Source organism: Ranitomeya variabilis, chromosome 3, assembly GCF_051348905.1.
Source record: "Ranitomeya variabilis isolate aRanVar5 chromosome 3, aRanVar5.hap1, whole genome shotgun sequence".
Lineage (NCBI taxonomy): Eukaryota > Metazoa > Chordata > Amphibia > Anura > Dendrobatidae > Ranitomeya > Ranitomeya variabilis.
Genome location: NC_135234.1, coordinates 69,758,735 through 70,047,092, shown reverse-complemented (window position 1 = coordinate 70,047,092; position 288,358 = coordinate 69,758,735). Strand labels below are relative to the sequence as shown.

The 288,358-nt window shown below is 45.1% G+C and overlaps 3 protein-coding genes across 6 annotated transcripts in view; 2 read left to right on the top strand and 1 right to left on the bottom strand.

Annotated features, from left to right (window-relative positions):
• The window catches only part of LOC143815170 (NACHT, LRR and PYD domains-containing protein 12-like), a 125,745-nt gene extending 37,741 nt beyond the window's left edge, over positions 1-88,004 (bottom strand). For 2 of the 4 annotated variants that reach the window (XM_077294116.1, XM_077294119.1), the window contains exons 1-6: positions 72,814-73,088; positions 59,582-59,643; positions 52,123-52,286; positions 50,342-50,513; positions 38,337-38,402; positions 1-1,013 (exon numbers count right to left, since the gene is read on the bottom strand). The exon at positions 1-1,013 is cut by the window's left edge and continues 698 nt beyond it. In XM_077294116.1, the coding sequence (XP_077150231.1) occupies positions 1-1,013; positions 38,337-38,402; positions 50,342-50,513; positions 52,123-52,286; positions 59,582-59,606 (1,440 nt within the window). In that variant the 5' untranslated portion in view covers positions 59,607-59,643; positions 72,814-73,088. Of the gene's footprint in view, positions 1,014-38,336; positions 38,403-50,341; positions 50,514-52,122; positions 52,287-59,581; positions 59,644-72,813; positions 73,089-77,328; positions 77,350-87,940 lie in introns of those variants that run through there. The other 2 variants (XM_077294117.1, XM_077294118.1) reach the window with 2 other exon arrangements.
• A 17,910-nt stretch (positions 88,005-105,914) lies between these two features.
• CPOX (coproporphyrinogen oxidase) lies at positions 105,915-118,227 on the top strand. The gene is made up of 7 exons (XM_077294115.1): positions 105,915-106,373; positions 107,731-107,874; positions 109,536-109,646; positions 110,075-110,216; positions 110,963-111,181; positions 113,713-113,817; positions 117,278-118,227. The coding sequence occupies exons 1-7, from the start codon at positions 105,962-105,964 to the stop codon at positions 117,363-117,365; spliced, it is 1,221 nt and encodes a 406-aa protein (XP_077150230.1). The 5' UTR covers positions 105,915-105,961; the 3' UTR covers positions 117,366-118,227.
• A 20,274-nt stretch (positions 118,228-138,501) lies between these two features.
• On the top strand, positions 138,502-268,019 carry GABRR3 (gamma-aminobutyric acid type A receptor subunit rho3). Its single transcript, XM_077294114.1, has 9 exons — positions 138,502-139,224; positions 194,199-194,299; positions 195,493-195,560; positions 205,227-205,450; positions 236,277-236,359; positions 251,824-251,964; positions 265,224-265,376; positions 266,322-266,518; positions 267,542-268,019. Exons 1-9 carry the CDS (start codon positions 139,058-139,060, stop codon positions 267,833-267,835), a joined length of 1,428 nt encoding a protein of 475 aa, XP_077150229.1. The 5' UTR covers positions 138,502-139,057; the 3' UTR covers positions 267,836-268,019.
• The last annotated feature ends 20,339 nt before the right edge of the window (positions 268,020-288,358 follow it).

The following is a 288,358-nucleotide window of genomic DNA, read 5'->3' as shown; positions in this document are numbered from 1 at the left end:
TTGGTACAAGCTGTGATTGGACAGAATGTTGGCGACAAATATCGCAAAGAGCTGTGTCACAGTTTTGGGTAATAATGACACCCGCTGAGCGCTACTTGTTGGTTGGAAGCTCTTGGATAACACTGTACAGATGATCCAGCAGTAAGATGGGAGGTAGCAGAACGTGTACAATGTGTCATTCTGCCTCACATAATTAAAAGCTTTTTCTGCCAGTTCCTTGGTGTTATTGAAGAAATTTTCAAAGTACATCTGCCGTTCTTCTGGAAAAAATCCAATGATTTCTACCATTCGCTGAAATACATTACAACAATCAATCAATGCCAGTCTGGTTGGGCGACTGGTCATCAGAACAGAACAACCATTAAGAAGAGACTTTCTCACCAAACTAACAATAATCTGACCACAAAGTTCAGCCTGCTTATAATTAGAGCACAAGCGACTTGATCTAAAATCCATGTCATCATGACTGCTTTCATCTAAACCATCGAATATAAAGAGAAGTTTCTCTGGATCTTGAAGGATGTTCCCAAGCTGCCCCTCCAGATATGGGTATTGATTAAGGATCATTGTCTCCAGTGTAACCTTATCCTCCAGTCTGTTGAGTTCCCGGAATTTGAAGAAAAAAACAAAAGAGAATCTTTGGTAGAGTTTTCCTGTCACCCAATCATACACAAACTTCTGCATGAGTGTGGTCTTCCCTACACCTGGCACTCCGCTCACCATTACCATATGTGGCACATGTCTAGATTGGTGACCGCAACGAAACATCTTGTTTGGGGTAATGCGTTGTAATTCATTTTGTGTTTTCCTTGTGTACTCCTCATGTTTTACCCCAGTTTCTATGAGTTCATTCTCAGAGCGTTCCCTAAACTGTTTAGTGGAGACAATTATGAGATTCACATAACGGGTACAGAATGAAAAACTTTCCTCTTCCTGGTTACATCCTGGAAGTTTGTTCTCTATAAGAGTCTTTGTTTTTTCATGTAAATGATTCTTGTGACATTCCTGGACAGCTAAAAAACAATATCGAAAGTTAAGTTTAAGATAAGAAATTGGAACAAAATTGGGTTTCTTATAAGATCACTAATACATTTTTTTTCCTTTTTTGGAATCAGAAATCAAATATTTTATATTAATCAGTGGAAGATAATTATGAAACACTGGAGTAGATTCATCAATAGGGCATATCTTTCTCCAACTATATTCCTTCAACTCTTTAAATGGCAGTACATTTCCCCCCATTTACTTGAGTTTGTACTTTCCTTACTTGGTTTCCTAGACTTTAAAATTAAACTTCATTGATCCCCCCATGCACACTTGACCAAAACACTTTCCCATTCAAAAGCACTTCCATCTTTGATATTCTCCAACTGTTGTAATCTGACATTAAGGAAGACATCATGCTTAAGAAACATACATTTAAAACAGAGAAAAGAGGCAATCAAAAATTGTGAGTCTATAAATGGCAGAATAATTAAAAGAAAGATTAAGGAGTTGCTTGAATCGAATTAAAATAGAAAAAAGAATCAATAGAGTAAAGCTCAGATATCAGGCACAGTAGATACTAAAGAACCAATAGTTCCTGATAATAATAATAATAATTTTTATTTATATAGCGCCAACATATTCCGCAGCACTTTACAATTAAGCGGGGACATGTACAGACAAATTCAATACAAGTTAAGACAATTTAAACAGTGACATTAGGGGTGAGGTCCCTGCTTGCAAGCTTACAATCTACAAGGAAATGGGGGGACACAATAGGTGAAAAGTGCTCGTTATTTCAGGTCTGGCAATTATAATAAATAGGGATTTTCATATAAAACTGCATGATCCGGTCATCAGCCCATGTGTTTGAGTGCAATAGTCAAGTATCAAGTGCAGTTATCATGTGCAGTTATCATGTGCATGGAGGGTGTGGAGACAGATGAGTAGTAGGGTGCAGATTTAGAATAATATTTGGAAGGAGGGAACAGGGCAAAGTTAGTTTACTGAGTAGTTGATGTGGTAGGCTTGTTTGAAGAGATGGGTTTTTAAAGCGCGCTTGAATAGGTCGGGGCTAGGTATCAGCCTGATCGTCTGGGGAAGTGCATTCCAGAGAGGTGGTGCAGCACGAGAGAAGTCTTGGAGACGGAGGTGCGAGGTTCGGATTACGGGGGATGTTAGCCTTCGGTCATTTGTAGAACGGAGAGCACGTGTAGGGCGATAGACAGAGATGAGAGAGGAGATATAAGGCGGTGCAGAACTGTGGAGGGCTTTGTGGGTGAGAGAGATGAGTTTATACTGGACCCTGTAGTGAATGGGTAGCCAGTGTAATGACTGGCACAAGATGGAGGCATCGGTGAAGCGGTTGGACAGAAATATGACCCTGGCTGCCGCATTCAAGATGGATTGGAGAGGAGAAAGTTTGCTAAGAGGGAGACCGATCAGAAGAGAGTTGCAGTAGTCCAGACGAGAATGAATAAGAGTGACAGTAAGAGTCTTAGCAGTTTCAAAGGTGAGAAAAGGTCGGATTCTGGAGATGTTTTTAAGATGCAGGTGACAAGAGCGAGTGAGTGATCGGATATAGGGAGTAAAGGAAAGATCAGTGTTGAATATGACCCCAAGACAGCGGGCATGCTGCTTGGGGAGTTATGGTTGAACCCTCCAGGGTAATTTAGATGTTGGGAAGAGTGAGGTTAGTAGAAGGGAGAAACACAAGAAGTTCCGTTTTGGAGAGATTTAGTTTCAGATAGAGGGAGAACATGATGTTAGAGACAGCAGACAGACAATCCTTGGTATTTTGAATTAGGGTAGGGGTGATGACAGGGGAAGAAGTGTATAACTGGGTGTCATCAGCATAGAGATGATACTGGAACCCAAATCTGCTGATTGTTTGTCCAATAGGGGCCGTGTATAGAGAGAAGAGGAGGGGGCCTAGGACTGAGCCCTGCAGAACCCCGATAGTAAGGGGACGAGGAGAGGAAGAGGAGCCGGCAAAGGATACAGTGAAGGAGCGGTCAGAGAGGTAGGAGGAGAACCAGGAGAGGGCTGTGTCCTTGAGGCCTATGGAGCGGAGCATAGTGAGAAGGAGCTGGTGATCCACAGTGTCAAATGCGGCAGAGAGATCCAGGAGAATCAGCAGAGAGCAATGACCTTTGGATTTTGCTGTTATTAGATCATTAGAGACTTTATTGAGGGCAGTTTCAGTGGAGTGTAAATGCAGCGCCCCAGAGTCCTGGTCGTTGCAGTAATGTCGCTCTGCCACTAAGGGGAGTGATGTTACGTCTGACTGCATTAAAGGAGTTCGCCTGACCAGGTAACACATACACTACACTTCACACTCCGGCCACCAGGAGGTGTGGTTCTATCTACTAGGCCACTCCTCACACTCTGGTAAAACTGGGGGTTGGACAGGAAGACAGGGAGAAGTAACTGGGAAGAGCTAGAGAGAGGACCTGTCAGGGATGGGGTCCTGGCAGACTCCTAAGGATAGCACAAACCAGTGAGCAACGGGGATACAGCAAAGAGGCAATAGTACCAGAAGGAGTCGTGCTGTAAGACCGAGGCAACATCCTTCTGAGGAGCAAACAGTCGGTGGCCGGAACGCTGAGCAAGTAAGGGACTACAAGCATTACTTCAAACCACGGCAGGACAGCCAATTATAGGTTGGCTGTCTCACTAAAACACCTAAGCAGACAACGGAGGCAGCTGTGGGAGAGGGGCGACTCTAGGGTCCCGGAAGAACTCCAGGCCTACCCCGTCATATGGGTGCGTCCTAGCCATATGATCTGGGGGGACGGAGAGAACGAATATCAGAGACAGACACAGCAGTTGTGAGGACTATCCCGGGGTGCTCAGCAGGGAAGGACTACAACACACAAGCGCAAGAAGGTAGATACTGATCCCCACCTGGAAAGGGAACTCCTAATGTGCCTTTGGACCGGCCGGTCTCAGACAGCCCTGGTTAGCCGTATTCCGGATTGAGTTCCTTGAAGCCTTCAGTAAAGAGGTAAAGAGACTGCAACCTGGTGTCCTCATTATTTACTGCGACCCGCACAGCACCACAACCTCACCACCATCTCCACCTTTCACTGGGCGCCCCTCAGCAGGGTCACGGACTGGGTCTAGCCACCGTGACAACCCCAGAGCAGAGACTCAGAGACCCGGCACTGGGTACCCCTCGGCCCTGCGGCAGTGGGGGCGCTACATAAAGAGCGGAAACCAGATTGTAAGGGGTCGAGCAGAGAGTTATCCGAGAGATATCGGATTAGACGGGAGTGGACCAAGTGTTCCAGGAGTTTAGAGATGAAGGAAAGGTTAGAGACAGCTCTGTAGTTAGCAGTGCAGTTCTGGTCCAGAGATGGCTTTTTAAGTAAAGGGGTTATGATGGCATGTTTAAATGAGGAGGGAAAGATACCTGAAGAAAGAGAGAGGTTAAATATTTTAGTCAGGTGAGTGGTGACCACTGGTGAGAGAGACTGCAGGAGAGGTGAAGGAATAGGGTCACTGTTGCAGGTTGTAGGCCGAGCAGAAGCGAGGAGCTTGGAAACTTCTTCTTCTGAGACAGGCACAAAGATGTCTAGTGAGCTTGAGGTGCAGCAGGGAAGGGGATCCAGGCACTGAGGAGATTGAGCTGAGATATCCTGATGGATGTGGTTGATTTTTTCTAGGAAGTAAGTGGCCAGATCCTCCCCACTGAGATTGGTGATGGGGGCCTGTATTTTAGGTTTCAGGAGGGAGTTTAAGGTTTCAAAAAGTTGTTTTGGGTTGCTGGATAGTGAGGTGATGATGGTGGTGAAGTAGGATTGTTTGGCCAGATAAAGGGCAGAGTTATAGGTTTTGAGCATGAACTTATAGTGGATGAAGTCTTCTGCTAAGAGAGATTTTCTCCACTGCCGCTCTGCACACCTTGAGCAATGCTGAAGAAAGCGTGTTTGCATAGTGTGCCAGGGCTGCCGTTGTCTGTCGGGTCTTTCTGCGTGTAGAAGGTGCTGCTTCATCTAGGGCATTCTTCAGTGTATTATTGAAGTGTGACAATGCTAAGTCTGGAAAGGAGAGGTAGGAGATGGGGGCTAAAGATGTGTGGAGATTGTCCATAAGCTGCTGGGTATTAATGGAACGTGTATTCCGATAAGTGTGGTAAGTAGGGGTGTCCTGGGTGAGGAGACAATTCTTGACAGAGAAGGAAAGAAGGTTGTGGTCTGAAAGCGGGAGAGGGGAGTTAGTAAAGTCGTGCAGCGATCCGGGACGGGAGAAAACCAGGTCCAGAGTATTCCCATGCGTAGGATAATTAGTAAACTGTGAGAGGCCGAATGAAGAAGTTAGAGAAAGAAGATGAGAGGCAGATTGGGAGAGGGGATCATTGATGGGCATGTTAAAGTCTCCCATGATGAGGGTGGGGATGTTACAGGATAGAAAGTGAGTAAGCCAGGTGGCAAAGTGGTCTATAAACAGGCGGGAGGAGCCTGGAGGGCGATAAACAACCGCCACCGGCAAGGAGAAGGGCTTAAAGAGTCTGATGGCGTGGACTTCAAAGGAAGGAAATGTGTTATGACCCCAATGGCGAGGGTCTCAGAGATATCAGCAAGTCTGCGAAGTACAAAAATCCAGCTCATAGGGCAGTGGTAACTGGGTTGACCATATATCTACTCCTAACGCCAACACTAGAAGTAGCCGGGGAACATGCCTACGTTGGTCGCTAGATGTCTCGCGCCAGCCGGAGGACTAACTACCCCTAGAAGAGGAAAACAAAGACCTCTCTTGCCTCCAGAGAATAGACCCCAAAAGTAGGATACAAGCCCCCCACAAATAATAACGGTGAGGTAAGAGGAAATGACAAACACAGAGATGAACTAGGTTTAGCAAAGAGAGGCCCGCTTACTAATAGCAGAATGTAGTAAGATAACTTATATGGTCAACAAAAACCCTAACAAAATTCCACACTGGAGATTCAAGAACCCCCGAACCGTCTAACGGCCCGGGGGGAGAACTCCAGCCTCCCTAGAGCTTCCAGCAAGGAAAGGATACAGATAATGAACAAGCTGGACAAAAATGCAAACAAAAACAAATAGCAAAAAGCAAGAAAGCGGACTTAGCTTACTCACGCAGGAACCAGGATCAGTAGACAAGAGCACTACAGATTAGCTCTGATATCAACGTTGCCAGGCATTGAACTGAAGGTCCAGGGAGCTTATATAGCAACACCCCTGACCTAACGACCCAGGTGAGCATACAAGGGATGATAGACATACCCAGAGTAAAATCACTAGTAGCCACTAGAGGGAGCCAAAAGGTAAATTCACAACAGTACCCCCCCCTTAGTGAGGGGTCACCGAACCCTCACCAAGACCACCAGGGCGATCAGGATGAGCGGCGTGAAAGGCACGAACTAAATCGGCCGCATGCACATCAGAGGCGACCACCCAGGAATTATCCTCCTGACCATAGCCCTTCCACTTGACCAGGTACTGAAGCCTCCGCCTGGAGAGACGAGAATCTAAGATCTTCTCCACCATGTACTCCAACTCGCCCTCAACCAACACCGGAGCAGGAGGCTCAGCAGAAGGAACCACAGGCACAACGTACCGCCGCAACAAGGACCTATGAAATACGTTGTGAATGGCAAACGACACCGGAAGATCCAGGCGAAAGGACACAGGATTAAGGATCTCCAATATCCTGTAAGGACCAATGAATCGAGGCTTAAATTTGGGAGAGGAGACCTTCATAGGAACAAATCGAGAAGACAGCCATACCAAATCCCCAACACGAAGTCGGGGACCCACACCGCGGTGGCGGTTGGCAAAACGCTGAGCCTTCTCCTGTGACAACTTCAAGTTGTCCACCACATGATTCCAGATCCGCTGCAACCTATCCACCACAGAATCCACTCCAGGACAGTCAGAAGGCTCCACATGTCCCGAGGAAAAACGAGGATGGAAACCGGAGTTGCAGAAAAATGGCGAAACCAAGGTGGCAGAACTAGCCCGATTATTAAGGGCAAATTCAGCCAACGGCAAGAAGGTCACCCAATCATCCTGATCAGAAGAGACAAAACACCTCAAATACGCCTCCAGAGTCTGATTAGTTCGTTCCGTTTGTCCGTTAGTCTGTGGATGAAAAGCGGAGGAAAACGACAAATAAATGCCCATCCTACCACAAAAGGATCGCCAGAACCTGGAAACAAACTGGGATCCTCTGTCCGACACAATATTCTCAGGAATGCCGTGCAAACGAACTACGTTCTGGAAGAACACAGGAACCAGATCAGAAGAGGAAGGCAGCTTAGGCAAAGGAACCAGATGGACCATCTTGGAGAAACGATCACATATCACCCAGATGACAGACATGCCCTTAGACACCGGAAGATCCGAAATGAAATCCATAGAGATGTGTGTCCAAGGTCTCTTCGGGACAGGCAAGGGCAAGAGCAACCCGCTGGCATGAGAACAGCAAGGCTTAGCTCGAGCACAAGTACCACAGGACTGAACAAATGACCGCACATCCCTTGACAAGGAAGGCCACCAAAAGGACCTGGCCACCAGATCTCTGGTGCCAAAAATTCCCGGGTGCCCTGCCAACACTGAGGAATGAACCTCGGAAATGACTCTGCTGTTCCATTTAGCAGGCACAAACAATCTGTCAGGTGGACAAGAGTCAGGCCTACCAGCCTGAAATCTCTGCAACACACGTCGCAGATCTGGAGAAATAGCTGACAAGATAACTCCTTCCTTAAGAATACCCTCAGGTTCAGCGACTCCAGGAGCATCAGGCACAAAGCTCCTAGACAGAGCATCGGCCTTCACATTCTTAGAACCTGGTAAATACGAGACCACAAAGTCAAAACGGGAGAAAAACAATGACCAGCGGGCCTGTCTAGGATTCAGGCGTTTAGCAGACTCGAGATACATCAAATTTTTGTGATCAGTCAAGACAACCACACGATGCTTAGCACCCTCGAGCCAATGACGCCACTCCTCAAATGCCCACTTCATGGCCAACAACTCCCGATTGCCCACATCATAATTTCGCTCTGCCGGCGAAAATTTCCTAGAGAAAAAGGCACAAGGTCTCATAGTAGAGCAACCAGGGCCTCTCTGCGACAAAACGGCCCCTGCCCCAATCTCCGAAGCATCCACCTCAACCTGAAAGGGAAGTGAGACGTCAGGCTGGCACAAAACAGGCGCCGAAGTAAACCGGCGTTTCAACTCCTGGAAAGCCTCCACGGCAGCAGGAGCCCAGTTAGCTACATCAGAGCCTTTCTTGGTCATATCCGTCAGCGGTTTAACAACGCTAGAGAAATTTGCGATAAAACGACGGTAGAAGTTAGCAAAACCCAAGAACTTCTGAAGACTCTTAACTGACGAGGGTTGAGTCCAATCATGAATAGCTCGGACCTTGACTGGATCCATCTCCACTGCAGAAGGGGAAAAAATGAACCCCAAAAAGGGAACCTTCTGTACACCAAAGAGACACTTTGAGCCTTTTACAAACAAAGAATTTTCACGCAGAATCTCAAAAACCATCCTGACCTGCTCCACATGCGAGTCCCAATCATCAGAAAAAAACAGAATATCATCCAGACAAACAATCAAAAATTTATCCAGATACTTCCGGAAAATGTCATGCATGAAGGACTGAAAAACTGAAGGTGCATTAGAGAGCCCAAATGGCATCACCAAGTACTCAAAATGACCTTCGGGCGTATTGAATGCGGTCTTCCATTCATCGCCCTGCCTAATGCGCACAAGGTTGTACGCACCACGAAGGTCTATCTTGGTGAACCACTTGGCACCTTTAATCCGGGCAAACAAATCTGACAACAGCGGCAAAGGATACTGAAATTTGACAGTGATCTTATTTAAAAGCCGATAGTCAATACAAGGCCTCAAAGATCCGTCCTTTTTGGCCACAAAAAAGAATCCCGCACCAAGAGGGGAAGAAGAAGGACGGATATGCCCCTTCTCAAGAGACTCCTTGATATTTGAACGCATCGCGGTATGTTCAGGTACCGACAGATTAAACAGTCTCCCCTTAGGAAACTTACTGCCAGGTAATCAAATCTATTGCACAGTCACATTCCCTATGAGGAGGCAGTGCACTGGACTTAGACTCGCTGAAGACATCCTGATAATCAGACAATTACGCCGGAACTTCCGAAGGCGTAGAAGATGCAATAGACAAGGGCAGGGAATCTCCATGAATTCCATGGCAGCCCCAGCTTGACACTGACATAGCCTTCCAGTCCAAGACTGGATTATGGGTCTGTAACCATGGCAAACCCAAAACAACCAAATCATGCATTTTATGTAGAACAAGAAAACGTATTACCTCCCGATGTTCGGGAGTCATGCACATGGTAACCTGTGTCCAAAACTGCGGTTTATTTTTTGCCAATGGCGTAGAGTCAATGCCCCTAAGAGGGATAGGATTTTCCAATGGCTCAAGCACAAATCCGCAGCGCTTGGCAAATGACAGATCCATAAGGCTCAGGGCAGCACCTGAGTCCACAAACGCCATGACAGGATACGATGACAGTGAGCAAATCAAAGTTACAGATAGAATAAATTTAGGTTGCAAATTACCAATGGCGACCGGACTAACAACCTTAGTAAGACGTTTAGAGCATGCTGAGATAACATGTGTAGAATCACCACAGTAGTAACACAAGCCATTCTGGCGTCTATGAATTTTCCGCTCATTTCTAGTCAGGATGCTATCACATTGCATTAAATCAGGTGCCTGTTCAGACAACACCATGAGAGGATTTGCGGTTTTGCGCTCCCGCAACCGCCGGTCGATTTGAATAGCCAGGGCCATAGAATCATTCAGACCTGTGGGAATGGGAAAACCCACCATCACATTCTTAATGGCTTCAGAAAGGCCATTTCTAAAATTTGCAGCCAATGCACACTCGTTCCACTGGGTCAGCACGGACCATTTCCGAAATTTTTGGCAATACACTTCGGCCTCGTCCTGGCCCTGAGACATCGCCAGCAAGGCTTTTTCTGCCTGAATCTCAAGATTGGGTTCCTCATAAAGCAAACCGAGCGCCAGAAAAAATGCATCAATGTCAGCCAATGCCGGATCTCCTGGCGCCAGCGAGAAGGCCCAATCCTGAGGGTCGCCCCGTAAAAAAGAAATAACAATTTTTACTTGCTGAGCGGAGTCTCCAGATGAACAGGGTCTCAGGGACAAAAACAATTTACAATTATTCCTGAAATTTCTAAATTTAAATCGGTCTCCGGAAAATGGTTCAGGAATCGGTATCTTAGGTTCTGACATAGGATTTCTGATAACATAATCTTGTATGCCCTGCACACGAGCAGCAAGCTGGTCCACACTTGTAATCAAGGTCTGGACATTCATGTCTGCAGCAAAGACAAGCCACTCAGAGTTAAAGGGGAAAAGAAAAAAAAATGAGAAAGAGAAAAAAAAACTCAGAACTTTCTTTCTTATAATCCCGCTTCTGCAATGCATTTAACATTTAATACGGGCCTGGCAAACTGTTATGACCCCAATGGCGAGGGTCTCAGAGATATCAGCAAGTCTGCGAAGTACAAAAATCCAGCTCATAGGGCAGTGGTAACTGGGTTGACCATATATCTACTCCTAACGCCAACACTAGAAGTAGCCGGGGAACATGCCTACGTTGGTCGCTAGATGTCTCGCGCCAGCCGGAGGACTAACTACCCCTAGAAGAGGAAAACAAAGACCTCTCTTGCCTCCAGAGAATAGACCCCAAAAGTAGGATACAAGCCCCCCACAAATAATAACGGTGAGGTAAGAGGAAATGACAAACACAGAGATGAACTAGGTTTAGCAAAGAGAGGCCCGCTTACTAATAGCAGAATGTAGTAAGATAACTTATATGGTCAACAAAAACCCTAACAAAATTCCACACTGGAGATTCAAGAACCCCCGAACCGTCTAACGGCCCGGGGGGAGAACTCCAGCCTCCCTAGAGCTTCCAGCAAGGAAAGGATACAGATAATGAACAAGCTGGACAAAAATGCAAACAAAAACAAATAGCAAAAAGCAAGAAAGCGGACTTAGCTTAATCACGCAGGAACCAGGATCAGTAGACAAGAGCACTACAGATTAGCTCTGATATCAACGTTGCCAGGCATTGAACTGAAGGTCCAGGGAGCTTATATAGCAACACCCCTGACCTAACGACCCAGGTGAGCATACAAGGGATGATAGACATACCCAGAGTAAAATCACTAGTAGCCACTAGAGGGAGCCAAAAGGTAAATTCACAACAGAAATGTAAGTGAGGGAACCGGGGGGATGACCTGGAAAGCACATTGTGATGAAAGGAGCAAACCAACACCGCCACCCTGTCTGTTTTCAGGTCTGGTGGTATGTGAAAATTTCAGGCCACCAAACGAGAGAGCGGCAGCGGCGGTGGTGTCTGAATGCTGGATCCAGGTTTCTGTAATAGCCAGAAGGTTAAGGGGATTAGAGAGGAAAAGATCGTGAATGTAAGTTAGTTTGTTACACACAGACCGAGCATTCCAGAGTGCACATTGGAAAGCGATAGGAGAAGGCATGCACTGAATGTTAATAAGATTAGCAGGGTTTCTATATGCAGCTGGATGAGAGTAATGTATGCTGGAGGAGGGTGGCCCAGGGTTTGGGGAGATGTCACCTGCAACTAGTAAACAATGCAGCAATTTGGAATACACAATAATAAAGACCACTATTTAGACTGTCACCAATGTATCACCTAGGAACACTTTTTTATATAAAAACGTGATTATGGGCCTAATAGACATAATAATTATTCAATGCAAACCTATGGTGTATATTATCAAACTAGCTAGTATTCATGAACTTCTCAAAAGCAAATCTAAAGGGGAATGCACCGCACAAAATGGAGTGGGGGATAAAAAGTAGGATAATTGGGTAAATGATGGTAATCATAGAACCCAGATGGAAACACAATTGCTTTTCCCATTTAATGCAAGAAAGAGGAGAAATTTTTTTTTTCAGGTGGAAAAACAAAGAGATAGACACAGAGTGTGAACATAATATATGGAATAAAAAAAACACAATCTGGAGCTAGAGGGTAAAGGGTAAAGAAGGGGCTAGAAAAAGAACAAAAATATTATCTACCTGTAATTTTTAACAGGGCATTTTTTTCAATTTATTATTATTATTATTATTATTATTATTTATTTATATAGCACCATTAATTCCATGGTGAGGTTATAACTTTGGAACGCTTCAACATAGCCCAGTGATTCAGGGACTGTATTTCTGTGACATTGTGACACTGTGTCACTACTCATGGATAAGTCAGGAGGTCGGAGATCAGATACCAGGAGGGCTCAAAGTTCAGAGGGGTAAGACAAAGGCATGGTCAGGAAATAGTCCAGGGTCAAATGCTAGGAGCGTACCTTAACACAAGGGAGTAAAACAAAATGGATAGTCAGAGGCTAAGTGTAGGGTCAAGTACCTGAAGTCAGACATCATCAAGAGCAGAAGGGATAATCCACAAGAATAGTCACAATATATCCTTGGTCCAACTGTCACTCATAAAATTGACAGTCCAGCACACTCCAGATCACATAGGGCGACTGAGTTGTCACTCTCAGCATCCTTTGGCCACAGTTAATGATTAGACTGTGACACTACCCCCTCTTCAAGGGTTGACACTGGACCTGTAGGCTTCTCAGGAAAGGCCCTGACCAGTTGATCCTCACGGATCATTATGTTCAGTGATGAGGCAAACTTTTTTGGGTGGTCCATTTATATGGATACACCTAAATAACATGGGAATGGTGACAGTTTTATTGCGTATGGTGTCTTGCATTGAAATCTGCTGCAATGACCCAGGTACTGTGTTCACCAGACATCAACACAATTTCTATCTGCTCCTCACATGTTAACCTCTGAGACATGTCAATGGCTGAAAACAAAGAGAAACTTGTAAATAACTCATGAAAGAATAAAATTATGCTAAAACCAAGCACTCCATTTTTTTCTTGTGAAATTCTCAATAAGTTTGATGTGTCTCATGACCCTCTTCCCATTGGAAAAAAATTAAGTTGGATCCAAAATGGCTGACTTCAAAATGGCCGCCATGGTCACCACCCATCTTGAAAAGTTTTCCCCCTCCCATATACTAATGTGCCACAAACAGGAAGTTGATATCACCAACTGGAGCGCCCCCACTACCGCAGGGCCGAGGGGTACCGGGCCTCTGAGTCTCTGTTCCAGGGTTGTCACGGTGGCTAGACCCGGTCCGTGACCCTGCTGAGGGGCGTCCAGTGAAAGTCTGTTGTATAGTGAGGATGTAGTTGTGAAGTGCCGGTCGCAGTAAATAACGAGGACACCAGGTTGTAGCCTCTTTACCTCTTTACTGAAGGCTTTAGGTCCTCAGTCCGGTACACGCTGTCAACAGGGCTGCTGAGACCGGCCGGTCCGAAGGCACATCAGGAGTTCCCTTAACAGGTGGGAATCAGTGTCTACCTTCTAGCGCCTGTGTGTTGTAGTCCTTCCCTGCTGAGCTCCCGGGATAGTCCTCACACCTGATTCTGTCTGTCTCTGATATTCGTTCTCTCCGTCCCCCAGACGGTATGGTAGGACGCACCCTTATGACGGGGTAGGCCTGGAGTTCTTCCGGGACCCTAGAGTCGCCCCTCTCCCACAGCTGCCTCCGTTGTCTGCTTAGGTGATTTGTGTGAGACAGCCACCCTATAACTGGCTGTCCGGCCGTGGTTTGCAGTATAGCTTAGAGTCTCTTACTTGCTCGGCGTTCCGGCCACCGACTGTTTGCGCCTCAGAAGGATGTTGCCTCGATCTAACAGCACGACTCCTTCTGGTCCTAATGCCTCTCAACTGTATTCCCGTTGCTCACTGGTTTGTTCTGCTCTCAGGAGTCTGCCAGGATCCCATTCCCTGACAGGTCCTCTCTCCAGCTCTCCCCAGTTACTTCTCGCTATCTTCCTGCCCAACCCCCAGTTTTACCAGAGTGTGAGGAGTGGCCTACTAGATAGAACCACCCCCCCCTGGTGGCCGGAGTGTGAAGTGTAGTGTGTGTTACCTGATCAGGTGAACTCCTTTAGTGCAATCGGACGTAACATCATTCCCCTTAGTGGGAGAGCGACGTTACTGCAACGACCAGGACTCTGGGGCGCTGCACAACCATTCCCATTTTATTTAGGTGTATCCATATACATGGCCCACCCTGTAGATTGAGAATGCCATGTAATATTTGAAGAGTCCCTGACATGCCAAAATAGCAGAAACCCCATTTTGGAAACTACACCTCTTGAAAACTTTATCTAGGAGGGGTAGTGAGAATTTTTAGCCCTCCCTCATGTGAGGATACTATAGAAAAAACGGAAAGTGGACCCACTGCAATCGGACGTAACATCATTCCCCTTAGTGGCAGAGCGACGTTACTGCAACGACCCGGACTCTGGGGCGCTAAACTCCCCCCCCGGTTAAATCCAGTACTCCCGGACTGGGAAAAAACAAGAACAATAACACATGTTAACAGAAAACACACCACATTTTGAAATATTATAAACAATCAAACATAACAGTGCTTCCCTTTATGGGAGGTGAGGACTCTTGAACGTTGCAAAAGTTAGGTCATGCACAGTTTATGACTCTCAGTTCCGTGATTGAAACAGCGGGGACCCCGGGTAAACAAAGGGGTCCCCCTTTTGAAAGTTTTTGAGCAATTTACCGTCCATTACTCTATTGTCCATTTTAAAACCTGTAACAAAAGATATGCACACAAACATTTTTAACTAAATAGCAGCCCTTATTAATACCTCCAAGTTTTGTAGCGGAGGGGAGTTTGATTCTGAGTGCTGCGTGTGGACCTTCGCAGCGCAGGGGTTGCTATTGGCCTAACAGGGCCCGCTATGCTTGCAACCGCTGGTGTAGTGCACTGTCTTCTAGCTACACTTCTAGTGAGTCTGGGTAGCACTGGCAGGCTGGAGCTCTCAGGACTGCTGCTATCAACAGTGGGTACAGCAGATTCACCGATAGCAGAGGGAGGATTTGCCGGTTCAACGGTTGGCATGGCATCTTCAGGTAGGGCTTGTTGAGGTTGTGGGGCCGGATGATCTGGTACCACCATTGTTTCTGGTGGGTCCAGCTGTTGAAACATTAGAACAGGTACCACGATGGCCTGATTTATCTGAGTCCAGGACTGGGGAAAGTGTTATGACCCCAATGGCAGAGGTCTCAGGAATAATGCTAAGTCAGTAAATACAGAAAACCAGCTCATAGGACAGTGGTAACTGGGCTGACCATATAACTAATCCTAGCACCACAAATACCAGCAGCCGGGGAACGTTCCTACGTTGATCCTAGACGTCTCGCGCCAGCCGGAGAGCTAACTACCCCTAGAAGGGAAAAGAAAGACCTTTCTTGCCTCCAGAGGAAATACCCCAAAAAGTTGGATATAAGCCCCCCACAAATAATAACGGTGAGGTAAGAGGAAAAGACAAACATAAGAATGAGCTAGGAATTTAGCAAAGAGAGGCCCACTAGCTAATAGCAGAATATAGAAAGAAAACTTATATGGTCAGCAAAAAATCCTATCAAAAATATCCACACTGGAAATTCAAGAACCCCCGAACCGTCTAACGGCCCGGGGGGGGGGGGGGAACACCAGCCCCCTAGAGCTTCCAGCAAGGTCAGGAATCAAATTTAGTACAAGCTGGACAAAAATGATAGCAAACAAATAACCCAAAAAACAAAGAAGCAAGACTTAGCTTAATTTAACACGAACCAGGACCAGCAAACAGGAGCAAACAGAATGTGTCTGATAACACCGATGCCAGGCACTGGACTAAGGTTCCAGGAGGTTTATATAGCAACACCCCTGAAGTAACGACCCAGCTGGGTGCAGACAGAGGGAAGGAAATCCCAGAGTCATATCACTAGTAACCACTAGAGGGAGCCAAAAAAGTCTAATTCACAACAGTACCCCCCCTTAAGGAGGGGTCACCGAACCCTCACCAAGACCACCAGGGCGATCAGGATGAGCAGCGTGAAAGGCACGAACCAAATCGGCCGCATGCACATCAGAGGCAACCACCCAGGAATTATCCTCCTGACCATAACCCTTCCACTTGACCAAATACTGAAGCCTCCGCCTGGAGAGACGAGAATCCAAGATCTTCTCCACCACGTACTCCAACTCGCCCTCAACCAACACCGGAGCAGGAGGCTCAGCAGAAGGAACCACAGGCACAATGTAGCGTCGTAACAAAGACCTATGGAACACGTTGTGAATGGCAAACGAAACCGGAAGATCCAAGCGAAAGGACACAGGATTAAGGATTTCCAATATCTTGTAAGGACCGATGAAGCGAGGCTTAAATTTAGGAGAGGAGACCTTCATAGGAACAAATCGAGAAGACAGCCACACCAAATCCCCAACACGAAGTCGGGGACCCACACCGCGGCGGCGGTTGGCAAAACGCTGAGCCTTCTCCTGTGACAACTTCAAGTTGTCCACCACATGATTCCAGATCTGCTGCAACCTATCCACCACAGAATCTACTCCAGGACAGTCAGAAGGCTCCACATGTCCCGAGGAAAAACGAGGATGGAAACCAGAGTTGCAGAAAAATGGCGAAACCAAAGTAGCGGAACTAGCCCGATTATTTAGGGCAAACTCAGCCAACGGCAAGAAGGTCACCCAATCATCCTGATCTGCCGAAACAAAACACCTCAAGTAAGCTTCCAGAGTCTGATTAGTTCGCTCAGTTTGTCCATTAGTCTGAGGATGAAAGGCAGACGAGAACGATAAATCAATGCCCATCCTAGAACAAAAGGATCACCAGAACCTGGAAACAAACTGAGATCCTCTGTCAGACACAATATTCTCAGGAATGCCGTGTAAACGAACCACATTCTGAAGGAACACAGGAACCAGATCGGAAGAGGAAGGCAGCTTAGGCAAAGGCACCAAATGGACCATTTTTGAAAAGCGATCACATACCACCCAGATGACAGACATACCCCGAGACACCGGGAGATCAGAAATGAAATCCATGGAAATATGTGTCCAAGGCCTCTTCGGGACAGGCAAGGGCAAGAGCAACCCGCTGGCACGGGAACAGCAAGGCTTAGCTCGAGCACAAGTCCCACAGGACTGCACAAATGACCGTACATCCCGTGACAAGGAAGGCCACCAAAATGACCTAGCCACCAGATCTCTGGTGCCAAAAATTCCCGGATGACCTGCCAACACCGAGGAATGAACCTCGGAAATGACTCTGCTGGTCCACTTATCAGGAACAAACAGTCTGTCAGGTGGACAAGAGTCAGGTCTACCAGCTTGAAATCTCTGCAACACACGTCGCAAATCAGGAGAAATGGCTGACAAAATAACTCCCTCTTTAAGAATACCAACAGGTTCTGTGACTCCAGGAGAGTCAGGCACAAAGCTCCTTGAAAGAGCATCAGCTTTCACATTCTTTGAACCTGGTAAATACGAGACCACAAAGTCAAAACGGGAGAAAAACAATGACCAGCGGGCCTGTCTAGGATTCAAGCGTTTAGCAGACTCGAGATACATCAAATTTTTGTGATCAGTCAAGACCACCACACGATGCTTAGCACCCTCGAGCCAATGACGCCACTCCTCAAATGCCCACTTCATGGCCAATAATTCCCGATTGCCCACATCATAATTCCGCTCAGCAGGCGAAAACTTCCTAGAGAAGAAAGCACATGGTCTCATTACCGAGCAACCAGGGCCTCTTTGTGACAAAACGGCCCCTGCCCCAATCTCAGAAGCATCCACCTCGACCTGAAAGGGAAGTGAGACATCAGGCTGGCACAAAACAGGCGCCGAAGTAAACCGGCGCTTCAACTCCTGGAACGCCTCCACGGCTGCAGGAGCCCAGTTAGCAACATCAGAACCTTTCTTGGTCATATCCGTCAAAGGTTTAACAACGCTAGAAAAATTAGCGATAAAACGACGGTAGAAGTTAGCAAAACCCAAGAACTTCTGAAGACTCTTAACTGACGTGGGTTGAGTCCACTCATGAATAGCTCGGACCTTGACTGGGTCCATCTCCACAGCAGAAGGGGAAAAATAAACCCCAAAAAGGGAAGTTTCTGTACTCCAAAGAGACACTTTGAGCCTTTAACAAACAAGGCATTCTCACGCAAAACCTGAAACACCATCCTGACCTGCTCCACATGTGAGTCCCAATCTTCAGAGAAAACCAGAATATCGTCCAGATAAACAATCATAAATTTATCCAGATACTTCCGGAAAATATCATGCATAAAGGACTGAAATACTGAGGGAGCATTAGAAAGCCCAAAAGGCATCACCAAGTACTCAAAATGACCTTCGGGCGTATTAAATGCAGTCTTCCATTCATCACCTTGCTTAATGCGCACAAGGTTGTATGCACCACGAAGATCTATCTTGGTGAACCACTTGGCACCCTTAATCCGGGCAAACAAGTCCGACAAGAGAGGCAAAGGATACTGAAATTTTACAGTGATTTTATTCAGTAGCCGATAGTCAATACAAGGTCTCAAAGATCCGTCCTTCTTAGCCACAAAAAAGAATCCCGCACCAAGAGGGGAAGAGGATGGACGGATATGCCCCTTCTCCAGAGACTCCTTGATATATGAACGCATTGCGGCATGCTCAGGTACTGACAGATTAAATAATCTTCCCTTAGGAAATTTACTACCTGGAATCAAATCTATGGCGCAGTCACAGTCCCTATGAGGAGGCAGAGCACTGGATCTGGACTCACTGAATACATCCTGATAATCAGACAAATACTCAGGAACTTCTGAAGGAGTAGAGGAAGCAATAGACACCGGCGGGGAATCAGCATGAATTCCCTGACAGCCCCAACTTGACACAGACATTGCCTTCCAATCCAGGACTGGATTGTGGGTCTGTAACCATGGCAGACCCAAAACGACCAAATCATGCATTTTATGCAGAACAAGAAAACGAATCACCTCCCGATGTTCAGGAGTCATGCACATGGTCACCTGCGTCCAAAACTGCGGTTTATTTTCCGCCAATGGCGTAGCATCAATACCTCTAAGAGGAATAGGATTTACTAACGGTTCAAGAACAAAACCACAGCGCTTGGCAAATGACAGATCCATAAGACTCAGGGCGGCACCTGAATCCACAAACGCCATAACAGGGTAAGAAGACAAAGAGCAAATTAAAGTCACAGACAAAATAAATTTAGGTTGCAAATTACCAATGGCGACAGGACTAACAACCCTTGTTAGGCGTTTAGAGCATGCTGATATAACATGTGTAGAATCACCACAGTAAAAACACAACCCATTCTGACGTCTATGATTTTTCCGTTCATTTCTAGTCTGAATTCTATCACATTGCATTAAATCAGGTGTTTGTTCAGACAACACCACCAGAGGATTAGCGGTTTTGCGCTCCCGCAAACGCCGGTCAATTTGAATAGCAAGCGCCATAGAATCATTCAGACTTGTAGGAATGGGGAAACCCACCATCACATTCTTAATGGCTTCAGAAAGGCCATTTCTGAAATTTGCGGCCAGAGCACACTCATTCCACTGAGTAAGCACGGACCATTTCCGAAATTTTTGGCAATACACTTCAGCTTCTGTCATGATCTCTGCAGGCAGAGATCATAGCAAGCCTATAGAGGGACAAGCTCTCGGAAGATGGAACTATACTGACCATGAACTAAGCCTGCCGCGCAACTAGAAATAGCCAGGTAGCATTTCCTATTTATCGCTAGATGCCCAGCTCTGGCCTAAGACCTAAATAGCTAGCAGAGGGAAATATAAGACCTGGCTCACCTCTAGAGAAATATTCCAAAGAAGACAGTAGCCCCCCACATATAATGACGGTGAGTTCAGATGAAACTACAAACGCAGCAGGAAAATAGTCTTAGCAAATTTGAGGTCCGCTTACTAGATAGCAGAAGACAGATAGTATACTTTCATGGTCAGCAGAAAAACACTAACAAAACACCATCCAGAGATTACCTTAAACTCTGGCATTAACTCATAACGCCAGAGTAGCAATCCCTGATCAACGAGAGCTTTCCAGACACAGTAACAAAACTTCAGCTGTGAACTGGAACAAATAGGCAAAACAAAACATGGACAAAAGTCCAACTTATCTAGTAGTTGTCTAGAAGCAGGAACAAGCACTGAGAGGCATCAGATAACATTGTTGACCGGCAAGAAACCACCAGAGAAATGAGCTTAAATAGCGACACCCACTACTGATGGAACCAGGTGAAACAGGAAAGAGGATGACAAGTCCAATTCCACAAGCGGCCACCGGGGGAGCCCAGAATCCAAACTCACAACAGTACCCCCCCCTCAAGGAGGGGGCACCGAACCCTCACCAGATCCACCAGGGCGACCAGGATGAGCCCTATGGAAGGCACGAACAAGATCAGAAGCATGAACATCAGATGCATTGACCCAAGAATTATCCTCCTGGCCGTAACCCTTCCAGTTGACCAGATACTGGAGTTTCCGTCTGGAAACACGAGAGTCCAAAATTTTCTCCACAACGTACTCCAACTCACCCTCAACCAACACCGGAGCAGGAGGCTCAACTGAAGGTACAACAGGTACCTCATACCTGCGCAATAACGACCGATGAAAAACGTTATGAATGGAAAAGGACGCAGGGAGGTCCAAACGGAAAGAAACAGGATTAAGAATCTCCAATATTCTATAAGGGCCGATGAACCGAGGTTTAAACTTAGGAGAAGAGACCCTCATAGGGACAAAACGAGAAGACAACCACACTAAATCTCCAACACAAAGCCGAGAACCAACACGACGATGACGGTTGGCAAAACGCTGAGTCTTCTCCTGGGACAACTTCAAATTGTCCATAACCTGCCCCCAGATGTGATGCAATCTCTCCACCACCGCATCCACTCCAGGACAATCCGAGGATTCCACCTGACCGGAGGAAAATCGAGGGTGAAACCCCGAATTACAGAAAAACGGGGACACCAAGGTGGAAGAACTGGCCCGATTATTGAGGGCGAACTCTGCCAATGGCAAAAAAGCAACCCAATCATCCTGGTCAGCAGAGACAAAACACCTCAGATATGTCTCAAGGGTCTGATTAGTCCGCTCGGTCTGGCCATTAGTCTGAGGGTGAAAAGCAGATGAAAAAGACAAATCTATGCCCATCCTAGCACAGAATGCCCGCCAAAATCTAGACACAAATTGGGTACCTCTGTCAGAAACAATATTCTCAGGAATACCGTGCAATCGGACAACATTCTGAAAAAACAGAGGAACCAACTCAGAAGAAGAAGGCAACTTGGGCAGAGGAACCAAATGGACCATTTTAGAGAAACGGTCACAGACCACCCAGATGACAGACATCTTCTGGGAAACAGGCAGATCTGAAATAAAATCCATCGAGATGTGTGTCCAAGGCCTCTTAGGAATAGGCAAGGGCAACAGCAGTCCGCTAGCCCGAGAACTACAAGACTTGGCCCGAGCACAAACGTCACATGACTGCACAAAGACTCGCACATCTCGTGACAGGGAAGGCCACCAGAAGGATCTTGCCACCAAATCCCTGGTACCAAAAATTCCGGGATGACCTGCCAATGCAGAAGAATGTACCTCAGAGATGACTCTGCTGGTCCAATCATCCGGAACAAACAGTCTATCAGGCGGACAACGATCCGGTCTATCCGCCTGAAACTCTTGCAAGGACCGCCGCAGATCAGGAGAAACGGCCGACAAAATTACTCCCTCCCTAAGGATACCTGTGGGTTCAGAATTACCAGGAGAGTCCGGGTCAAAACTCCTAGAAAGGGCATCTGCCTTAACATTCTTAGAACCCGGTAGGTATGACACCACAAAATTAAAGCGAGAAAAAAATAAAGACCAGCGCGCCTGTCTAGGATTCAGGCGTCTGGCAGTCTCAAGAAAAATCAAATTTTTGTGGTCAGTCAATACCACCACCTGATGCCTAGCCCCCTCGAGCCAATGGCGCCACTCCTCAAACGCCCACTTCATGGCCAAAAGCTCCCGATTCCCAACATCATAATTCCGCTCTGCGGGCGAAAATTTGCGAGAAAAGAAGGCACAAGGCCTAATGACGGAGCAGTCGGAACCTTTCTGCGACAACACTGCCCCAGCTCCGATCTCCGAAGCGTCAACCTCAACCTGAAAAGGCAGATTCACATCAGGCTGACGCAACACAGGGGCAGAGGCAAAACGGCGCTTAAGCTCCTGAAAGGCCTCTACAGCATGAGGGGACCAATTAGCAACATCAGCGCCTTGTCTGGTCAAATCAGTCAGTGGTTTAACGACATCCGAAAAACCAGCAATAAATCGGCGGTAAAAGTTGGCAAAGCCCAAAAATCTCTGAAGACCCTTAAGAGAGGAGGGCTGAGTCCAGTCACAAATAGCTTGCACCTTGACGGGATCCATCTCAATGGAAGAGGGAGAAAAAATATACCCCAAAAAGGAAATTTTCTGGACCCCAAAAACGCACTTAGACCCCTTCACACATAAAGAATTAGACCGCAGAACCTGAAAAACTCTCCTGACCTGCTGGACATGAGAGTCCCAGTCATCAGAAAAAATCAGAATATCATCCAGATATATTATCATAAATTTATCCAGAAAATCGCGGAAAATATCATGCATAAAAGACTGGAAAACTGAAGGGGCATTAGAAAGACCAAAAGGCATGACCAAATACTCAAAGTGGCCCTCGGGCGTATTAAATGCGGTCTTCCACTCATCCCCCTGCCTGATCCGCACCAAATTATACGCCCCACGAAGATCAATTTTAGAGAACCACTTAGCACCCTCTATACGAGCAAACAAATCAGTAAGCAATGGCAATGGGTATTGATACTTAACAGTGATCTTATTCAGAAGCCGATAATCAATACATGGTCTCAAAGAGCCGTCTTTTTTTGAGACAAAGAAAAACCCAGCTCCCAAGGGAGAAGAAGATGGACGAATATGTCCCTTTTCCAAAGACTCCTTTATATATTCCCGCATAGCAGCATGTTCCGGCACAGACAAATTAAACAAACGACCCTTTGGATATTTACAACCCGGTATCAAATCTATGGCACAATCGCACTCACGGTGCGGAGGTAACGACCCAAGCTTGGGTTCGTCAAAGACGTCTTGATAATCAGAGAGGAACTCAGGGACTTCAGAGGGAATGGACGACGAAATAGAAACCAAAGGTACGTCCCCATGAATACCCTTACATCCCCAGCTCAACACAGACATTGCTCTCCAGTCCAAGACTGGGTTGTGAGACTGCAACCATGGCAATCCCAGTACCAAATCGTCATGTAAATTATACAGCACCAGGAAACGAATAATCTCCTGGTGATCCGGATTGATACGCATGGTTACTTGTGTCCAGTATTGTGGTTTATTATTAGCCAATGGGGTGGAGTCAATCCCCTTCAGAGGAATAAGAGTCTCCAAAGGCTCTAAATTAAAACCACAACGATTGGCAAAGGACCAATCCATAAGACTCAGAGCGGCGCCAGAGTCAACATAGGCGTCCGTGGCAATGGATGACAAAGAGCAAATCAGGGTTACAGACAAAATAAACTTAGACTGAATGGTGCCAATGGAAACAGACTTATCAAGCTTCTTTGTACGCCTAGAGCATGCTGATATAACATGAGTAGAATCCCCACAATAGAAACACAATCCATTCTTCCGTCTAAAATTCTGTCGCTCGCTCCTGGACAGAATTCTATCACACTGCATACTCTCTGGCGTCTTTTCCATAGACACCGCCAGATGGTGCACCGGTTTGCGCTCCCGCAGACGCCTATCAATCTGAATAGCCATTGTCATGGACTCATTCAGACCTGCAGGCAAAGGGAACCCCACCATAACATCCTTAACGGCATCAGAGAGACCTTCTCTGAAAGTTGCCGCCAAAGCGCACTCATTCCACTGAGTAAGCACAGACCATTTACGGAATTTTTGGCAGAAAACTTCAGCTTCGTCTTGCCCCTGAGATAGTGCCATCAAAGTTTTTTCTGCCTGAAGTTCCAAATGAGGTTCCTCATAAAGCAAGCCCAAGGCCAGAAAAAACGCATCCACATCGCGTAACGCAGGATCCCCTGCTGGCAATGAGAAGGCCCAATCTTGAGGGTCACCCCTGAGCAAGGAAATCACAATCCTAACCTGCTGAGCAGGGTCTCCAGCTGAACGAGACTTCAGGGACAAATAAAGCTTACAATTATTTCGGAAATTCTGGAAGCTAGCTCTATTCCCTGTGAAGAACTCCGGCAAAGGAATTCTCGGCTCAGATACCGGAGCATGTACCACAAAATCTTGTAAATTTTGTACTTTCGTGATGAGATTATTCAAACCCGCAGTTACACTCTGGAGATCCATTATTGTCAGGTGCACACAGAGCATACAGAGATTAGGAGGAGAGAGAGAAAAAAGACTGCAGCAAGGCAGACTGGAGGAAAAAAAAAAAATATTCCAGCAGACTTCTTATAACTCTCCTTTCTCAACCTGGGTCTTTAACACTTTATTGGCCGGTCAAACTGTCATGATCTCTGCAGGCAGAGATCATAGCAAGCCTATAGAGGGACAAGCTCTCGGAAGATGGAACTATACTGACCATGAACTAAGCCTGCCGCGCAACTAGAAATAGCCAGGTAGCATTTCCTATTTATCGCTAGATGCCCAGCTCTGGCCTAAGACCTAAATAGCTAGCAGAGGGAAATATAAGACCTGGCTCACCTCTAGAGAAATATTCCAAAGAAGACAGTAGCCCCCCACATATAATGACGGTGAGTTCAGATGAAACTACAAACGCAGCAGGAAAATAGTCTTAGCAAATTTGAGGTCCGCTTACTAGATAGCAGAAGACAGATAGTATACTTTCATGGTCAGCAGAAAAACACTAACAAAACACCATCCAGAGATTACCTTAAACTCTGGCATTAACTCATAACGCCAGAGTAGCAATCCCTGATCAACGAGAGCTTTCCAGACACAGTAACAAAACTTCAGCTGTGAACTGGAACAAATAGGCAAAACAAAACATGGACAAAAGTCCAACTTATCTAGTAGTTGTCTAGAAGCAGGAACAAGCACTGAGAGGCATCAGATAACATTGTTGACCGGCAAGAAACCACCAGAGAAATGAGCTTAAATAGCGACACCCACTACTGATGGAACCAGGTGAAACAGGAAAGAGGATGACAAGTCCAATTCCACAAGCGGCCACCGGGGGAGCCCAGAATCCAAACTCACAACAAGCTTCATCCTGACCCTGAGAAATAGCCAGCAAGGCTTTTTCTGCCTGAATTTCAAGATTGGGTTCCTCGTAAAGCAATCCGAGCGCCAGAAAAAACGCATCAATATTCGCCAATGCCGGATCTCCTGGCGCTAGCGAGAAAGCCCAATCCTGAGGGTCGCCCCGTAAAAAAGAAATAACAATTTTAACTTGCTGAGCAGAATCTCCAGATGAACGGGGTCTCAGAGAAAGAAACAATTTACAATTATTCTTGAAATTCCTAAACCTAAATCAATCTCCAGAAAACAATTCCGGAATAGGTATTTTAGGTTCAGACATAGGACTACTGGTAACAAAATCTTGTATACCCTGCACACGAGCTGCCAGCTGGTCAACACTTGTAATCAAGGTCTGCACATTCATGTCTGCAGCAAGCACACGCCACTCAAAGGTAAAGGGGAGGAAGAGAAGGAAGGAAAAAAAAACCTCAGAATTTCCTTTCTTATTATCCCACTTCTGCAATGCTTTAAACATTCAATATTGGCCTGCCATACTGTTATGACCCCAATGGCAGAGGTCTCAGGAATAATGCTAAGTCAGTAAATACAGAAAACCAGCTCATAGGACAGTGGTAACTGGGCTGACCATATAACTAATCCTAGCACCACAAATACCAGCAGCCGGGGAACGTTCCTACGTTGATCCTAGACGTCTCGCGCCAGCCGGAGAGCTAACTACCCCTAGAAGGGAAAAGAAAGACCTTTCTTGCCTCCAGAGGAAATACCCCAAAAAGTTGGATATAAGCCCCCCACAAATAATAACGGTGAGGTAAGAGGAAAAGACAAACATAAGAATGAGCTAGGAATTTAGCAAAGAGAGGCCCACTAGCTAATAGCAGAATATAGAAAGAAAACTTATATGGTCAGCAAAAAATCCTATCAAAAATATCCACACTGGAAATTCAAGAACCCCCGAACCGTCTAACGGCCCGGGGGGAGAACACCAGCCCCCTAGAGCTTCCAGCAAGGTCAGGAATCAAATTTAGTACAAGCTGGACAAAAATGATAGCAAACAAATAACCCAAAAAACAAAGAAGCAAGACTTAGCTTAATTTAACACGAACCAGGACCAGCAAACAGGAGCAAACAGAATGTGTCTGATAACACCGATGCCAGGCACTGGACTAAGGTTCCAGGAGGTTTATATAGCAACACCCCTGAAGTAACGACCCAGCTGGGTGCAGACAGAGGGAAGGAAATCCCAGAGTCATATCACTAGTAACCACTAGAGGGAGCCAAAAAAGTCTAATTCACAACAGGAAAGTCACCAAGGACGGTATGGATCATCTTCTCCTTTTCCACCGGCGGGGAGATTCCTGGGGACATGTCCCTCTCTCTCAACTTATCGGGGCAGACCTTAAGGTGATCCCTGGATACCGCTGTCGAGGTCTCCCCTCTGTCCTTGCTGATGAGACAGACCTTCGTGTTGTCGAAATCGGATGGCAGGATGGTATACGGTTCCGCTTCCCATTGGTCATCGAGCTTGTGTAGTCTCCTCTTTCGTTTAAGTACTTGCTCACCAGGTGACAGGGGAATCGCAGGAGCGTGCTGGTTGTAGTCCCTTTCTTGTTTTTGCCTAGCCTGGGCGAGACTTCTTTCCACGCACTCCTGTACTTTGCGGTACCTTCACTGCCTTTCTGCATCCCAATCTGCATCCGGCGAGGTATCTTCGGGGACTAGGACCCCCATGTCCAGATCAACGGGTAACTGGCTAGGCCTTCCCCTCATTAGGTATGCTGGAGTACAGTTGGTGGAATTTACTGGGATGTGATTGTAGATATCCACCAAGTCAGGCAACTTTGTCGGCCACAGGTTCCGTTCCTCTACGGGCAAGGTCTTCAATAAGTCGATCACCACCTGGTTCATCTTTTCGCACATCCCATTGGTTTGAGGATGGTACGGCATGGTTCGGATCTTCTTACACCCGTACAGTTGGCAGAACTCTTGGAACACTTCTGCTTCGAATGCTGGTCCCTGATCGGTCAGTACCTTCTCTGGGTAGCCATGGGGCCTACAAAAGTACTGCTGGAAGGCCTTGGCGGCAGTCCTGGCCGTTAGATCCTTGACAGGTACAACCACCAAAAATCTGGAGTAGTGATCTACGATGGCAAGAGCGTAGATATAGCCTGACCGGCTAGGTGTCAACTTCACATGATCCAGCGCACCAGTTCGAGCGGCCGTTTGGTGATTATAGGCTGCAGGGGAGCCCGTTGGCTGCCACGGTCCTTCCTGCGTAGGCTACATGGACCGCACTCCCGACACCACTTCTCAATGGCTCTCTTCATGCCAATCCAATAGAACCTCCCTCGGAGTAGCCTCTCTAGCTTCCTCCATCCGAAGTGTCCGGCTCCATCGTGGTAGGCTCCCAGAACCATGGGCGCATCTCGCCTTGGCACCACTATCTGCCACACCAATTCATGAGTACGTGGGTCGATGCTCCTCCTGCACAGCTTGCCATCATGGATAAACAGTTTGCTTCTCCCCTTCCACAGCTGTTGGGTTTCCTGTGGATCATCTGGGCCGGGATGCAACCCTGCCTGCGTCAAGAGCTCTTTCACCCGACAGACCGCGGGGTCACCATCCTGAGTTTCCGCCCACCCGTGATGGGGCAGGGGATTCAGCGTGGCATCCGGTTGGTTCCTGTGCCTGTTCTTCACATGATGAGAGTTCTGAGTGGCTTTGGGGCGATGGAATGCAGGCAGCTCCACCTCTTCAAGTGCCTCCGGGTCTTCTCCCGTTTCTGGCAAATTGGGCATTCGGGACAAGGCATCGGCATTGGCATTCTTGTGTCCTGCCCGGTACTTGATGGTGAAATCGTAGTTGGACAGCTGGGCCATCCACCGCTGTTCCAAGGCCCCGAGTTTGGCAGTATCCAGATGCGTTAGCGGATTGTTATCCGTGAAGACGGTGAATTTCGCGGAGGCCAGGTAGTGTTTGAACCTCTCTGTCACTGCCCAGACGATGGCAAGGAATTCCAGCTTAAAGGAACTGTAGTTGTCAGGGTTTCTTTCCGTGGGACGGAGTTTCCTGCTGGCGTAAGCGATCACCCTTTCTTTGCCTTTCTGGACCTGGGACAGCACGGCTCCTAATCCCACATTGCTGGCATCTGTGTACAGCACAAACGGTTGGTCGTATTCGGGGTAAGCCAGTACCTCTTCTCCCGTCAGTGCCGACTTCAAACAAGTGAAGGATCCCTCCAGCTCCTCGTTCCAATCAAAGGGGGTGTTCCTCCCCTTGGTCTTCTTTGGTTGGCCCACCAACAGGTTTTGCAAGGGTGCGGCCTTCTTGGTAAAGTCCTTAATGAACCTTCGGTAATAACCTACCAGGCCAAGGAACTGCCGGACTTCGTGGAGGTTACTGGGCTTTGGCCAGTCCTTGATCACCGTGACCTTGTCGGGGTCTGGGGCCACTCCTTCAGCCCTCACCACATGGCCCAGGTACTGCACTTTAGGTTTCAGCAGATGACACTTGGACGGTTACACCTTTAAGCCAAAGTTGGACAGGGCTTCAAACACCTCGGCCAGGTGCTTCAGATGGTCTTCGTAGGTCTTAGAGAAGACAATGACATCATCCAAATACAGCAGCACGGTTTTGAAGTTCATGTGTCCCAGGCAGCACTCCATCATCCTCTGGAAAGTCCCGGGAGCATTGCACAATCCGAAGGGCATGTAATTGAATTCGCATAGACCCATTGGTGTCGTGAAGGCCGTCTTCTCTTTGTCCGCCTCCGCTACAGGAACCTGCCAGTACCCACTGGTGAGATCTAAGGTAGAGAAGTAGTTAGCAGATTTTAAGGCAGCCAGAGACTCCTCTATCCTGGGCAGTGGGTATGCGTCCTTATGTGTAATGCGATTCAACTGCCTGTAATAAACACACATTCTCATTGTACCATCTTTTTAACAAGGACTAACGGAGCTGCCCAGGGGCTACAGCTGTCTCTCACCACCCCAGCCTCCTTCATTTCCCGCAACATGTCCTTGGCACACTGGTAATGAGCTGGGGGTACAGGGCGATATCTCTCTTTTATGGGTCGGTGATCTCCCGTGGGGATTTGGTGTTGGATCCCTTTCACCTGCCCAAAATCTAAGGGGTGTTTGCTGAATACCTGCTCGTACTCGTGTACCACCCTGTAGGCCCCCTGTTTTTGATGGGATGGGGTAGAGTCAGTGCCCACATGCAATTCCCGACACCAATCTTTCGAGTGCTCTGCAGAACCGTTGTCCTCCGCCACGTTTGACGGGACCAAGGGTTCAGGTGTCTGTATCACACTATTATTAACAGTGAACAATTTGGCGAGCGTGGCATACTTGGTGAGGTGAACCTCTTCCTCCCCACAATTAAGGACACGTACGGGCTGTCAGAATAGTAGGCCTATTGTCCGAATAGACGGGTTCTACCAAGGCCTGGTAGTCCTTTCCCCTGAGGCCTATGGCTGCCCGACACCATATTAACATTTCACTCCTGGGGGGTATCGCGATGGGGTTTGAATCACTCACAGTGACATGACCAATCTCACCACCAGTCAGCTCTACCTGCTGTTTCTGCATCAGAGCTCTGATTTCCTTCTGCAGGGCACGTTGCTCACTGTGGCCAGCGGTTTCTGCCACCTGTTGCAACAAAACAATAACTTCTGCAAGACAATTTTCTATAACATTAGTACCAAGAGTCATCATGGGATTACATTCTCGACGATCAATATCAATAATCACAATCCCTTAGGCTTTCAATTCCACCCGCCCCACCTTAATGGTGACCTCCTTATACCCCACTTGTGGCAACGGCTGACCATTACTGGCTATTATGGTGAAATCATCGTCAGGGCCACGAGTAATATCGGTGTCCTCCCAATACCGTTTATAAAGCACGTAAGGTATAGTCGTCACCTGAGAACCGGTGTCCAGCAAAGCGTTCAAGGGGATTCCATCAACCACTACAGGGAGAACTGGTCGTCCTCCAATGTACTTGGTTCTCCAATGCTGCGGGCCTGACCGTCCTACTCCTGAGGGTTGGCCCTTTGCCCCAGGGGTTGCTCGTTTAAAGGACAGTACCTTGCAAGGTGGCCCACCTGGTGACAGCGGCGGCAGATGGGTCGTCCGTCCTGGTGGAAGCGATCGTCGTTCCGGCCTCTGGTCGGCGGAGTCCTCCTCTGTCGCATCCAAGGGAGATCTTCTGGTTTGGAGGCCAGTTGAATCTTTTCCTTAGGGGCCTCCTGTAGGGATTGCACCGTCCGGGCTAGGGTAGCAACGCTCTTGGTCAGCTCCTGCATCTGGAGGCGGAGTCCTGCAGGGGAGTCGTCCTCTAGGCTCTGGGCGTCGGCCTCGGCGGCGACTGGGGCATCCGACGCCACCTCCTGGTGGTATGTGAGAGCGGGACGCCTGGGTGGTATTATGCGGCTGGGTTGTCGCTCCTGCAGCGCCTGGATAGCTTTATCTTTGAATTGCGCAAAAGTCAAATCTGGATTCTGCATGGCGAGGAAGTATAATTGGCCCCTTTGGTAACTGCACAGGAGCCCCTCAATGAACCGCTCTTTCAGGAGTTTATCCTCATCTTGCATGCTGCCGGGGTCACTCTGCTTAATGGCCCGCATCGCCTCCTGGAGATTAAGGGCATAGTCCCGTAAGCTATCCTGCGGTCTCTGTTTGCATCCATAGAAAGTCAATTTAATTTCTGTAGCAGTGCGGGTGTCGAAGGTGGCTTTAAGCTTCGCAAAAATCTGCTGTGCCGTTCCCTTATCCGCGGCGGGCCAGGACTTCACTTCTCTCAGAGCCGCCCCAAAGAGTTGGCCGGTTATCATATGAACCTTCTGAGGCTCTGTCAGGGGATAGAATTCGAGCAGGCTGCAGAGCCCTTCTTTAAAGTCAGTGAATGTATGCGACTCCTCAGAGTATTGTGGGAGCCAGGCTGCTCCGGGCAGGTACGGCATAGAGAAGGGCATTATGGCTTTTGTGGTAGCGGCCGTGTCCGACTGGCTGATGGGGGCAGCGGGTTCTGCGGCAATCGGTGGTAGTATTAGGGCCGCGGCTTCGCCCGCCGCGGGGACCAGGGGTGCCCCTGCGTCCACGGCTGCAACCGCCACCTCCTCTCCTCCCGACTCGGACATGGCTGTCCCTTCCTCCCACTAACCTGCTGGAGGTCGGAGTTCCTCTTCCGGGATTGGCGCTTTACCGCGTTTTCTCGTTCCGCGCCTCTTTTGGCCGGGTCCGCCCACGAAACTAAGGCTCCTCCCTCCGCGCACGGCAATGGCGCGTTATGGTGGGAACTCTTGAAGGCAATTGGCAACACGCAGTCTTTGTAATAAAGCACAGTCCAAGCACAGCAAATCACAGTTCCAAGGCACACATGACCTGATTCTTCAGGCTTAAGTAGATCCTGTTCGTGATGCCAAAATGGAGCGCCCCCACTACCGCAGGGCCGAGGGGTACCCGGTACCGGGCCTCTGAGTCTCTGTTCCAGGGTTGTCACGGTGGCTAGACCCGGTCCGTGACCCTGCTGAGGGGCGTCCAGTGAAAGTCTGTTGTATAGTGAGGATGTAGTTGTGAAGTGCCGGTCGCAGTAAATAACGAGGACACCAGGTTGTAGTCTCTTTACCTCTTTACTGAAGGCTTTAGGTCCTCAGTCCGGAATACGCTGTCAACAGGGCTGCTGAGACTGGCCGGTCCGAAGGCACATCAGGAGTTCCCTTAACAGGTGGGAATCAGTGTCTACCTTCTAGAGCCTGTGTGTTGTAGTCCTTCCCTGCTGAGCTCCCGGGATAGTCCTCACAACTGATTCTGTCTGTCTCTGATATTCGTTCTCTCCGTCCCCCAGACGGTATGGTAGGACGCACCCGTATGACGGGGTAGGCCTGGAGTTCTTCTGGGACCCTAGAGTCGCCCCTCTCCCACAGCTGCCTCCGTTGTCTGCTTAGGTGATTTGTGTGAGACAGCCACCCTATAACTGGCTGTCCGGCCGTGGTTTGCAGTATAGCTTAGAGTCTCTTACTTGCTCGGCGTTCCGGCCACCGACTGTTTGCGCCTCAGAAGGATGTTGCCTCGATCTAACAGCACGACTCCTTCTGGTCCTAATGCCTCTCAACTGTATTCCCGTTGCTCACTGGTTTGTTCTGCTCTCAGGAGTCTGCCAGGATCCCATCCCCTGACAGGTCCTCTCTCCAGCTCTCCCCAGTTACTTCTCGCTGTCTTCCTGTCCAACCCCCAGTTTTACCAGAGTGTGAGGAGTGGCCTACTAGATAGAACCACCCCCCCTGGTGGCCGGAGTGTGAAGTATAGTGTGTGTTACCTGATCAGGTGAACTCCTTTAGTGCAATCGGACGTAACATCATTCCCCTTAGTGGCAGAGCGACGTTACTGCAACGACCAGGACTCTGGGGCGCTGCACAACCATTCCCATTTTATTTAGGTGTATCCATATACATGGCCCACCCTGTAGATTGGGAATGCCATGTAATATTTGAAGAGTCCCTGACATGCCAAAATAGCAGAAACCCCATTTTGGAAACGACACCTCTTGAAAACTTTATCTAGGAGGGGTAGTGAGAATTTTTAGCCCTCCCTCATGTGAGGATACTATAGAAAAAATGGAAAGTGGACCCACTGGACCGTGACGACGACCCACCCACGGACGAGCTGACCAGATAGACCGCCCCCTATACAGGGAGAGTTAGGGGCAGGCCCGTGGGGGACTATCGCCACAACAGCTGGGAGACCAAGATGGACAAGAAAGTAATCCACGGAGACACCGGACTAGCTGGAGTGCAAGAGACACTGGACGGGTGGAAAAGGAGGCAGGAACACAGAACTAGCGAGAGCGGAGGGGACACGGGACTGGTAGGTATGCAGAGACACAGGACTGGATCTAAGGAGAGCAAGGAAAACAACAAGGTGAACGTGCGGCCAAGAACTCTTGAAATCACAAATGATCATCAGGCACAGGGGAGAGGAAGGAGGTGATTAATAAAGCAGTGCTGTGCGGTACTTCCGGGTGAGAGTCCTCCAAGGTGATAGAGAGGACAGGAAGATAGTGCCAGAATATTAGAAATGCGCGTGCGCAGTACTGAACCTGGCATGCGCGCGCACCTGATGAGCAGCAGAAGCCGGGAGCGAGCGCTGTGAAGAGGACGCTGCAGCTGAGAAGACGCGCCGGGACGCCGAGCACGCGTGAGTATGACAGGGTGCGGGGAGCGGCATGCAACCTCAGGTGATTCACAGAACTGTATAACATTGGGCTGAGTCAATTGCAATTTATCATTTTTTTCCAATAAAATGTTGCTTTGGCCCCAAGTTTTTAATTTTCAAAAAGATAATGGGAGAAATTGGATGACGCCATTTGTTATGCAATATCTCAAGAGTACGCTAATACCCCATATGTTGTCAAAAACTACGTTTTAAGGCACAGTCCGAAGCTCAGAAGGGAAGGCGTTTCATATTGGAGTTCAGATTTTGCAGGAATGGTCATGTCACCTTGGTGCCAAAACAGGAGAAGCCCTCCATAAGAGACCTCATTTCACAAACATCACCTCTCAATGAATTCATCTCCAGTTGTAGTAAGCATATTGACATGACATGTGCCTCACAGAATTTTATTCCATTGGGCAGGGAAGAAAGAAAAATTACCCTCAGGTGCCAAAACACATAAATCCGCATATGTGACCCCATTTGACAAACTACATCTCTCAATGAATTAACCAAAATTTGTGACACAATTTCTGGTGGACTTGGCAAAACCCCATATGTGGCTGTACAATACTGCTTAGCAACATAGCGAGATTCGTAAGTGAAGGAGAGCTATTTGACTCTTAGAGAACAAATTACCATAGAACAGTCTCCATATAAAAAGCCCCTAAGTGCCAGAATTCTGCTTCAAGTGACCCCATTTTGGAAATTTCGCCCCTCTGGGAACTTATGTACAGGTGTTGTGACAAGTTTTACTCCAAGGGTGTTTTCCACAAACTAGCGGCAGTGGATGTTGTGCAAAAATTGTAAATCTGCCATTGCAGTGCCCGTACAGTGTAGTGCCCATAGAATGTACACAACTCATTCTTCTCTACACCTGTACATAAATTCATACATAAATGTACATAAAGGGGTGTATTTTCCAAAATAGGGTCCATTGAGGGGGAATTCTGCTCCTCTTGCACTTTGGGGCTGTGTATATGGAGTCTGCAAACTATTCTTTGATAATTTGTTCTCCTAGAGTCAAATAGCTCTCCTTCTGTTCCGAGTGTTGCCATGTGGCTAAGCAGTACTGTACAACCACATATGGGGAAATGTTCTGCAGATACTGACTTCAAGGAGAAAGAAGACTGAGGAAAGAGTCCAGAGTCTGAAAGAGAACAGGAGAAAAGTATTGCCACGTTCAGCAGAAATTGTGTGACAAATTTTGGTGTCATTTTTATCGGTTTCCATGTTTGAAAATTATTTTCTCCTATTAGACCCTTTGAAAATTGAAAACTTGAGGCCAAAGCAATATTTTTGTGGAAAAAAATTATAATTTTGCATTAACTCAGCGGTGCCCAATGTTATACAATTCTGTAAAGGTTATCACACCCCTATATAAATTCCTCAAGAGGTGTAGCTTCCAAAATGGGGTCACTTGTGGGGTTTGTGCTGTATTGGCATGTCATGGACTCTTCAAATGTTACATGATATCTGCAATCTTTTCTAGCCAAAATTTAGCTCCAGAATTCAATCGGCACTCCTTCCCTTCTGAGTTCTGCTCTTTGGCTATACAGTAGTTTTCCATCACTTATGGGGTATCAGTGTACTCAAGACAGATTTCACAACAAATTGTATGGTAAATTTTCACCTGTTACCATTGTGAAAATTTAAAATTTGGGGCTAAAGCAACATCTTTGTGGGAAAAATTATTTCATAATTTTCACGGCTCAATGTTAAAAAATTCTGTAAAGCACCTGTGGGTTCAACATGCTCACCCCACCTCCTAGAAAAATTCCTTGAGGGGTGTAGTTTCCAAAATGCAGTCACTTGTGGAGGGTTTCTACAGCTTAGGCACATCAGGGGCTCTGCAAATGCGACATGGTGTCCGCTATCTATTCCAGCCAATGTTGCGCTCCAAAAGTCAAATAGGCGCTCCTTCCCCTCTGAGCCCTGCTGTGCACCAAAACAGTAGTTTTCAGCCACATATGGAGAAATTGCACAATAAATTGTAAGGTTAATTTTCTCCTTTTATCCTTGTAAAAATGAAAAATTTAGGGCTAAATTAACATTCTTGTGGAAAAAATTAAAATGTTCATTTTTTTCCTTCCACATTGCTTTAATTCATGTGAAGCACCTAAAGGGTTGATAAACTTCTTGAATGTCATGTTGAGCAATTTGAGGGGTGCAGTTCTTAAAATGTTGTCACTTTTGCGTATTTTCTGTCACATAGGCTCCTGAAAGTCACTTCAAATGTGATGTGGTCCCTAAAAAATGGATTTGTAAATTTAGTTGGAAAAATGTGATAATTGCTGAAAACTTTTAACCCTTGTAACTTCGTGACCAAAAAAAAAAGAAGTTTAAAAAATGATGAAGATGTAAAGTAGGTATGTGGTAAATGTTATTTCTTATCAACTATTTTGTGTAATATAAATATCTGGTTTAAGGGCATAAAACTTAAAATTTTGAAAATTGCTACATTTTTAAAATTTTAGCCAAAATAACGATATTTTCACAAATAAATGCAAAAAATATTCTCCTAAATTTAGCACTAACATGAAGAACCGTATGTCATGAAAAAATATTCTCAGAATCACTGGGATCTGTTGAAGAGTTCCAGAAAATTGCCCTGGTCAAGAAGGTGAAGTGGTTAATTTCCCTATTCCAGGATGTGAAAAATGTTCCATCAATTAAAGATTTTACAAAAATCCCTTAAATAGGCTGATAAGAAATGATCCATACGATGTTTATACTGAGTAGCTAAAAAATAAACACAAATGTTAAGAGTGGCAAAGTATGACAAAGGAGGAAAGTAAAAAATCCACATCTTTATTTTTTCCCTCTCTAGACCAATTCATTGAGGACGGAATTAAGGGATTTAAAAACTTTATTGTCAAGCCAATTTGGAGAGTTCTTGAAAATCTTGGAAATAAATAATTTTTAAACAAACATTTCCTACTTGCTGTCAGGTGCTTAACTCAATTCGGCCCCTCCACATCCTGATCTACTTTTGACATGATATGAGTAACGCTTTAAAGTTGATTTCTAAATATTATTTGGCTTTCTCTTTGATCACTGCTCCCAAATAATGAATGAATCCCCAGGTTTATTTATGTTTTTATTTCGAGCACATCTTCTTCTAACACAGTGGAGGACAGAGACAGAAGTATAGACTTACAGTATCCCTGTTTAATACTAGGCGTGGGAATACTCCAAAAGTTGCCAATATACAGTTGCGCTCAAAAGTTTACATACCCCGGCAGAATTTTTGCTTTCTTGGCCTTTTTTCAGAGAATATGAATCTTTTTCTCCACTCATGGTTAGTGTTTGGGTGAAGCCATTTACTGTCAAACTACTGTGTTTTCTCTTTTTAAATCATAATGACAACCCAAAACATCCAAATGACCCTGATCAAAAGTTCACATACCTTGGTGATTTTGGTGATTTTTTCAAAAGCCGCATGAGAAAAAAAATCGCAGATCTGCAGTGCTCATAGTATAACATTGAGCTGAGTGTTATCCGATAAAACATCGGATAGCACTCAGCCGTATTATATGCTCGTGTGAGCGAGCCATAAGGTGTAATAAGGTCAGACGTAGCCTAGTTAGTAAATATCACAGGAGGTAGTTTCTATAAAGAAGCACAAAGGAGCTCAGTTATCAGGGTAGTCAATCTAGAAGATCGATCATGTAGGTTAGCTTGCACCGATTTCAGAAGGTTTCACTTGTACTAAATTTATTCATGAATGCTACTAGATAACTTTCCTAAGGAAATCTTCTCCAATATGTTTACTATTGAAAAGGGCAGACTGCATTCTGAGATGAAAATTGAAATAGGACCCCTCACTGCAGTGCAATATAAACCTGCAATTTTTTGGGGGGTTTATTTGCATTATTTTTCTCATCAGTAACATCACAGCCATTCCAAACCTGTAGAATGTTTTTTTAAATTTTAGTTGCGAAAAACTGTTCAGAAGTTTTTATAAAATAATCTGTTTTGCGATACCATTTTCTGAGACCTATAGCATTTTCATTTTGCTGTTTATTGGGCTGTACGAAGGCTTGTTTTTATGTGTGGTAAATTGATTTTTTATATTGAAACTAATTTAGGGTGCATATAACCTTTTGATTGCTTTTTCAGCATTTTTTAAAGATAGGTGAAGTTACAAATTTTTTTTTCAACACTGCTTTCTCTTTACGGCATTTACTGTGCGGGTTAAAAAAAATAATATTTTGATAATTTTGATAGACCAAACTTTTATGGATGTGGTGATGTCGAACTTTTGGTTTTTTTTTCAATTTCTTTATTTTCTAATAGGGGAAAAGGAAGTTGATTCAAACTTTTAGTTTTTTTTAATCTTTTTACTTTATTTTTTAGTCCCTTTAGGAGAAAAAGATAAGACATATATTTAAACTTTTTTTATACCAAACTAAACACTTCTTAAAAGTATTACAACGCAGATGAACTGCTGGATTTGTTTTTACTAGACTAGTATATAAACTCCCTAATTTGCGATAAAGCCAAAAACAACTTCTGGAATTTCCCATCACCCAACAAGAATTAGAGCAGGCCTCTGCCACTGGGAAATTAACTGGTCCTGATGGTATTTTATTTAGGGTTTATGCGAAATTCCAAGCCATTTTGTTGCCCATCTCCTGGCAGGCTTTGGTTTCAGTCATCGAGAGTAGAACTCTTCCTTTCACTATATCTCTATGTCCAATACAGTTATTACTTTACTTAGAAAGTGCAAAAATGCACAGCAGATTTGATAAATTTTGACGTGTAACTACTGGCAGAACCACTGGCCATTGGGTTTTTGGTTGTATTGATTTAGCTTAATGGAAAATAAAGGAGTTTTTACTGTAATAAATTTATATAATGTTCACTCACTTTTCAGTTCTGGGGGTAGTTGGTGCCCGTATTCATCCAGCACTATCTTCTCCACCAGGGTGTCACCTAGTGAGAAGTGACAATTTTAAATCAGTTCTAGATATGCAATTATAATAAAAATACAAAATATATAATGAGCAAGACGCTGCTTAGAGGTCCTAAAAAGGGGCAGGCATTCTGCCTGTGCCCTCTGTGTCCATGTGATTCATAGTCTGCAGACATGGAAAAGAGAAAAAAAAGATGGGCCGGCATAGGGAACTTTGAATCCCTAATGTAATGTACTGCTGGGAGCCAACGCATACACCCCCCCTAAAGAACCAGAGATGTTAAGGTACCGTCACATTAAGCGACGCTGCAGCGATACAGACAACGATGCCGATCGCTGCAGCGTCGCTGTTTGGTCGCTGGAGAGCTGTCACACAGACAGCTCTCCAGCGACCAACGATGCCGAGGTCCCCGGGTAACCAGGGTAAACATCGGGTTGCTAAGCGCAGGGCCGCGCTTAGTAACCCGATGTTTACCCTGGTTACCAGTGTAAAATGTAAAAAAAACAAACAGTACATACTTACCTTCACGTCCCCCGGCGTCCGCTTCCTGCACTGACTGAGCGCCGGCCCTAACAGCAGAGTGGTGACGTCACCGCTGTGCTTTCACTTTCACTTTCCGGCCGGCGCTCAGTCAGTGCAGGAAGCGAACGCCGGGGGACGTGAAGGTGAGTATGTACTGTTTGTTTTTTTTACATTTTACACTGGTAACCAGGGTAAACATCGGGTTACTAAGCGCGGCCCTGCGCTTAGCAACCCGATGTTTACCCTGGTTACCAGTGTAAAATATCGCTGGTATCGTTGCTTTTGGTGTCAAACACGACGATACACGCCGGTCTGACGACCAAATAAAGTTCTGAACTTTCTTCAACGACCAGCGATATTGTCAGGTACCAAGAAGGAAGGAGTGGACCCACTAGACCGTGACGACGATCCCCTCACGGGCGAGCTGGCCAGATGGACCTCCCCCTATACAGGGAGAGTTAGGGGCAGGACCGCGAGGGACTATCGCCACGGAAGCCGGAGGGACCAAGGAGGGGAAAAGGAAGAAGGGACGGAGAAAACCTGAAACAAGGGTAGACGGGAACGGACGAGACAAAGGACTGACGGAGTATATAGGGAAACAGGTCTGGAGACACGGGGACAGCAGGGGGACAGGGACTTCCGGAGCTGAGGGGAGACACAGGTGCCACTGGGTGGCTTGGAGCAAGAGGAGGACAGGGACTGAAGTGGCTAAGATTACGGAAACACAGTAACAGGAAAGTGACGGAAGAAACTGGGAGACCTGGTACTGCGGAGAGACAGGAACTGCGGGAAACACAGGAAGTACCAGGGCTATAGATTCCGAAAGGTTCTGCGGAGAAAAAAGCAGGAAATACAATCAGCAAGAAGATGCACGGACATGCGGCCTGGAGCACAAGGGAAATACAAGTGAACAACAGGCACAGGAGAGAGAGACCGGGAGGAAGAAATAGTTATGCAGCGCCTTACTTCCGGGTCAGGGGAAACCTCCAGGACGATAGAGAGGAGCAGGCAGAAGGAGCCGGCAGGTTACAGGTGTGCGCGCATAGAAGAGAATCTATCGTGTGCGCGCGTGTGACGGCCAGCAGAGGCCGGTAGTGAGCGCCGGAGGGAGGAAGCTGCAGGAGAGTCGCGCCGAGACGCCGGGAACAGGTAAGTATGAGCGGTTGCAGGAGGCGGCGGCGTGACAGTACCCCCGTCTTTACCTCCCCTCTTCCTAAGGCTAGAGAGAAATCTGGACAAAATCCGAGGAGCCTGAATATTCTCTAGGGGCTCCCAGGACCTCTCTTCAGGACCAAAACCCTTCCAGTCCACCAAAAACAAAGTTTTTCCCCTGCGTTTTTTCATGGCAAGAATGTCCCTGACCTCAAAGATATCATCAGCAGAAACAGGCGAAGGAGAAGAAAGAGAAGTAGCATGAAACTGATTAAACACTGCAGGTTTGAGGAGAGAGACATGAAAAGAATTAGAAATACGAAGAGAGGCAGGTAATTTAAGCTTATAAGAAACATCATTAATGCGAGTCAAAACTTGGAAAGGACCGATGTAACGGGGACCCAGTTTATGAGAAGGGATTTTAAGGCGAATGAATTTGGACGAGACCCAGACCTTATCCCCAGGATGAAATATGGGAGAATCAAGACGCCTTTTATCAGCATGTTTTTTCATCCGAGATTGAGCTAATTCAAGAGCAGACTTAGTCTCCTGCCAGACCCTGGAGAACTCTCTAGACAGAAGATCTGCCGCTGGTACAGTAGAGACGGGAGGGACCGGTAGAGGAAGACCAGGATGTTGACCAAAAACGACAAAAAATGGAGACTTGCTAGAAGATTCGCTGGGATGGTTATTGTAGGAGAATTCGGCCCACGGGAGTAAGTCCGACCAGTCATTCTGATGGGCATTAGTGAAATGACGAAGATAGGTCATCAATGTCTGATTTGTACGTTCCACTTGGCCATTGGATTGTGGATGATAGGCCGAGGAAAAGTCAAGCGAGATATTCAGAGACTTACAGAGGGATCTCCAGAATCGGGCGACGAATTGAACTCCACGATCTGAGACAATATGTTGAGGAAGACCATGAAGACGAAAAACATGATGAACAAAAATTTTTGCCAATTCTGGAGCTGAAGGTAAACCTGAGAGAGCGATAAAATGAGCCATTTTGGAAAAGCGATCCATGACCACAAAGATGACGGAGCAACCTGAGGAACTAGGCAAGTCCGTAATGAAATCCATAGACAGATGTTGCCACGGAGAAGAAGGCACCGGCAGAGGGTGGAGAAGACCGGAAGGCAATTGTCTAGGACTCTTATTCTTGGCACAGGAAGGGCAAGACACGACGAAACTCCGAATGTCTTTAGACAGGGTAGGCCACCAATAGTAACGAGAAATCAAATGTAAGGTCTTCTTAAAACCAACATGTCCAGCTAGTTTGGAAGCATGACCCCAAAGTAAGACGCGTCTCCTGTTCTCCTCGGTGACGAAGGTTTTACCCGGAGGCAAAGATGAGAAAGAGACCGGAGCGACTGGGATGATTCTGGCAGGATCGATGATGTGCGCAGGCCTCTCCTCAACATCCTCTGAAAGAAATGACCTGGAGAGAGCGTCGGCTTTGGAATTTTTATTGCCAGGCAGAAAACGAAGTTCAAAATCGAACCGAAGGAAGAACAAGGCCCACCTGGCCTGTCGTGGATTTAGTCTTTGCGCTGAATGAATGTAAGCCAGGTTCTTGTGGTCCGTGTATATCACAAAACGATGTAAAGCTCCCTCTAAGAGATATCGCCACTCCTCCAGTGCCAATTTAATGGCCAATAGCTCCTTATCTCCGATGGAATAATTCCTTTCAGGAGAGGAAAAAATCTTGGAAAAGAAACCACATGGTACAAGGTGACCAGAAGAAGATTTTTGAGACAGCACAGCTCCGGCTCCGATGGCTGAAGCATCAACCTCAAGGACGAAGGGTTTACTGGCAACTGGACGATGAAGAATTGGCGCAGAGGCAAAGGCTTGCTTGAGGGATTGGAAAGCCTCTTCGGCCTCAGAGGACCAAAGGTGAGGGTTGGCACCTTTACGAGTCATGGCGGAGATGGGAGCCGATAAGGAGGAGAAGTGAGGGATAAACTGTCGATAATAGTTAGCAAATCCGAGAAAGCGCTGGATAGCCTTAACTCCATGAGGACGAGACCAATTGAGCACAGCGGAAACCTTTTCAGGATCCATACGCAGACCGGCATCGGAAATTAGGAAACCCAGGAACGGTAGAGATGATTGCTCGAAGATGCACTTCTCAAGTTTGGCATAAAGCCGATTCTCTCTCAAGCGCAGAAGTACTTGCCGAACATCCCTCCTGTGGGTGGACAAATCTGGAGAAAACACGAGAATATCGTCCAGGTACACTACTACACAAGTGTAAAGGAGGTCCCGAAAGACGTCATTCACGAACTCTTGGAAGACTGCAGGAGCGTTGCATAAGCCGAAGGGCATAACCAAATACTCGTAATGACCATCCCTGGTATTGAACGCAGTCTTCCACTCGTCTCCAGAGCGAATGCGGACCAAATTATAGGCCCCTCGAAGGTCTAGTTTAGTAAAAATTCGCGCCCCCCGCAAACGGTCAAAAAGCTCTGGAATTAGTGGGAGAGGGTACTTGTTCTTGATAGTGATGGAATTGAGACCCCGGTAGTCAATGCATGGACGAAGGGATCCATCCTTCTTTTTAACAAAAAAAAACCCAGCTCCAGCTGGAGAGGAAGACTTTCGAATAAAGCCTCTGGCCAGATTCTCCTGGATGTACTCAGTCATGGCTAAAGTTTCAGTTGGCGACAGTGGATAAATGCGACCTCTAGGGGGAGAAGAACCAGGAACCAAATCAATCGGGCAGTCGTAAGGACGATGTGGTGGTAGGATCTCTGCCTCCTTCTTATTGAACACATCTGAAAAGGAGCGATAAGCTGAAGGAAGGTCCACAGATTCCGGAATGGAACGGAAGACTCTAGTAGGCTTGATGGTGAGCAGGCATCTATTCTGACAGGACTGTCCCCAACGTAAAATGTCGCCTGTTCGCCAGTCCAGGGTGGGTTCGTGATTTCTTAGCCAAGGAAGACCTAGAAGAAAGGAATGAGACAACGAGGGCAAGACAAAAAAAACCAATTTCTCACGGTGTAGAGCTCCAATCTGAAGTTCAACCTCCTCCGTAACCAAGTTGACGGTCTCCCGCAAAAGCTGACCATCGACAGAAGCTATATGTCTAGGAGTCTCCAAAGGTCTAACAGGTATCCCAAGTCTGTTCACTACTTCAAGTTGAACAAAGTTTCCGGCTGCTCCAGAATCAACATAAGCATCAAGAGAAAAACGACTAGAACCCAAATGCAAAATAACGGACAGAATCAGAGGAGGAGAGGATTCATCATTACCTAGGAAGACCTCTCTTACCTGTCCTAGGCGGAGGCGTTTCCCGGCTTCAGAGGACAGGAACGTAGAAGGTGGGAAGCACTACCACAATAAAAACACAGACCCTGTGCAAGTCTTTCTTTGCGGCGTTGCTCGGCAGACTTGAGGCGATCAACCTGCATGGGTTCAGGCGAAGATGTGGAAGTAGCCGGAGAGGCAGAGGGAAAAGCAGACCCACGAGTTGGAGTAGACAGGCGAGGAAGTCTCCTCTCTTTGACGACCTCGCGGGAGCGCTCCTGAAAACGCAAATCAATGCGTATAGCCAGAGAGATTAGATCGTCCAGAGAGGTGGGGGTATCTCGACCTGCCAACTCATCCTTGATCCGAGAGGACAACCCACGCCAGAAAGCACCGACCAGAGCCTCATTGTTCCAGCCCAAATCTGAGGACAGCGTCCTAAAACGAATGGCATACTGGGCTACGGAAAGAGTACCCTGGTGAAGGTTAAAGAGGGACTCTGTGGTTGAAACCAGACGGCCAGGTTCGTCAAATACTTTGCGAAAGGTCTCCAAAAAAGGAGCGAGTTGAGTGACCAGCGGATCGTCTCGTTCCCAGAGGGGATTAACCCACGCCAGAGCCTCGCCCTCCAGATGGGAAACAACGAAAGCTACCTTAGCTCGGTCGGTGGGATAGAGAAGCGGAGACAATTCAAAATGCAGTTGACATTGATTGAGAAATCCGCGGCATAATTTTGGATCCCCTGCGTACCGAGGAGGCCTAGCCAAACGGGGCGAAGGTTGGGGAGTAGGGGCCTGAACTGGAACGGCGGCAGCATTTTGGAGAGAAAGAAGCCGATTATCTACTGAGGCCATAAAATTCAAAATATGAGACTGAGTGTCTCGTTGTTGGCCTAGCTCCTGCTGAAGCGCTACCAGCTGTGAAGCATTACCGGGATCAGAGGACTGTAGAGCCGCAAGACGAGATTCCATGTTCTTAAGGAAGGACAAAATCCTGGTCTGGTTTTCGCGTAAGAAGAGTAGTTCCTTCTGAGTTGCGACGACACCGGCGGGGTCCATGGCCTGTTGTTACTGTCAGGTACCAAGAAGGAAGGAGTGGACCCACTAGACCGTGACGACGATCCCCTCACGGGCGAGCTGGCCAGATGGACCTCCCCCTATACAGGGAGAGTTAGGGGCAGGACCGCGAGGGACTATCGCCACGGAAGCCGGAGGGACCAAGGAGGGGAAAAGGAAGAAGGGACGGAGAAAACCTGAAACAAGGGTAGACGGGAACGGACGAGACAAAGGACTGACGGAGTATATAGGGAAACAGGTCTGGAGACACGGGGACAGCAGGGGGACAGGGACTTCCGGAGCTGAGGGGAGACACAGGTGCCACTGGGTGGCTTGGAGCAAGAGGAGGACAGGGACTGAAGTGGCTAAGATTACGGAAACACAGTAACAGGAAAGTGACGGAAGAAACTGGGAGACCTGGTACTGCGGAGAGACAGGAACTGCGGGAAACACAGGAAGTACCAGGGCTATAGATTCCGAAAGGTTCTGCGGAGAAAAAAGCAGGAAATACAATCAGCAAGAAGATGCACGGACATGCGGCCTGGAGCACAAGGGAAATACAAGTGAACAACAGGCACAGGAGAGAGAGACCGGGAGGAAGAAATAGTTATGCAGCGCCTTACTTCCGGGTCAGGGGAAACCTCCAGGACGATAGAGAGGAGCAGGCAGAAGGAGCCGGCAGGTTACAGGTGTGCGCGCATAGAAGAGAATCTATCGTGTGCGCGCGTGTGACGGCCAGCAGAGGCCGGTAGTGAGCGCCGGAGGGAGGAAGCTGCAGGAGAGTCGCGCCGAGACGCCGGGAACAGGTAAGTATGAGCGGTTGCAGGAGGCGGCGGCGTGACAGATATCACATCAGGATCCTGATCGCTGCTGCCTGTCAATCTAAACGATATCGCTAGCCAGGACGCTGCAACGTCACGGATCGCTAGCGATATCGTCTAGTGTGAAGGTACCTTTAGAATTAGGTTATATTCACACAGCATGATTTTGGTCAATGTTTTACATCAGTATTTGTAAGCCAAAACCAGGAGTGGGTGAAAAATGCAGAAGTGGTGACGGGTTTCTATTATACTTTTCCTCTGATTGTTCCTCTGCTGATTGTTGCTTCGAAATACTGATGTAAAACACTGATCAAATATTTCCTTTTCTTTTTCTTTTTCAAAAGAAAATATAGTGCATAGAAAGGAAAAATTTACTTGATCGACATGACATTGAAGAGTTTCGACTGCACTAAGCAGTTTTACTCATGAGTAAGCCGGATTCCCGTTTTTTCTATTTTCCTTGATGTGAGGCAAGGGCGAGGCCGGTGTCTGAGCCCCAGGTGGATGAGCATAGAGCTACTAGGTGAGCTGGAATCAAGTTTTTATAACAGTTTTCCTTGTTCTTATTAGAATGCAAACATTGTAGATTTCGACTGAAGGTAGAAAAACCAGGAAGGAACACATATCAAAACAAGATGTAAAGAAACGTGTGTGAAACAAAACAAAATATGTGTTAAACCTTAGATAACTCAAAGTATTCCTATTTTACTCTGATGGCTCCTTAATACCCCCTTGGCATTTTTTGGCTTTCAACAAGGAGATCCCAGAAGTGCTGAGCACTTGTTGCCTGCTTTGTCTTTACTCTGCGATCCAAATTAACGCAAATCCTCTCAATTGGGTTGAGGTTTGGTGATTGTGGAGACCATGCCATCTTATGCAGCACTATATCCTCCCTATTGGTCATGTAACCCTTACATAGTCTGAAGTTGTGTCTTTAGACATTGCAACGCTAATTATGGACGCACTAAAAGCAAATCAGATGGGATGGCATGTCAGTGCAGAATACTATGGCAGCCATGCTGGGTAAGTGTGCCTTGAATTTGGATCTAATCCCAACAGTGTCAGCAACAAAGCACCCCTACACCATCACAATTCACCCTCCATGTTTCAAGTTGGCTACAACACATTGAAACTGCCAGTTCACCTTTTCTGCATGTCACAAACATATAGCAGTTAGTTGCAAAAATCTCTGAAATTTTGACTCATCATTCCATAGTATAAATAGCCATTTATCTACAGGTCATTGTGTTCCTTGGCCCAAACAAGTCATTTCTTGACTGCAATTCGGAAGGTGCCTTTGCAGCAATTCAACTATAAAGGCCTGCTTCTCAACTTCTCATCTAAACAGATAATGTTAAGATGTGTTTGCTGCTGGATGTCTGTGCATCATTTTTCATGGCCGTTATCTGAGGTGCTATCAATTGGTGCTTTCTCAGGATAGTAACTTTGATGAACTTATCCTCTGCAGCAGAGGAAATTGTTTCCTATAATTGGACGGTCCGAATGAGAGCCAGTTTCATCATAATAATTGATGGTTTTCATGACTGGACTGTCATTTCTCTTTACTTACTTGAGTACTACTTGTCATACTCTGGCTTAGAACAGTTGTTGAATAGGGCTCAGCACTGAACACTTTATGAAGGTGGTTCTACAAATTAAATCTTAATAAGGTATACCTGTTCATTGGAAGCCATTCCAGGTAATGATCTTATGAAGCTACTTGAGAAAATTCCAAGGGTGTATAAAGTTGTCATCAGAGTAAACAGGGGATAATTTGAGGAATATAAGGTTGAACACATATTCTAGTTTGCTTCACATGTGTTCCTTTATTCCTTGTTTCCATATGTGCTACTTCATGGTTTTGATGCCTTCAGTCTGAATCTACAACTTTCACATTTCAATAAGAACAAGGAAAACTACTGCATGAACAGGTGCATCCAAACTGTTGACTGGTACGGTATAAAAACTACCAAACTGGGTTAAAAACCCAAATAATTAAAGTTCATGCTTGATGGAGACAATGGAAGACACAGATAAAAATACCCTGGTTGTTCAGTCATAATTCAATTTATTACTAATCAGAGATGAAAGCAATACAAATTCTCAATGTGGAATATTGATCCAGTTGCAAGATGAAAAAAGCATGGTAACTATGTTTGTAGTGCTGTGTGGTGTGGGGAATTTCAGGGCAGTAATTGGAACCCCTGAGGACGCTGCGAAATACGCATTGTAGTGCGGTGTGGAGGAACAGGCTATTATCATCATATTACTGGTTAATTAATTCAATAAAGAAGAATTTAGTAAAATCATTTTGTGATTTTCTTAAACAAAGGAATGAAGAGCAGAGCTTACTCATATCTGTGGTACTGTGTATGGGAGACATCATATGAGCTAGCCTCTTGCCACTAGCTCAGAATCAATTGCAAATTAAGGGAAAGGAGGGAAAAATGGTACAAAAATGCAGAATACAAGACAAATAATAACCAGAAGTGTAATTCCTCATGTGCACGACAGCTATCCTAAAAAGTTACTTGAAATCTCATAACTTTCACTGCCCTAGACAAGGAATAATAATGTTATCATTAACCCCTTTACTATATAGGGCACCAATGATATTAGAATGAATCCCTTCAATAACCTACATCTCAGATCCTAGTGAATAGGTATTTTCACATTGAAATATATCATTTTTAATACATGCTGTATCTGCCTAAAACATAACTAATAGGAACTAGAAATCTGGGCTCCTGGTTTTCTAACTTATTCATTACACTTCAATATCAAAATCATTACTGATGCTATAATGTATAATTTTGCAGGCACCTCTTTTGATTTTAGTGGGAACCTGTTACCTGTTTTTTTCCTTATAAAATAGGACCAGCACCTGTATGCCTTCATATACAACATTCTAGAATATTGTATTTATATGTCCCCAATGCGCTCTGCAAAACACAAAAAAGAGCTTTTATTATACTCACCTACGGAGCAGTGCGGTCTAATGGGTTTCTCTAGACTTGATCCAGCACCTCCTCTCTTCTTACAATCGCCGTCCTCCTTCTTGTTTCATGTGGATGATGCATCCTACGTCATCCACATAGTGTCCTTCACCGTTCTCCAAAGACCAAAGAGCTCTGACGTATGACCACTACAGTACTTTGCTCTGCCAAAAAGTACACCTCTGCCGGAGCGCTACATAGGACACTGTGTGTATAACATAGCATGCGTCATCCACAGGAAGCAAGGAGGATGGAGATCACAAAAAGAAAGGATGTGCCGGATCAAGACCAGAGATGCCCAACGAACTGGACAGCACAATGCTGCAAAATGAATTGGGGACTTATATACAGAAATTTAGACTACTGTATATGGGGGTGTACAAATGTTGGCCCTACTTTATATGTGAAAAACCTGGAGACAAGTTCCTTTTAATTTACTTCAATTGTGACCCAAATTTATATTTTGTTTATATTCTACCTTTTCCCACAATTAAATTATTTTAAAAAAATGTTCTTTTTATTTTACCCTTTTGCATGCTTTATACAGGGTGGGCCATTTATATGGATCCACTTAAATAAAATGGGAATGGTTGGTGATATCAACTTCCTGTTTGCGGCACATTAGTATATGGGAGGGGGAAGACTTTCCAAGATGGGTGGTGACCATGGCTGTCATTTTGAACTCGGCCATTTTGGATCCAACTTTATTCTTTCTGCTGCCCATTGTGTTGGATTCTCAATGCAACCCTCTTCTCCCACTCTTGACACACTGATAGCAACACCGCAGAAGAAATGCCAGCACAGACGTCCAGTATCCATTGTTTAAGATGCTGCACATCTCATATCTCCACAGCATAGACAATTGCCTTCACAGAGTAATGTGTGGGCTTGTATTTTTGCGGCATAAGATGTAGTTCCTATTGAAATTTCATTTGTGTATTAATAGCTTTTTGAATACTATTCCATTTACTGGGGATGAGAAGGTGACCATAAAACTGAAAATTGGCTTTTTTGTTATTATTTGTTTTATTTTTATAGGTTGGGTCATTAGGAAAATGGCAATACCAAATAAATTTATTTTTCACTAGGATTTTTCTAATTTTTCTTAAACTTTGCTTTTTTTATTACTGTTAAGTACCACTTGGGACTTAAACATCTAATAATCAGATAATAATTCCTGAGCTTCATATTATTGCAGTTCATTATGACTGTCATTGTAAACATATGTAGCTTATCTAAATTATTCCAGATCCAAATGTCAATCAAGAGATTAATATGTCTTTTAGCATAGCGACTCAAAAATAGTATAAAAAAAAGAGAAACAAGAGTCTGTAACTTTTATTGAAGATTACATTAAAAAAAAATACAAATTAAATAATTTAGTGAATAAACCCAGTGCAATTGCTATGGAGATGCTCCAAACTAAATGTAAGATATGGTTTCATATGTATAAGAGAAAACCAGTGACCAAACATTTATATGTGTCACATTTTCTATAAGCAGGTATCGGATAGTTACATATGATAGTTACATAGATGTCTATAATGAAACCATATTAGAATGTAGAAAGGATAAATACCCAATGTATTGTGTTACAGCATGTTTCATGTGCATGGCTTCCTCAGGGGATGCACACATTTTTTATATATAGCTATACAGACTCTCGAGTCTCCTTTTCGGATGATATGTAGCTTATTAGTCTCTGCATTTCGAATAGCCTAATAGGCTTCTAAAGATGACAAACCAGGAGGCTATTGATAATGCTGCCACTTTGCTGCCAAAGAAACATCAGCATCTCAGGATCATGTTATGGGGAGAAAATGGGTTGAGAAGGAGCTCCCTCTCTCTGTGAACCACCTAGATGATATCCTCTGTTACCCACTGACTGTGGAGTCATTGTGTGGCAACCTGCAGGTTAAACTATGGAGTTGGTGCCAGCATCAAACCCAGCCATTATAGCAGGGTGTCTAGAGCTGATTGACTGCCAATAGAAGCTGGTGCATGGGTCACAAAGTATATCCGGTTAGTTAGGTTTTTTCTATGCAGCATATCAATTATCTAATAACCTCTGGTGTGAAGATCGTAATCCATTGTTCCAGTCCCAGCAGAAAGTCCCTTTGTATATACACAGATGACTTATCAGGCAGACAATATTACCTGTCTGACACAGTTCATCCAGCACAGCGTCCAGGGAAGGGAGATCATGACTGCTCCGTAAGACAAAAAGGCTAACCCACAATCCTATCACGGCTTCTCTTCCTTTCAGAAAAATATCCTGTAGTAAAGTCTTGGCCAGTGTTTTTATATCATTTTCGAGACTCTTGTATTTCTAGAACAAAGGAAAAATCACACATAAGGATCATTATAGAGCGATAAATTGCCAAATTTACAAGTAACAATCAGAATAATTCCCAAGATCTAGTGACCCTAATTCATGTTCTGCAAGGGTTACATACTTATACTGGATTATACATTTTCAGAGAATACTGCACTAAATGGAGCCTGTCAGCTGATTCATGCTGGCTAGTGTTGAGCATTCCGATACCGCAAGTATCGGGTATCGGCCGATATTCGCGGTATCGGAATTCCGATACTGAGTTCCGATACCGGAATCGGAAGTTCATTCAAAGAGCCAGAATTCAGCCAATGAGGAATCATTAGAAGTGTGGGCACATCCTGTTCTGCATGGTGGGCATGTAACTACTGGCATGGCTGTGATTGGCTGCTGAAATGATGTCATGATGCAGTATAAAAGTCGCCGCCGCCATTTTGGGTTCACTCTGCTGTGAATTCAGTTAGGGACAGGACGCTGTGTTCTGACTGAGGGCCAGTTTAGAGATAGCGATTTGCTTCATTGTGCTTTACCTAGGCTAATTTAGCAACCGCTATGTGAGAACCTTGTTTTTGCCTTGCAGCGCCGTTTACGGCTGTCTGCAAGGTCTCTGTGTGTGTGAGTGCAGCTCACTCTGTAGTCAGCCACAGCCGGTTGTAGTCAACTCAGGGTGCGTCACTGCCTCATACCATTCCATTGTCCTTTTTTCAATTAGTGCAGCCTGCTGCACATTTTTTCAAATTTATCCTATTAGTGGCTTTCCATCCGTATCCTGCTAGATTGTGGAAAAACACTATATACGATTACATAGAGGAGCTTTTTTTGGCCTTGCAGCGCCGTTCACGGCTGTCTGCACAGTCTCTGTGTCTCTGAATGCCTTTATTGTTTCCTCTACCTCCCCCAATACATCCTACATTATTCTTAGTTGTTTTCCTTCATGTAGAATTAACCTACAAGGAAAGAAAGGGTTTATTTTCATTCCGATATTTTTGTCCCATTGACTTGCATTGGTATCGGGTATCAGTATCGGCGATATATCCAATATTTTTTCAATATCGGTCGATTCAATCCGATACCGATACTTCTGGATATCGGAAGGTATCGCTCAACACTAATGCTGGCATGATTGCAACCGGAAAAGCACTGCTGCATTTCAGAGAAAATATATTTTAATAATACTGCTGGGGACCATAGCGGGAGACTAGACTGGCCAAGCTCTTCCCAGTTCTGCTGCAGGTCTCTCTATATACACACTGTGGGAGAGACCTGTCAATCAGGGCTTGGAAAAGCCGGCTGGGGATGAACCAGACTAGTCTCGTCTCCAGTTATGGTTTCTGGCCAGATCTACCTATTAGGTATCATGCAGCCAGGTTCTGACTGATGTTGCCCACAAATTGGGCAGCATGTATCATCTGGCGGGTTCCATTTATATATAAACTACTGTCTTCTATTAAACTGGAAATAGTTCCACTTTTTACTTTGTGACATGAAGCAAAATTAGAATTCAGCCACATGGAGACAGCAGGATGATTGAATGGACTAAATAAACTGTGTGTGTAACACATGGGGCACTTGTATACAATACTGGCATTTCACATCCTCTTACCTCCACATCAGGGATATTTTGGGAATGCAGCTCAGCTAGAAGTAATTTAGTATTCAGGTTCTCCACAATGGAAAGCAGATCATCCTGGAAATATTCATATATCATCCTCAGTGCATGATCTTCATACTCACAAAGCTTCTGGTAAAACTGCTGTTTCTCATCAACTAGGAAATAGCAAAAACACAATAATAAAGTTGTCTGGAACAGGCGGAAGAATGACACTTGATGACACACAATACATATTTTATACATTATTAAATAGGTCTGCGATAAGGCAGGTATACTTACTCTGAAAATCCATGTCAGAAGGGCTATATAATGCATTTCGAAACTTTAAACTCAGTGTCTACTCATCTTGCCTGATTGGAAGTTCCTCAGTGTCCTTCCTCCCTGCTGAGATCTCACACTGCTCAGTAAAAACTGCAGCTGTCAGTTAGGGTGGGAGAATACCATGTACACATGGACTTGTGAGCTCTCTCACTCAACAGCTGAACTAATAAAATGCTTATATTAATTCCAGCCATTCTAACATGGAATAGCAATGTAAGTACACTCTGAAAGATCTAGTTAATAATGTATTTAGGAACAGAATCTGTATAGCCTGTGATAAAGAAGGTAAAGGGGATCATGATCAAAACTTTTAAAAGGAAACCTGTCAGGTCTCCTGATTGTCCTAAACCACTAATATAATTGTATGAATTGGAATTTCTGTATTCTGACACTGTAGTATTTTAAGAGTGAAGTTTAATCCTGCAACATCACATAAACTAATAAATCTAGATGAGTTCTATGTTGATGTATCTTGGACCATTATGCATGCTGTCAATCAGGCCCTGGTTGGCAGATCCAAGGCAGGACTATTCAACAGGAAGTAGCACCCCGCTGGACTAGTTCTGACTTATTTACATATGCCGTGTTGCAGGATTAAACTTAATTCTTCAAAAACTGCAGCATTAGTTATCATATAAGACACGTTATCAGAATATAGAAATAGCAATGCCTCCTGCGATATCAGTAACTTGGGACTGTCCCTTTAAATAGAGTTAAAGTTTAAAATTAAGTAAAGAAGGAAAACAAACACAAGAATAAAGAGGCACATCTGGAAATGAGTTTAAGAGGGAATTGAAGCAATATCAGAAAATCTTATTTTACTAAAAGAATAGTAGCTGCTTGGAACCTATTTCTATCAAAAGTAGCTGTAAAATCCAGAGTAACGGAATGTAAAACTACATAAGGATAAACATGTATCCATAATTAGGTAACAGTAGAAAGAAAATAATACAAGAGCAGACCAAATAGATCACGTGATCGTTTTTCCTCCGGTCAATTTTGTATGCTGTTTTTGGAGAATTTATTTTGCAGAGTCAGTTCACAGGACTAAACACATTGGCTCTGATTCATCAAGTGGGGGCGTGATGGAGTCAGAGGCTCCTGGTTCATAAGAGATGCATGCCTCTTAATACATCTAGAGTGTCGGACCAGTGGCGTGTGCTTCCGTGTGCACTTGTCCAGAAGTCTTACTCCAGTCACCATTCTCTGAGGCATCTAACCATTACAATTGCAGAGCTATGCTTTGTTTTTTCTCTGTATTATGGCAATCCATCTTATGAAGGTCTGAATTTTCAACACCTGGCGTGAAGAATTCCCTTTCATTGCATTGGATTTATGGAGTGCTATCCTATCCTAGGATCAGAAGTGTCGGATAAGTGGCGTGTGCATCTGATTGCACTTGATCATAAGTCTTACTCTGGTCTCCACACCCTTAACCTCCCCTAGCCCCGCTCACTTTGTCAGAGCGGGGCTAAAATGGTGTGAGACCACCAAAAGTCTCTAAATTTTAGCACAGCCTTGACTTGCTCCCACTTTTTTTACTTTTCAAAGCTTTTTAGGCTCGAATACTGACAAAAAAGCTTTGATGAATTGGGTCCATTGTATTTTCCCGACAGTCAGGAGTAGGGTTGAGCGACCTTTATTTTTTTAGGGTCGAGTCGGGTTTTGCGAAACCCGACTGTCTTAAAAGTCGAGTCGAGTGAAATCGGCCGACCACCGTGAAAAGTCGGGGATCAGCCGAAACACGAAAACCAATGAAGAAATCTCTCTCTCTCTCTCTCTCTCCTTCCTTCCTTCCTTCCCCCGGCGACTTATGAAAATGACCGATCCGTTTCGCTCAACCCTAGTCAGGAGTAGGGTTGAGCGAAACGGATCGGTCATTTTCATAAGTCGCCGACTTTTGGCAAAGTCGGCGTCTCATGAAACCCGACCCGATCCCTGTGCGTGGTCGGCCACGCGGCACGCGAACTTGGCGCCAAAGACTGCTTTTACACATTGCAAATCGCTGCAACATGCAAGCGAAAAAATGGCGATAGTTGTGCACGCCCCCTAACGCCTATCTCATCACTCTGCCGCTCCTTCATTGGCTGCAATAATGGCGCTAGAAGCGTCATTCGAAACGCGACTTTGGCGCCAAGTTCGCGTGCCGCGTGGCCGACCCCGCACAGGGATCGGGTCGGGTTTCATGAGACGCCGACTTTGCCAAAAGTCGGCGACTTATCAAAATGACCGATCCGTTTCGCCCAACCCTACTCCTGACTAGGGTTGAGCGAAACGGATCGGTCATTTTCATAAGTCGCCGGGGGAAGGAAGGAAGGAAGGAAGGAGAGAGAGAGAGAGATATTCAATTTCTTCATTGGGTTTCGTGTTTCGGCCGATCCCCGACTTTTCACGGTGGTCGGCCGATTTTACTCGACTCGACTTTTAAGACAGTCGGGTTTTGCAAAACCCGACTCGACCCTAAAATAATAAAGGTCGCTCAACCCTAGTCAGGAGACTTAAAGGAAGTCTGTTGGAAGGTTTTTGCTATATAATCTGAAGCAAGCATGCTGTAGGGGTTAAAAAACAGATTTCAGCTATGCCTCCCTTATCAAGCTCCATGCTCTTGTTTACTTGTTATGATTGTTTTAGCACCATGAGCTTGTCATTGCTGGCCTTGTACAGCGGGTGTCTGGTAGTCCGACATGCCCCCTTCTGTGATAAGCACCTCACTGTTTATAGACATTGTATATAGAGAGCCTGGTGTGGGTGTGGCTAGCTGTGGTGTGGGTGGGATTAGATGTGATGTGGGCGGGGGCCAGGGTCGGACTGGGACTAAAATTCAGCCCTGGCATTTGAAGTTACACAGGCCCACTTGTCACATGGTGACTTTATAATATCTTTGTACACTTGTAGGCAGGGCCGGTTTTAGGCAAAGTGGGGCCCTACGCGTAGGCAAAGTTTAAAATGGGGCCCAAAATGCTAACATATTGCACATCACACAAAAGCATTTCGGTTGTATTTACAAGCGCTGAGTTCAGGCCGCTAAATGAGTATGATCGACAATACTGAAGTTGTTCAACACTTGTTTCCCGGCCTCTTTCCACCGTCTGAGAAAGAATGATGGGACAGAACGATCACTAACAGATCACCATACATTATCATGTTATCAGCAGCACATCTACAGTTTACGCTGGCGATGTGCTGCTGAGAACAATGATTTTTGTTCCGGCAAAAACAATCTGAATATGCAGCATTTTACTTGTTTAGTAAAATACACCCCATAGTCCTCCATATATTATAATGTGCTCCACAGTCCTCCATATAGTATAATACACTCCCTATAGTCCTCCATATATTAAAATACACTGCTCAGTCCTCCACATAGTATAATACACTCCTCATAGTCCTCCATATAGCATAATACAATCCTCATAGTGCTCCATATAGTATAATGCACCGCCATAGTCATCCATGTAGTACAATTCACTTCCCATAGTATAATGCACCCCATAGTTCTTCATATAGTATAACGTATTCCCCATGGTCCTCGATACAGTATAATGCAGCCCACATATAGTATAATGTAGCCACCACCCTACAGAATATAATGCGGCAACCACAGAGTATAATGCAGCCACCCCACAGTATAATGCAGCCACCCCACAGAGTATAATGCAGCCACCCCACAGAGTATAATGTAACCCCATAGAATATAATACAGCCCACCTCCCCATAATATATAATGTAGCCCCCCATAGAATATAATGCAGCCCCCATAGTATATAACACAACCTCCCCCATAGTATATAACCCAACCTCCCCCATAGAATATAATATACCCCCACAATAGTATATACCACAGCCACATAGTACATAACATGGCCTCCCCACAGAAGATAATATACTCCCCATAGTATATAGCAAAGCCCGCATAGTATATAGCACAGCCTGCATTGTAGATAACACAGCCCACACAGCAGTATACAGCACAGCCCACACAGTGGTATATCCAGCACAGCCCGCACAGTGGTATATACAGCACAGCCCGCACAGTGGTATATACAGCACAGCCCGCACAGTGGTATATACAGCACAGCCCGCACAGTGGTATGTCCAGCACAGCCCACACAGTGGTATATCCAGCACAGCCCGCACAGTGGTATATCCAGCACAGCCCGCACAGTGGTATATACAGCACAGCCCACACAGTGCCAGAAGTGCCCGATGGCCAGTCCGGCCCTGGCGGGGGCAGATTTCTCAGTTCTCCTGTATTGCTAAATGTAAAAATTCTGTCAGAATGGTTGCATTCAGTAAAGTAAGTGATACATCGTTCAATACAGGGTATTTGTCAACATCAGGCTGCTCTCAGGTGAGGTAGCAAAAACCTGCTGACAGATTCTCTTTAACTTTTTCATGACCTGTGACGTATAGGTCATGTGCAGACCAGACAGGTAAGTCGCACCTGCAGTTCCAGGAAGTAGTGATTAAGGCCCTAGTGTTTGGTAGGCAGGAAGGAGTGGCCCAAAGTACTTCTGGAACTGAAGGTGTTTGTATCGTACCAGGACAACATTTCCCTGGTGAGGTCTCTCAAACGCCAAAGAAAGACAATATTTGGCAATGCGACATCTGCCCTGACAAACCTGTCCTGTATACAAAAGAATGCTTCAAACTGTATCACACATCCATGAACTAGAAAATTAATTTCTGACTTACACAACTCACATATGTCAACCTGTCGTACACTACACAACTCACGCATGCCAACCTTACGTACACTACACAACTCATGTATGCAAACCTGCTGCATTTTTTACAACTCATGTATGCCAACCTGATGCACTCTAAACTACTCAGTTATGCCAACCTGATGCACTTTTACTCAATTTATGTATGACACCACATTATAAGATTCACATACCAGGAAAACACTAGATCAATTCCAAAATAGGGTAATTTGTGGGAGTTTCTATTGTTTAGGGACTTTCCAAACGCGACATGACGCCTGCAGACCATTCCATCAAACTCTGCCTTCCAAACAATCCCTCAGGGTAGTACTGGCCCACCGGGAAACCTTCTGGCCTGCACCACAACTCCTGCCTCCTTCACTTGCCTGCTCTGCCCTATATTCTGATCGGGTGCACCAAGCGGTGAGTGCGTTTTTCTATCCTGGTGCACTGCTCAGCAGCAAGTGATGTGAGGTGAATGCTTTCTCATCATCTGCTGCTGCTGGCTTCTATTGATCTCATTGCGCTCACCGCTCTCTCAGCTGCAGAGTGCTTGATGAGATCAATACAAACCGCAACAAGTGATGAGAAAGCACTCACTTCACATCACTTGTTGCTGAGCAGTGCAGGTTATGGAATAACGCACTTACAGCAAAGCCGGCACAATCACACACTGTGAGACTGCACACACAGCACGGGAGCATCTAGAACAGAGTTGATTTTTGGAGGCAATGATGTCACCGGAAGGGGCGGGGCCTCCTTCAGTACAGTTAAGACCAGATAGCAGGAAGCGGCAATGAGCTGAGGCTGCTGGAAAGGAGGGAAATGAGAGGCTGCACCAGAAATGAGAGCCGTGTGATGAGAGGACTAAGAGGCTGCACAATGGACCCTTGTACAGATGGGAATGAGAACCCACAACTCAGTGTGAGGGCTCTGACGATGTATTTTGGAAAGGGTTAATGTAACTTGAGTGAGGCTCCAAAGAGAAGATGATGATGAGGAACTGTGTGGAGAAGGGGGATGATGAGCGGCTGTGTGGAGAAGGGGGATTATGAGGGGCTGTGTGGAGAAGGGGGATGATGAGTAGAGATAGGCAGACATCTGGATGTTCGGGTCTGGCGGGTTCTGGCAAACAGTTACAAGAAGCTCAGGTTCGGGTACTTGCACAGTACCTGAACCCAAACCCCATTCACTTGAATGGGGCGGCCTGAATATCCAGTGTTTGCTGTGCTGTGATGTGCATGACAGCAAGGCAAACACCGCTTCTGATCGGCGGTAAGGTCATCCCCGCCGGTTAGAGAGCCACGGTTCCCATGCTGTCAGACGACAGCGTGAGCGCTCAGCTGTGATTGGAGGTATAAAGTTTACCTCCAGTCACTGGTGTCAGCGGATGGTACAACTGCTCCTATCATCCGAAACCTGCTACCACTAATAATAGCGAGAGCGGATGGGAGGATTCATCTGCTGCTCCTGCTCTGTAAATAAATAATTTAAACAAAAACGCCGTGGATTCCCCTGTATTTTTGTTAACCAGTCAGACAAAACTCACAGCTGTGGGTTGCAACCCTCAGCTATCAGCTTCAGCAAGGCTAGTTATCAAGAATAGAGGGGTCCTCACACCGTATTTTTTAATTATTTAAATAAATAATGCCCAGAAAAGGTACATGGAACAATTTTTGGGGGCCCATTTTCTCCTGTTACCCTTATGAAAATAAAAAGTGGGGTCTAAAGTTAAATTTTGGTGAAAAAAAGTTAAATGTTGATTTTTTTCCACATTGCTTCTGTTCCTGTAAATCACCTGAAGGGTTAATAAACTTCTTATATGTGATTTTGAGCACCTTGAGGGGTGCAGTTTTTAGAAAGCTGTCACTTTTGGACATTTTCTGCCATATAGACATCTCTAAGTCCCTTCAAATGTGATGTGATCACTGAAAAAAATGGTTTTGTAGTGTCATATCGAATAGTGATGAGCGAATATACTTGTTACTCGAGATTTTCCAAGCACGCTCGGGGGTCCTCCGAGTATTTTTTAGTGCTCTGAGATTTAGTTTTCATCACCTCAGCTGAATGATTTACAGCTATTAGCCAGGCTAAGTACATGTGGGGGTTGCCTGGTTGCTAGGGAATCCCCACATGTAATCAAGCTGGCTAACAGATGTGAATCATTCAGCTGAGGCGATGAAAACTAAATCTCCGAGAACTAAAAATACTCGGAGGACACCCGAGCGTGCTTGGGAAATCTCGAGTAACGAGTATATTCGCTCATCACAAATATCGAACAAATTTTACCATTATCATGGAGTGCAGTATGTCACAATCAGCTGGATCCATTGAAGTGTTCCAGAGCTATTATTTGGACTGGTCATGAAGGTGAAAACAGGTTCGGGGGTTAAGAAGAAAGGAAGAAAAAGATGAATCTTTACCATTACTGCGAGGTGTAATCCCCATTTTTGAGCCTGGGAAGATAATTGCAAAGTGAAATCACCTGCAAAATGAAAAGAAAAACATTATTTACATGTATCACATAGACACTTTCCTATCGACTGCCATCCATGTTTTTCACAGATAACACAGATTCTTGAATCAAAGCTTCTCGCACAAGTCTATGGGTCCGTGAAAATCATGGACAACACACGGATCACAGCAGTGTACAGTCTGTGCGCTGTACGTGATTAACATTCTAATGGATAAGGCGAAGCTATGTAAACGAGAAAATCATCCATGAAACACTGATGGTAAAAACTGACAACTGACCAAACACTGATTAAACTCTGATCCAAAACACTGATTAACAACAGTCTGTGGTTTTACGCACCTGAAAAATCACAGATGTTTGTATAAGGCCTTGCTCATTTTGAAGATTTGTACTGACCGGGTGTAGATGTGAAAAGTCACCAAACGTCTCCAAGTTAAACGTGTTTCCAATCCGCAATATGTCAATAGTGGGTACGCTAAGTTCTGTGTGCAGATTTTTCCTTTAGACTTTAACTAGATGTGAAAAATCCACAGGTAAAAAGTGAACATGCATTTTTAGTGTGTTTCCGTGGTGAAAATCCATCAAAATCGCATGTAACAAAGAGCACTAAACACACAATGAAAAAACACCAGTGGCCTAATTTATCTGATAGGTGCAGAAATGCTGCAGAAAATCTGTAACATCAAAAACTCACCAAAAGCTCATCGTGGGAATGTAGCCTATGGCAAAGCACATCTGTTGAGTATTTGGTGAAATTTTTACCTCAGTATTTGTAAGACAAAAACAGGAGTGAAATAATCAGAGGAAAAGTATAATAGAAACACGTCACCACTTCTGTATTTATCTCCCACTCCTGGTTTTGGCTTACAAATACTGAGGTAAAATACTGACCAAATACTCAACGTCTGCACGTGGCCTAAGTCGTTATAACGTGTGCACGTGACCTTATACATCTTAAACTCTGGTCACTGCTGTAAATTATAATTCCTGGACACTCTGTCCAAAAGCACAAATGAATTGTCCACACTCAGGACATGAACTTGATCCTTGTTATTGCTAATTGCACCTCTAATATGCAGCTCCATGTATTGCTGTGCGGCTGCACGCTCCGCTCCGGAGTGCCGGCGCCAGAGCTGGGTTTTCCACTGTGACTCGGCCGTATCTCGCGTATGTGTGATCCCGGCCTAATGCAGATACTTCTGTAAGGCCAGGGTCACACTTGCGAGTGCAATGCGAGAAACTCGCCTCAATACCCAGCACTGCCCATGACAACGGGTATCCGTGACTCCTGTGAGCTTCTAGTATAAAAAACCTTTTGCCTTACCTCATATTACCCCTGAAATAAACAGCCACCGCCCCCTTTGTCTATAAAAAAGAAACAGGAATAACACCATTAACAACACAGACAATTAGGTTGGATTAATTGGCCACAGCAGCCGTTTATTAACATTTAAACATACAAAATCATGAAACAATAAAACCCGGAAGTGGGTGACCCTCGAAGCCCGAAACATATGTCCAAAATTTTTCCGCCAAACGTCCCGCCTATTTTGGCCTTCTATCCGCCTTACCCCCAGCCGCTATGCACCAGCTCGGAGGCAAATTCCATCCGCCAGGCCAAACCCGTACACCTGCTTAGGTTCCCCTACTAATCCCTTCCTGGGATTATTTGTGCCCCTTTGACGAATTTAAAAACACCCCGGGGAGTCCAGGACCTATTGAGATCCCCCCCCCCATCCGCCATTTTCCACTTGCACCAACTTCGAGGATCACCACCCCATGCCATGCTGCCGCGACAGATCATTTACCATACTTAATCATAATTATTATCTTCATCAACTAAAACTTATTCTTAACCCTAAAAGTACTACCACCTGAATCAATAACCTTAAACTAATGACAATAAACAAAACGGGAGGGTGGGTGGGAGCTTTCGTCAGTGGCCGGTGAGTACCCCAAAATGGTTGCCCCACTCACGTGGCCGCCCCTTTTATAAGGTGTCCCCCCCCCCCTCTGCCCATAACCCCTCCTTCACTTTCAAATTCAAAAAACTCTTCCCTTCCTCTCAGCTCCTTTAACCCTTAAACTCCCAGCAGTCCTAGTAAGCTCACTTGCGTCGCACTTTACCCTGTCATGGCGGCCTCCCCTAATTGCCAGGGGCCCAGTACGGCCTTTCTTGACAACGGGTATCCGTGACTCCTGTGAGCTTCTAGTATAAAAAACCTTTTGCCTTACCTCATATTACCCCTGAAATAAACAGCCACCGCCCCCTTTGTCTATAAAAAAGAAACAGGAATAACACCATTAACAACACAGACAATTAGGTTGGATTAATTGGCCACAGCAGCCGTTTATTAACATTTAAACATACAAAATCATGAAACAATAAAACCCGGAAGTGGGTGACCCTCGAAGCCCGAAACATATGTCCAAAATTTTTCCGCCAAACGTCCCGCCTATTTTGGCCTTCTATCCGCCTTACCCCCAGCCGCTATGCACCAGCTCGGAGGCAAATTCCATCCGCCAGGCCAAACCCGTACACCTGCTTAGGTTCCCCTACTAATCCCTTCCTGGGATTATTTGTGCCCCTTTGACGAATTTAAAAACACCCCGGGGAGTCCAGGACCTATTGAGATCCCCCCCCCCATCCGCCATTTTCCACTTGCACCAACTTCGAGGATCACCACCCCATGCCACAAACATAAATGCCCTAAAACCTTAGACATTTATGTCCCGCCAAACCTTCAAAGCTGTTTCGATGCCCTCCTGGATCGCCAAACACCACATATCGGTACCAACAGCGTTCAGATGCACCCCATCCAATCTCCAATAACCTCCCGTACCGGACTCCAAGTTGACGTGCCGCACTACCACCGCTCCGCTCCTTGCCATAAATCGCGAAACAGCTTTGTTCACCTTAATTCGTGCTTTGTTTAACCCCTCCAGTGACCTAGCGCCCCGCCAAACCTTCCGCGGGACGATGTCCGACCACACCACCAAAACCTTAGGAAACATCGCCCACAACCTTAACATATCGAACTTAATGTCTTTTATAAGTTCTCTACATGGCCTTTTACCCAAGTCATTACCTCCCAGATGAATAACCAAAATTTGCGGGAACTGATCCCAGCGCACAAAACGGTGAAACTCAGGTAAAAATTGGCTCCACGTCATTCCCCGTTTCCCGATCCATCGTAAGGTTGCTACGTCACGTGAAAAACCCAACTGCCGACCATCAGGACGAACTGCTGCCCTCTCTGCCGCCCAGAACACGAATGAATGTCCCATAATCCAAACTAGCCTTGAGCCGTGTTCTGTAAGAGAATAAAGGAGAACATCCATCAAACTCAATACTAGAAAACCCCGAACATGAAAAACATGCGGTTATATCAAACCCGGGCGAACATAAGACCGGAATCTTTCCGATTCCCACCGCCCGATTCGTTTAACCACCTCATCCTCCAAACCTCTCCTGGCCGCTTCCGTCGCAGCCCCAATACGAAATGAATGCCCGCTGTATTTCACCGGTGAAATACCCCCCATCTCCAAACATTTCCGAAATATCGAAACAAACTGAAAACGAGATAGAAAGGAACCATCCGCATGAACCAACAATGGGTCAGATAAAACCCCCTCTCTTCTCAGTAGGTTACTTACGCAGATCACCGGGCACAACGGACAACCCGGAACTTCAAATAAGACTACTTTACAACCTTTACCGGTAACGTCCGTTTTTGATGACCGAAGAAACACAACCACCCTATCGGACGTAACATCCAAATCTTCTCTCCTCAAACCCCCTCCCTTATATTTGGACGGGCTAACCAGCTCCCCCAAACGAAATGCTCCGAAAAAGGCTAATGAAAAAGCCGCATGAAACAACGTTACTTCCCATTCTGAGAAACAAACAGAACTCAGGTGCCTACCAATTATTAACAACACTTCGAAGGAAACAGGTCGTCTGTCGTCAAACGACTTCTGCCCTTTTTTCCAGCCTTTTACTAACTGCGCAACCAAAAAGGATTTCGTCTCATCCCGTAAACCTCTGGCCTTAAAGCCAAATGCTAGACCAGCTAAGAACTTACTCATCTTTGACACCGACCAACCCAACTCCCATACATGCCCTACCAACAACAACAGCTTATGCTCATCGTCCATATCAGCCCCATATGACCTCTTCCAATTCTCCCATGTGCTCCAGGCTTGATTGTACTGCAACCAAGACCTATCCGAAAGTGATCTAGCAAACAGCTCCCCTACCGCCCGAAGGGCAGGTTCCATAGTTCCGCTGGACAATCCTGGCCCGCCGAATCCAAGGAGGGTCTCAGTCCTTGAGACTGATGCCACTGTGGATGGAAAAAGACATTCTCAGCGTTAGTAGGCGTAGTTGCCTTGCCATCTGCAACTATCCACAAATTAAACTTGAGGCCCAGGAAAACCAGATGCTGCAGTACCCTGATCACTTCCGTAGATGCTGCAGACAGCGTATTGATGGCGTCCACAACGCCCACATGCTCACAAGAAAAACAGATTTTTTTGTTCATCACCATACCACCCCAAACTGACAATGCTACTACTCGAGGAAACAATTGTAGCAAAACCGGATTTTGCAACAAGCCTTGCTCACGCCACCAAGGTGGCCACTCCGCCACTATGCTCTGACCGCAATATTGCACATTGAAACCGCACATGTCGCTCACGTTAATGCAAAAACCTAAATCCACCGCATTCTCAACTGTCTGAATCCAGATGGATCTGCCGTTATAGTCCTCCAAGAAAAGGGCCCATATCTTCAAGTCCTGCTTCACATCCTTTGTCAATCTGATGTAATGCAGCGGAGATTTCACTCCAATCGTAGCCAAAGACAAACGCCGACAGAATGGGCGGCCCATCGGCATAATCCTGCAAGCGAAGTTCAGCTTGCCCAGCAAGGATTGTAAATCATGCAGCGTTATCTTACGCCGTGTACACGCTTTCTGAACCTCCTCCCGAAAAGCAACAACCTTGTCCACAGGCAATCTGCATTCCATCGCTATGGTGTCGATTTCTATGCCTAGAAAACTCAGCGTGGTCATAGGCCCGACAGTCTTGTCGGCCGCCAAAGGAACTCCGAATTCCCGAGCTACCCTTTCCATCGTATGTAGCAAAATCGAGCAAATTGCAGACTGTGGTGGGCCTACGAACATGAAATCATCGAGGTAATGCAAGCAATAACTCAGACCAGATACATCCTTAACGACCCATTCTAAGAATGTACTAAACGCCTCAAAGTAAGCGCATGATAGCGAACAGCCCATGGGAAGACACCGATCAATGAAGAAACCTCCGTCCCAAAAACACCCCAACAAATGCATACTCTCCGGGTGTACTGGTAACAAGCGGAAAGCCGCCTCAATATCAGTCTTCGCCATCAGAGCCCCCTTACCACATAGCCGTACCAACTTCATTGCTGCATCGAATGACATGTAGGAAACCGTACAAAGTTGAGGGTCAATCCCATCATTCACTGACAGACCTTTCGGGAATGACAAGTGATGAATAAGCCTGAATTTGTTAGGTTCCTTTTTTGGAACCACCCCAAGCGGTGACACTCTCAGATTACTGATCGGAGCTACTGCAAAAGGTCCTGCCATCCGTCCTAAAACAACCTCTTTTTTCAACTTCTCAGAAACTACCTCGGGAAACTGCAATGCCGACTTTAAATTCTTTTTTGACAAACAAACATCTTGCTCAATAAACGGAATTCTGAAGCCGTAACCAAAACCCTCCCTCAAAAGTGACGCTGCTGCTCTATCAGGGTATCTATTTAGATACACCTCCATCGCGCCCAGACGCACCGGCGTCTCCCCTTTTTTCAGCAACCTCCCCGCCTCTTGCTTTTCCCCCTCTGAAACATCTGGTTGCCCCATGTGTTCCCCCACAAGTTGAACATTCGTGCTTGAACTTACACTTGCTCCCAAACCTACAGGTCCCCTCGTTAAAGGAAAAACACAGTCCCTTCTGCATTGCGACCGAGTGTCCCGACTGCCCTGAACTCCCGGCCCCATGAAATGGCTGAATTCCTTGGTTCGCTCTAGCCGGTGCCATAACCCTCATCCATAACGCAATGTCCTTATGGTCCCAACGTATGCTCGAGCGGACTGCTTTACGCTGCCTAAATTGCTCGTCATATCGCAGCCAGCCTTGCCCTCCATACACCCTGTAAGCCTCACCAATTGCATCCATATAGCAAAAAAGACCGGAACAATTTTCCGGTGCCTTTTCCCCTATGATGCTCGCCAGTATGGCAAAAGCCTGCAACCAATTTGAAAAAGAACGAGGGATCAGTCGATACCTCTTCTTTTCCTCGTCCTCTTTTTTCGAATCATCTCTCCGTAACCTATCGAGATTAAATCTCTCTAACGGTAGCAATGAAAAAATATCCACGTAGTCCCCTTTCCAAATCCTTTCTTTCACCTCCCCCTTTAAATGTGACCCCAGCGGCCCCTCAAAGCACACGTATACCTCGCTCCGTGCTGAATCGTCCAAACGCACTGCATCCTCATTTTCCTTTTCTTTACTAGACCCAGCACTCAGGGCCCCGCTTCCCAAATCGGCTGACCCAGACCCCCTTTCTACTTCATTGCTGCCTCCCCCTGACGCAGCTGCGCCTGACGTACCCCGACCTCCACTCAGCGAAAGTACTTCAGTGTCTGATGGCATACCTATACTCGTCACCCTCTCTGCGCCCCCTAGCCAAGCCGCTGTAGGTGACCCTACCCCAAGAGGACCCCCGTACCATATTCTAGCCAAATCTCTAAGGCCGTGTAATATTAAACTCATCCCCCCATTAGCCCCCCCCATAACTGCCTCCCGGTCCCTAACCTCATTAGGAGCTAAGCAGGGGTTAAATATAGAAAATTGCTGGCTCTCACCTGGCTGCCTGGGTGCTGTGAGCCCAGCAGCCGCAGATCCTGGATCCTGCTGGACGAGTGCTGATTCCATGCTGGGTCTGGACACTGTTGGCTCCGCAGCTCCCGGGTCAACCTGCCTCACCAGCTGCCCACCGCCAGAAGCAGGCAAACCAGCGATAGTGGCAGGGCCCCTCGGAGCTGCCGCCGCTGTCCACAGGGCGCCGCCATCTTGGGGAGGTCCCAGGTCCTGAATGATAGAGGCAGAACTCCAGGCGCCATCTTGGTGAAGATCTTGATCATGTGACGCTGAGCTCCCTGCTGCGGCGCCATCTTGCCTGAGACTCCGGCCGTGCAATGATGCTGCAGCGCTGCTGACAGAGGCAGCCGGCTGCTGCCCGCCTCTCACCGGAGCCGCTCCCGCTGCATCCCGTCCCTGCTGCCCGTCCTGCGCCACTCTCCTCTGCGCACTTGCCGACAGGCCGGCCGACCGCCGGCCGCTGGATCTCCTCCGCATGGCAGCCCGTCCCCTGGCTCCACGTGCTCCTCCGCGCCGAGCAGGGCCAGCTGGGCTGCTCGCACCTGCCGCTCCCGGTCCTGAATCCTGACGCCTCTGTGCCGCGGGGGGGGAGGAACCCGGCCCCTGTTGTAGGTCCCGCCTGGTGGAAGGATTCCTCCCAGCCTGTGGGCGCGGGGCAGGGGGAGTGCGCCCGACAGTCCTGGCTGGAGGGTCCCTGGAGGGGCTCCTAATGCGGCGCCGGACCCGGGGGGTAGCCTCAGGGCTTAAGCGCGCCGGAGGACGGGACCTCCGCGGCCGGCGTCCTGTTGGAGGAGCGATGGAGGCTCCAGCTACCGTCCCCTGGAGCAGGCTGGACACCGAAGCCTGCAACCAACCTGCACCCTGAGTGCCCGCTGCGTCCCTCAACTGCTGCAGTAAGGCCTCCACATCCATCGTGGTGAGTACTCAGGAGCTTTCGTCAGTGGCCGGTGAGTACCCCAAAATGGTTGCCCCACTCACGTGGCCGCCCCTTTTATAAGGTGTCCCCCCCCCCCTCTGCCCATAACCCCTCCTTCACTTTCAAATTCAAAAAACTCTTCCCTTCCTCTCAGCTCCTTTAACCCTTAAACTCCCAGCAGTCCTAGTAAGCTCACTTGCGTCGCACTTTACCCTGTCATGGCGGCCTCCCCTAATTGCCAGGGGCCCAGTACGGCCTTTCTGGACCGGAGTGTGCGGATGCATGCATTCCTATGCAGTTAAATGCCTAAGGCCGGAGTCACACTACCATATAACATAGCCGAGTGCTATGCCATAAAACATCACATAGCACTTGACTCAGTGTTATACTATGGGGCAGTTCAGGTCTATGATTATTTTTTCATGTCAAATCGACATGAGAGAAAAATGGCAGCATGCTGCGATTGTCAGCGAGACTCTGCTCACTTCGCACCCATACAAGTGCGAGCGAAACATCGGACCCCAGTGCAGTCCGATATACACTGAGACAGGTAATAGAGGAGATGGAGAAATTACTTTCTACATCTTCTTTTCCCCCAGGCGGCGATCCTCTCATGAGAGAGGATCAGAGCACAGTAGCATGACACTCGAATCACGCTCGCAGCAGAGCTGGAGCTGTGGGTCATTAGCATCTCGCATTGGATGTCATACGCTGGTGTGATTACAGCCTACATCTGTGAAGAACAAGATTTCTATCTGGGTATTCTAGATGGAAAATCTCCTGTTTATTACAAGAGCTGCATTGTGGATGATCTCCTCAGCACACAGTGGAGGATGCTCACAATGGCTATTCTCATGTGTTGCAGACTTGAGATCCTCAGTACGTCCACTAAAACCATGGATTTTATTACAAAGTTCACCTTTTTCACTGCATAAATTACATAGTATATGTACAGGGTAAAATTTTCAACGTGACTTCAAATCAGCTACAGAAATATCTCTTACTTGTGAAACCCTCATTCACATAGCTTGCTGTTGATTTTTTTTGCACACCTAAATGGGTCATTAGAGGCTGTTCATCTTAGGTCAGTCTCACACGTCCAGATAATTCCGGTACTGGAAAAATCGGTACCGGAGTTATCCGTGTCTGTGTGCTCACATGGCACATCAGTGTGGCACAGGTACGGCAGCCGTGTGCCGCCCGTGTGCGGACTGGGTACCACACGGACCGTGCAGGAGACAGCGCTACAGTAAGCGCTGTCCCCTGCTTTGGGTGCTGAAGCCGCCATTCATTTCTTCTCTCCAGCATCGTTCGCTGGAGAGAAGGAATGAAAAATCATTGGGTTTTTTTGTTGTTTTTTTTGCGGTTGAAATAAAGTTCCCGGTAACCAAACGCCTCCCACCCCCTCCCACCCCCTGTGCGCCCGCCCGCTGGAAATAAAATACTCACCCAGCTCCCTCGATGCTTCCTCTCAGCGTCGCAGCTTGTCCTGTATGAGCGGCCACGTGGTGCCGTTCATTACAGTGATGAATATGCGGCTCCACCTCCCATAGGGGACTTTATTAGGGGACCGGGAACTTTATTTCAACCGCAAAAAAAAAAAAAAAAAAACCCAATGATTTTTCATTTCTTCTCTCCAGCGAACGCTGCTGGAGAGAAGAAATGAATAGCGGCTTCAGCACCACAAGCTGGGGGGACAGCGCTTACTGTAGCGCTGTCTCTTGCAAGGCACACGGACAGCATCCGTGTGCGGTACGTGTTTTACACGGACCCATTGACTTTAATGGGTCCGTGTGATCCGTGCGCTCCCACGAACACTGACATGTCTCCGTATTTTTCAAATGGACACACGGTCTGTGAAAACACGCTGACGTGCAGAGACACATTCATTTGAATGTGTCTACGTGAGTCAGTGTCACCGGTACGTGAGAAGACTGTCACCACACGTACCGTAGCCACTGACGTGTGAAACCGGCCTTAGGGGACTTTTTTTATGTAAATGCTTGTATTAGGGGCTCAGCTGCAGCCCTCGCTTCCTCTTCATGTCGAGTCCATACGAAAGCAGATAAAAAGGAAAAAGATGTGCACTCTGGAAATTATGGAATTGGTGCTGGTTGAACCTGGAGAAGTCCAGACCATTCAGAAATAGAAGAAAACAACCGCACTCAAATTATAGATTTGCGTCATAAATGTGAGGAATTTTAATAGGAACACCACAGTGGTATAATCAATTGTTGAGGTAACGTTTCGACTCTTTCCTGGGCCTTTATCAAACCTCACTGTAAAAATGCAGAGGAAAATAATATTAGAAATCATATGTAAAATACCGCAAATTTATACATATACAGCTTCAATGTACAAAACAAGAGAATGTGGACAAGGTGCCAAAAAATAGACAGCATACAAAAATAGCGGGGGAACCCATGTAGAAAATACTATATACAATATCACAATATTTACATAATATTTTCAAAAAAATATTTTTTACAAAAATGCCTTGAGAAATATATTCAAAAATAAGGATGGACTGCTACAGAGCAAGGAGGCGAGGGCGGAGGAAGTGGACAATGGTGCCTTACTGATATCTCAAACATGACCAATATGGTACGGTTAATACATGAAAAAATATGGTACGGTTAATACATGAAAAAATATGACCAATACGAAAGCAGAGACAGTGAGGTCAACGCTGACTGCGTGCTGGGCACCACGTGTCACAACACCACAAGAGAGCTCCAGGACAGCTGGAACATGCGCCAACATGGGAGGTGAATATACTTTTTTATTTTATCAGGGCCAAACATTTACGGTAGTTCAACAGGGGGTTGTCCTAGTAGAGGACAACCCCTTTAATGTCACAAATAATCTGTACAAATCCATTGAGAAACAAACTTAAATCATTTTCGGGGAGAATATGAATAGCAAAAATAAAATAACATGGTCGCAGAAGTGTAAACCCCCTCTTATAATTGGGAATGTGGTTGTGTTCACAATTAGCCAATAACGTGTTAAATAGTAGACAGTACACAGCTGCCATTATCTACAGTGATTATGAATAACTCCATGTAGCTGTTCCAGTAGACTTTTCCTGACATTTTCTTAGTCCCATTTTACAGCAAACGCCATGGTCCATAAATAGCTTACAACACAGCAAAGGGATCTCGATGAAAGTTGTCAGGAGAAAAGTACAAAAAAAAATGTCCAAGGCATTAGATATACCATGTAACACTGTGAAGACAATTATCAAGAAGTGCTATAAATTTGGCGCAACAGTGACATTACCTAGAATTTTATATCAAATTCTGTACAAAGCGTCTCTTAAATATTTTCCTAATGTTCAAAAGCCATTTTGCTATTCATATTTCATGTATTTCATATTAGACATGCTTTGGCACGATAGAGTGCAACCTTTTTTGTATATTTATGTATGGAGGTAGCTGCTCCTGGTATGCACCTATTCACACTAGTTTGGATGTGCGAGTCTTTTTTCTGTCATTACCTAGAACTGGACCTCCCTAAGATAATGATGAAAAGACAAGAATATAATTGGCCTGGGAGGCTGCAAAGAGACCTATAAAAGGAGCTGTAGGAATTAATGGCAAGCAGAGGTGTAACTACAACAGGTGCAGGGGTTGCAATCGCATCGGGGCCCTGGAGCCTAAGGGGCCCTAATAGTCCCTTTGGCCTATAGAAAAAGACTATTGCTATTAAGGATTTAAAATATTTGGGGGCCCTATTGGAACTTTCGCATCGGGGCCCATGAGTTTCAAGTTATGTCACTGATGGCAAGTACTGGTTGTGTATTGCATGTGACAACAATATCCCATGTTCTTCATATGCCTGTAATATGAGATAGGTTGGCAAGACGGAAGCCTTTTCATCCAAAGAAAAACATCCAAACACGGCAATATTTTGCCAATGCCGACATCAGGTCTTGCAAAAGTATGTGGGAAATTGCGGTATGGTCTGATAAAACCAAGGATGAACTTTTTGGTTATAATTCCAAAAGGTTTGTTTGATGCCAAGTCAACACTATGAAACACCAAAAGTGAGGCATGGTGGAAGCAACATTATGTTTTGGGGCTGTTTTTCAGCAGCTGGAACTCAGGCTTAAAGGTGGAAGCAATTATGAATGTTTCCAAATATCTGCCAACCATCAGGCATCTGACAAAAAGATGAAGTTAAAGAGGAATTTTACAGTCTGCAGAGGGAGGGAGAGATGGTCAGCAATTGGGAAAACAGGTTCCACATGGGCTGCAATATAGGAATACCCACAGGGAACTATAGTATGATCCTTGTGAGGAGGGAGTATGGAAACTGCTGCTGCTTGTGGGGAAGGCAAAAGGCTAGTTTTTGGGGTTTAGTTTTTACTGTCAATGGGGAATGAGAAAGGGGCAATGTTGCTCTATTGGGGAAGGGACGGAAACAAAACTGCTACCAATGACGAGAAGTGGAAAGGAGGAAGTGATGTTACTAGTGGACAATCATACAACAATGTCACCAGTAGGGAGCGTATGAGATGGAGGGCAATAATATTGCAATTGGATGAACATGAGAAGCAGTGTGATAATTCTACCAATGAGTAAAAGGCTAGGAAGGAGGGCAGAAATTTGCATAACCACAACGGTTCATAAGACCCTTCATTGCACCAAACACATGCAAAGCTTTGGATCATGATGATTGGTTGATGTGTTTCATGCACTAAAGTAACATTTTGCTTATTAACCATAAGGAGTGCTGCGGTTATGTGAATCTTTAACTTACTGATGGGTTTATAGGCTGAAACCCAGTAAGATTTATGGTGTAAGGAATACCCCAGCTTGTCATGAGTTAGATGAGCTGTGCCCGCATCACGGCCCAGCTCCGTCTATTTTGGTGTAGCTGGGGAAAACCGGCATGAAAACGCTAAAAGTTGCAAAATTTTTGCTCTACTTCGAGTTGTGCAAACATTTTGCAACTTTTCCAAGCAATTGAGCCCAGAATTCTGGTGAAATTGCTTTGCTGAATCGGGGCCATACTCTTTCTTAGATGTGCTGTAAAAACTACATATACATTCACACCAGCTTAAAAGGTAAAAGATCACTATGGCAGACAGACAGATGCATCCAAGATACTGTTGGAAGGGCATACACTAAGATTGCATATGAGAAAGCAGGAAGAGAAGGGAGCAGTTAGCTCGTCAAAGGAAAGTGAGTGATTCTTCATTACAGACTGCGGAGAGCCTCACACTGGGGAGGACAGAGACACAGAGGGAGCCCTGACAGACAAGTAGATCACCGTGAGTGAATAGATGATCCTGGAGCAGCTCAGCCATATGAGATGTTGAGGCCTACCTCAGGCAAGGATCCTGGCTTCCACACCTCTCGCTCTCATATATTTGAAGCTGGATCCTGGTGTGACACTAGATTTGCTGTAGCAAGAAGTGAATATCAACTCCTGGGACTTGTTGTTCTTGTGTTAATGAGTTAATGATAGAATTGTTACAGAGAGTATTTTTGATTGTAGTATTTGAGTGCGCAAACAGCTCCTGTAAGTCTGCTTGTCCCCAATGCTCATCTGTGTTCATGGTATTTGCAGAGTTATTAAAAGCTGTGTGTTCTCTGCTGTTAGTGAGATGTGCGACAGCGGTTACTTGCAGGAAGTGTCACCATCATCAATCGTGAACCACAAGTTTATGTGATTGGGCAAAGAGCTATTGCACAATCCCTTGTTTAGTCAGACTCAGCTCACTGCACCAGGGGGATTGCTGCATGTTATCACCCCAGCCAAGCCTGGCGTACAGCACACCCCTTACTACTTGGGGTGCAGTTTATGCCAACTGTATTTGTATTGCATTTCGTGATTTTTTGCCTTTTGTTCACTTCCTGCTTTCCTTTAATTCAGTATATAACCCCTTAAAATAAACCTGTTGAGTTGTTTTAATGTCATCTCTTGGGTGAGTTAAACTAAATGACCCCTTACACTAGAAATGCAGTAGAGGAGGACTCTCCTGCATTCGAACACAGCACCCAAAGGATTCAGGTGGGATGAGAAATACAGGACACAATTGTGGGATGAGAAATACAGGACATCCTGCTTACCGAGCCCAGTTGATAAGGGTGGTACAAATAAATTGATAAATGCTTTAAATTACTTTTTTATGCTCTTTTTCATTTTGCGCTGAGTCACTGAGTCTACGTCTGGAGGAAAGAAGGTTTAAGCATAATAACAGACGCGGATTCTTTACTGTAAGAGCAGTGAGACTATGGAACTCTCTGCCGTACGATGTTGTAATGAGTGATTCATTACTTAAATGTAATAGGGGACTGGATAAATTCTGGAAAAGTATAATGTTACAGGGTATATACACTAGATTCCTTGATAAGGCGTTGATCCACGGAACTAGTCTGATTGCTGTATGTGGAGTCGGGAAGGATTTTTTTTTTCCCAATGTGGAGCTTACTCTTTGCCACATGGGTTTTTTTTGCCTTCCTCTGGATCAACATGTTAGGGCATGTTAGGTTAAGCTATGGGTTGAACTAGATGGACTTAAAGTCTTTCCTCAACCTTAATAACTATGTAACTATGTATGTAACTGTATTGTAGAGATATTCACTTTTGTTATTTTTGGAGCACAGTATGTGCAATCTTTTCTTGCAGACCAACTGAGAGATTCTTGAATCTTCTCTGGGGGCATGCGCTATTACTCTTCACTATAAAACGCTGCCAATCAGAGGTACTAGGAATATAACAATATCAGATGCTTCCATGCTATGATTAGTAGCATCTAAAAGAGAGGGGTGAAAATGCATGCCCCCAAAGAAGGTTCTGAAGAAACGCCTAGTTGGACTACAAGCAGAGATTTGACATACTACACTCGAATAACAACAAATGTGAATGTGAATATCTCTGCAATGGAGCGACGCAGCACAAAACGGGAAACGCCCTGATATGACTAGGTTGCCAAACAATTAAAAAATATATGCCTCCTGGAACACGACAATAGAAAATTGAAAAGAAATGGTTTAGCATTAAGGCCAAACTGGCTGTGACACCAAGGGGTTGATAATTGTAATTGACCCTTTAAAAAACACAGATGCTAATCAGAAGGTGTCCTTATGATATTCATTCTATTATTATTATTATTATTTATTATTTTCGCGCCATTTATTCCATGGCGCTTTACATGTGAGGAGGGGTATACATAATAAAAACAGGTACAATAATCTTGAACAATACAAGTCACAACTGGTACGTTGTCTATGTTTAAATGGGCCTTGTGCAATCTGATAAAAATCTGATTGCACTCTGACAAATGTTATTGAATGATTGTGTTCATCTGCAATTTTTTTTCTCAGCTCAGATCAGACCGAGGAAAGGAATTGCAGCATGCTGTGAGTGACAGTGTATATCGAACGAGACTCGCCAATGCAAGTCAATGGGTGTGTGGAAAAAAAAAAATCACGCCGCACAAGGACCATGCATGTGATGTCTAAATTTTACTCACCCATCTCATAGGAAACCCGACATTTCATCAGCCAAGTAAAGTAAATTAGCAGCCCAAACCGTCAGAATATAATAAATAGAATAGATATATAGATAAAATAGATAGAAAAAAAAATGCCAGGGACATATATTAGTGCAGCGCGTTTCTATTTTACTGTACATGTATTTAGCTAATACATAAAAGAAAAAAATGGTGTGCGATTCCCCTTATTTTTACTATCCAGCTGGGATGGGGCCACTATCCATGGATCTTCCCAGCTTAATAATAACAGCTCACAGCTGTCTGCGTAGCCTTTACTGGTTATTAAAAAGGGGGAACTACAAAAAATGATGTGAGTTCCCCCCTATTTTTAATAACCATCAAAGAATAAACAGACAGCTGCGGCTGATTTTAATGGATATTGGCCACCTCCCAGACTAATAACACCAGCCCTCAGCTGCCACAGAAATGGCGCATCCATTCGATACACCAATTCTGGTGCTTAGCCTCAGCTAATGGTTTGGGGGTTGATATACAAAAAAGGTTGCACTGTATCATGCTAAAGCATGTCAACTTGGAATATGTGAAATTTGAATAGCAATACGGCTTTGGAGAATTAGGAAAAAATATGAGTCGCTTAGCATAAAATGTGGCCAAATATTATGTGCCCATCAACCATCGTCAAGGTGGTCTCAGCCTGGTGGGTCCCTGACCTGTGTGAATACCTCTCTAAGGGCTCATACTCACATGTGAGAAACTCGGATGAGTCTCGCATTTCAATACCTGGCACTCAGATCGGAGCGTGCGGCCGCATAGCAATATATGCGCTGAACGCTCCGCTCCTGAGTGCTGGCGGCAGTGCCGGGTATTGACGTGCGAGACTCATCCAAGTTTCTAGCATGTGAGTATGAGCCCTAAAGCTGATGACTGAATTCCTGTAATTTTATATTGTTAGCTTACTGACCAAGCACTCCGCCCTTCACCAGGTGGTGATTTTATGCACCTATTCACACTAGTGTGGTTTTCAGGTTTTTCAATGTCCACTGACATCAAGCCTAGGGGTTAGTAATGGAGAGGTGTCTAACCCCATAAGTTTTAAGCAAAAAACGCACACAGAAAAAAGTCCTTTATTTGTACAAATCAATCCCCAACCCTCTTTTACCCATGTATTTCCTTTAACAAATCAAATATTCCAAAGGGGTCTGCCATAAATTCATCCCACGACAATCTCCCACTCTGCTACATCTAGATGGTGTGTTGAGCGGTGACATGAGCAACCGCTCATCACGCCAGACGGAACTTACTGACAGTGGCATGAGAATGCGCCTGCAGTGAGGAACAGAGATGTCAGTAAGGTGACTGGAGTTCATTGGCTATGAACTGCTGTAACCTTACTGACATTACCTCTCGCAAAGTGACATTTCTAACTCTTCGTATCTGTATATAATATTGTTTCATTAGTTAGAAAACTAGCTTTAAATGATATAGAGAATTACTGCATGTAAAAGCTGATGTTAAAAACTCATTGCATATGGATTGCATATGCATGTCATACGGATGGTATGTGAAAAAATTGATTTTTCAGGATTTTATTTGCGCTCACTCAGTTGCACTACCCCATTGATTTGCATTGGTCTGTGTGCTGCTGTATGCTATCAGCTTTGCATACAAACAGCATATGGATGTGAAATACACTTGTCTGAACGAGCCCTAAATAAGCTTGTTAAATTCCCATGATATTACATTTATAGATATTACATATATAGTTATATATTACTTTCCCATTTCGAAAAAGCACTAAAAACGCTTTTGTGTTTTTACCAGCAGATCTTTGGCATGTAATGCAATTCTATAGGATAAATCTGCACATAAGACTCAGCGTACCCGCAAGAGAAACTGTTATGTTGCGGATTTGAAACGCGCAACGCAGGTCAGTTTACACTGCGTCAAAAAAATAGCACAGAGGGAATGAGATTTCTATATATCACATTCGCTTTGCTAGAAATATAAGATGTTTTTGATGCAATGAAAATACGCAATGTCAAAACCTCATCATGGTGGATAATTAGAAAATTTGAATTGTCTGTCTTTTTCCCCAAAATAAGTTACTATTGGAAAATGGCAGGATTTTCCAGGTTCAGGAATATTACTTCCAGTGCAGTTAGGTATCTGCAGCTTGTTCTATGTATTGTATTGTTATATTCTTTCCTTCACTGACTTTAGCAGCAAAAAGTACCGTAATAGTACTTGGAGAAAAAGAGCAAGTCAGTGTCCAGCCAAAGCTGCATATTTTTTTTCAAATCCCTGCAGTAATGACCTTCGCTATAAAATAAGTGATATATATAAATATAGTTAGTTAGAAGAGAGGTGAATGATGTCTTACCAAAAAGGCATTGCTGGGTGTAGAAATACAAGACCACAAAATTATCTGAAATGAGAAGTAAAAAGGAAGGGAGGATCCTCTACCAGCTATTTACAGTTTCAGTTTGATTAAAGCTTGTGAGATAGGTGTCACATTTTGTAATATTTGTGATTTTACTGTTGCATTTCTGACTCCCCTCTTATGTCTCAGGAGTGGACCTCTCCATAGATTTGAAGACATGAATTTAATGAAAAGAGGCAGTCAAGCCAACTTATCAGCAGCACTTGAAGGATGCACAACCCTACGTGTCTCTGAAATTCCATACACAAGTTCTGGCCTGGAGCCCGGGGATGAATTGTGCAGACCTCTAGTGACTTTACAAAACAAAACAAATCTTGCCAAATCAGACAAGGTGATTTTCTGGATCTGTTTTCTCATTTTGACTCCCATAGTTGAGGTCTACCTACGATGTCAATTACAGGCCTCTCTCATCTTTTTAAGTGGGAGAACTTGCACAATTGGTGGCTGACTAAATATTTTTTTCCACACTGTGTAATGTATGCCTTATGTGTGTAGTTTACTGTACATGTATTAACCAAATAAATACATGAAAATAATGACATGAGATCCCCTATTTTGATAACCAGCAAAGGTCAAAGGTAAAGCAGACAGCTGCTGACTGCTAATATCAGGCTGGGAAAGTCCATGGTTATTGGGCCTTTCCAGGTGCCTAAAATACCAGTCCGTAGCTGCCATCACTCTTCCCGATTGCCCTGGTCTGTTGGCAATTGGGGTAATGAGGCTTAGGGTTTATGTTAGCTGTGAATTGTCCAAAAACTGCTGGCATCAAGCCCTGGGATTAGTGAAGGAGAAGTGTCTATCAGACAATTTGCAGAAAAAGAGAAGAAAATCTAGCACTCTTCGGAATATTTTTTTTTTAGATATATAAGTAAAAACACCTTTATTCGTAGAAAAAATTCATTAAAAAAGTCCGCACATGGAGAAGAGAACAAAACTGATGCATTTTTTTTAACAACAGATTTTTATTAAAAAATTATTCAATTAACAAATAGGTACAGTATTTTTAGGAATATAAGATGCACTTTTTCCCCAAAAAAATTGTGAGGAAAATGGGGGGTGCGTCTTATATTCGGAACGCAGGCTTACCGGCATTGTGGCGGCGACAGAGGTGCGGGGATGATGTGGCGCGGTGAGCTGTATGGCGTGAGCAGGTCCCATCCATATTTGAGGTGAATCCGCGGCCCGGTATTGATGGAGAGCAGCAGCGCTGGTGAGTTACGGTATTTTCCGGTGGCGGCGGCCATCTTGCTGAGGCCGCGCGTGCGCAGATTCACTACTCTGCGTCCCAGGGTTTCAGGAAAATGGCCGCGGGAGGCCGCGCGTGCGCAGATGGAGATCGCGGCGGCCATTTTCCTGAAGCCCTGGGACGCAGAGTAGTGAATCTGCGCACGCGTGGCCTCAGCAAGATAGCCGCCGCCACCGGAAAATACCGTAACTCACCAGCGCTGCTGGCCGGTGCAGGTACAGAACGCCGGGCGGGGGGAAGGTGGCCCGTTATTGTCCCATTGTTCCCCCGTGGCTCCTTTGTGTAGGGTAGGAGGGCGCACAGACATGGCCGGGACCGGGGAGGTGGCAGGACGCCGGGCCCCAGCAGCTGGCACAGCACGGTGTGCCTGAGAATGGAGGCATGTGCATTGCTGAGGCTGGCTCTGCTCCTCCGTGGCCTGTGTCCACTGTGTGCTGCACATGGCTGCCCCCGAGCAGGTGGCATGTGGGCATTCTCGGGCCAGCACCACGCTGCAGCATTGTACGGCATGCGGAGGCATCTGCGTGACATGGTGGCACTGCCATAGGGCACAGGCCGAGGGTCCATGCAGGACTAGGGGGCATAGCTGCCAGTTACAGCTGGGTGGCAGACAAAACCCTCTTTCATGAGAGCCACCCATGCCCGGTGGGAATGACACAAGTATGTGTTGTTTGGGCTCATTCCCTGTCATTGCCCATCTGCAGTCTGTGTGCTGAGGGGGCTTCATCTCCCCCCTGGTGGGTGCGGGAGAATGTGCTGTCTCCACACCATCCCCACCATCAACAGTAAGGAGCAGGCTGACAACCGCGCCGGCCAGGCACAAGGGTTGTCAGCGGTGGAGTACCAAACATTGGCATATCACTGCAGAACTTGACGTGGCATTCTGGAGCCGTGGAAAGCTGGCGAATGTTTTCTGATTTTTTTAAATGCTTTTTAAACTTTAATTTCTGATCAGTGCATCTCTATAAAATCAACTTTGGCTGCACTCAAGTGGTGTTATGTGTGATCCATAGTGGCAATATGTGTGATCGATAGTGACATTATGTGTGATGGATATTGGTGTTATGTGTGATCAATAGTGGCATTATGTTTGATCCATAGTGGCATTATGTGTGATCCACCGTAACTCACCAGCGCTGCTGCTCTCCATCAATACCGGGCCGCGGATTCACCTCAAATATGGATGGGACCTGCTCATGCCATACAGCTCACCATGCCACATCATGCCCGCACCTCTGCCACCACCATGCCTCCTGTGACCCTGCTCTGCCACTGCCTGCCCTCAGGTAAGAGATCTTAAATTCGGACAATAAGACGGACCCCATCTTATAAAAAATCTTTTTTTCTGCAATTTTCACCCCAAATTTGGGGTGCGTCTTATAGTCCGGTGCGTCTTATAGTCCGAAAAATACGGTACATCGTAGTGATAAAAAAATAACATTTAGTTGGGTGGAGTACAAGGGGAAGGGGTAACGTAACTGGTGGGAAGGAATAGAGGGGAAAAGAGGGGAAAAGGAGCCCAAGGGGGGGTTAGTTGAGTCTAAATTCAATATAAATAATTAGAATGAATCTGAGGAGTCAGGAGCATGTAGGCGAAGTGAAGGTGTGGCAAAGGGAGTGTGGTTGGCGTATTCTGCCCAGGGAAGCCTAATATTCTCACATTTACTGACTTTATTGCAGATAATGTTTCATTGATCATATACCAAGAAAGGAGTCTCTTGACTTCTGATAAATCTAAATCTGATTTTTTCCAGGCTATAGTTTTGTTTTGTTTTTTCCAGGTTATAGATTTTTTCCAATGCTATAGTTTGCTTGACTGCTAGGAATATAAAAGAGATGAGAACTTGGGTGTGTTTAGGAATAATAGAGATATGTTTGTCAAGTAAGGCTTCCCAAGGGGTTTTTTAAGGTTAGTGTTTGTGACTGAAAGAATAAGGTGAAATACCCTAGTACAAAATCTGCGCACCAGGGTGAACAGCAACCAAATATGGTACATATCCCCATCAGAATCACAACCTCTAAAACATTTGGGAGAGTAGCCAGGAACTGCCTTTGCAACTCTAGCTGGGTTTAAGTACCATCTAGTTAACAACTTATAGCTTGTCTCTAGCATTAAGGTACTTAGAATTCCACCGGTTGAAGAGGACCAAATAAGAGACCATTCTGGGTCAGTAAGGGCACAGCAAATATCATTTTTCCTGCGAGAGGTGTAGGTTCAGTTACGCCTGTGTGAGGTGTAATTGATATGTGAGTAGATGAGTGAGATGTTACCTAGGGAGTATGAATTCTAGCAACACTTTTGTTCGAAGGGAGTGAACGTATAAGGTAGGGTGGAGTTCTCAGAAGTGTGGTGATAAAGTTTTTCAGTTGTAAATAGAGGATTATTTCTCTAGGAGGGAGTTTGTAATTTTCTTGGAGGGCTGGAAATGGATGATAATCCCTGCAGCGACCCAAAGACGAAAGTTCCAGAGAGACTCATTTCCCAGGGGGAATTACGAATTGCCACATAGTGGGGTGAGAGGCAGGAAGGGGGAAATTAAGTTCGAGGAATATTTTAGGGAATCCCATATTTTGAGTGAATGTGATAGAATTGGATTTAGTATTTGTTTGCGTTGTGATGGGAGGATCCGTAATAAAGCGTCAAGGGTCATTGGGTGACACTCGGGACCATCTAAGGAAAGCCATTGTGGGGGTTCTGAATTAGTATAGTATAGAGTTAACTGGGCTAACTGGGCTGCCTGGTAATATCTGGAAAGGATAGGGACTCCCAGACCTCCTTTTAGGCGGTGTCGGTAAAGAGTTGCTCTATTAAAACTGGGAAGGCCACCCTTCCAAAGAAAAGTCTTAACTAGATGTTGTGCTAATTTGAAGTAGCATGATCGAACCGGTATAGGCAATGCTCGGAATAAATAGAGTATTCTGGTGAGAAAAGTCATCTTAATCACATGTATTCGACCCAGCCAAGAGAGATGCAGCCTCTCCCAAATCTGAAGTTGTGAATGAAGTTTGCAAAGCATTTGAGGATAGTTGGCCGAGAAAAGGGACTCTAATTTAGCAGTTAAGTTTACACCTAGATATTCAAGGTGATTGGTGGACCATTGAAAGGGAAAATCTTGTTTCAGCTGCGAGATAATGGTGGTGGGAAGGGGTATTATTCATGGAGTGTGATTTTGAATGGTTTATACAGTATGCAGGACGGATGAGTTCAAACTCATTAAGAGAGTGGAGTATGGCTGGTAAAGAAGATTGCGGGGCAGTTAAAAGGAGTAGTATATCGTCTGCAAACATAAAAAGTTTGTGGGAAATCGATGCAATTTCTATACCTGGTATATTTGAGTTGAGACGAAGGTGAATTGCCAATGGTTCGATTGTTAAGAGAAATAATAGCGGTGATAGGGGGCATCCCTGATGAGTACCTCTTTTGATAGAAAAATATGCTGAGGAGAAACCGTAATAGCAGACATAGGTCAAAGGGGAACTATTCCAGGCATAGATCAATGAAAGAAATTGGCTGGAAAATTTCCATTACTGCAGGACTGCAAATAGATATGGCCATGAGATAGAATCAAAGGCTTTTTAATATCAAGTGATAGTAGCATACTTTCAATGCTAGGTAGTTTGCGTTGATGTAGAAGATGAGAAACCCTCCGAATATTATCTGATGCTTGCCTATGGGGCACAAAACTAACCTCATCATTGTGTATGAGAGATCCCAGACCTGAATTTAGATGTTTGAGATCTATGTTGATCAGGGATATTGGTCTGTAATTGGAAGGCCTAGGTTGTGAGGAAGATCCGTGCCTGCTCCAGTGGAAGGCATTGTTCAGAGCCAAGCCAGGCCCGAGAGACCCTGCTGCCGAGTTATTGGGACATGCTTGGAGAGCGAGACAAGAGGGCTGTTGTGACCAAGTGAGCGAGTTTTGGATGACTCCAGTCGAGGCTCCAGTATAATGCAGGTCCCACAAACACACACACAGTATAGTGCAGCCCCCTACACACAGTATAGTGCAGTCCCCCCTACACACAGTATAGTGCAGCCCCTATACACAGTATAGTGCAGCCCCCTACACACAGTATAGTGCAGTCCCCCCTACACACAGTATAGTGCAGGCCCCTCACAGTATAGTGCAGTACCCCCACACACTATCGTGCAGCAGACACACATACTATAATGCACAGACACATACACACATAATACTTACCTCTCCTCCTCGTTTCCCAGCTGCTCTGACTTCTGCAGAGCATCTCAGCATCTTATCTATGATGCCAAAAAGTTGAATGCATGATGCAGGGAGGGGGTGGAACCGGGGCCCCTCTTACGCAGGAGCCCCATAGCACCCACTGGCTGGGGTCCCCTGGAGAAGCGGGGGCCCTAGGCGGCTGCCAGGTCTGCCTGCCCCAAACGCCAGCCAAATGCCAGCCCTGGTCATTGCCCAAAGATACCCAAAGAATCCAAGACCAGAGACTCTCACCTCAGCTGGTGATCGGAGGACACGAATGAGCAGGGCCATTGCTTTCAGCGCAGACTCAATGTACTGGGTTTAGGCAGGGGGAGGCTGAATATGAGATGGGGCCAGCTGACGCAGCTCAGAAATAAAAATTAACTACGGTATACATGTTTGGTATCTCCCTATATATGGCTAACAGTAGGAATACGCAGTATCTGTAAAGATAGCCCCATAGCGTTAGTATGCATTTTACCACAAGGGTGGACTGGTCAAGCGCAAACTGCACAGTGACCAGATAAAGAAAATTGCACCAAAGACAATGGTTACTCATTTTACCAATACCCCAGCTTTTTAATGCTATCTGTCCATTTTTTTTATATAATGGATTTAATAAAATATGGTTTTTAATCTTCTATATTTGGTCTTTGGTGAAATTTTCCTTATCTGTTCAATGTTTGATATCTGCGCACTGGTACTGACCTGGAGAATCGTATTACCAGGTCAGTTTTACCATATACTGAACATAGTACTTAAAAAAAGACAATTGGGGAATTGCACTTTTTTTGCAATTTGTTTCCCATTTTCCAGTACACTATATGGTAAAATCAGTGGTGTCATTCAAATGTACAACTCATCTATCCAGAAACAAGCCCTCATATGGGGACGGAAAAACAAAAACGTTATGGCTATTGGAAGAAGGGGAGAGAAAAACAAACAGAAAATGGGTCATGAAAGGGTTAATATCACTTCAGCACAGGAAAGTTCTGACCCAACTTTGCCACCTAGTGTCCTACACATGATATTGCATATCAATGCCTTGTATAATTTTAGCAAAAGCCTCCTAATTCTGCCTATTCCCAAGTGTCTTTACTGTGTAGTAATAAATAAAAACATTTGCATTATATTATGTATTTATTTCAGTATGAGGGTATTGTATAGGAGATTAATATTTACACACTGTATGCTACAACACGAAGGCACTACAAATGCCAGCATGCCATTAATGTCAGGTAACTTTTCAGTATCAGCTGTAGTGTGTATAACAAAATATACCATTTCTGAATATTATATGACTTGTATCTTGCATTTTTCACTAGTGTTTTTCTGTTCTGCAGGCTCTATCTGCAGTTTTCAGTTCTCGCTGAGCTGGTGGGTGGATACTTGCTGCTATGATGTCTCTCATATACAGTACACACAGACATGAGCCATTCCTGCCATTCTGTCTGTTTAGGACATGCTGCTGACAGTGGCATTTAAGTGATTAAATAGGAACGATCGATCGTCTGTAGCCCTGATTGCTGCTGTTAGAGGCAGATGCTGGCTGTATAAAAACCAGCACCTGCCCGGTATGGAGCGGGCTCAGCTCCTGAACATACGGTACTCCAAACACCTGTACCTAACCTGTTACAAAAATATGACTCACAGGTCATTAAGGTATCACAAGTCCCAGAATGGCTTGGGAATAAATGCACAATTGAAACAGAGCTCACCTATCTCAGGGCTGATATCAGGGCTGGTCACAGGGGAAACTGGAAAGGAGGGCAGAATTCTTCAGCATGGCAGCGCTGGAGCTCTCCTCCCCTTTGGATAGGTAATAACCTGGGACACAGTTGTAACAACCCTGTCACAGGGTGAAAAGTGCTGATGAGCATCTATAGTAGTGGCAGATATAGTTATTGTTCAACCCAATGCTGGTATAGGCATCTTGGCACAAAGGAGGAAAAGAATATAAACCTACCATCATCCTCTAGTGCAGTGGTGGGGAGCTTCTGTCCCACGGGCCACATGTGGACCACAATGACTTTTTCTGCGGCACCCAGGCAGATTCCCGAGGACCACAGTGCTTGGGCCATCACCTGCGTTTATGGGTTGCCACTTGCCAGACCTTTAAACCCCCATTTGCACTGCGAGCATGCACATAGCATTCACTACTGAACACTGCATCCACATGCACTGAAGGAGTACATCTTCACGCTGGCACAGGACGTACTTTGTGGGCGTAGTTAGAGGGCGATGCGCTCCTGTCCCACAGATGAAGAGAGCAGCGGCAGCCCCATGATCCCCAGTGATATCTATGACCCCAAGCCCTCCCCACTGATGTATATTTACCCAGACTCCAGTGATGTATATGCCCCAGGCCCTCCCAAGGGATTTACATGCCCCCCAGCCATCCCCAGTGATGTATATGCCCCAGGACCTCCCAACTGATTTACATGCCCCCCAGCCAACACCAGTGATATATATGCCCCATGCCCTCCCAAGTGATTTATATGCCCCTCACCATCCCCAGTGATGTATATGCCCCATGCCCTCCCAAGTGATTTATATGCCCCCCCGCCATCCCCAGTGATGTATATGCCCCATGCCCTCCCAAGTGATTTATATGCCCCCCACCATCCCTAGTGATGTATATGCCCCATGCCCTTCCAAGTGATTTTTATGCCCCCTGCCATCCCCAGTGATGTATATGCCCCAGGACCTCCCAAGTGATTTATATGCCCCCCAGCCATCCCCAGTGATGTATATGCCCCAGGACCTCCCAAGTGATTTATATGCCCCCCCGCTATCCCCAGTGATGTATATGCCCCATGCCCTTGCAAGTGATTTATATGCCCCCCACCATCCCCAGTGATGTATATGCCCCATGCCCTTCCAAGTGATTTATATGCCCCCCAGCCATCCCCTTTGATGTATATGTCCCATGCCCTCCCAAGTGATTTACATGCCCCCCAGCCATCCCCAGTGATATATATGTCCCATGCCCTCCCAAGTGATTTATATGCCCCCCAGCCATCCCCAGTGATGTATGTGCCACAGGCCCTCCCAACTGATTTACATGCCCCCCAGCCAACACCAGTGATATATATGCCCCATGCCCTCCCAAGTGATTTATATGCCCCCCACCATCCCCAGTGATGTATATGCCCCAGGACCTCCCAAGTGATTTATATGCCCCCCAGTGAACCCCAGTGATGTATATGCCCCATGCCCTCCCAAGTGATTTATATGCCCCCCAGCCATCCCCAGTGATGTATATGCCACAGGCCCTCACAAGTGATTTATATGCCCCCAGCCATCCCCAGTGATATATATGCCCCAGGACCTCCCAAGTGATTTATATGCCCCCCCTGCGAACCCCAGTGATGTATATGCCCCATGCCCTTCCAAGTGATTTATATGCCCCCCCAGCCATCCCCAGTGATGTATATGCCCCAGGACCTCCCAAGTGATTTATATGCCCCCCAGCGAACACCAGTGATGTATATGCCCCATGCCCTCCCAAGTGATTTATATGCCCCCCAGCCATCCCCAGTGATGTATATGCCCCAGGTCCTCCCAAGTGATGTAAATGCCCCTCAGTCACCCCAAGTGATTTATATGCCCCAGCACTCCCCAGTAATGTAAATGCCACCAGCCATCCCCAGTAATGTATATGGCCGCCAGCCATCCCAGGTGATATATATGCACCCAAACCTCAGTAATGTATATGCCCTCTAGTGATGTCTATGCCCTCCAGCCCTCCCCAGTGATGTCTATGCCCTCCATCCCTCCCTGGTGATGTCTATGCCTTACCTGCCCCCTCAGTGATGTATATGACCCAAGTGATTCGTGTGATTTATATACCCCCAACGTCTCCTGTGATGTTTATACAGCAGTCCCAGCATCTCCTATGTGGTGCATATACAGCAGTCCCAGCGTCTCATTGGTGATGTATATACAGCAGTCATAGTGTCTCCTATGTGATGTATATACAGCAGTCCCAGTGTCTCCTATGTGATGTATACACTTTCCAAAACTTATTTCACGAAGAGTTGACTGCGCTCCAGACCGACGCAAATCTGGAAAAGGAGTTGCGACAAACAACATGTTCAATATCACCTAACATCACAGCCACACCAAAGAGAAGCAGCTTCAGACACCACATTAGGGGTGAGTTAATTAATTGTCTGACTAAATATAATAGGGTAATTTTTAAGTTGATAATTTTGTGTGACTCCCAAATGATGGTACAAATTTCCAAATGGCCCTTGGCCGGAAAAAGGTTCCCCACCCCTGCTCTAGTACTATCAACATCCATCAATACTTGTTGCTGCCCTTCACCTCTTAAGGCCCCGTCTCACATAGCGAGATCGCTAGCGAGATCGCTGCTGAGTCACAAGTTTTGTGACGCAACAGCGACCTCAGTAGCGATCTCGCTATGTTTGACACGTACCAGTGACCAGGCCCCTGCTGTGAGATCGCTGGTCGTGTCGGAATGGCCTGGACCTTTTTTTGGTCGTTGAGGTCCCGCTGACATCGCTGAATCAGTGTGTGTGACACGGATTCAGTGATGTCTTCACTGGTAACCAGGGTAAACATCGGGTTACTAAGCACAGGGCCGCGCTTAGTAACCCGATGTTTACCCTGGTTACCATCGTAAATGTAAAAAAAAAACAAACAGTACATACTCACATTCCGGTGTCCGTCAGGTCCCTTGCCGTCTGCTTCCCGCACTGACTGACTGCCGGCCGTAAAGTGAAAGTACAGCACAGCGGTGACGTCACCGCTCTGCTGTTAGGGCCGGCGCTCAGTCAGTGCAGGAAGCGGACGCCGGGGGACGCGAAGGTGAGTATGTACTGTTTGTTTTTTTACATTTTACACTGGTAACCAGGGTAAACATCGGGTTACTAAGCGCGGCCCTGCGCTTAGCAACCCGATGTTTACCCTGGTTACCCGGGGACCTCGGCATCGTTGGTCGCTGGAGAGCGGTCTGTGTGACAGCTCCCCAGCGACCACACAGCGACAAAACAGCGACGCTGCAGCGATCAGCATCGTGTCTGTATCGCTGCAGCATCGCTGTGTGTGACGGGGCCTTTACCTTGGCTGAGATGTTGCAAGCTTTTGTCTTTCAGTCATGGCTATTGGTATCTGTAAGAAATTCTGTAAGACACAAACAAAGAAAATGCTAATAGCCACAGAATATCAGAGGTGACCTAGAAAATGCAATTCCTATGGATCTATCTTATCTCTATCAGGAGTGTTTATAACAAACAACTGTTTTAGGGTACTGTCATACAGTGGCACTTTGATCGCTACGACGGTACGATCCGTGACGTTCCAGTGATATCCATACGATATCGCTGTGTCTGACACGCAGCAGCGATCAGGGACCCTGCTGAGAATCGTACGTCGTAGCAGATCGTTTGGAACTTTATTTCGTCGCTGGATCTCCCGCTGTCATCGCTGGATCGTTGTGTGTGACACCGATCCAGCGATGCGTTCGCTTGTAACCAGGGTAAACATCGGGTTACTAAGCGCAGGGCCGCGCTTAGTAACCCAATGTTTACCCTGGTTACCAGCGTAAAAGTAAAAAAAAAAAAAACGTACATACTCACATTCCGGTGTCCGTCAGGTCCCTTGCCATCTGCTTCCCGCACTGACTGACTGCCGGCCGTAACGCAGTGGCACAGCACAGCAGTGACGTCACCGCTGTGCTCTGCTTTCACTTTACGGCGGCACTCAGTCAGTGCGGGAAGCAGACGGCAAGGGACCTGAAGGACACCGGAATGTGAGTATGTACGGTTTGTTTTTTTTTACTTTTACGCTGTAACCACGGTAAACATCGGGTTACTAAGCGCGGCCCTGCGCTTAGTAACCCGATGTTTACCCTGGTTACCCGGGGCCTTCGGCATCGTTGGTCGCTGGAGAGCTGTCTGTGTGACAGCTCCCCAGCGACCACACAACGACTTTCCAACGATCACGGCCAGGTCGTATCGCTGGTTGTGATAGTTGGAAAGTTGCAGAGTGTGACAGTACCCTAACTCTTTGCTCCATTGATAATTCAACAGGGATGAAGAGGTTAAAGGAAACCTATCATGGCCGATAACACTATTATTATTAATATGCAGGATAATAGTTATATGTAGTTGCCTGGCCACAGTACTGAAAGTGTGGCAACCTGGAGAAAATTCACTTAATTTCTCCAGGGAGTCACCGGCTTTCAGTCTTACAGGCCCAGAGATATTATAGTCACTGCTCATAGCACTGAGAGCTGCACCCCAGCACTGACTGACGGCCAGCTCTGCACTGATGCACTGCAGAGCTGCCTGTCAGTCAAAATGCTTGGCCAGCTTACATTACTGTGAGCGGTGACTGTAAATGCTCTGGGCACGCCGGCATGACTGAAAGCTGGTAGCTCCCAGGGGAAAATGCTAATTTTGTCCAGGGTGCCACACTTTCAGTACTGCGGACATGCATCATTACCCACCAACATGCCTGACTGTATCCTCCTCATGTAGAAGCATAGTTTTCATCAGTTTGGGTGGTTTTGTGCCTTAACTATATACGTGTAGAAATAATGGTCACTAACTTTTCAAGAACCATAATTTTAGTTTTATGTTTGTGCGTATTGATGAACTATGCCAGGACAACCCAATTGGAGGGTCATTCTCGTCTTTTATCTTCAGGAATGCACCACTCCTCTGCTTCCCGGCTTTCGGCTTGGCTTGGAAGAATTCGTGAAGACTGACAGTTTGGACCAGAAACATGGTTGAGCCATTGATCCAAACTGCGCACTCTCCAATGTTGCTATCCAAGACAGACTTGCTACTGCAGCATCAGAAGAGCACAGTGGGACTAAAACAGATCATCGTTTGAAAGCTGAAAGGAGTTATCTGGCCTTAGGGTACAAGTCTGCAATCACTCTATGTAACTTCAGACTTATGAATCCTCACATTGCACACTGTGAGGATTCTCCGTTGCTGGTAGCGGCGGGCGCGTGACCACAAGTATGGAATTTACATACATGCACTCACATGCCTACTAGACGTGCGTGGCCTCATTCAATGCAAGTTTATTAAGCTCCACTTCATCTCCTCTTCCTCTCACTGTCGGGGTACCTCAGGGCTCAGTCCTTGGCCCCCTTCTCTTCTCCCTCTACACGGCCCTAATTGGACAGACCATCAGCAGATTTGGCTTTCAGTACCATCTTTATGCTGATGACACACAACTATACACGTCATCCCCTGACCTTACCCCCGCTGTACTACAGAACGCCACTGACTGTCTGTCTGCAGTCTCCAACATCATGTCCGCTCTCTATCTGAAACTCAACCTCTCCAAAACTGAACTTCTTCTGCTCCCGCCATCTACTAACCTCCCTAAATCTGGCATTTCCCTCTCCGTGGGTGGCACCATAATAACACCCCGGCAGCAGGCACGCTGTCTCGGTGTTATGTTTGACTCCAATCTCTCCTTCACCTCCCATATACAATCTCTTGCCTGCTCGTGCCGCTTACACCAAAAGAACATCTCTAAAATCCGCCCTTTCTCACCATGGAAACAAAAATTTTCACTGTCGCCCTGATCCACTCCCACCTGGTCTGTAATGCTCTATTAATTGGCCTCCCCCTTACTCGTCTTTCCCCTCTCCATTCCATCCTTAATGCAGCAGCCAGGGTTGTCCATCTGAATAATCATTACTCAGACGCGTCCGCTCTTTGCCAGTCGTTACACTGGCTGCCCATTCATTACAGGATACAATTCAAAGTACTTGATCTCACCCACAAAGCCCTCTACAGTGCAACACCCCCAAACATCTCCTCCCTCATTTCTGTCTATCGGCCTAACCGACCGCTGCTCTCTGCAAATGACTTTCGACTAACCTTTGCACTAATCCGTACCTCCCACTCCCGACTACAAGACTTCTCCCGCGCTGCGCCAATCCTCTGGAATGCTCTGCCCCAAGATATTAGGACCATCCACAATTTGCAGAGTTTTAGGTGCTCGCTCAAAACACATTTGTTCAGAGCGGCCTATCACGTTCACTAATCAAAGTCATTTTATGTTTGTGTGTGTGTGTAGCCCATTCACTACTTCCATCTATCCCCCTCTCCCTGAAGATGGCTGGACCATCATTGTAAATACATCATTGTAAATACACACCTGTACTTTGTATCTCCCCACCTCATTGTAGATTGTAAGCTCTCACGAGCAGGGTCATCTTGTGTTGCTTTAATTATTGTATTGTTAACATTGTTACTTATGACTGTTGTGTTTGAAACTGTTAAACTGTAAAGCGCTGCGAAATATGTTGGCGCTATATAAAGATTAATTATTATTATTATTATTATTATTATTAAGAGAGGCCTGACATGTTTAGTTGGATTGTGGCCGGGTGTATGCAAATCACATTCATACAGTCACATGACTGCCCACTTCCAGTGTCGGAGAATCCTCACAGTGCCAACACTTTGAGGGTTCACAAGGGTTGTCCGGCATTAGGGCACATGTCTGCAGTCACATGGAGTACCCTAAGGATGGACAAACCCCTTTATAAATTGTTGCTCTCCTTGTCTATAAAACATGATAGACTGCAGAGGTTGCTGACAACATAGGCAACAAGCAGTTAATATATCCTTGAAAATCTCTCAGTTATCGAGAATGGAGATTTTTTTTTATTAAGAATAAAATTTTAAAGTTGCTTGTTTTTACAAGCTCTTTGCAATTTCCATCATTTATGATTACGAGAAAACCCCATTAATAGGAAATCGTTAAAACAACATTACATAGGAATACAGCAACACACAAGAACAATAAAGGAAAATACGGCACTGGTATAAGAAGATTTACATTTAGATTTTACATTACATCCCCAAATATACCTAGATAGATTTTTTTCTGATAAAAATGGAGGTTCAAACCAGAAAAACAGAGCAAGAAAGTCCACACATACATAGTTATGTATAAAAAGTATAGACAATAGTTTATTATTACAATCAAACATATAAGACAACAATACCATAAATCAAACAAAAAAGATGCAAGAGTGTACTGTAAACACTCTGCAAAACAGGAGAAAAACAATAGGGAGGAAGCATAACGGAAAAAATGAGTAAAAAGAGGCACTAATAGTAAATTCCCATCTCATATGAGTAGGCCAGACAAACACCTATTGTTAGACAAAGGGTCCCAACGGTATCCCACATTTGTAGCCAGTGCACATCAGGTGATACATCATAACGGCTTACCCATGTTAGTAGTCATGGAAAGTGCCCACTCCTTCTCACTGCCCCCGAACGCACGTTTCGCCAGATGGCTTTTTCAACAGGGTTCAGTTTACAGCCTGTCCCATGGTGTTTAAGTAGTGGCAAAACCGGAAGTGTCGCCGGACAAATGGCGCATGCGCGGTGGTGTCCGGTGCGCGTCATCGCCGAACCAGCTGCAGCTGGGCGTGCATGTAGGTGGAACAACACCATATGACGTCAGGTGACATACACGCCCAGCTTAAAGCGGCCGGAGCGGCCAGAACAAGCGATCCGGACCACAGCGGGCATGCGCACTGCCGGCGGCCATGTTTAAGGAGACCACGGTGGCGACCATCTTTGGGAAGATCATTGAGAAACTACCAACTCTCATAGTGTATGTGCTAATGAAAATACACCTGTACTAGTTAAGTAAACGTATTATATATCATTACATTATACAAATGTTGTAAACAATCATAATAAATAAGGGATCTTTTCTTCCCCAACGACCCACTAATATTAAAGTGACATAAAGTGATATCACAAGGGATATACATTGTGACTAAAGTGACAAGTGCAATATACAAATAAGTACATTAGGATAACCAGAGCAAATCAAAACAAATATAAATAAATAACCAAAAAACGACGACAAAGGTGATGACTTGATATTCCTCTTATGTGGCTGTGGTATAAAGAAGTCCACTGTAGCCCATATGACATCCAGAACCGTGGTCACATTTTAGGAAAACTAAAAAATAAAAACCAAAAAAACACACAAGACAATTAATAACAACATATAATTAAAAAGAATGGTGAGTAGACTCAATTTTAGAGAGAGAGCTGAGTACAATGGTACCCAATATATTTCCAATGTCGCACAGGCACAACGGGTCCTATATAGTGGAGCAGGGCAAAACAAAACCACGACTATAACTATAAGGCCAGGTCAGTCAAAGAAATGGGGCGAAGCTCAATTTTTCATTTAGACCTTTCGGAGTCAAGGTACCAAGGGTGAAGATCCACTTACATTCTCGTTGTGCTAGTAATTTTACTACATCGCCACCCCTGATACCACCATGTATCCTGTCGATACCTCTAACTTTGAGGCCTCGAGGATCAGATCCATGGAAAGTCCGAAAGTGTCTCGGTATAGTCTTAAGACTTAACACCTCTGTCATTTCTGTCACTTCCCCAGCAGCAAGAATATCTCGTACATGTTCGCGTGTCCGAATTTTTAGTTCCCTGTATGTGAGACCAACATAGACTAGGGAGCAGGGACAGGTAGCGTGATAAATTACACATGATGTATTACACGAGATATAGTCTCGTATTTTAAATTCCCTGCTCCCGTCTGAGGTTTTAAAGGTCCCACACCTGAGAATATTCGGACACGCGACACATGAGCCGCAAGGGAAGCACCCCTGTCTTGGACTGGTCGCACCCAGGAAATTTCTGTTAACTTTTGCCACATAGTGACTCCTCACTAGGGCATCCTTCAGATTTTTTCCCCTCCGTTGTGTCATCAGGGGAAACTTAGTTAAATGTGATGCCAAAATTCCATCAGTCTGTAAAACAGACCAATGTCTGCTGAGTATCTCCCGAATGCGACTCCACTGACAGTTGGAGGTGGAAATGAACCTCACCCCGGACTCATTGTCTGACCTGGACCTCTTTGCTTGTGAAAGTAGTTCCTCCCTTCGTGTGGATTTTGCCCTTCCATACCCTGCCCTGATGCACCTACGGCTATACCCCCGTGCCCGGAAGCGCTCTGTGAGGATGGCGGCCTGTCTCTCGAAGCGGGTTTCTGTAGAGCAAACCCGCCTGTTCCTCAGAAACTGACCAACTGGGATGGCTTTAATAGTAGAATAGTTATGTGCCGAGGAGGCATGTAGCAGTGAGTTGACAGATGATTCCTTCCGATATAGGTCAGTCTCAATGCGGCCATCCTCGGCAACATATAATGTGATGTCCAAAAAATTGATTCTACTTGCATGCCAGGTATATGTAAATTTTAAATTGAAGTTGTTCTTATTCAATTCCCGCATAAATTCGGATAGGCTGGCTTCGCCACCATTCCAAATCATCAGAACGTCATCAATGTAGCGAAACCAGCCCACCACTGGGTCTGCTGCGTGTGCTCCGTCCCCCTGGAATAAATATCTCTCCCAGTACCCCAAAAAAAGGTTTGCGTAAGACGGAGCACACGCCGCACCCATCGCGGTACCCTGTAATTGCAAGTAGAATCTATCTTTGAAGACAAAATAATTGTGATATAGAATAAATTCAAGTAGTTCCAAAATAAACTCAGAAAAATGACCATCCCAGTTGGCAGATTCAAGGAAGAAGCGGGCAACCCTTAGACCATCTTGATGTCTAATAGATGTATATAAAGATTCAATGTCAATAGTGACAAGAATCATACCCGCCTCGAGAGACATCCCATCAACCCTCCTAAGTATATCAGTGGTGTCTCTGACATAGGAGGGCAGCGTTTCCACTAGGGGTTTCAGATAGAAGTCCACAAATTTGCAGATATTTTCACATAGCCCCCCTATGTCAGAGACTATGGGGCGCCCCGGTGGGTTCACAGCATCTTTGTGAATCTTGGGCAGGGCATAGAAGGTAGCAATCCTGGGGAACTTGGGTAAAAGTTCCTCAAGTATCTTTTTGGGGACAACACCCGACTCGCTCACCAGATCCAGGATGCGCGCCAGTTTTTCTACAAATATTCGGGTAGGGTCTTGGGGCAGTAAACGATAGGTATCCTTATTCCTTAATTGTCGCAGAATTTCTTTTTCATACTTATCAATTGGCCAGATCACTACATTCCCCCCCTTGTCCGCTGATTTGATAACCACCATGTCCAGAGCTTGTAGTTCTCCCAATGCTCTTCTCTGATTGGTCGTTAGATTATCATTATAGACCCCTCGTGGCAATTTGCCAAGGTCTTCAATGACCAATCTACAAAAAATGTCCATCTGAGGACAGAGGGACAGGGGGGGAATGTAGATGACCTGGGTGTGAGAGAAGAAGGAAATTTACCTATCGGATCTGTCTGCTGCTCCCTGAGTAGATCTTCCAAGGCCAACAGAGCAGTAGCCTCCGCCTCACTTAAAGAGTCAGTACCAAGTTTTTTTTGGCCATGCAGTTTCTTAAGGAGCACAATGTTAAGAAAAGAAAATTCACCTCTCCAGTATCTTATGATCGAAAAGCAAAAAGTACCAACCTAGAGGTGATTAACCTATCCTCATACCCTCTATCTGAGACACAAATTGAGGTTCTGAAACTTGGTTTAAATTTTGTTCCCACTAATCAATTTAATCTCTTTGCAGCTGTAAAGGATACTCACCTGTTCTGTCGCAAACTGCTCCTTAAGAAACTGCATGGCCAAAAAAAACTTGGTACTGACTCTTTAAGTGAGGCGGAGGCTACTGCTCTGTTGGCCTTGGAAGATCTAATGGCCGCATTGAGACTGACCTATATCGGAAGGAATCATCTGTCAACTCACTGCTACATGCCTCCTCGGCACATAACTATTCTACTATTAAAGCCATCCCAGTTGGTCAGTTTCTGAGGAACAGGCGGGTTTGCTCTACAGAAACCCGCTTCGAGAGACAGGCTGCCATCCTCACAGAGCGCTTCCGGGCACGGGGCAGGGTATGGAAGGGCAAAATCCACACGAAGGGAGGAACTACTTTCACAAGCAAAGAGGTCCAGGTCAGACAATGAGTCCGGGGTGAGGTTCATTTCCACCTCAACTGTCAGTGGAGTCGCATTCGGGGGATACTCAGCAGACATTGGTCTGTTTTACAGACTGATGGAATTTTGGCATCACATTTAACTAAGTTTCCCCTGATGACACAACGGAGGGGAAAAAATCTGAAGGATGCCCTAGTGAGGAGTCACTATGTGGCAAAAGTTAACAGAAATTTCCTGGGTGCGACCAGTCCAAGACAGGGGTGCTTCCCTTGCGGCTCATGTGTCGCGTGTCCGAATATTCTCAGGTGTGGGACCTTTAAAACCTCAGACGGGAGCAGGGAATTTAAAATACGAGACTATATCTCGTGTAATACATCATGTGTAATTTATCACGCTACCTGTCCCTGCTCCCTAGTCTATGTTGGTCTCACATCCAGGGAACTAAAAATTCGGACACGCGAACATGTACGAGATATTCTTGCTGCTGGGGAAGTGACAGAAATGACAGAGGTGTTAAGTCTTAAGACTATACCGAGACACTTTCGGACTTTCCATGGATCCGATCCTCGAGGCCTCAAAGTTAGAGGTATCGACAGGATACATGGTGGTATCAGGGGTGGCGATGTAGTAAAATTACTAGCACAACGAGAATGTAAGTGGATCTTCACCCTTGGTACCTTGACTCCGAAAGGTCTAAATGAAAAATTGAGCTTCGCCCCATTCCTTTGACTGACCTGGCCTTATAGTTATAGTCGTGGTTTTGTTTTGCCCTGCTCCACTATATAGGACCCGTTGTGCCTGTGCGACATTGGAAATATATTGGGTACCATTGTACTCAGCTCTCTCTCTAAAATTGAGTCTACTCACCATTCTTTTTAATTATATGTTGTTATTAATTGTCTTGTGTGTTTTTTTGGTTTTTATTTTTTAGTTTTCCTAAAATGTGACCACGGTTCTGGATGTCATATGGGCTACAGTGGACTTCTTTATACCACAGCCACATAAGAGGAATATCAAGTCATCACCTTTGTCGTCGCTTTTTGGTTATTTATTTATATTTGTTTTGATTTGCTCTGGTTATCCTAATGTACTTATTTGTATATTGCACTTGTCACTTTAGTCACAATGTATATCCCTTGTGATATCACTTTATGTCACTTTAATATTAGTGGGTCGTTGGGGAAGAAAAGATCCCTTATTTATTATGATTGTTTACAACATTTGTATAATGTAATGATATATAATACGTTTACTTAACTAGTACAGGTGTATTTTCATTAGCACATACACTATGAGAGTTGGTAGTTTCTCAATGATGTTCCCAAAGATGGTCGCCACCGTGGTCTCCTTAAACATGGCCGCCGGCAGTGCGCATGCCCGCTGTGGTCCGGATCGCTCGTTCTGGCCGCTCCGGCCGCTTTAAGCTGGGCGTGTATGTCACCTGACGTCATATGGTGTTGTTCCACCTACATGCACGCCCAGCTGCGGCTGGTTCGGCGATGACGCGCACCGGACACCACCGCGCATGCGCCATTTGTCCGGTGACACTTCCGGTTTTGCCACTACTTAAACACCATGGGACAGGCTGTAAACTGAACCCTGTTGAAAAAGCCATCTGGCGAAACGTGCGTTCGGGGGCAGTGTGAAGGAGTGGGCACTTTCCATGACTACTAACATGGGTAAGCCGTTATGATGTATCACCTGATGTGCACTGGCTACAAATGTGGGATACCGTTGGGACCCTTTGTCTAACAATAGGTGTTTGTCTGGCCTACTCATATGAGATGGGAATTTACTATTAGTGCCTCTTTTTACTCATTTTTTCCGTTATGCTTCCTCCCTATTGTTTTTCTCCTGTTTTGCAGAGTGTTTACAGTACACTCTTGCATCTTTTTTGTTTGATTTATGGTATTGTTGTCTTATATGTTTGATTGTAATAATAAACTATTGTCTATACTTTTTATACATAACTATGTATGTGTGGACTTTCTTGCTCTGTTTTTCTGGTTTTATCTCTGTTTGGAGCAGTCCTGGTGATTCCAGTGATTGGATGCCCTGGGGGTGTCCTGGGAGAGCTGAGCTATTTTGCTCTCATTCACAGTGTATTTCAGTGCTTTATGATTACGTAATTAATAATGGAGGTTCTTACCTCTTCTTTCACCTCTCGTGAAGATTATGCAAATGAAATAGCTGACCAGGGGAAGTACAATCTTGTACGTGACTAATGTAATGTTTATGCCAGAACTTCAACAAAAGTCAGTTTGTATCCTCCCTTTTACATCTATGGAAAGAAGTGTGTCCCTGATAAGAAGCCACATTTGTCTTTGAAAATTATCTCTGCACATCCAACAACCTAAAAACTCAGCTAAAAGAGAAGTGTCATGTACTTAGAAAGATAGGATGCACCTCCATCAAGGATAATAACCCATACATCAAAAGCAGGGTGCCACACCTTGTATGGGAAATAAATATAAATACAAGAAGAAAAAAGACCAAACTAAAAATTGGCGTACACACCTGATGCAGTATATTTTTGTAAATATATATAAATATTTATTTGGAACCCAGGACATACAACAAGTTAAAGGGAACTTGTCACCCCCCCCCAGGCGTTTGAAACTAAAAGAGCCACCTTGTGCAGCAGTAGTGCTGCATTTTGAGAAGCTGGCTCTTTTAGTTCTGGGTGCTGTAACTGCAGCAATAATCCGTTTTGTAATTTGTCAGAAAATACCTTTCTTCAGTCCTGGAGGCAGGCCTTTCCCCCCCTGCTGCAGACGCCACACGGCCGTCACTCAAGTCTTCTCGGCGCCGGGCGCCGCCTCCTCAACGCTTTTTTGAAATCAGCCGGCGCCTGCGCTCTTTTCTCCTGCCTTGGGCAGGCGCAGTGAGCGTTGCCCGTCCTCTGTCCTCATATGCAGTCTAGCTGACTGCGCCTGTGCGGACGCCCTGTGAATCCCAGCCCCGCAGTGTCTTCTGATTTATTCTCACTGCAGGGCTGGGATTCACAGGCAGGGCGGTGGTTTCCTAGCAGCTATTTTACCATGAAGGCCTGCGGCACAATGTCTCCTCTTAACAGTTGTTGTAGAGATGTGTCTGCTGCTAGAACTCTGTGTGGCATTGACCTGGTCTCTAATCTGAGCTGCTGTTAACCTGCGATTTCTGAGGCTGGTGACTCAGATAAACTTATCCTCAGAAGCAGAGGTGACTCTTGGTCTTCCTTTCCTGGGGCGATCCTCATGTGAGCCAGTTTCTTTGTAGCGCTTGATGGTTTTTGCAACTGCACTTGGGGACACTTTCAAAGTTTTCCCAATTTTTCGGACTGACTGACCTTCATTTCTTAAAGTAATGATGGCCACTCTTTTTTCTTTACTTAGCTGCTTTTTTCTTGCCATAATACAAATTCTAACAGTCTATTCAGTAGGAGTATCAGCTGTGTATCCACCAGGCTTCTGCACAACACAACTGATGGTCCCAACCCCATTTATAAGGCAAGAAATCCCACTTATTAAACCTGACAGGGCACACCTGTGACATTCCCGGTGACTACTTCTTGGAGCTCATCAAGAGAATGCCAAGAGTGTGCAAATCAGTCATCAAAGCAAAAGGTGGCTACTTTGAAGAACCTAGAATATAAGACAAATGTTCAGTTGTTTCACACTTTTTTGTTAAGTATATAATTCCACATGTTAATTCATAGTTTTGATGCCTTCAGTGTGAATGTACAATTTTCATAGTCATGAAAATACAGAAAAATCTTTAAATGAGAAGGTGTGTCCAAACTTTTGCTCTGTACTGTACTTTCTAATGATCAGCACATCGCAGGACTTCTCAGCTGAATGTATGGAACTTCAAAGCAGGATTCAAGCAGAGAGGAGAGTGAAGTCTGATCTGAAAATGCTCAGACTGCTGTCAGTCACGGAGATGTAGCCCCGTCCCCACTAATGACTTGTCCTGCGCTGTTCATCCAATTCCAGTCCCCAGATAGGAAGCAGCAGAGCCAGAATCAAAACAGAGCTCTACATCACCCACAGAGAGATGAGCTTACAGAAGCATGGCAGGTAGTAAAAGTGTATTAGAAAAGTGTTAGGAATAGTTAGGACAAATGAAAGGGGGATAAATTAGCAGTACAAAACCTCTTTAAAGGGAACCTGTCACCCCCAAAATCGATGGTGATGTAAGCTCACCTTCATTAGGGGCTTAGCTACAGCATTCTGTAATGCTGTAGATAAGACCCCGATGTTACCTGAAAGAGGAGAAAAAGAGGGTAGATTATACTCACCCAGGGGTGGTCCCGCTGTGGTCCGGGTCCGATGGGTGTCTCAGGTCCGCTCCGGTGCCTCCTATCTTCATTCCATGACGTCCTCTTCTGGTCTTCACGCCGCGGCTCTGGCGCAGGCGTACTTTGTCTGTCCTGTTGAGGGCAGAGCAAAGTACTGAAGTGCGCAGGCGCTGGGCCTCTCTGACCTTTCCTGCGCCGGAGCTGCGGCGTAAAGACCCGAAGAGGACGTCATGGAACGAAGATGGGAGGCGCCGGAGCAGACCTGAAACGTCCATCGGAGCAGGACCGCCCCTGGGTGAGTATAATCTAATGTCTTTTTCTCCTCTTTCAGGTAACATCGGCGGCTTATCTACAGCATTACAGAATGCTGTAGATAAGCCCCTGATGCCGGTGAGCTTACCTCACTATCGATTTTGGGGGTGACAGGTTCCCTTTAAAGGGAATCCATCAACCACTACATTTGACCAAAACTATTGTTCTAAACTATTAATACTGGAATACAAGCTATAGACTGCTGAGGAGAGTGATGCCTGCATGCCTCATATCAGATGCCTTGTTGTTGATAAACCATCTTTTATCATTTTATATAGATGATCTCTTCCGGGATATGGGGAGGGTGCAGCCTGAAAACAACTCTGCCTCCAGATCTTGTTTTACATGAAGGTGAAGGTACCAGTGAGGCATGTGAAAAACTAATAAGTACAAAAGGGAAATCAACAACATGTGACATAAATTCCCCTTAAAATCTATAAACTTTAATCGAATATCTTAAAAATACCACTTCCCAGTGAAAACAGAAAAACTAAAAAATGGGATACAGAGATACTAGGTGCACCTACCCTAGTAGATGGCCCTCCACTATCCTGCTGTCCCTGCCTAGCAGTGGAGGTTGGCACCCTGATAGAGTATTTGGCGCCCCCACTCCGCGGCGGCTGTAACCTGCTGGCCCTGTTAAATACCTATCCAGCTATAGGTGAGAAAACAATGAGCGGTTTAAAGATATGAAGAAAGCAGGAGTAGAAAAACTAAGGTGCACACTAGGTATAAGCAATGTCAACCTCCTTTTATGAAAACCCACTAGAGGCAATGTTCTGGGGACATATAGCCAATTGGGCTGTTTGAAATATTGATATAATCGTCCTCAGTACGGTTCTAAAAACAAAAGATAAGACATACAAACTTTGTGCATAGCTAGTGGGAAAAAGAAGATAATCATCTTTTCATTTTACGGACAATAGGAGGAAAAACATAAAATGTAAATGACCTGGTTCAGTCCAGACAATAAACTGTGCATACCCACACCATCTAGCAAAGGTTACACATAATTTCTGATGACTGAAAAAGAGGGGGTGTATAAACACTATTGCATAAGTACCTACAGTCAAACAGAACACACTATAGGTGCCAATAAACTAACTTAGCAGGTGACAATAAATTACACCTGACGCACAGTATAGCGGACTATAGACATAGATGATAAAGAAAACAGCCAAAAGCAAAAAGATGGGAAGTGTTCCCCAAAAATTAGAGCACTTAGCTGTAAGTAGAACGCCCCGACGCGTTTCCCCGTTAAACGGTTCCTCAGGGGGCAGAAACGGATGCAATGAACCGGAGGTCAAAGATGTGGGTGTCCTGATGACGGGACAGACCTGACTGAATCCCTGGGGAGGGGACCTATATGGTAGAAATAACGCCCCGCTGACCAATCAGCAGGATATTAAAAGTCCCACCTCTCCCCAGATTTCCGGAAAACACCAGGTATGATACAGCCCAAAGATATGGCCAAATGATATATATAAGCCAATAAAAACATGTCCATATAGACAGGGAACTCCCACCCCCAATAGTCAACGAATCATTAATAACAGAAATAAATAAATATCGCACCAGATACTGAGTCCCCGATGAGTTTCATGCCACATGGAGCACAGCGGGCGCCGCCATTACACACGCACAGGCACTGGACAGCGCATGCGCACGATCCCAATGAAGGTCCAGGAAGGCGGCGTCTGTACGCCAGTGCTGAAACACTAGAGCACAAACTCAAACGCCGCCATCTTTGGTGTGTTAGATTCCTATGCGCATGCGTCCGGTCACAGTAATGTAATGCCGCCGGCAATGAGTGGACCAGGAGGTGAGATAAAGACGGCCAGTGTGCATGAGTCGTCCGAAATTAACAGACCGGTGCGTGCGCTATCTGGACGCTATAAGGAGTGAAGACTCCGCTGGCAAAAGACAAACAAATAAAAGTGGCAAAAATAAAAAATATTAACGGGAGTATATGTGCGATAATAGCAATAGGGAGATAAATAAATACAATTAGATATTAGTCATAATTGACCACTACAGAAACACTGTAGAAACATGGTATGGCGGTACGAAATCCAATAACCTCAAAGAACATGCACCGTGGGTCAGGCGCAGTAAATAGCATCTGTGAACGTAAAACAAGTGTCAGGAATATGCTGTCCTACAGAAAACAGGAATAAGTAAGGGATTCATTCAGGCCTTTCGGTGACATCGATTGCATCCGGAATATCCATTCCGCCTCACGTCTGAGGAGGGCTTGATCAAAATTGCCTCCTCGAGTCCTGGGTTTTAACAATTCAATCATGCACAGAGTGATCCCTTTAAGGGTACCACCATGTGCCTGATTAATATGTCGGGCAAGCGGGGTATCCCTGTTGTGCCTGATGTCACCGAGATGTTCTCCAAATCTCGTTCTCAACTCCCTTTTAGTTTTACCGATATAGTCCAGGGGACAGGAACAAGTGATCTTATATACTACACCCATGGATTTACAATTGCCAAAATCCCTAATGTCAAACCGTCTGCCATTAGCCGCACTAATGAAGTATTTAGTCTGTGTAACATACTGGCATCTAGAACAGTTTCCACATTTAAAGAAGCCTACTGGTCTCCTTTCAAGCCACGTGCCCGGTGTCTGCGGTCTTTGATAAAGGCTATGCACCAAGCGGTCCCCAATTGATCTCCCCCTTCTGTATGTAATGCTAGGTGTAGCAGGAATAAAATCCTTCAGATGAGGGTCAGCTAGGAGTACACCCCAGTGTTTTCTGATAATCTGGTAGATTTTATCAGACTGGTTGTCAAAGGTCCCTATCAGTCTGACCAGATCTGAAGTCTCCCCAGGTTTTTCCCGAGTTCTCAATAGGGTAGACCTATCACTATCAAGTGCTTCCTTATAGGATTTGAGGAGAACTTCAGAGGGATATCCTCTCTCTCTGAATCTACGGTGTAGCTCACCAGCTTGATTTTTAAATGTATCTACCTCGGAGCAGTTCCTGCGAATACGCAGAAACTGCCCCTTGGGTATGCCGCGCTTAAGGGGGGTCGGGTGATGACTGTGCCACTGTAGGAGGCTATTTGTTGAGGTAGGCTTGCGATAGGTGTTGGTACTAATGCCCCCATTCTTGTTTTTCGAGATAGTGAGATCCAAGAAAGCGATGGTGTGTTCATGATGTTCAGACGTGAATCTCATACCGATGTTATTATTGTTAATCTCTCTCACAAATCTCTCAAACTCGGCCCCTGGGCCAGACCAGAGAACGAATATATCGTCAATGTATCTGGCCCAGAGGCCAATGTAGGGCCAGTGAGACAAGTAACCAACACAGAACAGGAGAAATGAACTTTGCGTTCTTGCAAACACATTTTTTGCAGCTCCTGAGCTCTGCTTTATTGTAACAATATTGCAGTCCTATCTGCCTGTGAGCTGGAATCTGAAGCTGAGAGGAACCTGCAGATGTGTCAGGCCGGGGTCAGACTAGCGTATTGCATCGGATGCGAGAGAATCGGATGCGATATGCTAATGACCCTCGGCTCCCGCTCTGCTGCGAGTGTCATGCGTCTGTGCACCGAGCCTCTCGTACAGAGTGGATCGGAGCACAGCTGAGGAGGTGGAGAAACGAATTTCTCCATTGCTGGGGTCAGCGTTTAACGCACATCACTCGGATGATATCCGAGTGATGTGCGTTGTCTCACTCGCACCCATAGGCTTATATAGGTGCGAGTGAGCCGAGGGTCGGTCGAGTGTCGGTGACAATCACAGCATGCTGCGATTGTCTTGGACCGAGGAAAACGGCCGAGAAAAAAACGGCTGCTGGGAGCTGCCCCATAGTGTAACATTGGTCCGAGTGCAATGCGATTTTTTTATCGCATTGCACTCGTCCGTTTTAGTCACCAGTGTGACCTCGGCCTTATAATCCTACACAGCTCTGCAGTGAGATCAGGAGAGCAGAGGGCGACCATTACACGTCACACTGATAACACTGGTAACCATTACACATCACACTGGTAACTCTCCCTCATTTAAAACAAGCTCTGGAGGCAGAGTTATTTTCCAGGCAGCATCCACCCCAGAGCCTGAAAAAGGTCATTTACATAAAGTGATAAAAGATGATATGAGGCATGCAGGTAGGACTTGGTATTCAGCAGCCTTATAATTTTATAACCTGTGTGCCCTATTAATACTTTACATAGGCCAAATGTGGTGACAGATTCCCTTTAAGTGTATTTCACTGTGATTTTGCAAAGAAGAATTTCAGCCCCTAAATGTACAAAGCTGGTGGAGGCTTACCCCAACAAACTTGTAGCACTAAATGCACGTCACGATTTTCATATTTATATTTTTAAATATTTAGAAAGCCATGCATCATTTCCTTTACACTTCATATTTGTGGTATATCACAAATAATCCCATTAAAATACCTTTAAGTTTGTGGATGTAATGTGAAAAAGATGTGGAAATGTTCACAGGGTGTGAATACTTTGTCAACGCTCTGTATGTTTGAGACCGCATTCACATATTTGTTTGTTTTTACATCCATCAAAAATGTAATTTTTTTCTCCCCTTTGCCTCCATTTTTCTCATGTTATTATTACACATTGAAGCAGGATGGCTACTGAGCTCTTTTCCATTGACATTCCACAATGGATCAGGTAAATATGGATGAAATTCTGCAGTAAAACTGATGGGTATCTAAAGGTACGTTCACATTATGTTTTTTTTTTCCAGTGGTCAAAGACAATATTAAAGCGGAAACCACTTCAGGAAACTGGTGTTTTATGTCCTGAACCAAGTTTTTCTTGAGTATTTTTCGGTTGAGATGTTTTTACTTGTTTTTTTTTTTAGCATTTGGGGAGGATTTTCTCATTTTTGTAAAAAAATCCTTTAGACAGTGAATACAACACAAGTCTTTTCTGAAGATAAAACCGTAAATGCACAAAGACGTCCTCGTTTTCTGGGCGTTTTTTTTTTTGCTCCCGTTGACTTGTATTGTAAAGTCTGGAGCGGCTCCATAGCGGAAACCTCCTGAAGAACCGTCAGGTCTCTTCCTAACCGCTCGGCATTTTTGGAAACCTGAAGTGATTAAAAGACGCTCAAAAGGCTGAACAGCGAGTTGTTTTCACACAGACATGAATAGCAAGGGACTTTCAAGTCTGTTTTGAGCAATTTTTCGGGCATTTTTTGCAGCAGACCTGTGTGAACAAACCCTAACATTTTTCCAAGCGTTGAATAGAAGTTGGTGACACTTTGTGTAGCTGTGCTGGTTGTGTCACCCCTCAGCACAACATGTAGGAACTGTCACATGAAGGCTTACACCTTCACACCGTCACACCGCTTATAATAGGACGTCTCAGTCAGCGTTCTTTGTGCGCAGACTCAAGTTGTACAGAACTACAATTCCCGGCAGCCATCTCTTCGGCCGTGATACATGATAACTGCTCTTCATTGGAGGTTGTGCTAGGACTACAGTTCCCGACAGGCTTTGCGGCTGACCCTTCCTCCTATCGGAGACGTGCGGAATGTCACTGTGCATATAGCGCTGTCACCGTCACCGGTCTGCTCCGGGGACTTGTGCTGCCGGCCGTCATGTCTCTGCAGGTTGTGTTACGGGCCGGCCGGGCAGTGCGGGGGAGGCTGCCGCTGTCCTCCATGTGCGGCGGTGCCCGGGCCGTGCACGGTGCTGCTCCCCGCTCTTCTGCTCGCCCGTCTCTGCTGGTGGCTGCGGGCGCCGCGGTGACTGCCGGGCTGGTAGCGGGGTACGGTCACCTGCAGCGGGCGGACATGGCCTCGGTGGACCGCGTGGAGGATCTGGAGAAGCGCCTCGCGGAATTCATGGCTCCTCCGATCACTGAGGTGGAGAGGCTGCGGCGGAGCGGGGGCGACATGAAGACCCGCATGGAGCTGCTCATCATGGAGACCCAGGCGGAGGTGTGCCGGGCGCTGGAGGCGGCGGACGGGGGAGCCGGCTTCACAGTGGACCGCTGGCAGAGGACGGAGGGTGAGTGATGGACGGGGAGCACTACAGGTGCCAGGCTGCTGCCCCCGGTACTGCCAGGAGTACTACAGGTGCCAGGCTGCTGCCCCCGGTACTGCCAGGAGTACTACAGGTGCCAGGCTGCTGCCCCCGGTACTGCCAGGAGTACTACAGGTGCCAGGCTGCTGCCCCCGGTACTGCCAGGAGTACTACAGGTGCCAGGCTGCTGCCTCCGGTACTGCCAGGAGTACTACAGGTGCCAGGCTGCTGCCCCCGGTACTGCCAGGAGTACTGCAGGTGCCAGGCTGCTGCCCCCGGTACTGCCAGGAGTACTACAGGTGCCAGGCTGCTGCCTCCGGTACTGCCAGGAGTACTACAGGTGCCAGGCTGCTGCCCCCGGTACTGCCAGGAGTACTACAGGTGCCAGGCTGCTGCCCCCGGTACTGCCAGGAGTACTACAGGTGCCAGGCTGCTGCCCCCGGTACTGCCAGGAGTACTACAGGTGCCAGGCTGCTGCCCCCCGGTACTGCCAGGAGTACTACAGGTGCCAGGCTGCTGCCCCCGGTACTGCCAGGAGTACTACAGGTGCCAGGCTGCTGCCCCCCGGTACTGCCAGGAGTACTACAGGTGCCAGGCTGCTGCCCCCGGTACTGCCAGGAGTACTACAGGTGCCAGGCTGCTGCCCCCGGTACTGCCAGGAGTTCTACAGGTGCCAGGCTGCTGCCCCCGGTACTGCCAGGAGTACTACAGGTGCCAGGCTGCTGCCCCCGGTACTGCCAGGAGTACTACAGGTGCCAGGCTGCTGCCAGGAGTACTACAGGTGCCAGGCTGCTGCCCCCGGTGCTGCCAGGAGTACTACAGGTGCCAGGCTGCTGCCCCCGGTACTGCCAGGAGTACTACAGGTGCCAGGCTGCTGCCCCCGGTACTGCCAGGAGTACTACAGGTGCCAGGCTGCTGCTCCCCACTACTGCCAGGAGTACTACAGGTGCCAGGCTGGTGCCCCCGGTACTGCCAGGAGTACTACAGGTGCCAGGCTGCTGCCCCCGGTACTGCCAGGAGTACTACAGCTGCCAGGCTGTGGGTCACGCACTCTGTACTTTGCCCCAGATTATGATGCTAGATAATGTGAACTGTGTCTAGGAGAATTCCTGAGCTTAGCACAGACTCCACCCTGTAGACCGCTGCTACCAATCACCAGTGTGGCTGTGGCGACCATTTGTGTGGCACGCTGGCACCTGTCACCCATAGACTGGTCTATGCACCTGCTGAAATGTCCTGATGAAGCGTCTGGGCTTGTGGCATTTGTGGCCATGCTGGGTTTTGTAGTGCGGCTCTGTGCCTCCATTACTGCCCTCACACTCCCCTCCTCTTCTCTTTGCAGGTGGTGGAGGAGTCAGCTGTGTCCTCCAGGATGGAAAGGTGTTTGAGAAAGCCGGAGTCAACGTGTCAGTGGTCCACGGCCACCTGTCAGAGGAGTCCGTCCAGCAGATGAGGAGCCGCGGGAAGGAGCTGAAGACTAGAGATGGTAAATGGGGACGCGTGACACAGCGGACCTGTGGACACTGGGGTCATGTCCAGTACATTTCTGCTCTGTACTTCCTGGGCGGAGGGTGCAGACAGGGAGCGTTGTCCTGTTTGGTCACAGATTTCTACACAGAGCCGACCTCTGACCTTCCTAGTGCCCACCTACCTGTACTGTAGGAGGGAGGCGACTGGCAGATGCCACAGGAATCCAGAGTCGTGTGAGCTGATAAGACGCACCGTGTGCTCCAGTCATGAGGCCAAGGGTGGGGGGGTGACAGACCTAGGGGAGGAGGAGAGAAGAGGACCCCTTTATGTTCTGCTGTGAAGACCAGTCAGTACTATGATGGCTGTGTACAGTGTGTTTGACTGGTGATACCCCCAGAATACGACCCACCATCCGACCCACACGCCGTGCTGCCATTACTCCTTGTGCAATCTGCTGTTCAAATGATTATGTCCCACACCAGGATTGGGAGTACACCCCACACCATATTACAGGGGGCTGGGGGCTTCCTCTACATGCCTGGCCCACTCCATCCAATTTTAGAGGTTCCTTCAGAAGTGAACTAGTCTTGTGCCTTTCTCTACATTTGTGACTGCATGAGGCAGTGCAGGGTTCCCTGAAATAGCTGTTGGCTGTACGTCTGTCAGACCTTTATGGCGTCCACCAGATGCCCCATAAATGTCTGGGCTAGGAGGCCCCCCTTATTTCCAGAGGTGGCCACATGTGCAGTGGAGAGATCGGCTCCATGTGTCCTATACTGTATAATATAGGGTCACCCAAAGACTGTTCTCTGCTGGAACCTCGGGACACAGGAGCCTTTTCTTGGGTTTAGTGGGCAGATCTGTTAGAATGCCATACATCGGCGGTGGGTAGCTAGTCTAGTGGCAAAGTGAGCACTAATGGGCCACCAGATGCCCACTGCTTCCCTGAGCAGGACGGGTGCCGGGGCCTGTAGATGTCCCGTCCTCGGCCCAGCTCGCCTTCCCATACAGAATGGAGGAGTGGTGGCGTAATCCTTTAACTGCCAAAAGCTCAGCAAAATGTTCACCTTAGGCTACTTTCACATTAGCGTTGTGTGACGCACGTCGCAATGCGTCATTTTGGAGAAAAAACGCATCCTGCAAAGTTGCCCGCAGGATGCGTTTTTTCTCCATACACTTGCATTAGCGACGGATTGCCACACGTTGCATCCGTTGTTCGACGGATGCGTCGTGTTGCGTCGGACCGTCGGCACAAAAAAAAAACGTTCCATGTAACTTTTTTTGTGCAACGTGTCCGCCATTTTCGACCGCGCATGCGCAGCCAAAACTCCGCCCCCTCCTCCCCAGAACTCACAATGGGCAGTGGATGCGTTGTAAAACTGCATCCGCTGCCCACGTTGTGCTACATTAACACACTGTCCGTTGGTACGTCGGGCCGACGGTTTGCGACGGCCCGTACCAACGGACTAGTGTGAAAGTAGCCTTATTCTGCGCACGTGATAGAACGTGAAGAACCCTGTATTGTGCAATTTGTAAATAAATTAATGAACATCCTGGTAGGCGTCAGTAGGTAATCCGCATGACCATGAGCAGGCCTCCTGCTTGTCTCGGGTCACTTTTATTGGGTGTTTTGCTAATGTTTGGCTCTGATATATTTGTTTTACTTATATATTTTAGGTAAACTGCCCTTTTGTGCCATGGGAGTCAGCTCTGTCATCCACCCCAAGAATCCGCATGTTCCCACCATTCACTTTAACTACAGATACTTTGAAATTGAGGATGCCGACGGTGAGTATGAAGAAGTCTTGTGATGTGTCAAAACTATTATTTTATTTTTTTTTTTTTTTTTGCTCAACAGCAAACTAATATGGGGGAGGGGTGGCAGCACTATTTCTTCTTTCAAAAGGTAGATCTAGAGCTATAATATAGAGGAGCTGAACCAGTGATCTTTAGATCACTTCTACAATGCTATGAAATCCATCGGACATGACTGACTAGTCAATTACTAATCTGACCCAATGCCATAGTAAAGCATTGGACCCCCAAATTGGGGAGGTGTACGTTCCTAGGAGGGCTTGCTCACACTAAGTGGTTGGTGTGAACGCAGCCTTAAGCTTTTCGGGTGACTCGTTTATTAGCTCGGTGCATCTTGAAATATTAATGTTGGTGACTGATGTTTCCTCGACTCTCACGATTGACTTATTTTCTTACCTTAGGTAAAAAGCAGTGGTGGTTCGGCGGTGGGACAGACCTGACGCCGACGTATCTGAACCAGGAGGATGTGGTACATTTCCATCAGACCCTGAAAGAGGCATGTGATAAACACAGTCCGGGGTTCTACCCGAAGTTCAAGAAGTGGTACGTGACCAATGCTCTCCTGTGAGACGTCTGATCACACGGCTGCTGATGACTTCTGACATGCTTCACTGTCGGGCGTTATTTATTCCTGTCCTTCTAATAGAACACCATTATATTGCACTGTGAGCGTTATGAAACCTGAACACCCCTGCTCTGTACATACAGACAGTAGAAGATTTCCCATCTATCTTGTAAGCAGGGCCGTCTGTACAGGGAGATAATGACTAGCAGACACCCCGGGCCTTTCTGATAGTGAGGGCGGGGGCTTTACACAACACAGAATGCTGACCCCTGGTATCACGTAACGCCCTGATCGGGGTGTGCGAGCAGCTCTGTACCACCAACCCCACTGGGCGGCAGAGGGGCGAGTGAATCACACCAAGAACAACTATATGTCTGTCATAAAGTTACACTGTGCCTAAGGCCTCATTCAGACTTCCGTTTATTGTACTTGGACTGGGGGCTAAATTCCTCTTGAATGGAACATTCCCTCCATCCTAAAATTGAAAAACTACGTCCATCTTCAAATCTCTAGTATCTGCTTTGGGCTCATCCTGTACCCAAAACTTGTTTTTCAGTCCCTCATCTTCTGATCCTCTGACCCTGAGATGCAGTGCCCCGTAATATGTCCCCCTACGATCAGTGAATTTATGGGATTAGTGTCAGCACTTCACATTGTGAGTTTGCAGTAACACAACACGCCCCGGGGATTTATCGATCATTACTGAGGACTGTTGTCTTTTCAGGTGTGACGATTACTTCTTCATCAAGCATCGCGGTGAACGCAGAGGGGTCGGTGGCATTTTCTTTGATGATCTGGACTCCCCATCAAGAGACGAACTTTTCCAGTTTGTGAAGAGTTGTGCGAAGGCTGTGGTGCCGTGTTACATCCCCATCGTGAATAAGCACAAGAATGACGCCTTCAGCCCGGAGGAGAAGATGTGGCAGCAGCTGCGCAGAGGACGGTGAGCATTTTACCACAAAAAAAATGGGAAAACTTATTGACCCGTGTATAAGCTGGGTATGCATGGGGCCCCCCTCATCCCCATCCTGGTATGCATGGGGCCCCCCTCATCCCCATCCTGGTATGCATGGGGCCCCCCTCATCCCCATCCTGGTATGCATGGGGCCCCCCTCATCCCCATCCTGGTATGCATGGGCCCCCCATCATCCCTATCCTGGTATGCATGGGCCCCCCCTCATCCCCATCCTGGTATGCATGGGGCTCCCCTCATCCCCATCCTGGTATGCATGGGGCTCCCCTCATCCCCATCCTGGTATGCCTGGCCCCCTCATCCCTATCCTGGTATGCATGGGCCTCCTCATCCCCATCCTGGTATGCATGGGCCTCCTCATCCCCTTCCTGGTATGCATGGGCCTCCTCATCCCCTTCCTGGTATGCATGGGCCTCCTCATCCCCATCCTGGTATGCATGGGCCTCCTCATCCCCATCCTGGTATGCATGGGCCTCCTCATCCCCATCCTGGTATGCATGGGGGCCCCCCTCATCCCCATCCTGGTATGCATGGGCCTCCTCATCCCCTTCCTGGTATGCATCGTGCTCCCCTCATCCCCATCCTGGTATGCATGGGGCGCCCCTCATCCCCATCCTGGTATGCATGGCGTGCCCCTCATCCCTATCCTGGTATGCATGGCTCCCTCATCCCTATCCTGGTATGCATGGGCCTCCTCATCCCCATCCTGGTATGCATGTCCCCCTCATCCCCATCCTGGTATGCATCGTGCTCCCCTCATCCCCATCCTGGTATGCATGGGGCGCCCCTCATCCCTATCCTGGTATGCATGGCGCCCCCTCATCCCCATCCTGGTATGCATGGGCCCCATCAGAAAAACATCTAAAAAAACCCCATCCTACTTACCGTCCCTGCGCTCCCTCGCAGCGTCTTGCTCCTTTGCAAGCAGCTGCATCAGACAGGTAATCACGTGTGCCCGCTACTTAAGGGAATGAATATTCACTGCCCATCCACACCAATGTTTGTGGAGGGCAATGAATATTCATTCCCTTAAGTAGCAGGCACACAAAATCACCGATCTGCTGCTGGAAGCTGGCGCCTGTGACTCCTGTGACCCGCTGCTCCACCGCTGCTGCTCCCCTGTGTCTTCTGGGACCCTCACTCGAGTATGAGCCGAGGGGGGTGCTTTTTCAGCACAAAAAAAAAAATGTGGTGAAAAACTCTGTTTATACTCGAGTATATACGGTATGTAGATGGATACATAAATTGTGTATTTGTAAAAAGAGAATTAGGCACCAGTTGGTGAAATCAAGCAATGTTCACACCACAGTATGCCTCCTTAGGATCTCTGTAGGGCGGTGCAGTCACATGGGTAACATCAAGGTAAGTCATAAGAAATGGAAAGAATTGGAGCACTCACCCAGATCCTTCTTGATGTGCAATTTTATTCCATGGTAGAACATGACAACAAACCATATTAAAGTGTGGAGTGCAGATAGGGGGAGCTCTGCAGATGAGAGGGCCTGACTGACTACGGCCGTTTCGCGTTTGCTTAGCATGGACCCGTAGAAACGCTAAGCAAGCGCAAAACGGCCGTAGTCAGTCAGGCTCACTCATCTGCAGAGCTCCCCCTCTCTGCGCTCCGCACTTTAATATGGTTTGTTGTCATGTTCTACCATGGAATAAAATTGCACATCAAGAAGGATCTGGGTGAGTGCTCCAATTCTTTCCATTTCTTTTTCAAGATTTTGCCTGGTTACATAAATCATCTGTGCTGCCGCCCAGGCACAGGGTATACCTTTATGGGACTAGGACCACAGAGCAGCTTGGGTCTTGCAAAATCAAATCATATGCAAAAAATAGTTGTGATGTTAATCTGCAGCTTGCACTGATGTTATTACAATGGCACATTAAATGTATAAATTGCGACTGCAATTTCACACGAACTAATGTCACACACACGACTGACGTTGAACTCCGCTAGAAAAGGGGCTTGTGATCACTATCCGGGCTCGGACTGTCGTGGCTCAGTACAAGGTTACATTCAGGATCAGTACGTGCGATGTGGCGGAGGATCCGCTGACCAGTATACATGGACCGTTGCCTTTTGTGAAGTGATCTCCCCTCTGATGTGACGTTGGGTGACAAGGTCCAGACTAATGTGTATCCTGAATGTAAACACCAGGGGGCGCTCAGGTACAATTCTACAAATTGTGAGCCCTCTGGGTTTGCAGTGGAGATCTTGGCCTCTGCTGCATGTAAATGTATAGGAGTAAATCTGGAGCGAGACCTATATACTGGGCACCCACGTTAGAGAAGACGGGCTGATTTTAAATTAACACTTTTGGGCTTCCAATGGGGAATTTTTTTTTTTTTTTCTCTATCCTTTTCTGTTATCAATAATATTCCTTCTTGTGGAGAATGCAGTAAAAACCGATATCACATCTCTGACTTTTCGCCTTATTGCCTGTGATGTATGATAAAGCTGTATTAATAACACCATTTTGTTTTCTGTATCCCAGATATGTGGAGTTTAATCTGGTTTATGACAGAGGTACCAAATTTGGGCTTGCAACCCCCGGCTCTAGGATTGAGAGCATTCTCATGTCGCTGCCGCTCACTGCCAGGTAGGTATTTATTACTGTCTGTCAAGAGAAGATGAAAACCTATAAGAAGAAGGGCGGATGCCACAGAATTGATTTAAAAAAAAAAAAAAAAAGACCACTTCTTTCTTACACTTTTTTTTTTTCTCAATGTTCACCATTGTGGACAGAGGAGTTTAGGTTTTCCTGACTTTTTTTGCCTGATTTGTCATTTGCAACTTCTCAAAAATTTAGAAAACTTGTTACAAATGTACTTCAGTCTTCCTAGAGGGATTTTTATGTACCATAGTTATTTGGGCATTTTCGTTTTTTATTGTATTTTTTACACCATCTTGCGAAAATATATATAAACTAGATGGCAGCCCGATTCTAAAGAATCGGGAGTCTAGAATCCATATATACTTTATTTATTCAAATGTAAGAATAATACAATTAATAAATAATAGTAAGAAAGAACAAAAAATGGCTGCACTCACCAGCTCTTGACAATTCTTGACAGTACGGCACATTTCTGATTGGTCGCTCGCGGCAGGCGGCAACCAATCAGAAAAGTGCCGCGCACCACGAAGGCATATATCTTTGTCCACCCTGAGCGGGTGTAGGACGCTGGTGACGTCACTTATCTCCGGACATTATCTCCGGACAAAGCCACGGAAGTTGGCACAAATTGCCGGAAGTAGTATTCTAGGCAATTATATATTAGATTGTCCTGTCACCAGCCATGTGTACGATTATCGGCCGAAAGCCTCTCTGGAACCAATAATCACCCCATGTAAAGGTATCTTTATAAGTTAAAGATTCAGAATACTATGACTTTTATCATATCCTGAACAGTCAAGTTTTTTATGAACCGTTAAGGTTTTCTGGTTGAAGTAAAAAAAACTCTGAGTGTTTACAGTTTGAAACCATAAAATGTTGAAAAATTATGTCATTCTTGAGTATATCACTCAATGGTGCTCATAAACGTGTCAAATTTGATCTATAATATACTTTAATATACGTTACTTTAATCTTTAATATACTTAAGAACAGGGCCCCAGACATCACACAGGGGGTCTGAAACACCGCAAAGTGGTCCAAAATATCGCTGTGCTCTGCCTGGGGCCCCATATGCTGCCTGGGGCCCCTGTGCTCTGCCTGGGGCCCCATATGCTGCCTGGGGCCCCTGTGCTCTGCCTGGGGCCCCATGTTCTGCCTGGGGCCCCTGTGCTCTGCCTGGGGCCACTGTGCTCTGCCTGGGGCCCCATATGCTGCCTGGGGCCCCTGTGCTCTGCCTGGGGCCCCATATGCTGCCTGGGGCCCCTGTGCTCTGCCTGGGGCCCCATAGGCTGCCTGGGGCCCCTGTGCTCTACCTGGGACCACTGTGCTCTGCCTGGGGCCCCATATGCTGCCTGGGGCCCCTGTGCTCTGCCTGGGGCCACTGTGCTCTGCCTGGGGCCCCATGTTCTGCCTGGGGCCCCATGTTCTGCCTGGGGCCCCATGTTCTGCCTGGGGCCACTGTGCTCTGCCTGGGGCCCCATAGGCTGCCTTGGGCCCCTGTGCTCTGCCTGGGACCACTGTGCTCTGCCTGGGGCCCCATATGCTGCCTGGGGCCACTGTGCTCTGCCTGGGGCCCCATATGCTGCCTGGGGACCCTGTGCTCTGCCTGGGGCCCCATATGCTGCCTGGGGCCCCTGTGCTCTGCCTGGGGCCCCTGTGCTCTGCCTGGGGCCCCTGTGCTCTGCCTGGGGCCCCATGTTCTGCCTGGGGCCCCTGTGCTCTGCCTGGGGCCACTGTGCTCTGCCTGGGGCCCCATGTTCTGCCTGGGGCCACTGTGCCCTGCCTGGGGCCCCATAAGCTGCCTGGGGCCCCTGTGCTCTGCCTGGGACCACTGTGCTCTGCCTGGGGCCCCATATGCTGCCTGGGGCCACTGTGCTCTGCCTGGGGCCCCATATGCTGCCTGGGGCCCCTGTGCTCTGCCTGGGGCCCCTGTGCTCTGCCTGGGGCCCCTGTGCTCTGCCTGGGGCCCCATATGCTGCCTGGGGCCCCTGTGCTCTGCCTGGGGCCCCATGTTCTGCCTGGGGCCCCTGTGCTCTGCCTGGGGCCACTGTGCTCTGCCTGGGGCCCCATATGCTGCCTGGGGCCCCTGTGCTCTGCCTGGGGCCCCTGTGCTCTGCCTGGGGCCCCATATGCTGCCTGGGGCCCTTGTGCTCTGCCTGGGGCCCCTGTGCTCTGCCTGGGGCCCCATGTTCTGCCTGGGGCCCCTGTGCTCTGCCTGGGGCCCCTGTGCTCTGCCTGGGGCCACTGTGCTCTGCCTGGGGCCCCATATGCTGCCTGGGGCCCCTGTTCTCTGCCTGGGGCCCCTGTGCTCTGCCTGGGGCCCCTGTGCTCTGCCTGGGGCCCCTGTGCTCTGCCTGGGGCCCCTGTGCTCTGCCTGGGGCCCCTGTGCTCTGCCTGGGACCACTGTGCTCTGCCTGGGGCCCCATATGCTGCCTGGGGCCCCTGTGCTCTGCCTGGGGCCTCTGTGCTCTGCCTGGGGCCCCATATGCTGCCTGGGGCCCCTGTGCTCTGCCTGGGTGTAGGACACTGGTGACGTCACTTATCTCCGGACATTAGCTCCGGACATTAGCTCCGGACATTAGCTCCGGACATTAGCTCCGGACATTAGCTCCGGACAAAGCCACGGAAGTTGGCACAAATTGCAGGAAGTAGTATTCTAGGCAATTATATATTAGATATTTTACTCTGTGTGAACTCCCATCTGAATTGTCTCTTAAATTGCAGCAATAGTCTGACAGAATTAGATATTTGTGGTTTCTAAAAAGCTAATTCTTAAAGAAGTTGTCCGATACTTGGACAACTTCTTCTCATACCCCTCGCTTGGCCCCCATAAAATAATAAAGTTAATGCTTGCCTCCTGTGGCGGCACCTTTCCCATGGTGTCGGCACTCGCTCTCCCTGGGACTCTTGTGCGATGTTGAGACGCTGGCGGCCAATCAGAGCTGGCGGCACTGGCCCCGCCTCCTGTCGAATTGAGCAGGAAGAGGAAGTCTGAGATCAGCTGCAGCCCGGACTTCCTCTTGTTTGATTCCTCAGAAGGAGGAGACTGTGGTGCTGATCGGGCGCCAGGGTCACATGTCACAACACCGCACGGCAGCCCCAGGAAGAGCGAGTGCTGACACCGCTGGAACGGTGCCAGCACAGGAGGTGAGTATAGGCTTTATTATTTTATGGGAGCCAAACATTTTGATCAAGAAGGGGTTGTGCTAGTAGTGGATAACCCCTTTTAGCCTCTTTAAAAAACAAAACAAAAACACTTTAACATTCCAGCAGAGAGAGAGAGATATATGTTGCATGTACAGTAGAGTAGGACCCATCAAAGGGAGGTCACCTTGCCGTGGTTGATGGGCATACATGAATTGGCCAATTTATGCACTAAGAACCTTTTTTTAGCAAATCTGTTACCCACAGGACGGGCTTGTAACTTCTCTTTTTGCTTTCTCAGATGGGAATATATGCATGTGCCTCCTTCAGAGTCCCGGGAGGCAGAGATCCTCAAAGTTCTGCGGGAACCCAAAGACTGGGTGCATTAATTATCTCTGGGACGTCATACACTATGCCATAACCGGAAGAAGGAACCAAGGAGTCTTGTCATGAGCAAAGCATCTGTGCTCTTTCTTCCTTTTTATACGTGCCTTACCTGTTTAGTGCATTTTGTCTTTTGCTGCTGGACTCCGGGATTCATCCAGGAACTGGACCTCGTGGGAGATACTTGATATGTGATGATGACCACTTTGATGTATTTCTGTCAAATCTTATACACATGATTTCTTTATAGACCTGATCATTTCGGTACTACAATTCCCAGCGTGTCCTGTAAACCAAAGGGAGTTGTAGTTCTACAATCGCAGGAGAGCCATCGGTTGGAGGCCTGTGCACTAGATATTAAAATATTAAACGGATTCTCCTGACACAAATGCGCTCATTTCCCAGGTGCTGGATTCTGATAAAATACCAAAATAAAACCTACTCGCATGCTGTCACACTCTAGGATATGGTCTGGAGGTGATGACCTCGGCAGCTTGTAAATGGCTGCATCGATCAACGCGCGTCGGCACAAAAACCTCCAGGTGATGTGCGGTTCAAATCACCGGCTCACTGCCGCTTTTCACAAACCAGTGGTCCTACGGCTGGTTGAATTGCATGGCCATGGCTTCCAGTGCCGTCACAGACCACTTAGCGATCTGTGCTGGATGCAGGATGGTGACTGCCGGTGAATATGATTTATTTGGATATTTTTACAGGATCCTTCCCCAAGGGAAATAGCGCCTTTTGCACAGACAACCCTTTTACATGTAATATTTTATAATTATTTGGAATATAAGTATTTTGCTCCGGACATTATAGGGAGCAGTTGAGTAATAAAATTACAAGGGATCATGCTTTGTAGCTGCTAAAAAAAAAAAAAAATTACCTGGCTTTTACGGATGGAATAAGGGAATCTGTCACTATGTTTTTATGTTTATTTTTTTGCTTTCATTTTTTCTACTTCATCTGAGAGTAGGAAAAGACACCCTGATTCCAATGATGTACCAATTAATTTACTGGGTGCAGCAGTTGCGATACAATCAGTTTTTAGATGCAGCAGTGCTGAGAAAGTTATGCCCGACCACACGACCACTGATTGGCAGCTTTCTACACTGTGTAGTGACAGCTACTAATCTGTGCTGGGGGCATGGTTCGACAAGGAGGCACACAACACCTCTAGTTCTGCAGTGATATCCTGCTGATAAAACACTCATTAGGCTGTGTGCTGTTTCGATACAATAAGTGACACATCGCAGTAATCAGACTCTCAGATTACATAACAAAAACTGCTGACAGATTCCCTGTAAATTGTACTGTGACGTCTGAGCCGATGCCATAAATCTGGGTTTTTAATGAATGATATAGTCCTCAGTACCGCCACCCGGTCTATCCTCTATTCTGACGTCGCCAGCAGATGGATGTGCAGTCAATCAGTGGCTGGCCACAATCGCTTCAATAGACGCTGCTCCACATGTATGTCATTTACTTTCAGATTTGAAATCGTCAAAAAATATTCTGTCTTTGAACATCCGCCAATGTTTTCTTATTGGTTCTTCCATGTTCTGTCTGTATGTGCAGCCGGCGCTGTTAGTCTAAGCATTGCACTTCTGAGCGGCGTTCTTGCGTTTCCCCGCTGTTCCCTCTCTCTGCTGCCGATGTTTTCTTCCTGTCTTCTGTGTCTGCTGCGTTCCCTGCGAGAGATCTTCATCCTCTGCGCTCCAGGAGAATGAGATGATACTGCATTTTATATGTCATTGTGCACTGATGATTTCAGACTGTGAAGATGCCAAGCTGATTTTTATACTTTTGTATTTATTTTGATCAGGAAAGTACAGCAGGTAACATTTGTTATTATAAATGAAATAAAATATTTTATGTCCAATTATAATGGGACTTTGTTACTTGTAGAATATGAATTTACTACAAATTCCAATGACCTCTATAGTATAAAGAAGCTTTTCAGGATTAGAAAAACATGGCTGCTAGTTTTTAAAAACAGTGCCACCCCTGGCCACAGCTTGTACATGGTATTACAGGTCAGCATCGGTAACTTCAATGGTGTGAAAGAAAGCAGGCATGAACGCCGAGCAGTACATACGACTTTATCGATCACCCGTGACAGCACCACGAGAGAGGCTAAAGGCTAAAATGGGTAGCACCCCTCCCTCGCATCAGTTGGTTTGCTGACCTTAACGGGGGATCATTTTACAGGCGTACCTGAAGATTGACGAGCCAAAGATTTATTTCTTCCCTCTGGCAGTGATCATGTCCCTGCCTCAGCCAATGCGGGGTTCCTGGAAGTGCCACGGTGGGTCCATGGGGACTTTCACTCAAATGCGGATGCAAGCAAGCGGCATCTCAGTATGGTGAAGCCCTGCTCTGGTACAGTTTATGCCCGGGCATGCTTCGGGAGATGCTATGGATGCACACCAGAGAGCGTTTGTATGGCCGGAGGCGTGACCGGGTATTGCAGGTCCGAAGGTGCACATGGAGGTGAGCCGGAATGACCTGAGCCTGGAGCCATGCCGGGATGACGAAAGTGCACAGAGTCTGATAATCCGTAACTTCTGGTTGGGTGGGCAGTCGCGAGGGTCACACATTTAAATGCGGTAAGGCCTATGGATAAACTCTTCCTTGCTCAGCGTCCCCTCCAGGATAATGTAAAACACCAAGCAGCAGCAGCCTGATTGGAAGCCCCAGAACCAGGTGGAGCGGCGTCAACCCCATGGCAGTAGTGGCGGAAGCCATGTCAGTGAGAGACAGAGTTCTCCAAAGAGGAACAGATCCAGCCAAAGGAGCTCCAGTAAAGTGAAAGAATCTTCAGCCTCCCGAGATGGTCTTTCGGCTCCGATGTGTCCCCCTGTTAATCTGGTACCATTTGATTGCCTCATATTGGTAAGTGATCTTCACGAAAGTTCCCTTGGTGATATGGCTATTTTCTTGTCTTTTATTGGCAGGGAAAGAAGTGTGTGTCAAAGTCTAAGTACAAGGAGTTTGCGCTTTGTAGAAAATTATTGCCTGACTCCTACCAAAAAAAAACATTGCTTGTCCTCTATAAAACGGTAGCAGAAGAGACTCCTAACTTTGCCACTGATTTAAGGTCCATCATCAAGGCAGAAGTTAAAGAATCCCTGAAACCTCTATCTGAGGAAAAGCTTTAGACATCTAGTTATTCAGATAACTATGACAACTCCTCTGATTCCTCCTTAGCCTTTTTCTCAGTCTGCAACACTGGGCATCTCTGTTTTCCTATAGAGGAGTAGAATAAACTAATAAAGGCGGTCAGGGCCAAGATGGGGATAGTGGATTCCAAACCAGAGAGGTCGTACAGGACATTATGTTTGGAGGCTTAGATCAGAAGAGACGTAGGGCATTTCCATTAAATGACAAGACCCAGGCCCTAGTCCAGAGGGAATGAAAAAGACCCGTGAAGATAGGCTCTCTTCCCCCATCATTTAAAGGGCACCTGTCACCCCATTTTTTCCGTATGAGATAAAAATACTGTTAAATAGGGCCTGAGCTGTGCATTACAATAGTGTAGTTTGTGGACCCCGATTCCCCACCTATGCTGCCGAAATATGTTACCAAAGTAGTCGTTTTCACCTGTCAATCAGGCTGGTCTGGTCAAAAGGGCGTGGTGTCTTCCCCCAGATTTTGCTTAGTTTTCCATTGGTGGCGTAGTGGTGTGCGCATGCCCAAGGTCCCGAATCCACTGCACAGGGGAGTGGAAAGAGCGCGATCTGCACTATTTCATTGGTGATCTGTGGGCGCGGCCATCTTCCTTTGGCCGCGCGTGCGCAGAAGCGGCGCTCTGCTGGCCGCGGCTTCAGGAAAATGGCCGCGGGAGGCCGCGCGTGCGCAGATGGAGATCGCGGCGGCCATTTTCCTGAAGCCGAGATGCGAACTCTGCTTCAGGAAAATGGCCGCCGCGACCTCCATCTGCGCACGCGTGGCATCCCGTGGCCATTTTCCTGAAGCCGCGGCCAGCAGAGCGCCGCTTCTGCGCACGCGCGGCCAAAGGAAGATGGCCGCGCCCACCGATCACCAATGAAATAGTGCACATCGCGCTCTTTCCACTCCCCTGTGCAGTGGATTCGGGACCTTGGACATGCGCACACCACTACGCCACCAACGGAAAACTAAGCAAAATCTGGGGGAAGACACCACGCCCATCTGACCAGACCAGCCTGATTGACAGGCGAAAACGACTACTTTGGTAACGTATTTCGGCAGCATAGGTGGGGAATCGGGGTACACAAACTACACTATTGTAATGCACAGCTCAGGCCCTATTTAACAGTATTTTTATCTCATACGGAAAAAACGGGGTGACAGGTTCCCTTTAAGAGGAGATATCCTTTTGATGAGCCTTCCTTATCGATCTGGGACAAAGCTCCAAAACTTGATGTGGACATAGAAGCTCTTGCTAAAAGAACTTCACCCCTTTTCGAGGATATGGGAAATTTGAAGGATCCCTTTGAAAGAAAAGTGGACATTTTTCTTAGAGGTACATGGGAGACGTCAGTCGGGGCCCTAAAACCAGCAGTGTACGTGTCCGACCAGATCTTTAATGATTTGGTTGGATCTCCTGGAAGCCCAATTAAAAGACACTGTGTCAAGAGACAATATTTTGGCCACGATCCCAATTATTTATTTGATACTTCGGCTGATTCGGTACGATTGGCGGCAAGATCACCAGCCCTTTCGAATGCGGCCCGTAGGGATTTGTGGTTAAAGTGCTGGCCAGAGGATATTCAGGTCAGATCAAAGCTGTGTGCCATTCTGTGGGAAGGAGAATGTTTGGCCCAGCTTTAGATGAGCTGTTGTAGAAGGCTGACGTAAAAAAGGTTTTCCTAACCTATTTGTCCCAGCCTACAAGCTGAAGCCCTGCTATGTGTAGCACAAGCGATCAGAAGTAGTCTATTGACGCAAGTTAAAAAAAAAAAAGTATAATTTTATATATATATATATATATATATATATATATATATATATATATATATATATATATACACACACACACACACACACACACACACACACACACACACACACACACACACACACACACACACACACACACACACACACACACACTACAGACCAAAGGTTTGGACACACCCTCTCATTTAAAGATTTTTCTGTATTTTCATGACTGAAAATTGTACATTCAAAAAAGTGTGAAACAACTGAAATTATGTCTTATGTTCCAGGTTCTTCAAAGTAGCCACCTTTTGCTTTGATGACTGATTTGCACACTCTTGGCATTCTCTTGATGAGCTTCAAGAGGTAGTCACCGGGAATGGTTTTCACTTCACAGGTGTGCCCTGTCAGGTTTAATCAGTGGGATTTATTGCCTTATAAATGGGGTTGGGACGATCAGTTGTGTTGTGCAGAAGTCTGGTGGATACACAGCTGATAGTCCTACTGAATAGACTGTTAGAATTTGCATTATGGCAAGAAAAAAGCAGCTAACTAAAGAAAAACCAGTGACCACCATTACTTTAAGAAATGAAGGTCAGTCAGTCCGAAAAATTGGGCAAACTTTGAAAGTGTCCCCAAGTGCAGTGGCAAAAACCATCAATCGCTACAAAGAAACTGGCTCACATGAGGACCGCCCAAGGAAAGGAAGACCAAGAGTCACCTCTGCTTCTGAGGATAAGTTTATCCGAGTCACCAGCCTCAGAAATCGCAGGTTAACAGCAGCTCAGTTTAGAGACCAGGTCAATGCCACACAGAGTTCTAGCAGCAGACACATCTCTACAACAAGTCTCCTGTTAAGAGGAGACTTTGTGCAGCAGGCCTTCATGGTAAAATAGCTGCTAGTAAACCACTGCTAAGGACAGGCAACAAGCAGAAGAACACAAGGAATGGACATTAGACCAGTGGAAATCTGTGTTTTGGTCTGATGAGTCCAAATTTGAGATCTTTGGTTCCAACCATCGTGTCTTTGTTCGACGCAGAAAGGTGAACGGATGGACTCTACATGCCTGGTTTCCACCGTGAAGCATGGAGGAGGAGGTGTGATGGTGTAAGGGTGCCCTGCTGGTGACACTGTTGAGGATTTATTCAAAACTGAAGGCATACTGAACCAGCATGGCTACCACAGCATCTTGCAGCGGCATGCTATTCCATCCAGTTTGCGTTTAGTTGGACCATCATTTATTTTTCTACAGGACAATGACCTCAAACACACTTCCAGGCTGTGTAAGGGCTATTTCGCCAAGAAGGAGAGTGATGGGGTGCTACGCCAGATGACCTGGCCTCCACTGTCACCAGACCTGAACCCAATCGAGATGGTTTGGGGTGAGCTGGACCGCAGAGTGAAGGCAAAAGGGCCAACAAGTGCTAAGCATCTCTGGGAACTCGTTCAAGATTGTTGGAAGACCATTCCCGGTGACTACTTCTTGAAGCTCATCAAGAGAATGCCAAGAGTGTGCAAAGCAGTTATCAAAACAAAAGGTGGCTACTTTGAAGAACCTAGAATATAAGAAATAATTTCAGTCGTTTCACACTTTTTTGTTAAGTATATAATTCCATGTGTGGTAATTCATAGTTTTGATGCCTTCAGTGTGAATGTACAATTTTCATAGTCATGAAAATACAGAAAAATCTTTAAACGAGAAGGTGTGTCCAAACTTTTGGTCTGTACTGTATATGTATATTATATATATGTGTGTGTGTGTGTATGTGTGTGTGTGTATATGTATATGTATATATATATATGTGTGTGTATATATATATATATATATATATATATTATATACACAGTGCCTAAAAGTAGTATTCAACCCCCTGCAGATTTAGCAGGTTTAATAAGATGCAAATAAGTTAGAGCCTTCAAACTTCAAACAAGAGCAGGATTTATTAACAGATGCATAAATTTTACAAACCAAAAAGTTTTGTTGCTCAGTTAAAGTTTTATAAATTTTAAACATAAAAGTGTGGGTCAATTATTATTCAACCCCTAGGTTTAATATTTTGTGGAATAACCTTTGTTTGCAATTACAGCTAATAATCGTCTTTTATAAGACCTGATCAGGCCGGCACAGGTCTCTGGAGTTATCTTGGCCCACTCCTCCATGCAGATCTTCTCCAAGTTATCTAGGTTCTTTGGGTGTCTCATGTGGACTTTAATCTTGAGCTCCTTCCACAAGTTTTCAATTGGGTTAAGGTCAGGAGACTGTCTAGGCCACTGCAACACCTTGATTTTTTGCCTCTTGAGCCAGGCCTTGGTTTTCTTGGCTGTGTGCTTTGGGTCGTTGTCTTGTTGGAAGATGAAATGACGACCCATCTTAAGATCCTTGTTGGAGGAGCGGAGGTTCTTGGCCAAAATCTCCAGGTAGGCCGTGCTATCCATCTTCCCATGGATGTGGACCAGATGGCCAGGCCCCTTGGCTGAGAAACAGCCCCACAGCATGATGCTGCCAGCACCATTCTTGACTGTAGGGATGGTATTCTTGGGGTCGTATGCAGTGCCATCCAGTCTCCAAACGTCACGTGTGTGGTTGGCACCAAAGATCTCGATCTTGGTCTCATCAGACCAGAGAACCTTGAACCAGTCAGTCTCAGAGTCCTCCAAGTGATCATGAGCAAACTGTAGACGAGCCTTGACATGACGCTTTGAAAGTAAAGGTACCTTTTGGGCTCGTCTGGAACGGAGAGCATTGCGGTGGAGTACGTTACTTATGGTATTGACTGAAACCAATGTCCCCACTGCCATGAGATCTTCCCGGAGCTCCTTCCTTGTTGTCCTTGGGTTAGCCTTGACTCTTCGGACAAGCCTGGCCTCGGCACGGGAGGAAACTTTCAAAGGCTGTCCAGGCCGTGGAAGGCTAACAGTAGTTCCATAAGCCTTCCACTTCCGGATGATGCTCCCAACAGTGGAGACAGGTAGGCCCAACTCCTTGGAAAGGGTTTTGTACCCCTTGCCAGCCTTGTGACCCTCCACGTTCTTGTCTCTGATGGCCTTGGAATGCTCCTTTGTCTTTCCCATGTTGACCATGTATGAGTGCTGTTCACAAGTTTGGGGAGGGTCTTAAATAGTCAGAAAAGGCTGGAAAAAGAGATAATTAATCCAAACATGTGAAGCTCATTGTTCTTTGTGCCTGAACTACTTCTTAATACTTTAGTGGAACCAAACAGAATTCTGGTGGGTTGAGGGGTTGAATAATAAATGACCCTCTGAAAAAACTTTTCACAATTTAAAAAAAAATATACAAAGAAATAACATTCTTTTTTTGCTGCAGTGCATTTCACACTTCCAGGCTGATCTACAGTCCAAATGTCACAATGCCAAGTTAATTCCAAATGTGTAAACCTGCTAAATCTGCAGGGGGTTGAAAACCACTTGTAGGCACTGTATATATATATATATATATATATATATGTATGTATGTATGTATGTATGTATGTATGTATGTATGTATGTATGTATGTATGTATGTATGTATGTATGTATGTGTGTGTGTGTGTGTGTGTGTGTGTGTGTGTGTGTGTGTGTATATATATATATACAGTTAGGTCCATATATATTTGGACAGAGACAACATTTTTCTCATTTTGGTTATAGACATTACCACAATGAATTTTAAACAAAACAATTCAGATGCAGTTGAAGTTCAGACTTTCAGCTTTCATTTGAGGGTATCCACATTAAAATTGGATGAAGGGTTTAGGAGTTTCAGCTCCTTAACATGTGCCACCCTGTTTTTAAAGGGACCAAAAGTAATTGGACAGATTCAATAATTTTAAATAAAATGTTCATTTCTAGTACTTGGTTGAAAACCCTTTGTTGGCAATAACTGCCTGAAGTCTTGAACTCATGGACATCACCAGACGCTGTGTTTCCTCCTTTTTGATGCTCTGCCAGGCACTGCGGTGGTTTTCAGTTGCTGTTTGTTTGTGGGCCTTTCTGTCTGAAGTTTAGTCTTTAACAAGTGAAATGCATGCTCAATTGGGTTGAGATCAGGTGACTGACTTGGCCGTTCAAGAATATTCCACTTCTTTGCTTTAATAAACTCCTGGGTTGCTTTGGCTTCATGTTTTGGGTCATTGTCCATCTGTAGTATGAAACGACGACCAATCAGTTTGCCTGCATTTGGCTGGATCTGAGCACACAGTATGGCGGCTCTGAATACCTCAGAATTCATTCGGCTGCTTCTGTCCTGTGTCACATCATCAATAAACACTAGTGACCCAGTGCCACTGGCAGCCATGTATGCCCAAGCCATCACACTGCCTCCGCCGTGTTTTACAGATGATGTGGTATGCTTTGGATCATGAGCTGTACCAAGCCTTCGCCATACTTTTCTCTTTCCATCATTCTGGTAGAGGTTGATCTTGGTTTCATCTGTCCAAAGAATGTTCTTCCAAAACTGTGCTGGCTTTTTTAGATGTTTTTTAGCAAAGTCCAGTCTAGCCATTTTATTCTTGACACTTATGAGTGGCTGCACCGTGCAGTAAACCCTCTGTATTTACTTTCATGCAGTCTTCTCTTTCTGGTAGATTTGGATATTGATACGCCGACCTCCTGGAGAGTGTTGGTCACTTGGTTGGCTGTTGTGAAGGGGTTTCTCTTCACCATGGAGATTATTCTGCGATCATCCCCCACTGTTGTCTTCTGTGGGCGCCCAGGTCTTTTTGCATTGATGAGTTCACCAGTGCTTTCTTTCCTTCTCAGGATGTACCAAACTGTACATTTTGCCACTCCTAATATTGTAGCAATTTCTCGGATTGGTTTTTTCTCTGTTTTCACAGCTTAAGAATGGCTTGTTTCACCTGCATGGAGAGCACTTTTGACCGCATGTTTACTTCATAGGAATACCTTCCAAATGCAAGCACCACACCTCAAATCAACTCCAGGCCTTTTATCTGCTTAGTTGAGAATGACATAATGAAGGGATTACCCACACCTGTCCATGAAATAGCCTTGGAGTCAATTGTCCAATTACTTTTGGTCCCTTTAAAAAACAGGGTGGCACAGGTTAAGGAGCTGAAACTCCTAAACTCTTCATCCAATTTTAATATGGATACCCTCAAATGAAAGCTGAAAGTCTGAACTTCAACTGCATCTGAATTGTTTTGTTTAAAATTAAATTGTGGTAATGTCTCTAACCAAAATGAGAAAAATGTTGTCTCTGTCCAAATATATATGGACCTAACTGTATATATATATATATATATATAATCACCCCCCTTTTGCCTTATTCAAAATAAAGCCATAAAAGAATACACACATTTGCTATTGCCGCGTTAAGAAATGCCCTGATCAAAATGTAAAAACAATCCAAACAGTAAATGGCGTCAAGAGAAAAAACTAAAAGCCCCGGAATGACGTCTTTTTTTGAGGGGGGTCGCCGCAACATCACAATAACACGCGATCAGAACATCACATCTATCCAAAATGGAACAGATAAAAACGTCAGCTCGGCACACAAAAGATAAGCTCTCGCCCAATCCCAAATCTCTAAAAATGTAGACACTTCGGGTCTCATAAAATGGTACAATTTTTTTTCTTTTTCTTACAAAGTTGAATTTTTTTTTGCCACTTGCCAAACCAAACATAAATAGGATCTTTCTTTTTTTTTTTTTTTTAAATACGAACTTGTAATGACCTGGAGAATCATAATGGCAGGCCAATTTTAACATTTAGTGAGAATGGTAAATAAAATAAAAAATCCAAAAAACAATTGTGGAATTGCACTTCTTTTTTGTTTTTGCAATTTTACCACATTTCAATTTTTTTTTTGTTTCCAGTACACTATATTGTAAAACCAATGGTGGTGTTCAATAGTACAACTAGTGCGGCAAAAAGCAAGCCCTCACGTGGCCATATTGACAGAAAAATAAATAAGTAATGGCCTTGGGAAGAAAGGGAGCAAGACAACATTGAATCGAAAGGTCGTGAAGAGGTTAAATGCATTTCTTTCACCTTTCTTTGTCATCTGTATGCATTCTGAGGTTGATATATAGAGGTTCGTTGGCATTATCAATAGTCTTGCATGCAATGGAGAAGCCTGATAAGGGTCACTTCATTCCTGTCCCTCTGTCATAGTAACATCTTGGTGGTTTGTTTCTTGTTTTTTTTTTTTATTTAGAATAGGGATTTTCTGACCAGATCATCTGTTGCTGCTGCAGGAGATTAAGTCTAATCTTGGGCTCTGAACTGCATGAGCCCCCGGAATGTAGACGCTCCTCTGTATTTGCTGCTGTTGTAATTTTACAGCTAGTCAAAATTTGGAAATGTGACTTACTGCCCTGTCCTGCTAACAGTGATAATGTTATATTTTGTAGGCCACCAATTTTATGCTCTTGTGGCAAATGCAACCCTCATATGACCGAATAAAAGTTGCAAAAATATGTTCAGGTGTGAATATTCCCTAACATGCAAGCACAGAACATGAACAGTACAGTTGACACCAGAGGTTTACATACACTATTTAAAAAGACACATATGTCAATTAGGATTACCATGATTAATAAAATTTGCCAAATGCCAGAATAATGAGAGAAAGAGAAGGTTTTAAGGCATTTTTATTACTTACTGCAAAGTCAAAAGTTTACATACACTAAGATTACTATGTCTTTAAACAATTCTGGACTGCCCATATTATGATCTCATGTGTTTGGAAGCTTCTAATGTATTTTATTGCACACCTGAAACGCACTGCTTCTTTGTGTAGGGAAAGTCTCAAGAAATTAGCCAAGGTATCAGGAAGAGAATTGTGGACTTGCACAAGTCTGGCTCACCATTTGATACAATTGCAAGATACTTGAAGGTGCCTCATTCCTCTGTACAACAATTATACGCGAGTACACACAAGATGGGAATGTCCAGCCATCATACTGCTCAGGAAGGAGACGGGTTCTGTGTCCCAGAGATGAACGTGCTTTGGTCCAACATGTGCATATCAATCCAAGGACAAAAGCACCTTGTAAAGATGATGACGGAAGCTGGTAAGATTGTGTCAATATCCAGAGTGAAACTAGTACTGTCTCAACATGGGCTGAAAGGCCACTCAGCTGGGAAAAAGCCACATAAAAAAGCCAGATTAATGTTTGCAAAATGCACACGGGAACAAAGACTTTCATTTTTGAAGACATGTCCTGTGGTCTGATGAAACTAAAATTTAACTTTTTGGGCATAATGACCATCGTTACCTTTGGAGGAAAAACGGAGAAGCTTGGAAGCCTAAGAACACCAGCCCAACTGTGAAACATGGGGGTGGCAGCATCATGTTGTGGGTTTTTTTTTCTGCAGGATGGACTGGTGCACTTCTCAAAATAAATGGCATCATAAGAATAGAAGATTGTGGCAATACTGAAGCAACATCTCAAGACATCAGTCAGGAAGTTAAAGCTTGGGCGGAAATGGGTCTTCCAAATGGACAATGACCCGAAGCATAATGCCGAAATGGTAACCAAGTGGCTTAAGGATAACAAAGTCAATGTTTTAGAGTGGCCATCTCAAAGCTCTGATCTCAAGCCTATTAAAAATGTATGGGCAAAGCTGAAACAAACGATGCAAGCAAGGCAACCTACAAACGTGGACCAGTTACACCAGTTTTGTCAGGAGGAATGGGCTCAAATTCCGACCAACTATTCTGAGAAGCTTGTGGAAGGATATCCCAAACATTAGACCCAAGTCATTCAGTTTAAGGGCAATGGTACCAAATACTGATGAAATGTATGTAAACTTTTAACTTTGCAGTAAGTAATAAAATGCTTTAAAACATTCTCTCTCTCTCTCTCGTTATTCTGGCATTTGGCAAATATTAATAATTATGGTAATCCTAATTGACCTAAAGCGGGAAAGGTTTATTCTGATTTCATTCCAGATATTGAGAAAAGCATGCATATGTGTCTTTTTAGATAGTGTATATAAACTTCTGATTTCAACTGTATATGTGCAGTGTTTGTGCATCTGCTGTAATAACGAGTCATAATAATCCAGTGTCTAGTGTTGGGTGAACCCCTGGATGTTCGAATTTGGGCGAACAGTTAAAGTTCAGTAACCGTACCCGAACTTGAATCTAGACCCCATTCAGATGAATGGTGGGCCCGAACATCCATTGTTTGCCATGCTGTCATCTGCGATTCCCACGCTGTCAGATGACAGCAGGTGAACCAGCATCTGTGACTGACTGTAAACAGTTTAGCTCACAGGTGACAGCTGAAGGAACTACTACTTTCATCAGCCTACGCCTGCTGCTGTTAATAACAGCGAGAGCAGGCCGCGGCTGATGGGAGTATTCCATCAGCCGATGCCTGCGCAATAAATTAAGTAATTTAAAAAAAAATGGTGTGGGTTCCCTTCTATTTTTGATAATAAGCATGGCAAAATAGACAGCTGCAGGCTGCACCCATCAGCTGTCAGTTTTATCATAACTGGTTATCAAGCCTTTTTTTAAAAAATAAATAAAAAAAAAACAGCATGAGGTCCCCCAAAATCTTTGATAACCAGCCAAGTTAAAGCATACATCTGGGGGTTGGTATTCTCGTGCCCATGGATATTGGCTCCCACCCAGCCTAAAATTAGCAGCCCCAGAAAAGGTTAATCTAATAGAAGTGCCAACTCTGGCGCTTTGCAGGGCTTTTCCTACTTGTCCTGTGGCAGTGGCAAGTGGAGTAAATATTTGTGGGGTTGATGTCATATTTGTAACGTCAGGTGATGTCTAGCCCCTTGATTAGTAATGGAGAGGTGTCTAAGGATTAAAACTAAAAAACAGTTATACTGGCCTTACGCCAATTCCATTGAAGCACTCATCCCCTGTAAAAAACAAAAAACAAAAAAACAGACAATGTTAAACAACAATAATACTCACCTAACACCCATTCCATTGAAGCCCAGTCCCACGCCATAGTCCATGTCTGCAATAAGTGGTTTTCAACCTGGACAGTACCAAGATGCAACAGTCCAGGCTGCAAATGAGCTGCTGTGAGTGCAGCGTCAGTGACTAGCGGTGATGTCATCGAGGTTACCGCACGTCACTGAGGCTGCGTTCGCAGCTCACTTCTCTGTGAGCCAGGTCGATGAACTATGATGACCTCAATGAGATCACTGCTAGCACCTTGAGAAAAAGTCTCATTGTGCAGCGCTGAGCGCAGTGAGTCCACCATGAGAAATTTCTTTAAAAAAATGGCATGGAGATCTCTTTATTCTTGGTAACTAGCCAGGATAAAGCTGACAGCTGTCATACTACTTATCAAAAATAGAGGGGAACTCACGCCATCCATTTTGTTTTTTCATTTATTTATAGCGTAGGCGCTGGCTCGTAAAGAATACTCCCGTGAGCCACCGCCTTCTCTCGCTTTTGTTAGCAGCAGCAGCAGACGTAGGCTGATGAGTCGTAGTCTCTACTCTCAGTGACCGGAGGTAAACTTTTTAATAATATTACCGCCGATCAGAGCCATCGGTGTTTCTCGCGTTTTCATGCATATGAGAGCTTGGGAAACATCCGATGTTCAGTGTGCCGAAGCCGAACAGTGACACAGACTTCCTGTTGAAGTCCATGTTTGGGGCCCGTGCCCGAACAGTAGGTGTTTGGCACGATCCCCGAACTTTACAGTTCGAGTTCGCCTGTCTCTAGTGTCATTTCCTGGCACCTACCCAGATTCTTGTATTTTGTTCGCACTTTGTTTTTTTTCTTTCTGATCATTTTCTCTCTAAAAGACTGCATTCCCATATAGGTGTGATGTCCATGTTCTGTCTGTTTTCTTTCTCAGACCGCACACTGACCTATAGTTTCATTGATCCATACACAAATTAGTTTAACCCCTTCACCCCCGGAGCTTTTTTCGCTTTTTCGTTTTAGTTTTTCGCTCCCCTCCTTCCCAGAGCCATAACTTTTTTATTTTTCCATCAATATGGCCATGTAAAGGCTTATTTTTTGCGGGACGAGATGTACTTTTGAACGTTACTATTGGTTTTACCATGCCATGTAAAAGAAAACGGGAAAAAAATTCCAAGTGTGATGCAATTGCAAAAAAGTGCAATCTCACACTTGTTTATTGTTTGGCTTTTTTTCTAGGTTCACCAAATACTAAAACTAACCTGCCATTATGATTCTCCAGGTCATTATGAGTTCATAGACACCAAACATGTCTAGGTTCTCTTTTATCTAAGTGGTAAAACCAAATTCCAAAGTTTGCTAAAAAAAAAAATTTGCGCCATTTTCCGATACCCATAGCGTCTCCAATTTTCGTAATCTGGGGTGGGGTAAGGGCTTATTTTTTGCATGCCGAGCTGGCATTTTTAATGATACCATTTTGGTGCAGATACGTTCTTTTGATCGCCCGTTATTGCATTTTAAAGCAATGTTGCGGTGACCAAAAAAACGTAATTTTGGCGTTTTGATTTTTTTCTCGCTACGCCATTTAGCGATCAGGTTAATCCTTTTCTTTTATTGATAGATATGGCGATTCTGAACGCAGGGATACCAAATATGAGTAGGTTTGATTTTTTTTTTGTTTTATTTTGTTTGGGGCGAAAGGGGGGTGATTTGAACTTTTATATATATATATTTTTTTATATATTTTTAAACACTTTTTTTTTTAAATTTTGGCATGCTTCCATAGCCTCCATAGGAGGCTAGAAGTATGCACTACACCAGGGGTGTCAAACTGCATTCCTCGAGGGCCTCAAACCATGAGTGTTTTCAGGATTTCCTTAGCATTCCACAAGGTGCTGGAATCATTCTGTGCAGGTGATTAAATTATCACCTGTGCAATACAAGGAAATACTGAAAACATGACCTGTTTGCGGCCCTCGAGAAATGCAGTTTGACACCTCTGCACTACACGATCGCCTCTGCAACATAGAGGTGAAGCACAGATCACCTCTATGTAGCAGAAATGCAGGGTTGCTTTGAACGCCGACCACAGGGTGGCGCTCAAAGCAATTGGCCACCAACAACCATAGAGGTCTCAAGGAGACCTCTGGTTGTTATGGCAATGCACCGATGACCCTCAATCATGTGACGGAGGTCAGCGGTGCAATCACTTCCGGGAGCGCTAGTTAAATGCAGCTGACAGCGTTTGACAGCGGCATTTAACTAGTTAATGGGCGGGGGCGGATCGCGATTCCGCTCGCGCTCATTGCGCGCACATGTCAGCTGTACAACACAGCTGACATGTCGTGGCTTTGAGGTGGGCCCACCGCCGGAGCCCACCTCAAAGCGGGGGATCTGCCAGCTGACATACTATTCCGTCAGCTGGCAGAAAGGGGTTAAAACATGGGTCCAGTGTGTGACACTCCGAGAGTGCCCTATTCTCATCTATTTTGCAGATTAGACCTTGGCTATTAAAGTCTATCGGGATTCGGGTAAAATAGATGACACAATGAAGACCGGCTGTACTTCAGTGTACCACCCGTGTTTCACACGTGTTTAATAAATAATAATATTTTTTTTAACTGATACCTTGTTTATCTATTGAGTCTTAACAATATAAGTCAGCCCACCTGCTTCAGGAAAAAAAAAGCGATGAGAGAAAATGAATGCAATGAGGATGATGCCTGAGAAAAATCATTCAATTTCTCTCAAATAGTAACATGGATGTGTAAATTCAGGGCTCTGTCACACGCTGCGTTTTGCCACAAAAGACACAGTATTTCAATGTACCAGCAAAGTGAATGGGTTTTCTGAAATCTAAAGCACATGCTGCTGATTAGTTTTCCTTGAAGCAGCGTCACAGCTGTAACATGTCTATTCTTTCAACGTTTTGACAGTATTTTTCATAAATGGGTGAAAAAAACACAGCAGAAACTAGTGCATTTTATGATTTACAGCATGCCTTAAAGCTGGTTTCATGCCGTTCTGTGATTTTTGGACCAGTTGTCAGTCTCCTGACCCGAACTGAAAAGTCTCAGGCAATGTTCACACGTTCAGTATTTGGTCAGTATTGTACATCAATATTTGTAAGCCAAAACCAGGAGTGGGTGATAAAGACAGAAGTGGTGACTTGTTTTTCTTATACATTTCCTCTGACTGTTCCTCTCCTGGTTTTGGCTTACAAATACTGAGGTAAAATACTGACCAGATAGTGAATGTGGCCTCAGACCTATATTAGACTTGTGAGCTCAGTTAGCAGACTCATGGTTGGTTTAGAAATCACATTCCTTAAACAAATCAGCAAACCAGTTGGACATGTGAAACCATCCTAACTGCTGAGTGGGTAGGCGCTTTCTGGCGTGCTGCAAGAGATGCTGTGTTTTCTTGCCTATCGGTCCTTCCTCCCATCTCACAGCATGAGCCTCAGACACTGACTGATGGAGGAAAGACGCTGCAGATCCTGACTCCTCCTTGTCTGCTGGTTATTATTTTAAGCTAGATTCCTTGATGGTTGAACACATTTCTTTACCTGCAAGCAGGAAAGGGAGAACAAAATCACTGACTGAGGTGGAATAGCAAAATAAAATATAACTTAATAATATTGACTAAATAAATTTTTTTTGATAACCGAAATTAACTCTCTGAAATTAATAGTGCATGGTCTCTAATCAATACCTCAGGGCAAGGTACAACCACCAGTTGATCCTTACAATATTGGGTCCTCCCATTTCATTATCCCTGATATCCCGGTGTCTTGTTTTTAACATTATTAGTGTCCATTACTCTGGTACTGTCATCTTCAGGGTATAGTGGACAGACTGCACAGAATCACAGTTGACCGGTTATCAAACTAAAATTATTTATTTAATATTATTAAAAGTTACATTTTATTTTGCTATTCCACCTCAGTCAGTGATTGTGTTCAATTTGTGGTATTGGTTATTTGAGTCTATAGGGTTCTCAACCAGTGATAGGAGAGGAGAACTTCAAACTGCTGGAGGCTGAGGGATATCTCACAAAGATTTGTATTTACCCCTAATATACAGCCATGGTTGAAAGTTTTGGCACCTTTGAAATTGTTCCAGAAAATGAACTATTTCTCCCAGAAAATGTTTGCATTACACGTTTTATTATGCACATGTTTATTTCCTTTGTGTGCACTGGAACAACACAAAAAAAAAACAGAGGAAAAAAAGGTAATTTGACATAAATTCACATAAAACCCCAAAAATGTCTTGAACAAAATTGTTGTCACCTTTCCAAAATTGTGGGTAAAAAACTTTGTTTCAATTATGTGATTCTCGTTCAAACTCACCTATGGGAAGTAACAGGTTTGGTCAAAATGAAAATCACACCTGAAACCAGATGAAAAGGGGAGAAGTTGACTCAATATTTGCATTGTGTGTGCCCCACTAAGTATGGAAAACACAAACAGGAGGAGAGCACTATTTGATGACTTGAGAACCAAAATTGTTGAACAATATCAACAATCTCAAGGTTACAAGTCCATCCCCAGAGATCTTGATGTTCCATTGTCCACGGTGCGCAATATAATCAAGAAGTTTACAACCCGTGGCACAGTAGCTACTCAACCTGGATGTGAACAGTAGAGAAATATTGATGAAAGGTTGCAATGCAGGATAGTCTGAATGATGGATAAGAAGCCTCAATCAGGTTCCAGAGACATTCAAGCTGTCCTGCAGGCTCAGGGGGCATCAGTGTCAGTTCAAGCTATCCATAGACATTTGAATGAAATGAAATGCTATGACAGGAGACCCAGAAGGACCCCACTGCTCACACAGACATAAAAAGGATAGCTTTTTGTTAAAGTAAACCATTCTACTGTTTACCATGAACAAAATGAGAAAAGAACACAGTGCCTACAGTCAAATATGGTAGGGGTTCAAAGATGTTTTGGAGCTGCTTTGCTGCCTCTGGCACTGGGTGTCTTGATTGTGTGTAAGACATCATGAAATCTGAAGAATACCAAAGGATTTGTGGTCACAATGTAGTGCCCAGTGACAGAAAGCCATGGGTCTTCCAGCAGTATAATACCCGAAACATGCTTCAAGAAGCACCAACAAATGGATGGAAACAAAGCGCTGGAGAGTTCTGAAGTGGCCAGCAATGATTCCTGATCTAAATCCCATTCAACACCTGTGAAGAGATCTCAAAATTGCTGTTTATGGAAGGCACCTCTCAAATATGAGAAACCTGGAGCAGTTTGCAGAAGTAGAGTGGCCCAAAATTCCAGGTGAAAGGTGTTAAAAGCTTGTTGATGGTTATAGGAAGCAATTGATTGCGGTTATTTATTCCAAAGGGCGTGCAACCAAATACGGTGACAACAATTTTGCTGGCCCATTGTTTAGGGTTTTGTGTGAAATGATGTGCAATATTCCTTTTTTCTCAGTTTTTTGTTTTGTTCCAATATACACAAAGGGAAACGTGTATAACAAGATATGTGTAGTTGAAATAATTTTCTGGGATAAATACTTCATTTTCTGGAACAATTTCAAGAGTGCCAACAGTTTTGGCCATGACTATGCGTACCACCATTACTACAACAGGATGAATGTTTTTATAAAAATCTGATAACATATTACAAAACATTAGTAATCCATCTTCACTACCTTTACACACTGAGAGCAAATGGAAATTTTTTTACCTGTGTTATCTTCAATTAATAACATTGCACGAAGACTCTGTCTGCAATCCTTATTCAGTTTTCTGGGAAATGCAGTTTGCAGCCTGATACAAGTTTCAGATGTTTGTCTTGTGGGATTTTCTCTCTCTGTAATACAGGCTGGGTTTGAGGTCTATGAGTACACTTGCTTCATGTATCATCACTTCTTCAGTATGACACTCTCCATACGCTTTCCTCCTTGTCTACAGCCTGTTTTCTGTGTCCTCATAGATAACTCTCCATCGCAAATTTTGTGTGCAACCCTCTCCCTCTGGCTTGCTCTAACACTAAGAGAAGGGAATTCATAGAGAGAAATCAGTAGTGAGTGGGAGTTGTACAGCACTCAGCTAGATAGAGGATTTATAGACACTATCACAGCAAATGGTAGAAATATATTAAGACTATTTAGAAAGTTGAGAATTGGGAGGGAGGGGTGGGATTCCAATCCATTATGACCATCCAAGTAATAAATAACTTTATTTTATTAGGAAACCATTAAAAATAGTTTAAAGCAACACCTGACGTGTTTCTGACATGTAGAGCGCCCTTATACATAGGATATCCTATGTTTGACTTCTCTCAGGCCATAAAGTTAAATTTGTTTCTTTGAGGAAGCATCTGAATCTAATTTCCTTGAATGGCTCTGCATTCCTGGTGGTCAAATCCAATTCCAGAGTGAGAAGGCAGATCTGACAACACCCTGTCTCCCCTAACTTCCCTAAATCGGTTTCGCACCTATCGCTGAGCAGGAGCCTCATCCTTGACTGCCCCTAGCTATAGGCTGGTGATAGAGAGGGGATGGGGTGAGCGCTAGTTAACACCAATACAACTAAAGACAAAACAGGAAAATTAATGAGAGAATACACTTAGCTTGAGACGACACAAGAGAGCTCATGCCAGCAATCCTCCAAGAGCATCCAAGAAGAGACTAGTTGACTTCTAGTACTTCCAACCAAACAGAGGTAAATAGAGCTAACACCAGCACTTTGCTAAAGGGACTCAGGGTATTTAAACATCCAGCAAGGGTGTGTCAGCAAGCAGCAGCAGTTAGAGATATCTGCTAGGTCCTAGAGGGAGAAGGATATCACTCCATAACAGAGATGCAAAAATCAAGAAGGTGCTTTCAAAATCAAGTGCAATGACCTTCTACAGCCGTATCCAAAATGACTGTCGGTCACGCCAGACACATCCATGACAATTACACGTTGACTTGCTATACTTGTTGGCTTAATGTTTGTTGCAATAGAATCTTGCCGAGTCCGTATCACTCTGTAGGGTCATAGGCCGTACACCGAATACAGCCCTTCTTACAAGCTTACCTTCAGTGTGGCATGAGAAGATAAATATCCCTCGAATGGGTATCTTGCTGATCTTCAGGGCCTAAGAAAGAAGGGGTGTTTTCTAAAACACTACTTTAGCCATCGGAAGTCTCTGAATTCTAATTCCAGCCTAATGAATTGTAGCAATATAATCCCCTGAGACACATTAGCTGTAAAATCCGATAACAATAATATTTGACCTAGTTACCTACTAATATCCTGATTATCTACAATATAAACAGTGTCTTAAATGTTACATTTTGAACAGTAAAATATGCATTAACATCACATTTCCTAATGCCAGCCATGCACCTCTCTTCATTTGCCATGTAATTACAATGAAATAACCCTTAAAAAAATTAGTCTCAAGATGCATAGCTGAGATTAATTCTCATGACCTCCACAAAATAAGACCAGATTTTGCAGTGTATTGAAGTTTTTTTTTTTTTTTTAATGGCGTGTGTAGGATTAAGGAGATTAAATGTCGACATCCCTCTTTTTCATGCTGGAGTATGTAGAATACTGTGTGGGTGGTAAGCCTTGTATTGAGTTTATGTAGTTCCACAGAGGGAGAAGAACTGGGCCGGATAAGGTTCCGGTGACCTGAAAGTCAGATTTCCTCATTGCAAGTAGGTATCACTAGAACAACGACGGAGGATGTATCTTTGCAAATGTGTTAGAGGAAAGAGCCTGGATAGTGGTGATTCGCTTTAGGCTGGATAAACGGTTTAATCAGCGTTGGGTATGTGCTTGTTACATTCTCCCCGGAATGCTTCTGTCAAGGGAAAGTGACTTACAGAGGTAAAGAAATGAAGATTCTTTGAGGCCGCAGAGGACTAGAATACTCCTGCACTTGGGAAGACATGGTCCTCATTATTAAATTGCTTCTACTTTCAAGTCTGTGGCCGGGGGCTGTCCTCAACGGGTTCCATCCGCAAAGACAGAATGACCATCATCAGCAGCAGCAGCATCATCATAATAATGATGAGATTCACCCTGTGCCCATGAGAGACAGCCGCAAGAATACAAGGTAAGATCAACTTTAATTCTATTTCTCATCATATGTATGCATAAGAATGAATGGAAAATTAAAGGGGTTCACTTGGACTTTTAAAAATGATGACCTATCTTTAGGATAGGGCATCAATATCTGCACCCCCACCAATCAGCTGCTTCCAGTTTCAGCGGCAGCCGGAACTGCTCAGTTACAGAGCTGCACAGCGCAGCTCCATTGACTGTATAGTGTCCGCGGATGGGTAGTGCACATCCACCCCCTATTCAAATTAATGGGGGCTGGATGTTCATTACCCGGCCGCGGCCACAAGACAGTTGATGGTGCTGTGCAGCTCCGTAACTGACCAGTTCCGGCCGCCGCCGACAGTGGCAACAACTGATCCGCAGTGGTGCTTGGTGTCGCACCCCCACAATCAGAGTAGGCCATCAATGTTAATGTTCTGGACAACCCCTTTAAATATCTCAATCATAATTGTGTACATTGTTATCAAGAGTATAAGTAATAAGGGAAATATTAAACATGTTGCTTGGTTTGAAGAAGTTGTGTCTTACATTTCCAGTTTACACCACTCTACATGTCCAAGAGCTTCAGAAGTTGTACCGCAAAATTAATAATGGAGAAACATGTTTAAATAATAATAATTTAATAAAAATAATGGAGAAGTGGCCTGAAGAAGAAAAATTCCAAATGTCAGCAGCTAAATAAAATCTTCAAAGTTTTATTTCAATACATGAGATTAAGGCTATGTTCACACGCTGCGCATTTTGCTGCGGATCCGCAGCGTTTCCGCAGCTGTGGGTCCGCAGCAGTTTCCCATGCGTTTACAGTACAAAGTAAACCTATGGGAAACGCAATCCGCAGTGCACATGCTGCGGAAAAAAACGCGCGGAAACTCAGCGGTTTACATTCCGCAGCATGTCAATTCTTTGTGCGGAATCCGCAGCGGTTTTACACCTGCTCCATAATAGAACACTGCAGGTGTAAAACCGCTGTGGAATTCGCACAAAAAACGAGGTAATTCCGCAAGAAATCCGCAGGTAAAACGCAGTTCCTTTTACCTGCGGTTTTCACAAATCCGCTGCAGAAAAATCCGCAGACCTCAAGAATACGTGTGCACATACCCTAAAAGTTCATGATGGTGGATGAGATCCTGGTCAGACGCGTTTCAGGCATGAATTGCCCTTGATCACCGAGTATCATTTTATTGTGTAGATTTTATTGCACAAATGGTAAATACAACTCATTTAAAGACTTTGTATGTAAAAGATACCAACAATATGAGGAAGAGTCAGTGATGTGCTGTGATGGAGCATTCTATAAGCACAAATTATTTTATTGGTTACCATTGACATTGTTGGGATAAACTGTAGAGATTGTAAAATGTAATAACTTTCTTTCAGAAACAGTGCCACATCTGTCGATGGGTCATGTTTGGTACTGCAGCTCAATTCCATTGAAGTGAACGTGGCTTAAGGCGCAGTCAGACGGCCATAAAACGTGGACAGCAATGCTCGGACTGACCGCGGCTCTCCCGACCCGAGTGTGACAGCTGCATAGAAATATACTAATATACTGTTGGGTTGGGAGAGCCATCGACCAGTTTGTGCATTGAGGTCTGATCTTGGGCTGATTTGTATGGATGTCTGAATGCGCCCTTAGCTGCAATATCATATATGTTTAGAATATTTAGAATTTATTTATAGAATTTATTTAGAATATCATCTATATTTAGAAGAAAGCATTAATGTCTTTCCCATTTTCTACAACTATTGAACACTTTAAAAGCCATTTCTACAATGGCAAATATTCTTTCTACATTCGATCATTTTTTTTAGCACTTATTCTCTTTTCTACAATATTGACACATTGAATAATTCATATTTTTATTTTTTTCCAAATATATTCTGTAAAGAAACTAATGTGCTATGAGATGCAAAGCCTGACGTCAAAGGTCAATTCTGATGTTCTACGTGTTTCAAGATAATGTAAAAGAGGAATAATTCATTAAAAAATGCTAAAAAACAAATCTTATAAAGGAAACATACTGACCGTTAATAGCTTAAACGCTGGTCTAAATTCTTAAAGAAGAATTTCTAAATAAAAAAGTAGACGGGCTAAAACGCACACATAGAATGCGCACATATGTTACGTTAGATCCATTAAGGAGGCGCAATGACAAGGAACTAGCAAAAGTTACTTTAAGCAATGAAGAAGTGGTGAAAGCATTTCACCAAGGCGGTGCTTTGGTCGTTCAAACGACCTCTAAAAAATGGGAGCATCAACCTGATTTGTTGCATGCTAACCAATGGAGCGTCAGTGGTAGCATCAGCTTCAACTAGGCTAAGGCTATTTAATGGTGCCTGTATGTTTTCAGCCATATTAACATCATAAACAACATGCAAAAGTGCCCCCACTGTAAACAGGTATTACTTTTGTTACGAGTTATAACCATTTTCTTATATATACAATTGGATAGGTAATCTCTGGAGAGTTCAGTGATGTTCTCACTGTTGGCACCACACATATCACCAGGGCAAGGGGTGGGAATTTATTGAACCCCTATTTGAATGGAATGGTGGTTGAGCATGTGTGCTTTATTCACTGTTCATCCTACTGCGTTCGATTGAATTACCATGTCTTCCGATTGAATTCCCATGCCTATCGCCATCCCTTAGGCCTCCTTCACAAGTCCATATAAAGGCCATATGTGAAAAAACTGTACTGGTGTCATCAGTGTTTTCCATCACTGTGTCGATTGTTTGTCCGTGTTTACCATTAGTGTCATCAGTGTTTTTCCGGTATGGATAAAGAAATACCGTATTTTTTGGACTATAAGATGCACTTTTTTGCCCAAAATTTTTGGGGAAAATGGGGGTGAGTCTTATAATGCAGATATACCTTACCAGCCGCGGTGGAGCAGGGTCCCAGGGTTGCTGCTGGATGAGGCAAGAGTGGAGAGTTGCTGCAGGCCACAGGCTGGGATGAGGGGGTGTTCGGATGTGCGCCACTGCGGGTGGTGCAGGGCCTCTGCTGACATTTTATGAAAGCCCAGAGCCCCCGCACTTACATGGTTTACTATTCGGTGGACTCCAGGAAAATGGCTGCCGGGGGCAGCACATACAGAGATGGAGAGCTCACCCCCGGTAAGCAATAAGATGCATGGATTATAAGAAGAACCACCATTTTATTAAAGAAACATTTTTTCCTATTTTTCTCCTCAAAATTTGGGGTGCGTCTTATAAACCAGTGCGTCCGCAAAATACGGTAAATAAATTACAAAGTCTCTTTTATACTTTGCGATATTAAACACGGACAGCACATGTCTACTGCACGTGTTTTCCACAGACCCATAGACTTGTAATGGCCCTCGTCATCTGTGTTGTGGGAAAAAAACGGACCTGTCTCTGTGTGGCTTGCACGGCCACACGGTCTGCGTAAAATCATGGACATGTGCACAGCACCATAGATTATAATGAGAGTGTGGTATAGCACATGTACTGGAAACAAGGATATGTGAAGGGAGCCCTTAGAAAGTGAATGGAGTGGTGGCATGCACAGTCTGTTGTTGCTCTGCTGATTTCTGCTGTCATTTTTTTTCCAATTTCTGGTGTGAAATATAGTAAATTTTTCAGCCCCAGGTTGTCTTTACCCCCCAGTGCCTAAATAAGATGTACTCACTATTTAAAAAAGTGCCATGAAAATAACAAAATGTCGATGTGCACCAAAACATGCAGATTTTTTCCGGCAAGAACACTTGTGTGAGTAGATGAAAAAAAAATATTTCGTAAGAATTCGCTGAGATGTGCGTGGTGCGTATGATCGGCTCATACCTGACCTACTTGGCTGCTGTCCCAGAGATCATGTAAAGAGGGTATTGCACTGTTAATATTGATTGCTTTTGGGAATATGGCATGTACCACATAATGTCTAGCTATTAAATCACAGACTTAGTGCATGTACTTCCCTGGATCTCCTTATGTGTCAATTTATAAGGCAGGACAGGATAAACATCACTCGTTTTAGGTCCTTAGATTGTCTTGCACTATAACCTTAAGTTGGAAAAAAGGGTAAATCCTATCATCCGTGATTATTATTCCAATCATTCATTCCTGCCCTAAGTTGATTGTCTTTATTAGTGTTGCTCGTTACAGATTTAACCAGACTAATGACTGGCTAGCTGTGGAAACTGTGTTCTTTGCCAGAAATAAGCTTAGAGCATTTGTCGCTCTGCCGCCCTCCAATCCTATTGGTAGGTCATACAAAGTACAATACAGAAAGGAACAACTGCCCACAGGAAAAAGTAGCATGAAAATGTAATCCGTCTTATGGCATGATGAGAATGATGTTCATAAACGAAAATTATTTTGTAAGATCATTTTTTTTCTCGTTTATTTGACATGTACCATACTATTCATATTAAAATCCCCTTTTCTGGACATTCTCTGAATATCGTTACATCATTAACCAACAATTCGCAAATGTTGTTAAAATAGGCAATTTAGAGTTATTAGACTCCAAATATGCAAATTGCCTCTTCTGAGAAAAAGAGGACTTAAACTCTATAGCGCCACCTGTTGGAAGTAGCGATCCTACAAGTCACAATCAACCCTTTAACGAGTCGTGCAATATGACTTAGGATAAAAGCCAAATCAGTATCTCAATTCGCAGACACGGTGTTTCGGGCTGTTGGCCCTCGTCAGTGCAAAGCATGAGAACTGATTTGGCTAGGTGAGAGGCTCTGGACTGAGGCCTAAGGGGTAACGTTTCTCCTTATGGAGAGTGACATACCAGCTGGCTTGTCAAGGTAAGGAGGCTTATTCGCCATGCAATGCTCCTCTGGGAAATTAAATATGCAAATCGCCTCTCCTGAGAAAAAGAGGACTTAAACACTATAGCGCCACCTGTTGGAAGTAGCGATCCTCCAAATAGTATACCTTCTCAAAGAAGGTGAATATACACTAAATATATTAAGAAAAAATATACAATTTTATTAGATGCATACAAATAAAATCCATGTAAAAACAATGAAGGAAACATGAAGGGATAAACAAGTCCTATACGGGGAAATGACAGAAAACGTGGGCATAATCACTAGATAGCATTTAAACTTCCAGGAAGAACAGTAAGAACAATCATAAGGGTCCATGAGGCCATATTAAGCTTTACATAACAATTCCCAGTGGATACAATCATAAGAGACCATCTATAAATATCATAAATAAATTAAGTATTGTGAAAAAGTTTAGTTACCAATTGCAACTACCCAGGGACTCCAATGTACGTTTCACTAGGTGGCTTTCTCAAGGAGTATTCAAATAGTAGTCAGACTTACGACAGATGAAAATAGTTCAGAGAGGGCCAGGAACATTTACTCGAGTGTGCAGTGCAAGGTCCATCCATCAATTTCAATGATAACTTCATTGTTCTTGTAGTGGTGGTATTTATTGAGCACTTGTCACTGGATTCTCCCACATACAGTATTATAGTTGGTCAATTGTGGTCCTAATAGGATGACACCCTGTGATTAGATTATCCTGGGACACCATTATACCAAAAAGGAAATGTCCAAAGAAGACTACCTGTTACTCACCTATCTCGGCTCTATCACCGTACTTTACTTTGTCCTTCCTCTACAGTCAGCTCCCTCTGTGTTAGTCTACATAGTGTTACTATGGTAATCTGGCATGCACCTCTTGTTTAATCATCAAATGCCTTTGAAGGCCAGCTCAGATGGCTGCGTGCTGCATGAGTATTCAGGTATTAGTGTACACTGCTACAATATCGTTTCCAGCAGTCAAACCACATTGTGCCAGGTGTCTCTAAAGGTACCTTCACACTAAGCGACGCTGCAGCGATATCGACAACGATGCCGATCGCTGCAGCGTCGCTGTGTGGTCGCTGGAGAGCTGTCACACAGACCGCTCTCCAGCGACCAACGATGCCAAAGTCCCTGGGTAACCAGGGTAAACATCGGGTTGCTAAGCGCCGGGCCGCGCTTAGTAACCCGATGTTTACCCTGGTTACCAGTGTAAATGTAAAAAAACAAACACTACATACTTACATTCGCGTCCCCCGGCGTCCGCTTCCCTGCACTGTGTAAGCGCCGGCTGTCATGATCTCTGCAGGCAGAGATCATAGCAAGCCTATAGAGGGACAAGCTCTCGGAAGATGGAACTATACTGACCATGAACTAAGCCTGCCGCGCAACTAGAAATAGCCAGGTAGCATTTCCTATTTATCGCTAGATGCCCAGCTCTGGCCTAAGACCTAAATAGCTAGCAGAGGGAAATATAAGACCTGGCTCACCTCTAGAGAAATATTCCCAAGAAGACAGTAGCCCCCCACATATAATGACGGTGAGTTCAGATGAAACAACAAACGCAGCAGGAAAATAGTCTTAGCAAATTTGAGGTCCGCTTACTAGATAGCAGAAGACAGATAGTATACTTTCATGGTCAGCAGAAAAACACTAACAAAACACCATCCAGAGATTACCTTAAACTCTGGCATTAACTCATAACGCCAGAGTAGCAATCCCTGATCAACGAGAGCTTTCCAGACACAGTAACAAAACTTCAGCTGTGAACTGGAACAAATAGGCAAAACAAAACATGGACAAAAGTCCAACTTATCTAGTAGTTGTCTAGAAGCAGGAACAAGCACTGAGAGGCATCAGATAACATTGTTGACCGGCAAGAAACCACCAGAGAAATGAGCTTAAATAGCGACACCCACTACTGATGGAACCAGGTGAAACAGGAAAGAGGATGACAAGTCCAATTCCACAAGCGGCCACCGGGGGAGCCCAGAATCAAAATTCACAACAGTACCCCCCCCTCAAGGAGGGGGCACCGAACCCTCACCAGATCCACCAGGGCGACCAGGATGAGCCCTATGGAAGGCACGAACAAGATCAGAAGCATGAACATCAGATGCATTGACCCAAGAATTATCCTCCTGGCCGTAACCCTTCCAGTTGACCAGATACTGGAGTCTCCGTCTGGAAACACGAGAGTCCAAAATTTTCTCCACAACGTACTCCAACTCACCCTCAACCAACACCGGAGCAGGAGGCTCAACCGAAGGTACAACAGGTACCTCATACCTGCGCAATAACGACCGATGAAAAACGTTATGAATGGAAAAGGACGCAGGGAGGTCCAAACGGAAAGAAACAGGATTAAGAATCTCCAATATTCTATAAGGGCCGATGAACCGAGGTTTAAACTTAGGAGAAGAGACCCTCATAGGGACAAAACGAGAAGACAACCACACCAAATCTCCAACACAAAGCCGAGAACCAACACGACGATGACGGTTGGCAAAACGCTGAGTCTTCTCCTGGGACAACTTCAAATTGTCCACAACCTGCCCCCAGATGTGATGCAATCTCTCCACCACCGCATCCACTCCAGGACAATCCGAGGATTCCACCTGACCGGAGGAAAATCGAGGGTGAAACCCCGAATTACAGAAAAACGGGGACACCAAGGTGGAAGAGCTGGCCCGATTATTGAGGGCGAACTCTGCCAATGGCAAAAAAGCAACCCAATCATCCTGGTCAGCAGAGACAAAACACCTCAGATATGTCTCAAGGGTCTGATTAGTCCGCTCGGTCTGGCCATTAGTCTGAGGGTGAAAAGCAGATGAAAAAGACAAATCTATGCCCATCCTAGCACAGAATGCCCGCCAAAATCTAGACACAAATTGAGTACCTCTGTCAGAAACAATATTCTCAGGAATACCGTGCAATCGGACAACATTCTGAAAAAACAGAGGAACCAACTCAGAAGAAGAAGGCAACTTGGGCAGAGGAACCAAATGGACCATTTTAGAGAAACGGTCACAGACCACCCAGATGACAGACATCTTCTGGGAAACAGGCAGATCTGAAATAAAATCCATCGAGATGTGTGTCCAAGGCCTCTTAGGAATAGGCAAGGGCAACAGCAGTCCGCTAGCCCGAGAACTACAAGACTTGGCCCGAGCACAAACGTCACATGACTGCACAAAGACTCGCACATCTCGTGACAGGGAAGGCCACCAGAAGGATCTTGCCACCAAATCCCTGGTACCAAAAATTCCGGGATGACCTGCCAATGCAGAAGAATGTACCTCAGAGATGACTCTGCTGGTCCAATCATCCGGAACAAACAGTCTATCAGGCGGACAACGATCCGGTCTATCCGCCTGAAACTCTTGCAAGGACCGCCGCAGATCAGGAGAAACGGCCGACAAAATTACTCCCTCCCTAAGGATACCTGTGGGTTCAGAATTACCAGGAGAGTCCGGGTCAAAACTCCTAGAAAGGGCATCTGCCTTAACATTCTTAGAACCCGGTAGGTATGACACCACAAAATTAAAGCGAGAAAAAAATAAAGACCAGCGCGCCTGTCTAGGATTCAGGCGTCTGGCAGTCTCAAGATAAATCAAATTTTTGTGGTCAGTCAATACCACCACCTGATGCCTAGCCCCCTCGAGCCAATGGCGCCACTCCTCAAACGCCCACTTCATGGCCAAAAGCTCCCGATTCCCAACATCATAATTCCGCTCTGCGGGCGAAAATTTGCGAGAAAAGAAGGCACAAGGCCTAATGACGGAGCAGTCGGAACCTTTCTGCGACAACACTGCCCCAGCTCCGATCTCCGAAGCGTCAACCTCAACCTGAAAAGGCAGATTCACATCAGGCTGACGCAACACAGGGGCAGAGGCAAAACGGCGCTTAAGCTCCTGAAAGGCCTCTACAGCATGAGGGGACCAATTAGCAACATCAGCGCCTTGTCTGGTCAAATCAGTCAGTGGTTTAACGACATCCGAAAAACCAGCAATAAATCGGCGGTAAAAGTTGGCAAAGCCCAAAAATCTCTGAAGACCCTTAAGAGAGGAGGGCTGAGTCCAGTCACAAATAGCTTGCACCTTGACGGGATCCATCTCAATGGAAGAGGGAGAAAAAATATACCCCAAAAAGGAAATTTTCTGGACCCCAAAAACGCACTTAGACCCCTTCACACATAAAGAATTAGACCGCAGAACCTGAAAAACTCTCCTGACCTGCTGGACATGAGAGTCCCAGTCATCAGAAAAAATCAGAATATCATCCAGATATATTATCATAAATTTATCCAGAAAATCGCGGAAAATATCATGCATAAAAGACTGGAAAACTGAAGGGGCATTAGAAAGACCAAAAGGCATGACCAAATACTCAAAGTGGCCCTCGGGCGTATTAAATGCGGTCTTCCACTCATCCCCCTGCCTGATCCGCACCAAATTATACGCCCCACGAAGATCAATTTTAGAGAACCACTTAGCACCCTCTATACGAGCAAACAAATCAGTAAGCAATGGCAATGGGTATTGATACTTAACAGTGATCTTATTCAGAAGCCGATAATCAATACATGGTCTCAAAGAGCCGTCTTTTTTTGAGACAAAGAAAAACCCAGCTCCCAAGGGAGAAGAAGATGGACGAATATGTCCCCTTTCCAAAGACTCCTTTATATATTCCCGCATAGCAGCATGTTCCGGCACAGACAGATTAAACAAACGACCCTTTGGATATTTACAACCCGGTATCAAATCTATGGCACAATCGCACTCACGGTGCGGAGGTAACGACCCAAGCTTGGGTTCGTCAAAGACGTCTTGATAATCAGAGAGGAACTCAGGGACTTCAGAGGGAATGGAACAAATAGGCAAAACAAAACATGGACAAAAGTCCAACTTATCTAGTAGTTGTCTAGAAGCAGGAACAAGCACTGAGAGGCATCAGATAACATTGTTGACCGGCAAGAAACCACCAGAGAAATGAGCTTAAATAGCGACACCCACTACTGATGGAACCAGGTGAAACAGGAAAGAGGATGACAAGTCCAATTCCACAAGCGGCCACCGGGGGAGCCCAGAATCCAAATTCACAACAGCCGGCAGTAGCAGGGCACAGCGGTGACGTCACCGCTGTGCTTTGCTTTATGGCCGGCACTGACACATTCAGTGCAGGAAGCTCTGAGCAGCAGCGCGGACGCCGGGGGACGTGACAGACATCAGAGGGTGAGTATGTACCGTTTTTTTTTTTACTTTTACAATGGTAACCAGGGTAAATATCGGGTTACTAAGCGCGGCCCTGCGCTTAGTAACCCGATATTTACCCTGGTTACCATTGTAAAACATCGCTGGCATCGTTGCTTTTGCTGTCAAACACGACGATACACGCCGATCTGACGACCAAATAAAGTTCTGAACTTTCAGCAACGGCCAGCGATATCACAGCGGGATCCAGATCGCTGCTGCGTGTCAAACACAGCGATATCGCTATCAGGACGCTGCAACGTCACGGATCGCTGTCGTTATCGCTGCAAAGTCGTTTAGTGTGAAGGTACCTTTACTTCAATACAGCAATGAGCTTTATTACCAAGCTCAGTCCAGTTATTTTTAGTGCTGTTGTATCCTCCTCAAGTTTGCTTCGTCAAGGTATCTAATTACCAACTCATCTAAGCCAATCCTTGTGCTGTCGATTCCTTAACTCTGCTGAATCAAGTTTCCTGATTAGTAGCTCCTCTCAGTTCATCTTAGTGCCAGGCTCACAACTCTGCTGTTCCTTTTTGTTACCATACTACTATAATAAGGTGACAGACTGCCTACACCTATCTGCTGTCCTTGTGCTGTCCCCATATTCGGCTCTGCTGCACCTAATGCTTCCAGCTCTGGTTATCCAGCATATCCAGCTGCCCTGGCTTTCACACACGTGCCACCTGGCAAAACCAGCCCCACTGTATCATCAACTCCAGTCCGTGCTGTTCCCCTTGACCTATGGCTTAGCAAATCCCGCTCACTAAATGAACCCATAACAGAATACTCAGACCATAGATTCCAAATGTACAGCGGGCATCAACACATTTGCTACTGGATACTAAGGATCTATCAAGACAGGTTATGCAACTTACATTGAGCCAACAGAAGGTGGTTCAGGCTGTGAGAGGCCTCTCAGTCCCTATAGACACATTGCATCAATGTCTTGCTGTTTCACCTCCGGCTCCTCAATATCTGCTATAGCCTCCCTCTTATCCAGGACATTGTTATTGGTGATCATCTCCACATTTGCCTACTTCTGCTCACTTTGATATAGATCCTAAAGCCTTCCAGGCTTTGTAACTCAAAGCACCATACACTTTGAACTTACCGTAGTTATCTGGAGTTGCCTTGGCATCTGAATTGGTCTTGATTCAAGACTCTTGAACAATGATGCTATTCTGCCAATTTTATATGCTAAAAACCAAACGAGAAGAACCGAACCTGTGACTAAAGCAATGCGGGATGAGAAAGTATATAAAGATAAATTACCTTTACTGTATTAGCATAGTGGTAAAGGGTAACAACGCATTCAAGACGTATCTGCACCATAAAAGTAAAAAAGAATATACATATGCAATAAAACAATGCTAGAAATCCAAAACTCCAAGGTAACAATTATCAAAGGTATATATACCGTACTATGTACCACTTTGCGGATAAACATCAATATATGTCATTATTATGCATTTTAATGTACATAGAAAAATATCAACAATTGAGAAATGTATCTCAATGTGTATTGCAATGTACCCAGAAAATGAGGGTAAATGGGAAAAAAAGGATATACCGTATATATATATATATACCGTATATACTCGTATATAAGCAGAGTTTCTCAGCACATTTGTGTGCTGAAAACGCCCCCCTCGGCGGAAGGTGAGTAGGATGTTTGTTTTTTTTTAATAGGAAACATGCATACAAGGATAGGAGAGTCATGCACACAAGGTCAGGGACCGGGGAGCCATGCATACAAGGACAAGGGGATAAGTAGCCATGCATACAAGGACAGGGATGGGGGAGCCATGCATACCAGGACAGGGACGGAGGAGCCATGCATACCAGGACAGGGACGGAGGAGCCATGCATACCAGGACAGGGACGGAGGAGCCATGCATACAAGGACAGGGACGGGGGAGCCATGCATACCAGGACAGGGACGGAGGAGCCATGCATACCAGGACAGGGACGGAGGAGCCATGCATACCAGGACAGGGACGGAGGAGCCATGCATACCAGGACAGGGACGGGGGAGCCATGCATACCAGGACAGGGACGGGGAGCCATGCATACAAGGACAGGGACGGGGGAGCCATGCATACCAGGACAGGGACAGAGGAGCCATGCATACAAGGACAGGGATGGAGGAGCCATGCATACAAGGACAGGGACGGGGGAGCCGTGCATACCAGGACAGGGACGGAGGAGCCATGCATACCAGGACAGGGACGGAGGAGCCATGCATACAAGGACAGGGACGGGGGAGCCATGCATACCAGGACAGGGACAGAGGAGCCATGCATACAAGGACAGGGATGGAGGAGCCATGCATACAAGGACAGGGACGGGGGAGCCATGCATACCAGGACAGGGACGGAGGAGCCATGCATACAAGGACAGGGACGGAGGAGCCATGCATACAAGGAAAGGGATGGGGGAGCCATGCATACCAGGACACGGACGGAGGAGCCATACATACCAGGACAGGGATGGGGGAGCCATGCATACCAGCACAGGGACGGGGAGCCATGCATACAAGCAGGGCCGTATTTGCCACTAGGCACTCGAGGGTACGTGCCTAGGGCGGCGACATTGCGGGGGGGCGGCACCTGAGCAAGGGTTTTTTTTTGTTTGTTTTTTTTTTAGTCCCAGGTCACAAGCGACCGGCCGCCCCGCCCCCCCACCTCCCGCCTCCCGCCCCCCGCCTCCGAGTCCCACCCGCCCTCCTTGAAAACAATACTCACAACTCACACTGGGCGGGGCGCGCGTGCGGAGAGCAGGTGCACTATCCAGCCAGGAAGTGTCCTCTCGCGCCGCAGCTCGGAGCAGTCGCGGGCGGCCGTCTCCCCCTAAGGAGGAAGCCGACGCTCGCATCTTCATGGTCGAGTTCAACGGCTCCTCTGCCCCGATGCTGACGCCGGAGAAATCGTATGACAGTCAGCCGGACCGGGACCCGCACGACCTGAAGGTGAGTGCTGCGCAGATATAGCAGAGCCGAGCGGGTCCCGGTCCGGCTGACTGGCAAACTCCCCGCACGCCATCCAAGTCCTGCTCTGCCACAGTGCCACCCCTGTGTATGCCAGGGCACGGTATATACCTGGTCCTACGGGGGAATATATGAGCCATATGCATGACTCATATTCCACCCCCCCTGTATGCATGGCTGATGGGCCATCAGCCATGCATACAGGGGGGGTGGAATATGAGCCATGCATACAGAGGGAGGGGTGGAGAGATGACCCATGCATACAGGGGGGGGGTGAATATGAGCCATGCATACAGGGGGGGTGAATATGAGCCATGCATACAGGGGGGGTGAATATGAGCCATGCATACAGGGGGGGTGAATATGAGCCATGCATACAGGGGGGGTGAATATGAGCCATGCATACGGGGGGGGGTGAATATGAGCCATGCATACGGGGGGGGTGAATATGAGCCATGCATACGGGGGGGTGAATATGAGCCATGCATACAGGGGGGGGGTGAATATGAGCCATGCATATGGGGGGTGAATATGAGCCATGCATACAGGGGGGGGGGGGTGAATATGAGCCATGCATACAGGGGGGGGGTGAATATGAGCCATGCACATGGGGGGTGAATATGAGCCATGCATACAGGGGGGGTGAATATGAGCCATGCATACAGGGGGGGTGGAATATGAGCCATGCATACAGAGGGAGGGGTGGAGAGATGACCCATGCATACAGGGGGGGGTGTATATGAGCCATGCATACAGGGGGGGGGTGTGTATGAGCTATGCATACGGGGGGGGGGGTGTATATGAGCCATGCATACAGGGGGGGGGGGTGTATGAGCCATGCATACAGGGGGGTGTGTATGAGCCATGCATACAGGGGGGGGTGAATATGAGCCATGCATACAGGGGGGGTGAATATGAGCCATGCATACAGGGGGGGTGAATATGAGCCATGCATACAGGGGGGGTGAATATGAGCCATGCATACAGGGGGGGTGAATATGAGCCATGCATACAGGGGGGGTGAATATGAGCCATGCATACAGGGGGGGTGAATATGAGCCATGCATACAGAGGGGGGGGGTGTATGTGAGCCATGCATACAGGGGGGTGAATATGAGCCATGTATACGGGGGGGGTGAATATGAGCCATGCACACGGGGGGGGGAGTGTGAGCCATGCATACAGGGGGGGAGTGTGAGCCATGCATACAGGGGGGGAATGTGAGTCATGCATACAGGAGGGGGGGTCATTATACAGTATCATGGAGAACTGTGTGTGGCCGTTGTACAGTATTGAGCATCATGTGTGGCCATTATACAGTATGGAGCATCATGTGTGGCCATTATACAGTATGGAGCACTGTGGCCATATTTTTTAGTTTATAATTATTGTATATAAAACAGTGTGATCAGCAGTGCTAAATGGCTGTGGTTGGGACGTGGATATGGGTGTGACTAGTTGTGAAATGGGTGTGGCCAGAGGCGTGGCCTAAAATTTGCCACGGCGCGCGTAGCGCGCCGCACACTTTGTACCTCCTTCCCTTCTTCAAAAGTTGGGTGGTATGGTACCGCATTTGCCAGATCATGGCAAGTGCCACAAATACCATAAGGAATGAATGAGGCCGAACGCAGTGTTGCCGTAAGTGATCCGTTACGCGGCACATGCAGAAAAACTTCCCGATCTGCTGCAAAAGGCGACTTACACATCAGCGATTCTTGCTAAAGTCACTGCCGATAGTGTCATACTCACTAATGGGGGGGGGGCAGCACTAAGTGCCTAGGGCAGCAGAAACTCTAAATACGCCCCTGCATACAAGGACATGGACCGGGAAGCCATGCATACAAGGACAGGGACGGGGGAGCCATGCATACCAGGAGAGGGATATGGGGACAATGCATACCCGGCTTATACAAGAGTCAATAAGCTTACCCAGTTTTTCATGGCAAAATTAGATGCCTTGGCTTATACGCAGGTCGACATATACCTGAGTATATAGATATTACTCAAGTGCAAAAGCACATGATTGTAGGTCATAGTGCAATCAATAAAATTAAGTGAACATAGATATATAAAGCAGAAAATGAAAGTAGTGAATACCGTACAAGAATGCAATAGATGGTAAGGTAATACCTATGGAGCACGAAACTGCAATATATCTGAGGGCATAATGGCACAATGAAGAGGGGTATAAGTTAGCTGGTTGGAGGGAGGTTCCGGTGCGGTGCACACCCCGCATTGGAAGAAGCAACCTTGCGAAACAGCGCTGGTCGGGCGAGGGGGTCTCTAGCAGCAGTTGGCCCTACTGCACAGTCTCACAGCACCAGTCCTCTAGCAGCTATTTAACCATATGAATATTCTGAACATTCTGGACATATACTTTCTTTTCACTGAAATCTGTTGGTACGTGTGATGTTAATAAACTAGCATCTATAGCATATAAGCCATAAGCACTCAGTCTTCTCTTCACTCCTCCTGGGCTTTGTTCCTTTTGTCTTGTTTTATAGGCAGATATCTAATATTGCATTTGCAAAACTTAGCAAGCACTACAAAATTGCTTTATATACGAAGTCTCTTCGTTCCTGCTCCTTCTTGAATTTAAGGATTACACTTTCGCCCGATCCTTTTTGTACACGGTGCTTGCATTATCCTTTAACTTTTACTGTGCACTTTATCATTACCCGCTGCTGCTTCCTTTCCCCACCATTCGCAGGCCCCTTTTTCACGCCCTGTCTTTTTAACATTTGTTTTTATACTATTGATATTTAATAAAGATATTCTTTTACTTGTACGTTGTTTCTTATCACTTCTTATCTATATTACACCTTACCATAGTAGATCATGCTAATCATTGATCTCTGATTAGCCAGAAACCTGAAAATTCCTTTTGTTTCTCTGCAGATGACACTAAAAGTATGAATGAATGGTTCAGTAATTCTTGGTGGTCATACCCAATTTCAGACTGAAAAGGTGATTCTCCATGTTTTAGCACTATACTTTGAGAACATTTCTTTTCAGTTTTGCCACTTTCTCACAGATCAGCGTTTTCGGGACTTCTATGGCTACATGCTCCAGCTATTGATTGGTCATTTGGCCAGATCATCTAGTAGGGATCTTGCTTTCAAAATTGCTTTAAAGCTTTTCCTGAACCACAGTTTCTGAAGCTTTACTCGGCTTCCATCACCTCCTATTTGCCTTTTCCATATCAGGACTTTGCAGAAGTAATTTTTAATCTCACAGTTTGAACACTGCTGACTGGCATTACCAATTCCTTGGATATCTTTTTTTGTATCCCTTTCCTGTGTTTATACAGTTTAACTACTGTACCTTTTCCCGTTGACAATTCTTTTGCTTTCCCCATGACTCACAATCCAGAAACATCAACTTTTGTGCATGTTATCAGGCCAAAATCACCAGGGTATGTGAACTTTTGATCAGGGTCATTTGGCTGTTTTGGTTGTCATTATGATTTAAAAAGAGAAAACTCAGTAGTTTAACAAGAAAAAGGTGATTTACACTATGATACATTCCAAGCCATGGCAGATACACATAATCACATAATGGACCTAGACAAATGCAGTATGTAGATACAAGTAACAAATAACAAAGAGCATGTAACCACAAAGTGCTAATATCCAAGTGCCCACCATACCCTTAGCATTTCGCACAGTAATTGTTATTCCTCCCACTGAACATTCCTCTCTTTAAATTAGTCTAAGGCTATGTGCACACATTCGGAATTGCCGCAGAAATTTCCACAGCAATTTCGCATGCGTATTTCCTGCGGCTGGGAGCTGCATATTCCCACTAAACACTAGCGTTTTGCAAGCATAATTAGCTTGCAGAATGCTAGCGTTTTCCAAGCGATCTGTAGCATCGCTTGGAAAAATGATTGACAGGTTGGTCACACTTGTGAAACATAGCGTTTGGCAAGTGTGACCAACTTTTTACTATTGATGCTGCCTATGCAGCATCAATAGTAAAAAGATATAATGTTCAAAATTATATAAAAAAAATTGTGATATTCTCACCTTCCAGCGGCCCCCGCAGCCTTCCCGATCCTCGTGATGCTCCCGGCAACTCCCGTTCCCAGCGATGCCTCGCGACAATGACCCCAGATGACGTAGCATCACGCGAGACCGCTGCGTCATCACAGGTCATTATTGCAAGGCATCTCTGAGCTGTCGGGAGCATCGCTAAGGCCTGGGCTGGATCCGGGGGCCGCCAGAAGGTGAGTATATAACAATTTTTTATTTTAATTCTTTTTTTACGAGCCTGGAGGAGAGTCTCCTCTCCTCCACCCTGGGTACCATCTGCACATGATCCGCTTACTTTGTGCATGGTGGGCATAGCCCCATGCGGGAAGTAAGCGGATCAATGCATTCCTATGTGTGCGTACGGTCTCCTTATCCACAGGCCCAGAGATTAAAGGTGACCCATCCACTGTTTCCATGGTAATTGGAGAGGCTCTTTGCTGAATTTCAATACCATGTTCCTTGGCAAATGCGATATCCATGAAATTGCCACCTGCACCAGAGTCAATCATAGCTGCACTGGAAATCCACTGTCCTGAACACAGGATCTTAATAGGGAGAGAACAGTGAGAGTTTTTTTCCTTAAGCTCCTTGGGAGGTGAAGTCATAGAAAGTGAATGGAATACAGCATTTAAAGGCAGGCTACATTCAGAGATGTCGGATTCATCATCACAGTTGTCATACTCCCCTACTGCTGCTAGCACCTTGTTAGGCCGTCTAGGACACTTAGGACAATTGATCAGGAAGTGGTCAGACTGGCCGCAGTATAAACAGACTTTCACGAAGGCGATGCTCCCGGCGCTCATTGATCTCACACCTCTGATCGGAATCAATTTGCATGGGCACCTCCTCCACCTCCCGCGATGTTTTACCTGCAGGCTCTTTGGAAGGAAGGGAAAAGTTAGAGATACGGTTAAAGGCAGCAAACTTCTCCTGCCTACGCTCAGTAAGGCGAATGTCTATACGCACACAATGCTGTATGAACGTTTCTAGCTCTTGTGGTGACTCAGAGCGAGCTAATTCATCTTTTACAATACTAGACAGACCCCTTTTAAAAATAGGCAATTGTGCATAACTGTCCCAATTGGTATATACCGCTAATCTCCTGAATTCAGTAGCATACTCAATAACAGAACGTTTAGCCTGGCGTAAAGATAATAAAGCAGATTCAGCGGTTGCACGGCGATTAGGGTCATCACACATTAATGCCATAGCGGCCAAGGAATCATCCAAGTTATTTAACCGTGGGTCCAGAGACTCAATCATCGGATTCGCCCAGGCGAGCACTCGTGCGGTCAGCAGCATTATTACACACAATACTCTGCATCTATCATTAGGAAAACGGTCAGCATGCACATCAAAATATAACATACATTGATTCACAAAGCCACGAAATTTGTCGCGATCACCATTAAATCTGAATGGGGGCAACTTAGGTGGGCTAGCTGGTGGCGGTTGCCCAAAGGGTAAAGTCGCTTGTGCAGCTATTTGCGTGCTTATGTCCTGAAAAGCCCATCCATACTGGGACTCTATGCCAGCAAGTTTGTTTTCCTGGGCTGCCATGCGGTTGCTTAAGTCCTGCAAAGTTTGTCCAAACACTTGTTGATTGTGTTCAAAGCTTCCAAACTTCTTTTGCAGACCTTCCACATCTTTCTGCAGTGATCTAATTATGGAAAACACCTGCACTAATCTGCTCTCTGCAGTCATTGTTCCAGCAGTCTCCTCTTTTCTGGCTAGAGTATCCTGTAATAATTATAGGGGATAACTCAGGAGACTCTTTGCGTGGAAGAAGACAACTACAGGACACAGTTTTATAAGTGGTAAAGTCTATATTATCATATGGTGATTCAAACCAAGCTAATAAGTCTTATCCAAACCCAGTAAAGAAGCTGAGATAAAAAAAAATGCTGATATTGCTTTCTGTACCAATATACTTTTGCTCAAATATGTGAAAACAAATCAGTACCACTGATGATCACCCCAATGTACCAGCAAAAGTAAAGATAAGGGGTGCGATAATATAAATTGGAACAATCTCACCAGTTTGTAAAGATGCCACATAGAGGATGCCCCCTGCCATTCAGTCAGTCAAAGATCCAACAAATCGATACATGACTTCATAGACCATTCATGTTCCTTTCTGGACCACCTCCCTACGCGTTTCATTCCAACAAAAGGAAATCATCAGGGGATAGGACTGTCAAGCAGTGGTCTTCATGATGAAATGCTCAGCCATCATTAGCATTCACATAGAGCCCATCTCTGTGCTTCAAACAGAACCCTGAGACTATCACAGAGCAGGTGCATTTATACGGAGACTTGATTACACACAGGTGGATTATATTTATCATCAATAGACATTTAGGACAACATTGGGTCATTCAGAGATCCACAGTGAACTTCTGGAGTGAGTTTGCTGCACTGAAAGTAAAGGGGCCGAATAATATTGCACGCTCCACTTTTCAGTTTTTGATTTTCCACAAAAATTTAAAATAACCAATACATTTCGTTCAACTTCACAATTGTGTTCCACTTGTTGTTGATTCTTCACCAAAAATTTACATTTGGTATCTTTATGTTTGAAGCATGATATGTGGGAAAATGTTGATAAATTCCAGGGAGCCGAATAATTTTGCAAGGCACTGTATATGGTACTATGGGTTTAAATGTTTATTTGTTATGCTCATTGTGCCTTATCAGTACTGTGGTTCCTGCATGATGTGCAGTCTGATGATGGCTGTGCAAAACAATTTGACATCACTTCTTTACCATTATGAAGGACATTCTGAGAGTTGTAATGTGATACAAAAGTTTATTGTGAGGCGTAACCTGACATTGCAATTGATCACTGCACTAACCTTGTGTTATGAACTATACTTTTGGGCTCCCTCTTGTGGTCACTCGCGGTATGGCTCTTGGATACTCTTTCCCCAGGTTGGTAGTCACCTGGTTCGTTAAGACTCTGGGTGTTTCTATTTAAACTTCCTAGAGTCTTAGTCCATTGCCTGGCATCCATGTAATCAGTCCTTGTCTGGTTGCTCTTGTCTACTGGTCCTGATTTTTGCAACATAAGCTAAGTCCTGCTTTCTTGTTTTTTGTTTATTTTTATTATTCTGTTTTTTGTCCAGCTTGTTCATAATGTGATTCCTGATTTTGCTGGAAGCTCTTAGGGGGCTGATATTCTCCCCCCATACCGTTAGTCGGTGCGGGGGTTCTTGGATATTCAGCGTGGATATTTTTGTAGGGTTTTTCGCTGACCACATAAGTCCGCTTTCTATATTTCTGCTATTATTTAGTGGGCCTCTCTTTGCTGAATCTAGTTCATACTTACGTTTGTCCTTTCCTCTTACCTCACCGTTATTATTTGTTGGGGGCCTGTATCTACTTTGGGGTACCTTTCTCTGGAGGCAAGTGAGGTCTGTATTTTCTCTGAAAGGGTTAGTTAGATCTCCGGCTGGCGCGAGACGTCTAGAACCAACGTAGGTACGTTCCCCGGCTGCTATTAGTTGTGGGCTAGGATCAGGTATGTGGTCAGCTCAGTTACCACCTCCCTAAGAGCTAGTTTTTATGTTTGCAGACTTTGCTGAAGACCCTGAGATCCTCTGCCATTAGGATCACAACAACCTTGGTTCTATATTCATGTATGGATAGTGATTCTGATTATCTATTCATGTACTGATAATGATTCTTGTGCTGTATTCATCTATTGATAGTGATTCTAGTGATGTATTTTTGTTCTCATGACATTTTTGTGTGGTGTTAATGTACTTATGATGGCTCTGGTATTGTAGTCATGTATTGATCACGGTTCTGGTAATGTAGTCTTGGACTTAGGATGGTTCTGATGCTGTATTCATGTACATATTGAGGCTCTAGTGGTCTATTCATGTACTGACGATGGGTTTAGTGTTGTATACTTGTACTAATGATACCGTGTTTCCCCGATAGTAAGACAGCGTCTTACTTTCTTTTACCACTCAAAAGTCCCACTATGTCTTACTTTCGGGGGGGTGTCTTACATTGGGAAAAAAACCTGTGTGGTCGCTGGAGAGCTGTCACACAGACAGCTCTCCAGCGACCAACTATGCGAAGTCCCCTGGTAACCAGGGTAAACATCGGGTTACTAAGCGCAGGGCCGCGCTTAGTAACCCGATGTTTACCCTGGTTACCAGTGTAAATGTAAAAAAAAAAAGAAAAAAAAGTGAGGTGTCATATCTTGTTTTTTCCAGAGGTGATTTTGGAGTTTTTGGGCTCTCGGGACAGAATACAGTGGCTCTTCCTTTGCCTTTTGGTGTTTTTAATCCTTCCATCTCCAAGTTCTAATGGTCGCTTCGCCGGAGGGCGCCCCAGTGCAGGCTGCAGTAGGCCGGCTCTGGCGGCGGGTCCATGCCGGGTGGAGTAGATGAAGCTGGCCGCTGCTTACTGCTCCGGAGCACACAGTCCGTGCGGGGGATGGTGCACCGGGCCGGGGGAGGACAGGAGGTGCAGGTATCTGCCGCCTCCTGCGCCAACCACAGCGCCGCCCCCGGCCACGAACCCCCCGGAGAAGCTGGAGCATTTGTCGGGGAGCAGCAGCTGGTCGTGCCCGAGGTGGCTTCCCTTTCTCATGGTACGGAGCCGCCGCCTTCTCCGCTCTCCTCCTTGTGAGGCGGATTGTACGGCTGTGTTTGCTCGGGCCCCAGCTCCGACCTTCGCGCGTAAACCGCATCCCTTTATTCATTGTCAGCTGACCTGGAGCCATTTTTCAGCCGCGGCGGTGGCAGGGAGGTCGGAGCTGGGGCCCGAGCACACACAGCCGTACAATCCGCCTCCCCCGGTGCTCGATAGCCCTCCGACGAGCTCACCTCAGCACCTGCTCTAACTGCAGCCCCGGCTATTTGTAGGGTGCAGGCCGGGCAGTGCGGATTACTGGGGTCACAAGGAGGAGAGCGGAGAAGGCGGCGGCTCCGTACCATGAGAAAGGGAAGCCACCTCGGGCACGACCAGCTGCTGCTCCCCGACAAATGCTCCAGCTTCTCCGGGGGGTTCGTGGCCGGGGGCGGCGCTGTGGTTGGCGCAGGAGGCGGCGGATACCTGCACGTCCTGTCCTCCCCCGGCCCGGTGCACCATCCCCAGCACGGACTGTGCGCTCCGGAGCAGCAAGCAGCGGCCAGCTTCATCTACTCCACCCCGCATGGACCCGCCGCCAGAGCCGGCCTACTGCAGACTGCACTGGGGCGCCCTCCGGCGAAGCGACCATTAGAACTTGGAGATGGAAGGATTAAAAACACCAAAAGGCAAAGGAAGAGCCACTGTATTCTGTCCCGACAGCCCAAAAACTCAAAAATCACCTCTGGAAAAAACAAGATATGACACCTCACTTTTTTTTTTTTTAACATTTACACTGGTAACCAGGGTAAACATCGGGTTACTAAGCGTGGCCCTGCCCTTAGTAACCCGATGTTTACCCTGGTTACCAGTGGCTGGATCGTCCGCATCCCGCAGTTAATGCAGCAAAAGGTACCAGTACGGCTTATATTTTTACAACGTACAGTACTATGTCTTACTTTCGGGGGTGCGTCTTACATTAGCCGACCCCGCTAAAACCCCCACTACGTCTTACTATCGGGGGTGTCTTACTATCGGGGAAACACGGTAGTTGTGGTGCTTTAATAATGCACTGATTTGGGGGGCATGGCTTGCTGATGGCGGGATAAGGATGTGCTTGTGCTGAGCTCCTGCTGAACCCTTTGTGTTATTGAGTACCCGCCGCCTTTCCCTAAAAAGCAGGAAAAAGTCATCCACCACCTCAGGCACAAGTCTGTCATCTTCAGAGGCAGTTATAATAGATGAATGTGGATAAAATCTGCGCTGCTGCGACAAATAATGGATCCAGATATAGTTATAAGATGTTCGGGTGGTTTATTCAACGCGTTTCGAAGCTCATGGCTTCTTCTTCAGGAAGTTTCCACACAGAGATATGATCTTCAGAGGCAGGTATTACCAGCTATTTGCAGCATATACCTTCTCCCTCATGGCAGGAGACACCATCAAACATGGTGCCCATGCCAAATAACAGCAAAAGTCACTGCTACTGGACCAAGGCACGGAGATAGCAGGGCTCTTGTGAACCCAGCATCCGGTCAATCAAGCGGCTCCAACATCAGAGGATTCCCTTCCTCTGGACATGGGTGACAAGTGGGACTGCAGAATCTATGCTGCATACCTACGAAACATGACCTGGAGGCCATGTTTGGCAGGCTGGAAGAAAATCAGACCCGCGATACTGCTTCTGTGAAACAAGACATCAAGACAAGTAGGTAACAGATTGGATGATTTAGAGCTGGATACAGCATCTTTATATCAGAAAATGGAAGAACATCACCTTATTTAGTCTGAGTATATGCAGCGCCCCAGGGTCCTGTTCGTTGCAGTAATATCATTCTCCTCTAGGGGGGAGTGATGTTACGTTTTGGAGGCAATGAAGGAGAACTCTTTGTCAGGTAACACAATGCATGCAACATGTTCACACTCCAGACCAGAAGGGGGAGCTCTAAGCCTGTTTAAGGTGAACTACCCTATAAGAACATCCTGATCTGGAGTTAAAGGGTTCAGTTCCTGTCAGGAAGACAGAGGGAAAGGAAACAGAGGAGCCCTGTGGCCTGAAGTGCTGCAACTCCTAGGAAACAAACAGATAAAAAGTAGAACATATTGCAGCAAGCGTGAAGGAAGTCAGAGCAAAGGAGAGGATATCAGAGGAGATCAGCCAGGAACAGGCTGCCTCCTTCTGAGGTGCAGAAATCCGGTAGCTGGCACACTGAGGGAGTAATGACCTTTATGCTTTACTTCAGAGACCGGCAGGACAGCTAATTGCAGGTTACCTGTCCGCACCTACACCCAGGTGGCATGGTGGCACCCCTTAGAGGCCGGGGCATGCTAGAGTCCCTACAAACAGCCTCAAGCCACCAGTCATACGGGTTTTGTCCTATCCATCTGGGGGACAGAGAGAGAGACATAACATCTGAACATCTTCAACAGTTGTGAGGACCTTATGAGAAGCTTAGAAGTAAGGTACTACAACACCACAGCGCTACAGGAAGGCTACTGACTTCTACCTGGACAAGGGGACTCTGGATTTGACTCCAAACCGGCCGGATTCTGTCTGCCCTGTGGTCTGGTGCCCTGGACTGTGGATGCTGAAGCCCTCAGTAAAGGTACAGAGACTGCAACCTTGTGTCCTCGTTCTTCACTGCGCCTCTCACCATCCACCATCTGCACACTGGGAAGCCCTGGGGACATACTTCACCTGTGGGAAGGTATACCATCTAGCTGCCATAACATCACCCCAGCGGACCCCTTAAAGCAGCGTCGGTCACCCTGACTGAATACCACAGGTGGCGTCATGAACATTTCCCCTTTAAAGACCTTTCCCTTTTTCAACGGACCTCCCGAGGGCCACGGACCGGGTCAGCCACCGTGACATCCCCCTTGAGAACGAAGGACCCGGTACCGAGTACCCGGCTGCCCTTGGGGGTGATCCAACTTCATCACAGATTTCAAACCTTCTAACACATTTAGGTGATATAGAAAACTGTCATAGACTAAACAACTTCTGCATTTGTGGCCTTACTGAAGAAATTGGAAGAAACAGCTAAAACTTTAGTATGTGGACTTCTTGAGAGGAAAGAGGATTATGTTATTGAAATGGACAGGATCCATAGAGCACTCAGCCCTAAACCCCCTTTGTCCCCAAGACCACAGGATATTATTTGTTGAATCCACTTTTATAAGGAGAAGGAAGCTATACTGCAAGCCGCAAGGACCAAAAGTAATATACAAATAAAGTGATGTGACATCTTGATCCTTACGGACCTAGCCAGATGTACACTCCAGCTTCGCAAAGCCCTAAGACCTCTCACTCAACAACTGCGTGATGAAGGCATTCTATACCGCTGCAGGTTCCCATTCCAGTTGACAGCAAAAAAAGATGGCCGATCTGCCATATTTAAGACTCTCGAGGACCTTCCTGGTTTCTTGTCTGCCTTTGAACTACCTCAGATCCAACTGCCAAATTGGCCAACTATCCTTACCCAATCACCATTGATCCCACGATCAGATTTATGAAACAGTCCAGCCGCTGAGGTCACAATGTCGACTCCGCCAAAATGACAACCAACAGGAAGTAAGATCTTCTCCAGTGACACCGGTGGCTTTTTCTAAATATCCCCCTGGCTTGCCATTAAAGTTTTTCTAGAATGTCAGATGGGTGTTCTCTCTGTTGAAACATCTCAGAGCACACTTGACATCTTCTGACATTCTGTTCTTCCTTTCTACTTCTCTCCTTCTTTTCTTCCCCTCTTTCTCTTCCTCCCCCTCTTTCTCTTCCTCCCCCTTTATTTCTCTCTTACTCTTTCCCAACAATCGGGTACATTATATAAGTTTTTTGTTATTTGAGCAGTATGGGTTTTTGTAGGAGCTACTCCTATGGCTTCCTCAACCCCACTTAAGTATGGAGACCTGTTTAATAGGTCTGCTTTTCTCCTTTTGGGAGCTAACAATTTAGATTGGAAGGTTGAAGCGAGAGCTTCCAGTTTTGTCTGTCTTCCCCGGTTCGTCCTGTTCGCCTTGTTAGTTCTGTCTGTCAGATTTGTTCGATTTTGCTTTGTTCAGTTTCCTCCCCACTCCCTCCCTTTCTTTTTCTATACTGATGGTTATGGCTATATTGACTTTTTCATTTTTTAATGTCAGAGGGCTAAATAGCCCTATGAAACGAAACAAGATACTGCGCTACCTACTTTAAAAAAAAATACATATAGTCATGCAACAAGAAACACACTTTAAGGCCTCTTCTATTCAACAGCTTTCAAATAGGTAATATAGTGTGTGGTCTCATTCTACTAATCCAAATAGCAAATCAAAGGAAGTTACCATTGCTTTTCACAACTCTTAACCAATCAGGATTTTGGAGTCAAAATCAGACGAAGATGACAGATTTATTTTTCTAAAAATTTCTGGTAATGACAGGATTATTGTAATTGCTAATGTCTATTTTCCTAACATAGATGCAAAGTAATTTGGAGTAATTTGTCCTCCAGGCATTGGCCGAGTTCGCCGGGGGGTTTCCTATTATACTGGGAGGAGACTTCAACATTGCCTTTGATCCCTCCATTGACTCTTCCATGGGTAGGTCCTCCGTTTCTCCCTCAGTGTTCCATGGCATTTGGAAGCTACTTGCGAGGTTTTGTTTGGTAGACCTGTGGTGTGTGTTCCATCCAAGCTGAAAAGATTACAGCCACCATTCGGTTATTCAGAACACCTACAGCCAGATAGATTACATTTTTATATCTCTTAATCTTCTACGTGCTCTATAGATTCCTTTTTGTGGTGGGCCATGCAACGGTTATGGGGTCAATCTATTTACCTTTTCATAACTTTAAACATTTTTTTTGGAGAGTCAATGACCACCTGTTGCATGATTGGACTTGCATTGTGGAGATTGAGGAGTCCGTGGTGGCATTTGTCGCCAACCATAGGAATGACAGGACCAGCCCATTAAATGTGAGGTGCTTAAGTGTGTCTTGAGAGGAATTTTTATTTCACAAGGCTCCAAAATCAGAAAAGAAAGATATGAGGCCTTGGGTCTGCTTCTGCGTTCCCTGGCACGGTTGGACACTACTAATAAATCTAGTCAGTTGGATTTGATTAATGTGGAGATATCGGATGTTCAGAGACAAATCCTGCAAATTCTAGACCTCAAGTCTTTATGTATTAGGGACAAAATCCAAAAAGGATGGTAGACTGCTCTCAAAAGCCCTTCATCCAAGAGTAGCCCCCATACACATCATGAATCTTAATTCTCCCTCACAAGGACAGATTCATTTCCCTACAGATATATTAGAGGAGGTTCGGTCTTACTATTTCTCCCTATGCAACATGTGCAGACGGCTATGTGCAGACGTTCAGGAATTCCAGCAGAAAATTCCTGAGATTTTCTGCAAGAATTCCGCAAGAATTCTGCATGCGTTTTATTTGCTTTTTTTGCCCGTTTTACCGCGTTTTTATTGCGTTTTTGGTGCGTTTTTTGGGGGGATTTTTCCGGACATTTCCCAATGCATTATATAGTGGGAAATCCGCAAAAAATCCGCAAAATTAATGAACATGCTGCGTTTTTTACCGCGATGCGTTTTTAATGCAGAAAAAAATGCATCATGTGTACAAAAAGTGCGGAATTCATTAAAAATGATGGGATGCATAATGTATGCAGATTTTTTGCGGATTTATAGCGTTTTTATAGGGAAAAAACACGAAAAAAACGCAAAAAATCTGCAACGTGTGCACACAGCCTTAGACTTACAAAATTAGAGATTAGATAGATCCAAAGACAATGCAACCTACCTAGACAGCTTTGCCCCTACCCCTCTAGAGTCAGACCAGATAAAAGGCCTGGAAAACAACTTTGGGTTAAGTGAGATCATGGGGGTGATTAAAGGAAAGAGCCTGGGCCCAGATGGCTTTTGTCCAAGGTTCTACAAATTATTTAAAGATCAGCTGGCTCCTATTCTTTTACATTCTACAACTCTATTGCACGGGGGGGGGGGGGGGGAATTCCCATCACATTCGCTGCTAGCCTTCATAACAGTCATCCCCAAGGAGGGTAAGGATCATGCACATTGGACTAATTTCTGACCAATCTCACTCATTAACATTGACTTAAAAGTCTATTTAAAAATATTGGCACTTCCATTGCAGCCTCCGATCCCAAAGATTGTACGCAAAGAGCAGGTAGGCTTTTTAATGGGCAGGGAGGCTAGGGATAATATTACTAAAACAGAGTCCATTATTGATTGGGAGCATTCCCGGGGAATTTTATCCAGCTTATTGTCCATTGATGCCGAGAAGGCTTTTGTAGGGTGGGGTGGGATTTCCTGGGAGCAACATTAAAGAAGATTGGCTTGGGGATTGCACTGATTATGGCACTATTTAATTCTCCCATGACACAGGTTAGGATTAATGGGGTCTCGCTAAACCTTTTAATATACATAAAGACACAACTCAGGGGTGTCCCCTGTCACCCATTCTCTACGTTCTGGTTGTGGAGGCGTTGGCTAACACAATTAGATTTAATCCTTCAATGAAGGGAATTACTATAGGTATAAGGTATTTACACTTCTGACTAAATTTAAAGTGAATATTTCTAAATTGGAGATCCTTAATATCAACAGGATAGGGGGACGAAGGCCTCACGCCTTAGCTCACTGTTCCCTTTCAAATGGAGAAATGACCATATCAAATAGATAGGGTCGGGATTACTATCCCATCTGACACTTCTTAGTTGTACTCCCTTAACTTCTTCCCTTTGCTAAGCACTATTGAAAGGGATTTAGTGAAGTGGCCGGGACTCATGGTTTCATGGTTTGGTAGGATTAATAATATAAAGATGGATATCCTCCCAATGATTCTTACTTATGCCAAATCATTCCATATAATCTTCTGAAGTAATTTGTACATAAACTTAAAACACTATCATCCAAGTTCATCTGGGGTACCTTGAGACCGAGGCTCTCCTATTTGGTTTTGACACGCTCCAGAAATAGGGGCAGGACAGGGGCACCAGATTTTTGGGCTTATCACAGAGCCTTTCTACTCAATTGCATTCTAAATTTAATCATAAAGCCCTGTAACAAAATTTGGACTGAGCTAGAAGAGTCTCAGAATTTGGTTTCTCTAACTAGACATACTGTTTTTGGCACCTTTTTGCCAACCCTATTATCCAGTTGGGACAAGATATTACACAAATATAATAGCTTCTCAGTACCAAGTCCAATGTTTCCACTTTTGTGAAATGTTCTAGATGCTAACTCATTTACATTCTTGGGCTCAAACCATAACCCAATCTCTCAAATGAGACATGTTATTTCAACACAGGGTCTGCAGCCCATAGAGAATTTGTTTCTCCTGGGAGATCCTACACTCAGGCATGGATGGAGTACGCCTCGTATGCACAGTCTTTTTCATTCAATATCACACAAAGAGGATTGGTTGAGTCCTTTAACAGTATTTGAAAAATTATGCATCTCTTTGGTTTATGGTCAGCTGAGGGAGGCAGAGGGTACAAATCTATTGACTCAGTTCCAGAAAATTTGTGAATGCGAGCTTAACAGAACATTCTCTCCCTCTGATTGGGAAAAAAATTTCAAACTCATGCATAACATTTCAGTATCCTGTCATGTTCAGGAAAGCAATTATAAGATTCTTTCCAGGTGGTATAGGACCGCCCGAACATTTTTGCCAAATGTACAACGGAGTCTCTGATAAATGCTGGAGATGTAATTTGGGGTGGGGGATATGACCCATATCTGGTTAGCTTGTTTGAAAATTAATTGACTCTACAGTTCCATCTTTGATTTATTTAACAATTTGTTTGGTGCAAACTTACAAACTTCCCTGGAGGTGGCTCTCCTCTCCCTCCTTCTGTCGTCGATTTCTTCCACTAAAAAGGACTCTTCCGAATATTTTTGACAGCAACAAGACAAGTTATTCCACGACATTGGAAGTTGTAATCTCTTCCAACCAAATTGGAATGAGTTAAAGCAGTGGACATATTATTACGAAAGGAAGATTTAATCAATTCTGATGACTGGTTACGAAATGGGTCATATGAATATATGAGGGCCTGGTTGCCCTGGTCAACCTTTAGAAGTTCCTCTGACTTTGGGACTTGGTTAAATTCTCCCTAGCAATCTGGAAAAATCTATAATATATTACAATTGTTATCTGCCCCTGTGTCTTATACTTTATTTGGCATATGTTTTCCTCCCTTGCCAATTACTTAGTTTTTGTTTTGTCCTTTAAGGCAGTGATTTTCAACCTTTTTTGAGCCGCGGCACACTTTTTATACTTAAAAAATCCCGGGGCACACCACCAACCAAAATGGCACAAAATGACACTAAAACAGTACATATTCTACATATAGTTAATAATATAGATTCTAAATGTATTTATACTCACTCAGTGTGAAACCTGGGCCTGTTTCGATAAACACAAAAGGGATATCCTGGCAGGAATGGTGGAAAGACACACACGAAGCTCTTCCTCAACAGTTCTCAGTCTCTCCCTGTTTTTAGTTTTTATCGCAGTCAAGCTTGAGAAGCCCAGCTCACATAGATATGTGGTCGAAAATGGGAGCAATGTCAAAATAGCTTTGTTGGCCAGAATGGGGAACTCCTTGGCAACAGATAACCAAAAACTGTCCAAAGGAAGATCAGCAAACTTTAGCTTTAAACCGCGATCTTGCTTCAGTTCAATGAGTTCCTCTTGCTCCTTTAAAGTCATGTCCTTTCCAGCAATGGATAATGAGCTGTATGGGTCCCTAACCCAGTCAAGGCATTCTGTGAACGTTGAAGAGAAATAAAACGATAACTTCTCCTCAAGCGTTTTCAAATGTCTGCCAATCACCTCGCACATTGCAGCAGTGTTGTCATCATGCAGTTTCTCGGTGAGCGGGAACATCTGAAGGTTGCCACCCTGCACATGTTGCTGCCAGAGCTGCAACTTTAACCCCTTAAGCCCCGAGGGTGGTTTGCACGTTAATGACCGGGCCAATTTTTACAATTCTGACCACTGTCCCTTTATGAGGCTATAACTCTGGAACGCTTTGACGGATCTTGGCGATTCTGACATTGTTTTCTCGTGACATATTGTACTTCATGTTAGTGGTAAAATTTATTCAATATAACTTGCGTTTATTTGTGAAAAAAATGGAAATTTGGCGAAAATTTTGAAAATTTTGCAATTTTCCAACTTTGAATTTTTATGCCCTTAAATCACAGACATATGTCACGCAAAATACTTAATAAGTAACATTTCCCACATGTCTACTTTACATCAGTACAATTTTGGAACCAAAATTTTTTTTGTGACGGAGTTATAAGGGTTAAAAGTTGACCAGCAATTTCCCATTTTTACAACACCATTTTTTTTTAGGGACCACATCTCATTTGAAGTCATTTTGAGGGGTCTATATGATAGAAAATACTCAAGTGTGACACCATTCTAAAAACTGCACCCCTCAAGGTGCTCAAAACCACATTCAAGAAGTTTATTAACCCTTCAGGAATTTTTGGAATGTTTAAATAAAAATGAACATTTAACTTTTTTTCACACAAAATTTATTTCAGCTCCAATTTGTTTTATTTTACCAAGGGTAACAGGAGAAAATTGTCCCCCAAAGTTGTTGTACAATTTGTCCTGAGTATGCTGATACCCCATATGTGGGGGTAAACTACTGTTTGGGCGTATGGCAGAGCTCGGAAGGAAAGGAGCGCCATTTGACTTTTCAATGCAAAATTGACTGGAATTGAGATGGGACGCCATGTTGCGTTTGGAGAGCCCCTGATGTGCCTAAACACTGAAACCCCCTACAAGTGACACCATTTTGGAAAGTAGACCCCCTAAGGAACTTATCTTGATGTGTGGTGAGCACTTTGACCCACCAAGTGCTTCACAGAAGTTTATAATGCAGAGCCGTAAAAATAAAAAATCATATTTTTTCACAAAAATGATCTTTTCGCCCCCAATTTTTTATTTTCCCAAGGGTAAGAGAAGAAATTGGACCCCAAAAAATGTTGTGCAATTTGTCCTGAGTACGCTGATACCCCATATGTGGGTGTAAACCATTGTTTGGGCGCATGGCAGAGCTTGGAAGGGAAGGAGCGCCATTTGACTTTTCAATGCAAAATTGACTGGAATTGAGATGGGACGCCATGTTGCGTTTGGAGAGCCACTGATGTGCCTAAACATTGAAACTCCCTACAAGTGACACCATTTTGGAAAGTAGACCCCCTAAGGAACTTATCTAGATGTGTGGTGAGCACTTTGACCCACCAAGTGCTTCACAGAAGTTTATAATGCAGAGCCGTAAAAATAAAAAATCATATTTTTTCACAAAAATGATCTTTTTGCCCCCAATTTTTTATTTTCCCAAGGGTAAGAGAAGAAATTGGACCCCAAAAAATGTTGTGCAATTTGTCCTGAGTACGATGATACCCCATATGTTGGTGTAAACCATTGTTTGGGCGCATGGCAGAGCTTGGAAGGGAAGGAGCGCCATTTGACTTTTCAATGCAAAATTGACTGGAATTGAGATGGGACGCCATGTTGCGTTTGGAGAGCCCCTGATGTGCCTAAACATTGAAACTCCCTACAAGTGACACCATTTTGGAAAGTAGACCCCCTAAGGAACTTATCTAGATGTGTGGTGAGCACTTTGACCCACCAAGTGCTTCACAGAAGTTTATAATGCAGAGCCGTAAAAATAAAAAATCATATTTTTTCACAAAAATGATCTTTTCGCCCCCAATTTTTTATTTTCCCAAGGGTAAGAGAAGAAATTGGACCCCAAAAAATGTTGTGCAATTTGTCCTGAGTACGCTGATACCCCATATGTGGGTGTAAACCATTGTTTGGGCGCATGGCAGAGCTTGGAAGGGAAGGAGCGCCATTTGACTTTTCAATGCAAAATTGACTGGAATTGAGATGGGACGCCATGTTGCGTTTGGAGAGCCACTGATGTGCCTAAACATTGAAACTCCCTACAAGTGACACCATTTTGGAAAGTAGACCCCCTAAGGAACTTATCTAGATGTGTGGTGAGCACTTTGACCCACCAAGTGCTTCACAGAAGTTTATAATGCAGAGCCGTAAAAATAAAAAATCATATTTTTTCACAAAAATGATTTTTTGCCCCCAATTTTTTATTTTCCCAAGGGTAAGAGAAGAAATTGGACCCCAAAAAATGTTGTGCAATTTGTCCTGAGTACGATGATACCCCATATGTTGGTGTAAACCATTGTTTGGGCGCATGGCAGAGCTTGGAAGGGAAGGAGCGCCATTTGACTTTTCAATGCAAAATTGACTGGAATTGAGATGGGATGCCATGTTGCGTTTGGAGAGCCCCTGATGTGCCTAAACATTGAAACTCCCTACAAGTGACACCATTTTGGAAAGTAGACCCCCTAAGGAACTTATCTAGATGTGTGGTGAGCACTTTGACCCACCAAGTGCTTCACAGAAGTTTATAATGCAGAGCCGTAAAAATAAAAAATCATATTTTTTCACAAAAATGATCTTTTCGCCCCCAATTTTTTATTTTCCCAAGGGTAAGAGAAGAAATTGGACCCCAAAAAATGTTGTGCAATTTGTCCTGAGTACGCTGATACCCCATATGTGGGTGTAAACCATTGTTTGGGCGCATGGCAGAGCTTGGAAGGGAAGGAGCGCCATTTGACTTTTCAATGCAAAATTGACTGGAATTGAGATGGGACACCATGTTGCGTTTGAAGAGCCCCTGATGTGCCTAAACATTGAAACCTCCCACAAGTGACACCATTTTGGAAAGTAGACCCCCTAAGGAACTTATCTAGATGTGTTTTGAGAGCTTTGAACCCCCAAGTGTTTCACTACAGATTATAATGCAGAGCCGTGAAAATAATTTTTTTTTTTCTCAAAAATGATTTTTTTAGCCCCCAGCTTTGTATTTTTACAAGGGTAACAGAATAAATTGGACCCCAAAATTTGTTTTCCAATTTGTCCTGAGTACGCTGATACCCCATATGTGGGGGGGAACCACTGTTTGGGTGCATGACAGAGCTCGGAAGGGAAGGAGCGCCATTTGGAATGCAGCCTTAAATGGATTGGTCTGCAGGCGTCACGTTGCATTTGCAGAGCCCCTGATGTACCCAAACAGTACAAACCCCCCACAAGTGACCCCATATTGGAAACTAGACCTCCCAAGGAACTTATCTAGATGTGTTGTGAGAACTTTGAACCCCCAAGTGTTTCACTACAGTTTATAACGCAGAGCCGTGAAAATAAAACATCTTTTTTTTTCCACAAAAATGGTTTTTAGCCCCCCAAATTTTTATTTTCCTAAGGATAACAAGAGAACTTCGACCCCAGAAGTTGTTGTTCAATTTGTCCCGAGTACGCTGATAACACATATGTTGGGGTAAACCCCTTTTTGGGCGCACGGGAGAGCTCGGAAGGGAAGGAGCACTGTTTACTTTTTCAACGCAGAATTGGCTGGAATTGAGATTGGACGCCATGTCGCGCTTGGAGAGCCCCTGATGTGCCTGGACAGTGGAAACTCCCCAATTCTACCTGAAACCCTAACCCAAACACACCCCTAACCCTAATCCCAACGGTAACCCTAACCACACCCCTAGCCCTGACACACCCATAATTCTAATCCCAACCCTAATCCAAACCGTAAATGTAATCCAAACCCTAACCCTAACTTTAGCCCCAACCCTAACTTTACCTCCAACCCTAGCCCTAACCCTAACCCTACCCCTAACCCTAAACGTGACTGAAATACGTGGTACTGAAATACGTGGCACTGAAATACGTGGTACTGAAATACGTGGCACTGAAATACGTGGCACTGAAATACGTGGCACTGAAACACGTGGCACTGAAATACGTGATACGTGGCACTGAAATACGTGGCACTGAAATACGTGGCACTGAAATACGTGGCACTGAAATACGTGGCACTGAAATATGTGCAACTGAAATACGTGGTACTAAAATATGTGGCACTGAAATACGTGATACGTGGCACTGAAATACGTGATACGTGGCACTTAAATACGTGGCACTGAAACACGTGGCACTGAAATACGTGATACGTGGCACTGAAATACGTGGCACTGAAATACGTGGCACTGAAATACGTGGCACTGAAATACGTGGCACTGAAATACGTGGCACTTAAATACGTGGCACTATGACTGTCAGAAAATGTTCATTAAACGGTTAGGGGTGAGGTTAGGGGTAGAGTTAGGGTTAGGGTTTGGATCCCTTTATCACCTTGATGGTGGTGGGTGGCTTTTCAGTGTGTTTTCTGTTTTTTTTCGATAAAAACGCATGCGTTTTTAATGCAAACAAACGCATGTGCTTAAAAACGCAAGAAAATACTGCAGGTTGTATTTCTGAAAATGAACGCATGCAGAAAAAAAACGCATGCGTTTGAAAACGCGACCAAACGCGTACAAAAAAACGCATGCGTTTTCAATGTTAAATATAGGGAAAAAACGCATGCGTTTTTTTTGTGCAAAAAACGCTGCAGGGAAAAACGCAAGTGTGAAACCAGCGACGCTTTTTATAGCAAAAAAGTTTTTGCGTCTCCACATTTTGAGACCTATAATTTTTCCACATTTTGCTCCACAGAGTCATGTGAGGTCTTGTTTTTTGCGGGACGAGTTGACGTTTTTATTGGTAACATTTTCGGACACGTGACAGTTTTTGATCACTTTTTATTCCGATTTTTGTGAGGCAGAATGACCAAAAACCTGCTATTCATGAATTTCTTTTGGGAGAGGCGTTTATACCGTTCCGCGTTTGGTAAAATTGATAAAGCAGTTTTATTCGTCGGGTCAGTACGATTACAGCGATATCTCATTTATATCATTTTTTTATGTTTTGGCGCTTTTATACGATAAAAACTATTTTATAGAAAAAATAATTATTTTGGTATCGCTTTATTCTGAGGACTATAACTTTTTTATTTTTTTGCTGATGATGCTGTATGGCGGCTTGTTTTTTGTGGGACAAGATGACGTTTTCAGCGGTACCATGGATATTTATATCAGTCTTTTTGATCGCGTGTTATTCGACTTTTTGTTCGGCGGTATGGTAATAAAGCGTTGTTTTTTGCCTCGTTTTTTTTTTTTTTTTCTTACGGTGTTTACTGAAGGGGTTAACTAGTGGGGCAGTTTTATAGGTTGGGTCGTTACGGACGCGGCGATACTAAATATGTGTACTTTTATTGTTTTGTTTTTTTTATTTAGATAAAGAAATGTATTTATGGGAATAATATATATATTTTTTTTATTATTTATTTAGGAATTTTTTTTTTTTTTTTTTACACATGTGGAAAATTTTTTTTTTTACTTTTTTACTTTGTCACAGGGGGGGACATCACAGATCGATGATCTGATAGTGTGCACAGCACTCTATCAGATCACCGATTTCACTTACATCGGTGCAGGCTTACCAGCGTCTGCTCTGAGCAGACACTCGGTAAGCCACCTCCTTCCCTGCAGGACCCGGATGCCGCGGCCATCTTGGATCCGGGACCTGCAGCCAGGAAGGAGGTAGGAGACCCTCGCAGCAACGCGATCACATCGCGTTGCTCCGGGGGTCTCAGGGAAGCCCGCAGGGAGCCCCCTCCCTGCGTGATGCTTCCCTATACCGCCGGTACACCGCGATCATATTTGATCGCGGTGTGCCGGGGGTTAATGTGCCGGGGCGGTCCGTGACCGCTCCTGGCACATAGTGCCGGATGTCAGCTGCGATAGGCAGCTGACACCCGGCCGCGATCGGCCGCGCTCGACCCGTGAGCGCGGCCGATCGCGTATGACGTACTATCCCGTCACCGGGAATTAAGTCCCAGGTCACCTTGACGGGATAGTACGTCATATGGGATTAAGGGGTTAAACAGAATCCGTTCATTTTATCAGTGCTTGTAAGCAGGTTTTCATTTCGGCCTTGCATCCGTGTGTTTAGTTCATTCAGATATTGAAATATATCAGCCAGGTATGCCAGCTTTGCACACCACTCATCACTTGCAAGCAGCTTTGAATAATTGGACCTCTCGTTTGTCAGAAATATTTTAAGTTCCTCTCGCAACTCATACACACGGGCCAGCACTTTGCCGCGTGACAGCCACCTGACCTCCGTGTGGAGCAATAAGATTTTATGTTCCGCTCCCATTTCTGTACACAAAGACGCAAATAAGCGACATCTCAAAGGTCGCGTCTTCACAAAGTTCACTATGCGCACAACATCATCCAACACGGGAGCTAGATCTGCTGGTAAGGTCTTTGCAACGAGGGCCTCACGGTGCAAGAAACAGTGGGTAACAAGAACATCTGGGTTTCTTTCTTTAACCCTACTTACAAAGCCTTTGATGCGCCCGACCGTGGCTGTGGCTCCATCAGTGCAGACACCTGTGCAGTTTTCCCATGTAAGCCCACTTTTATCAAGATATTCCGATGTGACCTGGAATATTACCTCTCCTGTTGATTTTTCTGGCAGTGCCTTGCAAAATAGGAAGTTTTCTCTAATGGCTTCTCCATCCACAAAACGCACATTGGCCAACAGCTGACAATGTCCACTGATATCCGTCGACTCATCAAGTTGCAAGGCAAATTTCTTACTGAGCTGCACCTTTTCCAAAACAACTGTTTCAATGTCCGCAGACATGTCATCAATCCGTCTGGCAATTGTGTTATCAGAGAGAGGCTCTTTAGCTATCTCTTTGGCTGCGTCAGGGCCAAGCATCTCATTTACAATAGCTTTACAAGCTGGCAGTATTAATGTTTCTGCCACAGTGTGTGACTTTTTTGATTTAGCTATGAGTTCAGCAACAATGTAGCTAGCTTTGAGGGCTCTCTCATTTACCTTTGTGCTTTTTCTCAAAAAAGTTGCCCCTTTCTCATTGTTTGTACGTAAGCGTACAAAATACTCCATCGGCTTGTTTTGAACGGAAGGGTGTTTCGTTTGGAGATGGCGTTTAAGCTTGCTTGGCACCATGGCGCTATTGGATAGCTTCTCACCACACACCAAGCACAGTGGTGTTGGTGCTGTCGCATCTCCAGTGAAAGTAAATCCAAATGAAAGATAGCTTTCACTGTATTGCCTTGAGCTCACCGTCTTGTCTTTTTTCTTTTGTCGACCTCTCATACTAGGGCCTTCATCTGGGTTAGAATTGTGTCCAGGGTCCTGTCCGGCATTTGCCTTTTCCATTCTCAAATACTTCTCCATCACTGCTGAGATAGTGTGCGCAGCCACACACTAAAATAGAAGAGTATTACATTATCTGCCACACTTAAAGGACCTCTGCCAGGTACTAAAAGTACCAGCTCATATGCTGAGTATTCTGCCAACAGTTCATATACTCAGGCAAAAGCTCATATAGTCAGCAACAGTTGATTAACTGTTAATGAGCTGTTGCTGACTTAATGATTATACACAGCATTATTGGCGGGCATTACCTTGGCGGCGGGCAAATGCGAGAGTCTCTCCGCTCTCAGGATGACGCGCCGGCCTCGGTGACGTCATTAAGTCGTGCGAGTGTTCAAAGCTCGTGCATGTGTTATTCCGTGACTGCGCATCGCTGCGCATTGCCGGGGAACAAAACAAAGGGGGCACCATAGTTTGGGGAACTTTCCCCGTGGCACACCCGACCATGTGCCGCGGAACACTGGTTGAAAATCACTGCTTTAAGGTATACTTCTGCATATTTGTTAATCTTAAGACCAGATGTGATGTTTTAAATGTAGCAAGGGTACTTCTGTTTATCTTTACATCCCTATTCACAGTTGCTGTTGTAAATGTAATGTACAGACTTGCTGTTGTTAAAACTTGGTCTTTGAAAATAAACATTTTATTGAACACTGATGGTGTTTCTGGTGCTGTATTCATGTACTGATAGTGGTTATAGTGAAAAGCAATGGTGACTGCATGTGTTTCCTTGAAGATAACAACTGTTAACAAATGAATTCAAAGATTTCAAGCACCAGTCTCCTATTAAAGCAATCAGTCTGTTCTCATAATTCAATCAACTTGACAGAGTGATATTAGCTGACTTGTCCTTATTAACACTTTTCCTGAAATGTGTAATTAGTTATTTTGTGATGGGGCTTAAAATGAGTGGAAATGGAGTTTTACAATTAATGTAATTTTAATGGTTGCAAAGACTGCAATTTTTTGCAATTAATTTAATCACTCTTTATATCAGTCTAGAGTTATACAAATTTATTAACCAAAATGTGTGTCAGTCTCAAATCTTTTGGCCACAATGGTATTTATGTACTGATGGTGGTTCTGGTGCTGTATTTCTGTATTGATATTGGTTGTGGTTCTATATTCATGTACTGTCTGACAAGCTAGGAATTACTATACCTGTATTTATATTAAAAGCATTAAATCTTTATATTTTGTGGGAGGCAGCCAGATGGGAGATTTAACTCAGAGTACTGTGTAATCTGTGTATATCATTCTTGTTGTGAATTTGCTTTTTGCTCCCTCTAGTGGTTACTAGTTTTTTGACTCTGGTTTTTCTGTCATTCCTTTTATCCGCACCTGGGTCGTTAGTTAGGGGTGTTGCTATATAAGCTCCCTGGACCTTCAGTTCAATGCCTGGCAACGTAGTTATCAGAGCTAGTCTGCTGTGCTCTTGTCTACTGATCCTGGTTCCAGTTATATCAGCTAAGTCTGCCTTTTGCTTTTTGCTATTTGTTTTGGTTTTGTATTTTTGTCCAGCTTGTTCCAAATCTATATCCTGACCTTTGCTGGAAGCTCTAGGGGGCTGGTGTTCTCCCCCCGGACCGTTAGACGGTTCGGGGGTTCTTGAATTTCCAGTGTGGATTTTGATAGGGTTTTTGTTGACCATATAAGTTACCTTTCTTTATTCTGCTATCAGTAAGCGGGCCTCTCTGTGCTAAACCTGGTTCATTTCTGTGTTTGTCATTTCCTCTTACCTCACCGTCATTATTTGTGGGGGGCTTCTATCCAGCTTTGGGGTCCCCTTCTCTGGAGGCAAGAAAGGTCTTTGTTTTCCTCTACTAGGGGTAGCTAGATTCTCCGGCTGGCGCGTGTCATCTAGAATCAACGTAGGAATGATCCCCGGCTACTTCTAGTGTTGGCGTTAGGAGTAGATATATGGTCAACCCAGTTACCACTGCCCTATGAGCTGGATTTTTGTATTCTGCAGACTTCCACGTTCCTCTGAGACCCTCGCCATTGGGGTCATAACAGTTTGCCAGGCCAGTATTAAATGTTTAATGCATTGCAGAAGAGGGATTATAAGAAAGAAGATTCTGAGTTTTTTTTTTTTTCTTTCTCCTTCCCCTTTACCTCAGAGTGGCTATGCTTGCTGCAGACATGAATGTCCAGACCTTGATTACAAGTGTGGACCAGCTGGCTACTCGTGTGCAGGGCATACAAGACTATGTTATCAGAAATCCTAGGTCAGAACCTAAAATACCGATTCCTGAACTGTTTTCCGGAGACAGGTTTAAGTTTAGGAATTTCGTGAATAATTGTAAATTGTTTTTGTCCCTGAGACCCTGTTCATCTGGAGATTCTGCTCAGCAAGTAAAAATTGTTATTTCGTTCTTACGGGGCGACCCTCAGGATTGGGCTTTTTCGCTGGCGCCAGGAGATCCGGCATTGGCTGATCTTGATGCGTTTTTTCTGGCGCTCGGTTTACTTTATGAGGAACCCAATCTTGAGATTCAGGCTGAAAAGGCCTTGCTGGCTATGTCTCAGGGGCAGGACGAGGCTGAAGTGTATTGCCAAAAATTTCGGAAATGGTCCGTGCTGACACATTGGAACGAGTGTGCACTGGCCGCTAATTTTAGAAATGGCCTTTCTGAAGCCATTAAGAATGTTATGGTGGGTTTTCCCATTCCCACAGGTCTGAATGATACTATGGCACTGGCTATTCAAATTGACCGGCGGTTGCGGGAGCGCAAAACCGCAAATTCCCTCATGGTGTTGTCTGAACAGACACCTGATTTAATGCAATGTGATAGAATCCTGACTAGAAATGAGCGGAAAATTCATAGACGCCGGAATGGCTTGTGCTACTACTGTGGTGATTCTACACATGTTATCTCAGCATGCTCTAAACGTATAGCTAAGGTTGTTAGTCCTGTCACCGTTGGTAATTTGCAACCTAAATTTATTCTGTCTGTAACTTTGATTTGCTCACTGTCATCTTATCCTGTCATGGCGTTTGTAGATTCAGGTGCTGCCCTGAGTCTCATGGATCTCTCATTTGCTAAGCGCTGTGGATTTACTCTTGAACCATTAGAAAATCCTATTCCTCTTAGGGGTATTGATGCTACACCATTGGCAGCAAATAAACCGCAGTATTGGACTCAGGTTACCATGTGCATGACTCCTGAACACCGCGAGGTGATACGTTTTCTCGTTCTACATAAAATGCATGATTTGGTCGTTTTAGGGCTGCCATGGTTACAGACCCATAATCCAGTCCTTGACTGGAAGGCTATGTCAGTGTCTAGTTGGGGCTGTCGTGGTATTCATGAGGATTCCCTGCCTGTGTCTATTGCTTCTTCTACGCCTTCGGAAGTTCCGGAGTATTTGTCTGATTATCAGGATGTCTTCAGTGAGTCTGAGTCCAGTGCACTGCCTCCTCATAGGGACTGTGACTGTGCTATAGATTTGATCCCAGGCAGTAAATTTCCTAAAGGAAGACTGTTTAATCTGTCGGTACCTGAACATACCGCTATGCGTTCATATATCAAGGAGTCTCTGGAAAAAGGACATATTCGTCCGTCTTCTTCCCCTCTTGGTGCGGGATTCTTTTTTGTGGCAAAAAAGGACGGATCTTTGAGACCTTGTATTGATTATCGGCTTTTGAATAAGATCACTGTCAAATTTCAGTATCCTTTACCGCTGTTGTCTGACTTGTTTGCCCGGATTAAGGGTGCCAAGTGGTTCACCAAGATAGACCTTCGTGGTGCGTACAACCTTGTGCGCATTAAGCAAGGTGATGAATGGAAAACCGCATTCAATACGCCCGAAGGTCATTTTGAGTACTTGGTGATGCCTTTTGGGCTCTCCAATGCGCCTTCAGTTTTTCAGTCCTTTATGCATGACATTTTCCGGAAGTATCTGGATAAATTTTTGATTGTTTATCTGGATGATATTTTGGTTTTTTCTGATAATTGGGATTCGCATGTGGAGCAGGTCAGGTTGGTCTTTAAAATTTTGCGTGAAAATTCTTTGTTTGTCAAGGGCTCAAAGTGTCTCTTTGGTGTACAGAAGGTTCCCTTTTTGGGGTTCATTTTTTCCCCTTCTGCGGTGGAGATGGACCCAGTCAAGGTCCGAGCTATTCTTGATTGGACTCAGCCCTCGTCAGTTAAGAGTCTTCAGAAGTTCTTGGGCTTCGCTAACTTCTACCGTCGTTTTATCGCTAATTTTTCTAGCATTGTGAAACCTTTGACGGATATGACCAAGAAGGGCTCCGATGTAGCTAACTGGGCTCCTGCTGCCGTGGAGGCTTTCCATGAGTTGAAACGCCGGTTTACTTCGGCGCCTGTTTTGTGCCAGCCTGACGTCTCACTTCCCTTTCAGGTTGAGGTGGATGCTTCGGAGATTGGGGCAGGGGCCGTTTTGTCGCAGAGAGGCCCTGGTTGCTCTGTTATGAAACCTTGTGCCTTTTTCTCTAGGAAGTTTTCGCCTGCCGAGCGAAATTATGATGTGGGCAATCGGGAGTTGTTGGCCATGAAATGGGCATTTGAGGAGTGGCGTCATTGGCTCGAGGGTGCTAAGCATCGTGTGGTGGTCTTGACTGATCACAAAAATCTGATGTATCTCGAGTCTGCTAAACGTCTTAATCCGAGACAGGCCCGCTGGTCATTGTTTTTCTCCCGCTTTGATTTTGTTGTCTCGTATTTACCAGGTTCAAAGAATGTGAAGGCCGATGCTCTTTCTAGGAGCTTTGTGCCTGATGCTCCTGGAGTCGCTGATCCTGTTGGTATTCTTAAACATGGAGTTATCTTGTCAGCTATTTCTCCGGATCTGCGACGTGTGTTGCAGAGATTTCAGGCTGATAGGCCTGAGTCTTGTCCACCTGACAGACTGTTTGTCCCGGATAAGTGGACCAGCAGAGTCATTTCCGAGGTTCATTCCTCGGTGTTGGCAGGTCACCCGGGAATTTTTGGCACCAGAGATCTGGTGGCCAGGTCCTTTTGGTGGCCTTCCTTGTCAAGGGATGTGCGGTCATTTGTGCAGTCCTGTGGGACTTGTTCTCGAGCTAAGCCTTGCTGTTCTCGTGCCAGCGGTTTGCTCTTGCCCTTGCCTGTCCCGAAGAGACCTTGGACACATATCTCCATGGATTTCATTTCTGATCTTCCGCTATCTCAGGGCATGTCCGTTATCTGGGTGATATGTGATCGCTTCTCCAAGATGGTCCATTTGGTTCCTTTGCCTAAGCTGCCTTCCTCTTCCGATCTGGTTCCTGTGTTTTTCCAGAACGTGGTTCGTTTGCACGGCATCCCTGAGAATATTGTGTCAGACAGAGGATCCCAGTTCGTTTCCAGGTTCTGGCGATCCTTTTGTAGTAGGATGGGCATTGATTTGTCGTTTTCGTCTGCTTTCCATCCTCAGACTAATGGACAGACGGAGCGAACCAATCAGACTTTGGAGGCTTATTTGAAGTGTTTTGTCTCTGCTGATCAGGACGATTGGGTGACATTCTTGCCGTTGGCTGAGTTTGCCCTTAATAATCGGGCTAGTTCCGCCACCTTGGTTTCGCCTTTTTTCTGCAACTCTGGTTTCCATCCTCGCTTTTCTTCGGGTCATGTGGAGCCTTCTGACTGTCCTGGGGTGGATTCTGTGGTGGATAGGTTGCAGCAGATCTGGAATCATGTGGTGGACAACTTGAAGTTGTCACAGGAGAAGGCTCAGCGCTTTGCCAACCGCCGCCGCGGTGTGGGTCCCCGACTACGCGTTGGGGATTTGGTGTGGCTTTCTTCCCGCTTTGTTCCTATGAAGGTCTCCTCTCCCAAATTTAAACCTCGTTTTATTGGGCCTTACAAGATATTGGAAATCCTTAATCCTGTATCTTTTCGTCTGGATCTTCCTGTGTCGTTTGCTATTCACAATGTATTTCATAGGTCCTTGTTGCGGCGGTACATTGTGCCTGTAGTTCCTTCTGCTGAGCCTCCTGCTCCGGTGTTGGTTGAGGGCGAGTTGGAGTACGTGGTGGAGAAGATCTTGGATTCTCGCCTCTCCAGGCGGAGGCTTCAGTACCTGGTCAAGTGGAAGGGCTATGGTCAGGAGGATAATTCCTGGGTGGTCGCCTCTGATGTTCATGCGGCCGATTTAGTTCGTGCCTTTCATGCCGCTCATCCTGATCGCCCTGGTGGTCGTGGTGAGGGTTCGGTGACCCCTCACTAAGGGGGGGGTACTGTTGTGAATTTGCTTTTTGCTCCCTCTAGTGGTTACTAGTTTTTTGACTCTGGTTTTTCTGTCATTCCTTTTATCCGCACCTGGGTCGTTAGTTAGGGGTGTTGCTATATAAGCTCCCTGGACCTTCAGTTCAATGCCTGGCAACGTAGTTATCAGAGCTAGTCTGCTGTGCTCTTGTCTACTGATCCTGGTTCCAGTTATATCAGCTAAGTCTGCCTTTTGCTTTTTGCTATTTGTTTTGGTTTTGTATTTTTGTCCAGCTTGTTCCAAATCTATATCCTGACCTTTGCTGGAAGCTCTAGGGGGCTGGTGTTCTCCCCCCGGACCGTTAGACGGTTCGGGGGTTCTTGAATTTCCAGTGTGGATTTTGATAGGGTTTTTGTTGACCATATAAGTTACCTTTCTTTATTCTGCTATCAGTAAGTGGGCCTCTCTGTGCTAAACCTGGTTCATTTCTGTGTTTGTCATTTCCTCTTACCTCACCGTCATTATTTGTGGGGGGCTTCTATCCAGCTTTGGGGTCCCCTTCTCTGGAGGCAAGAAAGGTCTTTGTTTTCCTCTACTAGGGGTAGCTAGATTCTCCGGCTGGCGCGTGTCATCTAGAATCAACGTAGGAATGATCCCCGGCTACTTCTAGTGTTGGCGTTAGGAGTAGATATATGGTCAACCCAGTTACCACTGCCCTATGAGCTGGATTTTTGTATTCTGCAGACTTCCACGTTCCTCTGAGACCCTCGCCATTGGGGTCATAACACATTCTATCCTTTGAAATACCTGTATAACACATACTACATTATCAGTACTACTCATAGTGATAAAACAGTGTTATTTGTCTGTATCTACTACATTGCCAGTTGGAAAATGTTCCTTTACCATTAGTTTTATTGTATTTGTGTGGCCAGCAGGAAGGAGTGTGGTCTGAAAAGGACAATGCTTGAGGAAAAGAAAAAGGGAATGTTTTTTTAAAATGTGAATAAGGGGTAAGTTTTATCCTTGTGGAGAGTGACATGCCAGGTCTAACATGCCAGTATGAGGAGACTTAAACGCCTTGCATGTTCCCCTGGGAAATTAAATATGCAAATTGTCTCCTTAGAGACAAACCAGAATCTCAATTTGTAGATATAGTGTTTCGGGGTATTGCACCTCGTCAGTGCAAAGTATGAGGTCTGATCTGGCTAGATTCTGATTTGGCTTTTATCTTAAGTCAAATTGCAAAGCTCGTTAAAAGGTCGGTATTGACTCTTAAGGTACCTTCACACTAAATGATATCGCTAGCGATCCGTGACGTTGCAGCGTCCTGGCTAGCGATATCGTTTAGTTTGACACGCAGCAGCGATCAGGATCCTGCTGTGATATCGCTGGTCGTTGAACAAAGTTCAGAACTTTATTTGCTCGTCAGACCGGCGTGTATCGTTGTGTTTGACACCAAAAGCAACGATACCAGCGATGTTTTACACTGGTAACCAGGGTAAACATCGGTTACTAAGCGCAGGGCCGCGTTTAGTAACCCGATGTTTACCCTGGTTACCAGTGTAAAATGTAAAAAAAAAAAAACAGTACATACTCACCTTCGCGTCCCCCAGCGTCCGCTTCCCACACTGACTGAGCGCCGTAAAGTGAAAGTGAAAGTACAGCACAGCGGTGACGTCACCGCTCTGCTGTTAGGGCCGGCGCTCAGTCAGTGCAGGAAGCAGACGTCGGGGGACGCGAAGGTGAGTATGTAGTGTTTGTTTTTTTACATTTTACGCTGGTAACCAGGGTAAACATCGGGTTACTAAGCGCGGCCCTGCGCTTAGTAACCCGATGTTTACCCTGGTTACCCGGGGACCTCGGCATCGTTGGTCGCTGGAGAGCGGTCTGTGTGACAGCTCTCCAGCGACGCTGCAGTGATCAGCATCGTTGTCGCTATCGCTGCAGCGTCGCTTAATGTGAAGGTACCTTTAGGATTGCTACTTGAAATATTTGGCACTAGAGTTCAAGTCCTCTTCCTTTCTGAGGAGACAATTTGCATACTGTCTGTAAGAGTAATTTGCTCTTTAATTCTTTATTCTCACAGTGGACTATGCGCCTCCCGATTCTCCAGATTGGCGGAGATCTATGTAGCCAGATAATTTAGTATGTAATTTGTGAAAAGATGATAAATGTTGTCTCTGGGATAAACCCTTTACAATTTTCAGTTTTAAAAATCTTACATTTTCTCCTGCTATAAAACAAGCAGTCGACAGGCGCACACAGAAGACATACGAGACAGATGGTCCTGAGAAGACTCGGAGACTTTCACAAAAGAATCCACAGTGAATATGTTATTAACCTACAATTTCCCCTGGTCTCAGAGATCAGATGCCCCCTCCTTTACAAAGCTATTTGTCTGTGTTCTCTTCCAAAGAAGATTTTGAAGCATTAACCAAAAGTACATGAGAGAGATTACTCCTCGAGACCATTTACTCAATAAATGAGACACTGTTTTCTCCAACAAATATATGTCCAATAGATATTTCACTGGTGACAAAAGGCCTCAATTGCAAAGCAAGGTAGTCTACCTTACAACATTATACATTAATAACAAATGTTGCTTTTATTGTGCAAAATATTTATAACTGTCTAATTACATCATAACGAAGCCTGCATGGAGGGTCAGAAGGTCCCTATGGTTTCTACCGTGTACAAAAAGAATTGTGCACACGACATTGAACGCTTTATTGCTGAGATATTCATTTCTTCTACAGATGAATACCTTCTTAAAGCTACCCCCCAAACTGGGAATGAAAAGTGACTACACATCTCTCGTGTGGTAACCCTGCCTGATGCCCTCCATTTGATGCTGCTTCATCGGATCAGAACCACGTCACATTCTTCCTGTCTCTGGTGGCCACAGCATTGGCATGTGGAGCATAGTGGTACGTCTAAACCACAAATACCATGTCCTTCATATCCCACAGCCCAAGAAAGACATGTTTTAGACTTACCATTGCACTCACCATGTCACTGCCATGGCCATCCTGTAAGCAGGAGGAAAGAAACACCAATCGGATCAAAGGAGGTAGCGGGAAGGAAAAGGAGGGTACCAGGTAGTATGACCATACCTGAGAAAAGTACAGTTACTTTTTATTTCCAACTTGGATGGACGCTTTAATATGGTGAAGTATGAAGGCCCCACATTCCAGTATGTGCTGACAACTAAAACTAGTTGTAGAAGGTTATGGGTCTCTACAAATCGGAGATTATATGTAGCCTAAAAAAAGACAAGCATAAGGTGTATGTAGAAGTTTGCCCAACCATCCATCCACATCTACTTTCTCAACAATTACATTTCGCAGGAATTGTCAAGTGTGATATCTCTTAAAGGCTGTATAAAAATCTACCATTGTACGGGACCCAAGGCAAATGCTACTGGTAATTAACACTACAGTTAAAGAAATGTTGATGGTAATTAAAACTACAGTAAAAGAGGCTTAGACACCCAGTTTTGAAGACTTGTATCTAGTAAACTGATAAATCTGTCCAGCTTCGCACCTAACCACTTTTCTTGTGCAGACTTCCTGAGTCAACTTTTACTAAAACCTGAACAATCACTAAGAAAATAGGTTGTTCACATTGGTGCCTTTATCATAAACTGATCACAAAGGAACCTCCTGATGGAAATCTCTGTGATCAGTGGTTTGCCATGGTGAAAACTTGCAGTATTATATTTCCTGCAGCATGACCACAGAGAAATTGAAGAATTAAACTGTGTCCATTCACATCAATGGGTTTTATGAGAAATGCAGGAATGGACAGGAGTTGGTCTTCGTAACTAGTGTTGAGCCACCCCCCCTAGTGTTCGAGTTCTGTTCGTCAAATTGGGCCGTGTTCGACAAATCTTCGTCGAACGTTCAACTAACACCGTCGAACCCCATAGAAACCAATGGCAGGCAAACACGAACACATACAAACACATAGAAAACACATAGAAAACACCTTAAAAGGTGTCCAAAAGCTGACAAACTGCTCAGAAGACACAACAAACACATGGAAAAGTCACAAGTACATATAGTCATGCGAAAAGAAAAGAGGTGGAGGAGTAAAAGGAGGAGGAGACACAGATATAGGCATGTCATGCCCTTCTAAAATCAAGAAAGGCTGGAGAAAAAATCTAAAATGAGCCTACCAACACCCAGACATTGTGACAAAAATTTTTTAAAAATAAATATCTTTAGGTAGAATGGCGGCGGGTCCATTCAGAACACTTTCCTTAGACGACGTAGTGGTATCCCTGTTGGGAGTCGTGCCAAAAAAGGAACCCAATACATTCAGACTAATCCACCATTTGTCATATCCAAGGGGCAGGTCAGTAAACGACAACATCGAAGCGGGACCAAGTACAGTACTATATACTGTACCTCCTTTGACGAGGCATTCAGACGGGTCAAGAAGTTGGGAAGGGGCACCCTAATGGCCAAAACAGATATTGAGGGGGTGTTCCGGTTACTACCTGTGCCTCCGAATAGTGTCCTCCCATTGGGCTGCTTCTGTGAAGGAGCATACTACATAGATTGCTGTGTGCCCATGGGGTGCTCCATATCCTACTCACTATTTGAGGTGTTTAGTTGCTTCCTCGAATGGGTCGTCATGGACGTTTCTAAGGGGGCACATATTATCCATTACCTTGACGACTTCTTATGCCTGGGCCCAAAAGATTGGCCACAGTGTGAATACACGAGGTAGTCCACCTGCGAGAAGGAGAGAGCTGGAGGGAGAGCGGACACCCCAGAGCCGAGGGGTTAGCTTGAGAAGGGAAGAAGGCGGTGTAGCTTGCTTCATGGGTGGGGTACTCTGCTGAGTAGCAGAAACTGCTACTAGGCCCAAAGTATTGCCTGGGCTAGATGCAGTTAAAAATTAGTACTTAGATAAACAGGTGGTGTAGCTTGCTTCATGGGTGGGGTACTCTGCTGAGTAGCACAAAATGCAATTAGGCCCAAAAGGATTTCCTGGGCTAGATGCAGTTAAAAATTAGTACTTAGATAAACAGGCGTTGTAGCTTGCTTCATGGGTGGGGTACTCTGCTGAGTAGCACAAAATGCTACTAGGCCCAAAAGGATTTCCTGGGCTAGATGCAGTTAAAAATTATTAATTAGATAAACAGGCGGTGTAGCTTGCTTCATGGGTGGGCTACTCTGCTGACTAGCAGACACTGAAGCTTTGGAGCAGACCTCTGAATCTCAGGCCATAGTATGAGTAAACAGCTCTGCAGACTCAACCATCTGTGTTACCCCAAGCCATAGTGTATGTAGTTTCTAAAGGTTAAAAGGGGGAGGAGCGACCCCACCCACCTGGAATTGACGATGCCAACATCATGTAAAACACAGCAAGGGGACTCCAAAAACAGTCTCCATTTTTTCCAAAAATTGGGCCACAGACACCACTTAAGTGGCATCAATATCGCCAGAGTATCTTAAAATGGTTGGTGAGGTGATTTTCAAAAATCATCAAGCTTTTAGTCTCCCCAGGATGACACAGGGGAAGAAAAGTCCTTACGGATCCAGGATTTGTTCAACTTGATGAACGTTAGTCTGTCTACATTGTCACTGGACAGCCGCGTGCGCTTATCTGTCAGCACACCACCAGCAGTGCTGAAAACACGTTCAGAGAGAACGATGGCTGCGGGGCACGACAAGATCTCCAAGGCGTAAGTGGCAATCTCAGGCCATTTTTCCAGATTGGAAGCCCAAAATGAGCAAGGGTCCAGTTCCACAGTCATGGCATCGATGTTAACTTGGAGATACTCCTGTACCAACCTCTCTAGGCGTTGGCTATGCATCAGACTTCTTGTCTCCTGTGCCCTTGCAAAGGATGGTCTAAAAAATTCTTGAAACGATTGGAAAAAATTGCTGTTACCACCAGATACGATGTTACTGTTACGGTTTGAGTGATGACTCGACAGTGCCACGGTTGGCAAGTTAGAACTCAGAGATTCACTACGTGCACCACTGGTGTTTTGTGGAAAAGCAGGTGTAAGATTCTGTAACAGTCTCTGCTGATATTCCTGCATGCGTGAATCCCTTTCTATGCAGGAATAATTTTGCCAGATTTACTTTTGTATCGGGGATCTAAGAGTGTGGCAACCCAGTAGTCGGCATTACTTCGGATTCTCACAATCCGAAGGTTATGTTGCAGGTAGTGCAGCAAGAAGGCACTCACGTGTCTTGCGCATCCAGAAGGAGCAAGTCCTTGTTGTCTTGGTGGCGGGGAGGTGAGAATCATGCTTTCTTCCTCTGCCCCCTCCCCCCAACCTCGCACAATAGAAATTTTATCAAGGTCTCCCTCATCTGATGAGTCTTCCATGCCCAGCGCCAGTTCGTCCTCCACTTCTTCCTCGGCTCCTGCACCTGCCTCAACAGTTTGGCTGCTACTATACGCCCTCGGTAATCCCTCTCCCCCACCCTCCAATGCCAGCTGCCTTGGTGCTGCCGACCGTCTGAACCTTGGAGATATTATCCCTTCAGCATACGGCTCCTCCTGTTCCTCCTCCTCCTCTTGTCCCACCACCTGAATCCGAATACTGTTTAAGATGTGCTTCAGCATGTAAATGACCGGAATAGTCATGCTGATAATGGCATCATCAGCACTAAACATCTTTGTCGCTATTTCAAAACTGTGCAGAAGGGTGCATAGGTCCCTGATCTGAGACCACTCCTGCAACGTGATTTGCCCCACCTCTGGATCTCGCTGGCCCAGGCTATACGTCATAACGTATTGCACCAGGGCTTGTCGGTGCTGCCACAGTCGCTCCAACATGTGCAGAGTTGAATTCCACCGTGTGGGTACATCGCATTTCAGCCGGTGAACTAGCAGGCCCAACGACTTCTTTAGATATGTAAGCCGTTGAGCTGTGGGATGCGAACGGCGGAAGTAAGCACACAGCGACCGTGCCCTCTGCAGAAGCCCATCTAGTCCGGGATAGTGGGATAAAAATTGCTGGACAACCAGGTTCAAAACGTGAGTCATACAAGGCACGTGTGTGACATTGCCCCAGCGAAGGGCTGCACCCAGGTTTGCAGCATTGACGCACACGGCCTTCCCTGGCTGCAGGTTCAGTGGAGACAACCATTGATGGAACTCGGTCTCCAGAGCTGACCACAACTTCTCAGCTGTGTGACTCACATTTCCCAGACATTTCAAGGTAAATACCGCCTGATGCCGTTGAGCCCTGGTGACAGCATAGTAAGGAGGTGTGCAGGATTCTTTCTGCGCAGCTAGAACACAGGTAGCATTACCAGACAGGCTTTGGGTGCAGGTGGAGAACCGAGAGGAAGTTGAGGAGGCAGAAGCAGTGGAGGAACTTAGAGATACAGAGGATCGACGCGCAACTTGTAGGGATGGCAAGACTTGGATAGCAGCCCCTTCTCCTGATGTCACCATAGTTACCCAGTGCCCAGTCACCGACATGTTAACGCCCCTGACCATGCCTACTCGTCCAAGTGTCTGTGGTGAAATGCACCCTGTCACACACAGAGTTTCTCAAGGAAGTGGTGTGTGCGACATGCTGGTCTAGCGCAGGCACAGCTTTCTTTGAAGTAGTGGCGACTGGGCATCTGGTACTGGTGCACTGTGATGGACATAAGGTCTCAAAAATCCTCTGTGTCCACCAGGCGGAAAGACAGCATTTCTGTCGCCAACAGCTTGCAGATGGTGAAATTCAACCTCTTAGCTTTGTCATGGCTAGGAGGAAATGGTCTTTTACTTGTCCACATCTGAGGGACCAAGGGCTGGCTGCCGTGCTTAGATGGGGTTGAGTAGGGTGTTCCCGGCAAACTGCTGGTCTGTGAGGAAGGTGCAGGTGGAGATATTATGATACCTTGATCAAAATGTGGTGGTCTCGATGTCAGAGAGCGCTCAACACCAGCAGGTGTTTCCACTTGCAAATGTCCTGACGACCTGCCAATCACACTGGCTGTTGCGGGTAAAGAGGTGGAAGGTCTGCGTCCAAAACCATGTGAGACTGCTGTCCCCACAGTCACAGAGGATGAAGAGGCAGCAGATGCACTTGATGTGGCAGACGGTGGTTGGCCCGGCCCACTAGGCCGCATTGTAGCACAGTGAGCTTCCCACTGCAACTTATGCCTCAAATCCATGTGACGGTTCATGCATGAAGTACTCAAACTATTCATTTTTTGGCCTCTACTGAGATTTTGGTGACAAATCTTACAGACAACATGAGTTAGGTCATCCTTTGTGATCTCAAAAAATGCCCATGCTATGCAAGGCTTAGAGCCCATGCGACCTGAAGAGCCACCACGACTTGTGCTCAGAGGCACAGTTGTGGTTGAGGATGCAGTTGTTGACATGCTTCCAGTACTCCGTCTCTGTCCAGGAAGGAGCAATATAACCTCGTCGTCAGACTCCTCACTAGCATCCTCCTCCACCTCCTCTGCTGACCTCATGGACTGGCTGACTGTGGTTCCCAGGCTATAGTATGAGTAAACAGCTCTGCAGACTCAACCATCTGTGTTACCCCATACTCAGACGGGTGGCTGGAGACTTGGGAGCTGTGAGGAAACAAGTGCGATTGGGGTGACACCTCTGAGGACTGGAGTAGTTGTAATGTTGAAGTTGAGGTGGAGGAGAGACCACGTGAACGAGCACTTGATATCTGTTCAAGCACCTACTGTTTTTGTGCCTCATCTTGAAGTTTTAGCGATGCTCGTAGCGATGGTCGCAAGAAAGGGATCATATCAGATTGTCCACAAAAAGAAGTAGACATCTTACTTTGGCTGGAAGATGGTCTTTCTTCTGCAGATGTTACTGTTGCTTTACCACCTACCCCACGGACACAACCTTTTTTTCCCTTTCCAACACGCCTATTTCCCTTTCCACCAGCAGCAGGCCTTTTGCCACTCATTTTGGTGTTTTACTAATTGGCAACTCTAGACAACAAATGAGAAACTCAGTACGAATTAACCCCTGAGCCCAAAGAAGAGAACCAAAGAATACCGAAATATATCTTATTTTATTAACGAAGATTAAAAGAAAAAAGGTATGATACATAAAATACAAAAGATACCCAAGGGAGACCAGAATACCACCCTCAATCACATTACATGAATATATGTCTGAGAACACAGCAAAAAGCGGCAGGCATGCCCCCAGAAGAAGCTAAGGGCGAAAAACGCGTTGGGGCAAGAGGGAGCACCGAATCACCCTGCACCATCTGATTCACTACCTAAACATACTTGTGATCTACAGCTTTGAGGTAATGTCATTTATGATTTGCGCTTTATATGAGGATGGTTTATGGTGTATGCCCTGTTAGGGCACTATAGAATAGTTAATTTCCACCTTTTATACTCGGCATATCTGGCAATGCCTCAGTATATAATAGCACAAGCTAACTTCAGCAAGCATTTTGCTTTTATTTTTTGCTGTGTTCTCAGACATATATTCATGTAATGTGATTGAGGGTGGTATTCTGGTCTCCCTTGGGTATCTTTTGTATTTTATGTATCATACCTTTTTTCTTTTAATCTTTGTTAATAAAATAAGATATATTTCAGTATTCTTTGGTTCTCTTCTTTGGGCTCAGGGGTTAATTCATACGGAGTTTCTCATTTGTTGTCTAGATGTTTTGAAGTGCCAAAATCAGTATTGCGGGACATCATTGTTTAGTAATTGGCAACTCTGTAGTTGTTGGCACAAAAAACGTTGGATGGAAGCTGAGCAGAGTTGAGTGGCCAAACTGTGGTACTAGGCCCAAAACGATTTACTGGGTTAGATGCAGTAAAAATTGAGATACACAGGCGGTATAGTTAGCTTCACAGGCGGGCTACTCCGCTGACGTGCAGACACGGCTCCTAGGCCCACAACGATTTACTGGGTTAGATGCAGTAAAAATTTATATACACAGGCGGTGTAGCTTGCTTCACAGGCGGGCTACTACGCTGACGTGCAGACACTGCTACTAAGCCCAAAATGATTTACTGGGTTAGATGCAGTAAAAATTTAGATACACAGGCGGTGTAGCTAGCTTCACAGACGGGCTACTCACATGACTATCAGACAATGCTACTAAGCCCAAAAGGATCGGCTGAGCTAGATTACACCAAATGCTGTGACTAACACTTGTACAGCACTGGCTCAGACCTGCCTGGCAAACAGTGCTATGAACTGCTGTAACTTACCCTGAAAAGGGCTGATATTACAACTAGTCCCGACTCCCGACTCCCTAAACCTATCTCTCAGAAAATTTGCTACCAAAAAAAGACTCTTAGTCTGTATAGCGCCCACAGCATTAGCACTGCTGTCTAACACTAAGCTGCAGCAGTGAGGAAATGGTGGCGACGGGGAAAATGGCTGGTTCTTATAGGGCAAGGACATGTGACATACACAGCCAATGACACATGCCCTTGCTTGTGTGCATCACATGCACATTACTGTGTGTGTGTGCACTGCTGATAGGCTGAGAGACTGCACAGCCCCACTGTAAATGCGGGAAAGAAAAAAAAAAGGAGATCGGCATTATTTCAGCACAGATCTATCCCCCGCCCACTATACACTGAAACAGTCTATTAACAATGATAAACTGTTTTAATGTGAAAATCAAGCTGGGCTTTTGGTGAATGAACAGTTATTGAACAGAAACTCAAACAGCCGAAATTTAAGCAAATTGTTCGAGTTCGACGAACGACTCGAACACCGCCCAAAACAGCTCGAATTTGAAATTGGCGAACAGTTCGACTCGAACACCGCTCATCTCTATTCGTAACCTCTCTTCACACTGGCCAAATGATGATGGTCTTGCACAGAGGTCATCTTCCTATTCATCCTATTCATTCAGCATTCCTTTCTAAGGTATTTGAAAATGTGTTCTTACCTGGACAATGCTTTACATACATAAAGGAACTAATATCAATCACTAATCACTCTGAAATGTAATTTTGCAGTAAAATGAAGAGAATTGACAGCACTAAAGTCCGCCAGGTGAAATCTGAACAGCTTCTACGGATAGATGACCATGATTTTGCCATGAGACCTGGATTTGGAGGTAAGACAAGTTGTCGAGTATGTGGAATAAATACAGGGAGTCTGTCGGTAGTTTTGACTCCATAACACTGCGAACAGAGTTATATAAGAGACATGGACTCCAGCCTCAACATAATTTCTGTATTGTTTTTGTTTTATTCCAGCACACACAGCTCTAAAACGTAGTAGCAGGTGGTCCCTAATGCAAGAATTGAGCAAATTGATTCGCACTTCCCTAGTTCTGTGTCCAATTCAACCCACCGTCGAAACAGGATCAGGGTTGTCTTCACTTCTCCAGACGGCATTCTTGGCCAGACTTTCTGTGTGACCCTGACATTTACTAGCCCCCTTTGTCATGAAAGAGTGTGAGCATCCCACCTCCCCTTAAACTCAGCATACTTTTCATAAAGTTGCGCATTCATAAAACTGCAAAAATTCTCAATTTTTTTTTAACGGAACTATGATTTGCGTAGAAAGTTGCAACATTTAAGACAATTTTATTCCAGATTTCTGGTGCAAACTAATAAATTAGTTCCATAGTGTTATTAGGAAACATAGCATTTTTTACACTGCTTTTCCTGCCTTTTTCTTTCTGCTTTACTTTTTCATTTAGAAGGAAAAAAAATGCCACCAGATGCTGGCTAAATAACAATAGGGAACTATAAAACACATCACAAACAGAGCATTGTTTGTTCCATTTTGGTGGGTCAGTGGTGCTGTTGTATGGGTGTTGCACTTCATCCAGGCTTGTCTAAATGAAAAAGTCACCCAAATAAAGTTGGTAAAAGACAAAAGAAATTCCTGATGTTTAAGGAAAAAAATATATATTTTTTTTCTTCCATTGTATTCTATTTTATACAAGCCTAAACATTTGGCATATCTCCAGTGCATGAATAATAATTACAGTTTACAGATTACAGTTATGTATTATATTACTACTACTACTACTACTAATAATAATGATAATAATTAATAAAGCATCAGGATACATTTTATGCCACTGTGCTGATTACTAAGAACTTGTGTTTGTTTTTTCTACAGATGCATTCGCACATTGTAGATGAATTGCTTTGCATTTGCTGTGGTTAAACTCCAAGGTTTTTGCATCAGTTACATAGCAATAAGCATTACTCATCTACAACATGAAAATATTCCTAAATAGCATTTCACCAGAATCCATCCAGAAATAATACGCAAGTTTTCATATTTTCACAGGTTCAGCAATTCCTGTTGGTATTGATGTGCAGATAGAAAGTATAGATAGCATCTCAGAGGTGGATATGGTAAGTAACAACGATTGGAATCTGCAGTCTTTCATTATTACTAGTAAAGAATGTAAAAACTAAATATTTAGCTTTTCAGTGAATTCCCTTTAAATGGAACTTGACAAACCGCGGGCACCATGAATGGCAGGCTGACTGCATGATCGCAGCCAGGTATATCACTCCCTGGTTAGAGTTTTCCGTAGTCGGTACCGGACTAGTCTGGTCTCCTGCTATGGTTCCTGGCCAGAGGTTTATGTTTTCTGAAACGCTGAAGTTTCAGATCATAACATACAATTGTGCAGCTAGCCCACGATTCAGGATGCCCATGGTTTGGACAGCATAAATCACCTGACAGGTTACTGTTGTTATAAAAAATCCATACACTCACATGATACAGCAGTATCAAGCTGTTTGGTAACTCGTGCATCTATTATAACTTTTCCTGATAAAATTGTATTTGATTTTGCTTTACGTTTTAATTTCTTGTTTACTTTTTGAAAATTCGAGGGAATTTATGAAGATAAGCATTTCACATAAGAGTCTTGATCCGTAAGGCCATTAAAACGAGGTGGCACATTAATTTAGAGGTGCACACCTCACAATAAATTTGGCACATATATCGACTGTCCGTGCACCAGAAATTAAAATGTACGTAGTTTTGAGATAATGTATATTTCTGCTACAACATGTGCCATTGTTCTAGTGTAGAATATAATAAATGTGTTGTGCAGTAGGCCATCTTCCTTTTTGCTAATACCTACCCAATTTTTAGAAAATGCCTGACATAAAGTTGTATATCTTTAGTGAAATTTTTAAACTTTTGACTCCAGAAAACTGTAATGATAAATTTCCCCCAGTTATCTATTTGGCCATCTAACTGCTAAAAATGTTTGCCATCAAAAATGTTTGTTTTTACTTGATCACACCATAATTGCTCAATGGTATTGGTAGGGATTAACTACCGTATATACTCGTGTACAAGCCGACCCGAGTATAAGCCAAGCACCTAATTTTGCCACGAAAACCTGGGAAAACATATTGATTCGAGTATAAGCCGAGTATGCATTGTCCCCTCATCCATATCCTGGTATGCATGGCTCCTCATCCCCATCCTTGCCTACATGGCTTCTGATCCCCATCCTTGTCTGCATGGTTCCTCATCCCATCCTTGTATGCATGGCTCCTCATCCCCATCCTTAAATGTGAGTCGCCCGTCAGGGCTGTGCGGTACTCGGTACTGGGTCCAGTAGTCACAGGGGGATGTCACGGTGGCTGCGACCCAGTCCGTGGCCCTGGGCGCCCGGTTAAAGGGAATGTCTTTAAAGGGATTATGAATAAAGCTTGTGTTTGTGACGCCACCTGTGGTATTCGGTCAGAGGGGACCGACGCTGCTTAAAGGGGTCCTCCGGGGTGATGGTATGGCAGCTAGAGGGTATAACTTCCCACAAGTGAAGTAGGTCCCCAGGGCTCCCGTGCGTAGATGAGATGGTGAATGGTGCAGTAAAGAACGAGGACACAGATTTGCAGTCTCTTTACCTGGTTTACTGTAGGCTTCAGGCAACTGCAGTCCAGGGCACCAGATCACACCAGATCACAGGGCAGGCAGGGTCCGGCCGGCTCGTAAGCGAATTCAGAGTCCCCTTTACCAGGTGGAGTTAAAAGCGTTCCTCATAGCACGGTGGTATTGTAGTCTTACTGCCTATGGCTTCTAGCAAGGTCCTCACAGTTCCTCTATGTCCTCCATAAAGGTGGGACACAAACCCGTATGACAGGTGGCTCGAGCCTTTTTACAGGGTCTCTATCACATCCTGGGCTCTATGCCCCACAGTGTCTCCTGGGTATTAGGGCGGACAGGTTACGTGTAGTTCAGCTGTCCTTCCAGTTTCTGCTGTAAGTCTTAGAGTCCCTCACAACCTTGGTCTTCCGGCTACCGCTATCTGCGCTCTGCCAGGGAGGTAGCCCAGTCGCAGCTGTCCTCCCCAAATGTCACTCTCCTGTGCTTCCCTCTCCTTCACGCTTACTAAACATTGCTCTTTCCTTCTGTATATCACTATCCAGGAGCTGCAGCATCTCTGGCTGCAAGGCCCCTCACACGTCCTTCTGCCTCAGACTGCTCACTTTCCCTCCAAACCAAAATGTATATATATAGGGAAGCCACCCATAATCTGGATCAGAGCTCCCCCTTCTGGCCTGGAGTGTGAATATGTTGTGCGCATTGTGATTACCTAATAAAAGGAATCCTTCATAGCTTCCAAGCGTGACATCACTCTCCCCGTGTTATGACCCCAATGGCGAGGGTCTCAGAGGAACGTGGAAGTCTGCAGAATACAAAAATCCAGCTCATAGGGCAGTGGTAACTGGGTTGACCATATATCTACTCCTAACGCCAACACTAGAAGTAGCCGGGGATCATTCCTACGTTGATTCTAGATGACACGCGCCAGCCGGAGAATCTAGCTACCCCTAGTAGAGGAAAACAAAGACCTTTCTTGCCTCCAGAGAAGGGGACCCCAAAGCTGGATAGAAGCCCCCCACAAATAATGACGGTGAGGTAAGAGGAAATGACAAACACAGAAATGAACCAGGTTTAGCACAGAGAGGCCCGCTTACTGATAGCAGAATAAAGAAAGGTAACTTATATGGTCAACAAAAACCCTATCAAAATCCACACTGGAAATTCAAGAACCCCCGAACCGTCTAACGGTCCGGGGGGAGAACACCAGCCCCCCTAGAGCTTCCAGCAAAGGACAGGATATAGTTTTGGAACAAGCTGGACAAAAATACAAAACCAAAACAAATAGCAAAAAGCAAAAGGCAGACTTAGCTGATATAACTGGAACCAGGATCAGTAGACAAGAGCACAGCAGACTAGCTCTGATAACTACGTTGCCAGGCATAGAACTGAAGGTCCAGGGAGCTTATATAGCAACACCCCTAACTAACGACCCAGGTGCGGATAAAAGGAATGACAGAAAAACCAGAGTCAAAAAACTAGTAACCACTAGAGGGAGCAAAAAGCAAATTCACAACAGTACCCCCCCCTTAGTGAGGGGTCACCGAACCCTCACCACGACCACCAGGGCGATCAGGATGAGCGGCATGAAAGGCACGAACTAAATCGGCCGCATGAACATCAGAGGCGACCACCCAGGAATTATCCTCCTGACCATAGCCCTTCCACTTGACCAGGTACTGAAGCCTCCGCCTGGAGAGGCGAGAATCCAAGATCTTCTCCACCACGTACTCCAACTCGCCCTCAACCAACACCGGAGCAGGAGGCTCAGCAGAAGGAACTACAGGCACAATGTACCGCCGCAACAAGGACCTATGAAATACATTGTGAATAGCAAACGACACAGGAAGATCCAGACGAAAAGATACAGGATTAAGGATTTCCAATATCTTGTAAGGCCCAATAAAACGAGGTTTAAATTTGGGAGAGGAGACCTTCATAGGAACAAAGCGGGAAGAAAGCCATACCAAATCCCCAACGCGTAGTCGGGGACCCACACCGCGGCGGTGTGACAACTTCAAGTTGTCCACCACATGATTCCAGATCTGCTGCAACCTATCCACCACAGAATCCACCCCAGGACAGTCAGAAGGCTCCACATGACCCGAAGAAAAGCGAGGATGGAAACCAGAGTTGCAGAAAAAAGGTGAAACCAAGGTGGTGGAACTAGCCCGATTATTAAGGGCAAACTCAGCCAACGGCAAGAATGTCACCCAATCGTCCTGATCAGCAGAGACAAAACACCTCAAATAAGCCTCCAAAGTCTGATTGGTTCGCTCCGTCTGTCCATTAGTCTGAGGATGGAAAGCAGACGAAAACGACAAATCAATGCCCATCCTACTACAAAAGGATCGCCAGAACCTGGAAACGAACTGGGATCCTCTGTCAGACACAATATTCTCAGGGATGCCGTGCAAACGAACCACGTTCTGGAAAAACACAGGAACCAGATCGGAAGAGGAAGGCAGCTTAGGCAAAGGAACCAAATGGACCATCTTGGAGAAGCGATCACATATCACCCAGATAACGGACATGCCCTGAGATAGCGGAAGATCAGAAATGAAATCCATGGAGATATGTGTCCAAGGTCTCTTCGGGACAGGCAAGGGCAAGAGCAAACCGCTGGCACGAGAACAGCAAGGCTTAGCTCGAGCACAAGTCCCACAGGACTGCACAAATGACCGCACATCCCTTGACAAGGAAGGCCACCAAAAGGACCTGGCCACCAGATCTCTGGTGCCAAAAATTCCCGGGTGACCTGCCAACACCGAGGAATGAACCTCGGAAATGACTCTGCTGGTCCACTTATCCGGGACAAACAGTCTGTCAGGTGGACAAGACTCAGGCCTATCAGCCTGAAATCTCTGCAACACACGTCGCAGATCCGGAGAAATAGCTGACAAGATAACTCCATCTTTAAGAATACCAACAGGATCAGCGACTCCAGGAGCATCAGGCACAAAGCTCCTAGAAAGAGCATCGGCCTTCACATTCTTTGAACCAGGTAAATACGAGACAACAAAATCAAAGCGGGAGAAAAACAATGACCAGCGGGCCTGTCTCGGATTAAGGCGTTTAGCAGACTCGAGATACATCAGATTTTTGTGATCAGTCGAGACCACCACACGATGCTTAGCACCCTCGAGCCAATGACGCCACTCCTCAAATGCCCATTTCATGGCCAACAACTCCCGATTGCCCACATCATAATTTCGCTCGGCAGGCGAAAACTTCCTAGAGAAAAAGGCACAAGGTTTCATAACAGAGCAACCAGGGCCTCTCTGCGACAAAACGGCCCCTGCCCCAATCTCCGAAGCATCCACCTCAACCTGAAAGGGAAGTGAGACGTCAGGCTGGCACAAAACAGGCGCCGAAGTAAACCGGCGTTTCAACTCCTGGAAAGCCTCCACGGCAGCAGGAGCCCAGTTAGCTACATCGGAGCCCTTCTTGGTCATATCCGTCAAAGGTTTCACAATGCTAGAAAAATTAGCGATAAAACGACGGTAGAAGTTAGCGAAGCCCAAGAACTTCTGAAGACTCTTAACTGACGAGGGCTGAGTCCAATCAAGAATAGCTCGGACCTTGACTGGGTCCATCTCCACAGCAGAAGGGGAAAAAATGAACCCCAAAAAGGGAACCTTCTGTACACCAAAGAGACACTTTGAGCCCTTGACAAACAAAGAATTTTCACGCAAAATTTTAAAGACCAACCTGACCTGCTCCACATGCGAATCCCAATTATCAGAAAAAACCAAAATATCATCCAGATAAACAATCAAAAATTTATCCAGATACTTCCGGAAAATGTCATGCATAAAGGACTGAAAAACTGAAGGCGCATTGGAGAGACCAAAAGGCATCACCAAGTACTCAAAATGACCTTCGGGCGTATTGAATGCGGTTTTCCATTCATCACCTTGCTTAATGCGCACAAGGTTGTACGCACCACGAAGGTCTATCTTGGTGAACCACTTGGCACCCTTAATCCGGGCAAACAAGTCAGACAACAGCGGTAAAGGATACTGAAATTTGACAGTGATCTTATTTAAAAGCCGATAATCAATACAAGGTCTCAAAGATCCGTCCTTTTTTGCCACAAAAAAGAATCCCGCACCAAGAGGGGAAGAAGACGGACGAATATGTCCTTTCTCCAGAGACTCCTTGATATATGAACGCATAGCGGTATGTTCAGGTACCGACAGATTAAACAGTCTTCCCTTAGGAAATTTACTGCCTGGGATCAAATCTATAGCACAGTCACAGTCCCTATGAGGAGGCAGTGCACTGGACTCAGACTCACTGAAGACGTCCTGATAATCAGACAAATACTCCGGAACTTCCGAAGGCGTAGAAGAAGCAATAGACACAGGCAGGGAATCCCCATGAATACCACGACAGCCCCAACTTGAGACTGACATAGCCTTCCAGTCCAGGACTGGATTATGGGTCTGTAACCATGGCAGCCCTAAAACAACCAAATCATGCATTTTATGTAAAACCAGGAAACGTATCACCTCGCGGTGTTCAGGAGTCATGCACATGATAACCTGTGTCCAATACTGCGGTTTATTTGCAGCCAATGGTGTAGCATCAATACCCCTAAGAGGAATAGGATTTTCTAATGGTTCAAGAGTAAAACCACAGCGCTTAGCAAATGAGAGATCCATGAGACTCAGGGCAGCACCTGAATCTACAAACGCCATGACAGGATAAGATGACAGTGAGCAAATCAAAGTTACAGACAGAATAAATTTAGGTTGCAAATTACCAACGGTGACAGGACTAACAACCTTAGCTATACGTTTAGAGCATGCTGAGATAACATGTGTAGAATCACCACAGTAGTAGCACAAGCCATTCCGGCGTCTATGAATTTTCCGCTCATTTCTAGTCAGGATTCTATCACATTGCATTAAATCAGGTGTCTGTTCAGACAACACCATGAGGGAATTTGCGGTTTTTCTATCACATTGCACCGAATTAGGTGTCTGTTCAGACAACACCATGAGGGAATTTGCGGTTTTGCGCTCCCGCAACCGCCGGTCAATTTGAATAGCCAGGGCCATAGTATCATTCAGACCTGTGGGAATGGGAAAACCCACCATAACATTCTTAATGGCTTCAGAAAGGCCATTTCTAAAATTAGCGGCCAGTGCACACTCGTTCCAATGTGTCAGCACGGACCATTTCCGAAATTTTTGGCAATACACTTCAGCCTCGTCCTGCCCCTGAGACATAGCCAGCAAGGCCTTTTCTGCCTGAATCTCAAGATTGGGTTCCTCATAAAGTAAACCGAGCGCCAGAAAAAACGCATCAAGATCAGCCAATGCCGGATCTCCTGGCGCCAGCGAAAAAGCCCAATCCTGAGGGTCGCCCCGTAAGAACGAAATAACAATTTTTACTTGCTGAGCAGAATCTCCAGATGAACAGGGTCTCAGGGACAAAAACAATTTACAATTATTCACGAAATTCCTAAACTTAAACCTGTCTCCGGAAAACAGTTCAGGAATCGGTATTTTAGGTTCTGACCTAGGATTTCTGATAACATAGTCTTGTATGCCCTGCACACGAGTAGCCAGCTGGTCCACACTTGTAATCAAGGTCTGGACATTCATGTCTGCAGCAAGCATAGCCACTCTGAGGTAAAGGGGAAGAAGAAAAAAAAAAAAAAAAAACTCAGAATCTTCTTTCTTATAATCCCTCTTCTGCAATGCATTAAACATTTAATACTGGCCTGGCAAACTGTTATGACCCCAATGGCGAGGGTCTCAGAGGAACGTGGAAGTCTGCAGAATACAAAAATCCAGCTCATAGGGCAGTGGTAACTGGGTTGACCATATATCTACTCCTAACGCCAACACTAGAAGTAGCCGGGGATCATTCCTACGTTGATTCTAGATGACACGCGCCAGCCGGAGAATCTAGCTACCCCTAGTAGAGGAAAACAAAGACCTTTCTTGCCTCCAGAGAAGGGGACCCCAAAGCTGGATAGAAGCCCCCCACAAATAATGACGGTGAGGTAAGAGGAAATGACAAACACAGAAATGAACCAGGTTTAGCACAGAGAGGCCCGCTTACTGATAGCAGAATAAAGAAAGGTAACTTATATGGTCAACAAAAACCCTATCAAAATCCACACTGGAAATTCAAGAACCCCCGAACCGTCTAACGGTCCGGGGGGAGAACACCAGCCCCCCTAGAGCTTCCAGCAAAGGACAGGATATAGTTTTGGAACAAGCTGGACAAAAATACAAAACCAAAACAAATAGCAAAAAGCAAAAGGCAGACTTAGCTGATATAACTGGAACCAGGATCAGTAGACAAGAGCACAGCAGACTAGCTCTGATAACTACGTTGCCAGGCATAGAACTGAAGGTCCAGGGAGCTTATATAGCAACACCCCTAACTAACGACCCAGGTGCGGATAAAAGGAATGACAGAAAAACCAGAGTCAAAAAACTAGTAACCACTAGAGGGAGCAAAAAGCAAATTCACAACACCCCGTGAGGAAAGCAATGCCACTGTGACGACCAGGACCCTGGGGCATCACATATGCATGGTTCCTCATCCCTATCCTTGCATGCATGGCCCGCATAAGAAAAGCATAAAAAAAACCATCCAACTTACCTTCCCTGTGCACACTCGCTGCATCTTGTTTCGGTGCCAGCAGCTCCTGCGGCTGAGCGATCATGTCTCCCCGCTCATTAAGGTAATGAATATTCACTCCACGCCTATGGGAGTGGAGAGAGGTGAATATTCATAACTCTTCTGTAGCGCACCCCCTGTGATAGCCCAGCAGCTGCTGAAAGCCGGAGACTGCGGCTGACACTGTGCGTGCTATAAGAGAAATGAATATTCATTGCCAGTGCAGTGAATATTAATTTCTCTTTAGCAGTTGGCACAGGAGTTAGCCATAAAAGCTGGCTCCTGCCTCCTGTGACCCGCTGCTCTGCTTCTCCCCCTCCCCCGCCGTCTTCTGGGACAATGACTCGAGCATAAGCCGAGGGGGGGCGTTTTCAGCACAAAAAAATTGTACTGAAAAACTCAGCTTATACACGAGTATATTTGGTAATATTTTAAATACAATAAAAAATTCCATTCTCACTAATCCAAAATAAAACATAACTTTTAATTATTAAAGGGGTTGTCCCACGAACCAAGTACATTTTAATTATTAGATTTTAATTACTACAGTAAGTTCAACAATTGGATGTGTGTAAAAAATGCTCCTGTGCTGAGATAATCTTATAAATGTGCCCCTGCTGTGTACTGTGTAATGGCTGTGTCTGACCATGCATGGTCTGATCATACCACAGTTCCTTGGCAGGGGAGGACACAAAAGAGAATATAGACATTACAGCACGGGATTGCAAATATTTCTTTTTGTGAGGCGAAACTTTTCACTGCCTGTTTTTAAAAAATGTTTTACCTGAAAGTAAGAATCAGCTGTGATCCCCGGATGTCCCTGTACGGTCAGTCACAGCCATTACACGGTACACAGCAGGGGCACATTTATAAGATTATCTCAGCACAGAGACATTTTATTTAAACACATTCAATTGTGGAAATTATTATTATTCATGGATCTGTTGGTTAAAATGTTGATTAAAGTTAACTTTGTTCATGTGAAAACCCCTTTAAACAAAAAATCGGAGTAAGTAGTCCAAATCATATGTTAAGGTGCACATTAAAATTACACTCAGCTCCTTATTGGTCCTGTCCATGTTATATAATATATATATATGTGTGCCGAGCAGTCACCTTGCTACTCTAGATGAATGATTCAATTGTAACATACATGTGGATGCCTATTCGTAGCTCTATAGGTGTGCAACTCCCATAGCCTCACATTGTATAACTAGCATAAAGCAAAAGGACTACCGTCCATTATCTGTCCATCAGGGATTGTATCCTATTTTATACTGATGGCCAGAGGATCAAGGAGCTATTAAAATAGAGAAAGAGCATTGTCAACGTGTTTCACCCTTCTGAGCTTCATCAGGGTATAAGACATTTGCATTGCCCTGAGGACCTTTCACTCAAGGGACAGTTGCATCAGTTGGTGTTGGGCACCTGGCACGTGTATGTGAATGTTTGGAGAGTGCATTTCCCAAATGTGTTTTTGTTATAATATCTCCTTTTTTTTTACTTTCTTCTGTTGGTCTGTCAAGGATTTTACAATGACCTTATACCTCAGACATTACTGGAAAGATGAGAGACTCTCATTTCAGAGCACCAACAACAGGAGTATGACATTTGATGGAAGACTAATTAAGAAAATTTGGGTGCCTGATGTTTTTTTTGTTCATTCCAAACGGTCATTCATTCATGATACCACAATGGAAAACATCATGCTCCGCGTGTTTCCAGATGGAAACGTCTTATTCAGCCTAAGGTGAGTAGACTGCAGTAGCAGACGCTTTATACATTTTTCAAATATCTGCATGGAGAATTTATATAGATGACTATAGACATATCTTATGGTCGTATGACCAGAACATGAAATCCCTTAATGAAACTATTCTCTCCTCATCATTGAAATTGAAACACCAAGAAGGAAAAGTCACAGAATTATGGAAATCACAGGATTGATAGACATGTTACTGATATGCGAATTATGAGAGAAAAATCTGGTATTTCGGTATTGAGTATGAGCACCACACATAGAAATCTCTGCACTTACACACCTTGCCAGCTGTCAGTGAGGTTATTAATGGTTGTCTGACGAATGTTCTGCAACACTGAATGCACTTGACCAAATCATCAAGATCCACTGCTGGCAGCTCCCTATGCAATTGTTGACTAATAATATCGCAAATGTGCTCAATGGGAGTCACATATAAGAAGTGTGTTTGCTTGACACTGGTCTATGGTAAAGATGTCCAGCTATAGATGTTCCATTGAACTCATGGCAAAGGCTATCATGGTGCAAACCAAGGCAGCAGTGGGGTCTACATTGGAGGTCCATCCTCTTCAGCGATGAATTTTGCTTTTCTCTTGGATGCAATGCTAGCCGGAGATTGGCTTGGAGACAATGAACGCAACGCTATTAAGTGTCCCAGAAGCCATGTTTCAATACAAAAACTCCAGGTTTTATGTCTTCTGGTGCTTGGGGTGAGTAGCATTGCGTGGCCTAAATGTATTATTGTGGCCTGCAGCTTCTCTCGATATGTCTCACACTGAGCACATCTGGCTTGTCATGGGTAGGCAAATGCAATTGGAGACGCCAGAAGCGGATCTTGATGATTTCCATGGTCAAGTGCATTCAGCATGGCAGATAATTCTTCAGACAATGATTAATAACCTGTTTAATAACATGCAGAGGTGTGCCCTTATTCCTACAAATGGCACATGACTTTTCCTTGTTGGAGTTGCAATTACAATGTTCAGGGGTGTATATACTGTACAGTGGTGCTTGAAAGTTTGTAAATCCTTCTCTATTTTCCATGTCTCTGCATAATTTTGACCTTAAACTATATCTGATTTCTAAAACTAAACAAAGAACTAAATCATGCAAATGAGTCAAAAATATTAGATGTTGTCATTTTATTAAATTAGTAACATAATCCAAAATTGCATGTCTGTGAGTGGCAAAAGTATGTGAACCTTTGCTTTTAGTTTCTGTTGTGATCGCATTGTGCAGCAATAACTGCATCTAAACGTTTCTGGTAATTGTTAAATAGTCCTGAATAGGGTTGAGCGAAACGGGTCGATCATTTTCAAAAGTCGCCGACTTTTGGCTAAGTCGGCGTCTCATGAAACCCGATCCGACCCCTGTGCTTGTCGGCCATGCGGTACGCGACTTTCGCGCCAAAGTCGCGTTTCAATGACGCGAAAAGCGCCATTTCTCAGCCAATGAAGGTGAACGCAGAGTGTGGGCAGCGTGATGACATAGATCCTGGTCCCCACCATCTTAGAGAAGGGCATTGCAGTGATTGGCTTGCTGTCTGCGGCGTCACAGGGGCTATAAAGGGGCGTTCCCGCCGACCGCCATCTTACTGCTGCTGATCTGAGCTTAGGGACAGGTTGCTGCCGCTTCGTCAGAAGCAGGGAGAGCGTTAGGCAGGGTCCACTAACCACCAAACCGCTTGTGCTGCAGCGATTTCCACTGTCCAACACCACCTTCGGTGTGCAGGGACTGTGGAAGCTATTTTTTTTTTTTTTTCCCCTCAGCGCTGTAGCTCATTGGGCTGCCCTAGAAGGCTCCGTGATAGCTGTATTGCTGTGTGTACGCCACTGTGGAAACCAACTGCTTTTTTCAAAGCACATATCCTCTTGTTCCTTCCTTTCTGCACAGCTATCTTTTTTGTTTGTCCACACTTTTTATTTAATTTGTGCATCAGTCCACTCCTATTGCTGCCTGCCATACCTGGCTTACATTACTGCAGGGAGATAGTAATTGTAGGACAGTTTTTTTTTTTTTTTTGTTTTTTTTTGTGGGAGATTAAGATTGGCATTTCTGCTACAGTGCCATCCCTGTGTGTGCCATCTCTCACTGAGTGGGCCATAGAAAGCCTATTTATTTTTTCCGTGATTTGTGTTCTAAAATCTACCTCAACACAAAAACACTACATCAATCAGTGGGAGAAAAATATTGGCCTCAGTCAGGGCTTGTGTGCCACTGCTGTGTGTGCTATCTCTCATTCAGTGGGCTATAGCAAGCCTATTTTTTTTTTTTTTTTTTTAATATTATTTGGTTTCTAAAGTCTCCCTGAAAAAAAAAAAAAAACCTAAAAAAACAGTGGGAGAGTAATATTGCCCTTTCAGCTTGTGTGCCAGTCTTGACTCCTGGGTGTGCCACCTCTCTCCCTCTCATTCAGTGGGCCATAGAAAGCCTATTTATTTTTTTTTTTAAATATTATTGGGTTTCTAAAGTCTCCCTTAAAAAACAAAAAATACATAAAAAAACAGTGGGAGAGTAATATTGCCCTTTCAGCTTGTGTGCCAGTCTTGACTCCTGGGTGTGCCACCTCTCTCCCTTTCATTCAGTGGGCCATAGAAAGCCTATTTATTTTTTCCGTGATTTGTGTTCTAAATTCTACCTCAACACAAAAACACTACATCAATCAGTGGGAGAAAAATATTGGCCTCAGTCAGGGCTTGTGTGCCACTGCTGTGTGTGCTATCTCTCATTCAGTGGGCTATAGCAAGCCTATTTTTTTTTTTTTTTTTTTTAAATATTATTTGGTTTCTAAAGTCTCCCTGAAAAAAAAAAAAAAACCTAAAAAAACAGTGGGAGAGTAATATTGCCCTTTCAGCTTGTGTGCCAGTCTTGACTCCTGGGTGTGCCACCTCTCTCCCTCTCATTCAGTGGGCCATAGAAAGCCTATTTATTTTTTTTTTTAAATATTATTGGGTTTCTAAAGTCTCCCTTAAAAAACAAAAAATACATAAAAAAACAGTGGGAGAGTAATATTGCCCTTTCAGCTTGTGTGCCAGTCTTGACTCCTGGGTGTGCCACCTCTCTCCCTCTCATTCAGTGGGCCATAGAAAGCCTATTTTTTTTTTTTTTTAAATATTATTGGGTTTCTAAAGTCTCCCTTAAAAAACAAAAAATACATAAAAAAACAGTGGGAGAGTAATATTGCCCTTTCAGCTTGTGTGCCAGTCTTGACTCCTGGGTGTGCCACCTCTCTCTCTCATTCAGTGGGCCATAGAAAGGCTATTTTTTTTTTGGTTTTTTTAATATTATTTGGTTTCTAAAGTCTCCCTGAAAAAAAAAAAAAAACATACAAAAAACAGTGGGAGAGTAATATTGCCCTTTCAGCTTGTGTGCCAGTCTTGACTCCTGGGTGTGCCACCTCTCTCCCTTTCATTCAGTGGGCCATAGAAAGCCTATTTATTTTTTTTTTTAAATATTATTGGGTTTCTAAAGTCTCCCTTAAAAAACAAAAAATACATAAAAAAACAGTGGGAGAGTAATATTGCCCTTTCAGCTTGTGTGCCAGTCTTGACTCCTGGGTGTGCCACCTCTCTCCCTTTCATTCAGTGGGCCATAGAAAGCCTATTTATTTTTTTTTTAAAATATTATTGGGTTTCTAAAGTCTCCCTTAAAAAACAAAAAATACATAAAAAAACAGTGGGAGAGTAATATTGCCCTTTCAGCTTGTGTGCCAGTCTTGACTCCTGGGTGTGCCACCTCTCTCCCTTTCATTCAGTGGGCCATAGAAAGCCTATTTATTTTTTTTTTTTAATATTATTGGGTTTCTAAAGTCTCCCTTAAAAAACAAAAAATACATAAAAAAACAGTGGGAGAGTAATATTGCCCTTTCAGCTTGTGTGCCAGTCTTGACTCCTGGGTGTGCCACCTCTCTCCCTCTCATTCAGTGGGCCATAGAAAGCCTATTTTTTTAAATATTATTGGGTTTCTAAAGTCTCCCTTAAAAAACAAAAAATACATAAAAAACAGTGGGAGAGTAATATTGCCCTTTCAGCTTGTGTGCCAGTCTTGACTCCTGGGTGTGCCACCTCTCTCTCTCATTCAGTGGGCCATAGAAAGGCTATTTTTTTTTTGGTTTTTTTAATATTATTTGGTTTCTAAAGTCTCCCTGAAAAAAAAAAAAAAAATACAAAAAACAGTGGGAGAGTAATATTGCCCTTTCAGCTTGTGTGCCAGTCTTGACTCCTGGGTGTGCCACCTCTCTCCCTTTCATTCAGTGGGCCATAGAAAGCCTATTTATTTTTTTTTTTAAATATTATTGGGTTTCTAAAGTCTCCCTTAAAAAACAAAAAATACATAAAAAAACAGTGGGAGAGTAATATTGCCCTTTCAGCTTGTGTGCCAGTCTTGACTCCTGGGTGTGCCACCTCTCTCCCTTTCATTCAGTGGGCCATAGAAAGCCTATTTATTTTTCCCGTGATTTGTGTTCTAAATTCTACCTCAACACAAAAACACTACATCAATCAGTGGGAGAAAAATATTGGCCTCAGTCAGGGCTTGTGTGCCACTGCTGTGTGTGCTATCTCTCATTCAGTGGGCTATAGAAAGCCTATTTATTTTTTATTTTTTTTTAATATTATTTGGTTTCTAAAGTCTCCCTGAAAAAAAAAAAAAAAACTAAAAAAACAGTGGGAGAGTAATATTGCCCTTTCAGCTTGTGTGCCAGTCTTGACTCCTGGGTGTGCCACCTCTCTCTCTCATTCAGTGGGCCATAGAAAGGCTATTTTTTTTTTGGTTTTTTTAATATTATTTGGTTTCTAAAGTCTCCCTGAAAAAAAAAAAAAAAACATACAAAAAACAGTGGGAGAGTAATATTGCCCTTTCAGCTTGTGTGCCAGTCTTGACTCCTGGGTGTGCCACCTCTCTCCCTTTCATTCAGTGGGCCATAGAAAGCCTATTTATTTTTCCCGTGATTTGTGTTCTAAATTCTACCTCAACACAAAAACACTACATCAATCAGTGGGAGAATAATATTGGCCTCAGTCAGGGCTTGTGTGCCACTGCTGTGTGTGCTATCTCTCATTCAGTGGGCTATAGAAAGCCTATTTATTTATTTATTTATTTTCTTATTATTTGGTTTCTAAAGTCTCCCTGAAAAAAAAAAATACATAAATTAGGTGGGAGATTAATATTGACATTAGTGCTTGAGTGACAGTCCTGCGTGTGTGTCATCTCTGTGATTTTGTGCCACAGAAAACAGAGTGTGTAACATTGTGCCTGATTTTCCTTGTGGTCTCACCAACCTGTTAAGGGATATTGAAATCATACTGAAGTTATAGCTCACCGTGTAAGTTGTTTGACAGCAACAAATAAAGTTACTTTGGTTAAGATTTTAAAACAATGAGGAAGTCTGGTGCAAGAGGTCGTCGTGGGCGTTCATTGTCAGCTGGTAATGATGGTAGTGGTAGTGGAGCATCAGGTGGTCGTGGGGATAAAAATATTCCACCTAAGTCTGGAGCTGTGGAGCCAGTTTCGTCGTCAGGCTACACAAGGCCTCGAACGCTCTCTTTTCTGGGAGTAGGAAAACCGCTTTTAAAGGCGGAGCAGCAACAGCAAGTTTTGGCTTACATTGCAGACTCAGCCTCTAGCTCTTTTGCCTCCTCTTCCGAAACTGGTAAATGTAAAAGCAGCGCGTCGCTTGTGGATGTTCACGGTCAGGGACAAGTCGCTTCCTTGTCCTGCTCAGCAAAAACTACAACAAGAGAGAAGGATGCAGCAGGCGACACAACGGGTCACTCCATGGAGCTCTTTACACATACCGTCCCTGGCTTAGAAAGTGAAACATTTAACAGGCCATGCCCATTACAAGTAGATTCTGACATGGAGTGCACTGATGCACAGCCACAGCCAGAGTACTATGCTGCTCCTTTGACTCAGACCACCACATTGCCCTCTCAGGGTACAGATCCACAATCAGACCCTGATGAGACTATGTTGCCCCGCCACGAACGCTATACCACCGACCGACACAGTGACACAGACGAAGTTGCACACGAGCTCGAAGAGGAGGTAATAGATGACCCAGTTATTGACCCCGATTGGCAGCCATTGGGGGAACAGGGTGCAGGCAGCAGTAGTTCAGAAGCGGAGGTGGAGGAGGGGCCGCAGCAGGCATCAACATCGCAACAGGTTCCATCTGCCGGGCCCGTATCTGGCCCAAAACGCGTGTCAAAGCCAAAACCTGTTGGAGCACAGCGTTGCCATCCGGTTAAAGCTCAGTCTGCAATCCCTGAAAAGGGATCCGAGTCTAGGAAGAGTGCAGTCTGGCATTTTTTTTAAACAACATCCAACTGATCAGCGCAAAGTCATCTGTCAAAAATGTTCAACTAGCTTAAGCAGAGGTCAGAATCTGAAAAGTCTAAATACTAGTTGCATGCATAGACACTTAACCACCATGCATTTTCAAGCCTGGACTAACTACCAAACGTCAGCAACGCAACATCCCTTCCGTCACTGTAAGGCCACCATTTTCCGCACCACCGGCAGTATCTGTGCAGGTTTCTTTGCCAGCCAAAAGCAGTCAGGGTCAGGGAATCACCAGTTTTGTAGGAGGAAATATTGCATCTAGGGCACCGGCGGAAACAATACCGTCTCCAACCGTCTCTCAGTCTGCCATGTACACCGGCACACCCGAAAGTTCCACGATCTCCAGCTCTCCAGTCCAGCTCACCCTACATGAGACTCTGGTTAGAAAAAGGAAGTACTTATCCTCGCATCCGCGTACACAGGGTTTTAACGCCCACATAGCTAGACTAATCTCGTTAGAGATGATGCCCTACCGGTTAGTTGAAAGCGAAGCTTTCAAAGCCCTGATGGAGTACGCTGAACCACGATACGAGCTACCCAGTCGACACTTTTTTTCCAGAAAAGCCATCCCAGCCCTGCACCAGCATGTTAAACAGCGCATCGTCCATGCACTCAGGCAATCTGTGAGTACAAAGGTGCACCTGACTACAGATGCATGGACCAGTAGGCATGGCCAGGGACGTTATGTGTCCATCACGGCACACTGGGTGAATGTGGTGGATGCAGGGTCCACAGGCGACATCAATTTAGGGACAGTTGTGCCTAGCCCACGGTCTAGGAAACAGTTGGCTGTAGGCGTTCGCACCCCCTCCTCCTCCTCCTCCTCGTCCTCCTGCAGAAGCTACAGCTCTTCCACAGAACGCAGTCTGCCAACCACTCCATCGGCAGATGACACTGTTGCACACCAGTTGTCCCATTATGGGCCAGCTACTGCCAAGCGTCAGCAGGCTGTATTGGCTATGAAGTGCTTGGGCGACAACAGACACACCGCGGAAGTTCTGTCCGAGTTCTTGCAACAAGAAACGCAGTCGTGGCTGGGCACAGTAGATCTTGAGGCAGGCAAGGTAGTGAGTGATAACGGAAGGAATTTCATGGCTGCCATCTCCCTTTCCCAACTGAAACACATTCCTTGCCTGGCTCACACCTTAAACCTGGTGGTGCAGTGCTTATTGAAAACTTATCCTGGGTTCTCCGACCTGCTCCTCAAAGTGCGTGCACTTTGCTCACATATCCGACGTTCGCCTGTACACGCCAGCCGTATGCAGACCTATCAGTGGTCTTTGAACCTTCCCCAGCATCGCCTAATCATAGACGTTGCAACAAGGTGGAACTCAACACTGCACATGCTTCAGAGACTGTGCGAACAGAGGCGTGCTGTTATTTATTTGTGGGAGGATACACGGGCAGGCAGTAGGATGGCAGACATGGAGTTGTCAGGTGTGCAGTGGTCTAAGATACAAGACATGTGTCAAGTCCTTCAGTGTTTTGAGGAATGCACACGGCTGGTTAGTGCAGACAACGCCGTAATAAGCATGAGCATCCCCCTAATGCGTCTGCTGATGCAAAGTTTGACGCACATAAAGGAGCAGGCGTCTGCACCAGAGGAAGAGGAAAGCCTTGATGACAGTCAGCCATTGTCTGGTCAGGGCAGTGTACAGGACGAGGTAGCGGGTGAAGAGGAGGTGGAGGACGAGGAGGATGATGGGGATGAGTATATTTTTAATGCCGAACCTTTCCCGGGGGCACAGGAAATTGGTTGCGTGTCACGGCCGGGTTCTGGTTTTTTGAGGGACACAAGTGACGTAGATTTGCCTGCAACTGCCCCTCAACCAATCACAACCGGAGATTTGACAACTGGAACTTTGGCCCACATGGCGGATTATGCCTTACGTATCCTAAAAAGGGACACACGCATTACGAAAATGATGAACGATGACGATTACTGGTTGGCCTGCCTCCTTGATCCACGCTATAAAGGCAAATTGCAAAATATTATGCCACATGAGAACTTGGAACTAATATTAGCAACCAAACAATCAACTCTTGTTGACCGTTTGCTTCAGGCATTCCCAGCACACAGCGCACGTGATCGTTCTCACACGAGCTCCAGGGGGCAGCAGACTAGGAGTGTTAGGGGTGCACACATCAGAAGTGGCGTTGGACAGAGGGGTTTTCTGACCAGGTTGTGGAGTGATTTTGCTATGACCGCAGACAGGACAGGTACTGCTGCATCAATTGAAAGTGACAGGAGACAACATTTGTCCAGTATGGTTACTAACTATTTTTCATCCCTTATCGATGTTCTCCCTCAACCGTCATTCCCATTTGATTACTGGGCCTCCAAATTAGACACCTGGCCAGAATTGGCAGAATATGCATTGCAGGAGCTTGCTTGCCCGGCAGCAAGTGTCCTATCAGAAAGAGTATTCAGTGCTGCAGGTTCAATATTAACCGAAAAAAGGACTCGTCTGGCTACCCAAAATGTTGACGATCTAACATTCATTAAAATGAACCACAACTGGATTTCGAAATCTTTTGCCCCACCTTGCCCGGCCGACACCTAGCTTTCCTATGAAAAGCTCTTGCCTGTGAATTACTTTTCTAATGTCTAATTTGCTGCAGCTGATTGTACAGCATACGACATGTTTACACCTCCCTAAATGGCAAAACTCCCCACACGGGGCCGTGGTATCGCGACTTGGCGCAAGCACCCGTGAGACTGCTGTTTGTCTGAAGAGGTGGGTGTGCTCGCTTTTGGTTGACGGCATTGCTACTGGGTCCCTCATAGTACAATGTAGTGTCTCTGGCGGTGGTGGTGCGCACCCAACGTCAGACACACCGTTGTAACATGAGGGGCCCTGGGGCGGTCCCGCCGGCCTCAAGAGAGTTCCCCCCTACCCCAGCTCAAAATGTGCTCTACCACGTCCAAAATTATGTCGCACAGCTCCACCAATCTTTAGTCTATTCGCTGACATCATTCAATGTCTGGCACTGACAATACAAATTTGTAGACATCTATGATGCAACTTAAAGTAGTCTGTGTCTGTGTCCTATATTGGCACCATTAAATAGTTACTGCCAAATTACTATGTCAGAAACTCAGTAGATGAGCCCACCCCTGTACCTAAGTATGCCACCTTTTTTTTTGTTGTGGTTGTTTTGCGAGACATTAACATCTATTTATATTTTGGGAGTACTGGGACAGACACTCCTTGCACTACTCCTCCACTCACCACCAAGCTGCCTGTGTATCCATGTAACCGCTGTAAAGCTGCCATGAGCCTATTGTTTGTTATTTTAGGCCTTTGATAGCCTGTCTGCGGTCCCTACTTTAAATACTCCTCCACTGACCACCAAGCTGCCTGCCCGTGTATCCATGTAACCGCTGTAAAACTGCCATAAGCCTATTGTTTGTTATTTTAGGCCTTTGATAGCCTGTCTGCGGTCCCTACTTTAAATACTCCTCCACTCACCACCACCAAGCTGCCTGCCCGTGTATCCATGTAACCGCTGTAAAACTGCCATGAGCCTATTGTTTGTTATGTTAGGCCTTTGAAGCCTGTCTGCGGTCCCTCCTTCCACTAGTCCTCCACTGACCAGACCACTGCTGCCCGTGTACCCCTGGAACCAATTATAAAGTGCCTACAGCCAGCCCATTTTCTTATGTTAGGCCTTTGAAGCCTGTCTGCGGTCCCTACTTTAAATACTCCTCCACTGACCACCAAGCTGCCTGCCCGTGTATCCATGTAACCGCTGTAAAACTGCCATGAGCCTATTGTTTGTTATTTTAGGCCTTTGATAGCCTGTCTGCGGTCCCTACTTTAAATACTCCTCCACTCACCACCACCAAGCTGCCTGCCCGTGTATCCATGTAACCGCTGTAAAACTGCCATGAGCCTATTGTTTGTTATGTTAGGCCTTTGATAGCCTGTCTGCGGTCCCTACTTTAAATACTCCTCCACTGACCACCAAGCTGCCTGCCCGTGTATCCATGTAACCGCTGTAAAACTGCCATAAGCCTATTGTTTGTTATTTTAGGCCTTTGATAGCCTGTCTGCGGTCCCTACTTTAAATACTCCTCCACTCACCACCACCAAGCTGCCTGCCCGTGTATCCATGTAACCGCTGTAAAACTGCCATGAGCCTATTGTTTGTTATTTTAGGCCTTTGATAGCCTGTCTGCGGCCCCTACTTGCAATACTCCTCCACTGACCACAATGCTGCCTGGAGTGCCTGCCTGTGTATCCATGTAACCGATGTAAAACTGCCATGACTGCCTACTGTTTGTTATTTTAGGCCTTTGATAGCCTGTCTGCAGCCCCTACTTGCAATACTCCTCCACTGACCAGACCACTGCTGCCCGTGTACCCCTGGAACCAATTATAAAGTGCCTACAGCCAGCCCATTTTCTTATGTTAGGCCTTTGAAGCCTGTCTGCGGTCCCTACTTTAAATACTCCTCCACTGACCACCAAGCTGCCTGCCCGTGTATCCATGTAACCGCTGTAAAACTGCCATGAGCCTATTGTTTGTTATTTTAGGCCTTTGAAGCCTGTCTGCGGTCCCTCCTTCCACTAGTCCTCCACTGACCAGACCACTGCTGCCCGTGTACCCCTGGAACCAATTATAAAGTGCCTACAGCCAGCCCATTTTCTTATGTTAGGCCTTTGAAGCCTGTCTGCGGTCCCTACTTTAAATACTCCTCCACTGACCACCAAGCTGCCTGCCCGTGTATCCATGTAACCGCTGTAAAACTGCCATGAGCCTATTGTTTGTTATTTTAGGCCTTTGAAGCCTGTCTGCGGTCCCTCCTTCCACTAGTCCTCCACTGACCAGACCACTGCTGCCCGTGTACCCCTGGAACCAATTATAAAGTGCCTACAGCCAGCCCATTTTCTTATGTTAGGCCTTTGAAGCCTGTCTGCGGTCCCTACTTTAAATACTCCTCCACTGACCACCAAGCTGCCTGCCCGTGTATCCATGTAACCGCTGTAAAACTGCCATGAGCCTATTGTTTGTTATGTTAGGCCTTTGATAGCCTGTCTGCGGTCCCTACTTTAAATACTCCTCCACTGACCACCAAGCTGCCTGCCCGTGTATCCATGTAACCGCTGTAAAACTGCCATAAGCCTATTGTTTGTTATTTTAGGCCTTTGATAGCCTGTCTGCGGTCCCTACTTTAAATACTCCTCCACTCACCACCACCAAGCTGCCTGCCCGTGTATCCATGTAACCGCTGTAAAACTGCCATGAGCCTATTGTTTGTTATTTTAGGCCTTTGATAGCCTGTCTGCGGTCCCTACTTTAAATACTCCTCCACTCACCACCACCAAGTTGCCTGCCCGTGTATCCATGTAACCGCTGTAAAACTGCCATGAGCCTATTGTTTGTTATTTTAGGCCTTTGATAGCCTGTCTGCGGCCCCTACTTGCAATACTCCTCCACTGACCACAATGCTGCCTGGAGTGCCTGCCTGTGTATCCATGTAACCGATGTAAAACTGCCATGACTGCCTACTGTTTGTTATTTTAGGCCTTTGATAGCCTGTCTGCAGCCCCTACTTGCAATACTCCTCCACTGACCACACCAATGCTGCCCGTGTACCCCTGGAACCTATTTAAAAGTTCATAGAGCCTAGTTATATATTTTATTTACTATTAATAAGGCCATGATGGACTACGCTGTACCACGCTACAAGCTAACCAGTCGACACTTCTTTTGCGAGAAAAGCCATCCCAACCCTCCACCAGCATGTAGAAGACCGCATTGTCCATGCACTCTGGCAATCTGTGAGTACAAAGGTGCACCTGACAACAGACGCATGGACCTGTAGGCATGGCCACGGAAGATTACGTGTCCATTACGGCGCAATGGGTTAATGTGGTGGATGCATGGTCCACAGGGGACAGCCTACTAAGTCTGTCTGCAGTCCCTAATTCAAATTGTCCTCCACTGTCTAAATCGGAGCTTCCACCTTCTGGCTTTCGGCCTATAGTATCAGAAATTAAACTGCATTTGGCCTTCAACTTTGGTTAGGGCCTACTAACGGCTTCTGCCCCTCCCTGGTGTTGCCCTCAACTAAATAAAGCTGAGCTTCAACCTTCTGCTCCAAATTACCATTTTGAAAAATGCAATAGGCTTTTCCGGCCTACTAAAGGTGTCTGTCTGTGTGCCCCTGCCTGGTGTTGTCCTCAACTAAATAAAGCTGAGCTTCAACCTTCCGGCTCTCATTAAGTGGTTTTAAAAAAAAAAATGGTGGTTAGGGCCTACTAACGGCTTCTGCCCCTCCCTGGTGTTGTCCTCAACTAAATAAAGCTGAGCTTCAACCTTCCGGCTCTCATTAAGTGGTTTTAAAAAAAAAAATGGTGGTTAGGGCCTACTAACGGCTTCTGCCCCTCCCTGGTGTTGTCCTCAACTAAATAAAGCTGAGCTTCAACCTTCCGGCTCTCATTAAGTGGTTTTAAAAAAAAAAATGGTGGTTAGGGCCTACTAACGGCTTCTGCCCCTCCCTGGTGTTGTCCTCAACTAAATAAAGCTGAGCTTCAACCTTCCGGCTCTCATTAAGTGGTTTTAAAAAAAAAAAATGGTGGTTAGGGCCTACTAACGGCTTCTGCCCCTCCCTGGTGTTGTCCTCAACTAAATAAAGCTGAGCTTCAACCTTCCGGCTCTCATTAAGTGGTTTTAAAAAAAAAAATGGTGGTTAGGGCCTACTAACGGCTTCTGCCCCTCCCTGGTGTTGTCCTCAACTAAATAAAGCTGAGCTTCAACCTTCCGGCTCTCATTAAGTGGTTTTAAAAAAAAAAAATGGTGGTTAGGGCCTACTAACGGCTTCTGCCCCTCCCTGGTGTTGTCCTCAACTAAATAAAGCTGAGCTTCAACCTTCCGGCTCTCATTAAGTGGTTTTAAAAAAAAAAATGGTGGTTAGGGCCTACTAACGGCTTCTGCCCCTCCCTGGTGTTGTCCTCAACTAAATAAAGCTGAGCTTCAACCTTCCGGCTCTCATTAAGTGGTTTTAAAAAAAAAAATGGTGGTTAGGGCCTACTAACGGCTTCTGCCCCTCCCTGGTGTTGTCCTCAACTAAATAAAGCTGAGCTTCAACCTTCCGGCTCTCATTAAGTGGTTTTAAAAAAAAAAAATGGTGGTTAGGGCCTACTAACGGCTTCTGCCCCTCCCTGGTGTTGTCCTCAACTAAATAAAGCTGAGCTTCAACCTTCCGGCTCTCATTAAGTGGTTTTAAAAAAAAAAATGGTGGTTAGGGCCTACTAACGGCTTCTGCCCCTCCCTGGTGTTGTCCTCAACTAAATAAAGCTGAGCTTCAACCTTCTGCTCCAAATTACCATTTTAAAAAATTCAATAGGCTTTTCCGGCCTACTAAAGGTGTCTGTCTGTGTGCCCCTGCCTGGTGTTGCCCTCAACTAAATAAAGCTGAGCTTCAACCTTCTGCTCCAAATTACCATTTTGAAAAATGCAATAGGCTTTTCCGGCCTACTAAAGGTGTCTGTCTGTGTGCCCCTGCCTGGTGTTGTCCTCAACTAAATAAAGCTGAGCTTCAACCTTCCGGCTCTCATTAAGTGGTTTTAAAAAAAAAAATGGTGGTTAGGGCCTACTAACGGCTTCTGCCCCTCCCTGGTGTTGCCCTCAACTAAATAAAGCTGAGCTTCAACCTTCTGCTCCAAATTACCATTTTAAAAAATGCAATAGGCTTTTCCGGCCTACTAAAGGTGTCTGCCCCTCCCTGGTGTTGTCCTCAACTGAACAAAGCTGAGCTTCCACATTCTGGCTTTCGCCCTATACTATCAGATATTAAACTGCATTTGGCCTACTAGTGTGGTTAGGCCCTTGAAACAGTGTCTGCTGCTCTTGGGTTTGCTACTCCACTGAACAAAGCAATGCCGCCTGTTTAGTCCTGTTACCAATTTTGAACTGCATGTAGCCTACTTTATTCTTTGGCCCTATATCTGTTTCCTCCTCATCCTGCCCATTGCCCAGCCACTGCTAAATGAGTCTGCTGGTACATTGACCTAGACCACTACATTCCCCTTGTACTCTACACAGCCAGAATCTGTCCCTGCTGAAAGTAAGGTTCCCCTTCCCGCATGTTATACCACCTTACACAGGGACAAAGAGGAAGGTGCAGATGAAAGTGCAGGTTCCTTCATCAGGTGGGGGGGCATACTCGTTGGCGACGTCACTGGCACAGGGCCCCTCAGAGTACGCAAAAGTGTCGCTGCTGGTGGGAGGCGCCCCCGCCATGCAAACACACCGCCGTACTTTGAGGGGCCCTGTGCCAGTGACAATGCGAACGAGTGGGCCCCCCCCTGCTTGCTCAGGATCACAGCACTTGCAACTTTTAAATACTTACCTTTCCCTGCAACACCGCCGTGACGTAGTCCGCATTTCCTGGGCCCACGAAAAACTTGAGCCAGCCCTACTCCCCCCACAACTTTCCCCCAATTCCCTATGCCCAACTATTATTATACAGTTAATTAAGATTGGCAAGCTTCAGAAACAAGAATGGATGTTTTTGGCATTAAAATGGGCACTGTAGGTGTTTTCCTGGCCTCCACTCACTGCCGACTATGCTTCCCCATTGACTTGCATTGGGTTTCGTGTTTCGGTCGATCCCCGACTTTTAGCGATAATCGGCCGACTGCACTCGACTCGACTCTGGACAAAATCGGGTTTCCCAAAACCCTACTCGATCTTAAAAAAATGAAAGTCGCTCAACCCTAGTCCTGAACATTCACTTGAAGAAATTTTAACCTATTCGTCCCTACAAAACAGCTTCAACTATAATGTTGGTGGCTTCTCCCATGAACTATTCAATAGGATTAAGGTCCAAACTTTGACTTGGTGTTATACCCAGCCATGGCGCATGTGGATTTGTGGACCTACTGTGCCGCAGGACCAGGCCTGTCTAGGAAGGGGCAAAACTAAGCAGCTACCTTGGTGTCCACTGGAGCCTCTAGTGGTGAGGTCAGACTAGTGCGCCAGACCAGATGCCACTTGTGGGCAGAACCCGGTGTTGCAGCTGCTGACCCCAGGGGTCCTGTACGCTGACAGTGATTAGGGCTTAGTTCAAACACGCCTGTCTGGGAAACTGGATCAGGCATGGACCATGGAATAGCATTCATGCACTGGCGAGGTGGGACCAGGGGATTTCAGGACAGGACTGACCGCTCCGGTACCAGAGAACTACAGATGCAGGACTGGCTACACCGAGACCAGGAGACTACGGACACAGGACTGGCCACACCGGGACCAGGGGATAAAGTTCAGGATCTAGTCACACCGGGACTATTGGACCTCACAACTTGCTGGCAGTACACCTTACTATCTAGTGATTCACTACGTTGCTTGGTGACTACCTATCTTTTATACAAGATGCCTCCCAGCCTTTGGCTGGGAGTCATCTTGCAGGTGTACTACTTATGCTAAATGCCTCTCAGCAACCAGCTGAGAGTATTTTGCATAATGCGCACTGTTTCTTTAAGATCAGGGAAGCGTGGGCACACGCATACTAGGTGCGCCACCGGATTGCGGTGCGCACAAACCGAAAGCAGGAAGTAGCAGAAGATGCTCACCTTGAGACACCGCCACGGGGCTGGGTCGGTGAGTAAGCCGGTGCCTCTGCATGGAGGGGGAAGGGGACACCATGCAGAGGCGCCAGCAGCAGCGTTACACTTGGCCATTAATAATAATAATAATAATAATAATAATAATAATCTTTACTTTTATATAGCGCTAGCACATTCCACAGCGCTTTACAGTTTGCACATATTATCATCACTGTCCCCAACGGGGCTCACATTATCATCTAAATTCCCTATCAGTATGTCTTTGGTATGTGTGAGGAAACCAGAGAACCTAGAGGAAACCCACGAAACACGGAGAGAACATACAAACTCCTTGCAGATGTTGTCGTTGATGGGATTTGAACCCGGGATTCCAGCTAACCACTGAGCCACCGTGCTGCCCCTTGGCCATTCCAAAACTTTATTCTTCTTAAACCATTGTTTTGCAAAATGACTTGCATGCTTTAGATTGTTGAGTTGCTGTATTTCCAATATTCTCTTGAGATTCAGTTCATGGGCAGATGTCATGACTTTTTCCTTGAAGTAGCTGGTATAATTCAGAATTCATTGTTCCATGATTGATGGCAGCTGTCCTGGCTCATATGCAGCCAAACAGGCCCAAACCATTATACTACTCCGTACTACCCAGTACCATGTTTCCCAGATGGCATGAGGTTTTTATGCTGTAATGCTGTGTTTTTCTTTATCAAAACATAACATTTAACCTCTTAAGGACCTTATATGTTAATGACCTAGCCTCATTTTCCAATTCTGACCAGCGTCACTTTATGAGGTAATAACCATGGAACGCTTTAACGTACTCCAGTGATGAATGTTTTTTTGTGACATGTCGTACTTCAAACTAGTGGTACATTTTTGTTTATTTATGAAAATATCAAACATTTAAAAATTTTGCAAGTTTCATTCTTTAATTTTTTTTGCCCTTAAATCAGATAGTTATACCACAAAAAATGCTTAATAACATTCCCATATGTCTACTTTACAACTCTTCATTTTTGGAACATAATTATTTTTTTTGTTTGGAAGTTAGAAGGGTTAAAAGTTGAACAGCAATTTCTCATTTTTCCAGCAAAATTTACAAAACCATTTTTTAGGGACCACATCACATTTGAAGTAACTTTGAGGGGCTTACTTGACAGGAAAATACCCCCAAATTACACCATTCTGATAACTGCACCCCTCAAAGTGCTCAAAATCACATTCAAGAAGTTTATTAACCCTTCAGGCTCTTCACAGGAATTAAAGGAATGAACATTTTACTTTTTTTCACAAAAATGTTACTTTAGCCCCAATTTTTTTGTTTTCAAAAGGGTAACAGCAGGAGAATCTGGAACATGCAATTTGTTGTGGAATTTCTCCTGAGTAAATCAATACCCCATATATAAGAGAAAACAACCGTTTGACCGCACAGGAAGGAGTGCCACTGGAGCACAAAATTGGCAGGAACAGACAGCTGGCGCCATGTCGTGTTTGCAGAGCTGCTGATGTGCCTAAAGAGTGGAAACGCCTACAAGTGACCCCAATTTGGAAACTACACCCCTCAATGAACTTACCTAGAGCGTGTGCGGTACTCACTATCACGCCGGGTATGGCACCTGGCTTAGCTCTGCACAGCTCCGTTCTGCTGGCACGGCTCTGCATGGCTCCGCTGGTACGGTTCTGCTCTGCTGGTTCGGCTCTTCACTGCTGGCATGGCTCTGCTGGCATGGCTAATCCCCCCAGCACTACAGCTCCTATCCTGGACAGCAGCAGCATGGCCTGTCACAGGCCCAGCACTCTCAGGTGGGGGAAGCAGAGTGCGCTGCTCACAACTCTGTGCGCTGCACTTACTTGGCGCCAACCGCTCCTGCTCGTTCTAGGCTCTCCCCGCCCCCTCCTGTCAGCAGGTCTTTCTCCTCCTTCCCTCCTGCAGCAGGGGAAGGTCCACCTCTCTCAGGCTTTTCCCTGGAAACAGAGGATGCAGCCTTTTTAGTTTCGGACCCGGCATGCACGTACCCATGGTCCGGTCCACCTCCTTACACACAGATACTTCATATGTAGGGGAAAACTACTGTTTGGCGCATGGCATGGCTCAGAAGGGAAGGAGCGCTATTTGACTTTTGGAGTGTAAAATAGTCTGGAATAGATAGTGGACACCATGTCACATTTGCAGAGTACCTGAGGTGCCTAAACAGTGGAAACCCCTTACAAGTGACCCCATTTTGGAAACTGCACCCCTCAAGGAATTTATCCAGAGGTTTGGTGAGCATCTTGACCTCACAGGTGCTTCATGGAATTTTAAAACATTGGATCGTGAAAATTAAAAATTATGTTTTTTTTCCCCGGAAATGTTGTTTTAGCCCCAAATTTTTCATTTTCACAAGGGTAACAGGAGAAAATGAACCCTAAAATGTGTTACGCAATGTCTCCTGAGTACAACTGTGCTCCATATGTGGTCAAAAACTACTTTTTAGGCACAGTGGAAAGCTCAAAGGATGCCATGTCATATTGGCAGAGCCTCTGAGGAGGTATCAGGACAGCAGTATCCTCATAAGTGACACCATTTTGTGAACTACACCTCTTAATGAAATCATCTAATGGAGCAGTGATCATATTGACACCACATGTGTTTAACAAAACGCTATACCATTGAGCAGTGTAGAAAAAATAAATTAAATTTTTACCAGTATAATGTTATTTATAGGTGATCCGATAGCTGCTACTGAGCAGGTGCGGGCAGTGCCATTTTGGAGGAGAAAATGTACCGTATTTTTCGCTTTGTAAGACGCTCCGGATTATAAGACGCACCCCAAATTTTGAGGAGAAAAATAGGAAAAAACTTTTTTTAATAAATTGGTGGGGCGTCTTATAATCCATGCGTCTTATTACTTACCAGGGGTTGTGGCTGCGGTGGATCAGGGTCCCAGAGTCGATGCTGGAGGCAGGAGTGGATCATTGCTGCAGGCTGGGATGAGGAGGTCTGCAGGGGGGCTCCTATGCAGCAGGCTGGGATGAGGGGGTCTGCAGGGGGGCTCCTGTGCAGCAGGCTGGGATGAGGGGGTCTGCAGGGGGGCTCCTGTGCTGCAGGGGGGCTCCTGTGCTGCAGGCTGGGATGAGGGAGTCTGCAGGGGGGCTCCTGTGCTGCAGGCTGGGATGAGGCAGTCTGCAGGGGGGCTCCTGTGCTGCAGGCTGGGATGAGGGGGTCTGCAGGGGGGCTCCTGTGCTGCAGGCTGGGATGAGGGGGTCTGCAGGGGGGCTCCTGTGCTGCAGGCTGGGATGAGGCAGTCTGCAGGGGGGCTCCTGTGCTGCAGGCTGGGATGAGGCGGTCTGCGGGGGGGCTCCTGTGCTGCAGGGGGGCTTGGGGGCTTCGGGGCTTCAGGGCTGTTTCCAGTGCTGCGGGGGCTCTGCCGACATATTGTGAAAGGCCAGAGCCCCCTGGCAGTTCGTCCATGTATTCCTGTATGACTGACTCCGGGAAAATGGCCGCCGGAATCTCGAGAGATGAGATCTCAGCCCTGAAATCTCATCTCCCGAGATTTCGGCGGCCATTTTCACGGAGTCAGTCATACAGGAAGGAACGCATGGACGAACTGCCGGGGGGCTCTGGTCTTTCACAAAATGTCACCAGAGCCCCCGCAGCACCGGAGTAGCAGCGGACAACCGCGGTGGCGGGCGGCAGCAGCAGCGGTGGTGGGCGGCAGCAGCAGCGGGCGGCAGCGGACACCCCCTCATCCCAGCCTGTAACGGTAAGCGGTATATCTGCTTTGTAAGATGCACCCCCATTTCCCCCCCAAATTTGGGGGAAATAAAGTGCGTCTTACAAAGCGGAAAATACGGTACTTTATTTTCCTCTTCAGCAAGATGGTACCACCGGCGCATGCGCTGTAGCAGCTATCGGATCACCTACATACATCGATAGCTGCTACTGCGCAAACGCGGCGGATGCCATTTAAAAAATTGTTGTGTTTTTTTCTTTTTTTTGTTTCTTTATTATTGGAACATTAAACATGCAATTATGCTGCAGCTCAGGGGCCACAGCTGGCACTTGTCTGTAGAAGTTTTTTTTTCTTCAGCTTTATTCATTATGCAAACTAGGGAGCAGGTCAGTGAGGGATCCGTGACCTATCAGCAGTCTGCATTATGAATATGTAACCATCCAGGGTCCTGGTTGTTACAATGGCATTGCTTTCCTCACGGGGAGAGTGATGTCACGCTTGGAAGCGAGGGAAGATCTCTATCAGGCAACACAAGCATACAACATATTCACACTCCAGGCCAGAAGGGGAAGCTCTGATCCAGCTTATGGGTGGCTCCCCTATATATATTCTGGCTGGAGGGGAAGTTAGTGAGTAGTCTGTCAGAGAGACAGAGAAGAAAGCAGTCAGACAGTGAGTGTCGGAAGGACTGAAGGGGCCGAGCAGCCAAGAGGGTGCTGCAGCTCCTGGAGAGAGAGAATACAGAGAGAAGAACACACTGTAGTGAGTGTGTACGAGAGTGGAGCACAGGAGAGAAAGAACTGGGGAGAATACGTGCGACTGAGCTACCTCCTTGCAGAGCGCAGACACCGGTAACCGGAAGACTGATGTTGTGTCGACTCCAAGTGGCACAGCAGAAACCAGCAGGACAGCTGATTGCAGGTCACCTGTCCGCCCTAACACCTGAAGACACAGTGGCGCATAGAGCCTGGGTCGTGATAGAGACCCTGTAAAAAGGCTCGAGCCACCTGTCATACAGGTTAATTTCCTACCCTTTTTTAGGAGGACAGAGAGAACTGTGATGACCTTGACAGATGCCACAGGCAGCAAGGGACTACACCACCATGCTAGTAGGAAGGTTTCTAACTCCACCTGGTAAAGGGGACTCTGAACTTGCTTCCGAGCCGGCCGGACCTGCCTGTACCTGTAATCTGGTGCCCTGGACTGTGGCTGCCTGAAGTCTTCAGTAAACCAGGTAAAGAGACTGCAAACCTGTGTCCTCCCTTCTTCACTGCACCACTCACCATCCTCATCTACACACTGGGAGCCCTGGGGACCCAATTTCACCTGTGGGAAGTTATACCATCTTAGCTGCCATAACATCACCCCAGCTGACCCCTTTAAGCAGCGTTATCTGTGACCGAATACCACAGGTGGCGTCATGAACAACCTTTATTTCACAATTCCCTTTAAAGACTTTCCCTTTTACTTGGGCTCCCAGGGCCACGGACCGGGTTGCAGCCACCGTGACATCCCCCTTAAGTACCGGATCCGGTACTGAGTACCCCACTGCCCTGGCGGGCGTTGCAAATACCTAATCAGAGCACCACATGAAGACCCACCACAGGTCGCCCCGGAGCACGGGCATATCATTAACTCAAAACTGAAAATAAAGATTAAAAAAGAACCACAAGACGGATTTTATCAACCAAGGTATCATTGTAATCAGTATAAGGCGCCGACCTGACACTGTGTGTAGGTTACTGTGCACAATCCTGCTGACAGGTTCCCGTTAAGGAAAGGCTTACTGTGCATTACCGTACAAGGTTTCCTATTATATATCTGACACTTATTACACTGAAATGTCTGTACTCATTGAATGGAATTATTCTGGATGCTTTGTGTTTCTGCTTGTCAAGTGAGAACTGCAGAAAAATTAAAACTGGACATCTGGTATATTTTCCTGTAAGGATGTAGCAGTTAAAATAACAAGCTGTCTTTGTTGGGGCTACACCAGCGTGAGATTATACTGGATTTTAATGGTAAAGCTCATGGACCTCCTGGGTAATCTGAAGATGATTTATATATAATGGATGTATGACAGTACTGTGCATAAGTTTTAGGCAGGTGTGGAAAAAATGTGGCAAAGTAAGAATGCTTTCAAATATAGAAGTGTTAATAGTTTATTTTTATCAATTAACAAAATACAAAGTGAATGAACAAATGAGAAATCTAAATCAAATCAATATTCGGTGTGAAAATTCTTTGTTTTCCAAAAATTATTTTAGGTATATGTATAGTCACCGTGGACGGTAGCCATGACCGAGCTGCTGTTATTATTATTATTTATTATTATAGCACCATTTATTCCATGGCGCTTTACATGTGAGGAGGGGCATACATAATAAAAACAAATCTTAAACAATACAAGTCACGACTGGTACGGGAAGAGAGAGGACCCTTCCCCCGAGAGCTCACAGTCTAAAAAAGATGGGTGAGGATACAGTAGGCGAGGGTAGAACTGGTTGTGCAGCGGTTTGGTTGATCAGTGGTTACTGCAGGTTGTAGGCTTGTCGGAAGAGGTAGGTCTTCAGGCTCTTTTTGAAGGTTTCGATGGTAGGTGAGAGTCTGATATGTTGTGGTAGAGAGTTCCAGAGTAGGGGTGATACGCGAGAGAAATATTGTATGCGATTGTGGGAAGAAGAGATAAGAAGGGAGTAGAGAAGGAGATCTTATGAGGATCAGAGGTTGCGTGCAGGTAAGTATCGGGAGACAAGGTCACAGATATACGGAGGACACAGGTTGTGGATGGCTTTGTATGTCGTGGTTAGGGTTTTGTACTCTAGTCTCTGGGCAATGGGGAGCCAGTGAAGGGATTGACAGAGGGGAGAGGCCGGGGAAAGCAGGGGGACAGGTAGATTAGTCGGGTAGCAGAGTTTAGAATAGATTGGAGGGGTGCGAGACTGTTCGAAGGGAGGCCACCGAGCAGGAGGTTGCAGTAGTCAAGGCGGGAGATGATGAGGGCATCGACTAGGGTTTTTGCAGATTCTTGGTTTAGGAATGTACGGATTCGTGAAATATTTTTGAGTTGAAGTCAGCAGGAAGTGGAAAGGGCTTGTATATGTGGTTTGAAAGAGAGATCAGTGTCAAGGATTACCCCAAGTCAGCGAGCTTGTGGGACTGGAGAGAGTGGGCAGCGGTTTACTATAATGGATAGCAAAAATAAACTTGGCACTCAAAATGATGATAGATGAGGAAATTTTGTCTATTTTGGACCTTCATCAGAGTATCTTGCTGGTTCAGAAGGATAAGACAGTGTGCTTCAAATAAGCTTGTAGGATGGTAAGAGGAAAATGCCTGAATGCTGTTTAAGGAGGCAAGATTAAATGTGGCTAAATTAAATGTAGCGCGTCCATAAATAGCGACAGCCGTCGCTGTGGTAGAGTACTGGATGCTGCGTGGGGAATCCAATGTGAGACCGAAAACGTTCAGTTATTTCTTCAGTTTTTTGTCTGGATGCAAAATAAATAAAATTTCCTCATCTTTCAAAATTTTGAGTGCCAAGTTTATTTTTGCTTAGATTAGGGGTTGGATACCCTACTTGAGCACATCCACAAATTATATTCTGTTGAGTGCCTTGTCGTTCTCTACTTTACTGTAATGGATAGATCCGTTCTGTTTTGTCCATATTAAGTTTTAGAAATCTAGCGGAGACGAAGGATGAAATAGCGGACAGACATTCTGGGATTCTGGTTAGTAGGGTGGTGATATCTGGTCCAGAGATGTAGATCTGTGTGTATCATCAGCATAGAGGTGATACTGAAAGCCGTGAGATTCTATGAGCTGTCCCAGGCTGAAGGTGTAAATGGAGAAGAGCAGGGGCCCTAGGACTGAACCTTGCGGGACTCTGACAGGTAGGGGGCGAGGTGAGGAGGTGGTGAGTGAGTGTGAGATGCTGAATTTTAGGTCTGTTAGGTATGACAAGATCCAGCACTTTATGGGGTTAAACTCCTCCCCTATGTTTGGCCTATAATAACTATCCTAACAGGCATTGATTCCATATCTTTTTTGTCTGCGCATGCGTAATACCCGATCCCTTGCTAAATATAAAATTGTCTAAGTATATCTTCTTAAGAGTTGTGGGGTTTGTAGTGGAGATGTACCGCACTGTATTGCGTACAATACTCCACCCCCCTTTTCTTTGTTTCTTTGTAAATGCATCCTGGTTGTCACAGTGACTTGTTTGTTTAATCATGCATATTTAGTGCTTCCGGGTAGGCAGGGCATCTGGCATCTGCCCATTGGCCATTACTACATGCCGTTCTGACACACACTCTTCTCTGTGTCACGGCTTAATATATGTACAGAATGTGGGCACATTTATATAATCCTCAGCGGAGACATACTGCAGCGTACTGGGCTATATACTTGATCTATTAAACGCTTTGGTTACCAAGGTGACCGCTTGTTGCTGATTCAAGCATGCTCAATAGAGCCAGTATTCAGGCTGACAGGGAAACTAGCGCCTGCGCACTGACATGGTTTACACGCCGGACTGATACACTTCCCCTGGGTCTCGCCGCCATTATGCTGCACAGCTGGTATGTAAAACTGATCTAAAATTAAGTATTTAAATAGGGACCACACCACTAGATGACTGTGGACCTTGGGGAAGACACCTTGAGCGTCGATACGCGTGGGTCTTACATTGCTTTAGTCTTTTCTCCAGATGGTGAGGTTATCCGTTCTATGGTGCGGTAGTTATATACTGGGCTTGTAGGTGCGACTTTTTTGAGACATTGTCTTTTATATCTCTTATTGACTAATGATTTACCCTATTGCACCCTTGGATACTCAGGTACCCCCACAAATTAGTGTGTGGTATTGGTATGTAAGTTTGTATGCTACTTATATAGTTACTAGGGTATTATGATATTCAAGCTCATTTGAACTGTCGAACTGATAGGAAACACAGCATGCCTTTATTGTTTGACCCGCACTATCTCCCATATGGTTACATTCTGGGTATTGTACCTATATATTTGATATAGACTATGCAATGTCCTCTTTGAGTATTTAACTCATGTATTGTTTGGACCCTTATCTCTCACTTGTCTTTATGGGAGTTTTTAATTGTTTTTAAAAAACTACAGTTTTTGTGTGGTGTTGTCTAAATAATGAAATCTTGTTATTTTTTCACCTAAATCATTTGTGTGGTGATCCCATTTTTATGATGCATGTACTTTCTTTTGTGTGGTGAAGATCCAGGATAGGGCCAAGTCTGTGATGCCAAGGAATGAGAGGGTCTGTAATAATAGGGAAAGGTCCACTGTGTCAAAGGCAGAGGACAGGTCCAGGAGGAGGAGGACATAGTAGTACCACTTGGCCTTGGCGGTTAATAGGTCATTGGTGACCTTAGTTAGGGCAGTTTTAGTGGAGTGGTGTGACTAAAAGCCAGATTGTAAGCGGTCTAAGAGGAAGCAGGAAGAGAGATGGGAGGACAGTTCAAGATGTACGTGTTGTTCCAGTAGTTTTTAGGCATAGGGGAGAAGTGATATAGGGCGATAGCTAGATACATAAGGTGGGTCAAGAGAGGGCTTTTTGAGGATAGGTGTGATTGAGGCATGTTTAAAGCTTGAGGGGAAAACACCAGTTGTTAGTGATAGGTTGAAGAGATGGGTTAGGGTTGGGATGAAGACTGTGGCAAGATTTGGGATGAAGTCTGATGGAATTGGGTCAAGCGCACAGGTGGTGAGATGCGATCTTGAGAATAGAGTGGAGAGTCAATCTTCTGTAATGGTGGAGAAGTTGATTTTTGAGGTGGAGGGCTGGGCAGTTGGGAGGAAGGGCTCTGGGGGTTGTCGACCAAAACTGTCTCTGTATATGTATAGTCACCATGGATGGTAGCCATGACCGAGCTGCTGTTCCATAACGCTCCGAGACTTTGCAGGAAAATATTGTCCCAGTGCCATTATGTGTGGAGTGGATGACACTCACTTGTTGGCTGCAAACCTTTCCTATCTCCAGGCCTCCATCTTCAGGAGAAACAGCACATAGTTCAAGGGACACCTAGTTTGTTTCTCAACCAAAATTTTACAGTTCAAGTTCATCAGATTGCAACATGCTGTATTGGGCACCACACTTCCCATTCCTTGTGTCACAGGGTTACCGCAACAGAGTGGAGCCAAAGGACCGCAGCGTCTGATTGCTCCTACTCCGGCGCTGAAAAGAAGCACTTCTTCATCATATTAAAGATGTTTATTTCTTTATTTGGCAGAACAGGGGTTAATCAGCCATGTTGGGAATCCCTGTGCTCATCTGTGCTCGGTTAGCCACTCCTTTCCCCTATATAATCTGGGCTCTGCTACTAATCGTCCTCAGAGCTAGCTTTATTGCTGCATGGCTAACGGAGGGAAAGGAGTTGGTATGAGAAGGAGAGCTGGAAAGGTTATTAGCGACTTTTGTTTGGTTTGTACGCTTGGTAATTCCTTATCCTTCTCTATTTAGTTTTTTCCCCTTCCTGCACACCACTGTGCATTCCTCTGTTATGAATATTTTTGTGTGTCTGGAGTTTTCCGTTAACTCTTGTCTGTGTTGCCCTGTTTGTCGGGTTGGTGTACTGTGGTGCACAGTAGCGCCCCCTCTTCCCTGGGTGGGGGAAGGGTACAGAGGGCTAACTTAGGAGACACGGCTAGGGCGGAGGCCCGTGCATCTTTGCCATCTGAAGTATCCTGGGGAGCAGGGCGAGCTAGGCCGCCCCCTAGTGTTAGGGCCTGGAAAGGAGCCCCTTGGCCCTGGGTCACCTGACAGCTGTGTTGTGACACCTTGTTTCCTTAACACAGTGCACCCTCATCAGTCCTCAAGACAAGGTAACAGTCCACAAAGTCCTGACCCACTAGAACACTGGAACATCGGGTCGTCCGGTTCCTCCCCTCCCCCTTTATGAACAACAGTCCCTTTATTTTCACGATGCTGCCCATGTGTCATGCTCACCATCCCTTTCGGTCAAAATTCACCGAGGGTATGAGGCAGAGTTTAGGAGGAGAATGGACAGAGTCTATGGGGCAAACTGTAAATAGGGACAGAAAATGATTTATATACCCCTTTGGTCATCCGCAGTCCCTGAATCCAGTAGTGGGATGCACAAATGTGGCAAAACAAAACTGGGAAGGGAAAACACAACTTTGATTGTCCTAGCCAATACCTGGGACCTCGGTCACTGTGGGGCCTTCTGATCCAGCAACGCGAAACGGTCTCCTTGGCCACACTAACACTGTCGCCTTTACCTTAAAGTTTGTTAAAAAACAAAAAAAAATTGCGACAGATTCCGATACCCATGATGTCTCCATTTTTCATGATCTCGGGTTGGGTGAGGGCTTATTTTTTGCGTGCTGAGCAGACGTTTTTAATTATTCCACCTTGGTGCAGATATGATCTTTTTATTGCCCGTTATTGCATTTTAATGCAATGTTGAGGTGACCAAAAAAAACACAATTCTGGCATTTTGACTTTTTTCTCGTTACAACATTTAACAATTGGGTTAATTTTTTTTATATTGATAGATCGGGCAATTCTGAATGCGGTGATACCAAATATGTGTATATTTGATTTTTTTATTGTTTTATTTTGAATGGGGTGAAAGGGGGGGTGATTAGAAATCTGGCTATGACAACCATAGAGGTCTGCTGGAGACCTCTGGTTGTCATGCCAACACATCGGTGACCCGCAATCACGTGACAGGGTCACTGATGAGCTGGATTTCCGGTGCGCTTGCTGGGAGCTTGAGTTAGATGCCGCTGTCAGAAATTGACAGCGGCATTTAACTACTTAACAGTTAACTATTATAGTTAAATAGCTAAGGACCCTTTCACACATCAGTTTTTTGCTATCAGTCGCAATTTGTCGAATTTTGAAAAAAAAGAATCCGGCGACTGGATCCATTTTTTCTCATAGACTTGTATTAACGACGGATTTCAACAGATGGCCACACATTTCATCCATCGTTTGCCAGATCTGTCGGAAATTGTTTGTCCGGCGACCAGAGACAACGGACAAAGTAACGTTTTTTGTGTACGTCGAAAAATCGGACAGCCGTCCGTCATTTGCTCGAATGGAAGCCTATGGGCGCCGTCAAATCACGGATTCCGTTTTTTTAACTGAGCATGCTCCGATTTCTTTTGGATCCAATTAGCCAGAACCGCTAGTCGGATCCGTCGAAAAACGAACCCGTCGCATCAGTTTTTCACAATCTGTGATGGATCTGTCGATCCTTTGAGCCAACGGATTGTGACTGACGGCAAAAAAACTGATGTGTGAAAGGGGCCTAACATTTCACTATTACGCTCGATGTCAGAAAAGAGTTAAAGGAATTGTCTACTACTGGACTTATGGATCCAGTATAAAATGAAAACAACCCTTACTTACTACTCACAGCAGTGCAGTTACAGGGATGTCGGCGCTGCTATTCCTAGCAGGTCACTTGACATTGTTGTGTCACATGACCACTGCCGCCAATCAGCGACTACTGGTCAGCCACAGTGATCACGTGACATTAAGGTGTTATTATTTGGGTAAAAATGTCCCAGCAAAGCTGCATTTTCAGTTTTACCAATGGTGTTGGGTACTCCCTCCACCTCCTTAACTCTCATCGCTGATGGGGATGCTCATTACAAAAGAATTGTGTGATCATATGACGTAAAAAGAGCAGTATATGGATAACACAGAGTATGGACTACAGGGGCAGCTCATGACACAAACAGCTACACCTGCCCAAGCTAAAAGGACACCAGACATAGTAAGAAAGAGGGGATACAGGAGGTGTAGGAGATATGGAGTAAGGCAGGGGTGGACATACCATTGGTGCAGCTACATAGGCGCCCAAGAGGTAAGGGGCCACTTCTACCTCTAAAGCAGTTAGAATTGTCCAATATGACAAACTTTTGGACTGCAAAGGGCCCATATATTGTTCCTGCAGAGGGGCCCTCTTCTTTGTCTGCTAATGGGATACGCTGAAGGTCTATGAGAAGTATGCAAAAGAAAGATAGAAAATGTCTAGCAAGGTGAGCTAAATTATTAGTGTCACATGCATTTCTATTATATATTTTGACAAAATTTGAAACCTTTTTACCATCTTGTTATGTTAATACATTGCTTTGCACATCAGAAAACAATTCTTTACTGCACTTTATGGCCGTAAAACAAGTTCTGATATTCTGTGGCAAAAAATGGTCTAGACCAAAAAAATAATATTGGTGCAGAAATGTGATGCAGTGAATTTGGAACATACAATGTACTCCATGTACCTTTGAGTCTTCTTATCATGTAACTATGGATTTCACATGCTCTATAGCCATGCTATCATATGTGGTGTAAAGGTACCTTCACACGAAGCGACGCTGCAGCGATAGTGACAACGATGCAGATCGCTGCAGCGTCGCTGTTTGATCGCTGGGGAGCTGTCACACAGACCGCTCTCCAGCGACCAACGATGCCGAGGTCCCCGGGTAACCAGGGTAAACATTGGGTTGCTAAGCGCAGGGCCGCACTTAGTAACCCGATGTTTATCCTGGTTACCAGCGTAAAAGTAAAAAAAACAAACAGCACATACTTACATGCGTCCCCCAGCGTCTGCTTCCTGACACTGACTGAGCTCCGGCCCTAACAGCACAGTGGTGACGTCACCGCTGTGCTTTCACTTTCACTTTTAGGGCCGGCGCTCAGTAAGTGTCAGGAAGCGGACGCTGGGGGACGCATGTAAGTATGTGCTGTTTGTTTTTTTTACTTTTACGCTGGTAACCAGGGTAAACATCGGGTTACTAAGCGCGGCCCTGTGCTTGGTAACCCGATGTTTACCCTGGTTACCAGTGTAAAACATCGCTGGTATCGTTGCTTTTGCTTTCAAACACAACGATACACGGCGATCGGACGACCAAATAAAGTTCTGGACTTTATTCAGCGACCAGCGACATCACAGCAGGATCCTGATCGCTGCTGCGTGTCAAACGAAACGATATCGCTATCCAGGACGCTGCAACGTCACGGATCGCTAGCGATGTCGTTTCGTGTGAAGGTACCTTAATTGTTTTGTGCTTTGGCTTAGGTTTCCATTCCATTTTCCATTTCATGTTGGCTCTCCATCAGATAATTAGCTTCAATTAACTATTCACTGTGGGGGGTGCAGGCAGAAATCTAAGGGTACCGTCACACAGTGCAATTTTGATCGCTACGACGGCACGATTCGTGACGTTCCAGCGATGCATTTACGATATCGCTGTGTCTGACACGCTACTGCGATCCGGATCCCCGCTGAGAATCGTACGTCGTAGCAGATCGTTTGAAACTTTCTTTCGTCGTCTAGTGTCCCGCTGTGGCGGCATGATTGCATTGTGTGACACAAGTTGTATACGATGTGCGCACAGTAACCAACGGCTTCTACATCGCAAATACGTCATGAAATTATCGCTCCAGCGCCGTGTATTGCAACGTGTGACCGCAGTATACGACGCTGGAGCGATACTTATACGACGCTGCAACGTCACGAATCGTGCCGTCGTAGCGATGAAAATGGCACTGTGTGACGGTACCCTTAGGCCTCCAGCCTTTGATATGTATAACTCCATTGCAGTCTTCTCCTTCGCTAACAATTCACTAGGAGTCGAAGGTGGGCCAACTATGATCAAAGGCTTTGAGACCTGACAAAAGTTGTCTCTACTGTCCACCATTGTCTGCCTCCATGGAACACATGCACCTAAGTCCTTTGTAGTATAGTGGATTGTACTTATCTAAAAAGAATTTTGGCAAGGATTGTGTCTCTCAATGGGCTTGCCAACCATTTCCAGCATCAACCTGCTGAGTAGAGAATACTGCTATGGAAAATCGCACCAGCCAGCGCCAGAACTGGAAATCATTTCAGGATAAGTAATTTAATGTATTTATAACCATACTCCACTTGTTATGTAAAATATATAAAGTATTTCCTAAATTGTGCTGTGAAAAGGTGACTATGTTACTTCACAACTGAGTTTAACATTGACACAAGTTTTATTTCATTGCAAAAAATTCTGGTTCATTAAGTGATATAAATTGTTCATAATAGTAACATTTTAACATATAGCTATATAATAAAAGCAATAGGTAAATAATCTGTCTAATATTAGTACACTTAGTTTTACCGTATGTAACACAATTATTTCCTTTAATGTTACAGGATAACCGTATCATCGATGTGCTTCATGGATTTCAGCCGATTTCCTCTGGACACCCAGAACTGTTCTTTAGAACTGGAAAGTTGTAAGTAGGTTTCTATATTACTTTAAGAACATAATTCAGTTTTGTTACGTAGAATATGCCCCAGATATACAACATTTCCTTAATGATATGATTACCAGTTCAGTTTTTAAATGCTGATAAAGTAGAATAAGTATTTTGCCTCTTCTTTCCCCATGGCACACTTCTTTGGGTTTATGATAAACCTTGCTTTCCTCAGTGCATCCAGTACTGACTGAACTTTCTGCATGTGACATCCCCAATCACGGCTGAAGATCACAATGCTGTCCAGATAATCTGCGGTGTATTTTTTGTGAGAGGCTAGGATACGGTCCATGGCCTTCTGGAAGGAAGCTGGGGCTCCCTGCAGACCAAACGGCATCTTGGTGTATTGAAAGCACCCATTAGGTGTAGAGAAGGCTGTCTTCTCCTTGGCACTTGGGAACAGGAGAATTTGCCAGTACCTTATTGTTAGGTCCAGGGTGGTGGACCGCGAAACGCGTGTCAAGGGGCCTCTGGGTGTGTTGAGGAACCATCCCTTTACATATGGGTAAGCATGTGCGAATTACTCTTTGAATAGGAGCATATATGGAGAATTATTCTCATGTATCTCTGTACGTCAGTTTACATTTGATTACCGTTCCTATGTAGCTTTCTCTGGATGTATTAGTCTCTCCCATACAACCCAGTGTACCTGTATGTTTCCTCCATATTTCCTTTCTGTATGTGCTATGACTGCACTTTATTAAATTAACTTGCTGGCTATTTATGTATTAATAAATTATTAACTTTCACTAAGTACTATTATGCTTTGTGGGACTGCTTTACTCCGCTTTTTCGTTTTTTTGTGCTCTTTGGAGTTGTCCTGTTAGTCCGGTTAATCTGGGCAGTGATATTGGGGAGGTGACATCTGTTTGCTCTCAGCCCTGTTTCTATGTTATGCTTATTGATTATTGTCTTGATAACTAACGTATCTGACTACTGATGCTTGGACTAAAAAAGTTAAGTGTCACAGTGCAATAAAATGAAGAGCGCATGTCACTCGAAACGCGTCAAAGGATGCCTGTACTTTCTTTTTTGTGAACACACAATTTTAATATTTGCTTCATGTACCTTGGAAAATAAAATTCACTTTTTTGGACTTCATCTGTGAGCTGGAGTTTTCTGCTTTGTTTACCACTCTTACCCTATGCAACTCAGCCCCCACAGTTAGTTTTTATAGTCCCTCTGGCAATGGAGTAGTCTTTGGCATCACCATGAATACAACAGATTCCCACAGTTTTTCCGGGGATCAACTGGTGGGGGAGTATGGCCCTTTATCAGGCTCACTAAACTCACGGAGTTCAAGAGTCCCGACACCAGTACCCCATTTATTGTCACAGGACATGACTGTGGCCCCTCACCAGGCAGATGATCCACACTGCAGTGGGGATAGACATAGTGCGAACAGTGCCTCCCTAGTCTGCAGTTCATCTGCTAATACGACATAGGACAATGGGTGGCTATATGTCCAAGATTGTGACATCTCCATCATAGCAACTCTTTACCAGCGGCCTTTGGCAACGCATAAACAACCCCTTCGGACCTCGGACTCCATCCAGTAGTGGCTCTACTACCCTTCTTTTGGGATTCAGGCTCCCTCTGGGTATCCCAATATGGGGATGCTACACCACCCAACTTCCTTATGAACTTCTCAACCACCTGGTACCTTTCCACTAGGCCCATCAGGTCGTTCGCATTTTGGGGGTCCCCCTGAGCAAACCAGGTCTACACCGGCCTGGGAAATAAGTGACTAAATCTGTCCATTATGACCCACTCTACCATTTGGGCTGGGGTGGAGGACTGCGGCTGTAACCACTTCTACACCAGATGCAGGAAATCGAGCATTTAGGAGTGAGGGTGTTTATCACTGCAATACGCCAAGTGCTCTACCGTTGTGTCTGTACAAGTTGTGGCCAGGCCTAGAAAATAATTACTGTATTTTTCGGATTATAAGACACACTTTTTTCCCCCCCAAATTGGGGGGAAAATGGGGGTGCGTCTTATTATGCGGGTACACCTTACCAGTACCATTGCTGCAGGCCGCAGGCTGGGATGAGGGGGTGTCCAGTGGTGCTGTGGGTGCCCGGTGGTGCTGCGGGGGTGTCCGGCGGTGCTGCGGGGGTGTCCGGTGCTGCTGCAGGTGTCTCCGGTGCTGTGGGGGCTCTGCCGACATTTTGTCCCCCGCAGTTCAATGGTTTCCTATGTGCTGGACTCCAGAGATAATGGCCACCGGGGGCGCATGCGCAGATGGAGATCTTGGCACCAAGATTTCAGGAGATGAGATCTCAGCGCTGATTTGATTATACTTTGCTGCTGTGTCTATACAAGTTGTGCCACAGGGCATTTTGCATTATTTTGTGGCGCCAAATACCACGCTACACGATTGGTGAAGCCAGAACATGTTGAGGTGCTGTTAGATTAGATAGCTGAGAATGCCTCCAGTTCCTTCACATTATCTTCCACCCAGTCCACTGCAGAAGGCGCAGATTTGACACCTGCGGACCATAGTCATCCAGTTTCCACCTCACCCTCTTGCAAATAAGCCAAGCAGTCTGAGCCCCAAGTCCTGCAGCAGTCACTTCGCTTTTTGATAACTCCACTGATTGTGGTTCCATGGGCCATCCTTCCATGTCTACCCCACAAGTGGAAGATATTGCGTGCACTGATGCCCAACCACTTGTTCAGTTGGAGGATGAGTACATGGGATAGTTAGTTCACACAGTCAGCAGAACACCACAGCACATGTCTGATGATGATGAAACACAAGTGCCAACTGCTGCATCTTTCTGCAGTGCGCCGACCGGCAAAGAGGGCAGGGGTGAGGACTGGATGGAAGATGATTCGGGGGATGATGAGGTCCTAGACCCCACAAGGAGCAGAGGCCATCCTAGTGATGCGAGCAGTTGGAGGAAGAGGAGGTGGTCCGTTGTATTAGCAGCACAGCATAACAGGGAGCAGGGTGCAAAAGCACATCATGCAGCCCTTAGCCAGTACATCGACTGCTACTGCCCACCGCACAGAGGAAATGAGAACACCAAAGCCAGCTTAAAGGAGCTCCCTAGCGTGGCATTTCTTCAGGAAATGTTCTGACAACAAGCGACAGGTGGTTTGCACGCTGTGCCGTCAGAGCCTGAAGTGAGGCATAAATTATCTGAGCCTGAGCACCACCTGCATGACGAGGCATCTGAATTCCAAGCACGAGGTGCAGTGGAGCACATACCTTAGATAGCATGACAGATCTGAGCCTCCTCCTGCTCCCTCTTCTGCTGCAATCTCTACCTTTTCTTCGTGCTCACGATCAACAGGTTCACCTGCCTCCCCGCCTTTAAAGGATACAGCAGCACAAACCTCTCCACCAGTGTCACCGAGCATTTCAACACTGTTCCATGTAAGTGTTCATCTCTCCATCATGTAAACCCTTTAGAGAAAGAGGAAATATCCACCTAACCATCCACGAGCCATAGGCCTGAATGACAGCATTTCCAAGTCACTGGCCTTTGAAATGCTGGCATTCCGGCTAGTGGAGACGGACAACTTTAAAAAATTGATGACAGTGGCTGTCCCGCGATACGTTGTTTCCAGCTGCCACTACTTTTCCAGGCGGGCCATCCCTGCCCTGAACACACATGTTGTGGACCAAATGAAATGTGCATTGCACAACGGCATCAGTGGCAAGGTCCACATAACCACCGATATGTGCACCAGTAAGCAAGGCCAGGGACATTATATCTCCCTAACTGCCCACCAGGCAAATGTACTGACAGCTGGGCCTAGGGCAGAAGGCGTTCTAGGGCATACCTTACCACCACAGAGAATCACTGGGCGTTCCTATGTCCAAGTTGCCTCTTTCTCCTACTCCGCTTCCTCCACCACCTAATCATCCGGTCAAAGTAAGACCTGCACCAACTTCAGCACAGCCAGGTAGAAACAACGGCAAGCTGTTCTGAAACTCCTCTGATTGAGGCAAAAATCCCACATTGCCCAGGATCTGTGGACCTGGTTCAAACAGCAGACAGATGAGTGGTTGTTGCTGCTGAATCTCAAGCCCAGCCTGGTGGTGTGCAATAATAGGTGAAATCTCATAGCAGAGCTGGGCTGTGCGAGCAGCAGCAGGCAACAGTGGAGTTTAGCTGCAGCACGCTCTGTGAGTTGCTCTGTGGATCAGCACCACTTCACCACCAATGAGTGGGCCTCCATGAAGGACATGTGTGTAGTGTTGCACTGCTTCGAATATTCCAGTAACATGGCAAGTGCTGATGACGCATTCATGAGCCTTACTATACCACTTTTATGCCATATGGGAAAAAAACACTTCAGGCCATGATGGATGAGGTGATGGAACAGGAGGAAAAAAAGCAGGAGGAACAGAGACCATGCACAACATTATCAGGCCTGTCATCCACACATGCTCTGAGGGTGAGTTCCTGTACCAATACTGGCCAGGTACGCAATGGTCCAGCCGGGGGGACAGTTTTGGACTATGAGAATGGAGCGCCGCCACTGCCGCAGGGCCGAGGGGCACCCGGTACCGGGCCTCTCGGTATCTCGGTTCTGGGATGGTCACGGTGGCCAGGCCCGGTCCGTGACCCTGCTGAGGGGCGTCCAGTGAAAGTGGAGAGTGATGATGGTGTGCGGTGCAGGGTGCGATGAATAACGAGGACACCAGGTTGCAGTCTCTTTACCTCTTTACTGAAGGTTCCAGGATCCTCAGTCCGGAATACGGTTAACCGGGCTGCGTGAGACCGGCCGGTCCGATGGCACCTCCAGAGTTCCCTTTGCAGGTGGAAATCTGTGCCTACCTTCTAGCGCTTGTGTGTTGTAGTCCTTCCCTGCTGTGCTTACGGGATAGTCCTCACAACTGTTGTGTCTGTTTCTGAAGTTCCCTCACAACTCGATTCTGATGTTCTGTTTCGTCCCCCAGATGATATGGCTAGGAAGCACCCGTATGACGGGTAGGCTCGGAGGTTTTCCGGGACCCTAGAGTCGCCCCTCTCCAAATGTTGCCCCCTGTGTCTGCTTAGGTGATTTTGGGTGAGACAGCCCACCTAGAACTGACTGTCCTGCCGTAGGTTTGAAGTAAGGCCTGGAGCTCAATACTTCCTCGGCGTTCTGGCCACCGGCTACGCGCCTCAGTAGGATGTTGCCTCGTCTTACAGCACGACTCCTACTGGTGTTTCTCCTTGTTGCGTTGATCTCGTTTCTCACTCAGCACAATAAACCTCGCTTCTTGTCCTTTCTTGGGGTACCGCCGCAATGACGTGCAGGCACGGTCCCGTAACGTTCTTACTGTTCGCTAGGCCTCTGTCAGGATCCCACCCCTGACAGGGACCCCCCTGAATGTCCCCCTGCAACACCCTCTGCCACAGGATGTTGCCTGGTTCCAACCCAGTCAGCTTCTCCCTAACTTCCTATCTAACCCCCAGTTTTACCAGATGTGGGGAGTGGCCTAATACATAGCACCCTTAGCTCCCCCTGGAGGCCAGACTGTGAAGTGTATTGGTGTCTGTGATACCTGGTCAGGTGAACTCCTTCAGTGCCATCAGACGTACCATAGCCCCCCTTAGCAGCGGAGCATCAGTACTGCAACGACCAGGACTCTGGGGCGCTGCAAGAAGAAGGAGGAACTGTGTTCACTGGAGCGTAGTTGGGGGGATACAGAGGACCCAGACTATACACCTTCCACTGAGGACAGCTTGTTGTTTCCTCTGTGCAGCCTGGCACATGAGTCAATACATGCTACTATGCCTGTGTAACAACTCCCGAGTTGCCCGAATTGTTACCAGTGCTGATTACTGGGTGGCTACCCTGCTGGTTCCCCAGTACAAGGACAATGTACTATCACTACTTCCGCCACTAGAGTGGGATTGCAAAATGCAAGAATACAAGCGCGTGCTGGTAGAAGTACTAATGACAGTGTTCCCACCTGACAACATGGGCGCACAGGAAGAACAAGGCAGAGGAGGAGGAAGTTGCCAAAGGAAATTGGTTAACACCACCATCAAATTGTGTTTATCATAGAAGGGGGTGTGATTACTGGCAGGCACATCCATCTGTCCATAGCCAACGTGGGGAAGATAACATTTATTAAAATTTACCAGGGTTGAATCCCACAGTTCGTACCTTTGGATGACTAGACAACTATACCAGCCGCACCCAGCTATTGTTCAACTCTATTAGCCATTCGTTTAATTTTGGGGCCTTCCCAGATAAAAAAATAAACAGTGTTGGCTACATACTCCTCTGCCTATTCCTCCTACACCACCACATTCACCTCCATCTGTTCCACCTCCGCCTCCACTTGGAACTCTGCCTCCTTGTTCTAAGTTGTTATATTTTTTGGCTAATTCTATGTTCTTTTAAGTCAGTTCCCTAAAACATAAAGAAAAAAACACACACACAAAAAACAAAACAAAAACAGTGTTGGATCACTCCTCCCTTGCCTCTTTCACCTACACCGTCACGTCCATCTCCTCCTCCACTTGGACCTCCGTCTTCTGGTTCTGCATTGTTATTTTTGTTTGGTTAATTCTATGTTCTTTTAAGTCCGTTCCATTAAAAAAAACCATGGAAAAAATGAGAAAATAGCAAAAAAAAAAAAAGTGTTGGGTTAATCCTCCCTTGCCTCTTCCACCTACACCGCCACGTCTACCTCCATCTCCTCCTCCACTTGAACCTTCACCTTCTTGGTCAAGATTATTATATTTTCTTTTTTATATTCTATGTTATTTTGTAATTTCCCTATCCACATTTGTTTTCATGGCAACTGTCTTGCTCTTACTCCCATTTAGCTTCCTTTTGCAGCCACCCAGCCCTTACAGCCATTTCAATGCACCGAAGTTCGGGTGCCCATTTTCTTCTATTGAGTTCGGGTTCATGTTCAGATCCTGAACCGAACTTTGGACTACAGTTCGGCCTAACCCAACGAACTCAAACATCCACTGGTCCGTTCATCCCTAGAAGTGAACTCTTTAGAGAGGATCTGCCACTTGTCATAAATATTTTTCTCCTGAATCTGGCAGTGTTTTCCTTTAGTTCCTGAGCATCTTTTTAGCTAAGTGGCATGATCATAAACTATTCTGTATGGGAGTCTTCTTGAGAACCACTCCCAGGTGGCTGAAAAGACTACATTTATAGTCAGGAAAGAGAGGGCCATATCTCAAGAACAGAGAGGAGCAAGAACAAAAGAAAACAATGCTAGATTCAGAAGAGCAGCATCATTTACACCAGGTAAAAAAAAAAACTAACATATGTATGACAAATGATGCCTTCATTAAAGCACACTAGTGCAAAGCACGAATCATACAGTACATGTATTTGACACTTATGTCATCTGGTATGGTTTATTTTGAAACTTCTGCGTCCATATACAAAATCTTCTGTAACAGTGTCCTTCGCCACGTTCTACTGATATCTTCTTATGATGGAAATAATAGATCTACGAAACTTCATTAAGGCCCCTTTTCCACATCAGGTTTTTGCCGTCAGGCACAATCCGGCGAATTTTAAAAAAACTCACCGGATTGTGCCGAATGGCCTCATGTTTCATCCATTTTTTGCCAGATCCGTCTAAAATGTATTTTTCGGCGGCTGAAGAAAACGTACAGAGGAACGTTTTTGTGTGCGGCAAACAAACGTACAGCGATGGATCCTGTGAAAAACCGATGAAACGTGAGGTGAAATGATGGATCCGGTGACCGATTCCGCTTTTTATGAAGAAATCATGCATTTTCCTTTCTGGAAAAAGTCTCTCTCTCACAGATCTGTTTTTTCAAAAATTTGCCAGATTGTGCCTGACGGCTAAAAACTGATGTGTGAAAGAGGCCTAAGGCTACTTTCACACATCAGTCTTATGCCATCAGGCACAATCCGGCGAATTTTGAAAAAAAAGGATCCGGCGCAAATTGTGAAAAACTGATGCGACGGATCAGTTTTTTGCTGGATCCATTTTTTTTTAACCCGGGGATATAGTTTGGTGTTCCTGTTCCAGGGAGGAGAGAGGAGAGAGGCAAGAGAGAGAGAGATGCATGATTTATGTAAAAAAAACGGATTCGGTGGCCGGATTCCATCATTTCAGCTTACGCTTCGTACGTTTATCGCCGGATCTGTCGCTGTACGTTTTCTCCGACCATTGGAAAAAGAATTTTTGACGGATCCGGCAAAAATCGGATGAAACGTGAGGCTGTCCGGCGCAATCCGGCGTTAATACAAGTCTATGAGAAAAAAAAGTATCTGGCAGCAACTTTTGCCAGATCCGTTTTTTTCAAAATTCGCTGTATTGTGCCTGACGGCAAAAAACTGATGTGTGAAAGTAGCCTAAAATGCCAGATTTTTCTCATGTAAAAACAATTAAACCAAGAATAATAATTTTAGAACTTATTCCACCTTTAATGTCACCAATAATCTGTACAATTCAATTGCAAACTAAACTGAAATCTTTTAATGGAATAAGAAATATAAAGAACTAAAATAAAGTGATTGCATAAGTATTCACACCCATAAACTGATACTTTATTGAAGTTCCGTTTGACTTTATGACAGCGTTTAGTCTCTTTGGGTAGGACAGCGTAACATCTAGAATTGGCAATAGTTGCCCACTTTTCTTTTCCGCAGCTCCAAATCTGTCAGATTGCAAGGCCATCTCCTGTGTACAGCGCCCTCTTCAGGTCACCCAAAGCTTTTCTTTTGAATGCAGGTCTGGGTTTGGACTGGGCCATTCCGAAACTCTAATCTTGTGATGAAGGTATTCAGCCATTCGTTTGTTGATTTGAAAGTATGCTTAGGGTCACTGTCGCACTGAAAGGTCAAATTCATCTTCACTTTTTTGTAGAGTTCTGAAGGTTCTGTTGCAAAGTTGACTGATATTTGGAACTTTTCATAATTTCCTCTATTCTGACTAAAGCCTCAGTTCAAGTTCCCGAAAAAACAGCCCCAAAGCATAATGCTGCCTTCACCATGCCTCACTGTGGGTTGGTGTTCTTTGGATGATGTGCAGTGATGTCTTTTTGCCAAACATAACTTTTGGAATTATGTCCAAAAAGTTAAACTTTGTTCTCTTCAGATCATAATGCTATTCCTTGATGTACGTTTTCACAAAACATTGCTGAGCTTGGATACATTTTTCTTTGTAAGAAAAGGTTTTCATCTTGCCACCCTACCTTACTGATAGCCCCTAAATTCCTGCAGCTCCTTTACTGTTGCTTTACTGCTCTTGGCAGCCTCCTGCATCAATTTTCTTCTTGTCTTTTCATCAATTTATAAGGGACATACAGTTCCAGGTAATGTCATTGTTGTGCCAAAAACAACGTGACATTAAACTTGCAAAAAGTTCTGAAATTATTCTTCTTGGTATGATTTTTTTACATGACTTAAAACTGGTATTTTAACAAGGGTGTGCAGAATTCTTATTTCCACTGTATGTGTTAGAGGATATCACTGTTACCCTTGTCCTTTGGATAGAGCTTTTGGTTTTAGAGTGAGACAGAATTGATTTTGGAAAAGTTTTTTTTTAAAAGATCAGTTTATCATTTATTTCTCATCGTCATAGTTAAAAGGGGAGAACAGTCAGTAATGACCTCATTGTGTTTTCCTATAACTCGGAAAAGCTTATTTTTCTCTAGTCATCTGGGATTAATGTGGCTCATTTAATAATAACTTTGTTTCTATTTATACACGCTGAGTACATTAAATCGTGGCACTAATGTAATCTTTCCAGAACACAGAGGGTTAAATCTAAGCACACTCCGCATCTAATTTACAAAGCTGGAAATACTGTCTTTATTTCTACTGAATCTAAACCAGCTCAGCAAGTTACGGCACCAAAAACACTTACTAACTGTTAAGAGACATGGAATAAATACCAAGCTTTTTTTTTTTTTTTTTGCTTTTGTCAATTTATACAACATTCCGGATTCATAGACAAAATGTTTTCTGCTCCAGAATCCACATGAAAAAAACAAATACGCATTGAATAAGTCTCGTAATGAACATAATGCACAATAATGTTAATGTTAACCCTTTCTCGACATGGCCAATTTCCGTTTTTGCGTTTTTAGTTTTTCCTCCCCTTGTTATCAGAGCCATAACTCTTTTTAGTTTTCTGTCCCCATAGACATACGAGGGATTGTTTTTTGGAGTCTAGTTGAATGACACCAATCATTTAATAGCATAATGTACTGGAAAACAGAAAAAATCTTCAAGTGCTATGAAATTGTGAAAAATTTTGATATTATTTTTTGAGAATTGTTTTAAGGTGGTTAAGGCGATCTCACAATGCGATTCTGCTTATAAATACCATTACCGCAATACCAAACATGTCCAGTTTTTTTATTATTTTAGTAGTGAAAAAAAAAAAAGAAGTTTAAAAAAAAAAAATTTGGGGGTGGTTGTCATAATTTTGTTTCCTGAAACCCATAACATTTTCATTTTTTCCTCGATGGGTCTGTGTGAGGGTTTACTTTTTGTGAGATGAGACAACATTTTTATTGATACCATTTTGGGATAGATATGACATTCTGGTCACTTGTTACAGCATTTTTTGTGAAATTGCAGCTATCAAAAAAACATAATTTTGGCGTTCTTGATTTTTTTCAGTTTACAGTGTTTACCGATTGGATTAATTACTTTTATATTTTGAAATATCGGACTTTTCTGAATGCAGCGATAACACAACTGTATATTTGTATTATCTTTATTTTTCATGAGGAAAAGCGGGAGATTTGAACTTTTATTTATTTTTTTCATATATTTTAAAACTTTTTTTTTTACTTTTTACTGCACTTGTTAATCCACTTAGGAGACTATAACCTGCAATTGTCTGATTGTTTGTGCTATGTATAGCAATATCACAGCATTGCTGGATATAGTAAAAGTCACAGTCTCCTTTGAGGCCCGGCCACAGGCTAGGTTTCAAGGAAGCTCAGTAATGTCAAGAATGGAGGTCTTCAACAGACCTCATGCTATCATAGCAATGCTACGGCGACCCACGATCACGTCACAGGCACACCAATGGTCACTTTGAATGGTATGTTGTTAAGGCTGCTATCAGAATTTGACAGTGGCATTTAACAGGTTAAGTATCACCGGTGGTGCTTCACGCTACCCCCGGTTGTTAGGGCAGGTCTTGGCTGTAACACAAGCCATTTCCTGTGGGGTATGGGGCGAGTTCACCCTGTGAGCCCGATCCACACACCTGCTACCGACTTGCACCGTACATGTATGGCAGATGTCGATAAGGGGTTGAAATGACACTGCTGTGCACATATTCAGTCTTATGAATAGACCTCCTTCTCTCCTCCACACTTATTCGCTCCTCACCCAACCGCCTCCAAGACTTCTCCCGAATATCCCCCATCCTCTGGAATTCTTTGCCCCAACACATCCAATTATCAACCACATTCGGATCCTTCAGACAGAACCTGAAAACCCACCTCTTCAGGAAAGCCTACAGCCTGCACTGACCCTGCTGCCTCCTCACTACTACTGGAGCTACCGCCTCACCAACACCGGAGCTCCTGCAACCCTCAACCTATTGTCTCCTTCCCCACCATCCTCTAGAATGTAAGCCAACAAGGGCAGGGTCCTCGCCCCTCTGTATCAGTCTGTAATTGTTAGTTTGGTTACCGTAAGTGATATCTGTAATTTGTATGTAACCCCTTCTCATGTACAGCACCATGGAATCAATGGTGCTATATAAATAAATAATAATAATAATAATGTCCCATCTTTTATTAGCTTCATGCTTCAGAAATCCTGAAGCTCTCAAAATAAGTGAAGTGCTCACTCTTTAGGCAACTTAACGGTATAGAATGAAAGCCAGAAGAATAGTGATGAGCGAACGCTTGGATAAGGTGTTATCTGAGCATGCTTAGGTGCTATCCAAGTCCCCGCGGTTGCATGTCTCACGTCTGTTAGACAGCTACAACACATGCAAGAATTGCCTAACAAACAGGCAGTCCCAGCATGTGTTGCGCCTCTCTAACAGCAGCGAGACATGCAGCCGCCGGGACTCAAACATATTGTTTGAGCACACTGAATACACTTGGTTAGCACAGGAGCATACTCTGTAACACCTTATCTGTTCACGTTCACTAATCCCTACAGAAGAACAATGACACAGCCACCTTTAGGAAAACAGCGAATTTGCCTGTGAATCATCGTCTGCTGCACCAGTATCTATACCGTGTTCCAAATTATTATGCAAATTGGATTTAAGTGTCATAAAGATTTAATTGTTTTGTTTTTCAAATAAGCTCATGGATGGTATCATGTCTCAGGGCTCAATGGATCACTGAAATCAATCTTAAACACATGTGAGAATTAGTTTTCCAGGTTATTCTAATTAAACGAAAACTACTTAAAAATGATGTTCCACATTATTAAGCAGGCCACAGGTGTTTCAAGCAATATGGGAACTAAAAAGGATCTCTCTGCTGCTGAAAAGCGTTAAATAGTGCAATGCCTTGGACAAGGTATGAAAACATTAGATATTTCACGAAAACTTAAGAGTTATCATCATAATGTGAAGAGATTTGTGACTGAAACAGAGCACAGACAGAGTTCATGCAGATAGAGGCATAATGAAGAAGGTTTCTGCCAGACAAATTTATCGGATTAAGAGAGCAGCTGCCAAAATACCATTACAAAGCAGCAAAGTTATTTGAAGCTGCTGGTGCCTCTGGAGTCCCTCGAACCTCAAAACCTACTATTCAGCCACCCCTAAACAGTGTTCACAAACAGGTGCAGTGGGCCCAGACAAACATGAAGACTAATTTCCAAACAGTCTTGTTTACTGATGAGTGTCGAGCAACTCTGGATAGTCCAGATGGATGGAGTAGTAGATGGTTGGTGGATGGCCACCATGTCCCAACAAGGCTGCGACGTCAGCAAGGAGGTGGAGGAGTCAAGTTTTGGGCCGGTATCATGGGGAAACAGCTGGTAGGGCCCTTTAAGGTTCCTGAAGGTGTGAAAACTACCTCTGCAAAATATATAGAGTTTCTGACTGACGACTTTCTTCCATGGTATAAAAACCAGAAACGAGCCATCAGGAGCAAAATCATCTTCATTCATGACAATGCACCATCTCATGCTGCAAAGAATACCTCTGAGTCATTGGCTGCTATGGGCATAAAAGGAGATAAACTCATGGTGTGGCCACCATCTTCCCCTGACCTCAACCCTATAGAGAACCTTTGGAGTATCATCAAGCAAAAGATCTATGAGGGTGGGAGGCAGTTCACATCAAAACAGCAGCTCTGGGAGGCTATTCTGACTTCATGCAAAGAAATACAAGCAGAAACTCTCCAAAAACTCACAAGTTCAATGATGCAAGAATTGTGAAGGTGATATCAAAGAAGGGTTCCCATGTTAACATGTAACTTGACCTGTTAGGATGTTTTGGAGTTTGCCATTGGTCGCCTAACGGACTGAACATGTCGCGGTAAAAAAAGTGACATTGGGCGAAAAAAAGTGCCCAGCAATGTAATTTCAATATTGTTTCACATTATGTTCATTTTATGGGCTGTATTTTCATACGGTTTTCAGGGAGAATCTGCCTGAAAAAAAACGCTATGTGCACAAATCCTTAGGGCATGTGCAGACGATGTTTCTTTCAGGTAGAAACTGACCACCAAAAAGAGTGAACATAAGAACAGCAACTTCAAAATGACTTGTCCATACGTTCCATCATTTTCACTTCTTTTAGTCACTTCAGGCTTTGAAATCCGTGAAGTGACCCAATGAAGTGACCTGACCATTCTTCATGTGGGTTATATTTAAAATAAAAAAGAAAGCTTTTGCAAAAACAACCAAAAAGACACTAAAGAAGACACTTAAAGAAAAACGCAACCAGCATTTTCTTGAGGCATTTTTTGTTCAAAAACTATGCTGTACTGGCTTAGTGTGTGCACACAACATTTTTGGCAAATGGGTCTGGTCCGAAACCATCCTGAAGAAGCACTAACAGTGGCATAAGTAAATTCTGATGGGTCCCGGTGCAGGACTTGAACCATGGACCCCCATCCTAAATAAATTATGTATATTATAATGTGGGTGCCTGACACATAGTGGATGGAAGATATATCTCATGGAAATGGATGTCCTCTGTGATGTAAACCTGGAGTAATGCTCTAGAACACATAGTACAAAGATGGGTTAGTAGGGACATGGCCAGGTTTATAGTGAACAGCTAAAGAGTTGGGTGGAATAGCTGTTCAACATATCTCTACCCCCTGGGTGTGGTTCACATTGTAAAATGGGGTCTGTTTGTCTCTCACATGGTCTGTGTGTGGACATGTGCAGATCTTCAGGAGTATCTTTGCTAAAGGTCTAATAAGCTAGACTCTAACCAGGCGAACCTGCACTACCTTTGAATGGACTCTTTACTTTATGCTTCGCTTTGTGCCAAGAACAGGCTGTGTTTAAAGGAAATCAGTCACCCCATTTTTGGCCTATAAGCTGCAGCCACCGCCATCAGGGGCTTATCTACAGCATTCTATAATGTTGTAGATAAGCCCCCGATGTAACCTGAAAGATAAGACAACAAGTTAGATTATACTCACCCAGGTGCGGTCCGGTCCAATGGGTGTCGCGGTCCGGGTCCAGCGGGTCACATCCAGTTGAAGTTTCTACTGGCGTCCCATTCAAAAGAATGAACATATACATTTCTACTACTTGCTTATGTGTTAGGTCTTTTAAGCGTCTTTTATCCACTTTAGGTTTCAAAGTGTCAAATAGTTAATAGACGTGACTGGACCATTTTTCTGGTGTCTTCTGCTCTGAAGTCTCTCTATAATAGAAGTCAATGAGAAAGGCTCTGAAGAGATGCCGAGAAGACGCCAAGGGTTTTCTTGAGCATTTTTCCAGCATTTTTGCTTGAAAATCCATTATTTGTTTCTTCATTGTTAAATGTATTTTTCTTTAAAAAAAAAAGCTGTAAAACGCCAGTAAAAAAATGCCCCAAAATATGGGAGAAATGGTGAAAAAAATTGCCGTTGCTCAAAAACTTCTAATTAGTTATTTAAAAAAAAACGATCTTGATTTTCGTCAGCGTTGCTCAATGTTTCAGGTTTTACCATCAGTATTTCATCATTGATTTTTTTTGTATGAAAGCAAATAAATGGATACGCAAATTGGAAAGGTCCTCTGGCCGCTTTAGACACCTAAATTGTAAGCTGTGGCATTGGGGTCAAAACAATTGGACACCCTGTACAACTGCTCTTACTGTACAGTGACCTCATATTCTTTATAGAATTTTTGAAGGGTGAAGCGCTCTTGTTAATGGAGAGTCACATTTGTAATTTGAGCAATTACTACTCTCCTTATTTCCTATGGGAATGCCACCAGTTCCAGTAAGTTGCCTTCCTATTAGGTGGTCTCCTTAGAAAATAATGCTAATGATACAATGATATACTGTGCTTGCCCTGGACATAACTTGATTTGCTCTTTCTTAGATGCCTACAATGAGGATGACCTCATGCTGTACTGGAAGAAAGGGAATGAGTCTCTAGTAACCGATGAACATATTGCACTGTCCCAGTTTTTCATTGAAGAGTTCAGTGCATCTAGTGGCCTGGCCTTGTACACTAGCACAGGTAGGTATAGTTAGACAAATGCTCTCGTCTATAACAGTTGTGGATCAAGAACACCAAACCCAAGTATAAAATGGGCTTTCCAAAGTGGACAACACCTAAAAGGGTATTCCAGCTAGAAGGGTTTATCATCTATCGGGTTCGTGCACATGGCTGTATTTTCGGTCTGAGTGCTATCTGACAAAACATTTGATCGCACTCGGACCAATGTCAGTCTACGGGGCCGTGCAAATGTACGACATTTTCCTCAGACAGAGTCTGTCTAAGGAAAAAGATCGCTGCATGCCCAAGTTTGATCCGATAATCGGATTGCACTCTGCCATGCAAGTCAATGAGTGAGTAGAAATCATCGGACCGCACTTAGACGACATCTGAGTACAGTCCAATTTCTGCAGCCTCACAGAATGGAGACGATGGAGATTTTTTTTCTCCATCTTCTCCTCATTGTATAGAACCAGATCGCACTATGCTCACCCTCTGATCAGAGTTTGATCAGGATGTGATTTACATAATCTGCCCGATTCTCTTGGATGAGAGAATACATGGACGTCTGCACCAAGTTACCAGTGATCAACGCTAGATCAGTGGGAGCTCCAACTACTGGGATTCTTGGTAATATTTAAGACTACATCTAGGAGGAGTTTTAATTGGTCGCAATCAAGCAATCACTTTGCTGCTGATCAGTGGAAGTTTGGGTACTGAGACCCCATCGATCGCACAAAACACTGCTCTGAAGAATTCACCTCAGCAAGCACCGTTCATCATCTACATGAGCATGTCCAAAAATTGGTGGATGGTTGCAATTGCCTCAATTCACTAAAGTGTTGATGCAAAAATTCTGACATAAAACACATTGAAAAGTTGCAAAATTTTTGTACGAAAAAAGTTTTATAAAGATTTTGCAACTTTTTCCATTTCTAAGTCACTTTTGTCCAGTGGGCAAAGCTGGGCAGGATGGAGCATGGCGATGCCCACCTGTCAAATTCTTTAATAGTGGAGGCGTTTCTTATGCCAAAATGTTACTCCAGTAATTTCTAGTAGGATGCCACTGGGAAGATGCATCTAATTTATTAAGTGGAATGCGCGTCTTAATGAATTCGGTGTGTCTTATTCCTGCTCGTCCCTCATTAAAGTAATTCCATCTTGATGGTCCTTACCGTGTGTCAAACAACGTCAATGTGAATAAGGGCCGAGCCGGACACAGCCCAACTGAGACACCCATAGGTGGGAAGCTACACAGCTCAGAAAGGGGAGTCACAGCACAGTTTGTACAAAGTACAAGAGATAACAACAAAAAAAAACTGAATTGGGCTATAAGCTGATGTATGTGCAAAGTGTAAGAGCGCGTTCACAGTGTAGCCATTTCATAGACAAAACCCTAGAAAAAAGCAAAAAAAATGAGCATATACGCCACAGCAAGTAAATAAGTAAATAGTAATAGATGGTACATGTAAATTACATAGGGTACTTAGTTAACGCTATTTTTATCAAAAAAGCATAAAAGCCATCTCACCGCGACAAGGTGACCCATCGGGATAGTCCTAACCTCCAGTGTTAATGAATCAGGCCATAGACTTTCCATTGAGTCCATACACCACTCTGTCCGAGCGCTCGTCCATGTAGTAGTTGGACGCTGTTGCTTTCTGGAGTTCTTCAGAGCTGTGTTTTGAGCCATCAGTGAGGTTTCCATTCTCAGATCCTCATCGACCAGCAGAACATATATAAAAAAAATCATGTCAAACGATAGGATATGTGCACACACATTTTTTTATGTCAATATTTCCAGCTGAAAAACCTATGTTCGAAAACCGCATAAAAAAAAGCAAGTTTTTGCGTGTGTTTCTCTACTGCTTTAATAAGTGTTTTTTTGTGCATGGGGCACTTGTTTCTTCTTTTTTAGTCACTGAAAAGCCTCAAGAATTGACACTTTGCTTCTTTTTCATGATGCGTTTTATAAGGGTATGTGCACAGAGTTGTTTTTTTTTTTTTCAAGCATTCACAAATTATGAGTTTTTCAAGTGGGAACCACTTCAGGAAACTGTTTTTCTGTGCAGTGTCTTTTGTTAGGAAATATTCTTTTTTTATATTGTTTTGCTAACATTTGTTTGCTTACCGTATCTTTTTCTATATCGTGTTTTTTAAGAGTTTTTTGTGGGCGATTTTGTCATGTTTTTTGAAACTCAGTAGACGGTGAATAAAACACCTCAAAAACACTTGAAAAATGTTTGAAAAGACACCCAGTGCCTGTGTCCTTTTAGTAGCATCCCATTGACGTTCTAAATTATGACTTCATAGTGGGAAACGCCTGGAGAACGGACAGGTCACTTCTTGTATCCTCTTGGCGTTTATGAAAATCTAAAGATGATTAAAAAAAAATTAAAAGACTGTTTTTCAATAGAAATGAATAGGGAGAATGTTTTAAGCTTTTTTTGAGCAATTTTTCAGGCATTTTTTGAAGCAGATCCCCTCTAATAGACTCCTAAAAAAACTCTGTGTGCTCATAGCCTAAGCAGGATTTTTCCATTGACAGCATTTCAAATGGTTTTTGATGTGGATTTTGGAGCTGAATCCTTTCCGGAATCCACACTGAGTGAACATAAACTTATCCTTTAACCCTTTGAAGACCATTTTCTTTTTTTTTCTTTTAATACATTGCAATAATGTAAAAATGTTACCATAGAAGAGCAGTTTATTGTAAAAGATGACTCTCTCCTTTGAAGCCCATCTGTTGTGAACTGTGTTTCTGGGCTCCCTCTGGTCGTCACTAACGGTATTGTGTTAGGTATGTCTTGTTGCAGGCCTGAGCTCCAGCTGTGTCGTTAAGCAGCGTGTGTTTCCTATTTGAGTCTCCTCTGGACTCAGTCTCTTGCCTGGCATCGTTGTATCCAGACCTATTTGGTCTCCTCCGGATTCCTTTCAGTCTGCCTCATGCAAGAAAAGCTAAGTCTGTTTTGTACAATTTGGATCGTTTGCATTATTCAGTGTTTTTGTCCAGCTTGCTTTACATTTGATTTTTGACTCGCTGGAAGCTCTAGGGGGCTGATATTCTCCCTCCACACCGTCAGTCGGTGTGGGGGTTCTTGAATGTTCAGCGTGGATGTTTTGTAGGGTTTTCTGCTAACCGCATAGTCCACTATCTATTTTCTGCTATCTAGACTATTGGGCCTCACTTTGCTGAATCTAGTTCATCTCTACGTTTGTGTTTTCCTCTTGCCTCTCCATTATTATTTGTTGGGGGCTTTCTTTATCTTTGGGGTTCAATTTCTCTGGAGGCAAGCGAGGTCTTATTTTTTCCCTCTAGGGGTAGTCAGTTCTCCGGCTGGCTCGAGACGTCTAGAACCAACGTAGGCACGTTCACCGGCTACTTTTAGTTGTTTGTGTCAGGATCAGGTATGCGGTTAGCCCAGTTTCCACCTCCCTAGAGCAGTCTTTATATTTTTGCTATCTTGCCGGAATATCAGAGATCCTCTGCCATTGGGATCATAACAGAATGCCAGGCCAAAAGAAAAGGTTTAATGCATCGCAGAAGCGGGATTAAAAAGAAGTTCTGAGTTTTTTTTTTTTTTTTTGCTGCAGTTTGCCTAGCTTCTTCCATCCCCTTTTTCTCTGAGTGGCTGAAACTCTGCTGCAGATATGAATGTCCAGACTCTGACTTCTAGTGTGGATCAGCTTGCTGCTAGGGTGCAAAGCATTCAGGATTTTGTTATCCATAGCCCTATGTCTGAACCAAAAATACCTATTCCTGAGCCGTTTTTTGGAGATAGATCTAAATTCCTGAATTTTAGGAATAATTGTAAATTGTTTCTGTCTCTGAAACCTCGTTCCTCTGGTGATTCCACTCAGCAAGTTAAGATTGTTATTTCCTTCTTGCGCGGCGACCCTCAGGATTGGGCCTTCTCTCTGGCGCCAGGAGATCCTGCATTGGTGAATGTTGATGCATTTTTTCTGGCACTTGGTTTGCTTTATGAGGAGCCTAATCTTGAAAATCAGGCTGAAAAAATGTTGCTGGTTATCTCTCAGGGTCAGGACGAAGCTGAGGTATATTGCCAAAAATTTCGGAAATGGTCCGTGCTTACTCAATGGAATGAGTGTGCACTGGCCGTAAATTTCAGAAATGGTCTTTCTGAAGCCATTAAAGATGTGATGGTGGGGTTTCCTATCCCTACAGGTCTAAATGATTCAATGGCTCTAGCCATTCAAATTGATCGACGTTTGCGGGAGCGCAAATCTGTTAATCCTTTGGCGGTGTTGTCTGAACGGTCACCTGATTCTATGCAATGTGACAGAATTCTGACCAGAGCCGAGCGACAAAATCATAGATGTCAAAATGGGTTGTGTTTCTACTGTGGTGATTCAACACATGTTATCTCAGCATGCTCTAAACGTTTAAAGAAAAAAGTTAATCCTGTCGCCATTGGTACTTTTCAGCCTAAGTTTATTTTGTCTGTGACTTTAATTTGTTCATTATCTTCTTACTCAGTTATGGCTTTTGTGGATTCTGGTGCTGCTTTAAGTCTGATGGATTTGTCGTTTGCCTAGCGCTGCGGTTTTGTCCTGGAGCCTTTGGAAAATCCTATTCCTCTTAGAGGAATTGATTCTACGCCATTGGCAGAGAATAAACCTCAGTATTGGACGCAGGTGACCATGTGCATGACTCCTGTACATCAGGAGGTGATTCGTTTTTTGGTACTGCATAAAATGCATGATGTTGTCGTTTTGGGTCTGCCATGGTTACAGGCCCATAATCCAGTTTTAGATTGGAAAGCTATGACTGTGTCTAGTTGGGGGTGTCAGGGGATTCATGGCGATTCTCCATTGGTGTCTATTGCTTCTTCTACTCCTTCTGAGATCCCTGAGTTTTTGTCAGACTTTCAGGATGTATTTAATGAGGCCAGGTCCAGTGCCCTGCCCCCTCATAGGGACTGTGATTGTGCTATAGATTTGATTCCTGGTAGTAAGTTTCCTAAGGAACGACTCTTTAATTTATCTGTGCCAGAGCATGCCGCGATGTGGAGTTATATAAAGGAGTCTTTGGAGAAGGGACATATTCACCCATCCTCGTCCCCTCTTGGTGCAGGATTTTTTTTTGTGGGCAAGAAAGACGGGTCTCTGAGACCTTGTATTGATTATCGTCTTCTGAATAAGATCACTGTTAAATTTCAGTATCCTTTGCCATTGTTGTCTGATTTGTTTGCTCGGATTAAGGGATCCAGTTGGTTCACCAAGATAGATCTTCGTGGTGCGTATAACATTGTGCGCATAAAGCAGGGAGATGAATGGAAAACGGCATTTAATACGCCTGAGGGTCATTTTGAGTACCTGGTGATGCCTTTCGGATTATCTAATGCTCCTTCTGTGTTTCAGTCCTTCATGCATGACATCTTCCGGAAATATCTGGATAAATTTATGATTATTTATCTGGATAATATTTTGGTTTTTTTCTGATGATTGGGAGTCCCATGTGAACCAGGTCAGGATGGTGTTTCAGGTTTTGCGGGAGAATGCTCTATTTGTGAAGGGCTCAAAATGTATCTTTGGGGTACAGAAGGTTTCTTTTTTGGGTTTTATTTTTTCCCCTTCTACTGTGGAGATGAACCCAGTTAAGGTCCGTGCCATTCATGACTGGACTCAGCCCACGTCTGTTAAGAGCCTGCAGAAGTTCTTGGGCTTTGCTAATTTTTACCGTCGTTTTATCGCTAATTTCTCCAGCGTGGTTAAACCTTTGACGGATATGACCAAGAAGGGTTCTGATGTTGCGAATTGGTCTCCTGCGGCCGTGGAGGCCTTTCGGGAGCTGAAGCGTCGGTTTACTTCAGCGCCGGTCTTGTGCCAGCCGGATGTCTCTCTTCCCTTCCAGGTTGAAGTTGATGCTTCTGAAATTGGTGCAGGGGCTGTTTTGTCGCAAAAAAGTTCTGATGGCTCCGTGATGAAGCCATGCGCCTTCTTTTCAAGGAAATTTTCGCCTGCTGAGCGGAACTACGATGTTGGTAATCGGGAGTTGTTGGCCATGAAGTGGGCATTTGAGGAGTGGCGACATTGGCTCGAGGGAGCTAGACATCGTGTGGTGGTCTTGACTGATCATAAAAATCTGATTTACCTCGAGTCTGCCAAGCGCCTGAATCCTAGACAGGCCCGTTGGTCGTTGTTTTTCTCCCGTTTTGACTTTGTGGTCTCGTACCTGCCTGGTTCGAAGAACGTGAAGGCTGATGCACTTTCTAGGAGTTTTGTGCCTGATTCTCCGGGAGTCTCTGAGCCGGCTGGTATTCTCAGAGAGGGAGTAATTTTGTCTGCCATTTCCCCAGATTTGCGACGAGGGCTGCAAAAATTTCAGGCTGATAGGCCTGATCGTTGTCCACCAGAGTTATTGTTTGTCCCTGATGGATGGACCAACAGAGTTATTTCTGAGGTTCATTCTTCGGTGTTGGCGGGACATCCTGGGATTTTTGGTACCAAAGATTTGGTGGCCAGGTCCTTTTGGTGGCCTTCCTTGTCGCGGGATGTGCGTTCTTTTGTGCAGTCCTGTGGGATTTGTGCTCGGGCTAAGCCTTGCTGTTCTCTTGCCAGCAGGTTGCTTTTGCCCTTGCCTATCCCAAAGAGGCCTTGGACGCACATTTCCATGGATTTCATTTCGGATCTTCCGGTGTCTCGGAAGATGTCTGTCATCTGGGTGGTGTGCGATCGTTTTTCTAAAATGGTCCATTTGGTGCCCTTGCCTAAGTTGCCTTCCTCCTCTGATTTGGTTCCTTTGTTCTTTCAGAATGTGGTTCGTTTGCATGGCATCCCTGAGAATATTGTATCTGACAGAGGATCCCAGTTTGTGTCCAGATTCTGGCGATCCTTTTGTGCTAAGATGGGTATTGATTTGTCTTTTTCGTCGGCTTTTCATCCTCAGACTAATGGCCAGATCGAGCGAACTAATCAGACGTTAGAGACTTATTTGAGATGTTTTGTTTCTGCTGATCAGGACGACTGGGTTACCTTTTTGCCACTGGCCGAGTTTGCCCTTAATAATCGGGCTAGTTCTGCCACCTTGGTTTCACCCTTTTTCTGCAACTCTGGTTTTCATCCTCGTTTCTCCTCGGGTCAGGTTGAACCTTCTGACTGTCCTGGGGTTGATTCTGTGGTGGATAGGTTGCAGCGGATTTGGAACCATGTGGTGGACAATTTGAAATTGTCACAAGACAAGGCCCAGCGGTTTGCCAACCGCCGCCGCGGTGTGGGTCCCCGACTTCGTGTTGGGGATTTGGTTTGGTTGTCTTCTTGGCATGTTCCTTTGAAAGTCTCCTCCTCTACTAAGTTCAAGCCTCGCTTTATCGGTCCTTATAAGATTTTGGAAATCCTTAACCCGGTGTCTTTTCGCTTGGACCTTCCAGCGTCTTTTGCTATTCATAATGTGTTCCATAGGTCCTTGTTGCGGCGGTACGTGGTGCCTATGGTTCCTGCTGTTGAGCCTCCTGCCCCGGTTTTGGTTGAGGGCGAGTTGGAGTACGTGGTGGAGAAGATTCTGGATTCTCGTATCTCTAGACGGAAACTCCAGTATTTAGTTAAGTGGAAAGGCTATGGTCAGGAGGATAATTCCTGGGTTGTCGCCTCTGATGTTCATGCGGCTGATTTGGTTCATGCCTTTCACGCTGCTCATCGTGATCGCCCTGGGGGTCTTGGTGAGGGTTCGGTGACCCCTCCTCAAGGGGGGGGTACTGTTGTGAACTGTGTTTCTGGGCTCCCTCTGGTGGTCACTAACGGTATTGTGTTAGGTATGTCTTGTTGCAGGCCTGAGCTCCAGCTGTGTCGTTAAGCAGCGGGTGTTTCCTATTTGAGTCTCCTCTGGACTCAGTCTCTTGCCTGGCATCGTTGTATCCAGACCTATTTGGTCTCCTCCGGATTCCTTTCAGTCTGCCTCATGCAAGAAAAGCTAAGTCTGTTTTGTACAATTTGGATCGTTTGCATTATTCAGTGTTTTTGTCCAGCTTGCTTTACATTTGATTTTTGACTCGCTGGAAGCTCTAGGGGGCTGATATTCTCCCTCCACACCGTCAGTCGGTGTGGGGTTCTTGAATGTTCAGCGTGGATGTTTTGTAGGGTTTTCTGCTAACCGCATAGTCCACTATCTATTTTCTGCTATCTAGACTATTGGGCCTCACTTTGCTGAATCTAGTTCATCTCTACGTTTGTGTTTTCCTCTTGCCTCACCGTTATTATTTGTTGGGGGCTTTCTTTATCTTTGGGGTTCAATTTCTCTGGAGGCAAGCGAGGTCTTATTTTTTCCCTCTAGGGGTAGTCAGTTCTCCGGCTGGCTCGAGACGTCTAGAACCAACGTAGGCACGTTCACCGGCTACTTTTAGTTGTTTGTGTCAGGATCAGGTATGCGGTTAGCCCAGTTTCCACCTCCCTAGAGCAGTCTTTATATTTTTGCTATCTTGCCGGAATATCAGAGATCCTCTGCCATTGGGATCATAACACCCATCCACAGCCGGGCTTCATTGTAGTAATACCATGACAGATGTTGATTGCTGACGTGGCAACTCTTTGGTTCCCGGCGATCCCATCACGCACAATCGTTGCAGCACCTACTTTTGGGTGCACGCTGTGTAACACAGCCACCACCCTCACTATAAATAAAAAACCCAGAAAAAAATTAATAAAAATTACACTGTTAAAAACTGGCTACAGTACTCCAAAATGCAATAATATACAAAGAGAAAAAAGGAGTACAAAACTGCCCATGTATAAAAAAATATATAACAATTATTTATTAATCATCATAAAATCACCACATACATGATTATAAAAAGATTTTTCCAAAGACGACGAAATATAAAGTGAAGGACACAGAACAGAAAAAGGTCCAACACTTGCATATATCACAGGACTGGGAAGTCAGAGATCATAGTATATATTCCGTATTACACCGCTATCTAACCACCATAAATAGAGTAAAAGAAGCATAAAGCCAATATGGCTATATCCCTATACACATGGCTAAGGTGTAGGTAGGGCAGATCCTTATATCAATATAATCTCACCCAATTTCGTCCAGGCAACAGGTCAGACCATGCAGCCCCAACGTACGTTTCGCGTGGGCTTCCTCAGGGGACTGGGAGCTTTTTCTGTTCTGTGTCCTTCACTTCATATTTCTTTGTCTTTGGAAAAATCTTTTTATAATCATGTATGTGGTGATTTTATGATGATTAATAAATAATTGTTATATATTTTTTATACATGGGCAGTTTTGTACTCCTTTTTTCTCTTTGTATATCACCACCGTCACTATATGGAACAGGCCCAGTTCCTGAGCCTGCTCAATGCAAGGAGTGCGCACATCCACCGTACATGTGCATCAGATGTTGCCAAGGTATTAAAGAGCACGCAAAAAGTCCCACATAACAAATCGGGTACTTCAAATCATGATATAAGCCAATTTTCCATACTATTACATAGAAAGTGGAAATATGAAGAGATCCCACAACGAAAGTAAAAATTAACTTTTATTACAATATTATATAAAAACAAAATAAAAAGCAAATATACTGTTAATGGACACCGAACAGCTAATCACATAGGCCAATAAATGCAATAAATACAGTTAATTAGATAGCTCCAGCTATAAATACTAATTTTACATCTGACATAGAGAACATATAAGTACAATGTAAGAAAATAGAGTATATTAAGGAGAATACCTCAAGACTCATAAGAAAAACACTATATATGGCCCCCAATCCCATGCCCCCGGAAGAAGCTGGCGGCGAAACGTACGTCGGGGTGAGTGGACGCCGAACAGATGCACGTACGTTGAATTCGGTAAGCACATAGCAGTTTTCTGGCATTAGAAACATATATGTATATCATCTTATATGTCTTGTGATCACGTTTGACACATATGGGGACTCCTAATTTATTTGCCGTCCATTGATGGTAATGTAGGTACGTTTTTTTTTTCCAATTGTGGATATGGAACTTAAAATATTGCTATTAACCTTATAAGGCTGGTTTGGGGGCCATTTATAGTGTTTTTCTTATGAGTCTTGAGGTATTCTCCTTATACTCTATTTTCTTACGTTGTACTTACAGTATATGTTCTCTGTGTCAGATGTAAAATTAGTATTTATAGCTGGAGCTATCTAATTACCTGTATTTATTGTATTTATTGGCCTATGTGATTAACTGTTCGGTGTCCATTAACAGTATATTTGCTTTTTTATTTTGCTTTTATATAATATTGTAATAAAAGTTAATTTTTACTTTCGTTGTGGGATCTCTTCATATTTCCACTTTCTATGTAATAGTATGGAAAATTGGCTTATATAAGGAATTAAAGAGGTTGTAGAAGCCAATCCCATTACATGCGGCATAAAACAATAAAACCAGTGTACATTGGGGAAAATAAGTATTTGATACACTGCCGATTTTGTAAGTCTTCCCACCTACACAGCATGGAGAGATCACAATTTTTATCATAGGTACACTTCAACTGTGAGAGGCAGAATCTATAAATAAAAAACAGAAAATCACATTGTATGATTTTTACATAAAATAAGTATTTGGTACAATTTGATGCAATTTGAAAATCAGAACTTAATAATTGGTAGAGAAACCTTTGTTTGCAATTACAGTTTGCACACACTGCAGCAGGGATTTTGTCCCACTCCTCCATAGATCATCTCCAGATCTTTCAGGTTTTGGGACTGTCGCAGGGCAACATTGAGTTTCAGTTTTCTCCAAAGATTTTATTTTGGGTTCAGGTCTGGAGACCGGCTAGGCCACTCCAGGATCTTGAAATCTTCTTACAGAGCAACTCCTTAGTTGCCCTGGTTGTGTGTTTTGGGTCATTGTCATGCTGGAAGACCCATCCACGATCCATCTTCAATTATCTTACTGAGGAAAGGAGGTTGTTGGCCAAAATCTTGCAATACACGATCCCATTCATCCTCCCTTCATTACGGTACAGTCTTCCTGTCCCTTTTAGAAAGAAGCACCCCAAAGTCTGAGGTTTCCCCCACAATGCTTCACGGTTGGGACGGTGTTCTTGGGGTTGCACTCATGTTTCTTCTCCAAACACAGCGAGTGGTGTTGATACCAAAAAAGCTATATTTTGGTCTCATCTGACCACATGACCTTCCCCCATGCCTCCTCTGGATAATCCAAATGGTTATTGGTGAACTTCAAACGGGCCTGGACATGTGCTAGTGTGAGCAGGAGGACCTTGCGTGCCCTGCAGGATTTTAATCCATGACAGTGTAGTGTATTACTAACGGAAATGTTTGAGACTGTGATCCCAGCTCTCTTCAGGTCATTGACCAAGTCCTCCTGTGTAGTTCTGGGCTGATTCCTGACCTTTCTCAGAATCAGCCTTACCCCAAAAGGTGAGATTTTGCATGGATCCCCAGATTGAGGAAGATTGACAGCCATCTTGTGTTTCTTCCATTTTCTAATAATTGTCCAACAGTTGTTCCCTTCTCACCAAGCTGCTTGCCTATTGTCCTGCAGTCCATCCCAGCCTTGTGCAGCTCTACAATTGTGCCCCTAGTACTGTTGTTCAGCTCTTTGATTTTGGCCATGGTGGAGAGGTTGGAGTGTGATTGATTGAGTGTGTGGACAGGTGTCTTTTATACAGGTAACGATTTCAAACAAGTGCAATTAATACAGGTAATGAGTGCAGAGTATGATCGCTTCATAGGCCGGTTTCACATGTCCTGATATTTCTGGTACCAGTAAACACGGTACGGGAGATATCTGTGTCCATGTGTTTGTGTGATACATCCATGCGGCACACGTGTGGCAATGGTGTGCCGCCTATGTGCGCACAGGACCACACGGACGGCCCCCGGGAAGCAGCGCTACAGTAAGCGCTGTTCCCCTGTGTGTGGTGCTGAAGTCGGCTGTCATCTGTTCTCCCCTTACTCTAGGATTAGTAATGGATAGGTGTCTTATTGACACCTCTCCATTACTAATCTGGCTTAATGTCACCTTGCAATAGGAAGGTGACATTAACCCCTCATTACCCCACTTGCCACCGCTACAGTGCAAGTAGGAAGAACTGGGCAAAGCTCCAGAATTGGCACATCTAATAGATGCACCTTTTCTGGGCAGCTGTGGGCTGCTTTTTTTAGTCTGGGGAAGGGGGCATATCGATAGCCCTTTACAAGCCTGAGAATAGCAGCCCGCACCTATGAGTTTTGCTGGTTTGGTTGTAAAATATAGGGGGGACAACACATCTGTTTTTTCTTTCATCCCTTCTTCCCTGCTCGTGCTGCTGCCGGCAGAGCAGAGGACAAAGGATGAAAGCCAGGTTCAGCACCACACGCAGGGGAACAGCCCTTACAGTAGCGCTACTTCCCCCGCGGCCATCCGTGCAAAACGGATATGTCTGCGTGTTTTGCACACGAACACATGGTCCGTCAAAACACGCTGACATGTGCATAGACCCATTCATTTGAATGGGTCTACATGTGTCAGTGTCTCCAGGACGTGAGAAAACTGTCACTACACGTACCGGAGGCACTGACGTGTGAAACAGGCCTTAAAGAGAAACTAACAGGTCTGTGTGAGCCAGAATTCTTGCTGGTTGGTAGGTGATCATACACTTATTTCATGCAATAAAATGCAGTTTCATTATTTTGATATAATACAATGTGATTTTCTGCTTTTATTGTTAGATTCATACCATGTCCCATATTTTCAAGTGTGCTTTAAAAAGACATTTCTGTACACAGGCCTCTCACCTCAGCTCACTAACCTCACTCTCCCCTGTTCCCTCCTCCTATATACTATTCAGAATCTGCTCCGTCCTATTCATGTCTCCGCACCCTCCATGCACCTGATAACTGCACTTCTACACACTGACTGATGACCGGATCATGCAACTTTACATGAAAATCCCTATTTATTATAATAGCTGGATCTGAAATAACAATAAGCACCTTTCACCTCTTGCGTCCCCCTATTTCTTTGTAGAATCTAAGCCTGCGAGCAGCCGGACCCTCACTCCTAATGTCACTACTGTCTTACCTTGTATTGAATTTTTTGGCTTGTAAAGTGCTGCGGACTATGTTGGTGCTATAGAAATAAAATTATTATTATTTTATTATTATTCTGTCTCTCACAGGTGAAGTGTACCTATGATAATAATTACAGTCCTCTCCATTCTTTGTAGGTAGGAAAACTTGCAAAATCGGCAGTGTATCAAATACTTTTTTCCCCACTGTATACAATTACCTGTAACCTGCAGAATTAATATTACACAATTGTTGTCTGTTTAATAGGATGGTACAACAGACTATTCATCAACTTCATCCTTAGACGGCACATCTTCTTCTTCCTGCTTCAGTCCTATTTCCCAGCGATGCTCATGGTGATGCTGTCATGGGTTTCCTTCTGGATTGACAGGAGAGCTGTACCCGCCAGAGTATCACTAGGTAAGCATGACTCCCCAGAAAAGCACCTTGGGGTTATCCACCCCTGGGGACAAGTTATTGTCTTAATTAAATGCATGTAATTGGGGATTTAGAAAAAAAAAAAAACTTCTGCAATTGGCTTTGATTAAAAACGTTGCACCATTTACTTTTTAGAGCCTCAGTATTGCGATGTCTATTACTGGCTGCAGAAGGAGTTAACTGAGAAACCATCAGTCTGCCTACCTTGACTGTCTCACAGGGAGTTTTTAACTCTGTCTTATTATTCTGAGCTCATTTCAACTGATTTATGACTACAGACCACATCAATGGTGAATGTGCAGGGAAACTAATAGTAAAAAGTAAAATAGTGCAAAATTTACAATAAAAGCCAATCGCAAAAATGATTTTTAGCTCCAAATACAAGCATTTAGGTAAAAAAAATGTCCTTAAAGATTGGCAACTCTCTTAGTCCCTAAAACGTCATAAAAAATACATAGAAATCCTATTATAGCACTGCAGGCGCTAACCGTGTCTGACTTCTGTAGTACAAGGCCGCCATCTACTGGACACTATGTGGTACTGCTATGAATACAAATAAGACTGAATTCTATTTCAATATATTTATTGATCACCTTGTAGGACGATTGCACAAGAAAATATCAATATTGCAGCTTACAATAAGTTTATAACATTTATTAATACAAGATAGGATAGTGTAATATGCTACAAATGGATCTGGATAAGGCTTTAGCCACACTTGTGTATTTTAATTTAGTTTATCTCTTCCGACCCAAGAACAGAGGAATGAAATTCATGCGGGATACAGATCCGCTGTATAATGGAAGCAGATGGGCCCTATTGACTACAATGGGGGCTGCCTGGTGCCCATTATATATTCATTTTGTTAGCAGAACACAAAGTACAGTTTTCTTGCCGCAATCATATCCTGGTGCTGATTATTTCCAGGTATCACCACTGTACTGACAATGTCCACAATCATCACGGGAGTCAGTGCCTCAATGCCTCAGGTGTCTTACATTAAAGCCGTAGACGTCTACTTGTGGATCAGCTTTCTATTCGTCTTCCTGTCCGTTATTGAATACGCGGCCGTCAATTACCTGACTACAGTGGAAGAAAGAAAACAGCTAAAGCGGAGAGGAAAGGTAAAGGAACGAAACATCGGAAGAGGAGTGGAAAAAATTCAGTGACTGACAGCTTTCTATGTGTAAGTGTGCATACAGATACAGCTGTCAGTCACTGATCGGCCCAAAAATCCAAAATCAGCCTGCACTCTTCATTCCTTCATTTTCACTTTGCAGCCTGATCCAAGCTTCAGACTTTACTCTTGTGGGAGTGCCTCTCTCAGTAATATAGGCTGGATGTGAGGTCGGTGTGTATCCACGGTGCTGAGAGTTTCCTCTTTGTGTGCTTTTCTTCTTTTATAAAAAATGTTTTCTTTGCCCTAATCTACAGAGGAGGGTGACTGAGACTTGTAAATGTTCTAGATGTATAATCAGAAGGGATTAGGCAGTACGATTCTAGCTGGAAGATCTACTGTATGAAGAATATTTACAGAGTTGGTTAACTTTGATTTCAAGAAATAAATATTTTAAAATATGATATGTGAATGTGTATAAAGCCTGCAGTAGGTGCGGATTACATGTGTTTTTGATGCGTTTCCGGAAACCCACTAAGAACGCTTCTGCGTTTTTTACTTGCAAATTTTCTGCATCTAATGCAAGTCTATGGGGAAATGCCGCATATAAAACTCTGCGTATTCGCAAGAGAAATTGACATCCATCAGATCTGAAACACGCACTGCGGGTCAGTTTACGCTGTATTAAAAAAAAGCACAGCGGGCCGGAGATTTCTATAAATCTCATCCAATTTACTGGAACTGTAAAACGCTGCGTTTTTGATGCAGCAAAAATACGCAGCGCCAAAGACGCACCAAAAGCTCATTGTGTGAACATAGCCTAAATGTACATTCCCAGCATGGTGGTAGTGCGAAAGGTATGTGGCCTGAAAAGAGGCGGAGGTATCAAAGATTGCCATACCTCCAAGTGGGCAAGCATGGTACAAATTACATGTAAGGGATGGGAATTCTCTGTACAGCGCTCCAGAATATGTCAGAACTTCGAGAAGTAAGTGTCTCACAACCAGCCTGTATGTCATTTTTTTTCCAGTCTTCTACAACGCTGAACCTGGAGGCGGTGCAGGCCATGGCGTTCGATGGCTGTTACCACGACAGTGACGCTGACCTGAACTATTCTGTGCATTCTGAGGAAAGCGCGTCTCGCGGCCGGGCTGCCAGCGTGGCCACCCTAGACGCGGCTCGTGTGAAGCGCAAGAAATCAATCAGAGGGAATGTTGGCAGAATAATCCTTGAGAACAATCATGCCATAGACACTTATTCCAGGATCATCTTTCCCGTTGTCTACATTTTGTTTAATTTGTTCTACTGGGGCATGTACTATTGAGAGGGAATAAATCTGATGTTGTACATGGGATTATAGTTTCTGAATGTGCTCTACATGGAAAAACCCAAGGATCCTCAGAATTGGCCTCCTAAGAGATAATATAATGATAAATGATATTGATGATGCCGGCGTTGCTTGTAGAGATGTGCCTGCACTAATAAAACACCATATTTTTATTTACAGTTATCTAATTGTTCTCTTCTGTTGTGACCTCCACTGAAATCCATGGAAACACTAATTGGAGAATTCGTATTCTCAGCATTGGCTCTTATCCTTTGTAGCATTGCTATCGACATATGCGGAAAGTGCAGGTACAGGGCTCAAAAAGCTGCAAGAATTTAGCAAAAAGTTGAGTCTGAATCCATTGTGATTGCCCGATGTTATATGCAGATTTTACTGTAGATTATTTTAAAGTAACTCTGCCATCTCCCAAAATTCCCCATAACATCAGAATTTAGTTTTAGGGCATTATTTTTTAACTTTACATTTTTATTGAAAGGTTTTCATGTTTCAGAAAATATTAATTTTGAAAAAAAAAAGGCGGATATAAAATCATATAACAAGATTTCAATGACAAGTTAAACCAACTACATACTACATATGCATTAGATTATGCTTAAGTTATTATTCAGAAATTCTAATTTTTAATAGTTGGAGATGAGGGGAAGACACACAAGATGTACACTAGACAAAGGAGGGGGGGAGGATAAATATAGGTATTGGGAGGAAGAAATGGGAAGATGAATGAGTAGGCCTAAACAGACGACTCTCGGATATTCAAGGATATCCAGAAAGTATCCCCAGAGGACCAAATGAGATTAAATCTCTCAACCCAATTTTCATTCCAAGCAGTGTGATATTCATAATTTCTAACGTTCTTGATCCTAGTGAATAGGTTGAGTAGAAATATTTCTGTGCAGGGGGTAGGAGTCTCGCAGAGTGCACATGTGGCACCCCAGGGTCCTGGTTGTCACAATGGCATTGCTTTCCTCACGGGGAGAGTGATGTCACGCTTGGAGGCAAGGAAGGATAACTTTCAACAGGTAAACACAAGCATGCAACATATTCACACTCCAGGCCACAAGGGGGAGCTTTTGATCCTATTCCTAGGTGACTCCCCTATATATATTGTGGTTTGGAGGGAAAGTTAGTTAGTTCCTGTCAGAGAGACAGAGGGGAAGGAAGCAGAGGAGCCATGCAGCCACGAGAAAGCGCTGCAGCTCCTGGACAGAGATAACACCGAATGGAGAACAGATTTGTAGTGAGCATGCAGGAGAGAGAGGCACAGGCAAGTGATACCTGGGGAGGACAGCAGTGATTAGATTGTCTCCCTGGCAAAGCGCAGACACCAGTAGCCAGAGGACCAAGGCTTTTGTGGGACTCTAAGACACATAGCAAAAACCGTCAGGACAGCTGGATTATACATCACCTGTTCGCCCTAACAACCAAGAGACTCAGTGACACATAGAGCCCGGGTCATGATAGAGACCCTGTAAAAAGGCTCGAGTCACCTGTCATACGGGTTTGTGTCCTAACCTATATAGGGGACGGAGAGAACTGTGAGAACCTTATAAGCAGCTACAGACAGTAAGGGACTACATTACCACCGCACTAGTAGGAAGGCTTTAATCTCCACCAGGAAAAGGGGACTCCCAACTTGCCTCCAAGCCGGCCGGACCCTGCTTGTCCTGTGATCTGGTGCCCTGGACTGCGGTTGCCTGAAGCTTCAGTAAATCAGGTAAAGAGACTGCAAACCTGCGTCCTCATTCTTTACTGCACCATTCACCATCTTCCTTCTACACACCGAGAGCCCTGGGGATATACTTCACCTGTGGGAAGTTATACCATCTAGCTATAAACATAAGGGTGAATGACCTCGGGGAGATCAAAACATCCAACACCGCAGAGACACCATCACGTGTTTCTCAACGCAGTGATCCAGAACACTGCCCCCATCCCTCATGGGAAATATGCAAATGCATGTAGCTGCGGAGACACCATCACGTGTTTCTCAACGCAAGCAATGAATAGCCAGGTCTTTCACCGGGAAGGAACAACCACGGGAAGGGCAGCATCCAATAAAGGAAAACCACCTATGCCAAAACATGGTATCCATCCACAGACAGCTGTTTCGGGGTATTTGCCCCTCATCAGTGTGGAGTAGGAAACTGGCTATTAGGAGCAGTGCCTGGTGAAAAGACTATAAACATAAGGATCAATGACCTCGGGGAGATCAAAACATCCAACACCGCGGAGACACCATCACGTGTTTCTCAACGCAGTGATCCTGCCCTTCCCGTGGTTGTTCCTTCCCGGTGAAAGACCTGGCTATTCATTGCTTGCGTTGAGAAAAACATGATGGTGTCTCTGCAGCTTTTCTACATGTATACCATCTAGCTGCCATACCATCATCCCAGAGGACCCCTTTTAGCAGAGTCGGTCCCTACTGACCGAATGCCCCTTTTACATGGGCACCCAGGGCCACGGACGGGGTCACCGCCGTAACACATCCCTTTAAGTACTGGACCCGGTACCGAGTATCCCCAGGCCCTGGCGGGTGTTCCACACACATTCAGCATTCGGTAATCTACACAGAACCTTAGGGTGCCATGCTTTTTTCAAACTAACACAATGGAGACTGCTCAGCGACTCTGGCTTTTGCAAATCACACCATTGTGCTGCATATAGGCCAGGAGTTCTTTCACCTCCTGATACATCTGAGGCAGGATCTGCTGATACTTCTCTCGACTGGGAGCCATAGTCCCTGTAAGGATCTCGTGTTGAATAGCCTGAGTGCACCCAAAGATGTCTTCATACCATTCAAACACTTCCCAATATCACTTCAATAACTGTTCGATCTGTCCAACTTGTCTCAAGGAGAATTCCATGAGGTTGGCCTCCATCTGTTCCAAGAGCCAGGGGTTCACTTCTACCTTCATGACTATCGAGTGACACCACCAAGGTCAATGGATCTCTTTCCACAGGTGTCAGTCCTATAGCATCAGCTCTGGTGAGGTCTTCCAGCATAATGCAAACTTGGGCCACTTCTTGTCGGGGTGTCAACTGTAAATTTGCTTCACTCCATTTATACAATGCACAGGTATTCATCCCTGCCGCAAGTTGGCCGGGTACGGGTAACCGATAATCTGGAGATCGTTTGTTCTCCATCTATCAGCTCAATCTGTACGTCCACAACCTCCAAAGACACATGGGCCAGTACCAGCATAGCGAGTACAGTCTATCCTACCAGCAATGTCACAGTAGCTTCAGGCGGTATGAGCACATTACCAAAATGTAGGAAGCAGGTAACTTCTGAATTTTGCTAAAACACCCTTTACTGGCCCGATCACAAGTGGCGCAGGTCCAGTTCTTTTTTCCGGGCCCTCAGCGCAGAATTGTTCTATTTCTTTTAGCATGTTCATTACAATGGGTCCTCCTCCTCTGGATCCCTGGGTCAATACTATTCCCTTTCAACGCAGGTCTTTTCCACACACCTGGAAAAACATCCACACTACTCCTGCTACTGGGATAGGTAGCTGATTTGCTGCTACCACGAGCAACCTCGGGGAAGTGACTCTGGAAACATTCTTTTGGCATAGTGGTCACCTGGGACCCCGTGTCCATTAAACAGCGGATGTGCTGCCCATTAAATTTAGCCCAGATAATGAGTCTCTCGGAGACAATATCCTCAGAATTCTCTCTAATGCCCTCTGAGGTCTGAAACCCCACAGTGTGCTCCACGACTTGGCCTGAGAGATAGGGGTTAAGGGATATATGCGCAGCCAGGGCTGCCATTAGGAATTTCAGGGCCCCATACTGGCCAACTTTTAGGGCCCCTTGAGACTTTGCCAGGTTCCACCCTAGTTCTGACCCCGCCCATGATCCGTCTCCACCCCTCGAACTTTCCACAGTCCCACTGCCCATTCTTGTAAAAACTAAACTTCTGCACCACGTCCTCACCAATCATACAATAACAGGTCCCATCAAACACCATATCACATACATAGCCGACAGCTTTTGTTTTGACCAAAAGATTTTTTAAGCCTGCCACCACGACAAGGTAGACTCTTTTGGCAGGGCCCTACTCTACTCTACTCTAACCTATGAAACATTTCTTAAAATATCAAATACTCTTTTTTAGGAATATTTTAATTTATTTTTGTTTAAGGGAATGTGTCATATACAGTACATTTTTTAAACTAATTGATACCACATACCAGACTGTGACAATTTTTTGCAGATTATTGTATTCTGTTTTCTGGACATTTATGGGAGCTGCTCTCTTGTCTGTTTGGAGATATGGACATTGGACATATGCATGCATATATATCATGAGCCATTAGACTATTTCCTTGGGAGAGTTTTCTAATCATGTTCTCATGTTTAGTGAAATGCAGGAAGGGGGAAGAGGTGAGCTGTGACGCTATCTACTGTAAATGGTGGATTCTGTTATCTCTCATTGTAATCCTCCTAGTTATGAAAATGAGTTGACGGCTGAAAACGGATCTCTTCTGGACATGTCAGTCTATTATAAAAGCAGTTTCTGTTTACTTATTATTTTATAATATAAGGAGTGACACAAACTTTAAAGTGAATTCTTCCAAAACTTTAAATGGTGATTAACCCCGTACTGACCAGGGGTATTTCAGTTTTTGAATTTCAGTTTTTTGCTCCCCTTTTTCCCAGAGCCATAACTTTATTTTTCTGTCAATATGGTTATGTGAGAGCTTGTTTTTTGTGGGACAAGTTGTACTTTTGAACGACAACTTTAGTTTTATCGTATTGTGTACTGAAAAACGGGAAAAAATGCCAAACTGCAGTGAAATTGCAAAAAAGTGCAATTCCACAGTTATTTGGGGGTTTTTTTATACCATGTTCACTAAATACTAAAACTAACCTGCCATTTTGATTCTCCAGGTCATTACAAGTTCATAAACACCAAACATGTCTATGTTCTTTTTTATTTAAGTTGTGAAAAAAAATCCCAAATTTGTTAATTAATTAAAAAAGAAAAGGCGCCATTTTCCGAGACCTGTAGCATCTCCATTTTTCATTGGGTGAGGGCTTATTTTTTTGTGTGCTGAGCTGATGTTTTAATTGATACTATTTTGGTGTAGATACGATCTTTTGCTCTCCTGTTATTGAAATTTACTGCAATGTAGCAGAGACCAAAAAAACATAATTGTTTTTTCCCGTTACACCGTTTTGTAATTGATAGATCGGGCGATTCTGAACGCAGTGATACCAAATATGTATATTTGATTTTTTTATTGTTTTCTTTTGAATGGGCGAAAGGGGATGATTTGAACTTTTATTTTTTTTTAATTTTTAAAAACTTTTATTTTTTACTTTTGACATGCTTCAATACTCTCCATGGGAGACTAGAAGCTGCAATACTTTGATCGCTTCTGCTGCACAGGCGATGATCAGATAGCCTGTGAGTAGCAGAAATGCTCACTTGCTATGAGCGCTGACCACGGGGTGGCGCTAATAGCAATTTGGCAATGACAACCATAGAGGTCTGCTACACACCTCTGCTTGTAATGACAACCCATTAGTGACCCACGATCATTTGATCACCGATGGGTGGGATTAACAACGCGCTTCCGGCATTTAACTAGGTAACAGCCTGGGTGGATCATAATTCCACCCGCGGCTGTTGTGGGGACATGTCAGCTGTATAGATCAACTGTCATGTGCCCAGAAAGGTGCAGGCTAAGCATCGGAGCCTGCACCAAACAGCGGGAGTTCGGCATAGGCATACTGTTACGCCCAATGTTAGAAAGGGTTAAAAGTATTGGCCATTTTATGGTTATTGTTGACAAATGTGTTTGAGATGATAAGGTACTTACTAATATGGACTTTATTGAATTTTGGCATCAAATATGAATGAAAGATAGACATATAGGGTATGTTGAATGACTTTTAATCATCTCACAAACACATTGGATAATAATAATAAAAGCGACCAGAGAGTGGTCAATGCCCAACACATAAAGTACATTCTGTAACACATTCCCACTAAACATTTTGGTAACTAAATCTATTTTTCATGAGTCATTTAGTTAAATCCTTTAGTCAATTACGTCAAGTGCAAAATTATAGCGCCAATAACAAAATTGAAAACAAACAAAGCTAACAACAAAAAAGACAACACATACAACAAATAAATACAATGGAAATAAGGTAAGCACCACCGCTGCCATCACTGTGTGGGTGGTGCGTGCGCAGTGTGAGTCTGATTCCTGTTCACATGCACAGATCAAGATTTCGGCTCAGTGAATCACTGCAGGTGATTTAGCATTTAACTGTACAGTGTTATTATGCATCTAGTGAACTGTTGCCCCTTGGGTCCGGTGAGCAGAAGCAAAGAAGGGGGACCCGGGCTGCCAGCGTGTCTGGGCCCCCCTCTTTGCTTCTGCTCACTGGGCCCCATACACTAGTAGAGGCACTAATGTCCTGTTCCTGCCTATCGTGAAATGACACTTGTTGACAGCCCATACTACTTGAAGTATGCAGCTAGTCTACATAGATCATAAGATGTCAGAGATCCATTCCTGGCTACCTTATAGTTGCCATTTTATCTAAGCATTCACTCAATCTTTACTAAAGCATACACACGCATACATTCATTCTTATCTATCTAATAGGATGATGACAGCTGTCCAGACCTGCGCTAACTATGTTCCTTCCTATCGTGCAATGACACTTGTTGACAGGCCATACTTCATGAAGTATGCAGCTAGTCTGTATAGATTATGGGATGTCAGACATCCATTCCTGGCTGCCTTATAGTTGCCATGTCATCTAACCATTCACTCAATCTTCATTAAAGCATTCACACACATATATTCATTCTTATCCATCTAATAGAATGATGACAGCTGTCCAGAACTGCATCCCACCACAAGAACCATTCCGTAATAATCCCTGGAGAATGAAATCCTTCTCAGTGACAAAGTGAGGGGCTACGCGCCCCCCTCTTCTCTCAGGGAATTGACTCTTCTAAGAGTGTTGCTCAAACTGTTGGGGTGCAGCTTTGGGACCCTATTTTCAGAGATGATGTCCTCCACCCAAGTCTCAAAAGGCTGAAAGGGTCTTCAGGAGAGGTGGGTAGTCGAGCTAGGCTATCAGACGGTCACCTCTGTAGCTGTAGTGTCATCCTTCCTATGGTTCCAGGGGCGGATATACTATTGGTGTAACCTGTGCGGCTACTCACAGACCCCAGAGGTAAGGGGCCATATTTCCACCTCCAAAGCAGATGGAATTGGGCATTATGATGAGCTAGTCTGTATAGATTATGCGATGTCAGACATCCATTCCTGGCTGCCTTACACTTGCCATTTCATCTAACCATTCACTCAATCTTCATTAAAGCATTCACATACATATATTCATTCTTATCTAATAGGATGACGACAGCTGTCCAGACCTGCACTAACTATGTTGCTGCCTATTACGCAATGACCCCTGTTGACAGCCCATACTATATGAAGTATGCAGCTAGTCTACATAGATCATGGGATGTCAGACATCCATTCCTGGCTGCCTTATAGTTGCCATTTCATCTAAACATTCACTTAATCTTCATTAAAGCATTCACACACATATATTCATTCTTATCCATCTAATAGAATGATGACAGCTGTCCAGAACTGCATCCCACCACAAGAACCATTCCGTAATAATCCCTGGAGAATGAAATCCTTCTCAGTGACAAAGTGAGGGGCTACGCGCCCCCCCTCTTCTCTCAGGGAATTGACTCTTCTAAGAGTGTTGCTCAAACTGTTGGGGTGCAGCTTTGGGACCCTATTTTCAGAGATGATGTCCTCCACCCAAGTCTCAAAAGGCTGAAAGGGTCTTCAGGAGAGGTGGGTAGTCGAGCTAGGCTATCAGACGGTCACCTCTGTAGCTGTAGTGTCATCCTTCCTATGGTTCCAGGGGCGGATATACTATTGGTGTAACCTGTGCGGCTACTCACAGACCCCAGAGGTAAGGGGCCATATTTCCACCTCCAAAGCAGATGGAATTGTGCATTATGATGAGCTATTGGGCTGCAAAGGGCTCATATGTTGTTCTTGCACGGGGGCCATCTTCTTCTGTCTGTGTTCTAAAGTGGCTCCAATGTCTAATTCATTTCCTGCAATGAGAAACACATCACATTAATAATTTCTAGGCAATCAAGATCAATACAATGAATCCTATCACTACCACTATAGGCTTTAGCTAAGTTGAGAGTATATTTTTAACCAAACTCCGATAGACCCCATCCTGGAGAAGGGACTCCATCTCTCCTTGGATATACCTCTAGCTTTTTGATGTAGCTCCTTTGCCTTATCCATGTTTCTCAATATTGAATCATGTGCATGTTCAATCTAGGAGCAGCATTCCTCACATATAACAGCCCAAGTTCCACCTTCAATTGTTAAGAGGTAGCCAAGAGCCATTCTGTTCTGAAGGGCTACCTTCCACATTTGGTGACCTCACAAGTAGAAGTTAATAAGGGTGAAAGCAACAACCAAAACATTTGGTGACATCAAAATTAATAGCTTATGGGGGCGAAATAAGAAACCAAAACTTTCTGTAAAATGACAAATAAGAGCTAATGTGGTCGTAGCCGACTATAACATTATGTGACATCATATGAAGCATCTAATGTGGACGGAGCCAACAACCACCACACTACGTGACATCACAAGTAGCAGCCAATGAGTGCAGAACCAATGACCTCAGCATTCCGAGACCTTCCAAGTGTTGGCTATTACTGCTGGCTTCCATTGAAGTGCATTGCCCAATTTACTAGAGATCAAACAAAATGAATCTTACCCAGGTGGTGGAATATTTGAATAGTTTCACCACATATGGGGCTAATATGTATATATATTGGTGTTGTACAAGAATTTTCCAATATTGTTTGCATTTATATTTTTGATCTGGACTGTATAATACTATAGGTCTCAATAACACCCGATAATTACATAATTTTCTTGTGGTTAAATGTGTTCCCTTTACAGGATATAACTTTCATCTCCCAGATTTGGATGATTCTAAAAACAAAACATGGCCCAAAAATCGAGGCATAATCATTTTCCAGTTATGGCTAAATTATTCTATAGAACTGATGAGTAGTGTTGAGCGATACCGTCCGATACTTGAAAGTATCGGTATCGGAAAGTATCGGCCGATACCGGCAAAGTATCGGATCTGATCCGATACCGATACCCGATACCAATACAAGTCAATGGGACTCAAGTATCGGAAGGTATCCCTGATGGTTCCCAGGGTCTGAAGGAGAGGAAACTCTCCTTCAGGCCCTGGGATCCATATTAATGTGTAAAATAAAGAATTAAAATAAAAAATATTGATATACTCACCTCTCCGACGCAGCCTGGACCTTACCGCTGTGAACCGGCAGCCTTCTTTGCTTAAAATGAGCGCGTTCAGCACTTTCCATGACGTCACGGCTTCTGATTGGTCGCGTGCCGCTCATGTGACCGCCACGCGACCAATCAGAAGCCGTGACGTCATCCCTCAGGTCCTAAATTCCTAGAAGGGAATTTAGGACCTGAGGGTTGACGTCGCGGCTTGTGATTGGTCGCGTGGCGGTCACATGAGCGGCACGCGACCAATCAGAAGCCGTGACGTCATGGAAGGTGCTGAACGCGCTCATTTTAAACAAAGAAGGCTGCCGGTTACCAGCGGTGATGTCCAGGGGCCTCCGGACAGGTGAGTATATCAATATTTTTTTAATTCTTTATTTTACACATTCATATGGATCCCAGGGCCTGAAGGAGAGTCTCTTCTCCTTCAGACCCTGGGAACCATACACTGGAAACTTCCGATTCCGATTCCCGATACCACAAAAGTATCGGATCTCGGTATCGGAATTCCAATACCGCAAGTATCGGCCGATACCCGATACTTGCGGTATCGGAATGCTCAACACTACTGATGAGCAAGAAAGTCAGAAACCAATAAAATGTGATGGATAATGGGTAAATCGTTGTCATTTCTGTGCTTGGAGATAAATCCTGTCACATCCTATATCTCCCTTTACTATTGGAAGAAATCTGTAAGACCCGGACATCACCTAATCTGAGGGGTTCACTATTTGTTTTGGACCTGCTTGTATTACATAAAATAAAGGCTCCTTATTGAATAAAAAATAAATGAGAAATAGATCATAGAAGAGAAGGAAGGACACAACAAGAGATGACATAGAGCCGACTTACCTCTCTCTCTGCTGCCTGCAACTGTCAAATGGAATGTTGGCTCTGTAGCTCCTTACACGATGTGTGTGATGTCATAATGCAAGGGGCGGAGCCAGAAATGATGACATCATCAGCAGGAGCAGCAGCTGTTATTTGAAGGGACCAGGCCATGCAACCAATTCATTACCATATAGATGAAATGGACTCAAATTATCCACCTTGACCTCTGAAACCTTTTACAAAATGCCACAATGTCATTATTGCCATACAGTGTAATTCCGGAGTCCTTTCTACTGATTTGAACTGTGATAAATCCACAATAATAACCCATATATCTCAGTAATAGAAAAGATTAGATTATGTGGATGATTGGATGGGGAGGTAGATATACTACCTTAGGACAAATGACCAGTAAATAGGAAAAGAACACTATAGACAATGTTACTATATACCAAGGTTGGGCAATTAATTTTCCAGAGGGGCTACATGAGAGACCATGACTGTTGTGGAGGGTTGAATCAATAGGCTGAAATTAATTCTGTTCAATATTAACATATTAATTACAATTATTATTTTATACTAATAATTGTATAACTTAATATTGAGCAGAATTAAGTATGCTGACACCCCCTATATACTGTATTAGACCATATACAGCCCCCCTCTATACCGTAAGAGCTCACACACATCTTTCTACATACAGTATGTGCCCTCACATAGCCTCACTGTACACATTGCAAGTAGAGATGGGCGGGCACCTGAACAGTACCCAGAACCGAACCTGAACCCGGACCCCAATCACTTGAACGGGGGGCCCGAACATCCAGTGTTTGCTGCGCTGTAATGTGCATTACAGCACGGCAAACATCGCTTCTGATCGGCGGTGAAATCATCCCTGCCAGTCAGAGAGCACTGTTCCCACGCTGTCAGAAGATCGCATAAGCGCTCAGCTGTGATCGGAGGTATAAAGTTTACCTCAGGTCACTGGTGTCAGCTGATGGGTCAACTGCTCCCATCATCCGACACCTGCTGCCAGGGCTGCCACTAGAAATTTCGGGGCCCCATTCTGGCAAAATTTTTGGGGCCCCCTTGAGACTCTGCCCAGGCTCCACCCCAGCCCCGCCTCCACGCTACACCCCTCAAACTGTCCACAGTCCCACCGCTCTTTCTTGTAAAAACTCCACTTTTCACCTATCACACATTAACAGTTCCCATCACCAGATCACACATATAGCCGGCAGCTTTTGTTTTGGCCAAAAGATTTTTTAAGCCGCCACCATAACACGGTAGACACTTTTGGCCGGGCCCTACTCTACTATAACCTATTAAATATTTGTTAAAATATGCAATACAATTTAGGTATATTTTTATTTATTTTTCAATTTTTTAAATGACCAATAATATCACATTCAAAGAACAAATACCGCTACACCATGTCCAGACCACATATTACCACCACAGTGATCGAATAATATCAAATACAGGGAACAAATATCACAACACTATGACCAGACCACATATTACCACGAATAACCGAATAATATCACATACAAGGAACGAATACCAACGCACCATGACCAGACACCATACTACCACCACTGTCATGGTTCTCAATGGCAAGAGACCGTAGTAAGCATACAAAAGGACTAGCTCTTGGAAGATGGGAACTCGAGCTGACTGTGAGCTAAACCTACCGCACAACTAACAGTGGCCGGGTAGCGTGCCTACGTTTTATCCCTAGACGCCCAGCGCCAGCCGGAGGACTGACTGACCCTAGCAGAGGAAAATACAGACCTGGCTTACCTCTAGAGAAATTTTCCCCAAAAGGCAGACAGTAGCCCCCACATATATTGTCGGTGATTTTAGAGGAAAATGACATACGAAGTATGAAGATAGGTTTAGCAAATTGAGGTCCGCTTACTAGATAGTAGGAAGACAGAAAAGGGAACTTCACAGTCAGCTGAAAACCCTTTCAAAACACCATCCAGAAATTACTTTAAGACTCTAATATCAACTCATGACACCAGAGTGGCAATTTCAGCTCACAAGAGCTTCCAGCCTCAGAAATATTCAAAAACAGAGAACTGGAACAAAAATGCAAAACAATCTTAGGACTACAAGTCCAACTTAGCTGATAGTAGTCTAGGAGCAGGAACATGCAACAGAAAGGCTTCTGGTAACATTGTTGGCTGGCATAGAAATGACTGAGGAGCAAGGCTAAATAGAAACTCCCACATCCTGATGGAAACAGGTGAACAGAGGAGATGAAGCACACAAGTTCAGTACCACCAGTAACCACCGGGGGAGCCCAGAAACCAAATTCACAACAGTACCCCCCCCTCAAGGAGGGGGCACCGAACCCTCACCAGAACCACCAGGGCGATCAGGATGAGCCCTATGAAAGGCACGGACCAAATCGGAGGCATGAACATCAGAGGCTGTCACCCAAGAATTATCCTCCTGACCGTAGCCCTTCCACTTGACCAAATACTGAAGTCTCCGTCTGGAAACACGGGAGTCCAAGATCTTCTCGACAACGTACTCCAACTCACCCTCAACCAACACCGGAGCAGGAGGCTCAACGGAAGGCACAACCGGTACCTCATACCTGCGCAACAATGACCGATGGAAGACATTATGAATAGAAAAAGACGCAGGTAGGTCCAAACGAAAGGACACAGGGTTAAGAATCTCCAATATCTTGTACGGGCCGATGAACCGAGGCTTAAACTTAGGAGAAGAAACCTTCATAGGGACAAAACGAGAAGACAACCACACCAAGTCCCCAACACAAAGACGAGGACCAGCACGACGACGGCGGTTGGCAAACTGCTGAGTCTTCTCCTGGGACAACTTCAAATTGTCCACCACATGCCCCCAAATCTGATGCAACCTCTCCACCACAGCATCCACTCCAGGACAATCCGAAGACTCCACCTGACCGGAAGAGAAACGAGGATGAAACCCCGAATTACAGAAGAAAGGAGAAACCAAGGTGGCAGAACTAGCCCGGTTATTGAGGGCAAACTCCGCCAAGGGCAAAAAGGCAACCCAATCATCCTGATCCGCAGACACAAAACACCTCAAATAAGTCTCCAAGGTCTGATTAGTTCGCTCGGTCTGGCCATTAGTCTGAGGATGGAAAGCAGACGAAAAAGACAAATCAATGCCCATCCTAGCACAGAACGCTCGCCAAAATCTAGACACGAATTGGGTTCCCCTGTCAGAAACGATATTCTCCGGAATACCATGCAAGCGAACCACATTTTGAAAAAACAAAGGAACCAGCTCGGATGAGGAAGGCAATTTAGGCAAGGGGACCAAATGGACCATCTTAGAGAAACGGTCACACACCACCCAGATGACAGACATCTTCTGAGAAACAGGGAGATCAGAAATAAAATCCATGGAGATGTGAGTCCAAGGCCTCTTCGGAATAGGCAAAGATAACAACAATCCACTAGCCCGAGAACAACAAGGCTTGGCCCGAGCACAAACATCACAAGACTGCACAAAACCTCGCACATCTCGCGACAGGGAAGGCCACCAGAAGGACCTAGCCACCAAATCCCTGGTACCAAAGATTCCAGGATGACCAGCTAACGCAGAAGAATGGACCTCCGAGATGACTCTACTGGTCCAATCATCCGGAACAAACAGTCTACCAGGCGGGCAACGATCAGGTCTATCCGCCTGAAACTCCTGCAAGACCCGTCGCAAGTCTGGGGAAACAGCAGATAATATCACTCCATCCTTAAGGATACCTGTAGGTTCAGAATTACCAGGGGAATCAGGCTCAAAACTCCTAGAAAGGGCATCCGCCTTGACATTTTTAGAACCCGGTAGGTAAGAAACCACAAAATTAAACCGAGAGAAAAATAACGACCAGCGCGCCTGTCTAGGATTCAGGCGCCTGGCAGACTCAAGATAAATCAAATTCTTGTGGTCGGTCAATACCACCACCTGATGTCTAGCCCCCTCAAGCCAATGACGCCACTCCTCAAAAGCCCACTTCATAGCCAAGAGCTCCCGATTACCAACATCATAATTTCGCTCAGCGGGCGAAAATTTACGAGAAAAGAACGCGCAAGGTCTCATCACGGAGCAGTCGGAACTTTTCTGCGACAAAACCGCCCCAGCTCCGATTTCCGAAGCGTCGACCTCAACCTGAAAAGGAAGAGTAACATCAGGCTGACGCAATACAGGGGCGGAAGAAAAGCGGCGCTTAAGCTCCCGAAAGGCCTCCACAGCAGCAGGGGACCAATCAGCAACATCAGCACCCTTCTTAGTCAAATCAGTCAACGGCTTAGCAACATCAGAAAAACCAGGTATAAATCGACGATAAAAATTAGCAAAGCCCAAAAACTTCTGAAGGCTCTTAAGAGAAGAGGGTTGCGTCCAATCACAAATAGCCTGAACCTTGACAGGGTCCATCTCAATGGAAGAGGGGGAAAAAATGTACCCCAAAAACGAAATCTTTTGAACCCCAAAAACACACTTAGAACCCTTTACACACAAGGAATTAGAGCGCAAAACCTGAAAAACCCTCCTGACCTGTTGGACATGAGAGTCCCAGTCATCCGAAAAAATCAAAATATCATCCAGATACACAATCATAAATTTATCCAAATATTCACGGAAAATGTCATGCATAAAAGACTGAAAGACTGAAGGGGCATTTGAAAGACCGAAAGGCATTACTAAATACTCAAAATGGCCCTCAGGCGTATTAAATGCGGTTTTCCACTCATCCCCCTGCTTAATTCGCACTAAATTATACGCCCCACAAAGATCAATCTTAGAGAACCACTTGGCCCCCTTTATTCGAGCAAACAAATCAGTAAGCAGTGGCAAAGGATACTGATATTTAACCGTGATTTTATTCAAAAGCCGATAATCAATACACGGCCTCAAAGAGCCATCTTTTTTAGATACAAAGAAAAAAACGGCTCCTAAGGGAGATGACGAAGGACGAATATGTCCCTTTTCCAAGGACTCCTTAATATATTCCCGCATAGCAGCATGTTCAGGCACAGATAGATTAAATAAACGACCCTTTGGAAACTTACTGCCCGGAATCAGATCTATAGTACAATCGCAATCTCTGTGCGGAGGTAGTGAACCAAGTTTAGGCTCCTCAAAAACGTCACGATAATCAGATAAAAATTCCGGAATCTCAGAGGGAATAGATGACGAAATGGAAACCAAAGGTACGTCCCCATGAGTCCCCTGACATCCCCAGCTTAACACAGACATTGCTTTCCAGTCGAGGACTGGGTTATGAGATTGCAGCCATGGCAATCCAAGCACCAACACATCATGTAGATTATACAACACAAGGAAGCGAATAATCTCCTGGTGATCCGGATTAATACGCATAGTTACTTGTGTCCAGTATTGTGGTTTATTACTAGCCAATGGCGTGGAGTCAATACCCTTCAGAGGTATAGGAACTTCCAGAGGCTCTAAATTAAACCCACAGCGTTTGGCAAAGGACCAATCCATAAGACTCAAAGCGGCGCCAGAGTCGACATAGGCATCCGCGGTAATAGACGATAAAGAGCAAATCAGGGTCACAGATAGAATAAACTTAGACTGTAAAGTGCCAATTGAAACAGACTTATCAACCTTCTTAGTACGTTTAGAGCATGCTGATATAACATGAGTTGAATCACCACAATAGAAGCATAACCCATTTTTTCGCCTAAAATTCTGTCGTTCGCTTCTGGACAGAATTCTATCACATTGCATAATCTCTGGCGCCTTCTCAGTAGACACCGCCAAATGGTGCACAGGTTTGCGCTCCCGCAAACGCCGATCAATCTGAATAGCCATTGTCATGGACTCATTCAGACCTGTAGGCACAGGGAACCCCACCATAACATCTTTAATGGCATCAGAGAGACCCTCTCTGAAATTAAGCACAGACCACTTACGAAATTTTTGGCAGTATATTTCAACCTCATCTTGCCCTTGAGACAGGGCCATCAAGGCTTTTTCAGCCTGAATCTCTAAATGAGGTTCCTCATAAAGCAACCCCAAAGCCAGGAAAAACGCATCCACATTGAGCAACGCAGGATCCCCTGGTGCCAAAGCAAATGCCCAATCCTGAGGGTCGCCCCGGAGCAAGGAAATTACAATCCTGACTTGCTGTGCAGGATCTCCAGCGGAGCGAGATCTCAGAGACAAAAATAATTTACAATTATGTTTGAAATTCTGGAAGCGAGATCTATCCCCGGAGAAAAATTCAGGTAAAGGAATTCTAGGTTCAGATATAGGAGCATGAATTACAAAATCCTGTAAACTTTGAACCTTCATAGCGAGATTATCCAAACCAATAGCTAAACTCTGAGGATCCATTTTAATCAGGTGAAATCAGAACCATTCAAGGATTAGAAGGAGAGAGACACGAAGGCTGCAGTAAGCAGAGATGCAAGTGAATCAACTAATGAGCAAACTCAGAGAAAAAAAAAAAAAAAAAAATTCTCTGCAGACTTCTTTTCTCTCCTTTCTTCTGCCAATTATTTTAACTCTTGGCCGGCCAAACTGTCATGGTTCTCAATGGCAAGAGACCGTAGTAAGCATACAAAAGGACTAGCTCTTGGAAGATGGGAACTCGAGCTGACTGTGAGCTAAACCTACCGCACAACTAACAGTGGCCGGGTAGCGTGCCTACGTTTTATCCCTAGACGCCCAGCGCCAGCCGGAGGACTGACTGACCCTAGCAGAGGAAAATACAGACCTGGCTTACCTCTAGAGAAATTTTCCCCAAAAGGCAGACAGTAGCCCCCACATATATTGTCGGTGATTTTAGAGGAAAATGACATACGAAGTATGAAGATAGGTTTAGCAAATTGAGGTCCGCTTACTAGATAGTAGGAAGACAGAAAAGGGAACTTCACAGTCAGCTGAAAACCCTTTCAAAACACCATCCAGAAATTACTTTAAGACTCTAATATCAACTCATGACACCAGAGTGGCAATTTCAGCTCACAAGAGCTTCCAGCCTCAGAAATATTCAAAAACAGAGAACTGGAACAAAAATGCAAAACAATCTTAGGACTACAAGTCCAACTTAGCTGATAGTAGTCTAGGAGCAGGAACATGCAACAGAAAGGCTTCTGGTAACATTGTTGGCCGGCATAGAAATGACTGAGGAGCAAGGCTAAATAGAAACTCCCACATCCTGATGGAAACAGGTGAACAGAGGAGATGAAGCACACAAGTTCAGTACCACCAGTAACCACCGGGGGAGCCCAGAAACCAAATTCACAACACACCACATAGTGACCAAATAGCACATACAAGGGACAAATACCGCAACACCATGTCCAGACCACATATTACCACCACATAGTGACTGAATACTACAATGCTGATCAGTATAACTTATATTGTGAGGTGACAATAAAGGTTTTGTGATATTTTTACATAGGTTGTGGTTGTGCATACCGTATTTAGTCTTACTTTCTTCTCGTTGTTGAATACTACAATACTGATCAGTAATAAAAAAAACACAATACTATCACCGTAAGCGCCATTATACACAGGAGATCTGTACTTAGTATGCAGTGTCTGTGTACAGGTAATAGTGATCACTGGTGGTATTATACACATGAGCTCTGTATATAATGTATAGGTAATACAGTGATCACTGGTGACATTATACAGAGGACCTCTGTATATAGTATACAGTGTATAGTGTCAGTGTATAGGTCACACACTGACTCACCAGTGACGTCTCTAGGTGAAGTCCTTCATCTTTGTTTTTCATCCAGCACAGACCGCCGTCACTTATTCCAGCTAGGGCTCATCTCTGCAGGAAATAACACAGATATCTCGAGCTCCGCTTATAGAACACATTAATTAATTTTTCCCAACTTCTACATTACACCACATGAAGAAAAAAAGGCGACATAGTATCACTCTACACAGTAACAGGACCGCCCCCCCCCCCCCATTTAAAACAGTATACTCAAAAAATAAAATTAATACATCACTGCAGTAATAATATCCCTTAATTAGCCCCTATGGTAATAATATTCGCCATCCTGGCCCCGTGTGTCTCATTCCCGGCGTCAGCCATATGTTCTCCTATCCTGCTCTCATGAGTATCCATTCTGCCCCATATGATCTCCCCATCCTGCCCCATCTCTGTCCATCGTATCCATCCTGCCCCATGATCCAATCATGCCCCATATCTCCATTATGCCCCCTATGTGTCCAGCATTCTACCCCCAATGTGTCTCCAGCATTCTTCCCCAGTGTCTCCAGCATTCTGCCCCAGTGTCTCCAGCATTTTGCCCCCAGTGTTTCCAGCATTCTGCCCCGTGTCTCCAGCATTCTGCCCCCAGTGTGTCCAGCATTGTGCCCCAGTGTGTCCAGCATACTGCCCCAGTGTCTCCAGCATTGTGCCCCAGTGTCTCCAGCATTCTGCTCACTGACCCATTTCTCCAGCATTCTGCCCCGGGGCCCCCCTGATAGCCGCTCTCAATAATAAAAAAAAGTTCTTACCTGGCCCCGCTCCTGCGGCGAAGGCGAAGCTCCCTCCACTCAGCTGAAGCGCGCACTCGCCGGTGACTGACAGTGATGTCAGACGCCGGCAACGTGCGTGCTGCGGCTGACTTCAGGTGCCAGCCTCCAATTGGCTGGCGGCTGTTAACTATTGATGTGCGGGCACGGGCCCGCACATCAATAGCTTTGCTGCCGCAGTGCCGCTAAGGGCCCAGTTTAGCCTGCTGGTAGGTAGGGGCCCAGTCAGCAGATGATAATGCCCACCGGGCCCCATACGCCAGTCAGGGCAGTAATGCCCTGATGGCGACCCTGCCTGCTGCCACTACTAACAGTGAGAGTAGGAGCAGTGGATTGGACTATTCATCAGCCGCTCCTGCGCTGTAAATAAATAATTTTAAAAAAGACGGCGTGGCTTCCCCTGTAGTTTTGTTAACCAGCCAGGCAAAACTCACAGCTGGGGGCTGCATTCCTCAGCTGTCAGCTTCAGCAGGGCTAGTTATCAAGAATATAGGGGTCCCTACGCTGTATTTTTTAATTATTTAAATAAATAATTTTTAAAAAACGGCGTGGGGTCCCCCTCATTTTTGACAACTGACTCTCACAGTGCTAGCGGGGATCTCACAGAGGTCACCGCAGTTCATCCCAGCTGGAAACAGAGCCTCAGTGACATAACCGCTAGTCACTGACACTGCGCTCACAGCAGCTTATTCACCAGTGGTTCTCAGCTTGGACGGTCGCATCTTGACACCGTCCAGGTTGAAAACTAATTATCCCCCAGACATGGATTATGGCGTGGGACAGGACGACGGACAGGTAGTTTATCATGCCTGGAATGAGTGGGGCTGAGCATGGTGGGATGGACACTGACAGCCTCCTCTGTTACTGGCCTCTGCTGCTGTGATTGCAGATCGATGTATCAGGTATGGAGAAGTCTGTGCAGTACTACGATGTGAGCGGAGCCGTGTGTGTACGAGGTGTACGGAGCAGTGTGTGTGCGGAGCGTAGCCGCGTGTGTACGAGGTGTACGGAGCGGAGCCGCGTGTGTACGAGGTGTACGGATCGGAGCCACCTGTGTACGAGGTGTACTAAGCGGAGCCGCATGTTCTACGAGGTGTACTGAGCGGAGCCGCGTGTGTACGAGGTGTACCGAGCAAAGCTGCATGTGTACGAGGTGTATGGAGCATCATGTGGGGCCATTATACTGTATGCAGCATCATGTGGGACCATTATACTTTATGGAGCATCATGTGGGCCATTATACAGTATGAAACATTGTGTGGCCATTGTATAGTATGGAGCATCATGCGTGGCCATTATACAGTATGGAGCATCATGTGTGGCCATTATACAGTATGTAACATCATGTGGGGCCATTATACAGTATGGAGCATTGTGGGGCCATTATACAGTATGGAGCACTGTGTGGCCATTATACAGTATTGAGCATCATGTGTGGCCATTATACAGTATTGAGCATCATGTGTGGCCATTATACAGTATGGAGCGCTGTGTGGCCATTATACAGTATTGAGCATCATGTGTGGCCATTATACGGTATTGAGCATCATGTGTGGCCATTATACAGTATGGAGCGCTGTGTGGCCATTATACAGTATTGAGCATCATGTGTGGCCATTATACAGTATGGAGCATCATGTGTGGCCATTATACAGTATGGAGCATCATGTGTGGCCATTATACAGTATGGAGCACTGTGTGGCCATTATACAGTATGGAGCACTGTGTGGCCATTATACGGTATTGAGCATCATGTGTGGCCATTATACAGTATGGAGCA

What these genes read in the sequence shown, in the direction of transcription:
- CPOX (XM_077294115.1), top strand. Translation starts at nt 105,962, where the DNA reads ATGTCTCTGCAGGTTGTGTTACGGGCCGGCCGGGCAGTGCGGGGGAGG. An exon ending in TGAAATTGAGGATGCCGACG is followed by an intron (nt 109,647 to 110,074) that starts GTGAGTATGAAG and finishes TTCTTACCTTAG; the next exon opens with GTAAAAAGCAGTGGTGGTTC. An exon ending in CAGCAGCTGCGCAGAGGACG is followed by an intron (nt 111,182 to 113,712) that starts GTGAGCATTTTA and finishes TCTGTATCCCAG; the next exon opens with ATATGTGGAGTTTAATCTGG.
- GABRR3 (XM_077294114.1), top strand. Translation starts at nt 139,058, where the DNA reads ATGGTCCTCATTATTAAATTGCTTCTACTTTCAAGTCTGTGGCCGGGG. An exon ending in GCATCTCAGAGGTGGATATG is followed by an intron (nt 195,561 to 205,226) that starts GTAAGTAACAAC and finishes TGGTCTGTCAAG; the next exon opens with GATTTTACAATGACCTTATA. An exon ending in GGCCTTGTACACTAGCACAG is followed by an intron (nt 251,965 to 265,223) that starts GTAGGTATAGTT and finishes TCTGTTTAATAG; the next exon opens with GATGGTACAACAGACTATTC.